The following is a 288,358-nucleotide window of genomic DNA, read 5'->3' as shown; positions in this document are numbered from 1 at the left end:
TCTTTAATCACTGGCTTTAAACCTTCAACAAAATCACAGGACAGTAAATGGGTGTGGACCTCAGACGTGTTCTTATATCCTAAGTCCTGTCATCTTTGCCAGAGCCGGACATAATATTTTTCTACTGACTCTGTATCATTCTGTTGGATATCATGAAGAGTGGCTGACAGGGAAGCTAACCTGGCCTGCCCCCACTGGGTGAGTTTTTTCACTTACTGCTTCCCCGAATCTAGTGAAGTATCATCTGCCGGTGGTGCCCCTATTGCCCCCGCCATAAGGAGCTAAAAAGTATCCCCTGCCTTTGCTGACGCCAGGTCCTCTAAATCCCGCCAACAACAGGAGAAAACATTTCTAATTTTCTCTACCTCTCTAACAAATGGCATGGGAATCATTTAAGGGTCTGGCATTCTACTCATCATAGCCAGCATTTCACTAGGATTCCAGGGACGCAACACACACTCCTGGGGCTCTACAGTATCGGGTCCCCAAGACTGGGGTGTGAGGTCTGGTGGTAGCAGTCTAGGTGAGCTCTGCGGGCGAGCAGCAGGGGTTGACGTAAGCTGCCCACCTTGACTGAGTAATTGTCCTAGTGAGTCTTGGATGGCAGCAAAAAACTGATGTATAATTGCTGCATCCATTTGGGTTGTATCAGGGGAAGAGCTGGAGGGCAGGGCAGTGCCTGAAAGGGCGTTAGCCCCATCCAGTGCAGGCATGATATTCATTGGGGGCATGGCTGAGACTTGTGGGGTTGAAGCACTTCGGCACTCTCCAGGGGGGTCACACTAGCTTGACCGGGCTCTGGAGGCTTGCAGTATGCAAATGGATTGCGAGGTGATAACAAAGGATACAATCTTGTCTTAGGAGTAGGGGGTTTATTCGTTTCTATGAGCTGACAGGGGGAACCACATACACGATAGGTCTCCATCCAATCAGGGTTTTGATTCCCACATACATAACATGTCCATCCTTCAGGGACAATGTACAGGGGGTGGAGTCAAACCGGGAGCGGCAGGGGAATCAACACCATTTTTGGCACATACGTTCACAATCAAAAACTCATCACCAAGTTTTTCTTTCTTCAACTTGCCTCTAGTTACTCATTTAGAAGTTTTCCACCATATCTCAGCCTGATCTAAGAAGCCATCATCATTTAAACATTCTCTTTTTTTGTTCAACACACTTTTCCAGAAGCCCTCATCAAGTCCGCCACCCGGTGCACAACCAGACACTGTCACGCAAGGTGTGGGAAAAACTAAGTGCAACACTAAGGGAAGAGGGGAAGGGAGCTCAGACGTTAGGGTAAGGGAGATTGGAGACCTCCTAGGCTGATCTGATATCACCCTGACTCCCCTATCATCCCTATATTGGTTCCTCACCAATCGCCGCACAGGAACCTAAACCCTGTATTTCCCTAGTGCTTAGCCCTGGATAGGGAAGGGGGGGATGAGCTCTAGTTAGTCCCCACTAGCAACTAAAGACAACCAGGGAGACACACACGAGGAAAAGTAACTTAGCTTGAGCCGACTTACACCAAAGAAGAAGTAAGCAGACTGCAGCACCTCCAAGCCTTCACAAGGAAACATGTGAATATCACCGGCCCCTCCCTGCAGCAAACTGAAAGTATTTAAACACCCAGGCCTGGGTGTCAATTAGCAGGAGGGAGGTAGTCGCTGGGTCCTACAGTGAGACAGATTCAAGAAGGTGTCTGTAATGCCAAACGAAGAGATCTTCTGCAACCAACTGCAGGGCGACTGTCTGTCACATCTAACACACCCGTGACAGTACCCCCCCCCCCTCTACGAGTGGCCTCCGGACACTCAGGACCAGGTTTCTCAGGATAAGAGGTGTGAAATGAACGAGGCAACCTAGGAGTGTTCACTTCTGATGCTGAAAACCACATCCTCTCCTCTGGACCATAACTCTTCCAGTGCACCAAGTATTGTAGGGAACAACGTTGGAGACGAAAATCTACAATAGTCGAAATCTGAAACTCCAGATTACCATCAACCATTATTGGGGGCAGCGAGAGAGGTTCCACATATTTTTTGAGTAAGGAACTGTGGAAAACATTGTGGACCCTAAGGGCCTGAGGAAGCTTAAGGCGAATCACTGCTGGATTAATGACAGCGGTTATTTTATAGGGACTAATAAACCTAGGTCCTAGCTTCCAAGAAGGGACTTTCAACTTGATATTTGTAGCATCGGCATTTCTGCCTCCAGCCGGGCAGAAACGCCGTACCCCTCACCGCCGCGGTCCAGGTCCGGTGTCTGGCGTCCTGCCGCTCCCCTGCTGCTGTGGCACGCTCTTCGCACAGCTTCCCGGACTCCGTGCTTAGGGCCCGTGCATGCGCGCTCCCTCCCTCTTGAAGGGGCCGCGCGCGCCGTCCTATAGAGTCCCCGGCCAATGGCCGGGGGACTTCCCCTATATTATGCACCTCCTCCAATATGGAGGTGCCTGTGCAAGGTTGTTGTTCCGTGTGCTAAACACTTGCTCCAGCCCTCAGGTCCCGCTGCCTGTAAGTCCTGCTTGCCAGCCTTCTGTCAGTCTAGCCCGCCAGCCTGTCTAACAGTTTTGTTCTACAGTCTTTTTTGTGCCCGCCAGCCTGCTTACCTGGAGCACCTGTCTGTAACCTGCCATGCCCGCCAGTCTGCCTACCTGGAGCACCCGCCTGTTACCTGTCGTGCCCGCCAGCCAGTCTACCCGAAGAGCCTGCCAGTTACCTACTGTGCCCGCCTTCTCGCATACCCGGAGCACCCGTCTGGCTATCTACCGAACCAGCCTGCTTATCTACCCGGTCCACCCGTCAGCCTTCCTGCCGTGCTCATCCACTGTACCGGTCAGTTCCTGCCATCTGACCCGTGGGAGTCACCTGCTCTCACACAAGGTCAGTCCCAGAGTGGCACCTGGTCCACCTGCCTGATTCCTCCCTGGTTCACTGAGTCGACTAAGCCGCCATGTGACCTTGGTCGGGCCGTGTAGGCACTTAGTCTCGCCCCTCTGGCACCTCCTTGCACCGAAGCACAGAGGTTCCACCACCCGGACCCATAACAATATTTTTGGTAGACAACCACACAAAGTCATTCACATTCAAGTCCGGACCTGGCAAGCGTTTTCTGTCGGCCATACGTTTCTACCTGTCTCCCATGATCTTTAAATTACTCAGAACCCCACGCCACACCGAGCAGATCGACGAAGCAGACTGTTACTACTCAGGAACACCCGAAGCTCCTCCCCCAGTAAAGGTACCAAACTGAGGATGGTAACCGTATGCACCAAAGAACAGTGACCTGCCAGTGGATTCTTGACGATTATTAGTGGCAAATTCTGCCAGCGGCAAGAAGGATGCCCAATCCTCCTGATTTTTGGAAAGGAAACACCTGAGGTAGGTCTCCAAATTCTTATTGACGCGCTCGGTCTGTCCATTCAACTGAGGGTGGAAGTCAGAGGAAAAGGACAGCTGCACCCCCAGTCAAGAACAGAATGCTTTCCAGAACTTGGAAACAAACTGGGTCCACTGATCTGACACTACATCGGAGGGAACCCCGTGAAGCTTCACAATCTCATTTATAAACACCTGAGCAAGTGTCTGGGCATTAGGGAGTGCAGGTAATGCAACAAAGTGAACCATTTTACTGAACCCATATACAACCACCAAAACCACCATTTTGCCTGCAGAAACCGGTAGGTCAGTAATAAAATCTATGGACAAATGTGTCCATGGCCTACTAGGGATAGGTAACGAAAGAAGAGTACCAGACGGAGGGGTATGCGATACTTTAGAACGTGTGCAAACACTACAAGCAGACATGTATTCAATCACATCCCAATGCAACCCCGGCCACCAAAAAGGAAGAGAGAGGAGGTCTGTGGTTGCCTTATCACCTGGATGACCAGCAAGCACAGAATTGTGATGTTCCTTAATTACTTTGCGGCGCAAATTAGATGGTACAAATCACCTTCCTGAAGGGCAGGAGGCAGGGGCGTCCTTCTGAGCCTCCAACACCTCACCCTCCAGTTCAGGAAACAAGGCCGAAATGACTACCCCCTTCTGCAATATCGGGGCAGACAAAAAAACATATGGGTTTCTTTAGCAATACAAAAGGCTGCTAGTGACAGTCACCAACGTGGACTCCACCAGGTACAATCAACTAATCGTTACAATCCAACACAACGGACAGATGACAAGTGAAATGCCAAATCCATACTCCCCATACAACATAGTAATTCAACACAGTACACAAGGTCTCATCAGAGTTCATTGTCTAACAATAATGGACCCCCTTACTATGAACAGATCGAGTGACCTGCGGACCCCCTTATCCAAAACACACCAGGCAAAGAGAGAAAGACAAATTCAGGTAGTGTAAGAATAAAACATCTTACCAATTGCTGCAGCTTTTCCTGAGTTGTCAGTCTGTCCAGGCACCAGCAAAACTTTGGATCAAGCGGTCCTTTGAAGCAGTTCCTGTTTGATGCGCCAGGTCTTGTCGTCGCCACGTATTGTGGGACATTCTGAGACGTGTCTGCTCCAAATTAAATTATAACATCTAAGTACGTGTACAAAGAGAGAGAACCCCACTGACACGCTTATTGTCAGAATAGAACTCCTTTATTTCATCATTTGTTCACTCTTTATATAGGTTATTAATAGTCATGCATTGTAACAATGTAATTGGCTCAGCCTAGCTCTATTGAATGTTCTGGCGTTAGCATACATACTTCTAGTTGGCTAAAATAAACACTTTATTTTGGTCTAGGTGTAGCTTCTACTCCTTAATTTGTTTCTTTGTTATTTCTATGTCTTTAGACAAAGACATTCCAAAACCGTCTTTATGTAGACTCCATTCCAGTAAGAAAGAGATGCATTGCCAGAGAAACTAAGATGGAGTCTGGATAGATAAATATAAATCATTCTCTTCCAATGCGCATATCCAGTTCAATCCATTTTCTTTTTACAGGATGCAAAAAATACAGTCTACTGGGCTTTTATTCCTTAAAAAAATGGCTAAATATTTATTTTAATTTTTGTTACAACATTGCATTCTATAGAAGACAGATGAAAACATATTGCCATTTGGTTCTATTCATTTTTTCATCAATTATTTTGATGTTTTTTCCTTCTTTCCAGAAAACATCTCAAGTGATCTCCTAACACTCCCCTCCATGCCATTTAAAAAAAAGATGCAATAGGATACAATGTATAAACAAATGGATATACTTGCTTTAAAATGCATCCATTAGCATCAATTTTATTACACATCAGTGTTTTTTTGTTTACAATATAAAATGCGAGGCTGTTAAAAATGAAAAAAATGTAGTGTGAAACAGGCAAACACAGCATTAAAGGAAAAGAAGAGAGAGAGCAGTTTAATAGGGGATAGCCATTGAGATCTGATCATGAAGCTAAACAAGCGGCATGTCAGAGCAAGCAGATAAAACATTGGAAATGAAGCTCCCAAGATGCACAGGCAGATGATAATTTACCATTAACCAATGATAGTTTTGGATAGAAAGAAATACCTGAAAAAAACTGGAACAAAAAAACCTACACACTAAAGTTTTTATCGATTGTTCCCGCTCAGAGTCCAAGGGCTCATTCAGACGTCAGTGATATTTCTAGCACACAAAAAACTGACTGATTTTCATCAGTGCTTTGTATCAAATTTTCATCAGTGTTTGATTCTTGTGCCAGTTTTTACCATTTGAGTTTCATCAGTTTCTTTTGTGAGAAGTTTCTCTATTCCTATGAAACAAACATGAAAAATGGATGATACATGGATATCATCCGATTGCTGTTCAATCTTTTCACAGACCAATAAACTTACATCGGCAAGTTTGATTCTGTTTTGGTGCGGATTGCTTGTCCGCAAAAATACACAGACATGTGATCAGCCCTGAGTTCGTGAAAAACACGGACAGAGCTTGTACGGCAAAATCTGACGTCTTACAGAGCCCTTATAGTTACAACTTTTGTGTGACTTTAAGGGAGCAGTCAGACGGCCGTATAAATCGGATGAAGATTGGAATGCTCGGACTGGTCGGTGGTTCTTATCTACTCGAGTGTGACAGTTTGATGTATTTCTATGCAGCTATCATGCTCGGGTCGGGAGAGCCGCTGGCCAGTTCTGATCTCGCCCCAATTTATACGGCTGTCTAAGGGTATGTGCACACGATGCAGAAATGAAGCAGAAAATTTCTGCATCATTTCTGCATCTCCCTGGCAGAAAAAACGCATGCAGATTGTGCATGCGTTTTTCCTGCAGAATACATGCGGATTCACATGCGTTTCCGCATGCAGATTGACAAGCGCTTTCCAGGCGATTTTAGCATCACCTGGAAAGTGCTTGACAACTAGGTCACACTATATAAATCCATGCAAACAGCATGGATTTATATAGTGTGACCCGAGAGAGTGTATATACTTACCTCCGATGGCCCGCGCTGTCCTGCTCACTCCGTTCTCCCGGCTGCCGGCAACTTTGAATTGAAAGACCTGCCGACGTCAGCGTCACATGACCCGTCACATGACTCTGACGTCAGCGCAGGTCCTTCAACTCACTGCAAGTACCGGGAACCAAGCAGGAGCGCTGCGCGGGCCGACAGATGGTAAGTATATATATATTTTTTATTTTATTCTTGTTTTACAGCTTTTTAAATGGTACCTGGGTGTGGATGAGACTCTCCTCTCCTCCACACCCGGGTACCATCCGCACATTAGAACGCACCAATAACGCAAGTACAAATGCAGTCTTGCGGAATTGGCGCGTTCTAATGCAAGTCAATGGCGGCGAAAACGCCACGTTTACGCAAAATTAATTGACATGCTGCGGACTTTTGAGCGCAGCGTTTACGCTGCGGAAAAATCTGCATCATGGGCACAGCACATGCGGATTTCAATTGGGGAACATTGCTGCCCTTCTACCATGCGTTTTTAATGCGTTTCCGCGGCGTTTACGCAACTGCAAAAACGCCGCAGAAACGCATTAAATACGCATCGTGTGAACTCAGCCTAACTCTGCCCTAAAACTTACTTATCTACACTCTCATCCTGCCTCGATCTGTGATGGATCTTTTATAATCACGACCAATGCAGCAGAGATTTTGTGAGTTGATTTTGAATACTTGCACTTGTCTGGTTTATTTCTTGAGGCGGTGACTTTTGAGACACACTGCACGTATTGTTTTAACTTTATGTTCTTATTCTATTGCGGCTGCAGATACAAAGTCTAGATTTTGCCAGGGTGCCGAGGCAGATACTTGTGAGAGAATCGTTTGACCTCCTTAGGATACAATTCATTTTAAGAGGGTTTATTTCGTAACAAAAATCTTTTTCAGGGAAGGAAAAAAAAGGATGAAGTACTTCAGGGCACTGTATATTATGGCTCTGACTTGGTCTCTTGTTTGTGCACATTGTAGAGAGCTATACTATATGCTAAGTGTTGGCTCTGCACACCAGAACAGAAATGCAGATAACTAGCCTGTAATTTTCAGCTGGTGCAAAAACAAGATTACAGGCTCTGTAATGTACGAGTTCACTCTCTACATGTCATAATGATTCATGCGGGAGTTAAAAGCCAAAAACAGGAACTTGAACATTTAAATTTGTGTCAAAATTGCAGTTCTTGACCTGAACAAAGATTTATTTTTAAATATTTACAATAGGTAACAATTTTCATGTTTTTGCTTATGTCCAGCTGGACTGAATGCATATCAGTTACCAACATTTATTCTAATATAATTTATGAAAACATTAATAAGTAGGCAGGTTTTGGGAGCTGAGAATCAATTAATGTTAAGTGCTCTGTCAAGCACAGGTAACCCCTAGCTGCGCTTCTACTACATCTAATGGTGGTTTACGTCCAACAGAGTCAACAAAGAACCTGTAACCAGTAGTGTTGAGCATTCCGATACTGAAATATCAGGTATCGACCGATATTCACGGTATCGGAGTTCCGATACTGAGTTCCGATACTTTTATATCGAATACCGGAATCGGAAGTTCCCATAATGCAATGAGCCAGTTTGATTTTATTCAGCCAATGAGGATCCTAAGAAGTGTGGGCACATCCTGTTAGGCATGTTAGGCATGTTAACTAATGGCATGGCCGTGATTGGCTGCTGAAATGATGTCATGATGCACTAAAAAAAGCCGTCGCCGCCATTTTGGGTTCACTCTGCTGTGAATTCAGTTAGGGACAGGACGCTGCTGTTCTGAGGGACAGTTTTAGCTACCTATTTGCTTTATTGTGCTTTACCCAGGCAACTTTATAAAGCTTTCTTTTGCCTTGCAGCACTAGTGCTCAGTTCTCTGCACTGTTCACGGCTGTCTGCGAGGTCTCTGTGTGTGAGTGCAGCTCATGCTTTAGTGTGTGCTGCAGCCACGTCCGGTTGTAGTCCACTCAGCGTGCGTCACTGCCTCATACATTGTGCTTTTTTGCATTAGTGCTGCTCATTTTTCCTCATTTCTCCTATTAGTGTGGTTCCATCCGTATCCAGCTAGATTGCTTCCAAACACACTATATAGGAGTAGATAGAGAAGCATTCTTTTGTCTTGCAGCACTAGTGCACAGTTCTCTGCACTGTTCACGGCTGTCTGCGAGGTCTCTGTGTGTGAGTGCAGCTCATGCTGTAGTGTGTGCTGCAGCCACGTCCGGTTGTAGTCCACTCAGCGTGCGTCACTGCCTCATACATTGTGCTTTTTTGCATTAGTGCTGCTCATTTTTCCTGATTTCTTCTATTAGTGTCGTTCCATCCGTATCCAGCTAGATTGCTTCCAAACACACTATATAGGAGTAGATAGAGAAACTTTCTTTTGCCTTGCAGCGCTAGTGCACAGTTCTCTGCACTGTTCACGGCTGTCTGCGAGGTCTCTGTGTGTGAGTGCAGCTCACGCTGTAGTGTGTTCTGCAGCCACGTCCGGTTGTAGTCCGCTCAGCGTGCGTCACTGCCTCATACATTGTCCTTTTTTGCATTAGTGCTGCTCATTTTTCCTGATTTCTCCTATTAATGTGGTTCCATCCATATCCAGCTAGATTGCTTCCAAACACACTATATAGGAGTAGATAGAGGAGCCTTTCTGTAGCGTTATGCCCTACAGCCCCAGCCAGATTAGTATTAGCCTATTTTTTGTAGTCTCATCTATTGCATTGTAGGTTACCTTCCTGCATTGTAATAGCTACAAAAAGTTTGTGATACTATCGGTTTTACATCTTTGGGCACATCCAATGTCTTTTTGTGAAAAAAAAAAACGTACATAAAGTTCACCAAACACTCCACTTTACAGTTGTGTAGGCCACATTAGCTCATATTAAAGTCTAGTCCACACTTTATAAAATTAGTGTTTCTTATACCTGTTAGCAGCTGTTCAGGAATAAGCACACTAAGCCCTTAGTACTTTTCTGCCTATCTTTATCAGTCTACCAAGATGAAGAAGGCAGGGAGTAAGGCATGTGGTCGTGGTCGTGGGCGTGGAGTTTCTGCAGGGAGAGGACGTGGGGATTCTGTGCCTGCAGGGAGAGGACGTGGGGATTCTGTGCCTGTTGCGGGCACCAGTGACTCAGCATCCCCCAGTCTTACCAGGGAACAGTCCTTTATGCACAGCTTTGTATGAGCCCGCCATACCCCACTGTTGCAGGAGGACCAAATTGAAGCCATTGTCGGATGGATGGCAGCTAATGCATCGACTTCAATTAGTTCTAGATCCTCTCAGGTCCTGAGCACTGAAGAGCACCCATCTGTCTCTTCATCACCTGCCAAATTGCCCAGGCAGTCAGAGAGCCCTGGACAGGAGCCATCTCTACTTCTGTTCTCTGAATCTCTTGGCTTGGAAAGAGGGGGCCAGCCAAGCAGAATTCTAGAATTTGAAGAAGAGGTAGTATGCAGTGATGTGCAACCGCTTTGTCTCTCTGAATCTGAAGAGGCGGGTGGGCCAGTGCCTATGGTCAGCACACCTCAGTACGCATCTGATGATGAGATTCAGGTGCCACTTTCGGGTGCGTACTGTGCTCTCGAGACTACCCAGGAGAAGCAGATGTTTGAAGAGGGTGGTGTAGATGATGAGGTCCTTGACCCATCATGGTGTGAGGTACAGGAAGGTGGTGGGAGCAGCTCTGAGGAAGAGATTCCCCGAACGGCCCAAAAAGGAGGGAGAGGGAGGGGACAGACTTGGTTGCCTGTAGCCTCCACTTCGGCACCCATTAGGAGCATGCCTCTTCCAAAACCCAAAATGGGCGCTCCCAAGACTTGCAGTGCCTGGTCCTTTTTTGACACAGCTGCAGATGACATTTGCTTTGTCAAATGCAAGCTGTGTTAATGTGGCACCCCAGGGGGTCTGGTTGCCACAGTGGTAGCAATACCATGTCTGAGAGCAAGCAGGAGTTTCTTGGTCAGGAGTGCTTTACATGCATCACCTCCTGCCCCAGGCCAGGAAGGGGAGGACCTGCCCTTTATAAACTGGATCTGGGCGGGGTTAGAGTAGTAGTTCCAGAGACAGGGACAGAGCAGCAAGCAAGGAGCCCTGTAGGCAAGACAGGAGCAGAGGGCCAGGGGCTGGAGCTGGTAAAGCTCGTCCTGGCTAGAGACACAGGAGACCGGACACCGGAGTCTGAGGCTGTGGGGATTATACACCCAGCAGCAGAAACCACACAGCAGGGGATTTCAGGTCCTCTGGCCATAGGAAGCACGGAGGCTCAGCCACACGAAGGGGACCGGTACCGCCACAGATGAGCGAGGAATACCAAGGGCCCAAGTCGCCAACCATACAGGTGAGCACCACACGGTACACTCAGGGACGTGGGCTACCACACGACTACAGCGGGATAGCCAGAAAGAGTGCAGTCAGAACGGCAGGCCTACAACTCCACCTGGCCAGCGGAACTCTTAGTTTGCTCTCAGACCGGCCAGGCCTTCATTGCTAGCCAGTACTCCCGGCGGGGCCTTAATAATTGCCATCAGTAAAGGCCCTGGGACTGCATCATCTTGTCTCCGTGTTTCCTACCGCGCCAGCACTAACTGCACTGGGTCGCCCTGCACCACCACCATCATCCCCACGCGCTGCCCTGAAGCTACACTCTTCCTGTGGGGAGTCATACTACACTTGCTGCACATACCACCAGCTTCAGCGGACCGCTCCGCAGTGGCGGTTACCGATAACCGCAATCCACAGGTGGCGTAGTCGGACATTAACAACATTTCTACACATAGACTACCCCTTTGGTTTGACTGCCCTGGGTCACGGACCGGGTCGCCGCCATGGTGACTACAGCCCCTAGCATCTACAGGGCCCGGCTCCGGGTATCCCCCACGGCCCAGGGGGCACGTCATAATCAGAAAGTGAAAATAGGGAAAAGTGTCAGCAACCTCAATACCACAAATATGTGGAAACATGTGCGGACCAAGCACGTGGTGGAGTTACAAAGACACACTGAAGACCTAGGCCAACCTACAGCACCACCTACCACCTCTTCAGCTCATGTTGTAGCCTTTTCCTCCAGCTCACACACAGCTGGTGCGGCTTCTGTTAGAACCTTGTTCTTAGGTTTTTTCCTTTGCTGGTCACATGACCTTGTTGGCCTATTTAATCCTGCTCCGCCCTTCTGGCTTTGCTGGACTTCATTGTTTAACTACTTTCTAGCTAGCCTGTGCTCTGTATCTAACTCTGTTAGTTTGCTTGGTCTACGGACCTCTATGTTCTATATATTTTGTTTGTTCGTCTGTCTGCTACTATTTCTGTTAGGAGGTGTCCCATTTTCCTCCCAGTCCTTAGTACTTGTAGGGATTCCTTCCCCACATCTATAGGTCTCCGTACAGACTAGCTTAGGACTTTAGCAGGTCTGATCGCAGGATCAGGTTCCCTGTTACATCGTAGGGATTAAGCTGAGTTCTATCGTAGGGACAGATCTCCTCTCTTTCCTTAGCTCTGGTAGCAGAACATAACAGTAAGTCCAGCCCAGCAAATGCTCTAAGGAAAGATTTTTTCTGTTCCATCATGGTGTCGGTTCTGGATTTGGCTAAACACCTGCAAGGACTCTCTTTGGAGGTGACTGAGCTCCGTCAACACGTGAGTAACTGTCCTGGAGCACATTTCTTGGAGCCTAAGGTACGTTTGCCGGATTTATTTTTTGGTGAACACCGAGAATTTTTTTCATTTAAAAATGCTTGCTTATTGTATTTTCGTTTGAGACCCAAGTCCTCTGGGGATGATTCCCAGCGCATAGGGTTTATAATGTCACTTTTGCGCAAAGAGCCTCAGGAGTGGGCCTTTTCTTTGCAACCTAGTGATACATGCTTCAGTTCAGTGGATAGTTTTTTTTCTGCTTTGGGACTATTATATGATGATCCTGACCGTGTCTCATCAGCTGAGACTGAGTTAAGACGTTTGAGACAGGGATCAGGTAATGTGGAAAAATATTGTACTCATTTCCGTCGATGGTCTACTCAAACAGGGTGGAACGATTCTGCTCTGAAGAGTCTGTTTCTTGCTGGGCTCAGTGAAAGGGTTAAAGACCTGCTAATTGCTTATCTTACACCTGAAGATTTGCAACAGGCTATGCAATTAGCTATACGGGTGGATAGGAGACTGCGTGCAAGGGTTAATGAGAGCAAATCCTCTGCTATGTCAGTTTCTGGTTATGAGAATGTGTGTACTAACAGTGGTGAATCGATGGAGATTGGAGCGATGGCACCTCGCTCTCAAGAAAAAGATCGCAGATTTTCTGAAGGCTTGTGTTTCTATTGCGGAAAATCTGGTCATTTAATTAAAGACTGTGAGCTTCGTATCAAGAAAGAAAAAAAAATGGTCAGTCATGCCCGTATTGCCTGTTTAAATTCCAAGGGTGTATTTTTAGCTGCTTCCACGATTGCTCAGGAAAAATTAATGGAATTTCGGGTGTTTGTTGATTGTGGGTCTACTCTGAATGTTATTGATGGAGGATTCTTGGAAAGACTCAATTTAAAACCCGAACCTTTATCATCCCCCATTGCTGTGGTTTCTGTGGATGGTTCCCCTTTGAAGAATATTACTCTCAAGGTCTGTGAATTTCCTCTCACTATTAATGGTGTTCACCATGAGAAATTGGATTTGGTAGTGTTGAATAACTTGCCTTCTCCAGTAATATTGGGATTGCCCTGGTTAAAATTTCACAATCCTGTACTGGATTGGTCTACCAGTGAAATTAAATCCTGGAGCCATAAATGTTATGACAAGTGTTGTAATGGGCGTATTGCAGCTTTGGATAGGGGAGAATTGCCTGTTCCTATTCAGGATTTTTGGAGAGTTTTTTCTGAGAAGGAATCACAGGTTTTGCCTCCCCATAGAGACTATGATTGTTCTATTGAATTTGTCCCTGGAGCGACTCTTCCTAAAAGTCGTTTATTTAACCTTACTATTCCTGAGAGAAAGGCTTTGGAGGAATACATACAGACAAGTTTGGCCGCCGGTCACATTAGGCCCTCTAAGTCTCCTGTGGCGGTTGGATTTTTTTTTGTAAAAAAAAAGGACGGCAGTTTACGTCCTTGTCTGGATTTTCGTGAGATTAACAAAATTACTGTACGCAATCCTTACCCACTGCCATTGATTCCTGATCTGTTTAACCAGTTAATGGGGGCCAAGTGGTTCTCTAAAATCGACCTTAAGGGGGCATACAATCTGTTGCGCATGAAGGAGGGTGACGAATGGAAGACTGCTTTTAACACTCCTGTGGGTCATTTTGAGAATCTGGTTATGCCTTTTGGTCTTACTAATGCTCCTGCATTTTTTCAGAATCTTATTAATGACATCCTTAGACCTTTGATCGGCAAAAATGTGGTTGTGTATTTGGATGACATTTTGATTTTTTCGCCGGATCTGGAGTCTCATTGGCGGAGCGTACGTGAGGTATTACAGTTATTAATGGACAATTCGCTTTTTGCTAAGCTGGAGAAATGTGAGTTCGCTGTACAGAGAATTAGTTTTTTGGGCTACATTATCTCCAGCGAAGGTTTTGAGATGGACCCGGTTAAAGTTCAAGCTGTACAGGAATGGCCTAGGCCTATTGGTTTGAAATCGATACAGAGGTTTTTGGGTTTCGCCAATTATTACAGAAAATTCATAAAAAATTTTTCTAGTATTGTCAAACCTCTGACCGATCTCACCAGGAAAGGTGCTGATGCGGTTCAGTGGTCTTCTGAGGCCATTGAAGCTTTTGTGTATCTCAAGGAGAGGTTCACCTCTGCTCCCATCCTTATGCAGCCTGATGTGACTAAGCCGTTTTTGGTTGAGGTTGATGCTTCCTCTGTGGGGGTTGGCGCAGTATTGTCTCAGGATAACGGGGATGGATTACATCCCTGTGCCTTTTTTTCAAAAAAATTTTCGGAGACTGAACTGAATTACGATATTGGTAATCAGGAATTATTGGCTATTAAACTCGCATTTGAACACTGGCGCCACTTCTTGGAAGGTGCGGAATTTCCCGTTCAGGTTCTTACGGATCATAAAAATCTGATATATCTTGATGCTGCCAAGCGCCTGAATGCCCGTCAGGCTAGGTGGGCACTGTTTTTCTCGCGGTTTAATTTCTCCGTTACTTACATCCCTGGTACTAAGAATGTTAAGGCGGATGCCTTGTCTCGCAGTTTTTCTCCCATAGTCGGTTCTGAGAAAGAGGAGAACATTTTACAAGAAGGTGTTGTGATAGCTGCTTTGGACTCCGTTTTGGAAGATGAGATTCTTAAAGCACAGGAGAATGCCCCATCTAACACTCCTCATGGGAGGTTGTTTGTGCCTGGGACCTTTAGGAGAGATTTGTTTGTTGAGTGTCACGAATCTCGGTTGGCAGGTTATCCCGGAATCTCTGAGACCAAGAGACTGGTGGGTCGCAGTTTTTGGTGGCCTGGATGGCAGAAGGAAGTCATTAAGTGGGTGCGCCAATGTACTATATGTGCTAGATCTAAGTCCTCACATACTCCTGCTGCGGGGTTGCTTTGTCCTTTGGAGGTTCCCAGTGCTCCTTGGACACATTTGGCTATGGACTTTATAACTGACCTTCCCCCCTCTGAGGGTTTTACTGTCATCTGGGTGGTCGTGGACCGTTTTAGCAAGATGTGTCACTTGGTTCCCTTCGTCAAACTGCCCTGCGCTAAAACTCTCGCTAAGGCCTTTGTCAAGGAAATTGTCAGACTTCATGGCGTTCCTACTGACATTGTTTCTGATAGAGGTCCTCAGTTCGTGGCTCGTTTTTGGCATGCCTTTTGTGACAGGTTGGGAGTTCATTTGTCGTTCTCGTCAGGATATCATCCTGAATCTAATGGCCAGACAGAAAGGAAAAACCAGGATGTTGAGCAGTTCTTGCGTTGTTTTGTGGCAGACAATCAAGAGGGGTGGTCTGAGTTTCTGCCACTTGCTGAATTTGCTCTGAACAATCATACATCTTCTTCTGCTGGTTGTTCGCCTTTTTTTTGTTGTTCTGGGAGACATCCGTCGTTTGGGTCGTTCTCCAAGTTGGGATCTGCCGTGCCTGAGGAGGAGAATTTTTCCGGTGATTTGGAGAGAGTTTGGACGGATGTGCGTGGTAATCTTCAGGAGGCCAACAGAAAATCTAAAGACTACTTTGATAGGAAACGACAGGAGGTTTTGTTCGCTGTTGGTGACATGGTTTGGTTGTCCTCTAGGAATCTGCGGTTGAGGATTCCTTCTAAGAAATTGGGTCCCAAGTTTGTAGGGCCCTTTAAGGTGCTTCAGGTTGTCAACCAATCTGCTGTTAGGTTGGAGGTTCCTACCTCCTGGAGAATTAATCCGGTATTTCATGTCTCTCTGTTGAAAAAAGCTGTTGTATCGGATTGTGACGCCTCTGCCTCTGTTCCTCCGGTGGTGGAGGACGGGGAATATGAAATTTCTCGCATCCTTAACTCTAGACAGTATAGAGGTAGTTTGCAGTATCTTGTGGCCTGGAAAGGTTTCGGACCCGAGGATAACTCTTGGGTGAGGTCGGATGATGTTTCCGCGTCCAGACTTATCAGAGCGTTTCACAGGAGATTTCCTGATAAGCCTGGTCCTAGGGGATCCGGAGGATCCTCTTAGAAGGGGGGGTACTGTTAGAACCTTGTTCTTAGGTTTTTTCCTTTGCTGGTCACATGATCCTGCTCCGCCCTTCTGGCTTTGCTGGACTTCATTGTTTAACTACTTTCTAGCTAGCCTGTGCTCTGTATCTAACTCTGTTAGTTTGCTTGGTCTACGGACCTCTATGTTCTATATATTTTGTTTGTTCGTCTGTCTGCTACTATTTCTGTTAGGAGGTGTCCCATTTTCCTCCCAGTCCTTAGTACTTGTAGGGATTCCTTCCCCACATCTATAGGTCTCCGTACAGACTAGCTTAGGACTTTAGCAGGTCTGATCGCAGGATCAGGTCCCCTGTTACATCATAGGGATTAAGCTGAGTTCTATCGTAGGGACAGATCTCCTCTCTTTCCTTAGCTCTGGTAGCAGAACATAACAGCTTCCTCACAGGATCGCCATGGAAGAACCTCTGGCACTGTTGTACAGAGACACAGTGTCATTCCACCCACAGCACCACATTCTCTGTCATCCTCACACTCCCAGGCCAGTCTACAACCATAGTTAGCACAGGCATGGGAGAAAAGGCACCCATACTGGGCAAACCACCCCCGAGCACAGGCTCTGAATGCTGGCATTGCAAAACTACTGGCCCTTGAAATGCTATCATTCAGGCTGGTGGAGACTGACTCCTTCCGTAACTTGATGGCATTGGCAGTCCCACAATACAACGTGCCCAGCCGCTTTTATTTCAGCAGGCAAGCCGTCCCTGCCCTACAACAGCATGTGGAGGGAAAAATTAAACATGCGCTACAAAACGCCGTCAGTAGCAAGGTCCACCTGACCACCGATGCGTGGACCAGTGAGCATGGACAGGGACGATACCTTTCCCTCACTGCCCATTGGGTAAATGTTGTGTAGCCGGGTACAGATCTTGAGAGTGGCGCTGTACGTGTTCTGCCAACTCCAAGGATTGCAGGAATCCAGTCTGTACACACTGACTCCTCTTCATACTCCAGTTCCTCTGAATCAGCGCTGCAGGAGCCGTCACGGTCTACCTCCACATCGACCCGTGAACGGTTACCTGTTACAACCGATATGAGCACAGTCGTGGCCAAACGTCAACAGGCTGTATTTAAATTAATTTATTTGGGGAATCGAAGCCACACAGCGCAGGAGCTCTGGAATACCATCAAGCAGCAGAGCGACATGTGGTTTGTGCCAGCGAATCTCCAGCCAGGCATGGTAGTGTGTGACAATGGCCAAAATCTGGTGGCAACTCTGGGCCTAGGCAACCTCACTCACATCCCATGTCTGGCACATGTGCTCAACTTGGTCGTGCAGAGTTTTTTGAGGGACTATCCGGATCTTGATGCACTGCTGCACAAGGTCCGCATAGAGTGCGCTCACTTGCGGCGTTCCAGCATCGCAAGATCGCGCATTGCAGCTCTGCAGCGCCGATTACGCCTTCCGGAACATCGCATCATATGTGACCTACCCACCAGGTGGAATTCAATGTTACATATGTTGGAGAAGTTGTGTGAGCAGCAGGCAGCAGTAATGGAGTACCAGCTGCAGCAGGCGCAAACAAGTCGCACTGCGCGCCGTTCACACTTCACCACCACTGAGTGGGCCTCTATTAAGGACATCTGCCACGTTTTGCGTGCCTTCGATTATTCCACGCGGATGGCGAGTGCAGATGATGCACTAGTCAGCATGACTATCCCCCTTATCTGCCTGCTTGAAAAAACACTGCAAGCACTAAGGGAGGAGGTTTTGGAAGAGGTGGAGGATGAGGAGTCACAAATGCCATCTGCTTCTGCACAGTCTGTGCAATGTGGTTCCTCACAAAGGCCTAGACAGGGGACACTTTGTGAGGAGGATGAGGAGGAGTCAATGGAGGAGGAAGACATCTGTCCCAGGGGCGGAACTACCGCCCGTGCAGCCCGTTCATTGAACGGGGGCCCCGAGGGAGAGGGGGCCCCTCCAGCCTCCAGCAGGGCCGCCATCAGGGCATGTCTGCCCTGACTCCAGTGTGGGGCCCAGCCGGTAGGGGCCCCCTTGGAGCCCCGTTGGGGGCCCCCTCTTGTGAGTCTCTCTCCTCATGGGGCCCCCGGCCCCATGCTAAGCGCCGGTCCGGGACATCTCAGCGCTGCGCCTTCATGATTCCTCTGACTTCCGGTCATGTGACGGTGCCGTCACATGGCCGGAAGTCAGGAGAACCTGGTGTCAGCGATTTGGACGAGCGCCAGGATTCTGCAGGGATCGCATGGGGGTAAGTATAACAAGTTTTGTTTTTTTCAAAATACAATTTACTAGGAGTGGGGGGAATGGGAGGTGTGTGTGTGTGTGTGTGAGATAAGAGATGCACATGGGGGGGGAGATGATAAAAGATGCACATGGGGTGGGGGGGAATGAGAGAGGTGCACATGTGGGGGGAGGGGGATGAGAGAGGTGCACATGTGGGGGGAGGGGGATGAGAGAGGTGCACGTGGGGGGAGGGGGATGAGAGAGGTGCACGTGGGGGGGGGAGATGATAAAAGATGCACATGGGGTGGGGGGGATGAGAGAGGTGCACATGTGGGGGGGGATAAGAGATGCACATGGGGGGGAGATAAGAGATGCACATGGGTGGAGATAAGAGATGCACATGGGGAGGGGGATAAGAGATGCACATGGGGAGGGGGATAAGAGATGCACATGGGGGAGGGGGATAAGAGATGCACATGGGGGAGGGGGATAAGAGATGCACATGGGGGAGGGGGATAAGAGATGCACATGGGGGAGGGGGATAAGAGATGCACATGGGGGGGAGATAAGAGATGCACATGGGGAGGGGGATGAGAGATGTGCACATGTGGGGGAGGGGGATGAGAGATGTGCACATGTGGGGGGGATGAGAGATGCACATGGGGGGGATGAGAGATGCACATGGGGGGGATGAGAGAGGGGCACATGTGGGGGAGGGGGATGAGAGAGGGGCACATGTGGGGGAGGGGGATGAGGATGAGAGAGGGGCACATGTGGGGGAGGGGGATGAGAGATGTGCACATGGGGGGGGTGGTGAGAGCTGCTCATGGGGGGGTGAGAGCTGCACATGGGGGAATTGGGAGAAAATGAGCTGCACATGGGGGAATTAGGAGTAGGGGGATAATGAGCTGCACATAATGAATGTGGGGTGGGGGAGAGTAAATGATAAATGACGATGGGGTGGGGAGAGCACGGACATGATATAATGAATTGGGGCAGGGGGTGCATGTAAATAATGAATGCGGGGAGCAGGAAGTATAGAGTAGAGGTTCTAATTAAATTATATATTAAGTGCCTATTTACAGTTAATGGGGGCACCGTGGTGGATTACAATTTATATTTGGAATGGTAGGTTGCATAATAACTAACCATATATTGATGGTGGATGCACGTCTGTATTCAGCTGCGTAATGTAGAAGTTGGGGAATGTGCTCTAGATAACTGTGTTATTTTATGCAGAGACGAGTCCTGGCTGGAAGACGTGATGGCGGTCTGTGCTGGATGAAGGAGAAAAGCGTAGCTGAAGGACTTCACCTAGAGACGTCACCAGTGAGTCAGTGCATTACATGTACACTTACACTATATACTATGTACCGGGCTCCTGTGTATAATGTCACTGGTGATCACTGTATTACCTGTACATTATATACAGAGCTCCTGTGTATAATGTCACTGCTGATCACTGTATTACCTGTACACTGACACTATATACAGAGCTCCTGTGTATAATGTCACTGGTGATCACTAGATTACCTGGACACTTACATTATACATACCATGTATAGAGCTCCCGTGTATAATGACACTTATGGTAATATTAGTAATGTGGTGGTAATATTAGTAATGTGGTGGTAATATGTGGTCTGGTCATGGTGTGGCAGTTTTTCTCCCTTCTGTGTGGTATTATTCGGTTACTATGTTGTGGTAATATGTGGTCTGGTGATGGTGTGGCGGTATTCCCTGTATGTGGTATTATTGGTCATTTTAAAAAAAAAATGTATATGACACATTCCCTTAAAGAAAACTAAATAAAAATATATCTAAAAAGAGTATTGGATATTTTAAGAAAATTTTAATAGGTTAGAGTAGGGCCCGGCCAGAAGAGTCTACCTTATCGTGGTGGCGGCTTTAAAAATCTTTTGGCCAAAACAAAAGCTGTTGGCTATGTATGTGGCACCGTCACATGGCCGAACGTCAGGAGAACCTGGTGGCAGCGACATGGACGAGTGCTAGGATTCTGCAGGGATCGCTTGGGGGTAAGTATAACAAGTTTTATTTTTCTTAAATACAATTAATTAACTAGGAGTGGGGGGGGTGAGAGATGCACATGGGGGGGTGAGAGATGCACATGGGGGGGATGAGAGATGCACATGGGGGGGATGAGAGATGCACATGGGGGGGGATGAGAGATGCACATGGGGGGATGAGAGATGCACATGGGGGGGATGAGAGATGCACATGGGGGGGATGAGAGATGCACATGGGGGGGATGAGAGATGCACATGGGGGGATGAGAGATGCACATGGGGGGGATGAGAGATGCACATGGGGGGGATGAGAGATGCACATGGAGGGGATGAGAGATGCACATGGGGGGGGATGAGAGATGCACATGGGGGGGATGAGAGATGCACATGGGGGGATGAGAGATGCACATGGGGGGGATGAGAGATGCACATGGGGGGGATGAGAGATGCACATGGGGGGGTGAGAGATGCACATGGGGGGGGATGAGAGATGCACATGGGGGGGGTGAGAGATGCACATGGGGGGGATGAAAGATGCACATGGGGGGGTGAGAGATGCACATGGGGGGGTGAGAGATGCACATGGGGGGGTGAGAGATGCACATGGGGGGGTGAGAGATGCACGGGGGGGGTGAGAGAAGCATCGGGGGGGTGAGCTGCACATGGGGGGGATGAGAGCTGCACATGGGGGGGTTATGTTTACATAACTTTGTTGCCTTATGAAGCGCAGGGGGGGGGGCCCAAAAAAATTTCTTGCACAGGGGCCCACTACAGTCTGTGTCCGCCCCTGATCTGTCCAGAGGAGGGAGGTACACAATGCTCTAGTAGTCAGTATCTAGAGCGAGGGTGGGGTGATGCAGAGCAGGCAGAGATCACGCCTCAAGCACGGGACAGCGTTTCTTGGCCAGTTGGCAGTCTGCAGCACATGGTTGATTTCATGCTGCAGTGCCTGAGAAACGACCGCCGCATCGCCCACATTCTCAACACGGCTGATTATTGGGTGTCCACCCTCCTAGATCCTCGCTACCGGGACAACTTACAAAGCCTCATGACACCGTTGAACCGGGAGCGTAAAATGCGGGAGTACTAAGACACACTGGTGCATTCCATCATGTTCTCCATTCCACCCGAGAGCAGTGCTGCTAGTGCTTTACAAAGCAGCTCAGTGCGTCGCGGCAGTGGAGGAAGCTCTGCACAAAGAGGGAGCAGAAGCAGCTACTCAGCACAAGGCAAGACCAGTATGGCCCAAATGTGGCAAGTTTTGTGTCCCTGCCACAAATGTCTACACCATCACAGACGGCTCCAGTCAGCAGGAGGCAACGTTTCCATCAGATGGTGACAGACTACATGTCTTGCCCTGTCAGTGTACTCCCAGACGGCTCTTCCCCCTTCAAGTTTTGGGTCTCTAAGCTGGATACATGGCCAGAGCTTAGCCAGTATGCATTAGTTTGTAAAGCCGAATAAAGACTTGCGTCCATCAAGTTCGACCTGTTAGTTCTGTAATTGCTAAAGTTGATCCAGAGGAGGGCAAAAACCCCAAATGATTTGGCCAATCTTCACCTGAGGAAAAATTCCCTCCCGACTCTGAAACCAGCAGTCAGAATAAATCCCTGTATCAACCTACTATTTTATTTTATTTTTAAGTATATGCTGAAATCTGCCTGGTATCTAGAAATGCATCCAGTCCGCGCTTGAACTGGTGTAGTGAATCCGACATTACCGTCTCCTCACTCAGTGAATTCCATATTCTCACTGCTCTTACCGTAAAGAACCCCTTCCTATGCTGGTGCTGAAACCTTTTCTCTTCCAGTCTTAGTGAATGCCCTCTTGTTACCGTAATATCCCTCCTTTTGAACAAATCTAGGGCAAGATCTCTATACTGTCCCCTAACATATTTGTACACATTTATTATGTCCCCCCTCAACCTTCTCTTTTCCAAGCTGAATAGTCCTAGTTTTGCCAACCTCTCTGGGTATTGCAGTCCCTCCATTCCCTTTATTAATTTTGTTGCCCTCCTTTGTACCTTTTCAAGCTCATTTATATCCTTTCTATATATTGGGGCCCATAACTGAGCACAGTATTCCAAGTGTGGTCTGACCAGTGCTTTGTACAGTGGAAGAACAATGTTCTCATCCTTTGCAGCTATACCTCTTCTGATACATCCCATTACCCTGTTTGCCCTTACAGCAGCGGCCTGACTTTGGGCACTCCAATTTAGTTTGCTATCAATCAAGATGCCCAAGTCCTTCTCCATCTCTGAATTCCCCAATGATTTCCCATTCAGTGAGTACTGGTGACTTCCATTTTTCCTTCCCATATGTATGACCTTACATTTCTCCTCGTTAAACCTCATTTGCCATTTAATGCTCCACCTACCCAGCTTATCCAAATCCCTCTGTAGGTCTGCACTGTCCTCTTTTGTATTAATTGTTTTACATAACTTTGTGTCATCTGCAAATATTGATATTTTACTATTTATCCAGTTGACTATGTCGTTAATAAAGATATTAAATAACATTGAGCCTAGTACAGACCCCTGTGGTACCCCACTAGTGACGCTTACCCAATCTGAGTATATTCCATTTATAACCACCCTCTGCCTTCTATCCTTTAGCCAGTTAGCTACCCACTTGCAGACATTTTCCCCCAGCCCCATCATTCTCATTTTGTATACCAACCTATTATGTGGCACGCTATCGAACGCTTTTGAGAAGTCGAGATACACGACATCCACTGGTTCCCCCTGATCTACTCGAGAGCTAACCTCCTCGTAGAAGTCAATCAGGTTTGTTTGGCAGGAGCGATTCCTCATGAATCCATGTTGGTTCGGGATTAAAAGATTATTAGCATCAAGATGCTCCGTAATTGCCTCTTTAATGAAGCTTTCAAAAATTTTGCCCACAACGGACGTCAGACTCACCGGCCGATAGTTTCCGGCGTCACTTTTCGCTCCCTTTTTGAATATTGGCACTACATTCGCCTGTCGCCAATCAAGTGGCACAGACCCAGTCTCAACAGAGTCCTTAAATATAAGATATAACGGTCTGTCTATCACATTACTTAGTTCCCTTAGTACCCGTGGGTGTATGCCATCAGGTCCTGGTGATTTGTTTATTTTAATGTTACTGAGGCGTTTCTGTACCCCAGCTTGGGTTAGATTTGTCATACTTAGTGGAGGATTAAGTTTGTCACTTCTCATTTCTCCTGTTAGTTCTATTTCCTTTGTGAAAGTTGTCGAAAAAAAATTATTTAATAGATTAGCTTTATCCTCATCTTTCTCTATGATTTTGCCTTCCTCACTTTTTATCAGTCCAATATTATCCGATTTAATCCTTTTACTATTTATATACGTAAAGAACAGTTTGGGATTTGATCTACTTTCCCTAGCAATACGTCTCTCTGTTTCCTCCTTCGCTATTTTTATTTGTTTTTTACAGGTTCTTGTTTTTTCCTTGTAACACATTAGTGCTTCCTTACTGTTTTCCTGTTTTAATCTCTTGAATGCCTCTTTTTTGCTATTTAACGCCCCTTTTACGTTCTTGTTCAACCATATTGGTTTCCTCTTATTTCTGGCCCTTTTATTCCCATACGGTATATATCTCTCGCACTGAGTATTCAGAATTCTTTTGAAGGTTTCCCATTTACTATTCGTATTCCTTTGATTAAGAATTTTGTCCCAGTCAATAAGTTGAAGGCTTTCTTTCAGCTGATCAAACTTCGCCCTCCTAAAGTTTAATGTTTTTGTTGTTCCCTTATTGATAACCCTACAGAAGGGCATTTTGAAGTCGATAATATTATGGTCGCTATTACCTAGGTGCCCCCCTATCTGTACCTCAGTTATTCTATCAGGCCTATTAGTCAATATTAAGTCCAACACGGCCTTCCCTCTCGTTGGTTCCTGCACTAGTTGGGAGAGATAATTATCCTTAATATTTGTCAAGAACCTTTTACCTTTCTGAGATCTACAGGTTTCTGTTTCCCAGTCAATATCCGGGTAGTTGAAATCCCCCATTACAATCACTTCATTATGTTTTGCTACTTTGTCTATTTGTCCTAATAGCAGATTCTCATTCTCTTCTGTTATATTTGGTGGCTTATAGCAGACCCCCAGTAATATTTTATTATTATTTTTAGTTCCCTCTATCTCTACCCACATGGACTCGACCCCCTCTTCTCCCTCTCCTATATCTTCCCTTAGTCTGGGTTTTAGACATGACTTTACATATAAGCAGACTCCTCCGCCTTTCCCCTGTTTCCGGTCCCTTCTAAATAAACTATAATCTAATAAATTTACCGCCCAGTCGTAGCTATCATCTAGCCAAGTCTCTGTTATACCTACGATGTCATACCTCTCCTCCGATATAAGCGCCTGCAGCTCATCCGCCTTATTGGTCAGGCTTCTTGCGTTGGTCAGCATGCAAGATAAAACTTTGGGGTTATTTAGCATCCTATTCTTCTCTAACGATCTAACTGTACTATCCCCACCCCCCTCTCCACCCTCATTATATTCACTTCTCCCCTTCCACCTTGCTTGCCTCACATCCCACCTATTTCCTTGGTTTCCCCCCCCCGTCTCTAGTTTAAAAACTCCTCCAACCTATTAGCCATCTTCTTCCCCAGCACCGCTGCACCCTCCCCATTGAGGTGCAGCCCGTCCCTACGGTAGAGCCTGTAGCCGACCGCGAAGTCGGCCCAGTTCTCCATGAACCCAAACCCTTCTGCCTTGCACCAACTCTTTAGCCACTTATTCACCTCCCTAACTTCCCGTTGGCGCTCCTGTGTGGCTCGCGGGATTGGTAGTATTTCTGAGAAAACTACCTTGGAGGTCCTTGCCCTAAGCTTCCTACCTAGGTCCCTGAAATCATTTTTAAGGACCCTCCATCTACCACTCACTTTGTCATTGGTGCCGATGTGGACCATGACCACTGGGTCTTCGCCAGCCCCACCCAGTAACCTGTTAACCCGATCCGCGATGTGCCGGACTCGAGCGCCAGGGAGGCAGCACACCGTTCGGCGATCCCGGTCTTTGTGACAGATTGCCCTGTCTGTCCCCCTAATAATAGAGTCACCCACTACCAGAACCCGTCTTGCCTGCCCTACACTTCCCCCCTCCCCCTCATTAATGGAGCATACACTCCCCCGGCGGTCAGAGGATCTGTCGTGCTCCAATAATGCCGGTTCTGAACCAGCCTTCCTATACTTCTTCCCTCTATCCCTCCTAACTGTTATCCAGCTCCCTGCCTGTTCAGCCTGCACTTCCCCTCTATGCTCCACCCCCAGTATTGACCCATTGAGTGTCTGCGCGGTGAGCAGCAAACTCCGTTCCATGTTGTCGATGCTCCTCAGTACCGCTATCTGAGCACTTAGATCCAGAATTTGGGCTTCTAAGTGCACGATATGCTCACATCTCTCGCAGCAGTATGGATCCTCGAGCGGTTGCTCACGGAATGCATACATTGCGCAAGATGTACACTGCACGGCTCCGGCCAACATGGACGTCATTCTAAATATGGGGATACAGTCAGTATATATATACAAGTACAAAACACAATTATTTATATATAGGTGTATGGACAGGGATCAATTAGGGATGTGCAAGTGTATCAATTAGATATCGGCGGGGGATCAGTTAAGTATCAAGTATGGACGGGGGAAGATACAGAAGAACAAAAGACAGAAGACCAAGAAGCAGAAGAACAAGAAGCTGCAGAACAAAAAGCAGAAGAACATTAAGCATAAGACTAAAAATCAGAGCAAAAGATATTATCTAAATTATAAGCAGAAGAAGGTGCTGGATTGCCCTGCTGTTAGTGTATTATCGGAACGCGTCTTTAGTGCCGCAGGTGGTGTACTAACAGACCGTCGCATCAGACTATCCTCCGATAACGTTGACCGACTTACTTTTCTGAAAATGAACAAGGCCTGGATCTCGCATGAATTTGCCAGTCCTCTTCCACATTAAGTAATTGGTTGGCAACAGTATCCAAGTCTCCTGTTGTGTTCATGTTTCTACCACCTGAACTGTAATCCCTGGGCTCCAACACCGCCAGTTGCTGCTCAGAAGTGCCGTCTGCACAATCAACACTTTCTCCAGTGTTATTGGGGTTCAGTAACGTCAGCTGTTCCCCTGCTGTGTGCCCGGCAATTTCTCCTGCTCTGTCCACATTCACACTACTACTGATTTTAAGCTTGCTCCAATTAGGCATCTGGCTCCACTCTGTTTTTAGTATTTACCCTGGGTTTCAGCACCGCCAGCTGTTTCCCAGCAGTGTCTTTAGCACGGGTACTCCCTCCTGCCCAGCCTGGTTCCAGCACGCCAGCTGTTTCCGGGTCGTGTCAACGTCACTTTGCCTCCAATACGTTGTCCTGTCGTGTTGGGGTCGGGTTAGCCGACTCTATGGTGCCTGCAGTTTAGGTGACTCCTATGTGGGCTGCGGGATCTGGCAATGAAGGCTGGTTCCACAGTGCCAATAGGACAAGCACCCCCTGTAGGACTGTGGGTTTCGGTAACTCCGGCCGGCTCGCGGCCTTGCAACTTTTTTTTCATGTGTACCTTCTGCTACCCATCCGGGTTCCAGTACCGTCAGCTGGTTCTCGGCAGTGCCTTTGGCTTAGGCGCCTCCTTCTCGGTATCCAAGTTCCACCAACGTCTGCTAGTCCTTTGTAGTGCTTTCTGGCACAGGTACCTCCTGCTTAGTAACCGGGTTCCAGTACCATCAGCTGGTCCTCGGTAGTTCCATTGGCTCTTGTACCTTCTGCTACCCATCCGGGTTCCAGTACCGTCAGCTGGTTCTCGGCAGTTCCTCAGCCTTCTTGTACCTTCTGCTACATTGCCAAGTGCAAGCTTTTTGAAATGGTTTTTGGTAATCACTCTGGATCTCCCTGACGATGACCCTGAAGACGACGACCCTGAAGACCACCCCGAAGAAGAGGACCCCGAAGACGACGACCCTGAAGACCACCCCGAAGAAGACGAGGACCCCAAAGACGACGACCCTGAAGACCACTCCGAAGAAGACGAAGACGACGACCCTGAAGACGACGACCCTAAAGACCCTGAAGATGACGACCCTGAAGACGACGACCCTGAAGACCACCCCGAAGAAGACGAGGACCCCGAAGACGACTACCCTGAAGACGATGACCCTGAAGACCACCCCGAAGAAGACGAGGACCCCGAAGACGATGACCCTGAAGACGACGACCCTGAAGACCACCCCGAAGAAGACAACGACCCCGAAGACGACGACCCTGAAGATGACGAACCGGAAGACCACCTCAAAGAAGACCAAGAAGATGACCCTGAAGAAGATGACCAAGAGGACAAAGAACAAGAAGACAACCACCAAGATACAGAAGAACAAAAGACAGAAGACCAAGAAGCAGAAGAACAAGAAGCTGCAGAACAAAAAGCAGAAGAACATTAAGCATAAGACTAAAAATCAGAGCAAAAGATATTATCTAAATTATAAGCAGAAGAAGACTAAGCAGTGTATGGGGGTGAGTCCGTTCCTCCTCGTGGTGCCCCTGGAAAATACCTGCTGCTGCAGGCCAAACTGAACACGGACAAATTCTGTTGTAAATCTTTTTGTGACGGGCAGAACGGAAGGTGTAATCTTCAAACTTTTATAGATAACAACTACCGGAATGCCTGTCACAAATAATAATATTATGAAGAAGAAGAATATGAAGAAGTAGAATATGAAGAAGAATAATAGTTGAATAAGAAGAATATGAAGAATGTAAAAAATAATAGGAAGAAGGTGAAGAAGAAGTTGATGAAAAAGATGCTGCTGCTGAGGATGATGAAGGAGAAAGTGTGGGAGAAGTAAAAAAGAAGGTGAAGAGCATGGAAGTAGTGAAACATAAATATCTGACCAAATATAAAAAAGCTTAACATAGTCAATATCTTTGTAACTCCAAATGTCTTAAAAAAATATTAATTCCTGCTATTCCATTTGATTGGGCTAAACCTCTATGCCTTTAATGTCTCCTCCACCTCCCCCAATACATTCTACATTATTCTTAGTTGTTTTCCTTCATGTAGAATTAACCTACAAGGAAAGAAAGGGTTTATTTTCATTCCGATATTTGTGTCCCATTGACTTGCATTGGTTTCCGGTATCGGAATCGGCGATATCCGATATTTTTTGGGTATCGGTCCGATCCAATCCGATCCGATATTTCCCGATATCGGAAGGTATCGCTCAACACTAGTAACCAGTAATACTGACTACACCCATCTCATCATAACCATGAAATGTCAATCAAAATATTATGTGAAGTTCTTCTAAAGGGTATGCCCAACTTTGCAGCTAATTTCTAACTTTCCAGAAGTGCTCACTTGCGGAGCTGGCTGTCTTCTGATAGTGGCCGCCGCAGGGTGCTACACATCAGCCTCCTATTGATTTGAATAGGAGGCAAATGTGTAGCAGCCGGCAGCGGCCACTATCAGAAGACAGCCAGCTCCGCAAGTGAGTACTTCCAGCCGGCAGCCACCGTCACCGGTAACAGAAGGGGTGCGAGGTGTCAGACCCTGAATGATGTTAAGCCCCCGTCTCACATAGCGAGATCGCTAGCGAGATCGCTGCTGTGCCACGGTTTTGGTGACGCAACAGCGACCTCACCAGCAATGTCGCTATGTGTGACACTTTGCAACGATCAGGCCCCTGCTGTGAGGTCGCTGATCGCTGCAAAGTGTCCTGGACCAATTTTTGGTCGTTGTCCTCCCACTGGTCAGCACACATCGCTGTGTGTGACCAGCGGGAGCAGCGATCAGGCTGGTAACCATGATAAACATCGGGTTACTAGGGGCACACGCGCACCTAGTAACCCATTGTTTATCATGGTTACCACTCTGCTACAGTGAGTGGGAGGTTACAGCTCACTTTAGCAGGGTCCTAACCATGATAAACATCAGGTTACTAGGGGCACACGCGCACCTAGTAACCCATTGTTTATCATGGTTACGAGCCTGCTAAAGTGAGCAGTAACCTCCCGCTCACTGTAGCAGAGTGGTAACCATGATAAACAACGGGTTACTAGGTGCGCGTGTGCCCCTAGTAACCCGATGTTTACCATGGTTACCAGCCTGCTCCTGCTTCAGCAGGCTGGCAACCAGGAGCAGGACATCGTGGAAACATTCTTTCCACGATGTCGCTGCTCCCCTGATTGTTGGTGAGCCTGCCTGTTTGACAGCTCACCAGCGACCACATAGCGACGCAGCAATGATCCCTGACAGGTCGTATCGTTGTCGGGATCGTTGCAGCGTCGCTAAGTGTGACGGGGCCTTTACATTGATGACTTATCCTACAGATAGGTCAACAATGCTAAAGTAGCGGACAACCTCTTTAAGGCTATGTGCACACGATGCTGAAATGCTCAGGATTTTTTCCTGAGCGTTTCTGCATCTCCCTGGCAGACAAAAACACATGCGGATTGTACATGTGGATTGTACATGCGGATTGTACATGCGTTTTTCCTGCCAGGGACATGCGGAAGTGAAGCGTTCTTCACTTGCATTTCCGCATGCGGGTTGACAAGAGCTTTCCAAGTGATTTTAGCATCACTTGGAAAGTGCTTGTCAACTTGGTCACACTACATAAATCCATGCAAATGGCATGGATTTATATACTGTGACCGAAAGAATGGTAAAAAATAAAAAAATAAAAATATACTTATCCTCTGATGGCCCCCGCAGTCTTGCTTCGCGCTCCGTCCTGGCTGCCGGCAGTGGTACACTGAAGGACCTGCCGAAGTCAGCGTCGCGTGACCCGTCACATGACTATGACGTCAGCGCAGGTCCTTCAGTTCATCGCGAGCTGCCGGCAAGCACAGACAAGGAGACGGGGGCCGCCAGAAGGTAAATATAATCTTTATTTTTTTTTTTATTCTTTTTTTCACAGTTTTCTATGGTGACTGGGTCCGGAGGAGAGTCTCCTCTCCTCTAGACCTGGGTACCATCCGCACATTAGAACGCGTGCATTCCGCATGTCCTTATCTAGTGAAGGGGAATGCACGCGTTCTAATGCAAATCAATGGCGGCGAAAACGCAGCACTTCCGCAAAATAATTGGTAGTGCTGCGTTTTTTTCTGCAATGATAATCCGCAGCGGAAAATTCCGCAGCATGTGCACAGCACATGCGGATTATCATTGAGGAACATGGCAGGCCTTCTACCACACACAGCCTAAGCGTCTTTGCAAAATCTTGATTACAAATATACCATTTTGAGTTTACAGCTACAAATTAGACTTGTATCTCCATGGGTATAGACTACAAACTCTGTGTAGTCTTACCCTACAGTGACACTCCCCTTCCCACTAGTATATATTCCCTAGGATCAGACTATACAAGGGAGCATTATCCAAAAAACAAGTTTTAACTGATTACATTACCCAAATACGTCTAACCCCCGCAACCTCCCCACAACAAATAAATGCTATATACTATTTTTGCACCACATACAACTATCTCTATTGTTGTTCCAGTCTAGAACCTTGCGCATGTTTTATTCATTCCTTGCGTCACCTTTTCACATCAACATTTCTTATAGGATTGAATTGCAAGGGAGAAAATGAGTTTACATCCTCGCAGTACATAAAAAAATGTCATTCATCATGACCCTGCAGACTCAGAAAAGGTTGGGCCTTAGTTATGATAAATGCAATATATACTTTGTATCTGAGTTGTCAGGCTTTGTATACTGAAATCTAACACTTGTCTGCACCTTGATTTGCTGGACAGCACAATAAGACATGTCAGTCTGTAATGCTATTCACACCCTCATGCAATGTACTTTTCTGAATTTGCTTCTCTAAAAAAAACAGGGAATAACATCTCTAGCACAATATACAATAGACACAATCATATATTATGTTTCAGGGACAAATCGTCTTTGCTGCAAAGTATATTGACACAAACACAAGACTTTTTGTATTTTTGAAGAGGAGAAAGGTTACAGAAAGTGCTGCTACACTATAAAAACTTTTTGAAACAATTTATTGTGAATTGTGAATGTCTGAGGTTGCAAGGATTTATATTGTGAACCATCTGTCTGTAACTCTAGTGAAGGACATACTGCTATAAGTGTGTTTTCTGGGTTTATGAAAGCAAGGCCTTATTCAGATGTATCTGTTTTATCCATTTGTTTTTTTCACAGATAGAACATGTACCCGTTATAATTTATGGATGGTGATATTTATATGTCCTTGTCTTTTTGCAAAACACACAGAGAGATGTCCATATTTTTCCCAGTAACACGGATGAAGAGTGCCTATACAAGTCTATGGGCCTGTGAAAAACATGTACAGTACACGAATGTACTTAATGTATTTAACATTGAAAAGGATAGGAGAAGCTTTGTTATTTATCCATCTGGGGAGAAAAAACAAAAAAAGTAAGAGTCTGACTCTGTGGTTTCAGACAACTTGAATCGGATGTACTGTTCCCTTAAAGCCTGAACTTAATACAACTGATGTCAAGTTGTTTGTGCACTGGTATGGCACCTATAGCTCAATCAGAAAATGCTGCATACTACGTTTTCTGATTTAACTCCAAAACTAATTCAATATGAATGAGAACAATACGATAGAATACTTTGGGATCAGTTCTCAGATCAGTGTCCGTCCAATGTTCTTGTACCAAACTGGTGGGGGAAAAAAAGCTGGAATGTCACATACCTGGACACAGCCAAACAAACCTGCATTCCAGAATAGGAACTCAGGAACTGAGTGTATCTCTATGTGTATGTAGGGGATAATAGCTGTGCAGAGACGCCGATCCCCTTACAGCCGCGGCCCGGGTCCGGTGTCCTCCGCTCCTCTGGCTGTGCGCAGATCCCCGGGCACTCCTTGCTTCTTAAAGGGGCTGCGCGTGCCATTGTAATACGTCCCTGGCCAATGGCCAAGTGCATGTGCAATGGTGTTGTTTGCTTTCATTAAACTGCCTCTCCAGTTCACAGGCCCCCGTGCTGCCCAGCAGCTTGTCTATCAGCCGTGCCCACCAGCCTGCCTCTCAGCAGTGTCCGCCAGCCTGTCTGTCAGCCGTGCCCACCAGCCTGCCTATCAGCCGTGCCCGCCAGCCTTTCCATCAGCCTAGCCCGTCAGCCTGTCTACCAGCCGTGCCCACCATTCTGACTACCAGCCGTGCCCGCCTGCCATACTACCAGCTGTTACCGCCAGTCTGTCTTCCTGCGCTGCTAGTCCACCGCCGTGCCGGTCAGCTCCGGCTGTCAGCTCCGTGGGAGTCGCCTGCTCTCGCACAAGGTTGGTCCCAGAGTGGCACCTGGTTCATCCTCCCGGTTCCTCCTTGGTTCACGGAGTTGACTAAGCCGCCGTGTAGCCAGGGTCGGTCCAGGTGGGCACTTAGTTACTGGTCCCCCCTTGTACCACGGCACAGTGGTTCCACCATCTGGACCCGTAACAATGAGATTCAACAAATATTGAAACAGAGACGGAGAAACACCAAAGGTCTATAGGAGGCTTTGTGCACCATATTATTGCAGGGAACACTTAAACAACAGAATATAACTCCAAGTAAATCAAACTTTTGGAAAATCAAACTGTCCACTTAGGAAGCAACACTGATTGACAATTAATTTCACATGCTGTTGTGCAAATGGAATAGACAATAGATGGAAATTATTGGCAATTATCAAGACACCCTCAATAAAGGAGTGGTTCTGCAGGTGGGGACCACAGACTACATCTCAGTACCAATGCTTTCTGGCTGATGTTTTGGTCACTTTTGAATGTTGGTTGTGCTTTCACACTCGTGGTAGCATGAGACAGAATCTTCAACCCACAGAAGTTGCTCAGGTAGTGCAGATCATCCAGGCCAGTACACCAAGAGACGTGGAGGGGGCCGTAGGAGGGCAACAACCCAGCAGCAGGACCACTACCTCTGCCTTTGTGCGAGGAGGAACAGGAGGAGCACTGCCAGAGCCCTGCAAAATGACCTCCAGCAGGCCACGAATGTGCATGTGTCTGCACAAACGGTTAGAAACCAACTCCATGAGAGTGTTATGAGGGCCCGACGTCCACAGATGCGGGTTGTGCTCACAGCCCAACACCGCCCAGGGCGCTTTGCATTTGCACAGAACACCAGGATTGGCAAAGTCGCCACTGGCGCCCTGTGCTCTTCACAGATGAAAGCAGGTTCACACTGAGCACATGTGACAGACGTGACAAAGTCTGGAGACGCCGTGGAGAGCGATCTGCTGCCTGCAACATCCTTCAGCATGACCAGTTTGGCAGTGGGTCAGTAATGGTGTGGGGTGGCATTTCTTTGGAGGGCCGCACAGCCCTCCATGTGCTCGCCAGAGGTAGCCTGACTGCCATTAGGTACCGAGATGAGATCCTTAGACCCCTTGTGAGACCATATGCTGGTGCGGTTGGCCCTGGGTTTCTCCTAATGCAGGACAATGCCAGACCTCATGTGGCTGGAGTGTGTCAGCAGTTCCTGCAAGATGAAGGCATTGAGGCTATGGACTGGCCGCCCATTCCCCAGACCTGAATCCGATTGAGCACATCTGGGACATCATGTCTCGCTCCAGCCACCAACGTCACGTTGCACCACAGACTGTCCAGGAGTTGGCGGATGATTTAGTCCAGGTCTGGGAGGAGATCCCACAGGAGACCATCCGCAACCCTCTCAGCATGCCCAGGCGTTGTAGGGAGGTCATACAGGCACATGGAGACCACACACAATACTGAGCCTCATTTTGACTTGTTTTAAGGACATTACATCAAAGTTGGATCAGCCTGTGGTGTGTTTTTCCACTTTAATTTTGGGGGTGACTCCAAATCCAGGCCTCCATTGGTTAATAAATTTGATTTCCATTGATGATTTTTGTGTGATTTTGTTGTCAGCACATTCAACTTTGTACAGAACAAAGTATTCAATGAGAATATTTCATTCATTCAGATCTAGGATGTGTTATTTGAGTGTTCCCTTTATTTTTTTGAGCAGTGTATAACATAGATTTGTAACTTTTCAACTACTGAAAATATTTTCATCATCAACTAAAAAGAATTGATTATTATTACAGATGTAGATTATATTACTAAGCTACATACTGTATGTTTGCAGTTTTTTACCGTTTTCCGAATGATTCCCATGGCTATGCTCATAGTCACATATATTTGCCTGTAGGGAAAATGTGTTTCTCATTTAATAGTGTTTGTGTATATTATTGTGTGTCATATAGGTTAGGTGAGAAGGTGTATATGTATAAACATGACTCTGAATGTAGTCATGAAAGCCTCCATTCTAGCTGTATTTGAATAACTGAAAACAAGATGAAAACAAAGGTTTAAATGACTGTTGTTTTATGGTTAATTAGCATTAGGCTTCATGCACACTATCTTATAATGACTTCATAAAACCTCTCAGTTGTTCAAAGTTGGAATGCTGCAACTATTGAAGGCTATGAAGATCTAATGTACTTCCATATGTTTTTTTGTGCAGCAATGTCAATATATTCTTCAATAAGGTGCAATACTGAGCACCATATGGTGGCGCACAAAGTGCTTATGGTTTTATGGTTTGTAGGTTGTTTCCACAATGGAATTTTCAACAAAAGAAAATCTGCACCCAAATCAACAATAGCAAAATATTCTGTGGGTTTTGATGTGGAAATGCTACAGATTTGTTGAACATTTCACCCATTTCTAAAATCTGCAGCATAAATTGACATTTTGTGAAATCTCATTTACAATGCAGCTACTGTAAGGCCTCATTCACACGTCCGTGTTTCCAGTACGTGTGGTTATTTCAGTGAGTGACTCTCATGAACCATTAGTAGCTCCGTGCTGGATGGGTGTGACCCTCCACAAGGTCCAAAACAATGGTGTGACGAGGAGTGATTTCTCACGGACTAGCCGTGAGTCGGGGAAGTCAAGGAGTCCAAGGTCAAGAGCCAGGAGGGTAAGTCATAAGCAGAGGGAAAACACAGAGGCATAGTCAGGTAACAGTTCGAGGTCAGAATACCAGGAAAATAGAGGATCAGCGCAAATGGGCTAGGCAAACGGATGGTCAGAACGAGGTCCAAGGTCTGGCAGCAATAGATCTACAAGCAAAGCCAAGGCACAGAGAAACAAACCTTCCTGAAGCTACGGCTGACAGCTATCTGGGACTGCCAGACAAGTTAAGTGGCTGAGTAATCAATAGGAACGGGGAACACCTGATGGAAGCTCAGCACCTCCCAGTCTCAGATTGTATGGCCGAGCTGTCAATAAAAACACAGACAGCTCAGCACTCCCCTGCACCAGACTGGATGACTGAGCTGTCAGTCACTGCAAAGATAGCTCAGCACGTGCCTGCACTAGACTGGATGACTGAGCTGTCAATCACTGCGTTCAAGACATACTGAGGGGTGGAATCATGACAAACAGAAGCTCAAAAGATTCCAAGGCACCAGAGATTAATTTAGGGATAAGATGTAGCCTTTATTCCATCCTTAAAATCGCATAGTGAAAATACAAAAATGAGGTAGACGGTGCATTGTTTTTGCCCTAACAAACCTTTATCAAGCCAGAAATACAATACAAATTCCAGCCATATGACTCGATTCAGGCTTTGTATACATCAGGGAAAGTGGGCTCCACCTCTTCCTCCTCCTCAGAGTCCACCCCAGTTTTCATGACAGCCAGAAAATTATTCCAGCATTTTTGTAATCTATTGGATGCTTTCTGGCTGACTACTGATAGGACAATGGAGATTGTGAGTGTACCGGTGCCATGAATTTTTTTATTTTTTATCAATGAATTTTTCTTTATATTTAACTCTATTTCATTTTCCACATCTGGACCTATGAAATATAAGCCCAGATGTGGAGAATGGCATGCCCCCCACAGTTAAATTCTGTGCATTGAAGCTTTAACCCCTTAAAAGCCCAAGGCGTACTAATACGTACCTGCGCCCTGGGACTTAAGAGCCTGGTAAGTATTAGTACGCCTTTGCGATTTCGCCCACACACAGGCTGTACGGGCAAGATCGCCGCCAGGTGTCAGCTGATCGTTACAGCTCACACCCAGTGCTATGTGCAGGGAGCGGTCCCACACCGCTCCCGGCACATTAACCTCCGCAATGCCGCGATTGAAGTCGATCGCAGCATTGCGGTGGGAAGGGAAGTTGATCGCGATACTCACCTCTCCTGCCGGCGTCCAACACTGTCTGCAGCGGGTTCCCAGATGTTGCCATGACGACCCGATGTCGTCATGACAACATCCGGGTCACCAGACAGCAGGAAGATACTTTGGGCATGCGAAGTGCATGACCAAAATATCCTCTGTCTCTGCAACGCTGACAGCCTGTATAGCACAGATCCTCCATCCCTATGCTATACAGGCGATCAGAATAAAAAAAGTAAAAGTCCCATAGTGGGACAAAGAGTAAAAGTAAAAAAAAGTGTTAAAAAATGAAAAAAAAATAAATTTGAAAACAATTTGTAAAAATATTTAAAAAAAATAAAAAAAATAATCCACCAAAAATAAAAATGGAATGTACCCATCAATAAATATTATTATGAAAAAAAAATTAATAAAAGTACATATATTTGGTATTGTCGCATCCGGAACAACCTGACCTATAAAATTGTCCCACTAGTTAACCCCTTTAGTGAACACGGTAAAAAAAAAAAAAACAAAAAAAAAAAAAAACAATGCTTTATCATCATACCGCCAAACAAAAAATGGAATAACGCGATCAAAAAGACAAATATAAATAAAAATGGTACAGATGTAAACATATTGACCCGAAGATTAAAGCTACCTTATCAATTTTACCACACGCGAAACGGCATAAAAAAAATTGAAAAAAAAAACAATTCCTGAATTGTTGTTTTTTGTTTATTCTGCCTTCCAAAAATCGGAATAGAAAGCGATCAAAAAATGTCACATGCCTGAAATGGCACCAATAAGAACGTAAACTCATCCCGCAAAAAACAAGTCATCACATAACTCTGTCAGCCAAAATATGGAAAAATTATAGCTCTCAAAATATGGCGATGCAAAAACTAGATTTGACAAAATAATGCGTCTTTTAGTGTGACAGCTGTCAATCATAAAAACCCGATATGAATCTGGTATCGCTGTAATCGCACCGACCTGAAGAATAAAGTCGTCTAATCACTTATACCGCACGAGGAACGGCGTAAAAAATAAACTGTAGGGTTAGGGTTAGGGTTGTGCTAAGGTTAGGGCTGGGGTTAGGGTTAGGGTTGGGCTAGGGTTAGGGTTGGGGTTAGGGCTAGGGTTAGGGTTGGGGTTAGGGCTAGGGTTAGGGTTGGGGTTAGGGCTAGGGTTAGGGTTGGGCTAGGGTTAGGGCTAGGGTTAGGGTTGGGGTTGGGGTTAGGCTTGGGCTAGGGTTAGGGTAGGGTTAGGGTTGGGTTAGGGTTGGGCTAGGGTTGGACAAGGGTTAGGGCTGGGGTTAGGGTTGGGCTAGGGTTGGGGTTAGGGTTGGGCTAGGATACGGTTGGGGTTAGTGTTGGGATTTTTTTCAAAAGTAAAAAAAAAAAAGATGACGCTACTTGAGTTTGTATCGGGGGGGCTCAAGTGACATGCTTGAGTCTCCGCCCCATATGCTTCGCAGCCAAAAAAACCTTGCGGGGATTGCCTGCCATGCACGAGCGATCGCCGCATGTTTTTTTTGGGTGTCTAATAACCGTGAAACATGCGGGCGGGGACTTAAGCATGTCACTCGAGCACGCGCGATACATGGTGCACAACTGAGTACCCGATGCAAACTCAAATAGCGAGCACTTGTGCTCAAGACTAATGACAACTTATTCAATATGATGATATGATGACCTAATGTTATCAAATTCTGTGTCTTACCTCTGGGTTCAAAATGTTCACTATACTCCTTAATAAAATCCTTGAGGGGTGTAGTTTCCAAAATGGGTTCACTTGTGGGGGGTTTCCACTATTTAGGCACATCAGGGGCTCTCCAAACGCGACATGGCGTTCGCTCTCAATTACAGACAATTTTGCGCTCAAAAAGTCACACAGTGCTCCTTCTCTTCTGAACTCTGCCGTGCGCCCAAACACTGTATTTTCCCCACATATGGGGTATTGGCATACTCAGGAGAAATTGCACAAAAGTTTTTGGGGTCCATTTTCTCCTCTTAGCCTTGTGAAAATAAAAAAATTGGGGCTAAAACATAATTTTTGTGGAAAAAGTTTGATTTTTTTTATTTTAATGGCTCCATGTTATAAACTTCTGTAAAGCACTTGGGGGTTCAGGGTGCTCACTGCACATCTAGATAAGTTCCCTGAGGGGTCTAATTTCCAAAATGGTGTCACTTGTGGGGTTTTTCCACTGTTTAGGCACATCAGGGGCACATCCGCTAATTATTCAAGCAAATTTTACATTCAAAAAGTCAAATGGTGCTCCTTCCCTTCCGAACCCTGCGTATGCCCAAGCAGTGGTTTTCCCCCACATATGGGGTATCGGCTTACTCAGGAGAGATTGCACAACAAGATGCATGGTGCAATTTCTCCTGTTACCCTTATGAAAATGCAAAACTGGGGGCTGAAAAACATTTTTGTGGGAAAAATTAGAAAATTTTATTTTCACGGCTCCATGTTATAAACTTCTGTGAAGCACCTGGGGGTTCAAAGTGCTTATCACACATCTAGATAAGTTCCATGAGGGGTCTAGTTTCCAAAATGGTGTCACTTCTGGGGAGTTTCTACTATTTAGGCATATCATTGGCTCTCCAAATGCAACATAGCGTCCGCTAATTATTCAAGCAAATTTTACATTCATAAAGTCAAGTGGCGCTCCTTCCCTTCCGAGCCCTGCCGTGCGCCCAAACAGTAGTTTTCTCCCACATATGGGGTATCGGCGAGCTCAGGAGGAAATGCACAACAAATTGCATGGTGCAATTTCTCCTGTTACCCTCATGAAAATGCAAAATTGGAGGCTGAAAAACATTTTTGTTGCAAAAATGTGAAAATTTTATTTTTACAGCTCAATGTTCTAAACTTCTGCGAAGCGCCTGGGGGTTTAAGGTGATCACCACACATCCAGATAAGTTCCCTGAGGGGTCTAGTTTCCAAAATGGTGTCACTTGTGGGGGAATTCCACTGTTTAGGCACATCAGGGGCTCCCCAAACGCAACATGGCGTCCGCTAATTATTCAAGCAAATTTTGCAATCAAAAAGTCAAATGGCGCTCCTTCCCTTCCGAACCCTGCCGTGCGCCCAAACAGTGTTTTTTCCCCACATATGGGGTATCTGCGTGCTCAGGGGAAGTTGCACAACAAATTTTGGAGTTCATTTTTTCCTTTTACCCCTGCGAAAATAAAAAAAATTGGGTCTAAATTAACATTTTTGAGAAAAAAGTTAAATGTTAATTTTTTTCTACCACATTCCAAAAATTCCTGTGAAGCACCTGAAGGGTTAATAAACTTCTTGAATGTGGTTTTGAGCACCTTGAGGGGTGCAGTTTTTAGAATGGTGTCACTTTTGGGTATTTTCTGTCACAAAGACCCCTCAAAGTGACTTCAAATGTGATGTGGTCCCTAAAAAAATGGTTTCGTAAATTTTGTTGGAAAAATGAGAAATCGCTGGTCAACTTTTAACCCTTATAGCTCCCCAATAAAAAAAAAAATTGGTTCCAAAATTGTGCTGATATAAAGTAGACATGTGGGAAATGTTATTTATTAACTATTTTGTGTGACATATCTCTCTGATTTAAGGGGAAAAAAAAATCTAATTTTGAAAATTGCTAAATTTTTGCCAAATTTCTTTTTTTTTGCACAAATAATCGCAAATTATATTGAAGAAATTTTACCAAAATCGTGAAGTACAATATGTTACGAAAAAACTCTCAGAATCAGGGGGATCCGTTGAAGCGTTCCAGAGTAATTACCTCATAAAGTGACAGTGGTCAGAATTGTAAAAATTGGCCTGGTCATTAACGTGCAAACCACCTTGGGTGGGAAAAGGGGTTAAAGATATTCCCCCGCCAGAAGGAAAAATGCCACATCTCCCCAAATACATTATATAGCTCAGAAAGAACATACGATTTTCCAGAAATAAACTAAAGATTTGCTACCAATAATAACGAACAAGAGTCTCATTTGCTGAAGCCCCATTATACACTGCTCAAAAAAATAAAGGGAACACTTAAACAACAGAATATAACTCCAAGTAAATCAAACTTCTGTGAAATCAAACTGTCCACTTAGGAAGCAACACTGATTGACAATCAATTTCACATGATGTTGTGCAAATGGAATAGACAATAGATGGAAATTATTGGCAATTATCAAGACACACTCAATAAAGGAGTGGTTCTGCAGGTGGGGACCACAGACCACATCTCAGTACCAATGCTTTCTGGCTGATGTTTTGGTCACTTTTGAATGTTGGTTGTGCTTTCACACTCGTGGTAGCATGAGACGGACTCTACAACCCACAGAAGTTGCTCAGGTAGTGCAGCTCATCCAGGATGGCACATCAATGCCAGCTGTGGCAAGAAGGTTTGCTGTGTCTATCAGCGTAGTGTCCAGAGGCTGGAGGCGCTACCAGAAGACAGGCCAGTACACCAGGAGACGTGGAGGGGGCCGTAGGAGGGCAACAAACCAGCAGCAGGACTGCTACCTCCGCCTTTGTGCAGGAGGAACAGGAGGAGCACTGCCGGAGCCCAGCAAAATGACCTCCAGCAGGCCACAAATGTGCATGTGTCTGCACAAACGGTTAGAAACCGACTTCATGAGGGTGGTATGAGGGCCCGACATCAACAGATGGGGGTTGTGCTCACAGCCCAACACCGTGTAGGATGCTTGGCATTTGCCACAGAACACCAGGATTGGCAAAGTCGCCACTGGCGCCCTGTGCTCTTCACAGATAAAGCAGGTTCACACTGAGCACATGTGACAGACGTGACAGAGTCTGGAGACGCCGTGGAGAGCGTTCTGCTGCCTGCAACATCCTTCAGCATGACCAGTTTGGCAGTGGGTCAGTAATGGTGTGGGGTGGCATTTCTTTGGAGGGCCGCACAGCCCCCATATGCTCGCCAGAGGTAGCGTGGCTGCCATTAGGTACCGAGATGAGATCCTCAGACCCGTTCTGAGACCATATGCTGGTGCGGTTGGCCCTGGGTTCCTCCTAATGCAGGACATTGCCAGACCTCATGTGGCTGGAGTGTGTCAGCAGTTCCTGCAAGATGAAGGCATTGAAGCTATGGACTGGCCCGCCCGTTCCCCAGACCTGAATCCGATTGAGCACATCGGGGACATCATGTCTCGCTCCATCCACCAACGTCACGTTGCACCACAGACTGTCCAGGAGTTGGCGGATGCTTTAGTCCAGGTCAGGGAGGAGATCCCACAGGAGACCATCCGCAACCTCATCAGGAGCATGCCCAGGCGTTGTAGGGAGGTCATACAGGCACGTGGAGGCCACACACAATATTGAGCCTCATTTTGACTTGTTTTAAGGACATTATATCAAAGTTGGATCAGCCTGTAGTGTGTTTTTCCACTTTAATTTTGGGGGTGACTCCAAATCCAGGCCTCCATTGGTTAATAAATTTGATTTCCATTGAAGATTTTTGTGTGATTTTGTTGTCAGCACTTTCAACTTTGCACAGAACAAAGTATTCAATGAAAATATTTCATTCATTCAGATCTAGGATGTGTTATTTGAGTGTCCCCTTTATTTTTTTGAGCAGTGTACAATTAAGGCAAGAAAAAGTCCCCTCATCTATCAATTACTATTTACTGGGGATTTGTTATTTACTAAGGTACGAGTCAATTTTTAACATCTGTAAAATTAGTTCAAAATAGATGTACAGTTCAGACCAAAAGTTTGGACACACCTTCTCATTTAAAGATTTTTCTGTATTTTCATGACTTTGAAAATTGTACATTCACACTGAAGGCATCAAAACTATGAACTAACACATGTGGAATTATATACTTAGCAAAAAAGTGTGAAACAACTGAAAATATGTCTTAAATTCTAGGTTCTTCAAAGTAGCCACCTTTTGCTTTGATGACTGCTTTGCACACTCTTGGCATTCTCTTGATGAGTTTCAAGAGGTAGTCACCGGAAATGGTTTTCACTTCACAGGTGTACCCTGTCAGGTTTAATAAGTGGGATTTCTTGCCTTCTAAATGGAGTTGGGACCATCAGTTGTGTTGTGCAGAAGTCTGGTGGATACACAGCTGATAGTCCTACTGAATAGACTGTTAGAATTTGTATTATGGCAAGAAAAAAGCAGCTAAGTAAAGAAAAACGAGTGGCCATCATTACTTTAAGAAATGAAGGTCAGTCAGTGCAAAAAATTGGGAAAACTTTGAAAGTGTCCCCAAGTGCAGTTGCAAAAACCATCAAGAGCTACAAAGAAACTGGCTCACATGAGGACCGCCCCAGGAAAAGAAGACCAAGAGTCACCTCTGCTTCTGAGGATAAGTTTATCCGAGTCACCAGCCTCAGAAATCGCAGGTTAACAGCAGCTCAGATTAGAGACCAGGTCAATGCCACACAGAGTTCTAGCAGCAGACACATCTCTTCAACAACTGTTAAGAGGAGACTTTGTGCAGCAGGCCTTCATGGTAAAATAGCTGCTAGGAAACCACTGCTAAGGACAGGCAACAAGCAGGAGAGACTTGTTTGGGCTAAAGAACACAAGGAATGGACATTAGACCAGTGGAAATCTGTGCTTTGGTCTGATGAGTCCAAATTTGAGATCTTTGGTTCCAACCACCGTGTCTTTGTGCGATGCAGAAAAGGTGAACGGATGGACTCTACATGCCTGGTTCCCACTGTGAAGCATGGTGGAGGAGGTGTGATGGTGTGGGGGTGCTTTGCTGGTGACACTGTTGGGGATTTATTCAAAATTGAAGGCATACTGAACCAGCATGGCTACCACAGCATCTTGCAGCGGCATGCTATTCCATCTGGTTTGTGTTTAGTTGGACCATCATTTATTTTTCAACAGGACAATGACCCCAAACACACCTCCAGGCTGTGTAAGGGCTATTTGACCAAGGAGGAGAGTGATGGGGTGCTACGCCAGATGACCTGGCCTCCACAGTCACCAGACCTGAACCCAATCGAGATGGTTTAGGGTGAGCTGGACCGCAGAGTGAAGGCAAAAGGGCCAACAAGTGCTAAGCATCTTTGGGAACTCCTTCAAGATTGTTGGAAGACCATTTCCGGTGACTACCTCTTGAAGCTCATCAAGAGAATTCCAAGAGTGTTCAAAGCAGTCATCAAAGCAAAAGGTGGCTACTTTGAAGAACCTAGAATATAAGACATATTTTCAGTTGTTTCACACTTTTTTGTTAAGTATATAATTCCACATGTGTTAATTCATAGTTTTGATGCCTTCAGTGTGAATGTACAATTTTCATAGTCATGAAAATACAGAAAAATCTTTAAATGAGATGGTGTGTCCAAAATTTTGGTCTGTACTGTATATAATATAACTTAAATAACCCATAATGTATTTACAATAAAATAAGTCCAGATGTGGAGAATGAAATATGGTTAAATATCAACAAAAATTCTGAGTGCCGTCCATGTTTAACATTGAAAAGTATAGGAGAAAAGTTGCAATTTGACTATTTCTTTATCCATCCTTAAAAACACTGATGACGCACTGATGGTAAAAACGGACACACGGATGACACACTGATGGTAAAAATGGACACACTAATAACACACTGATGCACAACACTGATGACACCAGTACCATTTTTCACGGACATGTGAATGAGGCCTAACACGCAACTGATTTTCCGCCTAGAAAATCCAAGCAGCGCATATATTGCTTGTACACCACATGGAAGGCTTCAAGGACTCTCAGTACAGTCTCTGTGCATTTAACTCTGCGTGAAGACTTATTTTTAAAAAAGATTTATGTTATTTCTGTGTTATAACTAAGCATGTATGTGGTGATCTCATAACGTTTGACAATAATACTTTATATAAAATTAGCCAGAAGGTGGCGCTGTTTCTATTTCTGTTTTTTTTGACAGATTACGCTGGTTACTACTTCCATGTTAGGAATAGTGGGCTTGTCTTGAAATATGAATTATTAATCCAAATAAAATGTATCAATGTAATCTACAAAAATCACTTCTGAATATTAGGCTAATGCGTATATTGTCCATGTCCATATATTTTAATGTCTGTTAGTGGGGCATGAGACCTTGCCATAAAGATGATCATTTCTACCTTTATAGAAGATTAACATAACAATGGATGAGTCCATGTTTCCATTAATGATTTCTGGAAAACAGTAAAGGATTAATAGGAGTCTTGTAAAAATTATATGGTTTTCATTAGCGTTTGGACGGCTGCCATTTGTAGATCTCTCCACGTGGGATTTAATTATCTGCAGTATGAAGTTGAGCTGTAAAGTTTTTTGAGGAGGGGGGTTGCACAGTTGAGTTGTGCGCTATGGGAATATTCTGGCTGAGAATTCTTTCTTGCTTATTTTATGGCATTTTCTAAAAATGGAAAATGTTGTCAAGATGTTTGTGTTTTGTAAAAAACAAAACAAAAAAGTGAAGGAAGATAACAATTCACGGATGGAGTGTTACTTCACAGTGTCAGGCTAGGGTCACACAAACGTATGTTCTCCATCCAAGAAAATCGGTCCAATTATCCTAATCACACTCTGATCAGAGTTTGATCAATGTGATCCGATTTTCTCAGATGTGGAGAATTAAAAAAAAAAAAAAAAAGTTTCTCCATCATCTTCATTCTGTCTGTCTGTGAAAATCGGACTGCACTCGGATGTCATCCGAGTGCGGTCCAATGTTTTCCACGGATCCATAGACATGAATGGGCTAGTGCCATCCAATTGGCGGCAAATTGTGCATGCTGCGATTTTTTTTCCTTGGTCCAAGGAAAATATTGGGCAAGTGCACGGCCCAATAGAATACCATGGGGACGAGTGCTATCCGTCAAAACCACAGACAGCACGTGTCCGAGTTATACGGTTGTCTGCACGAGTCCTTACAATGAGTTGTCTCCATCAAGTGCTCCATTACTTTATACCCACTGGGAAAACAACCACGTACTTAACTCTACATATAGAAGATTGCTATGAAGAGTTAAGAGGCGGTAAAGCTCCTCAGCAACTTTTAGTCATAAAACAGACAGCGTAAAAAACCCCCAAAACAATCAACCCCAACTGTTACTTACACAAACTTAATGTTTCCCTATAAGTAAGAAAAGTTCTAGGTGAAAGTTATTTTGACATTCTTGTGATTGCTACACACCTCTCCCACCACTGAGACAAAGCATTAAAGAAGCTGTACAGTACTTTATAATACCCCCCTAATGTATCCCCCCGGGGACCTTAAGACGTTTTGTAAATACCTCATGTTGCAGATACTGCCTGTGAGCAGCGCTATCGGTGGCCGCTCACAGGCATCACGTGACCCTGCACTGACGTCACGACAAGTGAGGCGTGACTCAGCGCTGGGGTCCCCACGGTGGCTGCTGGGCTGTGGGCAGGGTTACCCCCCAGGTCACACCCAGCATCGACTGCACACTTTCCCAATGAATAGCCAGAGGCAGAGCGCGCGGTGGATGCCGTGTGTGACGCGGGGGTAACCCCGCCCACAACCTGGCATCCACCTGAAACGCGGAAGACAAAGACCCCGGCTGCTGCCAGCACTTGTGACATCAGCGGATGTCAAAGCCGGCTGCAGCCGGGGTCACGTGATGCCTGTGAGCGGCCAGTAATAGCGCCGCTCACAGGCAGTATCTGCAATGGAAGGTAATTACAAAAATTGTTAGGGGCCCCGGGGGGATACATTAAGGGGGTAATATAAAGTACTGGACAACCCCTTTAAGACAGAAGACCTTTAAATGGAATTTTAAAGAGAAAATAACTTATTTTTTGCATATCAACTATGGATTTTAGCAGCATAGACTGACTCATACCTTTTTGTCTAGAAGCGTTATCCAATCAGGCTTTAATATGGACAAAGGTCATTGTGAAGGGAGGAGGTGGAGGTGAGGTCTGTCATCAACTATTGTGAATGGAGGATCTGCTGTTATCTATTGTATATTCTGCATGTTACCTTTCATTGTAATCCTGTCTGTGATGATCCTGAGAATGCTTAACCCCTGTCTGACATGAGACGTATCTATACGTCCCTGTGCCCTGAGCTTTAATGACCAGATACGCCTCACCGATCGCGTGCGTACAGCCTCTGCAACTGACACGCGGCACTCAGTGCACTTTAACCCCCTAAGGCTGCGTGCCCACTATGCGTTTTTCAAGCATGCAGAAATAACCCGCATGCAGAAATGCATGCAAAGAAGCTTAACAAACGCTTCTACCTGGCAGGAAAAACGCATGTAAAATCCGCATACGTTTTTCCTGCCAGGGAGAAGTGGAAAAAATATGCAGCATTTCTGCATCGTGGGCACTTAGCCTAAATGCTGCCATCATGCGCTTTTGCCACCGAATTTCCGCAGCGAAAACGCTTAAAAAACGCTTGGTAATATGTGCCCCATGGTCCCTAACGATAATCCGCATGTGCTGTGCACATGCTGCGGAAATTTCCGCTGCGGATTATCATTGCGGAAAAATATGCAGCATGTCCATTAATTTTGCGGACACGCAGCGTAATTGCCGCCATTGACTTGCATTGAAACGCATAATATCCGTGTCAGTACATTTGTACACACGGATATTATGCGTTTCTATTTGCGGATGGTACCCGGGTTTGGAGAAGAGGAGACTCTCATCCAGACCCAGGTACCATAGAACCTGTTAAAAAAGAATTTAAAATAAAAAATAAAGATTATACTCACCTTCCGATGTCCTCCCGGTGTTTTCTCCGCTCTGTCTGGTCTGCTCTATGGGTTGCGGTGTTGTGAACGACTTGCCATGACATCATTGAGTCATGTGACCTGATACATGACTGAATGACATCATTGTAGGTCCTTCACACTACCGCGAGCAGTGGAAGCGGAGAAAACACCGGGAGCCATCGGAAGTTAAGTATAAGCTTTATTTTTTATTTTTTACCATTCTTATTCTTTTTTTTTAACTAACTTGGTCACACTACTATAAATCCATGCCAGTTGCATGGATTTATATAGTGTGAACAAGTTGTCAAGCACTTTTCCAAGTGATGCTAAAATCGCTTGGAAAAGCGCTTGATAACCCGCATGCAGAAATGCATGCAAAGAAGCTTGACAAATGCTTCTACCTGGCAGGAAAAACGCATGTAAAATCCACATGCGTTTTTCCTGCCAGGGAGAAGCGGAAAAAATATGCAGCATTTCTGCATCGTGGGCACATAGCCTAAATGCTGCCATCACTGCGATCGCAGAATTTAACCAGCGAGCAGAGAGACAAAAGCCTCTCTGCTCTTGGATTGTAAACAAAGCGACGTCATCGCAGGGTCCCGATCTTTGCCATGGTGAACCGATGTCGTCATCACGACATCCGGGTCATCAGGCACTAGCAAGTTATACAAGTTATACGTTAGATCATGCGCAGTGCATGATCTAACTAATTTGTGTCTGCAGGGCTGACAGCCTAAAGGTATAGCAGTGATCCTGCACTGCTATGCCTTATAGCAGCGATCAGACTGCAGAAAGTGAAAGTCCCATAGTGGACAAAATAAAAAAGTTAAAAAAAAGTAAAGAAAAGTTGTGAAAATATTTTTAAAAAAATCACAAAATAATATATATATATATATATATATATATTTATACAGTACAGACCAAAAGTTTGGACACACCTTCTCATTTAAAGATTTTTCTGTATTTTCATGACTATGAAAATTGTACATTCACACTGAAGGCATCAAAACTATGAATTAACACATGTGGAATTATATACTTAACAAAAAAGTGTGAAACAACTGAAAATATGTCTTATATTCTAGGTTCTTCAAAGTAGCCACCTTTTGCTTTGATGACTGCTTTGCACACTCTTGGCATTCTCTTGATGAGCTTCAAGAGGTAGTCACAGGAAATGGTTTTCACTTCACAGGTGTGCCCTGTCAGGTTTAACAAGTGGGATTTCTTGTCTTATAAATCTGGTTGGGACCATCAGTTGTGTTGTGCAGAAGTCTGGTGGATACACAGCTGATAGTCCTACTGAATAGACTGTTAGAATTTGTATTATGGCCAGAAAAAAGCAGCTAAGTAAAGAAAAACGAGTGGCCATCATTACTTTAAGAAATGAAGGTCAGTCAGTCCGAAAAATTGGGAAAACTTTGAAAGTGTCCCCAAGTGCAGTTGCAAAAACCATCAAGCGCTACAAAGAAATTGGCTCACATGAGGACCGCCCCAGGAAAGGAAGACCAAGAGTCACCTCTTCTTCTGAGGATAAGTTTATCCGAGTCACCAGCCTCAGAAATCGCAGGTTAACAGCAGCTCAGATTAGAGACCAGGCCAATGCCACACAGAGTTCTTGCAGCAGACACATCTCTTCAACAACTGTTGAGGAGACTTTGTGCAGCAGGCCTTCATGGCAAAATAGCTGCTAGGAAACCACTGCTAAGGACAGGCAACAAGCAGAAGAGACTTGTTTGGGCTAAAGAACACAAGGAATGGACATTAGACCAGTGGAAATCTGTGCTTTGGTCTGATGAGTCCAAATTTGAGATCTTTGGTGCCAACCACTGTGTCTTTGTGCGACGCAGAAAAGGTGAACGGATGGACTCTACATGCCTGGTTCCCACCGTGAAGCATGGAGGAGGAGGTGTGATGGTGTGGGGGTGCTTTGCTGGTGACACTGTTGGGGATTTATTCAAAATTGAAGGCATACTGAACCAGCATGGCTACCACAGCATCTTGCAGCGACATGCTATTCCATCCGGTTTGCGTTTAGTTGGACCATCATTTATTTTTCACAAGGACAATGACCCCAAACACACCTCCAGGCTGTGTAAGGGCTATTTGACCAAGATGGTTAGTGATGGGGTGCTACGCCAGATGACCTGGCCTCCACAGTCACCAGACCTGAACCCAATCGAGATGGTTTGGGGTGAGCTGGACCGCAGAGTGAAGGCAAAAGGGCCAACAAGTGCTAAGCATCTCTGGGAACTCCTTCAAGATTGTTGGAAGACCATTTCCAGTGACTACCTCTTGAAGCTCATCAAGAGAATGCCAAGAGTGTGCAAAGCAGTCATCAAAGCAAAAGGTGGCTACTTTGAAGAACCTAGAATATAAGACATATTTTCAGTTGTTTCACACTTTTTTTGTTAAGTATATAATTCCACATGTGTTAATTCATAGTTTTGATGCCTTCAGTGTGAATGTACAATTTTCATAGTCAAGAAAATACAGAAAAATCTTTAAATGAGAAAGTGTGTCCAAACTTTTGGTCTGTACTGTATATATACACTGCTCAAAAAAAATAAAAAAAGGGAACACTTAAACAACAGAATATAACTCCAAGTAAATCAAACTTCTGTGAAATTGATTGACAATTTTACATGCTGTTGTGCAAATGAAATAGACAATAGATGGAAATTATTGGCAATTATCAAGACACACTCAATAAAGGAGTGGTTCTGCAGGTGGGGACCACAGACCACATCTCAGTACCAATGCTTTCTGGCTGATGTTTTGGTCACTTTTGAATGTTGGTCGTGCTTTCACACTCGTGGTAGCATGAGACGGACTCTACAACCCACAGAAGTTGCTCAGGTAGTGCAGCTCATCCAGGATGGCACATCAATGCGAGCTGTAGCAAGAAGGTTTGCTGTGTCTGTCAACATATAGTCCAGAGGCTGGAGGCTCTACCCGGAGACAGGCCAGTACACCAGGAGACGTGGAGGGGGCCGTAGGAGGGCAACAACCCAACAGCAGGACTGCTACCTCCGCCTTTGTGCAAGGAGGAACAGGAGGAGCACTGCCAGAGCCCTGCAAAATGACCTACAGCAGACCACAAATGTGCACGTGTCTGCACAAACGGTTACAAACCGACTTCATGAAGATGGTATGAGGGCCCGACATCCACAGATGGGGGTTGTGCTCTCAGCCCAACACCGTGCAGGATGCTTGGCATTTGCCACAGAACACCAGGATTGGCAAAGTCGCCACTGGCGCCCTGTGCTCTTCACAGATGAAAGCAGGTTCACACTGAGCACAGGTGACAGACGTGACAGAGTCTGGAGACGCCGTGGAGAGAGATCTGCTGCCTGCAACATCCTTCAGCATGACCGGTTTGGCAGTGGGTCAGTAATGGTGTGGGGTGGCATTTCTTTGGAGGGCCGCACAGCCCTCCATGTGCTCGCCAGAAGTATCCTGACTGCCATTAGGTACCGAGATAAGATCCTCAGACCCCTTGTGAGACCATATGCTGGCCCTGGGTTCCTCCTAATGCAGGACAATTCCAGACCTCATGTGGCTGGAGTGTGTCAGCAGTTCCTGCAAGATGAAGGCATTGAAGCTATGGACTGGCCCGCCCGTTCCCCAGACCTGAATCCAATTGAGCACATCTGGGACATCATGTCTCGCTCCATCCACCAATGTCACGTTGCACCACAGACTGTCCAGGAGTTGGCAGATGCTTTAGTAGATCTGTGTAGATCTAAGCAGATACGTCTGTGTAGATCTAAGCAGATACGTCCCTATATATTGAGACATAGTCAAGGGGCAGCATATATGCGGGGGCATTTATGCATATAGCATTTATGCATACTTTATCGAAGTGCCATAATATATCAAAGTGCCTCGGCAGTTAGAAAATGGCAGTTGGACAGGGCAGGAGACAGGTAAGACATGCAAGACAATTAAACAAACTTGCTTCCAGGTCATCTGTTTTACTAACAGTATTCACCATTTGTATCTGTGCCATTTATATTCTGGCTGCTACAATCATCCACATTCATCGTTCTCCCACAAATTCGGCACACTTCATCCATATTAACCCCTCACTCCTCTCTTCTCCTATGTACATTTGTCATGCTCTCTTCACAATGTTATACCAAGCAGATCCATTCATTCCCACCATACAACACAGGAAACGCTCTCACAAATCACTCAACCATCTGCTCACTCTCTGTATCTTCCTTCTATTAGTCGCAGGTGATATTTCTCCCAACCCAGGACCCTCCAGTAATAATAACACTAACTTTTACATTCAGAAACCCTGCTAATCTCATTAATATTCCCTGCATATCTTCTGTCTCATTCAACTGTGCCCTTTGGAATGCGCGCTCAGCTTGTAATAAACTCTCTTACATCCATGACTTTTTCCTCTCTAATTCCCTCAACCTTCTGGCTCTCACTGAAACCTGGATCCAGCAGTCGGACACCACCGCCGCTGAAGCTCTTTCCTATGGTGGCCTACATTTCTCTCATACCCCGCGACCTGACAACAGATCAGGGGGAGGTGTTGGTCTGCTTCTTTCAACAAAATGTACTTTTCAGGTTATCCCCCCTGTACCCTCCCTTATCTTCCCGTCTTTTGAGGCCCACACAGTCAGACTCTACCGGCCCTTCTCCCTGCGAGTGGCGATTGTCTATCGCCCTCCAGGTCCCCCCCGTCAATTCCTGGATCACTTTGCTGCCTGGCTTCCAAATTATCTATCCTGCGACATCCCCACGATAATCATGGGAGATTTTAACATCCCAATTGGCGATTCTCTTTCCCCATCTGCCACGAATATTTTATCACTAACCTCCTCCTTCGGCCTTTCACAGCTTGCTAATTCTCCTACACATGAAGACGGGAACACATTGGACCTGATCTTCTCCCGGCTTTGCTCAGTACATGACTTTACTAACTCTCCCCTTCCACTCTCTGACCATAATCTTCTTTCCTTCTCTGTCAAGAACTGTGACTCTACTCAAGACAACCCCACTTTCCACACTTATAGAAATATACGCGCCATTAACACCCAGAAATTTATGAAAAAGTTGCAATCATCATTGGCCCCAATCTCCTCCCTCTCATGTCCCGACTCTGCATTGAAGCATTATAACAAAATAATGCTATGCGCCCTGGATGAAGCCGCACCTCCTACACAAAGAACAATTCAGCATAGACGGCGACAGCCCTGGCACACACCTCAAACACGTCTTCTCCAGCGGTGCTCCAGGTGTGCTGAACGGCTGTGGAGAAAATCAAATCTGCCCGAAGATTTCCTCCATTATAAATTTATGCTGAAAACATATAACTCTGCCCTTCACCTCTCCAAACAAACCTACTTTAACAACCTCATCATCTCACTTTCCAATAAACCTAAACGACTCTTTTACACGTTTCATTCTCTCCTCAATCAAACAACACAGGCCCCGACCACCGACCTCAGAGCTGACGATCTGGCCAATTATTTCAAAGAAAAAATTGACCATATCCGACAGGAAATTTTCTCCCAATCCCCAAATGTTATGCATGCTCTCCCCCGCCACATTGTATGTTGCTCACTTTCTGACTTCGAACCAGTCATGGAAGATGAAGTGATCAGGCTCCTTGCATCTTCTCGCCCTACCACCTGCACCAGTGACCCTATTCCCTTACATCTCCTTAAGTCCCTTGCTCCAGCTGTCACCACTCACCTAACTAAAATTTTCAACCTTTCCCTCTCATCTGGTATCTTTCCCTCTTCTTTTAAACACGCCAGCATACAACCATTACTTAAAAAGCCATCCCTTGACCAGAACTGCACGGCCAACTACAGACCTGTTTACAATCTTCCCTTTATCTCGAAACTCCTGGAACGCCTGGTCCACTCCCATCTCATCCGCTATCTCTCAGACAACTCTCTTCTTGACCCTTTACAATCTGGTTTCCGCTCTTTACATTCTACTGAAACTGCCCTCACTAAAGTCTCGAATGATTTACTAACAGCTAAATCCAATGGTCACTACTCCCTGCTGATTCTCCTGGATCTCTCTGCAGCATTCGACACTGTGGATCACCAGCTCCTCCTCACTATGCTCCGCACTATTGGCCTCAAGGACACGGTTCTCTCCTGGTTCTCTGACCGCTCCTTCTCTGTGTCTTTCGCCGGCTCCTCCTCCTCCCTACTTCCCCTTACTATCGGGGTTCCTCAAGGATCAGTCCTAGGCCCCCTTCTTTTCTCCCTATACACCGCTCCTATTGGACAAACAATCAGTAGGTTCGGTTTTCAGTACCATCTCTATGCTGATGACACCCAATTATACACCTCTGCTCCGGACATCACCCCTGCATTACTACAAAAGACCAGTGATTGTCTTTCTGCTGTGTCTAACATTATGTCCTCCCTCTACCTAAAACTGAATCTGTCAAAAACTGAACTACTCGTCTTTCCTCCCTCCACTAACCTACCTGTGCCTGATATTGCCATTTCCGTTTGTGGCTCAACCATTACTCCCCAGCAACAAGCCCGCTGTCTTGGGGTCATTTTTGATTCAGATCGTTCTTTCACTCCTCACATCAAATCACTCGCTCGTTCATGTCATCTACACCTCAAAATCATCTCAAGAATCAGGACTTTTCTCACCTTTGACTCGGCAAAAACTCTTACTGTAGCGCTTATTCATTCTCGTCTTGACTATTGCAACGCTCTACTAATTGGTCTCCCTCTTACTAAACTCTCCCCTCTCCAATCCGTCCTTAACGCAGCAGCCAGGATCATATTCCTCGCCAACCGCTACACCAATGCCTCTTCCCTGTGCCAGTCATTGCTTTGGTTGCCCATCCAATATAGAGTTCAATTTAAACTTATCACGCTTACCCACAAAGCGCTCCATGCTTCAGTACCCCCCTACATCTCCTCTCTTGTCTCAGTCTACCACCCTACACGTGCCCTCTATTCTGCAAAATACTTAAAACTAAAATTCTCCATAATCCGAACTTCCCACTCCCGTCTCCAAGATTTCTCGCGTGCTGCGCCAATTCTTCGGAATGCACTACCCAGGACAGTTCGATTAATTCCCAATACCCACAGTTTCAAGCGAACCCTAAAAACACATTTCTTTAGACTAGCGTATCGCCTAAACACACTCTGTCCATCGCAGTTTTCCCCCATATTAAAATCTTCTTCAACTTCAGGTTCATACCAACCATGCACTTAATAGCCTCTGTCAGGACTGTACACATACTGGCTGGCGACCAGTCCATGTATTATTATTTATCCTATTTAGTATATCAAGGCTGCATTATACAATATATGTACTTTTTACCTTTCGTGTCTCCCCCATTTTCTCATAGACTGTAAGCTTGCGAGCAGGGCCCTCACTCCTTTCGATATGAGATATGCTTATTCTGTATTGTCTGTATATGTCACCCCTACAATTTGTAAAGTGCTGCGGAATATGTTGGCGCTATAAAAATAAAAACTATTATTATTATTATTATTATTAGTCCAGGTCTGGGAGGAGATCCGACAGGAGACCATACGCATCCTCATCAGGAGCATGCCCAGGCGTTGTAGGGAGGTCATACAGGCACGTGGAGGCCACACACAATACTGAGCCTCATTTTGACTTGTTTTAAGGACATTACATCAAAGTTGGATCAGCCTGTAGTGTGTTTTTCCACTTTAATTTTGGGGGTGACTCCAAATCCAGGCCTACATTGGTTAATAAATTTGATTTCCATTGATGATTTTTGTGTGATTTTGTTGTCAGCACATTCAACTTTGTACAGAACAAAGTATTCAATGAGAATATTTCATTCATTCAGATCTAGGATGTGTTATTTGAGTGTTCCAGTGTCTGCTGCTAGAACTCTGTGTGGCATTGACCTGGTCTCTAATCTGAGCTGCTGTTAACCTGCGATTTCTGAGGCTGGTGACTCGGATAAACTTATCCTCAGAAGCAGAGGTGACTCTTGGTCTTCCTTTCCTGGGGCGGTCCTCATGTGAGCCAGTTTCTTTGTAGCGCTTGATGGTTTTTGCAACTGCACTTGGGGACACTTTCAAAGTTTTCCCAATTTTTTCGCACTGACTGACTTTCATTTCTTAAAGTACGGTAATGATAGCCACTCGTTTTTCTTTACTTAGCTGCTTTTTTCTTGCCATAATACAAATTCTAACAGTCTATTCAGTAGGACTATCAGCTGTGTATCCACCAGACTTCTGCACAACACAACTGATGGTCCCAACCCCATTTAGAAGGCAAGAAATCCCACTTATTAAACCTGACAGGGCACACCTGTGAAGTGAAAACCATTTCCGGTGACTACCTCTTGAAACTCATCAAGAGAATGCCAAGAGTGTGCAAAACAGTCATCAAAGCAAAAGGTGGATACTTTGAAGAACCTAGAATATAAGACATATTTTCAGTTGTTTCACACTTTTTTGTTAAGTATATAATTCCACATGTGTTAATTCATAGTTTTGATGCCTTCAGTGTGAATGTACAATTTTCATAGTCATGAAAATACAGAAAAATCTTTAAATGAGAAGGTGTGTCCAAACTTTTGGTCTGTATTGTATATATATATCATAAATAAATATTATTATGAAAAAAAAAATAAAAACAACAAAAAAAATATTTGATATTGCTGCGTCCGGAATGACCTGACCTATAAGGCTATGTGCCCACGTTGCATTTATGAAGCAGAAAATTTCTGCTGCATAAATGCAAGTCCTCTCCCGGAAAAACGCATGCGGAATTCCGCACGCGTTTATCGCGCATTTTTCGCGCGTTTATCACGCGTTTTCCACATGCGGAATTGCCTTGCGTTTTTTATGCATTGGACAAAGGCAATTCCGCTTGCGGAAACGCAAAATTAAATGACATGCTGCGGATTTTTGAACGCGGCATAAACGCTGCGGAAAAATCCGCAACATGTGCATAGAACTTGCGGAATCCCATTGGGGACCATGGGGTGCGGATATACATGCGTTTTTCAAGCGTTTACGCTGCGGAAATTCCGCAGCATATATGCTTGAAAAATGCTACGTGGGCACACAGCCTAAAAAAAAAAAAAAAAAAAAAAAATGAAGCAAAAAACGATGCTTTATCATCATACTGGCAAACATAAAGTGGAATAAAACGCGATCAAAAAGACAAATGTAAATAAAAATGGCTTCTGAGCTTTGCACTGTGCCTCAAAAGTAGTTGTTTGACCACATATGGGGTATTGTAGTACTCAGGAGGAGTTGCAAAACAAATTTTGGGGTCCATTTTCTCCTGCAATCCTTGTGAAAATGAAAATATAGGGGGCAAAAACAACATTTTTGTGGGAAAAATATATTTTTTTCATATTTACACATCCACATTGTAAAATTCTGTGAAGCATCTGTGGGTTCAAGGAGCTCACCACACATCTAAATAAATTCCTTGATGGGTCTAGTTTCCAAAATGGTGTCACTTGTGGGGGGGTTTCCACTGTTTAGGGACATCAGGGGTTCTCCAAACGCGATATGGCGTTCGCTAGTTATTCAAGCAAATTTTACATTCAAAAAGTAAAATGGCGCTCCTTCCCTTTCGAGCCATGCTGTGCACCCAAACAGTGGTTTACCCCCACATATGGGGCAGCGGCGTGATGAGGAGAAATCGCACAACAAATTTTGGGGTCTATTTTTTTCCTGTTACGCTTGTGAAAATAAAATAATTTGGGTCTAAAGTAAAATTTTTGTGAAAAAAAAGTTAAATGTTCATTGTTTTCTTCAACATTCCAAAAATTCCTGTGACGCACCTGAAAGGTTAATAAACTTCTTGAATGTGGTTTTTGAGCACCTTGAGAGGTGCAGTTTGTAGAATGGTATCACTTTTGGGTATTTTTTGTCGTAAAGGCCTCTCAAAGTCACTTCAAATGTGATGTGGTCCCTAAAAAAATGGTTTTGTAAATTTTGTTGGAAAAAAGAGAAATCGCTGGTCAACTTTTAATACTTAACTTTAGTAACTATTTTGTGTGACATATCTCTCTGATTTAAGGGCATGAAAATTCAAAGTTTGAAAATATCAAAATTTTCAACAAATTTCCGATATCTTCACAAATAAAAGCCAGTCATAATAAATCAATATTACCACTATCAAAAAAATAAACTAAAAAACAGTCTCAGAATCAGTGGGATCCGTTGAAGCGTGTCAGAGTTATTACCTCATAAAGTGACAGTGGTCAGAATTGTAAAAATTAGCCTGGTCATTAACGTGCAAACAGCCTTCGGGGATAAAGGGGTTAAAAGGCTTCTGTCAAAAACAGGACGTATGAGTCTAGTATAAGTTCTATAGATAGTATTTGTATAAAATTAAAAAAAAACAACATCAAAAATATTTTAAAAATGGGTTTAAAATAAAAACCTGATTTAAACATTACTTTATTTTCTAATAAGACATTTCCTTTATATGTCCAGTCGCAGCCAGTGTGACCCTTTTATATGAATCATGCAGCCCTGGTTAATAGAATGCACAATAATAACAAAAAAAAATCACAATTTCTGTCTATTCTTTTTGGAAGAAAGGATGAAGATGAGGATTTGCGCCTTGGACAAGTTCCCATGCTTTTTCTATTATGTTCTTTGAAGAGGCCTCTAGATAAGATGTGTGTCAAGCTGCTCTGTGTCAGATGCTCATATAAAGCTTCATCTTCACTGTAAACTTTTCTGTGATGATAAACACCTCAGACAATAGGATCCAGTAATTCTAGGCAAAAAAAATACTAATGCGGTATTACAAAAAGGCCCCAAAAATGTGAAATCACAGAAGCAGCACTTAAAGATTACAGACCCTTACTGATGAAAACCACAGAAATTTTTTTTATCTAAATTCTGCTTTTTGCTGCCCATACAACCTACACTACTACTACTAACGTTCATCCTAAACTTCTTGATTTATGATTAGAAGGGCAGCACAACAGTGAAGACTGAAAATCAAGCTTGGATGTGCATGTGTAGTATTTTAGGAATTTTGCAGATACGCATGGGCAGCAAGTTGGCTCAGTGGTTAGCACTGCAGCCTTGCAGCGCTGGGGTCCAGTGTTTGAATCCCACCAAGGAAACATCTGCAAGTTCTCCCTGTCTTTGTGTGGGTTTCCTCCAGGTTCTCTGGTTTCCTTCCACATTCCAAAGACATACTGATAGGGAATTTAGATTGTGAGCCCCATGGGGACAGTGCTGATAATGTCTGAGAAGCTCTGTGGAATTAATGGCGCTATATAAATGAGTAAAATAAATAAATATGTATTTATCCAGATGCTAAATTAAACCTTTAATATCTAGGAGGATTTATATTGGAACAGAGTGAGAATTGTCTGGGCCCCAGAGCTACACTCATTGGCCTTTGCACATAGGAGGAGTTGTATACATCTGCATACAGTAGACGCCCCCTAGTGACTCACCTGCATGACAGAAAGCAGAGAAATTTGTGCTTCATATATGAAAATTAGAGCTCTGCCCCCTATAAAAATATACTGCATGATGCAATTTGGCCAGGTGTCCACTAATTCTCTTGATCTTCAGGGGCACCTGTTTGCCCCCTACATTCACTGCTGTGCATTTTTCCTGGCATCTCATTAGAATGTCAAATCTGCATCCAGATCAGAAGGATGGTTTTGAGCAGAGAAGATGTAACTCTGTAACATTTACAATGCCATTGTCATTGTGTTATGTGTCATCTGGTGAGTTGTATCCTTGAAGCCCTTGGTCCAAATGAAATGCAGCAAAGACTAATGACATTGATGCAGTGATAAGTACTGGTTGGAGCAATGGTAGCCATAGTAGATGGATGGCAGCTGGAGGAATGGAGGCTAGAGAAGATGGAGACTAAATTTAGGAAGACAAATTAAGCAGAGTTGAGTAGAGTAACAGACTGTCATTAGGGATGCAGCAAAATTGAGGATTATTGCAAAGCCCAGCAGTGCAGCAAAGCTGGGTATGTCATGAGAATGTAATGTAATGTAATGTAACAGAGCCCAGCAGCACAGCAGAGCTGGTTATGGCAGGAAACACAGTTATGGTGATATACCAGAGATTAATGATATGGCGGAAGTGAATATGTCAGCATACATTTTTGGATATGTAGCAAAGCCCAGCAGCATAGCATAGCTGGGTTTTTCAGAAGACTCACAAGAAGCAATGTAGCAGAACCCAGCGGCACATCAAAGTTGTGCATGTCAGATGGCCAAATGTAGAGCTGGAGCAGGGAAGCAGTCCACCGTAGGGGCGTGGATGCCCACTACCTCAATACTCATGCGACAATCCACTGCCTAAGCTTCCAATGTGCAGAGAGAGCCCTACAGCAGGAGGAGTAAACAGTGTCCAATGCTGGATCCATGAGAGATGAGAACTCACTGTTTTTAAGGTTTTATTAATTTTGTAAATTTTTATCTTACTGTACATTGTCTCAAACCTTTATTAGCTACCGCTACCTGGTTGGCATTTACACAAGTAAAGCAGAAGGATGGAGTAAGCAGAAGAGATGTAACTTTGTATAACAATGCCAAGCTATGTCAGTTAAGTCAATGGACACGGTAAATAGTTATCAACCAGCATTTGTTAGCTGTGCAGAACAGGCTAAAAAGAAGATGAAAAGACATTACACTAAAGGATGATTTTAGAGACTGATATTTCCAGGTCATTTACTTGCTCTCTTTGTGGTGACTCCATCTTTAAATACTTTGCGCTGCTACAATTCAAAGAAATTGGTTTGTTACAATTTTTATTAAGTAAAACTTACAAAATGTATTTGCAATAAGTAAGATTTTGCTGGTATAGGAGTATTTCCTTCTAACAGTAAATTGACATTTCGGTGATCGTTTTTCCATGTAATGAGGATGACCCTTGTTCTCAATAAAGAATGCATTAACCTTCCAAAAATGTCCTGAACTCCGGAGAGTTTTTACATTTCACTTAAAATAATTAGCATTTTTTTGCAATTCAGCCACAAGGCTCCAGTACCTCTGGTCATGTAAATGAAAATTCACTGTATGTTAGAAATGCCTTTGCTACCATTACTTTCTAATCGCATTATAGAAATGTAAGGTTCAAGCACAGGTAAGCAGAGTTCTATTGTAGGACCTGATATATTTTCTCAAAATTTGAAATGGTGTAAAGATTTTTAACACATCCAAAAAACATTCTAAACATAAAAAGTAGAGTCATTGTATACATACCTGACATTACTTATTCTGTATCAAGTTTGAGCTACATCCTCCTTTAAACCCCAGAGCTGAACTCAGGATAAGTAAAAGATAAGTAATAACATATGTAAACAGTGATTTCACTAGTAGGATAGTGAGTGCAGCTCTGGAATATAAAGCAGGATGTAACTCAGGATCAGTACAGGATAGTAACGTAATATAAGTACTCAGTAGTGGTGAGCGAGCATGCTCGCTACTGCTCGGTGCTCGCCCGAGCATCGCACTGCTCGAGAATCTGTTGAGCATTCCGATACTGAAATATCGGTTATCGACCGATATTCGCGGTATCGGAGTTCCCATACTGAGTTCCGATACTTTTAGAATATCGAATACCGGAATCGGAAGTTCCCATAATGCCTGCGCTCTGCAGTGTCTCTGAAGGATGACAAGCTGGATGGCAGTGCTCAGCTTACTGTACTTGTGTTAAAGGATTTATTAAAAAAAATAATAGTGTTTTCATGCACCGTCTCTTTAAAAAAGACGGCCGGCAAGTCAGCATCGGTACCCGACAATTTAGAATAGAAAGAATAGAGCATCACACATAGATTAGATAGATAGAAACATGTCAGTCACATATATAAGAAGTACAGTGACAGTGTTGATTACTGTACTTGTCAGTTAGTGTTAAAGGATTTATTAAAAAAAACAATAGTGTTTTCATGCACCGTCTCTTTAAAAAAGCCGGCCGCAAATTCAGCAGCGGTACCCAACAATTTAGAATAGAAAGAATACAGCATCACACATAGATTAGATACATAGAAACATGTCAGTCACATATATAAGAAGTACAGTGATAGTGTTGATTACTGTACTTGTCATTTAGTGTTAAAATAAAGGATTTATTAAAAAAAAAATTGGCGTGGGGTTCCCCGTAATTTTAGTCTCTAGCGGAGGTTAAGCAGACGGCTGGGGCAGATGTTTGAAGCCTGGGAAGGGAGTAATACCCACGGAGCTTCCTAGGCTACTAATATCAGCCCCCAGCTGAATACATAGCCTTTACTAGCTATTAAAATAGGGGACCCCCCAAAAAAATGATGTGGGGTCCCCCCTATTTTAATAGCTAGCAAAGGCTAGGCAGACAGCTGGGGGCTGCTATTAATAGCCCAGGAAGGGTGCCATGAATATTGGCCCCCTCCCAGGCTAGAAACACCAGCCGTTAGCCGCCCCAGAAATGGTGCATCCATAGGATACGCCAATTCTGGCACTTAGCCTCGCTGTCAGTTACGTGCATGAGGTGAGCTGAGTTCATTGGACATGAACTCGGTTCATCTGGATGCCGTCACAGCCAGACACTGAGGAGCGCAAGCATGCCTGCGCTTCTCAGTCTCTGCGGCATGGCAAGCTGGATGGCAGCTTTCGGCTACGATCCAGCCTGTCATGTGAATGTAGCAGAGCTGGAGCCGTCGTGGGAACCATGGAAAGGTAAGGATGAGGTTGCTTTATTATTTTACTTTTATTGCAGGAGATCGTTGGCTTCAGCTGGAATGGGCGTGATGGTAAGTATGGTTTAATTTAGAACATTAAAGAATTGTGTCTTTATTTCAATTAAAGGACTTTATTCTGGGTGTTTGTGTTTTTTTTTAAACTTTGACTATGGGGGTGTCTTATAGACGCCTTTCCATTACTAACCTGGGCTTGATGTCAGCTGGCATTATAAGCTGACATCAACCCCAACTCTATTACCCCACTGCCACCGCTACAGGGCAGTGGGAAGAGCGAGGCTAAGTGCCAGAATTGGCGCATCCTATGGATGCGCCATTTCTGGGGCGGCTGACGGCTGGTGTTTCTAGCCTGGGAGGGGGCCAATATTCATGGCACCCTTCCTGGGCTATTAATATCAGCCCCCAGCTGTCTGCCTAGCCTATGATAGCTATTAAAATAGGGGGGACCCCACATCATTTTTTTGGGGGTTCCCCATTTTAATAGCTAGTAAAGGCTAGGTATTCAGCTGGGGGCTGATATTTGCAGCCTGGGAAGCTACGTGGGTATTACCCCCTTCCCAGGCTTCAAACATCTGCCCCAGCCGTCTGCTTAACCTCCGCTAGAGACTAAAATTACGGGGAACCCCACGCCAATTTTTATTTTAATAAATCCTTTATTTGAACACTAAATGACAAGTACAGTAATCAACACTATCACTGTACTTCTTATATATGTGACTGACATGTTTCTATCTATCTAATCTATGTGTGATTCTCTATTCTTTCTATTCTAAATTGTCGGGTACCGATGCTGAATTTCTGGCCGGCTTTTTAAAGAGACGGTGCATGAAAACACTGCTATTTTTTTTAATAAATCCTTTACACTAAATGACAAGTACAGTAAGCAACACTGTCACTGTACTTCTTATAAACAGTGCAGACCAAAAGTTTGGACACACCTCATTTAAATATTTTTCTGTATTTTCATGACTATGAAAATTGTACATTCACACTGAAGGCATCAAAACTATGAATTAACACATGTGGAATTATATACTTAACAAAAAAGTGTGAAACAACTGAAAATAAGTCTTATATTCTAGGTTCTTCAAAGTAGCCACCTTTTGCTTTGATGACTGCTTTGCACACTCTTGGCATTCTCTTGATGAGCTTCAAGAAGTAGTCACCGGAAATGGTCTTCCAACAATCTTGAAGGAGTTCCCAGAGATGCTTAGCACTTGTTGGCCCTTTTGGCTTCACTCTGCGGTCCAGCTCACCCCAAACCATCTCGATTGGGTTCAGGCCTGGTGACTGGAGGCCAGGTCATCTGGCGTAGCACCCCATCACTCTCCTCCTTCGTCAAATAGCCCTTACACCGCCTGGAGGTGTGTTTGAGGTCATTGTCCTGTTGAAAAATAAATGATGGTCCAACTAAACGCAAACCGGATGGAATAGCATGCCGCTGCAAGATGCTGTGGTAGCCATGCTGGTTCAGTATGCCTTCAATTTTGAATAAATCCCCAACAGTGTCACCAGCAAAGCACCCCCACACCATCACACCTCCTCCTCCATGCTTCACGGTGGGAACCAGGCATGTAGAGTCCATCCGTTCACCTTTTCTGCGTCGCACAAAGACACGGTGGTTGGAACCAAAGATCTCAAATTTGGACTCATCAGACCAAAGCACAGATTTCCACTGGTCTAATGTCCATTCCTTGTGTTCTTTAGCCCAAACAAGTCTCTTCTGCTTGTTGCCTGTCCTTAGCAGTGGTTTCCTAGCAGCTATTTTACCATGAAGGCCTGCTGCACAAAGTCTCCTCTTAACAGTTGTTGTAGAGATTTGTCTCCTGCTAGAACTCTGTGTGGCATTGACCTGGTCTCTAATCTGAGCTGCTGTTAACCTGCGATTTCTGAGGCTGGTGACTCGGATAAACTTATCCTCAGAAGCAGAGGTGACTCTTGGTCTTCCTTTCCTGGGGCGGTCCTCATGTGAGCCAGCTTCTTTGTAGCGCTTGATGGTTTTTACAACTGCACTTGAGGACACTTTCAAAGTTTTCCCAATTTTTCGCACTGACTGACCTTCATTTCTTAAAGTAATGATGGCCACTCATTTTTCTTTGCTTAGCTGCTCTTTTCTTGCCAAAATACAAATTCTAACAGTCTATTCAGTAGGACTATCAGCTGTGTATCCACCAGACTTCTGCACAACACAACTGATGGTCCCAACCCCATTTATAACGCAAGAAATCCATCTTATTAAACCTGACAGGGCACACCTGTGAAGTGAAAACCATTTCCGGTGACTACCTCTTGAAGCTCATCAAGAGAATGCCAAGAGTGTGCAAAGCAGTCATCAAAGCAAATGGTGACTACTTTGAAGAACCTAAAATATAAGACATATTTTCAGTTGTTTCACACTTTTTTGTTAAGTATATAATTCCACATGTGTTAATTCATAGTTTTGATGCCTTCAGTGTGAATGTACAATTTTCAGTCATGAAAATACAGAAAAATCTTTAAATGAGAAGGTGTGTCCAAACTTTTGGTCTGTACTGTATGTGACTGACATGTTTCTGTCTATCTAATCTATGTGTGATGTTCTATTCTTTCTGTTATAAATTGTCGGGTACTGGTGTATGCCGCTGCTGAATTGACGGCTTTTCATGTAATTCATTCTACATTATTCTTAGTTGTTTTCCTTCATGTAGAATTAACCTACAAGGAAAGAAAGGGTTTATTTTTATTCCGATATTTGTGTCTCATTGACTTGCATTGGTTTCCGGTATCGGAATCAGCGATGTCCGATATTTTTTGGGTATCAGTCCGATCCAATCCGATATTTCCCGATATCGGAAAGGTATCGCTCAACACTACTCGAGATGCTCAGCACTCGCCGAGTATTTCCGGGTTGCTCGGGCGGGAACTCGGGTCCTCTCCCTGCATGTTTGGCGCTCTTTAGAGAGCCAAAGAACATGCAGGGATTGCCTGCCATGCACTGTAATGCTGTAGCCATGTTGGTTGTGGGCATTACAGTGTTTGACTGTCCGCACAGCGTCATCATCAGGTCTATATCAGACGTGGCGCCGCCATGCTCATCACAGTCACTCCGGATCAGACAGTGTAGGGAGAGCTGCTGCTGTGTCAGGGAGAGATTTGATCGTGTATTAGGTAGTGTAGGGAGAAAAACCATACGTTACACATATCCATCTTAACAAACAGTCCTTCTGAGGACTAATACATCTGCAGAGATATCAGGCAGGCAGGGTGTATAGGCAGGCGGTGTATATAGCAGATTGCAGTGCATATAGCACAAGAGGCTCCATTCCAATTCTGCCTTCTGCTGCTGTTAGATATTTCTATACAAAGGCCCAGGTCTCAGGGGCCAGGAATACTTTTCCTTGGATCTTAATCCTCATTATTTGCTTAAAAGGCAATCCAGAGACTACCATTTTTTCTGCGCCATTTGCTTGTTGGTACTGCAGAATACCGCCAGGTCCTTTCCATATTAGAGCGCTAGAAATCCAGCTATTTAAAACTGTGTTTTCTCCGTCAAAAGGATCACATATACGTAGTCAGAAAATACTGCCATTTCTGGCCTCCATTAAAAATTTCCTTTAGTGTGTCAGTGAAGCAATTCAACGGAGTTTGCTGTTCAAACTACTTACTTACAGGCCAGGTATTTAAAACTCTGTTTTCTCTATCACACGGATCACATATAAGTTCGCTCCAAACTCAGTCATTTGTAGTGAGCGTGAAAGATACTGTCCTCCATTTAAAATGGGCAAGGCACGTGGCAAGGGACGGGGAACTGGACGTGATGGTAATGGTGCATGCAGAGGCCGAGGACAAGGCCGTGGGCAAGCTGAAATTGTGCCACAACAAACACCCACATCTTCTCGCCTGACCTTCCTGTCCCAATTTCTAGGGGACCGCAGCACACCATTATTGAACCCAGAACAGTGTCAAAAGGTTGTTGGTTGGATAGCGGATAATGCTTCCAATCACTTTAGCCACCACCACCACCCTGTCTTCCACACGGTCAAGTCTCAGTAGCCGTGAGTCTGGACCGCATATTCCTCACCCTGATCCTCCTTCCTCCCACCATGCCGAGTACCCAGAGACAACTGATCCCACACTTGGACACTCTGAAGAGCTGTTCACTTCCATTTATAGATTCGGGCCTCTCGTCCGGTCCACTTGAAGCAGGGCAAGAGGAGATTGCATGTAGCGATGCCCAAATATTTGAGCAGCCACGGTCACACGAAGGCGAAGGTTGGAGAGTGTCACAAGAGGTGGACGATGATGAGACACAATTGCCAGAAAGTCAGGAGGGGGACCAAGGTGCAGAAGTGGAAGACGAGGTGGTGGATGATATAGTAACTGACCCAACCTGGCAGAAGGACATGCAGAGCGAGGACAGCAGCACACGGGGGGAGGGAGGCAGAGCACCCCAACAGGCAGGAAGAAGCAGTGTGGTGGCCGCATACAGAAGGCAGGTAACACGTTCCCCGTAACACCAACACAAAGGAAGTTGCCAGTACAACTGTTAGGTTTTCCCGAGTCTGGTTGTTTTTTAAAGACTCTGCCGATAACCCCAAAAAGGCCATTTGCACCACCTGGCAGGTCAGCATCATCAGGGGGTGTTAAAACTAGCAACCTGACCACCACCAGCATGATCAGACACATGGCAGCAAAGCACCCGACTTTGTGGGCCGAACCCCAGGGTCCAGGAACAGTGTCTGCGGGTGGCACCATTGCTTCTTCCGTTGTTGTGCATGCAAGCCAATCCCCTGTCCATGGTGCATGCGAATACGCCTCTTGCCCTGCACCTGTCGTTGCACACTCTCAAGTAGCAGCATCAGGAAGATCGTCCTTGTCCCAGCGCAGCGTTCAGTTGTCCATACCCCAGTCCTTGGAACGCAAGCACGAATATGCAGCCAACGCCCCACAGGCCACACTACTAAATTCTCACATTTCACGACTGCTTGCGCTCCAAATGTTGCCTTTTAGGCTCGTGGAGACGGAAGCATTCCGCAACCTGATGGTGGCGGCCGTCCCTCGGTATTCAGTCCCCAGCCGCCACTATTTCTCCCGGTGTGCCGTCCCCGCATTACACAGGCATGTGTCCCAAAACATTAGCCGTGCTCTCAGCAATGCAGTTACTGGTAAAGTCCACCTAACCACGGACACGTGAACAAGTGCTTGTGGGCAGGAACGATACATCTCGCTGACGGCACACTGGGTTAACATAGTGGAAGCCGGGACCCAGTCGGACGTTGGGACGGAACACGTCCTCCCGACGCCAAGGATTGCGGGCCCTAGGTCAATCAGGGTTGCCCCCACGGTCTACAGCTCCTGCACATCATCCTCCTTAGCCTCCTCCTCCTCTTCAGCCTCCATCTACGAAATGACCACATCAGTCACAAGCTGGAAGCACTGCAGCACTGCCTCGGCCAAGCGGCAACAGGCTGTGCTGAAGCTAATATGCTTAGGTGAAAAACCGCACAATGCTGAAGAGTTGTGGACAGCTCTGAAAGAACAGGCAGATCTGTGGCTCACACTGCTGAACCTACAGCCAGGCATGGTCGTGTGTGACAATGGCCGGAACCTGGTGGTGGCTCTGAGGCGAGGCGAGCTCACACACGTACCATGCCTGGACCATGTGCTTAACCTCGTGGTTCAGCGGTTTCTCAAATCCTACCCGGAGCTGCCAGATCTGCTTGTTAAAGTACGCCGCCTGTGTGCCCATTTTAGAAAGTCAGCAACAGCTTCCGCCGCCCTTGCAGACTGGTCTGTGATGTCCCCACGCGTTGGAACTCTACACTGCAGATGTTGGGAAGGATTTGTGAGCAGAAGAGGGCAGTTGTTGAGTACCAGCATCAACAAGGCCGTCGGTATTCAGTTCAGGCTCCACACATAAGACCTCAGGAGTGGACATGGATGTCAGACATATGTACCATCTTCCAAAACTTTGAGGACTCCACCAAGATGGTGAGCGGCGATGACGCCATAATTAGCGTCACCATCCCGCTTCTCTGTCTTCTGAAACGCTCTCTGCTCACAATCAAAGAGGATGCATTGCAGGCAGAGCATGATGAGATGGAGCAAGGAACCATACAGGGTGATTACACACAGCCAAGCCTCATCTCATCCCAACTTGGATTGGATGACAATGAGGAAGAGGAGGAGGAATGACAGGAGCTAGTTTCAAGCACTATAGACGGTACTACCTGCACAGCTGTCATACCGTCTGTTCAGCATGGATGGCCAGAGGACAAAGAGAGAGAGGGGGAGGGGGAGGAGGAGGAGAGCATGGTCAGTCGTCCTCTTGGTGAGGACACGGAAGTCTTGCCTGTTAGTAGTCTGGCACGCATGGCTGAGTTTATGTTACGCTGCCTTTCCCATGACCCTCGCGTTCTCAAAATTTTGGGTGACAGTCATTACTGGTTGGTGACACTTCTAGACCCACGCTACAAGGAGAACTTTATATCTCTTATTCCTGAGGTGGACAGGTCTACAAAAATGAGGCAGTACCAGAAGGCCCTTGTTGCGGAACTATTAAAAAAATTCTCATCTGAAAACGCTGGCTACAGAGGGCACACTTCATTGGACAACCAAGGAGTACAGGCGAGAGAGACACAACTTCAATCCAGCAGAGGCAGGGGAACACTGTCAAAGTTCTGGGAGAGTTTTCTCAGACCCTCCCATCGCACAGGCCCTGAGGCGCGGGGTACTCTCACAAGGAGTGCAAAGTTTGGGAAGATGCTGAGGGAGTACCTTGCTGACCGTACCAACGTCCTCCGTGATTCCTCTGTGGCTTATAATTATTGTGTATCCAAGCTGGATACGTGGAATGAACTGGCTCTCTATACTTTGGAGGTCTTGGCCTGTCCTGCAGCCTGCGTTTTATCAGAGCGGGTTTTTAGTGCCGCTGGTGGAATTGTAACTGATAAGCGCATCCGCCTGTCAACTGAAAATGCTGACAGGGGTAAATGTTTGTCAGCCCATACACTTAGTGCATGGGCATTACAAGTATAGGAGGCCTGCTCCTTTCTAATGGAAACATTTTTTTATGGGGCCCTCCTCCACGTCTCTTCCAAGGGGCATTGAAGTGCCTCAAAATTTTTGGCAGCCCTTGCATTCACTGCACAGGCCAACACTATGGGAGACTCTCTCCTTTCTAATGGAAATTTGTCATTACTGTGGCCCTGCTCTCTGTGTCTTTAAATTCTTAGTGTTTTTTTCCTAAAATTGGTCAGCCGTTGGACTCACTGCATACCCTATAACTGTATAGCAGACCCTCTCCTTTCTAATGGGAACATGTCGTACCTTGTTACTGTGGCCCTGCTCCGTGTGTCTTTAAATTCTTAGTGGTGTTTTTCCTAAAATTGGTCAGCCGTTGGACTCATTGCATACCCTATAACTGTATAGCAAACCCTCTCCTTTCTAATGGGAACATGTTGTACCTTGTTACTGTGGCCCTGCTCCGTGTGTCTTTAAATTCTTAGTGGGGTTTTTCCTAAAATTGGTCAGCCCTTGCAGTCACAGCATGGCCATTACCAGTATAGGAGACCTGCTCCTTTAAAATGGGAACATTTTTTTTACTGAGACCCTCCTCTATGTCTCTTGGTATTGGGTTGCGTCCAAATTTTTGGCAGCCCTTGCAGTCACTGGATATGCAATAATAGTATAGGAGACCCACTTGTTAATAATGGGAACAACAAAGCATAGCCGGCTGATGGCTCTCTAACAATAGCTAGGGCCGACTGCCGGCCTTTTAAGAATAGTAAGGGCCGTCTGATGTCCCTGTAAAAATAGGCTTTATGACTTTCAGAGTCCCTCCATCATAAATAAAAAAGGATGTGTCTGATGATGTGTCACACACCACATTGCCAGATAAGGTTGTAAAATGTTAAAATGACATTTCCCGGTGAATGCATTTGTCTTAAAAAATAACATAAAAAAAACCAAAACAATAGGATATTTCTTTAGTATAAAAAACACCAATTTAACCTCAATGTAATCACATTGTTCAGCTCATGCACCTCCTCCTCCATCTCCGAAATGACCACATCAGTCACAAGCTGACAGCACTGCAGCACTGCCTTGGCCAAGCGACAATAGGCTGTGCTGAAGATAACATGCTTAATGCTTAATTGACAAACTGCCCAGCGCTGCAGAGTTGTTGAAAGCTGTAACACAGCAGCCTGATCTGTGGCTCTCACCGCTGAACATACAGCCAGGCATGGTCGTGTGTGACAATGGGCGGAACCTGGTGACGGAGAAATGACAGCCGGGGTAGATACGGTTTCCCTCTATGCCAGTCTTTTCACCGAGCTAAAGAATATGGCTGTGGTGAAATACAACTCCCACTGAGAAGCTGTTTCAGATTGAAAAACATTGTGCCCACCAGAGGATTTGCTTCTGAGGGCTAACCTTTCTCACCCGCTCAAGAGCCCCATAGCAGCTGCAAAGTTAGCGCTATCATGAACTCTCCTGAGGTAGAAGCCAAGGCACACCAGAGGTTTCTCTAGTGGGACCGTCCACCCCTGCCGAGAAGCAGTCCTGGCTAAGAAAAGTGTGTGGGAAGATTCCTGGACACTCTATGGCTGCTTTTTTACTGAGGAGGAAACACACGCAAACACGGGGAGAACATACAAAGTCCTTGCAGAATTTGTCCTTGCTGGGATTTGAACCCAGGATCCCAGCGCTGCAAGGCTTCAGTGCTAACCACTGATCCAATGTGCTGCCGTTCACCCTCTAATATCTAACAGGCTGGAGAAACTTGCACCTACTGCCACTCTATCTTCAGCTCCTTTGTGAGAAAATGTATTTGGGCAGCCACTCAGTCTACCAAATAAAATTTCTGAGAAGGAAATTGGGGATGGCTTCGCTATTGGTACTGGGGGCAGTGCTAATACTATGGCGTCGTACCATAGTTTGCTGGAAATATTCCAGGCTGGTAGGAGACAAGCAAATTCCCACAGAAAAGTACCAGCAGTACTGTTCAGGCCACATTTCAAGTGCAAGCAGCTTTAGAGGACTTCCTGGGAATGTGTGTGTGTCAAAGCACCACCGACAAGTGTGAGTTGATGTTGGATGGGCTGCCATTGCTTCTGCAACAAGCTCAATTACAGAACTTCCTGGGAGAAATGACACGTAGAGTAGATACGGTTTCCCTCTATGCCAGTCCTTTCACCGAGCTAAATACAACTCTTAGCAAAAAAGTTGTGGACTGGCTCTGGCCACATTTACCTGTCCATGTGTTTGTGGTTAGGCGGTCCTTCCCAGTAAGTGCACTGGGGAGGGCACGGGTAATGTTGTGGGACCCGTGCTTGTGGAAGGTGGAGGCGATACCGGGAAATATAGTGGCGGCTGGGGACCGAGTGTGGACACCCGGCCGCCGCCGGCATGAGGTTGTGAAAAGCTTCCGCCTTCACAAGCTTAAAAGACCATATTTCAAGTGCAAAGAGCTGCCCAGAAATCTGGCAGTTTAGTGTTGCGGCCTGTGGGTGGGTGGCTGGCTGCATACTTGCACTTGCATTCCAAGTAACAGAAAACTAAGCAGATGGTGGCCTCTATCATCATCATGGCCTCACCTCGGCACTATGAACTCTCCTGAAGGAGAAGCCAGGGCCCGCCGGAGGAGTCTCCGGTTCTCTGGTGAGCCCGTCCAACCCTGCCGAAAAGCAGCCCTGGCTAAGAAAAGTGTGGGGGAAGGTTCCCGGACACTCTATGGCTGCTTTTTTAATGTGGATCGGCCATGCTTATGCATGTTATTTCTCAAAACGCATTACAGATCAGGCCATTGTCCAACTCTGTATTCAAGAAATTAAATGCACAAAGAAAGATGTGTGTCAAAGCACCACCGACAAGTGCGAGTTGATGTTGGACGGGCTGCCATTGCTTCTGCAACAAGCTCAATTACAGGACTTCCTGGGAGCAATGACACGCAGGGTAGATACGGTTTCCCTCTATGCCAGTCCTTTCACAGAGCTAAATACAACTCTTAGCAAAAAAAGTTGTGGACTGGCTCCGTACCGTCCCTGGCCACATTCACCTGTCCACGTGTTTATGGTTAGGCGGTCCTTCCAAGAAGTGCACTGGGGAGGGCACGGGAAATGTTGTGGGACCCGTGCTTGTGGAAGGCGGAGGCGATACCGGGAAATATAGTGGAGGCTGGGGACCGAGTATGGACACCCGGCCGCCGCCGGCATGAGGTTGTGAAAAGCTTCCGCCTCCACGAGCCTAAAAGGCCACATTTCAAGTGCAAGCAGCTGTCAAAAATTTGGCAGTATAGTATTGCAGCCTGTGGGTGGGTGGGTGGGTGGCTGGCTGCATACTTGCGCTTGCATTCCAAGGAATGGGGTAGGGACAACTGAACGCTGCAGTGGGACATTGACGTGGACGGTGATTGTTGCAAGTCTGCAACGACAGGTGCATGGCGGGAGGCATCTTCGCATGCGCCAAGGATCACTTTTGATGGGCACACTTTTAGGCAGTGACCTGGGAGTCAGAGATGCTTCCAGAGGTCTTCCCCATGCTGTTCCCATGTTTTTTCAGCACTGTATGCATGTGTTTGATGATGTGTCACACACCACATGGCCAGATAAGGTTGTAAAATGTTAAAATGACATTTCCTGGTGAATGCTTTTGTCTTGGTTGAAAGCAATGCAAAAGTGCAAACATGCATCAAAAACGCTACGTGTGAACATAGCCCAAGTTGTGGAGGAGTATTTTTGTTTTTGGTTATTTATTTTGCCTTATATACAAGTCATTACCCTGAAAAGGATGTTCCTTAACATATTTCCCAGGAAAATCCATTTTGGTTTTGTTTTTGCATGTTTTATTGTGAGTCCGTAAAAGTGGCCTAATACTCTGACCACGTTGCTGACAGCAGAGATCTGGGAGTCAGAAATGCTTCCAGGGGTCTTCCCCATGCTGTTCCCATGTCATTTGAGCATTGTTCCCATCCATTTGGGCAATTTTTAGGCCCTCTGCAGACCGCCGGGGGGGAGCCGCCTGAAAAATGCTCGAGTTTCCCATAGACTTACATTGGGCTCGTTGCTCGGGTCGAGCAACGAGTACCCGAGCATTTTAGTGCTCGCTCATCACTAGTACTCAGTGACTCCACAAGCAGAATGGTGAGAGCAGGCCTGGAATATAATGCAGAATGTACAAGATAAATAAGATATGTACATAGTGACTCCACCAGCAGGATAGTGAGTGTATCTCCAAAATATAATACAGGGTGTAACTCTGGATCAGAACAAGATAAGTAATGTAATGTATGTACACAAAAACTGCACAAGCAGAATAGTGAGTGCAGCTCTGGAGTGTAAAACAGGGTGTAACTCTGGATCAGAACAAGATAAGTAATGTAATGTATGTACACAATGACTGCACCAGCAGAATAGTGAGTGCAGCTCTGGAGTATAATACAGGATGTAACTCAGGATCAGTACAGGATCAGTAATGTAATGTATGTACACAGTGACTCCACCAGCAGAATAGTGAGTGCAGCTCTGGAGTATAATACAGGATGTAACTCAGGATCAGTACAGGATCAGTAATGTAATATATGTACACAGTGACTGCACCAGCACAATAGTGAGTGCGGCTCTGGAGTATAATACAGAATGTAACTCAGTATAGGGGCAGGATAAATAATGTAGTATATGTACAGCAGAATAGTGAGTGCAGCACTGAAGTAGAATATAGGATGTAACTCAGGATCAGTACAGGAAGTAATGTTATGCATGTACACAGTGACTCCACCAGCAGCTCTGGAGTAAAACACTGGACGTAACTCAGGATCAATACAAGATAAGTAAAAGAATATATGTAGACATTGATCTTACTAGCTGAATAGTGAGTGCAGCTCCGGAGTATAATATAGGATGTTACTGTAACTCACTAGATGTGGGAACCCCATTGAGTTTAGCACATTTGGATGCACTTCACTTTCACTCAATTTGAGCACATTCACTTCTCTTCCTGGCTTCAGAATATTAGGATTTTTTAGAATTTCATTTGGAAGTCTGAATCATATTCATAGTACAACTCATTATTTATTTTTGTCATAGTATGTTCATTTTTAACCTTTTCTTCTCACATGGGCTTTCAGTACGCTGTGCCCATATTGTATGCCCTTCCTGAGGTATAGGGGATGTGTATTGCCATAAAGTACCTTACTTCACTGCAATCCTTTGTCCACATCCTTCGGAAGGTGGGCAGACATCAAATATGGCTGTATGTTGACACTTGGGTAATAACCAGGAGCAAGACTTGAGGACCTTTCACCAAATTTTTCATGTTGAGCTGGACACATAATGTAATAATGGCTACAGAGCATAATAAAAAAATATATTTTTATTTCGCCTCTCCGTTGCACAGATCTTAGCACTCAAAGTATTTGGCATCTAATGAGTTAACTTTTTGTAATTTCAAGTGGGTGTTATCAGATAGCAACTCATATATAGAGTAGAATTGCCCAAATTGAAAAGCATCTAATAACACCCACATGGACTTAACTAAAGTTAACTCATTAGGTGCCAAATACTTTGAAGTTTATATTTTGGGGCTTTTAATTAAAAAAGGATAATTAATGTAATGTATGTACATAGTAAGAGAAATGTTTTTGTAAATTATATTTATATTAAAAAAAAGTGAAAAATAATGCTCAGAGGGCATATTCTTTTTGCATATGGCAACACACACAGACCTTCTGAATTATAATTTCAAAATAAACTCTTTCTCCAAAAGAAAGATACTTAGAAATACACAGAAACACATACACATTTAATTTCACATGATATTTTCATGTAACTTGTATATAACAAATACTGTAAGTAACATACAAGTAGCTGGCCAGTAGTGCATAAATCTGACAAAAATCAGAATAAATCTGTGTAGTCCCAGCTTTATGGGTGTGAGACATTTTCTGATGTAATGGTAGTGAGAACCTGTCACTGATAATTATACTGAATTTACAACAAGATCCTAAAATATCACTAAATTTGGATGTGGAGTAGTTTCAATCAGCTTAGTTTAATCCTGTTGATGGAAGGTATTATAAAGCCAGGGGTGTTTGATTTCAAGGAAATGTTAACTAGTGAAATAACTGGACAAGGTGACCATGACACAAAAGTGGTACAGTTGATATATATTACTGCAGGTCCGGTAAGGGGAGATGGCTTGTCATGATGGTTCAATAACATATTCCAATGTAAAATACTATTCTCAGCTTTCCATAATCTATTCAAAAACAAAGACCACCATTACAATGCCCATCAAGGCTCATGACAAGCTGTGAGCAACCACTAGTTTTAGTTTTTCATCACTACAGTAGGATTTTCCTACATCGGATGACAGTACAGTGCCTGGTGTGAAGACATGGATTCCCAGACATGCAATGAGCTCTGTGCAGACTCTGAACAAGCAGAGAATGATAGGCAATTGGAGGCCTATAGACTGCAGAATAGTTAATGAAGGTGGGACTATAATACAGAGTCCAGCTAGCTTCCCATTATTTGGGGGAACCCTGAACTGTTGGCCATTATGCAGTTGGGACCAGTTTCCTCTCATGTTGTTAAGATTATAGACTTTGTGGATGGGAAGAGCTAAATGCCCACACAGTAGAGAGTGGAGACCGCCCAAAGTAGGTGCCCTTTTGTTGAATTGGCCCAATTGGTGTATGTATCTATAGGCTTAGATGCTTAGCTTCTGTTACCTCATCCCAGAGACAATTCCCTAGAAGTTGTGAGCAGCAGCAAAGCAATGAATTCTAAGAGACGAAAGCTGTTGATAAAGACCTTTTATTATATATGCTTATAGAATCTATCCGTCGTCTGGATGATGCTTGACTAAGCTGAGAAGATCGTGCTAGAACTGAGGTCAAGAGGGAGGCTATACTGCAGTGACTTACAATCAAATGTGTGACTTACAATTAAATAAAGCAAAAAAATATCATTTATTTTGTATATTCATTCAGGCTGTGTACCCACGATGCATTTTTTAAGCGTTTCCGCAGCGGAAAAAACGCTGCAGAAACGCTTAAAAAACGCATGGTAGAAGGCCTGCCATGTTCCCCAATGATAATTCGCATGTGCTGTGCACATGCTGCTGAAATTTCCGCTGCTTGTTATCATTGCAGAAAAAACGCTGCAGAAACGCTTAAAAAACGCTTGGTAGAAGGCCTGCCATGTTCCCCAATGATAATCCGCATGTGGTGTGCACATGCTGCAGAAATTTCCGCTGCGGATTATCATTGCGGAAAAAAAAAAGCAGCACTACCAATTATTTTGCGGAAGTGCTGCGTTTTCGCCGCCATTGACTTGCATTAGAACGCATGCATTCCGCTTCACTAGATAAGGACATGCGGAATACATGCGTTCAATGTGCGGATGGTACCCAGGTCTAGAGGACAGGAGACTCTCCTCCGGATTCAGGTACCATAGAAACTGTGAAAAAAATAATAAAATAAAAAATAAAGATTATATTTACCTTCTGACGGCCTCCGCTGCACTCGTCCTTTCATGCCGGCAGCTAGCGATGGACTGAAGGACTTGCGCTGACGTCATAGTCATGTGACGGGTCACCCGACGCTGATGTCGGCAGATCCTTCAGTGTACCACTGCCGGCAGCCAGGACGGAGGGAAGCAAGACAGCGCGGGCCATCGGAAGGTATGTATATATTTATTTTTTTATTTTTTACCATTCTTTCGGTCACAGTATATAAATCCATGCCGTTTGCATGGATTTATATAGTGTGACCAAGTTGACAAGCACTTTCCAAGTGATGCTAAAATCGCTTGGAAAGCGCTTGTCAACCCGCATGCGGAAATGCAAGTGAAGAACTCTTCACATCCGCATGTCCCTGGCAGGAAAACGCATGTACAATCCGCATGCGTTTTTTTCTGCCAGGGAGATGCAGAAACGCTCAGGAAAAAATCCTGAGCATTTCTGCATCGTGGGCACATAGCCTCACTCTGTTCATTACCGGATCATCTGTAAAGTCATGTGTTATGTTCTGCTACCAAAGCTAAGGAAAGAGAGGAGATCTGTCCCTACTATAAGACTCAGCTGAATCCCTACGATGTAACAGGGAACCTGATCCTGCGATCAGACCTGCTAAAGTCCTAATCTAGTCTGTACGGAGACCTATAGATTTGGGGAGGGAATCCCTACAAGTACTAAGGACTGGGAGGAATATGGGACACCTCCTAACAGAAATAGTAGCAGACAGACGAACAAACAAAATAGATAGAACCTAGAGGTCCGTAGACCAAGCAAACTAACAGAGTCAGATACAGAGCACAGGCTAGCTAGAAAGTAGATATACAATGAAGTCCAGCAAAGCCAGAAGGGCGGAGCAGGATTAAATAGGCCAACAAGGTCATGTGACCAGCAAAGGAAAAAAAACCTAACAGCAAGGTTCTAACAGTACCCCCCCTTCTAAGAGGATCCTCCGGATCCCCTAGGACCAGGCTTATCAGGAAATCTCCTGTGAAACGCTCTGATAAGTCTGGACGCGGAAACATCATCTGACCTCACCCAAGAGTTATCCTCGGGTCCGAAACCTTTCCAGGCCACAAGATACTGCAAACTACCTCTATACCGTCTAGAGTCAAGGATGCGAGAAATTTCATATTCCCCGTCCTCCACCACTGGAGGAACAGAGGCAGAGGCGTCACCATCCGACACAACAGCTTTTTTTAACAGAGAGACATGAAAGACCGGATTAATTCTCCAGGAGGTAGGAACCTCCAACCTAACAGCAGATTGGTTGACAACCTGAAGCACCTTAAAGGGCCCTACAAACTTGGGACCCAATTTCTTAGAAGGAATCCTCAACCGCAGATTCCTAGAGGACAACCAAACCATGTCACCAACAGAGAACAAAACCTCCTGTCGTTTCCTATCAAAGTAGTCTTTAGATTTTCTGTTGGCCTCCTGAAGATTACCACGCACATCCGTCCAAACTCTTTCCAAATCACCGGAAAAATTCTCCTCCTCAGGCACGGCAGATCCCAACTTGGAGAACGACCCAAACGACGGATGTCTCCCAGAACAACAAAAAAAAGGCGAACAACCAGCAGAAGAAGATGTATGATTGTTCAGAGCAAATTCGGCAAGTGACAGAAACTCAGACCACCCCTCTTGATTGTCTGCCACAAAACAACGCAAGAACTGCTCAACATCCTGGTTTTTCCTTTCTGTCTGGCCATTAGATTCAGGATGATATCCGGACGAAAACGACAAATGAATTCCCAACCTGTCACAAAAGGCACGCCAAAAACGAGCCACGAACTGAGGACCCCTATCAGAAACAATGTCAGTAGGAACGCCATGAAGTCTGACAATTTCCTTGACAAAGGCCTTAGCGAGAGTTTTAGCGCAGGGCAGTTTGACGAAGGGAACCAAGTGACACATCTTGCTAAAACGGTCCACGACCACCCAGATGACAGTAAAACCCTCAGAGGGGGGAAGGTCAGTTATAAAGTCCATAGCCAAATGTGTCCAAGGAGCACTGGGGACCTCCAAAGGACAAAGCAACCCCGCAGCAGGAGTATGTGAGGACTTAGATCTAGCACATATAGTACATTGGCGCACCCACTTAATGACTTCCTTCTGCCATCCAGGCCACCAAAAACTGCGACCCACCAGTCTCTTGGTCTCAGAGATTCCGGGATGACCTGCCAACCGAGATTCGTGACACTCAACAAACAAATCTCTCCTAAAGGTCCCAGGCACAAACAACCTCCCATGAGGAGTGTTAGATGGGGCATTCTCCTGAGCTTTAAGAATCTCATCTTCCAAAACGGAGTCTAAAGCAGCTATCACAACACCTTCTTGTAAAATGTTTTCCTCTTTCTCAGCACCGACTATGGGAGAAAAACTGCGAGACAAGGCATCCGCCTTAACATTCTTAGTACCAGGGATGTAAGTAACGGAGAAATTAAACCGCGAGAAAAACAGTGCCCACCTAGCCTGACGGGCATTCAGGCGCTTGGCAGCGTCAAGATATATCAGATTTTTATGATCCGTAAGAACCTGAACGGGAAATTCCGCACCTTCCAAGAAGTGGCGCCAGTGTTCAAATGCGAGTTTAATAGCCAATAATTCCCGATTACCAATATCGTAATTCAATTCAGTCTCCGAAAATTTTTTTGAAAAAAATGCACAGGGATGTAATCCATCCCCGTTATCCTGAGACAATACTGCGCCAACCCCCACAGAGGAAGCATCAACCTCAACCAAAAACGGCCTAGTAACATCAGGCTGCATAAGGATGGGAGCAGAGGTGAACCTCTCCTTGAGATACACAAAAGCTTCAATGGCCTCAGAAGACCACTGAACCGCATCAGCACCTTTCCTGGTGAGATCAGTCAGAGGTTTGACAATACTAGAAAAATTTTTTATGAATTTTCTATAGTAATTGGCGAAACCCAAAAACCTCTGTATCGATTTCAAACCAATAGGCCTAGGCCATTCCTGCACAGCCTGAACCTTAACCGGATCCATCTCAAAACCTTTGCTGGAGATAATGTAGCCCAAAAAACTAATTCTCTGTACAGCGAACTCACATTTCTCCAGCTTAGCAAAAAGCGAATTGTCCATTAATAACTGTAATACCTCACGCACGCTCCGCCAATGAGACTCCAGATCTGGCGAATAAATCAAAATGTCATCCAAATACACAACCACATTTTTACCGATCAAAGGTCTAAGGATGTCATTAATCAGATTCTGAAAAAATGCAGGAGCATTAGTAAGACCAAAAGGCATAACCAGATTCTCAAAATGACCCACAGGAGTGTTAAAAGCAGTCTTCCATTCATCACCCTCCTTCATGCGCAACAGATTGTATGCCCCCTTAAGGTCAATTTTAGAGAACCACTTGGCCCCCAATAACTGGTTAAACAGATCAGGAATCAATGGCAGTGGGTAAGGATTGCGTACCGTAATTTTGTTAATCTCACGAAAATCCAGACAAGGACGTAAACCGCCGTCCTTTTTTTTTACAAAAAAAAATCCAACCGCCACAGGAGACTTAGAGGGCCTAATGTGACCGGCGGCCAAACTTGTCTGTATGTATTCCTCCAAAGCCTTCCTCTCAGGAATAGTAAGGTTAAATAAACGACTTTTAGGAAGAGTCGCTCCAGGGACAAATTCAATAGAACAATCATAGTCTCTATGGGGAGGCAAAACCTGCGATTCTTTCTCAGAAAAAACTCTCCAAAAATCCTGAATAGGAACAGGCAATTCTCCCCTATCCAAAGCTGCAATACGCCCGTTACAACACTTGTCATAACATTTATGGCTCCAGGATTTAATTTCACTGGTAGACCAATCCAGTACAGGATTGTGAAATTTTAACCAGGGCAAACCCAATATTACTGGAGAAGGCAAGTTATTCAACACTACCAAATCCAATTTCTCATGGTGAACACCATTAATAGTGAGAGGAAATTCACTGACCTTGAGAGTAATATTCTTCAAAGGGGAGCCATCCACAGAAACCACAGCAATGGGGGATGATAAAGGTTCAGGTTTTAAATTGAGTTTTTCCACGAATCCCCCATCAATAACATTCAGTGTAGACCCGCAATCAACAAACACCCGAAATTCCATTAATTTTTCCTGAGCAATCGTGGAAGCAGCTAAAAATATACCCTTGGAATTTAAACAGGCAATACGGGCGTGACTGACCATTTTTTTTTCTTTCTTCATACGAAGCTCACAGCCTTTAATCAAATGACCAGATTTCCCGCAATAGAAACACAAGCCTTCTGAAAAACGACGGTGTTTTTCTTGAGAGCGAGGTGCCACCGATCCAATCTCCATCGGTTCACCACTGTTAGTACACACATTATCATAACCAGAAACTGACATAGCAGAGGATTTGCTCTCATTAACCCTAGCACGCAGTCTTCTGTCCACCCGTATAGCTAATTGCATAGCCTGTTGCAAATCCTCAGGTGTAGGATACGCAATTAGCAGGTCTTTAACCTTTTCACTGAGCCCAGCAAGAAATAGACTTTTCAGAGCAGAATCGTTCCACCCTGTTTGAGTGGACCAACGACGAAAATGTGTACAATATTTTTCCATATTACCTGATCCTTGTTTTAAACATCTCAACTCAGTCTCAGCTGATGCCACACGGTCAGGATCATCATATAATAGTCCTAAAGCAGAAAAAAAACTATCCACTGATCTGAAGCATGTATCACTAGGTTGCAAAGAAAAGACCCACTCCTGAGGCTCTTTGCGCAAAAGTGACATTATGAACCCTACGCGCTGGGATTCATCCCCAGAGGACTTGGGTCTCAAATGAAAATACAATAAGCAAGCATTTTTAAATGAAAAAAATTCTCGATGTTCACCAAAAAATAAATCCGGCAAACATACCTTAGGCTCCAAGAAATATGCTCCAGGACAGTTACTCATGTGCTGACGGAGCTCGGCCACTTCCAGAGAGAGTCCCTGCAGGTGTTTAGCCAAATCCTGAACCGACACCATGATGGAACAAAAAAAAATCTTTCCTTAGAGAATTTACAGGCTGGACTTACTGTTATGTTCTGCTACCAAAGCTAAGGAAAGAGAGGAGATCTGTCCCTACTATAAGACTCAGCTGAATCCCTACGATGTAACAGGGAACCTGATCCTGCGATCAGACCTGCTAAAGTCCTAATCTAGTCTGTACGGAGACCTATAGATTTGGGGAGGGAATCCCTACAAGTACTAAGGACTGGGAGGAATATGGGACACCTCCTAACAGAAATAGTAGCAGACAGACGAACAAACAAAATAGATAGAACCTAGAGGTCCGTAGACCAAGCAAACTAACAGAGTCAGATACAGAGCACAGGCTAGCTAGAAAGTAGATATACAATGAAGTCCAGCAAAGCCAGAAGGGCGGAGCAGGATTAAATAGGCCAACAAGGTCATGTGACCAGCAAAGGAAAAAAAACCTAACAGCAAGGTTCTAACATCATGTATACAGGTGCGGACATATCATTGTGGCAACCTGTGCAGCCGCATAGGGCCCGAAGAGGTAAGGGGACCATTTCCACCATAAGAGCAGCAAACAGCTTCTGTTATAGCTAGAATTATTGGACCGTAAAAGGCCCATATATTGTTCTTGCACAGGGGTCCTATTCTGTCTTTGTCCGCCACTGCACGTATACATGTACAGTAATGGCCCAAAAGTGTTGGCAACCTTGAAATTGTTCCAGAAAATGAAGTATTTCTCCCACAAAATTATTGCAATTACACGTTTTGTTATACAATAATAATAATAATAATTTTTATTTATATAGCGCCAACATATTCCGCAGCACTTTACAATTAAGCGGGGACATGTACAGACAATAATTCAATACAAGGTAAGACAGTTTAAACAGTTACCATATTTTCCGGAGTATAAGACGACTGGGTGTATAAGACGACCCCCAACTTTTCCAGTTAAAATATAGAGTTTGGGATATACTCGCCGTATAAGATTACCCTTCTTCTAACGCACATACGGTAAAAATTTAAAAAAATCAGATTTGATTTCAATATGGTAATTTTAAAGTGATGAACCTTACCGGCGATTGGCTGGTTGTTGTATACAAATCCTGCTTGGATTGGTCAGCTCTCCCTGCCTGCCCAGCCCTCCCTGTCTCCAAGACTATCAGAGAGGAAGCACATCCCTCTGGCCCTTGTATCATTACCGGTACCTCCTTCTCTGCCTCTCTGATCTCGCTCCTGAGGACTGCAGTGACAAGGTGAGGGGGCGCCTCACCGGGAAAGTGTAAGTGAAGCACGCGGCAGGCGTCCGGGACGCCCGGGATATGGAAAAAAGAGAAAGAGCGGTGCTGTGCCAAGAAAAACACGCCTCTTTCACTCGTCTGGCCCGCCCTTGTATTACTTCCTTCTCTGCCTCTCAGATCTCACACATGCACGCCTGCGCCGCTTCACTGCAGTCCTCAGAAGCGAGATCTGAGAGGCAGAGAAGGAGGTAATACAAGGGTGGGCCAGACGAGTGAAAGAGGCGTGTTTTTCTGGGCACAGAACCGCTCTTTCTCTTTTTTCCATACCCCGGGCGTCCCGGACGCCTGCAGCGTGCTTCACTTACACTTTCTCGGTGAGGCACCCCCTCACCTCGTCACTGCAGTCCTCAGGAGCGAGATCAGAGAGGCAGAGAAGGAGATACCGGTAATAGGATACAAGGGCGGGCCAGAGGGATGCGCTACCGCTCTGATAGTCTTGGATACAGGGAGGTCTTATGAATTACCATAAATACCGTATTTTTAGGACTATAAGACCCACCGGACCATAAGACGCACCTAGGTTTTAGAGGAGGAAAATAGAAAAAAAATGTAAGCAAAAAATGTGTTCACGATGCACTTTTAAGGGGGAGGGGGTCTTCTGCTGACACTGGTATAGGGGTAATGTCCCCCAATTCTGACAATATCCCCCATCCTTGTATATATGCCGCCCCTTCCTTTTATACGTGGCCCCCATCCCCATTCTGGTATGCCTGGCATCCCTCCATCCGGGTATGCATGGAACCGCTCCATCCTGGTAAGCTTTTATTCTGGAAGGTTTGGATTTTATTTTGCAAAATAATTTTTTTAAGTTCCAAAATAATGTTTATCATCAAAAATGTGGCACAGCTATGGGGACAAGGGTAGCCCCAAGCTATGCAAACTTATTTATGGGCATTTTTGAAGAAAAAATTATTTATAATTCCAGATACAATGCCAACATTGTCCTGTATAAGAGGTTTATAGATGATCTTTTTATTATTTGGAAAGGGGATCCACAAACAGTTTCATGCTTTTTATCTTATCTTAATTCTAATGATTGGGGGATTACTTTTACTCCTACAATAGGGAAAGATTTTATTAACTTTTTAGATATCACCATCTCTCATCAGGGACAACATATAATTACTAAAACTTTTTTTAAAGATGTGGATGCCAATAGTTATATCCATTTTTCCAGCGGTCACTAGAAAAAGTGGCTTGAAAATGTCCCTTTTAATCAGTTTCAACGGATAAAACGTAACTGCAGTAATGAGGTTGATTTTGAATCACAAGCCAATATCCTGCGTGAGCGTTTTCATAGGCAAAGTTACCCCAAAGGGCTTATCAAGCGCGCTTATCAGAAAACTAGGAACTTATCACAAAAACAGTGCATCCAGCCCAAAACTGTCCCACAGGCTAGTGCAGGTGATGATTTTAATTGTAATTTTATCACAACTTTTAATTCAGCACATGAGTCCATTCGAAACTCACTGCACAAACATTGGCACATTCTTCTAAAAGATCCAATTCTGTGTTCTCTCATTCCTAAACAGCCTAAGGTTACCTTCAGGCGAGCCCCCACGCTGAGAAACATCCTAGCCCCCAGCCGCCTGAAACACACGACCCCCAGTGGTACACGCACCAATAAATGATCACAAAGAAATGGGAGTTTCAAATGCTTTTCGAGACAATGCCTTTGTTGCAACAGCATTAAACATAATACCCAAACTTTTAAATCTAACTATACAGGTGAAGTTTTTACTATTAAGTCAAATATGAGCTGTCAATCTCGTTTCATTATATACCTCATAGAATGCCAATGTGGCCTGCAGTACGTGGGCAGGACCACCCAGACACTACACCGAAGGCTGAACTCTCATCGGTCCAATATTGTAAAAGGTTTCATGAAGCATGGTTTATCCCGGCATTGCGCATTGGTACACGGCAAGAATGCCACAGGCATCTCTATCACACCAATTGAATCCATTTCCCTTGATCTCCCAAACCCTATGGAAACTCTGAAGAGAAAAGAAATATATTGGATATACAGGATCAGCACCCTTAAACCCTATGGACTCAATGAAATTACTGAGATTTTTATTTAATTATTTATTTCATTCTATTTTAAGCTCTGCACAGTTGTTGCATAGGGTCTCAGATCCCTTTTTATGTATTTTCTGAGGTACTTTTTCTGATTGTTATTTTAATATAATTTCTATTAATATCCCCATTTTTAATTCCATATCACAATGTGTTTTATCCTAAACAATCAATATACACATGATCTTGGATCCAATTTATCCATTCTTGGAAATTCATTTTTTTTTAATTTATTTATTTTTTTTATTTTATTTTATTTATTTATTTATTATATTTTTTTTAGTTATTCCCTCCTTGTATTTATGAATATTATTATCCCCATTTCATTTTTCATCCCCCTTTTTTAACTCTCCTGCACTCCAAACCGTAGTCTTTACAAAATTTTTGTCCTTTTTATTCATTTCTAAGTATAGTTCCCTTTCTGTACCACCTTCACCTCATCCACCTTGATGGCTCCTCTGTTAAATGTTGCCCTTCTGATGTCCCTACACTGCCAAATCCCAGGTTCTAATCACATTTCTCCTACACTCCAATCGCTTCTTCTCAACAATTTGTCTTTTATTTATGTGGTGCCATTTATATGTGCATTTCCCCTCTTTCCTTTGTCCCCTTTCCCACATTCGCCTGGGTGGCTCACCTGTTAAATATTCACTCACTGGCTTTTATTCACTGCCCCATTCTGGGTTCTTATCCCACATTGTAATCATTTAACTGTTTACATTTTATCACTATTAAGGATGGTCCCTTTTTTTTTTTTTTTTTCTCCAACTTTAATTGCAAGTTGAACGTCCCTCCCCTTCCTAATTTTCCTATTGGTTTAAGTGTTTCTGTGGGTGTTCCCAATGTAACTGGAATCCATTTTGGGCCTTTAAAAACCCATCCATCCTCATGCTGTACACATTTGGTTTTTTTTTTACTTGAAAAAGACGCCAGTACGGCGTTGAAACTCGTTGTTAATAAAAAGCCTTTTCATCATCATCATCATCATCATCATCATCATCATCATCTCTGAAGAATTGATTCACTTCAGCAGCGCAGCCCAGCTACGTGTTTATCCAACTGGATCCAATATCTCCTGGAGGATTCATCTTCCAGCCACGGGGCAGCAGCAGCTGGTTTTCTTCATGCCTACATAGGAGTTGTGCCTGTCACAACTCCATCAGGTGAGTGGAACCAACACTCTCTTACTCTCCCTCCATAGGGTATCACCCTATTGTGCGCTCTGTTTCCCACATTTAGATCTACATCCTGGTATGCATGGCACCCCTCATCCTTATCCTGGTATGCATGGCACCCCTCATCCTTATCCTGGTATGCATGGCACCCCTCATCCCTGTCCTGGTATGCATGGCACCCCTCATCCCTGTCCCGGTATGCATGGCACCCCTCATCCCTGTCCCGGTATGCATGGCACCCCTCATCCCTGTCCCGGTATGCATGGCACCCCTCATCCCTGTCCCGGTATGCATGGCACCCCTCATCCCTGTCCCGGTATGCATGGCACCCCTCATCCCTGTCCCGGTATGCATGGCACCCCTCATCCCTGTCCCGGTATGCATGGCACCCCTCATCCCTGTCCCGGTATGCATGGCACCCCTCATCCCTGTCCCGGTATGCATGGCACCCCTCATCCCTGTCCCGGTATGCATGGCACCCCTCATCCCTGTCCCGGTATGCATGGCACCCCTCATCCTTATCCTGGTATGCATGGAACCCCTCCATCCTGGTATGCATGGCACCCCTCATCCCTGTCCTGGTATGCATGGCACCCCTCATCCCTGTCCTGGTATGCATGGCACCCCTCATCCCTATCCTGGTATGCATGGCACAGCAATCCCCATCCTAGTATGCATGGCACCCCTCATCCCTGTCCTGGTATGTATGGCCCCTCATCCTTGTCCTGGTATGTATGGCCCCCTCATCTTTATATTGTTATGTATGCCCTCCTCAGCCTTATCCTGGTATGTATGGCCCCCTCATCCTTATTTTGGTATGCATGGTTCCCCTAATCCCCATCATGCTGCACATAAAAAAAATAAACACTCCTACTAACCTTTCTTCTCTCCTCCAGCGCTGCTTCCTGTCTGCCCGCCGTGATCTCGCCATGTGAGCCACGCATGGCGTCACTACCATGCGCGGCTCACAAGGGGAGATCAGCTGCCGGAAGTCACTGCTCCCCATGCTGGGACTGTGTGCGCGGAGAGCAGTCACTTCATGCTCCTTAATAGCCGTCACACAGTGTAGCCGCAGCGTGGCTCCTGCTGCTGCCGGGCGATTGCGTGTGCCCGCTATTAAAGGGCATGAATATTCACCCCTCCCCACGCCCATGGGCGTGAAGAGAGGTTGAATATTCATGCCCTTTAACAGCGGGCACAGGCGATTCCGGCAGCAGCAGGAGCCGCTCTGCGGCTACACTGTGTGCCGCTATTAAGGAGCATGAATATTCAGTGCTGGGAGCAGTGAATATTCATTTTCTTTAGCAGCGGGGACAGTGTAGGCCGCAGCAGGCGGCTGCTGCCTCCTGTGCCCCTGCTCCTCTGTGGCTACCGCTCCCCCCACACCCCACACATCATATATACAGTGCCTACAAGTAGTATTCAACCCCCTGCAGATTTAGCTGGTTGACACATGCGGAATTAACTTGGCATTGTGACATTTGTACTGTAGATCAGCCTGGAAGTGGGAAATGCACTGCAGCAAATTTTGTTTTGTTTTTTTTTTTGTTTGTTTTTTTTTAAACGTAAAAAGTTAATTCAGAGTGTCATTTATTATTCAACCCCTCAAACCACAAGAATTCTGTTTGGTCCCCCTAAAGTATTAAGAAGTAGTTCAGGCACCAAGAATAATGAGCTTCACATGTGTGGATTAAAGATCTCTTTTACCAGCCTTTTCTGACTATTTAAGACCCTCCCCAAACTTGTGAACAGCACTCAGACATGGTCAACATGGGAAAGACAAAGGAGCATTCCAAGGCCATCAGAGACAAGATCGTGGAGGGTCACAAGGCTGGCAAGGGGTACAAAACCCTTTCCAAGGAGTTGGGCCTACCTGTCTCCACTGTTGGGAGCATCATCCGTAAGTGGAAGGCTTATGGAACTACTGTTAGCCTTCCACGGCCAGGACAGCCTTTGAAAGTGTCCTCCCGTGCCGAGGCCAGGCTTGTCCGAAGAGTCAAGGCTAACCCAAGGACAACAAGGAAGGAGCTCCGGGAAGATCTCATGGCAGTGGGGACATTGGTTTCAGTCAATACCATAAGTAACGTACTCCACCGCAATGGTCTCCGTTCCAGACGAGCCCGTAAGGTACCTTTACTTTCAAAGCGTCATGTCAAGGCTCGTCTACAGTTTGCTCATGATCACTTGGAGGACTCTGAGACAGACTGGTTCAAGGTTCTATGGTCTGATGAGACCAAGATCGAGATCTTTGGTGCCAACCACACTCATGACGTTTGGAGACTGGATGGCACTGCATACGACCCCAAGAATACCATCCCTACAGTCAAGCATGGTGGTGGCAGCATCATGCTGTGGGGCTGTTTCTCTGCCAAGGGGCCTGGCCATCTGGTCCGCATCCATGGGAAGATGGATAGCACGGCCTACCTGGAGATTTTGGCCAAGAACCTCCGCTCCTCCATCAAGGATCTTAAGATGGGTCGTAATTTCATCTTCCAACAAGACAACGACCCAAAGCACACAGCCAAGAAAACCAAGGCCTGGTTCAATAGGGAAAAAGTCAAGGTGTTGGAGTGGCCTAGTCAGTCTCCTGACCTTAACCCAATTGAAAACTTGTGGAAGGAGCTCAAGAATAAAGTCCACATGAGACACCCAAAGAACCTAGATAACTTGGAGAAGATCTGCATGGAGGAGTGGGCCAAGAGAACTCCACAGACCTGTGCCGGCCTGATCAGGTCTTATAAAAGACGATTATTAGCTGTAATTGCAAACAAGGGTTATTCCACAAAATATTAAACATAGGGGTTGTATAATAATTGACCCACACTTTTATGTTTAAAATTTAATAAAATTCAACTGAGCAACATAACTTTTTGGTTTGTAAGATTTATGCTTCTGTTCATAAAACCTACTCTCGTTTGCAGTTTGAAGGCTCTAACTTATTTGCATCTTATCAAACCAGCTAAATCTGCAGGGGGTTGAATACTACTTGTAGGCACTGTATATACCCCCTCCTCCCCCAACATTTGGACTATAAGTGTATACGCCCTATAAGATGACACCCAGCGTATAAGACGAATCCTGACTTTTGAGAAGATTTTCAGGGGTTAAAAAGTCGTCTTACACGCCAGAAAATACGGTACATTAGGAGTGAGGTCCCTGCTCGCAAGCTTACAATCTACAAGGAAATATGGGTACACAATAGGTGAAAAGTACTCGTTATTTCAGATCTAGAAATTATAATAAATAGGGATTTTCATATAAGGTTGCATGATCCGGTGATCAGCCAGTATGCTTAAGTGCAATAATCAAGTATCGAGTGCAGTTATCGAGTGCATGGAGGGTGTGGAGACAGATGAATAATAGGGAACAGATTCTGAATAATATTTAGAAGGAAGGAACAGGGGAAAGTTAGTTTACTGAGTTGAAGTGATAGTCTTGTTTAAAGAGATGGGTTTTTAAAGCGTGCTTGAAGACGTGGGGGCTAGGCATTAGTCGGATCGTCTGGGGTAGTGCATTCCAGAGAACTGGCGCGGCACGAGAGAAGTCTTGGAGCCGGAGGTGCGAGGTTCGGATTATGGGGGATGTTAGTCTTAGGTCATTTGTAGAACGGAGGGCACGTGTAGGGCAATAGACAGAGATGAGAGAGGAGATATAAGGCGGTGCAGAACTGTGGAGAGCTTTGTGGGTGAGAGCGATGAGTTTATATTGGACCCTGTAGCGCAGGGGTCTCAAACTCAGCTGGGTATATGGGCCGCACATGGAAAAACATTTAATTTGGGGGGCCGCATTATTTGCAGGACAAAGTGACATTTTTAGGGATACCATTTTTTTTCTATACACCTTTTGAACAGGTCCCCATATTGCAGAAACGTCCCCCATCCAGGTCCCCATATTGCAGACACGTCCCCCATCCAGGTCCCCATATTGCAGACACGTCCTCCATCCAGGTCGCCATATTGCAGACACGTCCCCATCCAGGTCCACCCCCCCCATATACTGCGCACAGGTCACCCCCCCCCCATATACTGCGCACAGGTCACCCCCCCCCCATATACTGCGCACAGGTCACCCCCCCCATATACTGCGCACAGGTCACCCCCCCCATATACTGCGCACAGGTCACCCCCCCCCCATATACTGTGCACAGGTCACCCTCCCATATACTGTGCACAGGTCACCCCCCCCCCAATATACTGTGCACAGGTCACCCCCCCCCATATACTGTGCACAGGTCACCCCCCTCATATACTGTGCACAGATTCCCTCCCCCCCAACATATACTGTGCACAGGTCACCCCCCCAACATATACTGTGCACAGGTTCCCTTCCCCCCCCCCATATACTGTGCACAGGTTCCCTTCCCCCCCCCCCCATATACTGTGCACAGGTCATCCCCCCCCATATACTGTGCACAGGTTCCCTCCCCCCCCCCCATATACTGTGCACAGGTTCTCTCCCCCCCCCCATATACTGTGCACAGGTTCTCTCCCCAGGTATTTCACATAGACATGACAGAAAAAAAAGATTATTCTCACCTGTCCTCCGTTCCCTCGGCGTCCTTTCTGCACCTGTGGCCCACAGGCACAGACCCCGTAACGATCGTGGCTCTCTCCAGCAGCCGCCGACATCAGCGCTGTAATGCAGTGTATTGCCGCGCAGAGACCGGCTCTCTGCACAGCAATACCAGTGTCAGCCGCCGGCCTATCAGAGACCAGCAGCTGACATCTGCGCGTGGCAGTGACGTCACACGCCGCTGCGCTGGGACGCAGATGTCAGCTGCTGGCCTCTGATAGGCCGGCGGCTGACACTGGTATTGCTGTGCAGAGAGCCGGTCTCTGCGCAGCAATACACTGCACTACGGCACTGATGGTGGCGGTTGCTGGAGAGAGCCGCGGTCGTTATGGGGTCTATGTGCCTGCGGGCCGCATGAAGCAGCCGGAGGGGCCGCATGCGGCCCGCGGGCCGCGTGTTTGAGACCCCTGCTGTAGCGAATGGGTAACCAATGTAATGACTGGCACAAGATGGAGGCATCGGTGAAGCGGCTGGACAGAAATACGATCCTGGATGCCGCATTCAGCACAGATTGGAGGAGAAAGTTTGGTAAGAGGGAGATCGATCAGAAGAGAGTTGCAGTAGTCCAGATGAGAGTGAATAAAAGCGACAGAAAGAGTTTTAGCAGTTTCAAAGGTGAGAAAAGATCAGATTCTGGAGATGTTTTTAAGATGCAGGTGACAAGAGCGAGTGAGTGATCGGATATAGGGAGTAAAGGAAAGTTTACACTGTGTTCCAAATTATTATGCAAATAATATTTTCTCAGATTTTCCCAAATTACCTATATGAATTGCAGTCATTGTACTTTTCCAGTCAAATAACTATTAGAGTACAATTGAAAGGTTTTTGCACAAACTGCCTATGATAACAGTATATTTTTAAAAAAATAAAAAACTCAAACTGCACTGAAAATGCATGTTCCAAATTATTATGCACAGCAGAGTTTTCAACCTTTTCATTTTAATAAAGAGCCAAAAAATTGTCATTTTTGAAATTATAAGCATTAGCAGGTTTTTACAAACTGAAATCAAACAGTTTTCAACTCAAAACTTTATTCTAGGTGATGTTACATTTGCACATAGGACCGCTTGTTCGAAAGGAGCTTCTGAACTCTCTCGTCCATTGAATTTGTCAGGTTTTGGATGGTTTCTTCTTCAATTGTTTTGCATGAGGACAGAATACCCTCCCAGAGCTGTTGCTTAGATGTGAACTGCCTCCCGCCATCATAGACACTCCTTTTGATGATGCTCCAGAGGTTCTCAATGGGGTTGAGGTCAGGGGAGCAAGGGTGCCACACCATAAGTTTGTCCCCTTTTATGCCCATAGCAGCCAGAGATGCAGATGTGTTATGTGCAGCATGAGACGGGGCATTATCATGCATGAAATGATCTCGATGGTCCAGATGGATGGAGTGGAGGATGGCTGGTTGATGGACACCCCATGCAAACACGGCTACGGCGCTAACAAGGAGGAGGTGGAGTAATGTTTTGGGCTGGAATCATGGGGAGAGAGATTGTCGGCCCTTTTAGGATCCCTGAAGGGGTAAAGATGAACTCCATAATGTATGTTGAGTTTCTCAAACAGCACTTCCTTCCATGGTTCAAGAAGAAGAACCGTGCATTCCGCAGCAAGATCATTTTCATGCATGATAATGCCCCGTCTCATGCTGCACATAACACATCTGCATCTCTGGCTGCTATGGGCATAAAAGGGAAAAACTTATGGTGTGGCCCCCATGCTCCCCTGACCTCAACCCCATTGAGAATCTCTGGAGCATCATCAAAAGGAGTGTCTATGATGGCGGGAGGCAGTTCATATCTAAGCAACAGCTCTGGGAGGGTATTATGTCCTCATGCAAAACAATTAAAGCAGAAACCATCCAAAACCTGACAAATTCAATGGACGAGAGAGTTCAGAAGCTCCTTTCGAACAAGGGGTCCTATGTGCAAATGTTACATCACCTAGAATAAAGTTTTGAGTTGAAAACTGTTTGATTTCAGTTTGTAATAACCTGCTAATGCTTATAATTTCAAAAATGACCATTTTTTTTGTTCTTTATTAAAATGAAAAGGTTGAAAACTCTGCTGTGCATAATAATTTGGACCATGCATTTTGAGTGCAGTTTGAGTTTTTTATTTTTTTAAAAATATACTGTTATCATAGGCAGTTTGTACAAAAACCTTTCAATTGTACTCTAATAGTTATTTGACTGGAAAATTACAATGACTGCAATTCATATAGGTAATTTGGGAAAATCTGAGAAAATATTATTTGCATAATAATTTGGAACACAGTGTAGTGTCGAATATGACCCCAAGGCAGCGAGCGTGCTGCTTGAGAGTTATGGTTGAACCCTCCAAGGAAATTTCAATGTTAGGTAGAGTTAGGTTAGTAGAGGGGAGAAAAACAAGAAGTTCAGTTTTGGAGAGAATCAGTTTAAGATAGAGGGAGGACATGATGTTAGAGACAGCAGACAGACAATCCTTGGTATTTTGTATTAGGGAAGGGGTTATGTCAGGAGAAAAAGTTTATTTCCTTTGTGTGTATTGGAATAACACAAAAAAAATGTGAAATAAAAGGCAAATTGGACATCACTAAACACAAAACCCCAAAAATGTTCCGGACAAAATTCTTGGCACCCTCAACTTAATATTTGGTTGCACACCTTATGGAATAAATAATTGCAATCAATGGCTTCCTATAACCATCAACAAGTTTCTTACGCCTCTCAATTGAAATTTTGTACCACTCTTCTTTTGCAAACTGCCACAGGTCTCTCATATGTGAAGGCGCCTTTTCCCAATAGTTATTTTAAGATCTCTCCACAAGTGTTCAATGGGATTTAGATCCGGACTCATTACTGGCCACTTCAGAACTCTCCAGCGCTTTGTTTCCATCCATTTCTGGGTGCTTCTTGAAGTATTTTTGGGGTCATTGTCCTGCTGGAAGTCCCATGACCTAGCACGCAGACCCAGCTTTCAGACACTGGCTACTACATTGTGACTCCAAATCCTTTTGTAATCTCCAGATTTCAAGATGCTTTGCACATAGTCAAGTCACTCAGTGCCAGACGCAGCAAAACAACCCCAAAGCCTCTTTTAACCGCCACCATATTTGGTAAACATTAGATTGATGTGCTTTACCAAAAAGCTCTATCTTAGTCTCATCTATCCATAAGATGCTTTCCCAGAATAATTTTGGCTTACTCACCAACATTTAGAAAACTGCAGTCTAGCTTTTTTATGTCTGTGTGTCAGCAGTGCAGTCCTCCTGGGTCTCCTGTCAAAGTGTTTTATTTCATTCAAATGTCGACGGATTGTTCGCGTTGACACTGATGCACCCTGAATCTATAGGACAGCCTGAATATCTTTGGAACCTGATTGGGGCTGCTTATCCACCATCCGTACTATCGTGCGTTGCAACCTTCCATCAATTATTCCCTGCCGTCCACTTCCAGAGAGATTAGCTTCAGTGCCAAAAGTTGTAAACTTCTTGATTATGCTGCACACCATGGACAAAGAAGCATCAAGATCTCTGGAGATTGTTGATATTGTTCAACAATTTTGGTTCTCAAGTCCTCAGACGGTTCTCTTCTCCTTTTTCTGTTTTCTGTGCTTAGCGTGGCACACAAGGTCACACAATAATGAAAGATTGAGTCAACTTCTCCCCTTTTTATCTGGTTTCAGGTGTGAGTTTCATATTGCCCACACCTGTTACTTGCCACAGGTGAGTCTGAACGAGCATCACATGCTTGAAACAAAGTTGTTTACCCACAATTTTGGAAAGGTGCCAACAATTTTGTCCAGGATATCTTTGGAGTTTTAAGCGAAATTATGTCCAATTTGCCTTTCTATTTCCTCTGTTTTTGTGTTGTTCCAATACACACAAAGGAAATAAACATGTGTGTGACAAAACATGTGTTATTGCAATAATTTTCTGGGAGAAATACTTAATTTTCTGGAACAATTTTAAGGGTGCCAACACTTTCGGCCATGACTGTTTGAGACATTATATGTATCTCATTAACCTCTATTTATACATTTTCTACATGAGCTCCACAATAAAAAATGCCTGATGATGTACTTGAATTTTGTGATAAATCTATATAACAATAGAATAATGGGTATGTGTTGCAGAACGGTACACATATGTTTGTGAATTTAACACAAGCAATGACTTTTAAAAACCTATGTTATAATACACCACTGATCTGTCCTGGTATAACTGGAGGTAATAATATTAATGGGAATGGTCACACAGATGTAGGTTCTAGGAGACATCTGTCCCCAGCGGTTCACATCCTAGAGTCCAATAAGTTAAGCATCCAAGGAAATTACTTTTCTGTAACCACTTGACCTCCCTCACTATCTTTTGAATGACAGAGGAAGTTATTTAATCTATTTTCACAAGTCACAGACTCATTATATGAATGATCTCCTCAAAAGATCCTGACTTCCAGATTGATGTGTGTTAAAAAAAATAATGAAACTTGTGTAACTAAATCCATAATGTACAGTAGATATCACTGGTGCAGGAGGTATACACAAGCATGCATAGGGCAAAGTCTGCATAGCATCATCTAGAAACCGCAGTAAACCTTGAGAAAATTGTGTTTATGTTCAATTCAACTCATTTTAATGGAAAATTGAAAGTATGTTCATGGCAATACAACCATAATGGTAATAAAAGGATACATTTACACTATGAAATCAGGTCAATGCAACTGCTACATAGGGGTGTAAAAAGGTGGGATACCATGGTTGCACCATGTCAGTGATCAGTGGCATATGCTACCTGACCACCATCGCCTCATTGTAACATAAAGGCATGCCGCTTGAACAAAGTTGTATATATTAAAAAGTAGTCCTGACCTAAAATCTCACTTTTAAGATTCATTCACGTCTCCGTACAAATCGGTCTGAGATCGGACCACAATGAACGGACTGGCGGTGGGCCCACAAACCCGAGCGTGACAGCTTCATATATTTCTTTGAAAAATAAGTAAAAAATTGACTCAGACTCTACTGAATTGTGTTGAAGTATGTAAAGATCATTGAGGGTGAGTAATTGAGCTGTGACATCTCCTATTGTGAATGGTGGATCCTGTGTTATCTACTGTATATAGAGATGTTGTCAGTCACTATACAGGAGGAGGAGGTGAGCTGTGACATCACCTATTGTGAATGGTGAGTCCTGTGTTATCTACTGTATATAGAGGTGTTGTCAGTCATTGTACAGGAGGAGGTGAGCTGTGACATCACCTATTGGAAATGGTGGATCCTGTGTTATCTACTGTATAGAGAGGTGTTATCAGTCATTGTACAGTAGGGGAGGTGAGCTGTGACATTTCCTACTGTGAAAGTTGGATACTGTTATTTACTATATAGAGAGTTGTTATCAGTCATTTTAATCCGGTCTATGATGATAATGAGACTGCAGAGAAGTGCCAGAGCAAGAAGTAGGAATCTAGTATTAGGCCAATGTGTTAATTGCAAGATGTTTTTCTTTTCTTTTTAACATAAATACTGATATGAAGAATTGAAAAAAATATGTATCATCATATACAAATAAAAAAATAAATGTAACTTGAAAACCTAATTTAAACAATAGTTAATTTTCTAATAACACATTTTTATAATATAAACATAATTTATATAAGAGAAGACGTATCATATATTGACGATAAAAGTTTCAACCTTTCTAGTCGCTGTCCAAAATTTGTAAATTACAAACAAATGGAGGTGGTTTCTGAAGGCGACACATTGTTTAGGTCACATTTATTAACTAGCATAGAAATAGTGCAAATCTTAGTGCACATGTATGCCTCACGATAGCTGTGTGGCTGCTCCAGTGATCTCCACCAGTCCTGCAGCTAATAATGATGTCAGGATGATGGGTCACATTACACCTGTGGCTGTTCACATGTACAGCACAGGTCCGCAGGCGAGAGTTTGGCTTCAGCCATATGATGAATATACTTGGCAACTCTTCGGGAGCCTCCCACAAAAAAAGATTATTGATTGATTAGGTCCGATGTATTTTACTTACATGGATAAAACAGCGCTTTAAAAATCATTAAAATAAAAATCTATAAAACAGCACACCTCATATACAGTGGGGAAAATAAGTATTTGATACACTGCCGATTTTTCAAGTTTTCCCACCTACAAAGAATGGAGAAGTCTGTAATTTATATCGTAGGTACACTTCAACTGTGAGAAACAGAATCTAAAAATAAAAAACAGAAGATCACATTGTATGATTTTTAAATAATTAATTTGCATTTTATTGCATTAACTAGGTATTTGATCACCTTCCAACCAGCAAGAATTCTGGCTTTCATAGACCTGTTAGTTTTTCTTTAAGAAGCCCTCCTGTTCTGCACTCTGTATTAATTGCACCTGTTTGAACTCGTTACATGTATTAAAGACGCCTGTCAACAGACTTAGTCAATCACACTCCAACAACTCCATCATGGCCAAGACCAAAGAGCTGTCTAAGGACACCAGGGACAAAATTGTAGACCTGCACAAGGCCCGGTATGGGCTACAGGACAATAGGCAAGAAGCTTGGTGAGAAGGCACAATTATTAGAAAATGGAAAAAACACCAGATGACTGTCAATCTTCCTCGGTCTGGGGCTCAATGCGAGATCTTGCCTCGTGGGGTAAGGATGATTCTGAGAAAGGTCAGGAATCGGCCAAGAATTACATGGGAGAACCTGGTCAATGACTTAAAGAGATCTGGGACCACAGTCTCAAACATTACCGTTAATAACGCACTACGCCGTCATGGATTAAAATCCTGCAGGGCACACAAGGTCCCCCTGCTCACTCCAGCACATGTCGAGGCCCATTTGAAGTTTGCCAATTTCCATCTGGATGATCCAGAGGAGGCATGGCAGAAGGTCATGTAGTCAGATGAGACCAAAATAGAACTTTTTGGTATGAACTCCACACGCTGTGTTTGGAGGAAGAAGGAGGATGAATACAAAAACAAGAACACCATCCCAACCATGAAGCATGGTGGGGGAAACATCATGCTTTGGGGGTGCTTTTCTGCAAAGGGGACAGGATGACTGCACCGTATTGAAGGGAGGATGGATGGGGTCATGTATTGCTAGATTTTGGCCAACAACCTCCTTCCATCAGTAAGAGCATTGAAGATGGGTTGTGATTGGGTCTTCCAGCATGACAATGACCCGAAACACACATCCAGGGCAACTAAGGAGTCGCTCTGTAAGAAGCATTTCAAGGTCCTGGAGTGGCTTAGCCAGTCTCCAGACCTGTACCCAATAGAAAATCTTTGGAGGAAGATAAAACTCAATGTTGTCCAGCGACTGCTCCGAAACCTGAAAAGATCTGGAGAAGATCTGTATGGAGAAGGGGGCCAAAATCCCTGCTGCAGTGTGTGCAAACTTGGTCAAGAACTACAGGAAACGTCTGAGCTCTGTAATTGCAAACAAAGGTTTCTGTACCAAATATTAAGTTCTGATTTTCTATTGTATCAAATGCTTATTTCATGCAATAAAATGCAAATTAATTATGTAAAAGTCATACAATGTGATTTTCTGTTTTTTTTTTTATTTTTAGATTCTCTCACAGGTGAAGTGTAACTACAATAAAAATTACAGACCTCTCTATTCTTTGTAGGTGGGAAAATTTGCAAAATCGGCAGTGTATCAAATACTTACTTTCCCCACTGTAACTTGCCCAACCCAGGGTTTCACCCTTCCAGCTTTGTCCAGAGCAAATCATTCCCCGGACAAAGCCAGAAGGGTGAAACCTTGGTCGAGCAAGTCATTTGAGGAGTGCTGTTTTATGGACTTTTAATGATTTTTAAAGCGCTGTTTTATCTATGTCAGTAAAATACATCAGACCTAATCAATCAATTCTTACTGTTTTACACTATGGTTAGATGTCTGTTTGTCCTGTAGGAGTAGCGGCGGGGAATTATTCAACTGGATGGTGTATATCCAGATATTCTACACAAAGCCAGGAGGGTGAAAGCCTGGGTCGGGCAAGTCATATGAGGCTGTTACTGTTTAACACTATGGTTGGATGTCTTTGTCCTATAGAAGAAGCAGCAGAGGAGTATTCAACTGGATGGTGTGTATCTGGATGTCCTGGATAAAGCCAAAAGGGCAAAACTCTGGGTCGGGCAATTCATATGAGGCTGTTATTGTTTAACACTATGGTTGGATGTCTCTTTGTCCTATAGAAGAAGAAGCAGAGAAGTATTCATCTGGATAGGGTGTATCCAGGTACCCTAGTCAAAGCCAGAAGGGTGAAACCCTGGGTCGGGCAAGTCATATGAGGCTGTTACTGTTTAACACTATGGTTGGATGTCTCTTGGTCCTGTAGAAGAAGTAGCGGAGGAGTATTCAACTGAATGGTGTGTATCCAGATGACCTAGACAAAGCCAGAAGGGCGAAACTCTGGGTCGGGCAAGTCATATGAGGCTGTTACTGTTTAACACTATGGTTGGATGTCTCTTTGTCCTATAGAAGTAGCTCCAAAAGATATTTCCGTGGAAGCTGTGTTTTATGGAGGAGTGGACACCGATCCATGGAGACATCTAACTTATGAGACCCTTGAACAAACCATAAGAACACCTGAATGTTAATACCGAAATCTGAATGATCTTATGTTTTGAGTGGTCCGAGGACACACTTGCAGCAGGATCGACGGTGTAAATTACACCTGTGGTGTAAATCCCTCCATCCTCTATACAGGAGCACTACGCTCGGCCGAGTGTTCATGTTTTCAATGGGGAGAGAGGAGAAAGATGCTGCAAGACGATTCTGGCAGCGGCTTACTTCCCCTATAAACAAAATAAAGTCTTTGTCTTCCTATTCGCTTCAGGACGATTGGACCTACCGAAAATGGGGGCTGTTAACGAGAAAGTAAACATGTTTTTGTTCAGATGGATTTTACTGAATCCCATATATCTGGATATGTCTATCCGTTTCCCCTTTTTTGTTGTTTTCATTTACTATTGTTGTTCAATATTTTTTTTATTTTGCAATATCTCATCTGTAATTATTATGGACCTCAAAATAGTATTGATAAAAACTACAGCTCACCCCCCCCCCACAAAAAAAAAATACCAACGACTCTTTGACCGAAAAATAAGAGTTATGGGTCTCTCAAAAAATGTTTTTCTTTGACAAAGTTCAGATTTTTTTACCACAAGAATCATACTGTAACATACCTGGCGGCGTCCTTGCATGGTGGTCCATCTCCCACTGTGCAAGAGGGCGCACTTGATCTCCTGTCCAGAATGTCTCTCTGGCTTCCCTCCATGCTGTCTGTTTGTGTCTGTTTCTGCTGCTTAAGGGCGGCGCCCGATCACTTCCTGCCTTTTGTACCTGCTGTGGGTCACACCCCTTGTGCGTCCTCAGCCTATTGCTGTCTGTCACTTGGTATATAGCTCAGCAGCTCCCTTCTATCCCTGCCTGAGCATAGTGTTTCCTTCAGTGTGTGCTTGCACTCTGAAGGTGCCAGGTCCCGTTCTTTGTTTCCTTGTCTGCCTTTCCTGGAGGCTGTATTTCCAGGCCTGTCTGAACTGAGTCCTGTATGTCTTCTGCTTTGCGGTTTCAGCTCCCGTGTCTGAACTGAGTCCTGTATGTTTCCTGCTTTGCGGTATCAGCTCCCGTGTCTGAACTGAGTCCTGTATGTCTCCTGCTTTTCGGTATTAGTTCCCGTGTCTGAACTGAGTCCTTTCTGTGTTCTCTTGTCTGTCCTGTCTGAACACTCTCCTAGCCTGTTCCTCCCGCCTTCTAGGGGCCGATTACCTAGACCCGCTCCTGTATCTTGTCTGTCCTGTCTGAACACGCTCCTTGCCTGTTCGTCCCGCCTCTCTGGGGGCAGTATTCCCAGACCCGCTCCTGTATCCCGCTGCAGTGTCGGTCTCCTCCGTACACTCAGTTCCAGTCTGAACTCTCTCCTATCCTTTACCTGTTTTTGCCTCTATGTCCGTTCCCTTCCTTTTTCTGCAGAGTCTGAACTCGTACCTAACTCCTGCCAGTTGTCTCTGTACTCCCGTTTGTGAGTTTGTGGTCCACTCGCTACTTCACTGCAAGTACCCTGTGGGTGTCTGGCTCTGCCTTTCCCTTCCTGTCTGTTCCGTGTGAACAGAGCCCTGTCCTCCCTGCTCAGCCTTGTCTGCACTCTAGCCGTGCTTGCCTGTACCCCTTTGCCTGTATTGTTCCTGTGTCCCGGTGTGTACTGGGTCCTATCCCGCCTGTGTTCCTACCTGCTAGTGCCTCCCTGTCTGCACTCTAGCTGTGCTTGCCTTTACCCCCCTGCCTGCATACCCGCCTGCCTGCATACCAGTCGTGCCTGCCTATACCCACCAGTCTGTGTGCCAGCCTACCAGCCTGTTCCTGTATTCCCCTGTGTGGGTCAACAGCCGTGTCCGGGGTCTGTCCTGGAGTAGCACCTGGTCCCTCTGCTCGGTTCCTCCTTGGTGCACTGGCGTCGTATGCCGTCGTGCGACCCTGGTTGGATCGGGTGAATACCTAGTCACGCCCCTCCAGGCATTCACTCTCCGGCACGGTCCAGTGGAATCACTACAATCACACGCACACGCCGCTCAGCCCGGGCGTGTGCATAACAGCATGCTCAGGCCATGGTTCCCGTTGAGCCCCACGGCCTTCGCTCTTTGAGAAGTTTTTCCAGCGTTATACATGCATTAAAATAAATAAATACATTTTTTTTCCCCCTTTAGCTGAGTTCCAGGCGAATTACGCACCCGTCCAGATGGATCTATCAGCTCTCGTTCCTGCGGATCCGCCACGTTACTATGGGGATCCAAGACAGTGTCGTGCATTTGTGGAGCAATGCATGCTACACTTTAAGGCCTACCCTCTCTATTTTCCTTCCGATTGGGCTAAAGTGGCCTTTATGATTGACTACCTAGCGGGTGATGCCTTGAAATGGGTCACCCCCCTATGGGAAGCATGGGATCCTGTCATCCTTGACCTGCAGGCCTTCCTGGTGGCCTTTCGTATGGTCTTCGAGGACCCTAACTCTGAAGCCCCTGCTGAAGCTTCACTTCCCAATATCCCGGAGCAGCCCCGACGGGTAATGTGTGTGGGTAGCGCAATAGTCCTCCAGCCCAATGAGACTACTGCCCACCCAGAATCCTCACAGGGTGACTACGCTTTCCGGAATACTTCTCTCAACCTCAAGAGGCAGTCCAGACGTGCTAGACTTAGAGGCAAGCCGTCACGCCAGGGTCTGTCCTCCCTGAGACCTCCTGACCCCAACCTTGAAGTCCCTACTGAAGCTTCATCTCCCTGTATCCCGGAGAAACCCCAATGGGTAATGTGCGTGGGTAGTGCACCAGTTCTCCTGGCCGAAGAGACTTCTGCCCATCCAGACTCCACACAGGAGAACTTCCTGCACCCGGCATCAGATGCTTCTTTCTCTTTAACCGGTGTGCATGTCCAAGGATGCTCCAAAGCTGTGGTTACCTCAGAGTCTGTGCACCTCTACTACCTGGCGGAGGATCCCCTGTTGCCTCCTGAACCCTCCGGGATACCACTCGATGACAAATGGAGAGAGACTTCTCTACACCCGGTACTCAATACTTTGTCCGCTTCGTCCTGTGAGCCTGACAATGGGTACCCCAAAGTGGTAGTTACCTCCGAGTCTCTACACCCCTCCGACCAGGCGGAGGATCTCCAGTTGTCTCCTGAACCCTTCGGGGTGCTACCTGGTAGCGAAAGGACAGAGACTTTCCTATACTCTGTACCTGATACCTCGCTCGCTTCGTCCAGTGAGTCCAACTTAGTGTACTCCGAAGCAGAGGTTACTCCTGAGTCTCTACACCCCTCCGACCAGGCGGAGGACCTCCAGTTGTGTTCAGAATCCTTCGGGGTGCCACCTGGTGGTGAATGGACAGAGACTTTCCTATATCCTGGATCTGATACCTCGCTTGCTTCGTCCAGTGAGTCCGACCTAGTGTACTCTGAAGCAGAGGTTACCCGTGAGTCTCTACACCCCTCTGACCAGGCGGAGGACCGCCAGCTGTCTCCAGAACCCTTCGGGGTGCCACCTGGTGGTGAATGGACAGAGACTTTCCTATACTCGGTACCCGATACCTCGCCTGCTTCCTCCAGTGAGTCCACCTCGCCTGCTTCCTCCAGTGAGTCCGACCTAGTGTACTCTGAAGCAGAGGTTACCCGTGAGTCTCTACACCCCTCTGACCAGGCGGAGGACCGCCAGCTGTCTCCAGAACCCTTCGGGGTGCCACCTGGTGGTGAATGGACAGAGACTTTCCTATACTCGGTACCCGATACCTCGCCTGCTTCCTCCAGTGAGTCCGACCTAGTGTACTCTGAAGCAGTTGTTTTCTCTGAGCCTCTGCACTCTTCTGACCCGGCGGAGGACCTCCAGTTGTTTCCTGAATCCTCCGGGATACCACCAGATAACAAAGAGACAGTGACTTTTCCTCATTATGTACCTGATAACCCGTCTATTTCTTCCTGTGAGCTTGACAAGATGTACCTCGAAGCAGAGATTACCCTTAAGTCTCTGTCCCCCTCCAACCCAGTGAACGACTGGCCCTCGAATTCCCTGCGGAAGATTCTGGCAGGCCTGAAGAAGAGGGGGCGTAAGGGGGGAGGTACTGTAACATACCTGGCGGCGTCCTTGCATGGTGGTCCATCTCCCACTGTGCAAGAGGGCGCACTTGATCTCCTGTCCAGAATGTCTCTCTGGCTTCCCTCCATGCTGTCTGTTTGTGTCTGTTTCTGCTGCTTAAGGGCGGCGCCCGATCACTTCCTGCCTTTTGTACCTGCTGTGGGTCACACCCCTTGTGCGTCCTCAGCCTATTGCTGTCTGTCACTTGGTATATAGCTCAGCAGCTCCCTTCTATCCCTGCCTGAGCATAGTGTTTCCTTCAGTGTGTGCTTGCACTCTGAAGGTGCCAGGTCCCGTTCTTTGTTTCCTTGTCTGCCTTTCCTGGAGGCTGTATTTCCAGGCCTGTCTGAACTGAGTCCTGTATGTCTTCTGCTTTGCGGTTTCAGCTCCCGTGTCTGAACTGAGTCCTGTATGTTTCCTGCTTTGCGGTATCAGCTCCCGTGTCTGAACTGAGTCCTGTATGTCTCCTGCTTTTCGGTATTAGTTCCCGTGTCTGAACTGAGTCCTTTCTGTGTTCTCTTGTCTGTCCTGTCTGAACACTCTCCTAGCCTGTTCCTCCCGCCTTCTAGGGGCCGATTACCTAGACCCGCTCCTGTATCTTGTCTGTCCTGTCTGAACACGCTCCTTGCCTGTTCGTCCCGCCTCTCTGGGGGCAGTATTCCCAGACCCGCTCCTGTATCCCGCTGCAGTGTCGGTCTCCTCCGTCCACTCAGTTCCAGTCTGAACTCTCTCCTATCCTTTACCTGTTTTTGCCTCTATGTCCGTTCCCTTCCTTTTTCTGCAGAGTCTGAACTCGTACCTAACTCCTGCCAGTTGTCTCTGTACTCCCGTTTGTGAGTTTGTGGTCCACTCGCTACTTCACTGCAAGTACCCTGTGGGTGTCTGGCTCTGCCTTTCCCTTCCTGTCTGTTCCGTGTGAACAGAGCCCTGTCCTCCCTGCTCAGCCTTGTCTGCACTCTAGCCGTGCTTGCCTGTACCCCTTTGCCTGTATTGTTCCTGTGTCCCGGTGTGTACTGGGTCCTATCCCGCCTGTGTTCCTACCTGCTAGTGCCTCCCTGTCTGCACTCTAGCTGTGCTTGCCTTTACCCCCCTGCCTGCATACCCGCCTGCCTGCATACCAGTCGTGCCTGCCTATACCCACCAGTCTGTGTGCCAGCCTACCAGCCTGTTCCTGTATTCCCCTGTGTGGGTCAACAGCCGTGTCCGGGGTCTGTCCTGGAGTAGCACCTGGTCCCTCTGCTCGGTTCCTCCTTGGTGCACTGGCGTCGTATGCCGTCGTGCGACCCTGGTCGGATCGGGTGAATACCTAGTCACGCCCCTCCAGGCATTCACTCTCCGGCACGGTCCAGTGGAATCACTACAATCACACGCACACGCCGCTCAGCCCGGGCGTGTGCATAACACATACCTATATAGTTTTGCATGACCACAATGGGTTTGACCTGGTTAATGGTGACATTTTTATTGCTTTTAAAGTTGAAATTTTACTTTTCCCCCACTTTTATTTTTTTTTAAGTACTTTATATGGTAAAATGAATGGTGAATACGGTAAAAGGTGTCACCCAAAAATGGCTGTGTAAAAATAAAATGATCTTTTAAGATGTTTCCTATAATGTGTTAAAAAAGCCTCTGGAGACTTAAGAAACGTCATATTGAACAAAAGTTTCTGTGAGTACACGACACACCGGAGGACAGACGCCGTCGTGGACGTGTCCCTCACAAATGAGAAGCTCAGTCTCCCCTCTGGCATCTTCCCGCTCAAACCCGTACCACGTGACCGCGCTGAGGACGGGAAGCGCGCGGCTACAGCTGTGGGCAGAGCTGACAGACTTTTTTTTTTCCCCGCCCACTCCGGACTTCCCCCGTGACGTCAGGGCACAGCCCCCCGGGGCTGGTTGTGAGGGAGGAGCCTGACGTCACCCGGGTGACACGCCTCCTCCGCTGGTTCGGTCCTGACGTTCATTTCATTCCTGTCCTCATTCCGAGCATTCCTCGCATCGCTAGCGCCGAGTCCCTGCTCCCCTCACCGTGCTCGGCCCTCCCCGGGGTGCTCACCCCCCACCCCCAGCCAGCAGCTCCGCGGACAATAGGCAGAGTGGGAGAAGTTGCTGCTGCTCAGCTTTGTGGGGTGTCCTCAGCCGCCCGCCTGCCCGCCGGGGTAAGTTCTGTGTGTGTGAGAGGAAAGAGGGGGGAGTCTGTCAGGAGAGAGCCGGGGAAGAAGGGGGGAGTCACAGGGAGGTGGGCTCTGTGAGGCGAGGGGTGCAGGAGGCCCACACCGCACTTACAGGAGGCTCACTACGTGTTGGGGGGCTCAAGTTAGAGATTTGTGAAACTACAGTTTTTTTGGGGTGGGGGGCATTACATGTACTTTGGTTCAGTGCAGTGTTTGGGGATGCGGGGGTTGCATTGTATGTGCAGTTTTAAGGGGCTGCACTGCAAGTGTTGTGGTTGTTTTTTTTTTTTTTTTTTTGGGGGGGGGGGGGGGGTATTGTATGTGGTGTAATTGTCAAGTGCAGTTTTGGGGGGGGTGTATTTCATGTGCCATAATTATTTTCAGAGGTATTGCATGTGTCGTGGTTGTTTTACTGCAGTTTTCTCAGGGGCCATTGTCTAGTGTAGTTTTTGGGGTGCATTGCACGTGCTGTGGTTGTTTTGGGGGGGTATTTCATGTATCGTGGTTTAGTGCAGTTTTTGGGGTGCATTGCACGTACTGTGGCTGTTTTGGGGTGCATTACACGTGCTGTAGTTTTGGGGGGGTTATTTTTTTGTGTCGTAGTTTAGTGCAAGTTTTAGGGTGCATTGAACTTGTTATGTTTGCTTTGGAGGGTAATGCGCGTGTCATGGTTTAGTGGTGTTATTGCATGTGTTGCTTTCTGTACAGTTTTTGGGGGTGCATTGCATGTGCAGCGATTGTTTTTGGGGTGCAGGTCAGAGTTTTTAATGCTAAACTTTGAGTTCCTTGTGATAAGCTACCGGAGGATAGTGTTTGAGGATATTTTAAGGCTACAGTAATGTTTGTCAGCTTCCATTCTCTTTAGATTTTTGGGGGTGCATTTTAAGTTATGGGAGGCCAAGAATGACAAGAACAACAGTACAGTAACCTGTCCACCACAGTTGGAGGCTTTTTGTAATGTTAAGGTTTCTCTGACCGTTCTGGGATTGGGTGAGGTTAGAACAGAATATTGGGGTACAATACAAATTTTGGGAGTGGAGTCAGGTGATTTTGATCATGGGGTACACGACAAAGAACCCTGACCCGTTACAAGTACTTGTGGAGTGCTCTGACTCACTTGGCAGACCTGACTTAAAAAAAAAAAAAAAAAAAAAAAAAATTGGTAAAGCGAAGAGGGGGGAAAAAAGAATTTTTCACATTTTTCCATAAGAAGGAAGAGCTTTGCCTGGGAAAGGGAAACCAGCCCACAGCAGCAGACAACCCCCCCCCCCCCTCTCCACTCCTGTAATGTCCGCTCCCAGCAGCTTGTATAGAGAGACATGAAAGTCAAATCTATTTTTTTTCCCCCACTCCCTCCCTTTCTTCCAGGGCTGCTCCTCTCCCTCCAAGTTCAAGTGACAAAGTGTCTGGAGTCAGCGAAATCCGGCGAAAGCTCAGAGCAAATCCAACAGGATTCCTCCTAGCAAACTTCCCTTCTGGTAGGAAAATGCACCCTCCATCCTCCTATAATCTGTTGCTCCCTGGCGCTGCTGTTGTTGCAGCCGCCTGTGTTGTAGAGGTGCAGATCTGAGCACAGGCTGCTGCTGCCTTGGTGATGTGTGTGATCATCTGTCCTTTTATTTGTGAAGTGCAAACATATTCTGCAGTCATGTACCCACTTAAGCACACTCCTACAAGGGGATGGGTGGGTGAAAAAAAAAAAGCTGGAGAAATGAAAAACCCAGAAAAAAAATAAATGAGAAAAAAACATAATAAAAAATGTAAACAAGAATATATACGTTTTTATTCTTGGCAACTGGATTTTGATCCCTCATCCAGTGACAGTATTTCAAATAGTCCCATGTGCATAAAGCACCCCGGTGTGGGAAAAAAATACATATGCATATGTCTAATATAGATATATATTATATATATATATATATATTTTTAAAAAATATATGGTGTATACAATTGACATCTTGTATAATGATATATGTAATTGTGTATGTAGAAAAGAAATACCAAAATTTTTTTTTTTACACACAATTACATATACCATTATACAAGATGTCAATTGTACACCAAATACTGTATATATTTTTTAATATTAAAAACTAAAATATATGGTGTATACAATTGACATTTCGTTTAATGGTATCTGATTGTGTGTGCACATCACTAACTTGTTTTAAGAAACTCATCAGTTAATAATATATATAAAAATGTGTATTTTATATATTACATACTTTATTGCTATGTGTCATTGCAACAAGGCTGGACAAGTGCTACATTATCAGACTTTTTTGTGAAATGTAATTTTTAGTTTAGAAATCATCCAATAAAAATAAGTCTGTATGCTGAATTGAAATAACTTTTATACAAATTAATCTTTGTCTTTTTTTTTTAATTTTTTTTATTATTTAGTCAGAGTTTTGGAAGTTGGCATTATAATCCCTGCATTTCTATAGTCTGTCTATAATGTTCAGTTTTAGGGTTTCTTCACATGCTGCAGATTCGTTGCAAATATTTCTGACATTCAAAATCTCTTATTTTCATCTAAATATTTATTTATTTATTTTTTAAAGATGACAAGCATGTAGATTATTGCAAACTCCACACAGATGACTAGGCAAGTAAATGCCATAAAGCTCTGTCAGACGATCAGATAATGGATTACAAGAATCTTATTTTTTATATTAAAACCGTTTTTGTGTGGTGTACATGTAATGTTATATAGATTGTCAAGTGTTTAGAAAGATCTTTTTGCTGTGTCATAAGGAAAGGGTTAAATACCTTTCTGCTTCTGATGTGACAAGAGGGTAATTGGCTTTGTAGATCTGGGGCATGTAAAGAGCTTCTGGCTCTTGCAGGTGGGCGCTGCTGACATTCTCAGGGGGCGCAGCTGACTGCTTTCCACATGTTCCTACTTGTTTCATGTGGGGCCCATGTAATTTTAAAATTGAAAAGAAAGGGGCGGTGACTCCAAAACTCAGCTCACGCCTACCCTGAATACTCTGAGGTTTCTGGAAATGTGACGTTAGAGCTCTAGTGCTGCCTGCAGTTCTTGTATAACATTTTTTACAAGCTTTTTATTTATTTTTTTACACTATGCAATGATACATTGAGGGTTCAGTCTTGTAGAATTGGTTGTGAATGTCTTTTAATCTCCTAGATACCATTAATTATGGCTGTGTGGAATGTATTTAGGGATGGAGAACTTCTATTCAGATGTGTCTGGTGCATACGATTCCCGCGAGAGACTGGAAGCTATTTTAATGATGAAATAATGTACTGTAAATCCCATAAGCACAGAGCCTGAGGGGTTGGTTAAACCTTTCTACAGAAACCTGGTTTTACTAAGGAGCAGTCTGAAATGTTATTGACTTTCCACCATGATTTTTTCTTTTATTATTTTCATGTGGTTATTCTCTGTACAGACCTGTTGTGATCTTTGATTTTATTTGTGTGTTTATCCAATTTAAGTTGGGCTAAATGATTTGTCCTGTATAGTTTCTTCTATTATTTTATATTGGTAATTTGGTTTATAAATTTACAAAAAGTCTTCATGCTGTTTGCGTTTTCCTTTTATTGCTATTTCTGATACTTGGATATTGTATTTTAAACAATAAATATCCTTAATGGTAATTTAATATATAACGACAGCAACCTATATAATTTATTCATTAATAACTAGTAATTCTTTATTTTTATATTTACTATATGCACTTTCAGAGTTTCAAGCAAGAATACTATGGTCACATTTTTGCGCTAGTAGTACTGTTTCTAGTTACGATCCGACCTTGGGTCTAACATCCGCATCATAAATCCCTAAAAAATGCACCTATTATGCTCTTGTGACACTGGCCATATTCAGGAATTTTTTTAATGCCTCTTATATTCAATATATATTAAGTTCTTCACACTAGCATATGAGCATGGTACCATTCATGGAATCAAGATAGCAGTGGCTAGATCTAGCGATGGTTGAAAAAAAAAGTCAGATGTTTAACATATATAATTTTTACATTTCCTTTCTCTTCAGTTGGCTGATCAATTCTTGTTTCTTGTATTTTTTTCTTACTCTTCTATAGCCCTTATCTTTTATTGGTAGTCTGAATGCAATTTCTGAAAACCCTGGACAGACTTAGGTTTATTCTTTAATATATGTACTTTTGAAATGATTTTAATCAAATCAGACAATTAACCCACTGAGACGGGCCCTTGTCAGATGTGCAGCCCCCCCCCCTTGTATGTATCTATTTAGGAGGATTTTTAATCTTTGCCTTGGTCAATGTCGAATCTGTTATATACACGCACATCTGTTTTTTTTTTTTTTTTTCTTTACACGTATGATTTTGAGTAATACAAAGCTTATTAATACCAAATGTTATGTCTCCCATTGTTTTTGTCAGTTTATGGATATAAATGTGGTAAGGTTTAGAAAATAAAAAAAATCTAGCATGTTTTTTTTCCTCCAGACTGCCAAAAGTCCAGTTGATGGCCTGTGTTCGTGCTTTGGCTGTCTTTCAGGCCTTCTTTTCAACTAAATTGGGAAAGCTCTTGTTTATTAATGATTCAGACTCTAATTGCTGAAATAATGCTGTCATTTCCGTGTTGTCAGTTCCAAGACTGTGTGGCACAAGGCATTGTAATTAATGTGGAGATGTCTAATGTGTAACATTTTTCTCTTCTTTTTTTTTTTTTTTCTCTTACATTTTGTATGTTTTTTATGTTGTAGTGACACAGAGCCTGTACAAACAGGCAGTCTTCTCATATAATTTTTTTTTTAAAGGGTAGATAGCAGAAAATGACTTGATTTGTGCTGGCACTTGGAGGCTGCAGGAATAAGAAAAAAAAAGCCAGGTGTTTTGAAGCATGCACACCCCCCAGGCAGGCACACGCATTGTGTACAGCCAAACTCTGGCAGGACTGCTTAAATCTATGAACCCTTTCATGACTGGGCACTTTGCTCCTACCCACAATGCCGTGCACACCATTAGCAGTCTGCTTGTTCATGATAGTAAGAGGGTATTTGCCTTTTACAGTATATATTTTTATTTTATTTGTGCTTTTAGAGCATTATTATATTCTGTAATGCAATTGTCCTAACTCGCTTCATATCCTCTCCCTGCCAAAGGTATGCCCTAGATATATGCCAATGTATGTTTATACAGTTGCATATAAGTATACCATGCAGGATACATTTTTTTTTCCTTAGAATTGCAATGGGAGAAAAATAATTCTATACAAACAAATGTTTTTTTGGTCCCCGCGTTAGATTATGCAGCATCTCGGCTCACTATTCCATACATAAACTACAAGAGTAAAGTTGCAATGTAGAATATATGCAGGGATTGCTTTAACAATTCCTTAATTTATTGTTAATGTAATATATGTGAGCAATCTAAAACTACACTAATTGAATCTTCTTACCAGCCAATAAACTGACCTATATCATGCTGTCTTTTCTGCCTATAAACCCATGAACGTAAACCTTTCTCCCCACTATTATTGGGCTACTTTTCCACAATGAGCTTTTCATTGGTTACTTGCATTTTTTCGAAAATACGCAGCGTAAAAAAACCTAATCATGGGAACGTAGCCTACACTTCACATGCAGATAACCGTAGCAATTCCAAATATAGCTTCATAAGATGGAATTGCACTTTCCTGCTTTGAAAAGCTTCTCCAAACCAGAGCTAAGCTATGAAGAGTTTTCTGTTGGATTTCTGTGTAAGATGTTAGATGGTTTCTCTGAAAACAGTAACAGGTTGATGAATCTCCATGTAGCAGATATCAGAGGGGTTTCTGCCAGCCTCTTGTTAACATTGTGACTCAAACAATCTGTCTTGCAAGCAAGACAATTCCTGTAATTGTGCACTTTTATTTTGGATGTACTAATATCGCCTGGCAAACTTTTCTCAAATGGCTTTGTAACCCGTTCATGACCTCTGATAGTCAGAACCAGCTCATGGTCAACACTTAAGGAAGAGCATGTCTTCTGAGGAGTACATTGGGGTCTGGGGGGGGTTCCTGCAATTACCTCTGCTCCACAATGAGTTAAGTCTGCTATAGTGGATGACTCAATTCTGAAGCTGACATCTGGTTGCTCTTTCTTCACCTGTAAAAGAAAAGAAAATGCAAATACAAGAGGCTTTCCATCGCCCCAGTGCTCTGAAAAAATGCTGCTGACAGTTTGTCTAACAGGGGCTCTTAGACGACTGCTCTACTTCTCTATTGTTAGGCTAGCAACAGGCTTCTGAGGCCGTGTCACCATATGCTCACTATACGCTGCTGATAAGTTATCGGATAATTATGAGCTTACCGATAGGGTGGATGGTTGTGTCACCAGCCACAGAGTTCAGTGTATGTTGCCTCTTGTTCAAGTATGCTTAGAAAATCCACGGCTAGTGTAGATTTTACATTGGAATTTCAGCTATTCCTTTACTATTTCATTGTCACAATCAGATATGTAGAATGCAGCCTCAGGAATTTTTAGGATTTTATCCTTTTCTTTTCTCATTTAGGAAATAATGTATTCTAGAATTATGGCTGTTTTTTTTCTTTAGCATAGAATACATAAGTAACCTATACTGGGTGACTGTAAAAGCAGGCACTGCTTTCCATGAACTGTGAATGGCATCTAAATGCTCTCATTTTAGTTCTGTTGCCCCTTATGGAAGTACTGGCATTCAGTCTCTGAACCAGGAGGCTCAGGATGAACAACTTGTCCCAGACAAGGTGGTGTTCTATAAACTTACTGTTTTGTGTTTTTTTTTTTTTTTTTTTTTTAGCTTTAGTAAACTACAATCAACAGTGACTGACTGAGATTTGCACATCATAAGTTTATTATGTTATCAGTAAATAGTTGGCATATATTCCACCTGGTAAATTCCGGTTATTCCCTCCTAAATTACAATGTTCCCAATAACCATGCAATCTGACAGCATCTAATATATTTCTCTTAATACTGAATGCATTTCTTGAATGCTTTGGAGGTACAATTTGTCTTTGCACTTGATCTGATGGGAGTGACAGGGCTGCCGCTAGAAATTTCAGGGCCCCATACTGGCAAAATTTTTGGGTCCCCTTGAGAGTCTTCCCAGGCTCTACCCCAGCTCTGCTCCAACTCCTCAAACCTTCTACAGTCCCACTGCCCACTCTTGGAAAACTCCACTTCTGCACCATGTCCTCACCAATCACACATTAACAGTTCACATTGAACACCATATCGCATACATAGCCAGCGGCTTTTGTTTTAGCTAAAAGATTTTTTAAGCCGCCATCACAACAAGGAGACTCTTCTGTCTGGGCCCTGCTCTACTCTAACCTAGTAAACATTTCTTAAAATATCCAGTACTCTTTTTAGGTATATTTTTATTTATTTTTCTTTAAGGGAATGTCACATACATTTTTTTTTTAAAAATGACCAATAATATCACATACAAGGGACAAATACCGTCACACCATGACCAGACCGCATATTACCACCACATAGTGACCGAATACTACAATACAGATCATTAATAAAAAAACAAAACACAATACTAATATTACCATAAGTGCCATTATTCACAGGAGCTCTATACATAGTATACAGTGCATAGTGTCGGTGCACGGGTAATACAGGGATCACCAGTAACGACATTCACAGGGGCTCTGTATATAGTGTCAGTGTACAGATAATACAGGGGTCACCAGTGACATTATACACAGGAGCTCTAAATATAGTGTCAGTGTTCAGGTAATACAGTGATCACCAGTGACATATACAGGAGCTCTGTAGATAGTATATAGTGTCCGTGTACAGATAACATACTGACTCGCCAGTGACGTCTCTAGTTGAAGTTCTTCATCCAGATCAGACCGCCATCCAGATCAGACCGCCATCACTTCTTCCAGCCAGGACTCGTCTCTGCATAAAATAGTTATCTAGAGCACATTCCCCAACTTCTACACTACGCAGATGAATAGAGACGTGCACCCACCATTAATATATAATTAGTTATTATGTAACACACCATTCCAAATATAAATTGTAATCACCACTGTGCCCCCACTAACTGTAAAAAGCCACTTTCCCCACCTATTACATTAATTAGAACCTGTACTCTTTCCCCCAATTCATTACCAGTCACACTCCTGTATCCTCAATGCCCCCCATTCTCCCGATTCATTATATTTACATGCTCCCTCCATCCCAATTCATTTTGTCATGTCCTCTCTTCCACCTCCAATTCATCATCATTTCTTGTCCCCCCTACACCGTCAATTCATCATTTGCTCTTCCCACCCCCACCTTCAATTTATCATTTGCTGTTCCCCATACCCCACCTTCAAGTCATCATTATGTCCACTCCCAGTTCATCATTAGCTCTCCCTACCCCCACTCCCAGTTCATCATGTGCTCTCCCCCAAGACCATTTTAATTCTATATAAAAAAAAAAAAAAAAAAAAAGTTTTCATACTTACCTCTTATACGATCCCTGTAGCTCCACTTCTGACCTGGCAGCATCCTTGCGCTGGATGCCGGCAAGTATGCCATGACGTCATCGCATATGGCCATCTCCAGTGCGTCACTGAGGGGAGGAGGGACTCCCCTGGAGCTGCATGACCGTTCAGTTTTGACAGCCGTGCAGCTCCAAGGCTCCTGGCGCAGAGGAGACAGCGACAGCACGCAGGCACATGATACCCCGGGGCCCGGTGAGCAGAAGCGCAAAGAGCATGGGGGCCCCGCACCGGGCCCCTGCTCTTTACTGCTGTTCACTGGGCCCTATACAACAGTAAGTGCAGTACTAGCAGACCTGGGGAGTGATGGAATGAAGAGGGGAAGACTGAAGCGTTTACATTATTTATTTTTTTTACACTTATGTTTTGTACTATACCACAACCTGTGGCTGATGTGTTTTTGTATGCTTGCTCATTGATTGCACTAGATGGCTACTTTTCGCAGGTTAATTCCACATTGCTTAAATTATGTAAAGATTAATCTTCTGCAAATCCACTTTTATTTTTTGGAATCTAAAAGTATATTTGTTAGATTTTTAGTATGCTGAAATGAGAGGTACTGTGTGGGATTGCGCTACTGCTGTTGAGCAGCCCATTAGTTCTGCTTGACTCTGGAAATTAAGTCCTCATTGAAATTTCTGACTTGTTAAAATTTGTGATGTCCAACAGGCTTGTCATGTTTGTTTTTGGGTGATTCAGGGCTGTTAGCCAAAATCTGTTGCTTGTCTGGGATTTAAAATATTCTAGTCTACTTCCCTGTAGTTGAACAAGTGCAATCTACCTACGTGACTGCTGCAGCCAATCACTGGTCCCAGCAGTATATGGCACGAAGCTCTTGAGGACACTTATTGTCTGCAGTGGTCACTTGAGTTGATTGTACATCTTGAGCTGCAGGGAAGTAAAATAAGGCAGAAGATTACATGCATACGTTTTTGTTTGTAGTTCCTGCTTTTGAGGGGACAAAAGAGTGGGCCCAATTCGTTAAGACTGGCGTGCACATCTTTCAACTACTGTGTGCCACTTTCAGAAATGTGTCCCAGTCACTGGCTGCCATCTTGGTTGCAATTTACAACACTTTTGTGACAAAGTTGTGTAAATTATGATTATTTTTTTCTCGTGCACTTGCCAATGCTTGACCTTGTGCCCACTTCTCAAAGTTGATGGGACTGGCGTAAAAAAAAAAAAAGTTAAATGTTAAAAGGTAATTTTAAGCAATTTTTATGGTGAAAATGGCTTAATGAATTGCGAAACACCTCTGCTAGCTCTGATATCAGTGTGTTCATACAATTTGCTTGTGTTTTGGCAGATTTACTGTGCGTTTTTATTAATTTTCCATCACAGTACTGTGCCGATACTTTGCAGATGCTGAGAAATTGGTATTACATGGTGCCCACGTATAGTGTTTGCTTGTATTCTGACCCAATCCCTTTTGGAAGGTTTTGACCCCTGCTACCAAGTTCTATTAATACAATTATGCCCAAGAATGGCACAGTATCTCCAGTAGCTTTTGGAAGCCACATATCAAGTGCCACAAATTCTGATATAATAGATCGGGGGTAGGGAGTTTTCTGGCCTCATGTGAAGCATCAAGAGGAATAAAATATTGTTTCATAACTGTAGCCTTTATTTCCATTCTCTGCTCAACTATCCCCTTTCCTCTTACCAGTTAGAAACCTACTTTTCTTGTGCATGTATTAAACAGTTTACCATTTCTGGGCATAGGCTTCTGCTAGTTTCCATAACTGTGACATCTGTTTTACAAGAATTCCATGTCTCATTCAGGTCTCTCCTCTCCTTCTCCTGGGGGCATTTTTCCTGTACCGGCTGCTGGAGTTCTTTTACCGCCTTCTGACCTTGTACTTACTTTCATTCAGCTTCTCACAGCACAGAGAATGCAGAAAATTTATAGGAGCACCCATCAATCTGCAGCGGTCCTTGGCTCAAATCCAATCTGGGGCCACACTGGCATGGAATTTGTGTGTTCACACCATGGTTGTGTGGTTTTCTTCATGTTGCTCTTTTATTTCCTGCCACACTTTCCTCATCTCGCGCAGGTTTTTGGATTAGATTGTGAGCACTTGAGGACAGTGATGGCTATGGTTTGTACAGCACAATAAAATAATTTTCTGTTGATGTTCTTATTACTTGGAAGAAAAATTAAGCGGACTCTAGGATTCCCTTTAAGGTCTCTCTCAGTAAGAAATTGCCTATTTATATCAGGTTTTTGTGTTAAATGTACTTTTAATTTTTTTTTACATATCTAAATTTGTATTAAAAATGAAGTTAAAAACTTGCAATTTTCACATTGGCCACTGGGGATTTTTTTAACTTACTGTTTAATGAAACAACACATGTATGTAGCCACAGTGGTTAGACCCTTACCCTATATTAGGTTATTTTGAGTGTTTAATGAGCATGTGGTCATTGTGAAGGGAGGAGAGCAGGGTCAGTCATAGCACCTATTGTGAGGGGTGGGCAATCCTGTGTTATCAGCTGTACATAGAAGTGTTACCTGTAGTTGCAATTCTCTTCTTAATAAAGATTATATGGAAAACATTTTTTTTTTTTTTTTTAATGCATGTAACACACAAACCTGATTTAAACAATACTTCATTATTTCTTGCTCATTTTCATTAAGTCCATCAATGTAGAGTGGCATGCTAACAGGGAAAAGAAGACCATGACTAGTCACCGTTGCAGTACCTCCCAGATGACATGCAATGGTTTTATAACTTCATTTTCTCCATTCTAACAAAGCAATATCTTAGACAGGGAAAGCCTACAAAAGTATTTCTGATCCCTAAAATATCCTGGTGCTGATGATATAACCACAACTTTTGGCAGTTTCCATGTAATTTGTCACCTAAATATCTATCTCTAGTAGTATTATAATTATTATTATTATTGCGGCATTTATTCCATGGCGCTTTACATGTGAAAAGGGGGGTATACATAGCAAAAAAACACTTACAATAATCTTAACAGAATGGGTCAGCGACTGGTACAGGAGGAGAGGACCCTGCCCGCGAGGGCTCACAGTCTACACGGGATCTTCATACGTGCATCTGTCTCTTACTGTGTATGGGATTTATTCAGCATAAGAAATGTATTTGCGTTCCACATGTGCAGCTGTTCAGTATAACTGCATATCAGTGTCTATATATGTCCTGTGAGTGGCATGGACATTACAGAAAACAAGGCATCCAGAACTGCCCAGTACATAGCAATCACACTTACATTTAAGTGTGATGTTGCTGACTTGCAAAAAAATGTTTAGGGGGTATTCAGGTCAGGCATGGTCTTAAAAGCCACATCTGGAAAACAGTTTTTTTATTTTTTTTTTTAAAGCCACTGAAACATTTAGTTTTATATACAGTATATCACAAAAGAGCGTATACCCTTTACATTTTTGTAAATATTTTCTTATATCTTTTCACTGAAGATATGAATGACACTTTGATACAATGTGAAGTAGTCAGTGTACAGCTTGTAGAACAGTGTAAATTTGGTGAGCCCTCTAAATAACTCAACATACAGCCATTAATGTCTAAACCGCTGGCAACAAAAGTGAGTACACCCCTACGTGAAAATGGCCAAATTGTGCCCAATTTCCACATTTTTCCTCTCTGTTGTCATGTGACGCATTAGTGTTACAAGGTCTCAGGTGTGTTAAATTTGATATCGCTCGCACATGCTCTCATAATGGTCACTAGAAGTTCATCATGGCAAAGAACCCTCTGAGGGTCTGAAAAAAAAATTGTACATAACGATGGCTTAGGCTATGAGAAGATTGCCAAACCCTGAAACTGAGCTGCAGGACTGTGGGAAAGACTACAGTGATTTAACAAGACCCGTTCCGCTCTGAACTGGCCTCGCCATGGTCGGCCAAAGGAGTTGAGCGCACGTGCTCCGCGTCATCCAGAGGTTATCTTTTCAAAATAGATGAATGAGTGCTGCCAGCATTACTGCAGAGGTTAAAGGTGTGGGGTAAGCCTGTAAGTACTCAGACCATAAGCCGCACACTGCATCAAATTTGGGCTTCATGGCTGTCTTCCCAAAAAGAAGCCTTTTCTAAGGATGATGCACAAGAAAGCCCACAAGCAGACTAAGGACATGGATTACTGGAGCCATGTCCTGTGGTCTGATTAGACCAAGATAAACTTAGTTCAGATGGTGTCAAGTGTGTGTGGCGGCAACCAGGTGAGGAGTACAAAGACGTGTCTTGCCTACAGTCAGGCGTGGTGGGGGGATTGTCATGGTTTGTGGGGAGCTACAATTCATTGCGGGAACCATAAATGCCCACATGTACAATGACATCCAGACGCAGAACATGATCCCCCTCATGGAAACTGGGCCGCAGTGCAATATTCCAATATAACGACCCCAAACACCACCAAGACATTGCACTGTCTTGCTAAAGAAACTGAGGGTAAAGGTGCTGGACTGGCCAAGCATGCCTCCAGACCTAAACCCTATTGGGCATCTGTGGGGCATCCTCAAATGAAAGGTGGAGGAGCGCAAGGACTCCCAACATCCACCAGCTCTGTGATGTCATAGAGGAGTGGAAGAGGATTACAGTGGCAACCTGTGAAGCTCTAGTGAACGCCATGGCCAAGAGAGTTAAGACCATGCTTGAAAATAATGGTGGTCACGCAAAATAGTGACACTCTGGGCTCAATTTGGCCATTTTCACTTAGGGATGTTCTCACTTTTGTTGCTAGCGGTTTAGACATTAATTGCTGTGTGAGTTATGGTATTTAGAGAACACATCAAATTTACACTTATACAAGCTGTATACGGACTCATCTACAGATTATCAAAATGTCATATCCTCAGTGTTGTCCCATGAAAAGATACAATAAAATATTTACAAAAAAATGTGAGGGGTGTACACACTTTTATGATATATTGTATCTCACCTGTGGGGGTAAAAAACATCCAAAACACTGCCAATCAAGGGCATCTTTTCTGTGCAATTTTTTTTTGGGTGTGGAAAAAAATGCATAAAAACAGCAACAAAAATCATCTATGATTTACGCATGGAAATCTTGTTTCAAGCAGATTTGAAACATTTGAGGTGCATTTGGGTGGAAACTCTGTTCTAAAAAATTTTTAAACTGTATTAGCATATCCTAATTACATTACAAAACCACTACAAATTTTTTTTCATATGCGTTTTTAGTCACCATAGAATACACCATTGGGCCAGTACCATGGCTTGAAACGTGGACTGTGCTCAGATCGCAGTTGCCGCCCCCACCACCTCATCTGACCTAAGGTGGGGTTTGCATTTATGCCTATGAGGCAGATAGTTCAAGTCAGGCAACTCTGTAGTTGAGCCTGGAATTGTGGTCTTAACATGGTTTGTTGTTTCACTAACTCTTTTTATAAGTGTAGATCTTTAAAGGAGTTTTCAGAATACCCCGTTTTCAGCATGTTGCCTTCTCCATAAAAAAAACATACTGTATGAAACATATTTTCGTGCCATCTGGTTAGTCCAAACTCTCACAATGTTTACAGAATGACCAGGGCTACAGATTGCATTTGTGACTAATGATTGTTGGTGTAGGCACACGCTGTATGTGTGCTATAAATGAGCAAGACTTTGTTTATTATGCTTCACCTGCCAGCACTTTATTTTACTAATCTAAGATAAACTGTGCAGTTATCTTTCCCAGGGAACAAAGCTGATGTGTTTCAGACTATACCGCCTTGCATCATGAATGAAGCAGAGTCATACAACACATAACATTACGCCATATGATACATAATATCCAAGCCGAAATTACAATACAGGCTATATATCTTTACTGTACTACATGGTGTGACAATGGCTGAGACCTGACTATACATAATTGTGCTATGGTATAAGACAGCACTTCTTCCCTACAATAATTGTCAATAAAAATAGTTGACCCGACATATAAAATACTGTGTTTTAGATCATTCTAAATGTAACCATTTTTCAACTGGAACTGGCGATCTTGTAAAAATGTCCCATGAATTGCAACCTGTGGGTGGAGAGCACACTGGGCCATTATAGAGGTTGTTCAGTAGCCATCAGCTGTTTTAATAGCCACACAGTGAGAAACAGGGAGGCAGAAGTGTCTGTGCCTGCATCATTTATTTGAACAGATTGGCAGTTCTGACTGCCAATGTCATTTTGTATGGTTAGATAAGGTAGGTAGTACTATATGGGCCTACATAATGTGTAAAGAGAAACAAAACCGTGCTCTGTGTCTTCATAATTTTAATTTTCTTGCCTTCCACACTTCCCAATAGCACGGTACATGAAGCTACGGCATGGTTGTCACTTTGCTGCAACATGAGATTTTGCTATGCAGCTACGCAGTTATTGTGTATTATAAATATGCACTAAAACCTTTTTGGGCATATTGAGATTGTGTTAAGTGTTCCCATAGAAGGGATCACTCTCTTGACTTGCTTTGTCCTAATGCTGCTCTAAGTTATAGACCATCTCTCACCAATTGACTTTTTTTTTAGTGAACAGTCTCCTTTTAAACCAGCCTTTAGTGAATGATGATCAAGTTCTTGACAGCTTTGATTTTTCCAGATGAACTGTACACGATGGAGGCTCTGATGTACACTGCCGGCCAGTCTTCTACTGGGTTGTCTGACTTGTAAAGGGACTTTTGATTACAGTCTGCGGTATAGTGGAAGTATTAGTGGTAAATGGAAGTAGAGGAAAGGCTGGATTGAAGCCACTGACGTCACAATCAAATGCTGCCATAGGAGAGGAGCCATGGAAAGGGCTTTCTGCCAATTGCACTTTGACCTATTCCTCTTCTGTACTAACTTCTTATTCTTGTATTACTTGCTCACAAAGCATTGAATAAATTTTACTGTAGCAGTTTTGAAGCAACACTGATTGCTAATCAATCTCTCCTGCTGTTGTGCAAATGGAACTGAAAACCGGTAGAAATGATAGGCAATTAGCAAGACAACCCTATAAAGGAGAAGTTCTGCAGGTGAAGACCACAGACCATTTCTCTACTCTCATCCTTTTTGGCTGTTGTTTTGATCAATTTTGCATTTGCATTTTGTCTTTGCAACTAGAATATTTAATTCAGTGATATCTAGGATGGGGCATTTTAGTGTTCCCTTTATTTTTTTGAGCAGTGTATATAAACCGCCACAAAATACTTTTCATTGACATATCTGTATTACTATTCACATGGCCATGGATTTGAAGTTGTAGATTTGAAAGCAGCGTGTATAAGTGACATGTCACTTATTAAAGCGGATTCCAGCCTTGGCGGGTAGAGATTAAATGGGGCTAATCTACTTGTAGACCTGCAGACGTGGTTAAAACTGCAAATCCTATGGCAGAAACTTAAGGGTAGGTGTTTAAATTTGCAGCAGAATACACAGCAGAAATACATTTTTATGACTTGGATAAAGCATACCTTTTTAGAAGTAACTTGTTGGGGGCTTTAGGGTTAGCAAAGTCATTATATTGCTAGGTAGGATAGTGAAAGCCTTCCTGGACAAAAGTGGATATTCTTTCACTGAAAAAAAACAAACATTTTAATCTTTTTGTAAATGAGGCTACAAGTTCACAAAAGACAGTTCAATTTGTGGTTAGTCCACCGATCATCTGCATTATTCCCTAACTAGCGCCATCCACATGGACTTGATGTCAACTAAGTCCATGGTCTGCTCTAAACAGGGAATAATGCAGAGGAATGGATGCCTCATTTACATAGATTCAGAGTTGATTTTCTCAGTGATTGAATATCTTTTTGTTGCCTGGAAGGCATGTTTAAAATTTTGTCCTTCACTACTCTATCCATCAGTATATTAAGTTTGGAGATCCTTAAGCTTCTGACTGGTTTCTTTTAGGCCCGACTTCACACAGCAAAGTTTCGCAGCTGTATAGACCATGATTTCCAGACCGCCTGTTGGTGTCCTGACCCAAACTCGACAACTTCATTTGATACCTTTTTTGATTCACTTGTAGCTATTGGCTCAAAAAGCTTCTTGAAACCTACGTTTGATTCAAGCCTCAGGCTGTGTGCCCACTATGCGTTTTTCAAGCGTTTTTGCAGTGGAATTTCCGCAGCGAAAACTCTTAAACGCTTGGTAATACGTACCCCATGGTCCCCAATGATCGCATGTGCTGTGCACATGCTGTGGAAATTTCCTCTGCGGATTGTCATTGCTTAAAAATCCGCAGCTTGTCCATTAATTTTGCGGAAATGCTTCGTAATCGCCGCCATTGACTTGCATTGAATCGCTTAATATCCGCATGAGTACATGTACACATGCGGATATTAAGCGATTCAATGTGCGGATGGTACCCGGGTCTGGAGAAGAGGAGACTCTCCTCCAGACCAGGATACCATAGTACCTGTAGTTAAAAAATTAAAATAAAAAAACATTATACTCCCTTTCCGATGGTCCCCGGTCTCCTCAGCGATTCATCCTGGCTCCCCGGCGGTTCGCGATAGTGTAAACCTTCCATGACGTCATTTAGTCATGTGACAGGTCATGCGACCGCCGATGTCAGCTGTTGCGTGACCTGTCACACGACTAAATGACGTCATGGAAGGTCCTTTTACACCATCGCGAACCGCCGGGGAGCCAGGACGCATCGCTGAGGAGACCGGGGGCTATCAGAAGGTAATTTTTTTTTTTTTTTTTAACTTTTAACTTGGTCACTATATAAATCCATGCCGGTTGCATGGATTTATATAGTGTGACCAAGTTGTCAAGCACTTTCCAAGTGATGGTAAAATCGCTTGGAAAAGCGCTTGATAACCAGCAAGTGAAAATGCATGCAAAAACGCTTGACAAACGCTTCTACCTGGCAGGAAAAAAAGCATGTAAAATCCGCATGCGGTTTTCCTGCCAGGGAGATGCAGAAAAAAATCCGGAGCATTTCTGCTTCTTGGGCACTTAGCCTTAACCAGTCATATAATAAAGCTTTAATCCCTTACAGCCCAAGAGTTAAGCCCACCAGACGTCATCTGTCGGGGGAGAGTCAGATGGCCCCCATACAGAATTTAGATTGGTGACCAATCCAGCCAATATCTGTTACCTTCAGACAATAGTATGAAAGGCAAGAACTTTTATGTTTTTGTTGTACATGTTACATATAGTCATGGCTGAAAGTGTTGGCACCCTTGAAATTGTTCCAGAAAATGAAGTATTTCTCACACAAATTATTGCAATTACACATGATTTGTTATACACATGTTTATTTCCTTTTGTATGTATTGGAACAACACACAAAACGAAGGAAAATCATATTGGACATAATTTTGCAGAAAACCCCAAAAATGGGCCAGACAAAATTGACACTTTTCCAAAATTGTAGGTAAATAACTTTGTTTCAAGCATGTGATGCTCATTCAAACTCAGCTGTGGCAAGTAACAGGTGTGGGAAATATGAAAATCACACCTGAAACAAGATCAAAAGGGGAGACGTTTACTCAATCTTTGCATTTTGTGTCTGTGTGTGCCACACTAAGCATGGAGAACAGAAAGAGGAGAAGCGAACTGTCTGGGGACTTGAGAAACAAAATGTTGTAAAAATATCAACAATCTCAAGGGTACAAGTCCATCTCCAGAGATCTTAATGTTCCTTTGTCCACAGTGTGCAACGTAATCAAGAAATTTACAACCCATGGCACTGTAGCTAATCTTCCTGGATTTGGATGGCAGAGGAAAATTGATAAAAGGTTGCAAAGTAGGATAGTGTGTATGGTGGATAAGCAGCCCCAATCAAGGTCCAAAAAAAATTCAAGCTGTCCTGCAGGCTCAGGGTGCATCAGTGTCAACATGAACTATGTATCGACATTTGAATGAAATGAAACACGATGGCTGGAGACCCAGGAGAACCCCACTGCAGACAGTGACCTAAAAAAAGCTAGGGTGTAGTTTGATGAAATCCTTCTGGGAAAACGTTTTGTGGACAGATGAGACCAAGATGGAGCTTTTTGGCAAAAGCACATCATTTTACTGTTTACCCAAAACTGAATGAGGCCTGCAAAGAAAAGAACACATTACCTACAATCCAAATATGGTGGAGGTTCAAAGATGTTTTGGGGGCTGTTTTGCTGCCTCTGGCACCGGGTGCCTTGACTGAGTGCAAGGCATCATGAAAGCTGAAGATTACCAAAGGATTTTGGGTTGAAATGTAGTGCCCAGTGTCAGAAAGCTGGGTTTGCGTCCTAGGTCATGGGTCTTTCAGCACAACAATGACCCAAAACATGCTTCAAGAAGCACCCAGAAACGGATGGAAACAAAGGACCGAAGAGTTCTGAAGTGGCAGCAATGAGTCCAGTAAATCCCATTGAACACCTGTGGAGAGATCTTAAAATTGTTGTTGGGAGAAGACTCCTTCACATATGAGAGACCTGGAGCAGTATGGTCAAAATTCCAGTTGAGAAGTGTAAGAAACTTGTTTATAGGAAGCGATTGACTGCAGTAATTTATTCCAAGGGGTGTGCAACCAAATATTAAGTTTTGTCCGGCCCATTTTTGGGGTTTTGTGTGAAATTACGTCCAAGTTGCCTTTTCTTTTTTTTTTTTTTTTTTGTTCCAATACTCACAATGGAAATACATATGTGTATAACGCATGTGTGATTGCAATCATTTTCTGGGAGAAATACTTCATTTTCTGGAACAATTTCAAGGGTGCCAACACTTTCAGCCATGACTAAATAAGAAGTAACGAATGGAGGCAGCACACCATGCAATATGGCAAAAACCCAGTGTTTTATTAGCCCATAGTGGCAGTGGCAAAGTTCTGGTTCTGATCTATGAACCTTTCTCAAGCGTGTTACTTCGTGTTTTTTTACTTTTATTTTTTTTTTAATTTCATGCTCCACAGTGAGTTACATAGAGTAATTGTAGAATCCTAAAACTGCTTAAGTAAGTCTATAGCGCAAATTATTCCGTGACCATGACTGCATGTAACATCGCCCCAATATTCCACCATAAGTTATATTTTAGGTGTCACGATATTCTGATGTAGAACAGTGACTTGTATGGCAAAAGAAAAATGGTGAATAGACTAGGACAGTCTTACAGGCTTTCTTAATGAAATGGCAAGATTTGCCATGTGTGGAAACATTAGTCTTGTCAGTGAGAGATACCATATTTTAATTACACATGGCTCGTTGACTGCTTAAATGCTGCCATGTGCATATTAATGGAAGGAGAAGCCTATTCATTGGGTATTCTCCTATTAATATCATTGTTTATGCTAATCTACATAATTTTTAGAAATTGCATGCAGAACTATGCAGAAGCTGAACGTGTTGCTATCACTTGTCACAGACATGCAGTCTGTCAGTGCTTACGCTGTGTAGATCTCCTGTAATGTACACATTCCCTTATTTGTCACAGCTGGCTCCAAATTATACATTAATTTCTAAATAATGGAGATCAGCAGCCCCAACTTTACACTCTGTGGTTGATTAAAACGCTGCCGGAGTTTGTCCGTGGAAGGCTTTCATTACAGTGTGGAAACGCAATCCCACCTGCCATGCCATTATAGCAGTTACCACTTTCCCAGGTTTACAAGAGATGAATTTAATGCATCCCTGTCTCGTGATCTTCTTCGTTCTTGCATTACTCATTGTGAAATCTCTTTGAAATGAAATGACCTATGAAATCTTTAATTTGATCTGTGACCTGCACTTTAAACACCCAGTGCCATCTGATACAATGAGCCCCTAAAGCACCTTTTATTGGCTAAATTGGCTTCTAGTATAAGGCGGTGTTCCCACAATGAGTATTTGGTGCGTTTTTGATGTTGCATAATTTCTGTGCCTATTTAAATTAGCTTGCGTTTTTTTACTATTAGTTTTTATTTGACGCTGCATTTTTTGTCTCTGGTGTGTCATACTTTAAATAAAGCTGTTTTCATTTTTCATACTTCCTGTTTTTATTTTTTTTGCTCGGACAACTTTATTGACATAATTAGGCATGGATTACATGCGACTTTGATGCGTTTTCGCTGCGGAAACCCACTAAAAACACGTGCTTTTTTTTTTTTTTGCTGCAGATTTTCTTATTTAATGTAAGTCTATGTGGAAATGTGCACAGAAAACTCATCGCACCCGCAAGAGTAATTGACATACTGTAGGTTTGAAAAACGTACCACAGATGCATTTATGCAGTGTTAAAAAGAAGCCGTGTACATGAGACTTCTATAAATCCCATCCACTCTGCTGGAACTGTAAGACGCTGCGTTTTTGCCTCAGCAAAAAACGTTTCGAAAAGACATCAAAAGCTCATCGTAGGAATGTAGCCCAAAAGTAAATTGTGAAAAGCTTGGTAAATTTACCATGTCTACACTGTGTGCCGAATTATTAGGCAAGTTGTATTTTAGTGGATTATTTTTATTATTGATCAACAACTATGTTCTCAAGCAACCCAAAAGACTCATAAATATCCAAGCTTAATATTTTTGGAAGTTGGAGTGTTTTTTTTTTAGATTTGGCTATCTTAGGAGGATATCGGTTTGTGCAGGTAACTATTACTGTGCTAAATTATTAGGCAACTTAATAAAAACCAAATATAATCCCATCTCACTTGTTTATTTTCACCAGGTAAACCAATATCGGTGCACAAAATTCAGATATAAACATTTGTGACATACAAAAAACAAAAAAATTTGTGATTAATATAGCCACCTTTCTTTATGATGACACTCAGCAGCCTTCCATCCATAGATTCTGTCAGTTGCTTGATCTGTTTTCAATCAACATTGCGTGCAGCAGCCACCACAGCCTCCCAGACACTGTTCCCAGAGGTGTACTGTTTTCCCTCCCTGTAGATCTCACATTTTATGATGGACCATAGGTTCTCTATGGGGTTCAGATCAGGTGAACAAGGGGGCCATGTCATTATTTTTTCTTCTTTTAGACCTTTACTGGCCAGCCACGCTGTGGAGTAGTTGGTTGCATGTGATGGAGCATTGTCCTGCATGAAAATCATGTTTTTCTTGAACGATACAGACTTCTTCCTGTACCATTGCTTGAAGAAGTTGTCTTCCAGAAACTGGCAGTAGGTCTGGGAGTTGAGCTTCACTCCATCCTCAACCCAAAAAGGTCCCACAAGTTCATCTTTGATACCAGCCCATACCAGTACCCCACCTCCACCTTGCTGGCGTCTTAGTCGTAGTGGAGCTCTCTGCCCTTTACTGATCCAGCCTCTGGCCCATCCATCTGGCCCATCAAGAGTCACTCTCATTTCATCAGTCCATAAAACCTTTGAAAAATCAGTCTTAAGATATTTCTTGGCCCATTCTTGACGTTTTATCTTATGTTTCTTGTTCAAAGGTGGTGGTTTTTCAGCCGTCCTTACCTTGGCCATGTCCCTGAGTATCACACACCTTGTGCTTTTTGATACTCCAGTAACGTTGCAGCTCTGAAATATGGCAAAACTGGTGGCGAATGGCATCTTGGGAGCTTCACGCTTGATTTTCCTCAATTCATGGGCAGTTATTTTACGCCTTTTTTGGCCAACACGCTTCTTGCGACCCTGTTGGCTATTTGCCATGAAGCGCTTGAGTGTTCGGTGATCACGCTTCAAAAGTTTGGAAATTTCAAGACTGCTGCATCCCTCTGCAAGACATCTCACAATTTTAGACTTTTCAGAGCCGGTCAAATCTCTCTCCTGACCCATTTTGCCAAAGGAAAGGAAGTTGCCTAATAATTATGCACACCTTATATAGGGTGTTGATGTCATTAGTCAACACCCCTCCTCATTACAGAGATGCACATCACCAGATTTACTTAATTGGTAGTTGGCTCTCAAGCCTATGCAGCTTGGAGTAGGACAACATGTATAAAAAATATCAAAGTGATCAAAATACGCATTTGCCTAATAATTCAGCACACAGTGTAGTCCAGGAACTTGACAGTTCATGGGAATTGTGTAGCCAATGTTCCAAGAAATTACTGCTGCGTCTTTATTTGTGAGTCAGTTTTCGTCTAAATCAGCAGATGGGGATAAAAAAAAGCCCTTTCCTCAGTCTAGTTCTAAAAATGATTCTGTGGGTAACTTGTCTCCTTTCTTTGGAAGTTGTCTGCCCCCTTTTTTTTATACATTGGAAAGGAATATATTCCCATTTTTATAAAATAAGTTTCCAACTCGGACAAAACTGCTTGTGAATTATGGCACAGGAACAACTGTCTGTTCCAGCTGTCATTGATTTGTCTCTTAATGATGTATTTACTTTTATTTCAAAGTAAATGGTTTGTTCAAGTAATTGCGAGTAATTATCTGGCTTCCAGGAACAGGACCAAATTATATCAGCCTATATGAATCTGGGGAACGGTGGAGAAGTGGCACTTGTTTCTTTAAGGAGACATTTAGGTCACGCTGGACGGGAATGTTTAATGTACTTTTCAGAAATGTTTTATTTGTTAGCGGCCTGAGCGGTTTCTCTGTTCATATAAACTTTCTCTGATCAGGAATAGATGGCAGCAGCCTGTAGGTTACCCATGAATCAGTGTGAGTCAGTTCCTGAAACCACTGCATGTCTTGAAGTTCTTGGCTGAGCCCTCAAGCAGGAAATCCAGGATTCAATGACTTCCTCTCAGAGAAATGCTTATGGAAGTGTTAGCGGTTAGTGTATAGGCTGCTGTTCAAAGCAATGCGGACCTGACTGCTTAAGAAACAAAGGTGTACAAATCCGCACAGACTGCAGCACTTCATCATCGATGGCTTCTTATGTCCAGAAGAAGGGTTACATTGGATATATACATTGCATAGACCAAGTTTATGAAAGAGGAGGATCTCGCAAAAAAAAAAAAAAAAAGAGTAACGTAACAAAAGATATAGCCCATTATCTTTTACACAAAGTTTTAAACTTTTGTATTATATAACTTCAGTAACGTTATCTTACAAATCTGATAAAGTTTGGGAAACTACAGCATGGTTTACGGCTCAAAATGGTAATTGTTTACTTTGTGCACACGTCAGTGATTCTATCATTTTACCATTATTGTTTTTTTTATGCTCCCTGTGACATTTTGGGGCTAGCAATAAATCTAATTTCCATAATGTAACTGTACATGCATTTAATACAATAGTATTGGTAGGAATAATCTGAATCGGACTGAGGTGCCTAATGCCCACAGGGGGAATTCCTTTCAGTGCCGACCCTACTGCTACTGTACATGGAAAGATTACATGTTCATATTCAAGCTTCATGTACATGAGAATTTTAGTACACAATACAGTGTGCAAAACAAAACTGTACCTGGCTCTTTACACTCCCTGTTGCACTACTTGTGGCACCTCCTGGCTGTATTCCTATCCCACCCTCTCCCTTTGGTCTTTCCTTTGTCATACTTGTCAAACTCGGGCCCGTGAGCCAAATCTGGCTCGCAGGGTGATTTACAGTATATTTGGCCCATGACACCAGAACCACTACCCCTATGTGGGGCCATTATTCTGTATGGAGGACTTGGGGCCCATTATACTGTATGGAAAGCTATGTGGGGCCATTATACTGTATACTGGTTGATCTGCGACTTTGTCCAAATTTTTCATCTTGGCCCTCTGTGTGTTTGAGTTTGAAATCCCTGCTTTATATGCCCTTTTTTTTTGTTCTCACCTGATCTCTGCATTTGTTTTTCTTTTTGCTCATTCATTCTTACTGCTGTCTTGCTAAATGGACTCTACCGACTCTGATTGGCCGCTCTCGTCCTGGCGTCAACTCATGGCATTGATGCCCTCCTCTGACCAGCAGGGGAGAAAGGAGTCTGGATTGGGTGTTGCTAAAGCCCTCAGCCTATTGGTAAACAGCAGGATCCAGTGAATGGCTGGCTAAGTTCTGCTAACAGTGCTGTATGAAGTGCACAGTCTTATACGGGAGGTGCTACTTACTGAGTGCATAGAGCATGTGGGAAAAGATGGTAGGGCCAGATTATGAGGAAAATATTGGAAGGAAGAACTGAGAAGTTAGTTTAATGAATTGATGTGATAGACCTGCCTAAAAAGATGTTTTTTTATGGCACACTTAAAGCTAGAACACTGGCAATTGACCTATATGGTTTAGTGCATTGCAGATAATTAGTGCAGCATGAAAAAAGTCTTGGGGAAGTGAGTGGGATGTTCAGATAATGGAGAATGTTGGCTTTAAAATGGTGTTTTCCAAACTCCATTCCTCATGGCCCCCAACAGATCATGATTTCAGGATTTCCTTAGGTTCTACAGGTGATGCAACTATTATCAAGGAAGCAGAAATTGCCACAGGTTCGCTCACCTGTGCAATATTAAGGAAATCCTGAAAACATTGATCTATTGGGGGTAGCGAGGACTGTTGTTTGGGAAGCGCTGCTTTAAATCATTAGCAGAATTGAGAGCATAGGTAGGGAGGGGATAGACAGAAATTATGTAGAGTGTCGCACTTTGTGGGTAATTGTGATACATTTATGTTATATTCTGTAGCAAATGTGCAACCAGTGCAGTGACTGGCACAGGATTGAGGCATCTGTGAAACAGTTGTACACGGAATACAAATTTCTCAGCAGTCAGTTAAGTCTGAACTTGGCCTTTTAACTTTTTTTTTTCATTTATTTTTTTTTAGCGTTTGAATTCTTACGTTATTGTGAAGATGTTTTTTTTTTTTTTTTAATCCCTCTGTTTTTGTATTGCAGCCTATTGTGCAATACCATGTTTTCAGCCATCCTGCTAGTTGTTAGTCTCTGGACATATTGCTTGTCATATCCTTACTTAAGAGGCTTGTCAATTGTTTAAAATAAATGGGGAAAAAAAAGTTTCTAACTTATGACTTTGCCTTTCCCCCCACCCCCACACCCTGGCATTTGTGTATCTACCAAGCATGGCTAATTACTCCATATGTAGCATTTGTGTTGTTACTTTATTCATTTTAATGAATGTAATTATGGTAAGGTATGCTTTGACTTCATGTTACGGCTGGGGGATGGTGTTGCCCACTACTGAAGATGAATGCCTTTGTTGAACACTTTAGCGCACCCATCAAACACAATTAAGTAGAATTTGTAAGCTAGACCATGTTAATATGAAATATGCATTCTTTTGTATCTTGGGTCCAAATAATGAGTAGTCTCAAATCCAGAGGCAATTTGAATATACTTGGAAGTCGTCTTGTTTTGAAATCATTTGTTTACGACGTGATTAGATGTATAAAAAGAATGCCAGTGAATGCCTTTCATCCTCTAAACCCCCAATCAGCTTTAATTGAATGTGGACAATTTTTTATTTTTTTGTTGATAAACAACTGTATTTAACTTTTGAGAAATAGTATTAGTGATGACTGACGGTGCAATCAGAGGCGAGGCATAGCTGCGAATAAAGTGCTTATACAAATTGGTTAATGAGCAAGAAATACATTCAAGGTTTTAGTAAAACATTTCCCACAGTTACTGTGTAAATTTATATGGTAATCCGGATTCATTGATAGCAAGGAGATGGGCAGGTAACTTTCGCTACCTACCCAATTGCTAGCTTCTCAGCCAAACGCTCCCATTTCTGTCAACCCCTAAGGGTGGGTCATAAGCAGCTGTATTAAATGTTGTTGGCACCTTTTTGTACCTGCATCAAAATCCACATGTAGGCAATCCAAGTTGTCCTGTGTATTTGACCCTAGTGTAAAACCCACTTGAATTCACCCATAGGGATGGGCGCATGACTTCTTTTAGATGCATTTGAAGTGAACCCAGGGAGGTTTTCAGGAGTAGGATGTCTTCATGAGATGCCGGCGTCTATTATCCTGAAGTGTCTTATTTTTTTGTTGTGATTCCTATGGTCACCGGGTTTTTATTTGTATTTTTTTTTAACTAATATTCAATGAGCTAGTGAGTGGTTTCCAAACTTTAACTTTTTAAGCAGTTTTGGAGGTGGGTTAGGATGCTGTCACGCTGCGTTCACCACGTTCAGTGGTCCGTCGGGACTTGCGTTCAAACCCCTTGCAAAAAGGGTTTCGTGTGAATGAGCCAACGGGGCCATTGACTATAATGGGTCAGACTGAGTCACCATGTTCTCTGTCATGCATCTTTTTTGGTCGTACATGCCTACTACTAGAGGCGGACACCTAGATGTAGTAGACTGCGTCTTGGCTTCCGCCTCCATTAGACATGCCTGAAAATGATGCACAACAGAACATGCAGTGACTCCGTCTGCACCGTTGTAGTCAGTGGGCGCATACGCCTGAAACTTGTTTTGTGGGAGGTTGGAAAATAAACCCCTGCAGGACAACTGAACTTACTGAAGAATGCAGTGTGAAAGGGGCTTTAGGCTAAGTGCCCACGATGCAGAAATGCTCCGGATTTTTTCTGCATCTCCCTGGCAGAAAAAAGCATGCAGATTTTACATGCGTTTTTCTTGCCAGGGACAAGCGTAAGTGAAGCGTTTTGATCATGCAATTTCGCATGCGGGTTGTCAAGCGCTTTCCAAGCGATTTTAGCATCACTTGGAAAGTGATTGACAACTTGGTCACACTATATAAATCCATGCAACCGGTATGGATTTTATATAGTGTGACCAAGTTGGTTAAAAAAGAATAAGAATGGTAAAAAATCACATACTCACTATCCGATGCATCCGGTGTCTCGCGGTTGTGTAAAAGGACCTTCCATGACTTCATTTAGTCATGTGACAGGTTTTGCTACCGCAGACTTCAGTGGTCCTGTGACCCGTCACATGACTAAATGACGTCATGGCAGGTCCTTTTAGACCATCGCGAGTTTTAATTAATTTTTTTTACAGGTACTATGATACCCGGGTCTGGAGGGGAGTCTCCTCTTCTCCAGACCCGGGTACCGTCCGCATGTGCACATGTAGTCATGCGGATATTAAGCGATTCAAGTCAATGGTGGCAAAAACGCGGAGATTACGCAAAATGATTGGTAGTGCTGCGGATTTTTCCGCAATGATAATCCGCAGCGGAAATTTCCGCAGCATGTGCACAGCACATGCGGATTATCATTGGGGAACATGGCAGACCTTCTACCAAGCGTTTTTTAAGCGTTTCTGCAGCGGAATTGCCGCTGCGCAAACGCTTAAGCGCATAGTGGGCATGCAGGCTTGCATGAAAGACGTTCTGTGCACATACCCTAGGGGTATGTTCATGCAAACTTTTAAAGATTTTTTTTTTTTTTTTAGAGCAAAAATTGAGTGGAAACTCCTAAGCTGGTCCCATAATTATCTTCAACTTTGGCTCTGTGCATTTTGACATTTGTGACCTTTTTTAAAAGGTTCACATTTTCATGTCCATACTGTTTGTGTATATTTGGCACATTCTGTAACAAAAATTGAAGAAAGCCAAGACCTATTTATATTCATGACTAAATTTATAACCTATTCTTGAAATCTACAAACTAATATTTATATCACATTGGATTTCATCTTTTAACAGAGCAGACGGCTGTTATTTGTAGTATTAAAAAGAGAAATTACACAATAAAAGTTAACTGTAAAATGAATTCCATCTATAAAGTAATATAAACCTTGGTTCAAAATACATTAGTAAGCTGCCACCAGGCGGCTGTAAATTACTGCAATGATTTCACTGTTAGAACCGAGAAGCCGAAGTCATTTAAATAGATACAAATGTTAACAATCCAGTCTAAAGAAAGAGTTTTGTGGTTTGAATGAATAGATTCCTTCAAAATATGTTCCTTTCAGCTACAGTCTATGCATATGAACAAGATTCATGAGGCTCCACTGCATCTTGTCCAGGCAAACATAGGTGCATAAATGACATTAGGAATGGAGTTTCCAGATGTTTTAGTGGTGGGGGTCTATAAATTGTTTGACCACAGCTGATCTAAAGTATGGAGGTGACTACACACTTTGCTTTTTTTTTTTTTTTTTCCTCGCAACCTTGGGGGTATCAGGTGCGGGGCATTGCTGTTTTTTCCAATGACTAAGAATTCATGCAGTAGAAAAAAAAATGACTATTGGTTTCAGCTTCTGCATATTTTTTTAAAATGGCTGTTGTTTTTGGGTTGTCTTATCATGTTAACGATTTTTGTCAAATTTTTTGCTTCTGTTCTTCTTGTTGTTTCTCGCCCCCCACCCCACCCCATTTAACAGCATATCATTGTTACAAAAGTATCAAAAAAAACAAAAGCTTCCAAGTTATTAATGTGATTTACAGGTCTTCTATCTGCAATTGCGTTACACCTCCTGACAACTCTTTATGCCTTTGTGCAATATTCTAGTGGCAAGGTTAGAGCTCAGACAGTAAGTGTTGTCATGCCAGAGGATAAACTAGCAAGGATATAAATGACCTCAAAACTGTTTTCACATTACATTATCAGTGGAATATGAAAAAACTGACAAGGTTTGCTAATCTTCAAGATTAGCTTGATGATTATTTTGTGGCTTTAGAGATTTGCCATTGAAGGATATGAATATTCATTCCCGCAGTATTGATCTTGTTAAAACTATTGCTGGCCATACACACAACTATGTTCTCATGAAGCATCTCTGCTGTGGATTTGCTGATCTAGTTATGAAAAAGGTGAGGTCGAGCTGTACTTTTCGCCCTGTGCACTGCAAAGGGTGAAATACGCACTGATGTACTCAGCCTAAATTGATATACCTTGGATTTCAAGTTTCTCACATTGGTCAATATACACCTAGGATAGTTTTTGAATCGTGTGGTTCTGATTTCTAAATCTTATATACAACGCTGTTACATTAAAATACAGCAAATTTCCTGCAAGCAAATGCATAATGGAAGTTTTTGCTATGTGGAAAGTACTCCTAGCTTGTCCATCATTTTAGCTTTTAAGAAGTTGGCCACTACTTTTTATGATTGCGCCAATTGATGGGCTATTGCTGGCCGCTCACAGGCATCACGTGACCCCCTGCTGCAGCCGGCTCTGACATCTGCTGATGTCAAGTTCCGGCTGCAGCTGGGGGTGACATACTTCTGCATTCCACGGTGGATGCTGGGATGTGGGCGGGGTTACCCCGCGCGTCACACCCAGCATCCACCGCGTGCTCTCCCTCTCCCCATTCATTGAGAGAGTGCGCGGTGGATGCTGGGTGTGACGCATGGGGTAATCCTGCCCACAGCCCATCAGCCTCCTCGGGGACCGCGTCACGGATGTCACGCCTCACTTGACGTGATATCAGCAGTGGCTCACGTGATGCCTGTGAGCAGCCAGCGGTAGCGCTGCTCACAGGCAAGAAGGACAGCAGGAGGTAATTAGAAAAACACTTAAAGGCACAGGGTCCATCGATTGGGGCAATTATATAAAGTAGTGGCCTACTCCTTTAAGGTACAATCAGAGAGCTGTATAAATTAAACCGAGATCGGACTGCAATGCATGCACTGGCCGACAGCGCTCCCAACCCGAACGTGACAGCTGCATAGAAATATGCAGAGCCAGGAGAGCCACCTGCCAGTCTGTGCATTGAGGTCCAATTTATATGGTCTTCTACCTGCGCCGTTATACAAATGCACACTCAGGATTTAATGAGTGAGCATTTGTTGTTAACAGGGATAAGAGAGTAGCAGCTAGTTATTTCAATATCTTCTAGCCACCTCTAGGACTTTTCTCATCTTGGAAAAGTCAAGATAGCCCTAAAGATGGCCAATTGTTAATTCTTAAAGTGCCCTGTTTTTCAGAAATTGACTAAGACACATTAGGGACAGTTTCGCACGTGGTCATATAGGCGCATTTCTGGCATTTTCTCGGTATTAAAACCGCAAGTCTTGGTGCATTTCTCTGCACATACTGCAACCGCAAGTCTTGGCCCCCAACCAATAGTTTAGTAAGCTGAACTGTATATGGCTGACATATAAATAATTCAGGAAAAACAATATGCTTCTGCATTAACAAACTATGTTTTTAGTAAGAGCTTGCTCTGCTTGTAGGGATGGATTAGAACAATGTGCCCTGAACACCTCTAATGTTACTAACAACCTATTGTCATCTTTCTTGTAACTTACATAATGTTCTCATTTAGCAGTGCACATCAATAGCTCCCACGTTCTATTGTTCCTCTAGCTGTCCTTCCCCTCTGAGGTCAGCTAGGATTGCCATTATTTTGATTGTGGCTCTGAGTGTTTATATATCCGCATCTGTGTGATAATTCCTGCAAAGCTGCAGATCTGGAAGAGTAGTGCATAGGGGTAAAAAAAGGAAATCCAGCAGCGACAAATTTCACTGGATCCTATTTCTACATAGTGTATATTTAAAGTTCAAGAGAAGCAAGAGGGAATAGAGTAGAAGATGTCTGTGGAGTTTGGCATGGCACCAGGATGACCTCATCGGTGTGTTTTTGGAGACGCGCACTCTACCGGCGGCAATCTCCATGCTGTCCAGGGGCTGCTGTGATTTGAAAGAAGGCTTTCTGAAACCATAATTGTATGGTTAGCTATGAGCTCTCTGGATCCGTCTCAGTTTTTTAAGGTCATTTCTGCTGAATTTTTCGCTTGTAGAATAAATGAGAAATCTGGTTCTACTGATGTGTATCAAAGGACTTCATTCAGAAAAATGGACATTTCCCAGTAACGGAACACTTTTTACATTCAATTTTTCTAGTATCTTTGTTTTTTTTTCCTCATGTGACATATATTTTTGGAAGTTTATTTCTGCCTTTTCCTATTATGGTTGTCATGTTTAATGATTGGAATGATTATAATGCGGTTGCTGCACCTTTGCAGCAATCAAATTAACAACTGATCTTGACCATTGAGGGTAAGTGTGGCGCCCCTGCGGGTCCAGTTACCACAGTGGTACTGCATCTCAGCGGTAACTCTCAGGTAAGGAGGGAACACTACCCGGGACCCACACACCTGCATCCAACACTACACCATTCCAGACTAGCAGGCAGGACAAGATGCACTTGGTCACTGCTGAGCCCTGTCCCTGGCTGGAAGGGTGTGAACCAAAAGAGAGGGAACCATGTAGTGGGTGTGGGTGGAGGAAGAAGTTCAGGGGAGAACTGAAAGAGCAGTATATAAAGAGGGCTGGAAAGATCTAGAAGGAGTCTAGTGGAGTCCTGCTCAGGGGAGCAGGGTCCATCTTCCTGGCTCCAGTCCTTGGAGCAGGAGCTGAGTTGAGAGAGTGAGGTGAGAAGACAGGAGCCGTGTGGAGGGCTCCAGAGAGACCGAAGGGGTCCCAGGGGCACGGCGAGTGCAGAGGCCACCCATGTTCCCGAATTCACGCTGACATGGAGGGATCAGGCCACTGTAGGGGACTGGCCCCAGCCTAGTGGAGTACTTTAGGGCTCAGCTAGCAAACTGGAGGTTGCAGTCTTTCATGTGCTGTAACGACACTCCACACTTAATCGCCGAAAAGGTGGCTATATAGGGCCAAGGGGACAGTCTGGACGTCGCCCGACAAGGCCCGCGGCCACTGGCTTGGGACATTGGGTATGAGGCGCAGGGCAGGAGGGTGAGAGCCAGCGCAGAGAGACGACCTGGAGAGAAACACAGAAAGGGGTCCCGTTCAAGTGCTTCCAACATACCTGAGAGTTGGCTGGATCACTTCCCCGGAGGACACAGGAGGACGTGGGCAGTTATACACCGGTAACTGTAACTCTGAGAACTTAAAAACTGTGAGTAAAACCTGAAAACTGCACCCTACTGTGTCCTTGGCTAATTACTGCTTCACCAGCCCTGCACTACACCACACCGACAACATCTACTTCTACAAATCTTCTACTCTGCCCTGGATCTTCGCTCTGCCCGTGGAGAGCTGAACCAACTCTGCTGCACCACCATCAGTCCCAGTGGATTTGCACCGCAGCTGCGGCCCCATATAGCCGCATACCACGGGTGGCATCACGAACTTTCTTCCCCAAAAACTTTATTCCCCTTTTCTTTAATTTATTTGACCGCTAAGGACCACGGACCGGGTCACTGCCACCGTGACTACCCCGACACAGGACCGGTCCGGCTACCGAGTACCCCACGGCCCCAGGGGGTGCGTCATAAGGCCTTCACGTCTCAAACCGTCCAAGTGTTGCTATAGTTCTCATTTGCCCATGAAATAATGTATTTGAATTTGCTTGAGAAAAGCTGTTTCAATCACAAAACCGTACAGCTGATTGTTTAATGTGTAATTTGACAACCACTGAGTCACTGGACCACTGCTGTTTTCACCCAGAATGCGAAGTCATATCTAGCCTTTACTTTTTAGGTAAATGTGATTCTATATCGCCCATACAGAGGTTTTATCCATGTGCCCAATAATCTGATATATTTTTAACTTGTTACATAAATATTTATTTGCACTTATAATCAAGTGTGAAGTATCTATTTTTGTCCTCACAATGCCAGATGACCTTTCCATCTGTTTGGTTTAGTTGTTGTTCTTGCCCAATTACTATAGTCCATGGTTTCTCGTGAGGGAGCCTGTTATTTATTACCAGCGAATTTTGACATCTGTCTCAAAAACCAAACGTACTGACTAATAAAAATGAAGGTATGAGACATGTGACAAAGCCAGATAATGGTTCCCCTTTGTGAGTACATGGACATGGGCTTCTCTTCTGATATTCATAGAAGAAGGCCTTGTGCAGCTGGAAGCTCATGTATAATGCATTTTTGGTGTACTTTGAAGTTTGTGTTACCTTTTATTCTGGACCAACTTCAAAGATCCCCCATTTATACATGCACGACACTGGATAGAAAAATAGCTTCCAAAAGGTAAAATGGGAGTTTGAGGATTTAAACAGAGGGGGATTAATTATTCAGTGTGCAGTTAGGGAAGGTTAAACTGGAGGCAGGGTTTTTACTGTGTATCGTGGATGAGTAATTTGGCAATAGAAGATGTAAATGGCGTTGTGTTACTGTAGACCTTTTCAAGGGGTGCAGAGGTTTGTCATCCGGGTGCCTGATGCCGACTGATCCATAGGAGGATATTACTGGTATAAGATGTGGGGCCAAAGTTCAGAATCTGTTTCAAGGCCCTAGAGCTTCAGTTTTTTTGCCTCTGGGATTTAGTTTGAAGCGTCTGTATAAAGTTCTGATTGTGTAAGAAGTGACTCACGGGGAGGTCTGAGGTGCGGGGATTGGACACTTAATAATATGAACTCTAGTTGATTTGTCTTAGAAGAAGATAAACCGGACTGGGAACAATAACACACAGGCTGTCTGTCATGCAATGATTGTGCTCTAGATTGTGCCTCTGTAATGGGGGCTGAGCAGCTTTTGTCTTTGACTAGAATTACCTATTATCTTTTATAAGTCTGGAATTTTTCAGATTTGCCTTTATTTTAAGGAATAGGGTATTCTGTAGCCAACTGGTCCTTTAAACTTTCTTACCTTGAAAGCCACATTCACATCTGAGAAAGTGTTGAGAGCAGGGCTGTGGAGTCGGTAAGCCAAACCTGCGACTCCGACTCCTCAATTTCCCTTACACCGACTCAGACTCCACGACTCCGACTCACACATATATTGCTTATATTTAAGTGAAAAATTTATTGTACAATGTGAACATCAGACATTTAATCATTTTTATGATACATTAATCAAGATTTAGATAGGATAGCTGGAGGGAGGGATGGAGTATGATAGACAGATGACAGCTACAAACAGCAAATAGTACATTGCACATATAGTTCACACACATTGTACAGAGCAACTACCTACCTGGTTTTCTCCTTCCCCCATGACTGCACCACGGAGAGAGGGGATCTGTCCTTCAAGGACAGGAAACCTACAGATAAAAAGGGCGGCACCTCTCTCCTGCATCAGTTGGTTTACTCTCATTGACTTGGGACCTACAGTGCAGTACCTGCAAAGAAAGGCATACCTGAGGGGTGCCAGAAGAAAGATTGTCGTGGGATGCCAAGCCCGGCCAGACCGGCTCAGGCAGCGGGGGTTCCCTGCCTCGGCTGGCGCGGTAGCCTGAAGCTCCACCGCTGAGGTCTGCGGGCCTCCAGGGTGGCGGGGAGACTCAGCAGAAAAAGCCGACCAGTCAAGTTCGCCGTTTCAGAATTTTTAAACACTTTACACGGTCACCACGTAAGAGTGTTCTCGGACAATCGGACAGTAGTAGCGTACTTGAATCACCAGGGGGGAACTCGGTCCCATTCTCTAATGCAAGTAACAAAATCCATCTTCCTGGTAGCCGAGAGTGACCTGGGGTCTCTATCTGCTCTCCATATAAGAGACTCAGAAAATCTCAGAGCAGACTTCCTGAGTCCCAATTGAAGCACGGCGAGTGGGAGCTGAATCAGTCAGTGTTCAATCAGATCACAGAAATGTAGGGGAATCCTACCATAGACCTGTTCGCAAACAGTCAGAACAAGAAGGTAGAAGCTTTCTGTTCGATAGACCCCAAAGGGTACCCGATGGCACTAGACTCCCTCATGATTCCATGGAACTACCCTCTAGCATATGCTTTTCCTCCGATTGCCCTACTCCCGGCAGTACTGAGGAAAATAAGAGAAGACAGGGCAAAAGTAATCTTGATAGCCCCCTTCTGGCTGAAGAGTACATGGTTTTCCTGGCTGAGGATGATGTCCATTTCCGATCCCTCTATGCGCCCGGATCTTCCGGATCTTTTTCCCCAGGTAGCAAACCTACATATGACAGCCTGGATTTTGAAAGGTCTCTCTTAAAGGATAAAGGGTTTTCCTTAAACTTGATCTCCACGCTACTACAGGAAAACAGCCCGTGACTACCAGGCTTTACGGAAAAACCTGGAAAAAATTCCTTTCATCGTCCGATTCTAGGTTAAAAGGAGAGGTTCCACTAGCAGCCATTTTAGAGTTTCTTCAAAGGGGGTTGGAACAGGGCTTAGCAACAAGCACACTGAAGGTCCAAGTTGCAGCATTAGGGGCCCCTATACAATTGTGATCTAGCCTGAAATAGGTGGCTATCTAGATTGATCAAAGCATCAGCTAAATCTAGGCCCATCCCCTCTCGGAATACTCCTCCTTGGAACTTAAACTTAGTCCTTACAGCTCTTACTAAACCTCCTTTTGAACCTTTAGCGGATACGTCTCTAAAAATCCTATCTCTTAAAACTTCTCTCCTGGTAGCCCTTACGTCAGCTTGAAGGGTTAGCGATATACAGGCTTTGTCGGCAGGGCCCCCCTTCATGCAAATCCTGGAGGATAGGGTTACTCTTAAGGCTGACCCGGCCTACCTACCCAAGGTAGGGTCACATTTTCATAGATCTCAGGAGGTCACCCTCCCTTCTTTTTGTCCTAATCCTAAGAATAGGGGAGAAAAAAATCCTACACACTCTAGATGTCAGAAGGTGCCTAGTCCAGTACTTAGAGGCCACACAGGAGTGTAGAAAGGATAGGGCTCTTTTTGTGTGCTTCCGGGGACCTCGGAAGGGACAAAAAGCGTCCAAGGGCACACTGGCAAGATGGGTGAGAGTGGAGAAACCTCCCCGGAGAATCTGAAAGCTCATTCGACAAGAGCAGTAGAAGCCTCCTAGGCGGAAAGAGCCGGCGCCTCAATAGAACAGATATGTAGAGCCGCTACTTGGTCTTCTCCCTCTACATTCTTTAAACACTATCAGCTGGACCTAGCCTCCTCATCAGACCTTACTGTTGGTAGATGGGTTCTGGAAGCGGTGATCCCTCCCTACCAATACATTCCTCTGCAATTCTCTCTGTGGTGTAATCATGGGGGAAGGAGAAAGACGTTACTTACCGGTAACAGGATTTCTCAGAGCCCATAACTGCACCCATACATTCCCTCCCTTCACGTGTGGGTGTGCACACCTACTTTGCTATTTATACGTAGTCACATGGTGTTTCTGATGAGCTCCATAATAATGTTGTATATTGTGTTATTAATCCAGAGGTCCTTCCGTGCTCTGTAAACAACTGATTCTAGAGAGAGGTACTGCCCTTGTAGGTTTCTTGTCCTTGAAGGGCGGATCCCCTCTCTCCGTGGTGCAGTCATGGGCTCTGAGAAATCCTGTTTCCGGTAAGTAACGAAGTCTTTTCTTGGGCACATTTTTATTTTATTTTTTTTGCAAAGTCCTATATATCCTTTTTAACTGTCAGTATCTCCTTAATTTATCTCTCCAAGCCTTGAGCTAGTATATGTGTATCTAAATCTGCTCTTCTGTGTGAAGCTACTCACAAAAGTCTGAATTTGTAGATCAGCTTGTTAGACCTGGTGCTAATGCAGAAATCTGACAGACAGCTGCGAGCCACACTTCATTGGCCTCCAAGCCACAGGTTGGGGACCCCTGCTGTAGCCCATCTGGGGCTATGTTCCTCAGCAGTCTCTCCACTGCAGATCTCCCTCATCGATATCCACTTTAGCATTTACCACCGTGGATATCATTGCACTTTGTGGTATGCTGCGTCATCCACAGCATAAACTGACATGCTCCAGATCTCAAGCTTTTGTCAATTTGAGCTGTAAATAAATTTTGCAGAATGAAATTTCTTAAATTCTCTTGTGCTATGCTTGCACTGTAAAACAGTGGATTTTACTTGAGACTTTCTGCTGTGCATAAGCTTGAGTGTTTCTGTATTTTGTGAAATTTGCCTTCACTTAAGGCTTAAAGTTTTGATTCTTGACATTCTTAAACTCTAATGCAATATCTGTATATGTAACGGGTCCTCTCCAAAAAATGCCATCATCTGTGCATAAAATCTAAAGATGTTATAAAAGTGATCTATTCAGTTGGATAGCGGATAGCCCAGTTGCAAATGCACCCACTGCACTCCCCATAGCGACTCCTCTGATGCTGCTTGTTTTGCCATAAAGGAATATTGTGCAACATGATGTTCCTGAAAGTGCATCCGCCATGTTTCCCTGTGGAGCATTATACACCTCCCTGCTGGGGCTTATAATAACCTGATGTGAAGTTAATACATTTCAGAGCAGGAGGCAGTTGTGTGGGTCCAGGGTTCCAGTATTATTGCTGCAATTCAGAGACTAGCTTTAGTTATTGGATAATGCAAGAAAACCTGGAAATGAGTTTGAAGTAATTACTAACTTTGGACTAGATGTATACACCAAAGTTCTAATAAACTGTAGATAAAGAGAAATCATTTTACATCCAGCTGTCAAGTCAATCCTTCAATTTTTCAGACTTTTTAAACACGCCTCATTCTGAAAAACTGTAACACATACAGAATTTTAGTAAACAGAGTAAGGTTTTACACCTATGATTAGATGTCCTGGAAAGTACTGACCCCTATAGATACCTCTGTTACGATCTGTCAATTAAAAGATTGTCCATGGTCAGTTCTTCCACAACAATGTTACAGTTTCGGATGTTGTCTCTTGTGAACTATATTAGTAGCCATTAATTATGTATGTTACAGAAAACAGCGTACAAATGTATTAAAGTTGGAAATGCATTTTATTAACACATGCATGAGCATGTTAGTTTGACCCAACAAACCTCTGTAGACACCACTTTGATTCTCAACCTGCATAAGCAAGTCAAAGTGCCAGCGTTGGCTTCTATTGATATACCTTTTGCTTTTGATAGAAAATGCATGCTTTTTTTTATATTACTCTAACCTTCCTGGTAAGAGCAGTATGTCCAGCAGTATATTTGGCAGTAAAGGATGCACATTATTGGTTCAAGAGTAGGGTTCACAGGACCACCTTCTCATTATTAAGCCTGAGCAAACACAGGATGGCGGTGAAGTGTGATGAGGGTGTGCTTGTTGCTTCTGGCTAACTACCTGGAGGATTAAACTTGATTTTCAAGTTGGTCTTGAAAAACTCTCATAGCAGAGATGACAAGCATTCCAGAAAGCGCACTACTTCTGGGCAGCCAAGTTTTCCTAATCTAAGTCAGAGAATTGGTGTATTTCCTTTCCCGCCTATTCATGTAACCCTGACACACATGTGAACTTGAGATTGCAAAAAATAAGGGAACCCTAGTCATTGTTTAATGGAAGCAGCAGATAATGAACCCTAGTACATAATTTTTTATTTTTTTTTATTTTTAGCTCTGGTGCGCACAAGAAATCTGAGCTTTGATGAGACAGGGTTCAGCAGCCCCTTGTACTCGTATTTCTTCCTTATTGTCTAACATTCCCTTCTTCCTCTCATCCTTCATTCTACAATCCGAGCAAAAAAATCCCCAAATGCATCCTGAATTTACCTACTGATGTGCCAGTCCTCATTTTCTACAAATGAGCACCGCAATTTATTTTTATTTTTTTACATGCAGACTTTCTTCATAGAGGTTAATCTATAGGGAAAGTCCACATGTGGATCCGCAAGAGAAATCGACATGCTGCGGGTCTGACGGACGCGCTGCGGGTCTGACGGAAGCGCTGCGGGTGCACAGAGACGCAGCTTCAAGCCCGCAGTGGTTCCCGATTGTGGGCACATACCCTTAGTTGTAATGCTGGGCACGGTCGCTCACTAATCTCCCACCATATTATCTCTTGTATACCCTCCATAAACTGTATAGACTCAGGTCTTATGGGAAAGGCTCTGTCTTGTTATAACTACTATATGTTGTATTTCCAGTGTCATACTATATTTTTTATTTTTTTGTGGATGGGAGTGTTATGTTCACACTCAGCTGATGTTTAGCAGACTTTACTGGTGCAATATGTGCATGGATTTCTGCAGTAAGGGTAGGTGCATACGTTAAGTGGTGCTTGTATTCTATTGGCCCTTTAAATTATTGTGGTATCTGTACCAATTACATGGTGTGTAGTGTTAGTATTTTTTTTTCTTTTTTGTCCACCCCCTTCCCAGATTTACCCCGCAATTGAGATGATGTTGCGTGATAAAGTGCTGCTCCTTAGGTTCTTTGTGTATGGAGCTATATGCAATCTGTGCGGTCTATGTAGGTGGATTTCTGTTAATGCACCAGGAGCTTGTTCTTCTATTATGTCGTGCACAATGGGCAGGACCTTGGCAGTGTGTCAGGATTTTACTGGTGAATCATCCTCTTGAGAATGGGATGACTCCAAAGAAAAATGTTTAAGATTTTTTTCATACAAATTAAGTTTTGAAAATTTGTAACGCAGATCAATCTATTGTAAAAAGTAAAAAAATAAAAAATTCTGCATCATAATTGTTAAAAATGTTATCCATATATCTTCACCTGTATTTGTGCAGATTTTACACGTTTAAGTCCATAGGAAAAATGCGCAGCTTTTCCTTCCCCAATAGACCTGGACACTACTTCCTGTACAGGTTTACATTTGTGATGCATAAGATGTTGGGGTTTAAACTACATAGTAACTTTTTTTTCTTGCGCAAACATTTGAAATGCGTTGACAACTCATCAGTGGCCTGCATTGTTTATGTAATAAGTAATTACAGGCACGGCTGTTGAGTTGGTAAGCCAAACCTCCAACTCCGACTCCTCAATTTCCATCACACCGACTCCGATTCCCTCATACGTGGCTCATGTTTAAGTGATAAATTTACTGTAGCACAGATTCATCTCAGCTAAAAGTCTAGACCCTTAGATCAGGAACAGGACAGACATTTATAGGACTTTTCATAACTTTCCCAAATTCTTATGAAAAAAATTTCACCACAAACTGCATTGAACTACTGTACCCAATTTATTATATATTTTAGGAGTTGGAGTTGCTCTATTTTAGGAGTTGGAGTTGCTCTATTTTATGCTGACTACACCAAAATGGACACTGACTCTGACTCTAAGACTCTGAATCCACAGTCCTGATTACAGGAGGTGCATGCAGTGTGGGGTTTTGAACATGGGTTACATGCAAATATATAATGTATATCGTAATGCTTTTTAGACCGAAAAGCTTCTACATAATGGAATTACATCTCCTAAACTGTTTGATTCATGCACCATTTTTCTTCTTTCTGTCCAATGATGGGTGATGACTTTAAAGGCTATGTCCTTTTTTTTTTTTAAAATGATTAATTTGCTTCCTAAATACATGGCATAGCTAAGGAACTTTTCCAAATGGTCTTCATTTAAAGATTTGGTTAACTTGCTGAGTGAATATTATAAATCTGTCAGAACTAATGATTTCTAACGGTTCTTTGCTATTCCCTTCACTGCTCTGTTAGGGTAGGGTCACACAACCGTTTTCTCCACATCTGAGAAAAACAGTCCAATGGCTCTGACCAGGCTCTGACCAGGCTCTGACCAGGCTCTGACCAGGCTCTGACCAGGCTCTGACCAGGCTCTGACCAGGCTCTGACCAGGCTCTGACCAGGCTCTGACCAGGCTCTGACCAGGCTCTGACCGATGTGTAGAGGAAAAGAAAAGGTTTCCAACTTCTCCATTGTGTCAGTCCATCAAAATCAGACTGGACTTGAATGTTTGTCTTTTTTTTGTTGTTTTTTTATATATATTTTACGGACCCATAGACTTGCATTGCAGATTTTTGATCCAAGCGTCGGAAAATTAAGGATTGAAGATTGCAATAGTAAGCACCAATATTTGTAGAAGTAATTTTGTTCAATGCCAATGGCTTTAAATCAAGGTAATAACCCTTTATCTGGACATCTATCAGGTAGGTGTGTGGCAGTTCACTTACACTATTCTTTTTTTGACCTGTGAGATTGTCGTTCATTTATATGCAGTGAATAGTAAAGAATTAATTTGTGCATCTTGTGGTGTCTTGTTAACCTGTGGCATTTAACTCCTGGTGTGCCATGCAAGCCGAAGATACTGTTAAGATATAATGCACAGTGGTCTTAATATGATTGCCTGAATAGTGCAGCAACCTCTGACAGGGGATGTCTGCTGTGACAAAGGCCTCATTTAATGATGTCCATTCCTCCTGTTTGCAGTAAGTGGATCTCATTCAGGAACAAATCTCTTCAATTATGTTATTATATTGCTGCATTTCATCTGTGACCTGCCCCAGACATCTGCTCTGCTACTAGAAGGAAAAAAGTGTTCTGTTTAGGTTTAAAGCTTTTAATTAGACCTGTTATTGTTGTCCCCATGTCGGCCCTATGTGACCTTTTCATAAGATGCTCTTATTTTGTGTGTGGACGTAATGACCCAGGCAGGCTGTGTCTCCTATTTACACTTTACATTTTTTTTTTTGCTTTACTGTAGGATTTATCTTGATTTTTGTGTGTAAGCTTTTTATATTTGTCACCCCTTGTTGCACAATCACTACCACTTGGGCTGACCCCACCCTTCAGCAGCCACATGCGTTGGAAATCACGCTTGGGGTATGTGCACACTAAGTGTTTGCTGCAGATATGTCTGCAAGAAAAACATAGCATTTAAAAAAACTTTGAGTTTTTTATGTGTGCCCTCCCATACATTAAAATGGGGGAAAAACGCTGAAAGAATTGATATGCTGCAGATTTGAAATGGCTTCAAATCTGTAAGGAAAAAATAAGCCGCATGAGATTTCAGAAATCTCATTCACTTTATTGGGACAGTAAAATACTGCGTTTTTCACAGCCAAAACACGACATGTGATCATACCATTAAATTCAGTGGCCAACAGGCTCACAATTTTGCAGGTAAATCCAAAGTATCATTATCAAAATTTTGCTTCCATTAACCATGAGTGAATATAGCCATGGGTTTTGGCCACATTTGGCTGCTGGCTTTATAACATCAGTGTATTTGCCTTTTTGGCTAATTAGCCTTTTGTCTGCTTTAAAGGGACGGTAATACTTTCCTTGTGCGAAAAGAGGTAGGGCAGTATAAAACACTATTACAGATGCCTATTACACTGCCATACACTGCACCAAAAATTTGCTATTGACATGTGAAGTAATGGAAGCCAAGATAATGGGTGCACTTGCCGTCTATGGCTCTTCTTCCCTTCTCCGCACCATTGATTGACAGTGGAGAGCAGAGGTGATATTTTTGCAGCAGAGCCTTTCTTAAGGCTGTGTGCCCACTATGCGTTTTTTAAGCATTTCCGCAACGGCAGTTCCGCTGCAGAAATGTTTAAAGGCTTGGTAGAAGGCCTGCCATGTTCCCCAATGATAATCCGCAGCGGAAATTTCCGCAGCATGTGCACAGCACTTGTGGATTATCATTGCGGAAAAATCCGCAGCACTACCAATTATTTTGCGGAATCGCGGCGTTTTCGCCGCCATTGACTACATGTGCACATGCGGATATTAAGCGATTCAATGTGTGGATGGTATCCAGGTTTGGAGAAGAGGAGACTCTCTCCTCCAGACCCAGGTACCATAGTACCTGTAAAAAAAATAATAAAAAACCCAAAACATTTTACTTACCTTCTGATGGCCTCCGGTCTCCTCAGCGATCTGTCCTGGCTTCCCAGCAGCTCGCGCTGGTCTGAAAAAAACCTGCCATGACGTCATTTAGTCATGTGACCCATCACATGACTAAATGACGTCATGGCAGGTCCTTTTACTCAACCGCGAGACACCGGGGAGACCGGACGCATCGGATAAGGACATCAGGGGCTGTCAGAAGGTAAGTATAATACACTGCTCAAAAAAATAAAGGGAACACTTAAACAGAATATAACTCCAAGTAAATCAAACTTCTGTGAAATCAAACTGTCCACTTAGGAAGCAACACTGATTGACAATCAATTTCACATGCTGTTGTGCAAATGGAATAGACAATAGATGGAAATTATTGGCAATTATCAAGACACCCTCAATAAAGGAGTGGTTCTGCAGGTGGGGACCACAGACCACATCTCAGTACCAATGCTTTCTGGCTGATGTTTTGGTCACTTTGGAATGTTGGTTGTGCTTTCACACTCGTGGTAGCAAGAGACGGACTCTACAACCCACAGAAGTTGCTCAGGTAGTGCAGCTCATCCAGGATGACACATCAATGCAAGCTGTGGCAAGAAGGTTTGCTGTGTCAGTCAGCGTAGTGTCCAGAGGCTTGAGGCGCTACCAGGAGACAGGCCAGTACACCAGGAGACGTGGAGGGGGCCATAGGAGGGCAACAACCCAGCAGCAGGACCGCTACCTCCGCCTTTGTGCAGGAGGAACAGGAGGAGCAGTGCCAGAGCCCTGCAAAATGACCTCCAGCAGGCCACAAATGTGCATGTGTCTGCACAAACAGTTAGAAATTGACTCCATGAGGGGGTGGTATGAGGTCCCTACGTCCACAGATGGGGGTTGTGCTCACAGGACGCTTGGCATTTGCCACAGAACACCAGGATTGGCAAAGTCGCCACTGGCTCCCTGTGCTATTCACAGATGAATGCAGGTTCACACTGAGCACATGTGATAGACGTGACAGAGTCTGGAGACGCCGTGGAGAGCGATCTGCTGCCTGCAACATCCTTCAGCATGACCGGTTTGGCAGTGGGTCAGTAATGGTGTGGGGTGGCATTTTTTTGGAGGGCTGCACATCCCTCCATGTGCTCGCCACAGGTAGCCTTACTGCCATTAGGTACTGAGATGTGATCCTCAGACCCCTTGTGAGACCATATGCTGGTGCGGTTGGCCCTGGGTTCCTCCTAATGCAGGACAATGCCACACCTCGTGTGGCTGGAGTATGTCAGCTGTTCCTTTCAAGATGAAGGCCTTGAAGCTATGGACTGGCCGCCCGTTCCCCAGACCTGAATCCAATTGAGCACATCTGGAACATCATGTCTCGCTCCATCCACCAATGTCACGTTGCACCACAGACTGTCCAGGAGTTGGCAGATGCTTTAGTAGATCTGTGTAGATCTAAGCAGATACGTCTGGGAGGAGATCCCACAGGAGACCATCCGCAACCTCATCAGGAGCATGCCCAGGCGTTGTAGGGAGGTCATACAGGCACGTGGAGGCCACACACAATACCGAGCCTCATTTTGACTTGTTTTAAGGACATTACATGAAAGTTGGATCAGCCTGTAGTGTGTTTTTCTACTTTAATTTTGGGGGTGACTCCAAATCCAGGCCCCCATTGGTTAATAAATTTGATTTCCATTGATGCTTTTTGTGTGATTTTGTTGTCAGCACATTCAACTTTGTACAGAGCAAAGTATTCAATGAGAATATTTCATTCATTCAGATCTAGGATGTGTTATTTGAGTGTTCCCTTTATTTTTTTGAGCAGTGTATTTATTTTTTATTTTTTACCATTCTTTTACGGTCACACTATATAAATCCATGCCTGTTGCATGGATTTATATAGTGTGACCAAGTTGTCAAGCACTTTCCAAGTGATGCTAAAATCGTTTGGAAAGCGCTTGACAACCCAACCCACATGCGAAATCGCATGTGCAAAACGCTTCAATTTTGCTTGTCCCTGGCAGGAAAAATGCATGTAAAATCCGCATTTTTTTCTGCCAGGGAGATGCAGAAACACTCAAAAAAAATCCGGTGCATTTCTGCATTGTGGGCACTTGGCCTCACTCTCAATCAAGAAGTGGAGGGTGATGCCAGAGAGGAGTATTTTTCTATAATACAATACTTTTTCTATAGTATTTATAGTTGTAGTTTCTATCCTTCCAAATTCATCGATCTATATGCTGTACTGACTCAAATAAATAAAAAATAGGTGCAGCGCCAGCTAGGAATATACAGGTGCATCTCACTAAATTAGAATATAATCAAAAAGTTAATTTATTTCAGTTCTTCAATGCAAAAAGTGAAACTCATATATTATATAGAGTCATTACAAACAGAGTGATCTATTTCAAGTGTTTATTTCCTTTAATGTTGATGATTATGGCTTACAGCCAATGAAAACACAAAAGTCATTATCTCAGTAAATTAGATTAATTAACAAAAAACACCTGCAAAGGCTTCCTAAGCGTTTAAAAAGGTCCCTGTTTCAGTGGGCTCCACAATCATGGGGAAGACTGGTGACTTGACAGATGTCAAGAAGGCAGTCATAGACACACTCCACAAGGAGGGTAAGCCACAAAAGGTCATTGCTAAAGAAGCTGGCTGTTCAGAGTGCTGTACCCAAGCATGTTAATGGGAAGTTGAGTGGAAGGGAAATGTGTGGTTTTAAAAAAAAAAAAAAAAAAAAAAAAAGGTGCACAAGCAACTGGGATAACCGCAGCCTTGAAAGGATTGTTAAGAAAAGGCCATTCAAAACTTTAGGGGCGATTCACAGGGAGTGGACTGATGCTGGAGTCATTGCTTCAAGATCCACCATATACAGACTTATCCAGGACATGGGCTACAAGTGTCGCATTCCTTGTGTCAAGCCACTCATGACCAATAGACAACTAGAAGCGTCTTACCTGGGCCCAGGAGAAAAAAAGCTGGACTGTAGCTCAGTGGTCCAAGGTGTTATTCTCAGATGAAAGTAAATTTTGAATTTCATTTGAAAATCAAGGTCCCGGAGTCTGGAGGAAGAGTGGAGAGGCCACAATCCAAGCTGCTTGAGGTCTAGTGTGAAGTTTCCACAATCAGTGATGGTGTGAGGAGCCATGTCATCTGCTGGTGTAGGTCCACTGTGTTTTATCAAGACAAAAGTCAGCGCAGCCGTTTACCAGGACATTTTAGATCACTTCATGCTTCCCTCTGCCGACAAGCTTTTTGGAGATGGAAATGTCATTCTCCAGCAGGACTTGGTCCCTGTCCACACTGCCAAAAGTACCAATACCTGGTTTACACACAACAGTATCACTGTGCATGATTGGCAGCAAACTCGCCTGGCCTTAACCCCATAGAGGATCTATTATAGAGAATCTATGGGGTATTGTCAAGAGGAAGATGAGAGACACCAGACCCAACAATGCAGACGAGCTGAAGGCTGCTATCAAAGCAACCTGGGCTTCCATAACACCTCAGCAGTGCCACAGGCTGATCGCCTCCATGCCACGCCACATTGATGCAGTAATTGATGCAAAAGGAGCCCGACCAAGTATTGAGGGCATTTACTGAACATACATTTCAGTAGGCCAACATTTTTCAAGGTGTTATAAAGTATTCTAATTTACTGAGATAATGACTTTTGTGTTTTCATTGGCTGTAAGCCATAATCATCAACATTAACAGAAATAAACACTTGAAATAGATCACGCTGTTTTGTAATGTCTCTATATAATGAGTTTCACTTTTTTTTTTTTGAAAAACTGAAAGAAGTTAACTTTTTGATGATATTCTTAATTTTGTGAGAAGCACCTGTATATTGACACGGTCAGTCTGAGAAAGCAGAGTTGCAGTGTAAAGCATTGGTATTAATGTGACAACAGCATTGCAGAAGATAAACTGCATCATTTTTTTTCATTATGTACTACTTAATTTGCTTAACAAACTGTTCGGCTACATTCCCATGAACTTTGGTGCATTTTTTGATGTGTCAAAAACGCAGCGTCTTACAGTTCTAGCAAAGTAGATGGAATTTTTAGAAATCTCATGCCCACCCTGTGTTTTTTTTTTTTTTTTTTTTTTTTTTAGCACTGCGTAAACTGACCTGCGGTGCGTTTTTAAATCCGCAGCATGTTTTCTCTTGTGGGTACGCTGAGTTTTCTGTGCCTAATTTCCCTATAGACTTGAATTGGGTGAAAACGCTTGTAATCCGCACCTAAGTATGTCAATAAAGTTTTGTTAAAGCAAAAAAAAAAAAAAACAGGAAGTATCAAAAACAAAGCAGCTTTATTTTAAGCATGACACACCAAACAAAGAGAAAAAAAAACGCAGCTTCAAAAACACTGAAATTCTGCAACGTCACAAATTCACCAAAAGCTCACCGTGGGAACATAGCTCATGCACTAATTTTTTCCTTAGTGTAAGGCTATCTATATGTTTATATTAAAAACGCTTGTCACATAATTTTAATACCACACCATAAAATCCATATTTGTTGTTCAAGCTGCAAAGAAAAGATAAAAAAGTCTGATTCCAAACATCTTCCCAGTTGTTTATCACAATTTTTTTTTCCCTTGAAATAATGATAGGTGTTTCCTCAATACTTTTTACCAATGCATTTTGCAAATTAATTGGACACCATTGATTGTTCTTTGACTTGTCTCCAATTTATCCCCAAGCACCAGCTTATTATCTTGGCTTAGATTGAATGTGACGACTTCTGAACTTTTTTTTTTTCGCTCCCTTTTTAATATTGTGTCTGAAAGCACCTACTGGTAATAATTGAAGTCTAAGTAATCATTGTTTCATTGTTATAGTTGCCTAGAATGGTAGTTATTTTGCTTTCCTGCCGGGTTAATACATTTGGTGGATAAATTCCAGAACCGTGCTTAATCCATAGCCTGCCATTAAAGCCAGAGAAGCAAGGAAATTAAAATAGGGCTTGCATAATGACAACCGGCGAATGGTGCACTCAGAAGTCAAATACTCACTGAATCTTTTATTACATAAAATGTAACCCTTTTTTCTTTAAGTCTTCAATATCACTTGTCAGACAATCTTTATAGACTTTGGGGTGCGTTTACATAAGTAATTGTTCAGACTATCCTACCTTATCCAAATTCCTAATCCAAAAATCCTACCTTGTAAGATCCATGGACTCATTTTTATGGCCATATAAGTTTTATATATATTTTTTTGCCCTCTCAGAAAATAGAGAACTGACTCCTGAATAGGAAATTGACAGTTTTTGAGCTATATCCAGTCATGCCATATTGTACCTATGAGCCCAATATGATAAGTGTCATGCAGTTGGATTGGAAAGGCATTTGATCATTGTAGGTCGCAGTCAATAGGAGCATCTTCGGAGTCAATGCTGTGTTTAATGCATTCAGATTTCTTGTCAGATTAATTGAGGTTGGTTATAAAATTGCCATGTCAAACGAGGGTTTTATTCTCCATGCAAGATTTGTACCTACATAGTGTGTTCTGTCACCATATATACATTGTGACTATAGGTCTATCATTGTTATATAAAAATTCCTGAAGCCTGGTTATATAATTTGCACTTCTGTTCCTCACTATTTAGAAGATTCCTACTTGCTGTTCATGAATTGAAACATTTGTTTGCAGTCAGAATGATACTGTAATGTATGTCTTGTTGCACTGTATCTGTGCCCTTTTGTCAATTGACATGATCTTTAGATCCACTTAATGTAAACAGTTTGATACTTAAAGGGAACCTGTCACCAGAAATAATGCTGTTAGTCTGCAGGTTAATAAGCGTTATTGCGCTGCCCGGCGCTTGCACGTAGCCGAATGCAGCGGGGAGAAGATGTTTTATTTTCCCTGCCATGATGATAACGCTATTAATCTGCATATTAATTGCATATCTGCAGGTTACTGCTGGTGACAGGTTCGCTTTAAAGGGGTATTTTCAATTTTGGAAGTTATCCCCTTGTCCAGAGGATAGGGGATAACTTCCCGATCGCTGACTGTCCGATTGCTGGGACCCAAACAATCCCGAGAACTAGAACTGTAGATTAGGGGTAATGTCCAAACTTGAGAACCCCTTTTAAAGTGAAAATACTTAATGTGAGGAATTGATCTCAAAGTATAGTGCAAAATGGCAGAACATCTCATTTTAAGTGGAGTAAGCTTTAAGTAAAAATGGAAAGCCCCTTAAAAACCCAGGTATACCTACCTTGCACAGGTGGAAGTGCTTCAGAGGACACTACATGCACAGATAGAAGTAATTCAGAGGGAACTACACCGCTCCCAATGGTCAGGGGGAGTCTTTATCATTCCAGACTGATGTGTTATATGCTAATCTTGAACCCGTAGCCTTCTGAACTAAGGTCCACCAAATCAAAAAATTTACGCTATGCATTAATTGTGAACAGTGAAAACCTTCAGTATAACTAGACATGTTTCTAAATTAAAAGACACACCGCAAATCAATTTCTACCTTTCTTATGGTATAGTAATATGCTGTGGATTTTCCATGTAAACACCATGTGGACACATCCTTGTGTTTTACATGCTGTAGATTGTTTGTTTATTTTGCATGACATTAAATTCCCCATTCATCTGAAAGGAATTTGATGAAATTTGTACAATAGACCTGTGATGTATGAATAAACCTTTGCCATTGTGTATGGATATAGATTTTTTTTTTTTTTCCCCAACATCATTTTTATTTGATTTTTCAAGACAAATACATAACATACATCTAATCTGGTACATAGAGAGGTAAGAGTGCCCGTACGCAGACTGGGTCTATAACAACTTTATTCACATATTTAGCCCCTTAACGACCTTGGGTTTTTCTGTTTTTGCGTTTTAATTTTTTGCTCCCCTTCTTCCCAGAGACTGAACTTTTTTAATTTTCGTTCAGTATGGCCATGTGAGGGCTTATTTTTTGCGGGACGAGTTGTAATTTTGAACGACATCACTGATTTTACCATATCATGTGCTGGAAAACGGAAAAAAAATTCCAAGTGCGGTGAAATTGCAAAAAAAAAAAAATGCAATTCCACAGTTATTTGGGTCCTTTTTTTTTTTTTTTTTTACCACGTTCACTGATTGCTAAAACTGACCTGCCATTATTATTCTCCAGGTGATTCAGAGTTCATAGACACCAAACATGTATAGGTTCTTTTTTATTTAAGTGGTGAAAAAAAAATCCAAAGTTTTCTTAAAAAGGCGCCATTTTCCGAGACCCGTAACGTCTCCATTTTTCAGGATCTGGGGCTAGGTGAGGGCTTATTTTTTGCGCACCGGGCTGTTGTTTTTATTGATACCATTTTGGGGTAGATTCGATGTTTTGATCGCCCGTTATTGCATTTTATTGCAATGTTGCAGCGACCCAAAAAATTTAATTCTTGCGTTTTTAGAATTTTTTTCCCATTACGCCGTTTACCGATCGGATTAATTATTTTTTTATGTTGATAGATCTGGTGAGTCTGAACGCGGCGATACCATATATGTGTGTGTTTTTTTTTTATTTTTTTTTAAATTATTTTGAATGGGGCGAAAGGGGGATGATTTAAACTTATATATATTTTTTTATTTTTTTCATATTTTTAAAAACATTTTTTTACTTGCCATATGCTTCAATAGTCTCCATAGGAGACTAGAAGCTGCAGTTGTCTGATGAGCAGATCGCTTGTATGCAGCAGAAATGCTCACTTGCTACTGGGTGGTGCTCATAGCAATTGAGACAGGACAACCTCAGGGGTCTGCTGTTGTCATGCCCACCCATTGGTGACCCATGATCACGTGACGGGGTCACCGATGGGCGGGGCCTAGGACGAGCTTCCCGGAATCGGAGATTGACAGCGGCATTTAACTGGTTAACAGCCGCGGGTGGATCGCGATTCCACCCGCGGCTGTTGCGGGCACATGTCAGCTGTAAGAATCAGCTGACATGTGCCCTGTTCAGTACTATTACTGACCAGGTCGGAAAGGGGTTAATTGGTGTAACAGATATAACAAACAACAAAATGAATTAGTTGACTGTATGTCTTGTATCTCATTGAAGCCATCATGGATAATTAATGCATTTATGTCTGTGCCAGAAGTCCTGGCCCATTGATTGTTCTCCTCAGCTTTCTTTTCTTCATTTTAAGTTAAACGAAGTGGACCTAAGTTATTTGTGAGATCTTCTAGTATATACCATGCTGTAGATGTAAAGGGTTCTACTATTTTCCTTTTGTCCTCTATTGAACAACAATTTATAATAAACGGTTTCCATTTTAGAAGGAAATTGCCTGCTTGCTTCTCTTTATTACATAGGGCATCTTGTTATTCTACCTCCATATAATGCTTCATTTGTGCTATTAGTTCCGTAATGGGGGGGATATTGGGATCTAGCCAATGCTTTAGGAGCTGTTTTTTCACCAATATAAGCCAGGTATGTAGTAGCTTGGGGGGACTTCCTATTTGTTAGGGTTGTTTATGGTAGTCCAAACATGCAGCAGGGCTAAACATGGAGAAAAGACATATTCTGGTCCCCATGTGGTGTTAATCATGTCAGCTACCTGGTCCTAATAGGAAACCGATGCAGGACAGGACCAAAGGCCATGTAGGAGGTCAGTGTGTGGATATTGGCACTTGGGACATGCAATTAGTCTATTAGAAAGTTTTTTTGTTTTTTTTTGTAGATTAAAGGCGTATATCGCACCATGCATGATTTTGAACAAAGTTTCTCTCCACGACTCATTTATACAGTGCTGGCCAAAAGTATTGGCACCCCTGCAATTCTGTCAGATAATACTCAGTTTCTTCCTGAAAATGATTGCAATCACAAATTCTTTGGTATTGTTATCTTCATTTAATTTGCTTGCAAGGAAAAAACACAAAAGAGAATGAAGCAAAAATCAAATCATTGATCATTTCACACAAAACTCCAAAAATGGGCCAGACAAAAGTATTGGCACCCTCAGCCTAATACTTGGTTGCACAACCTTTAGCCAAAATACAGTGCTGGCCAAAAGTATTGGCACCCCTGCAATTCTGTCAGATAATACTCAGTTTCTTCCTGAAAATGATTGCAATCACAAATGCTTTGGTATTATTCTCTTCATTTAATTTGTCTTCAATGGAAAAAACACAAAAAGAATGGTCCTAAAGCCAAATTGGATATAATTCCACACCAAACTTAAAAAAGGGGGTGGACAAAAGTATTGGCACCCTTTGAAAAATCATGTGATGCTTCTCTAATTCATGTAATTAACAGCACCTGTAACTTACCTGTGGCACCGAACAGGTATTGGCAATAACTAAATCACACTTGCAGCCAGTTAACATGGATTAAAGTTTACTCAACCTCTGTCCTGTGTCCTTGTGTGTACCACATTGAGTATGGAGAAAAGAAAGAAGACCAAAGAACTGTCTGAGGACTTGAGAAACCAAATTGTGAGGAAGCATGAGCAATCTCAAGGCTACAAGTCCATCTCCAAAGACCTGAATGTTCCTGTGTCTTCCGTGCGCAGTGTCATCAAGAAGTTTAAAGCCCATGGCACTGTGGCTAACCTCCCTAGATGTGGACGGAAAAGTAAAATTGACGAGAGATTTCAACGCAAGATTGTGCGGATGGTGGATAAAGAACCTCGACTAACATCCAAACAAGTTCAAGCTGCCCTGCAGTCCGAGGGTACAACAGTGTCAACCTGTACTATCCATCGACGTCTGAATGAAAAGGGACGGTATGGTAGGATACCCAGGAAGACCCCACTTCTTACCCTGAGACATAAAAAAGCCAGTCTGGAGTTTGCCAAAACTAACCTGAGAAAGCCTAAAACGTTTTGGAAGAATGTTCTCTGGTCAGCTGAGACAAAAGTACAGCTTTTTGGGAAAAAGCATCAACATAGAGTGTACAGGAAAAAAAAAAAGAGGCATTCAAAGAAAAGAACACGGTCCCTACAGTCAAACATGGCGGAGGTTCCCTGATGTTTTGGGGTTGCTTTGCTGCCTCTGGCACTGGACTGCTTGACAGTGTGCATGGCATTATGAAGTCTGAAGACTACCAACAAATTTTGCAGCATAATGTAGGGCCCAGTGTGAGAAAGCTGGGTCTCCCTCAGAGGTCATTGGTCTTCCAGCAGGACAATGACCCAAAACACACTTCCAAAAGCACTATAAAATGGTTTGAGAGAAAGCACTGGAGACTTCTAAGGTGGCCAGCAATGAGTCCAGATCTGAATCCCATAGAAAACCTGTGGAGAGATCTCAAAATGGCAGTTTGGAGAAGGCACCCTTCAAATATCAGGGACCTGGAGCAGTTTGCCAAAGAAGAATGGTCTACAATTCCAGCAGAGCATTGTAAGAAACTCATTGATGGTTACCGGAAGCGGTTGTTCGCAGTTATCTTGGCTAAAGGTTGTGCAACCAAGTATTAGGCTGAGGGTGCCAATACTTTTGTCCGGCCCATTTTTGGAGTTTTGTGTGAAATGATCAATGATTTGATTTTTGCTTCATTCTCTTTTGTGTTTTTTCCTTGCAAGCAAATTAAATGAAGAGAATAATACCAAAGAATTTGTGATTGCAATCATTTTCTGGAAGAAACTGAGTATTATCTGACAGAATTGCAGGGGTGCCAATACTTTTGGCCAGCACTGTAACTGCGAACAACCGCTTCCGGTAACCATCAATGAGTTTCTTACAATGCTCTGCTGGAATTGTAGACCATTCTTCTTTGGCAAACTGCTCCAGGTCCCTGATCTTTGAAGGGTGCCTTCTCCAAACTGCCATTTTGAGATCTCTCCACAGGTGTTCTATAGGATTCAGATCTGGACTCATTGCTGGCCACCTTAGAAGTCTCCAGTGCTTTCTCTAAAACCATTTTATAGTGCTTTTGGAAGTGTGTTTTAGGTCATTGTCCTGCTGGAAGACCCATGACGTCTGAGGGGGAGACCCAGCTTTCTCACACTGGGCCCTACATTATGCTGCAAAATTTGTTGGTAGTCTTCAGACTTCATAATGCCATGCACACGGTCAAGCAGTCCAGTGCCAGAGGCAGCAAAGCAACCCCAAAACATCAGGGAACCTCCGCCATATTTGACTATAGGGACCGTGTTCTTTTGTTCGAATGCCTCTTTTTTTTTCCTGTACACTCTATGTTGATGCTTTTTCCCAAAAAGCTCTACTTTAGTCTCATCTGACCAGAGAACATTCTTCCAAAACGTTTTAGGCTTTCTCAGGTAAGTTTTGGCAAACTCCAGTCTGGCTTTTTTTATGTCTCAGAGTAAGAAGTGGGGTCTTCCTGGGTATTCTACCATACAGTCCCTTTTCATTCAGACGCCGACGGATAGTACAGGTTGACACTGTTGTAGCCTCGGACTGCAGGGCAGCTTGAACTTGTTTAGATGTTAGTCGAGGTTCTTTATCCACCATCCGCACAATCTTGCGTTGAAATCTCTCGTCAATTTTTCTTTTCCGTCCACATCTAGGGAGGTTAGCCACAGTGCCATGGGCTTTAAACTTCTTGATGACACTGCGCACGGAAGACACAGGAACATTCAGGTCTTTGGAGATGGACTTGTAGCCTTGAGATTGCTCATGCTTCCTCACAATTTGGTTTCTCAAGTCCTCAGACAGTTCTTTGGTCTTCTTTCTTTTCTCCATGCTCAATGTGGTACACACAAGGACACAGGACAGAGGTTGAGTCAACTTTAATCCATGTTAACTGGCTGCAAGTGTGATTTAGTTATTGCCAACACCTGTTAGGTGCCACAGGTAAGTTACAGGTGCTGTTAATTACATGAATTAGAGAAGCATCACATGATTTTTCAAAGGGTGCCAATACTTTTGTCCACCCCCTTTTTTAGGTTTGGTGTGGAATTATATCCAATTTGGCTTTAGGACAATTATTTTTGTGTTTTTTCATTGAAGACAAATTAAATGAAGAGAATAATACCAAAGAATTTGTGATTGCAATCATTTTCAGGAAGAAACTGAGTATTATCTGACAGAATTGCAGAAGTGCCAATACTTTTGGCCAGCACTGTATATGTTTCCTGAATATCCTCCAACCCGTTCTAATCTTCTCGAGGATATCTACATCATCAAATTGTTGTTTCCAGTACTTAAAAAAGGTATCTGGGTGTGTTTCCACAAGGTTAGGTGCATGAATTTGTAAGGAGAAAAGGCACTACATGATAGACGAGCACACCTCCAATATAGAATAATATAGAAAAAAGTTTATTGAACCAAACATGATAAAAAACATTTTAAAAGCCATCAATTGGCCTGCAAACTGCCCACGGCATGACAGATATCAATAATTAAACAATGTGTACCCCCACATGCATACGGATGTGATGGAGAATAGGGAATTATATTCACATAGTATAAAGAATCCTCAATATACATAAGAAATGCATAAGTGGATGGATATCATGTAAAGTATCACATATGCAAAACAGTAAGCTAATGTCAATATAAATATATAAAGATGCATTTCATAGTAGAAGGTAATATCAGTACAGATAAGTGAAGCCACATCACATCTACTATATAATTGTCTTGTCTGTCTGTCTGTCTTGGAAATCCCGCGTCGCTCATTGGTCTGGCAGCGGCCGATCAGCGCAGCGAGATTTCTGAAAAAAGATGGTGGCCGTTTGCGGCTTATCTGGCGGACGGAGGTCAGCGGAGATGAGCGGCGCTAGCAGCACAACTACCCCGACCGGCGCCGCTGACCTCCATGCGGCTAACTCTGGAAGATCAGCGGCTGGGCCCGCTGATCTCCCGACAGCAAGTGTGAACGGGGGAGCGGCGCCGCCGGTCGGGATGCTTCTGCTGCGAGCAGCCACTCATCTCCCAGCTTCTCGCAGCAGAAGGAGCCGCACAGGCAGCGACGCTCCCCGGTCCTCGCTAATACGGAGCCGCACAAGCAGCGCCGCTCCCGGGCCCACACTAATATGACGCTGATTGCTCGCGGCCGGCCACCGCGACCAATCAGCGAGATTGGTGCCAAACTTAAACAACGCTCTGCTGATTGGTTGCATTGGCCGGCCGACCGCGATCAATCAGCTATTTTGGCGCCAAATTTAAACAACGCTCTGCTCATTGGTCTCGGTGGCCGGCCGACCGCGACCAATCAGCGAGATTGCCGCCAAATTTAAGCAACGCTCTGCTGGTTGGTCGATTTTATCGCCAAATGTAACAAGCTCTCCGGTCCTCACTAACACAGTTCGCTGATTGGTCACGGGTGGAGCCGCGACCAATCACAGAGATTGCCGCCAAATTTAAACACCGTTTTGCTGATTGGTCGTGGCCGGCAACCGTGACTAATCAGCGATTTTGGCGCCAAATTTAAACAACGTTCTGCTGATTGCGCCTGGTCGGCCGCATACATATTCTAGAATACCCGATGCGTTAGAATCGGGCCACCATCTAGTTATAAATATCAGCCTCAATAGAAAAAGCTTCATAATAAAAGGCACTATAGGACCGTAAGTCAAATGCAATCCAGAATGGGAAATAACCCAAACCACTGAAAGAATAGAAAGACCCAATAATAGGATCTGAGGGATCAAGAAGAAATAGTAGTTTGTCCCGCAAAAAAAAATAAAATATAATATATATATATATATATATATATATATATATATATATATATATATATATATATATATATATATATATATATATATATATATATATATGAGATATATATATATATATGAGATATATATATATATATGAGATATATATATATATGAGAGATATATATATATATATATATATGAGATATATATATATATATATATATGAGAGATATATATATATATATATATGAGAGATATATATATATATATATGAGAGATATATATATATATATATATATGAGAGATATATATATATATATATGAGAGATATATATATATATATATATATATATATATATATATATATATATATATATATATATATATATATATATATATATATATATATATATATATATATATGAGACATGTATATGAGACATATGTCCTGTGAGGACACTAGGTGGTTACCTAAACACCAGCTAGTCTGAGGGTAGATGGGGCCTGAATGGCGTCAGACAGAGGACAGGAGGAAGCCCCACGCGTATCGCCGCGTCCCATACAACTTCGTCAGGGGAATCACAAGGTTAGGTTTCATTGATGAATATAGTGTAGATATTGAGGGGGTACCCTTTTGAGCTGACCCGATATTATCCAGTTCATTTCGGGAAGTTTCAAAGGTAACATCTCTTAAGGCTGTGTGGCCATTATGCGTTTTTTAAGCGTTTTCGCAGCGGCAATTCCGCTGCAGAAACGCTTAAACACTTGGTAGAAGGCCTGCCATGTTCCCCAATGATAATCCGCATGTGCTGTGCACATGCTGTGGAAATTTCCGCTGCGGATTATCATTCCGGAAAAATACGCAGCATTACCAATTATTTTGCGGAAGCGCTGTGTTTTCGTCGCCATAAACTTGCATTGGACCGCATAATATCCGCATCACTGCATCTGTACATTTGAATCCATGCGTTTCAATGTGCGGATGGTACCCGGGTTTGGAGAAGAGGAGACTCTCCTCTGGACCCGGGTACCATAGAACCTGTAAAAAAAAAAAAGAATAAAATAAATATTATACTTACCTTCTGATGGCCCGCGGTGCGCTTGTCTTGGCTTGCCGGCAGCTTGCGGTAGACTAAAGGACCTGCGCTGACATCATTTAGTCATGTGACGGGTCACGCAACCGCTGACGTTGGCAGGTCCTTAAATCTACCGTGAGCTGCCGGCAAGCAGAGACAAGGACACCGGGAGCCATCAGAAGTTAAGTATATATTTTTTAACATTCTTTCGGTCACACTATATAAATCCATGCCGGTTGCATGGATTTATATAGTGTGACCAAGTTGACAAGCACTTTCCAAGAGATGCTAAAATCCCTTGGAAAGAGCTTGTCAACCCGCATGCAGAAATGCATGTGAAGAACGCTTCACATCCACAAGTCCCTGGCAGGAAAACGCATGTACAATCCGCATGCGTTTTTTCTGCCAGGGAGATACAGAAACGCTCAGCTAAAAATCCAGAGCATTTCTGCATCGCGGGCACATAGCTTAAGTTAGCCATGTCGGAGAGTTTGATCTGTTCATATTGAAAATAGTGGTTTGGGGGTAGTTCATATTTTCCTAAAGTTTCTGCACATGTTAGCCATCTCTGTTCAATTGGGTGAAGAAGGTGAGATATGTTCACAACATCTGCTTGTTGCCATTTTATAAAGAATTTATTTTCTCTACCTTGGGCGAATTCTGGGTTGTGCCACAACGGAAGGTGTTTTGAGATTCTGAATGAAAGGCCAATTTTTTTCCTGACTGCTTTCCATGTAGCGATAGTATCTCTAAAGATCACTGTTTTCTTGATTTCTAAGGGTAGCGAGGTAAAACATGAATGGAGGAGAGCTGTTAAGTTGTAGGGGGATGCATAGTCAGAATCTAGCGAGTAGTCTGAATATGTATGTCTTTTGTGAAGCCAATCTATTATATATCGAAAAAGGCAAGCTAGGTTGTAATTTCTAGTGCATGGAAAGTTGATACCTCCCTCTTCCTTGGAGGCTATGAGTTGATTCATACTAATTCTAGAACGTTTTCCCTTCCAGATGAACTGACTAAAAAATAATTTTTTTTTTTAGCCTTTTAAAATGTCATTCCCATTGTATAGATCAGTAGTCCTCAGCCTTTCTTATCTGACTAGCCACTTTCAGCTCTGAAAGAGGGTCCTGTGCAACATCCAGACCTCTCCCTTCTTTTCTCCACCTTATCCCTGGAGTAGTGACATCCTGCTTCCACACCCCCTCAAAGTAGCGATACCCAAAGTCCTCATTTCCTGTATCTCCAAGCCCACCAAGACCAGTATATGTGAGACTAACTCCTAAAACTCACCATCTGGGGTCCCACTCTTCATAGCTGTTTGATAGACATGGTGCTAATACACCAAGCTGGCAGACTTCCGCAAGCCACAAATTATAGGCCATCGAGTCACAGTTTGGGGATCTTTTTGGTATAGATTGTATTGCTTAAGACTAGTGGCTACTTAGTGAATTGCACGAAGACTGGAATTTTGTTTAATTTCTATTTGGTCACAGTGGGAATAAAGTAACTTTTTATCATGGTACAATTTTTCACAATTTGTGATACATCTGTAGTTTTTAAAGTTTGGTCATTAAGCTTTTCCTCTCACGGAGGTCTCCGGTCATCTTATGTACAAATGCATTTGTCTTAGCAACACAGGAACAGAACTTCTCTGCATTTAAACTCTAATCCCTTGTGATATTTATAGATCTTGGGTCTGTATTTCTGTGGTCATTAAAGTAATCTTCAGTACTCAAGGTGTTAATGAGGCCTCTTCAGTTGTGTTGTTAAGCCAGGAAATCAGATGTGTTAATTAAAATACCTATGTCCTATTTACCTGCCGATCATTCTTCGCAGGCTACAGTGTTTCTGCTAATTTGCTAAAATCGTTTTCTACGGTTCGAGCGTTGGCTAGGAAACGTTATCTCCTGGAGGCTTTTATATCCCCTCTCCTCCAATCAAAGTTGTAGTGTAGTGATGCTGCTTTGTATGGCAAGTGGCCTCTCATTGATTTCATGTCGGACAGAACAAATGAATTAACCGTGCTGCTGAAATATTCTGAAAGGGACAACGGGAGCAATTTAACAAAGATTTAGTTGGTTTTCTTTTATTGGGACAAAGGCAGTTTGTTTGGGATGTTGTCACTTAGTTTCATTTTTAACATATAACTTGTTGCAAAGAATCTTATTTAAACTGGGGCTACATGGCGGCGTTCGCCGCAGCATAGTTTACACTGCCAAAAATTGGTCTATGCCACTGCTAAATGATATTGTCGAGAAAAGAGAAATTGGGTTGCATTGCAACCTTGTAAGTTACTGTGACCTCAAGATGTTGCAAGAAAACTGGGTCAGATTATTTATTTTTTTAGACTTGTCGCACGGTTATCCCATTCACCTGTATTAGACTGCAATGGAGCAACCTTTGTATGACCTGTTTGGTATCCAAAGTCATCGTGTAGCCTCAGCTTAATTGTCTTCTTCCTTGATGCATTGCAGTTAGTTGGACAGCGCTACAAAATACATTTGAAATCCAGTTCACATAGCGGCAGTCTGGGGAAACGCACAGCCACAAAAAAAAAGTGAGAATTTGAAGTTATTGGCATAAGCATTTTTTTTTCTAGGAATTACTTTTATTGTAGGGCACATGACCATCAATTGATGGCAAAAACTTTTCACAAGCTGCAGTGCTTAGCTAGCCAGTGAAATTTTAACTGATGGTGAACAACTGCAATAAAAAAAGATTTTTTTTTTCCTTTCCCCAAGGACCTTTTGCTGTTTTGTTAACACATCCTTTATACAATACCCTGGGTTAGGTATACAAAGTGCTCCATGATAGATTTGATTCCTCAAACTCTGGTGGAAAAGAGTAGCATGCTGGATCAGTTTAATATGTGAGGAGATTGACTCAGAAGCTGCATATGATCAGTGGGTTGGTCTCTGGACTCCTCCTGTAAGGCTGCGGCCCCACTATCAGTATTCGGTCAGTATTTTTTCTCAGGAGTGGGAGCCAAAACCAGGAGTGGGTGATAAATGCAGAATTGGTGACTTGTTTCTATTATACCTTTTCTCTGATTGTTCCTCACCTGGATTTAGCTCCCACTCCTGAGAAAAAATACTGACCAAATACTGATAGTGGGGCCGTGGCCTAAAGCTGAATTTGCATTGACAGCTGGAAAGATCTTGGTGTTCTGCTCTTCTTCATGGGCCAGCATTGTGCACAGGATTTCTGCATTGCCAAATATTTACTTCATAGTGGAAAAATGTTGCTGGACACATTAGCATAGATTTCTACTGTTATGTCCAGCAAAGTACAGACACTGTCAGAATGGCTGTCAAGCACAGTCCAAGGCTTCATATTGTAGAATCGGTTTCCCTCATTGATGTGAATGACTAAATCAGGAGCATTTCTAAAGACCAGTTTTTCAGCTATTTTGACAGAATGGTCAATGGAAAACATAATGTAATGTGAATCCACCCGTAGCACATTTCCATTTGACTGTTCTATTTGACACTGGTGCACATGCTTAGAACGATGTTCATCTAAGGGTATGTGCACACGATGCAGAAATGAAGCAGAAAACTTCTGCATCATTTCTGCATCTCCCTGGCAGAAAAAACGCATGCAGATTGTGCATGCGTTTTTCCTGCGGAATACATGCGTTTCCACATGCGTTTCTGCATGTGGATTGACAAGCGCTTTCCAGGTGATTTTAGCATCACCTGGAAAGTGCTTGACAACTAGGTCACACTATATAAATCCATGCAACCGGCATGGATTTATATAGTGTGACCCGAGAGAGTGGTAAAAATAAAAAATAAATGTATACTTTACTCTCTGGTGGCCCGCGCTGTCCTGCTCAATCCGTTCTCCCTCGCCGGCAACTTTGAATTGAAAGACCTGCCGACGTCGGCGTCACGTGACCCGTCACATGACTGACGTCAGCGCAGGTCCTTCAACTCACTGCAAAGTGCCGGGAACCAAGCAGGAGCAGTGCGCGGGCCGACAGAAGGTAAATATACATTTATTTTTTATTTTATTCTTGTTTTACAGCTTTTTAATGGTACCTGGGTGTGGAGGAGAGTCTCATCTTCTCCACACTCGGGTACCATCCGCACATTAGAACGCGCCAATAATGCAAGTACAGATGCAGTCTTGCGGAATTGGCGCGTTCTAATGCAAGTCAATGGCGGCGAAAACGCCGCGTTTACGCAAAATTAATTGACATGCTGCGGATTTTTGAGCGCAGCGTTTACGCTGCGGAAAAATCCTTATCATGGGCACAGCACATGCGGATTTCAATTGGGGAACATTGCTGCCCTTCTAGCATGCGTTTTTAATGCGTTTCCGCAACTGCAAAGCGCCGCGGAAACGCATTAAAAATGCATCTTGTGAACTCAGCCTAAAGCTGGCCATACACGAGACGGCTGTCGGCCAAATGAACATACAGCTGATGGTTATCTCTCCTGACTACCCTATACACATGAACATTCGGCACAGTTGATGGATCATGTCTTTTTTACTGGGACTTCTTTGGAAACCGCTCATCTTCCTTGAAAACAAAAGGATTGGAAATATAAATTTTAACTGCACGATTCTTCTCTCCTCAGCCTCATCGAGAGGCTCCCATACATATTTGCTGGCCGATTTGTCCCAGTAACATCAATGTTTTCATCCAAATTTCTTCTAATGTGTATGGAGGACCTTTGGGCTAAGTTTGTGATAAAACATCCTGTGCTGGCAAATTATATTTTCTGCAGATGACCACACACATTACATGAAAATTGGCCAAACCCCACAATTTTGGAGGACTTGCCAAAAATATGACAAGTATGGAGGCCTACTGACTCTCCTGCAGATGATATTTGTGAAGAGAAGGAGCGGGCAGTTGGATTTTCAATGTCCGATCCTTTTGTTTCCAGAGGAATTAAGCTGTTTTTGCATAGATGACAGATTCATTGGTTTTCCACGAAAAGAGAAGTTCTACTGGGATGAGTGCTCATCTGAATAGGAGTCGGGAGAGATGGCTGTTGGCTGAACATTTGCTTTAGCAGATACCCATCTCGTGTGTATGGCCGGCTTGACCCACACTAGGGACCTGTGCACATGTCGCAGATTTGTCTTTTTTTTCTGTGCAGATTTGTCACAAAACCTGAAAGCTTTCCTGATGCCAGCAAAGTGAATGAAAATCCTGAAGTCTCATGCACACTTTGCTTATTTGTGACTTGCAGATTTGGTGCAGATTTAAATTGGCAGCATGTTAATTCTTTCAGCATTTTTGTTGCAGATTTCACTCATACTAATGAGTGGGGAAAAATTTGCACCAAAAACGTGTTGGGGTATGTGCCCACGAGCCGTTCACCTGCGCTGCGTCCAAATCGCTGTATTGTACAATAGAAGCAAAGTGGATGGGATTTATATAAATCCCATGCTCACTGTGCTTCTATTAGCCGCCGTGTAAACTCATCGGCGGCGCGGCTTTAGGCGTAGTCTCCGCAACAGAAATTTCACCCATAGAATAGGGTGTGGTAACTCCCCATGTGTTCAATGAACACATGCGGGTTTAGCTTCGGGATCGGACGCAGCGAAAATACGCTGCGTCCAAAGCGCTGCAATAGCCTGATCGTGGGCACATACCCTAACTGTGTGTGCACACGGTCAGGAGCCGCTGCGGGTTTATGCAGCGTCAAACCCACAGCGTCCAGATGTTATAGCGTAGTGGAAGGGATTTCTAGACATCCTATGTCCACTATGCGTCCCTTTGCTCCTCCGGATCACCTGTGGAAACTGACACTGGGTGCGTCTTTCAGACCTGCAGCATGTCCATTACTCTTACGGGTCTGCATGTGGACTTTCCCCATAGACTAACCTCTGAGGAAAGTCTGCATGTGGAAAAAAAATAAAAAATCAAGGCTGCTCATTTGCATAAGTGAGGGCGGAAGCCGCGCGGCTGCTCTGCAGCGTCGGGGCTGCAGGTGGATACGGATCGTGGGAACGTACCCTTATATGCTGCGTTTTTCTTGCCAAGAGATGCAGAAATGGTGCAGAAATTTCTACACTAAATACTTAACATGTGCACTTATCCTAAGGCTTTGTTTTCATGTATGTATAAACCTGTAGCTGTGATTAACATGATATCTAATCTTATTTTCTGATGTTCATTTTCTGTTACAATTTGTCTACTTTATGGCAATATATAGTATCACTTATGTTCCATTGCGTTTGGAATAGAATTCTTTTACGTAGCGATCAATGGCCTAATGAATAGCATAGTACAAATGTAAAGTATTAGTAAATGTCTTGCGTTGGCAGTTTTTTTTCTTCTCCTGTTTCAGTAATAACATCTGTGAATTAAAGCTGCAAAGTGATAAAAGGGTTAAAGCAGGTTAAATGTGAATGCCATACTCTCTGCTTCATAGCCCATGAAGGATCTGTGTTTTCTCTCAGTTGGAGGACTTTTGTATTAGAGGCTTATATTTGACCAGAGCTCAGGAGTTTGGAGACCCTTTACTCTGGGGGCAGCCCCTTCTCCTCATTTCACAGCAGAATGCTTCTGTTCATGCTGCTGCTTCATATCTGAACATATGTTACTAACGCGGCTGGATTGTTGGCTCCTCCGTGATTGTCACTCTCAACTGTTGATGATATTGCTGTGATCAATTTAGCAATCTCTAAAGCCGTGTCGCTTTCAGTGGATTTTTTTCAACAGAAAAAAAATGGGAGTTATGGATTTCACCAAGATTAAATCTACAATAAAATCCACATCTGACACCTGCAGATTTGGCATGAAATTTGACTAAGCAAAATCCTTTGTGGAATCAAATTGCCGCCCAGCCTAAGAGGTCCATGTTGTCTGTCATTTATTTTCGGGTTTCTTATTTTTATATACTATATATTCTAATCTGTTTCATGATCCTGTGTTTGGCATGGTCAGTCTGCGAAAAAAAATAAAGACGTGTGAACATTACTACATTCTATAATGGATATGTGTGCTATCTGTGAAAAATTGATGTCTGAATGAGGCCTAATCCACCATCTCTAGTATTCCAGAAATTCTGATCCTTAGAGAATTGTATAACTAAGAAACCCTGTGATCAAGAAACCAAGTGATAGGTGCATTTTTTTATGTTGCTTGTTGATTCTCTGCTGCTTTGTGAAGCTTCTCGCCCCAAGGAATATCTTGATTTTCTGTCAAAATTTAGTAGTAATTTTTTCCCTCAATGATTTGTGAAACATTTGCACAAAGCACAAAAACAGCGACTTTAAAATTTTAACTTTACCTAATTTTTTTTTTTATATATATATAAAAAACCACTCAAATCCTGCAATTTGGCAGGAAAGATAGATGCAGGCTACTGAATGGAAATGGGGAAGTAGAAAAGCTCTTATTCCTTTGTAAGATTACTGGCTTGCTCTGCTTGCAGATTAACATGAGGGTGATATGCCCACAATGTATTTTAATATCCTGTCCTCTGTGTTCCAGGTTTCTCTTTGTCCAGCGTCCAGGCTTCGGCTTGGAGTACACCAACCGCCACCATTGAGCCCGGTAGTTGGAGCGGCAGCGAAAGTCCTGCCGAAGATATTGAAAGAATGAGCGATTCTGCTGATAAACCCATGGACAATGATGCAGAAGGTGTCTGGAGTCCGGATATTGAGCAGAGCTTTCAGGAAGCGCTCGCTATCTACCCACCATGTGGGAGAAGGAAAATTATACTGTCAGATGAAGGCAAAATGTATGGTAAGTGGCCAGCTGCTGTTTATATCATTGCCAGATTTTGTTTGTGTGTGTGCATTCCTGATGGAAAAATGCACTTCAACAAATCATTTTATGCTGAGTAATTAAACAGAATACAGTGAATCATTAAGGATCTTCTCAGGATACTGGGGTACGTTAGAGGTATCTTTCTAATTACTGACCCAAGTAGTTTAGCAATTTATAAGATGTAAAAACACTTGGAGCCCAGTGGTCTGGCTCTGACCCAACAAAACTAAACAGTACACACACAAAAATAAAAAAACAAAACTTGCTAAAAAGAGAGATCCACTGCTATGGCGGATGTGTATATCCACTTGGAGTGCAACATAATCTCTGCTTTTATAATTGTACATACGGATCATATTTTGACTTTTTTTTTTTTTTTTTAGGTTTAATTGTGACTGGTAGTAGGTCACTGGCCCTCAAGTTCTGGTGGGATAAAATATCACTCTAGAACTTGGTAATGATAGACTTACTGGGGAACAGTAGGAACCTTTTGTAAACTTGGTCTCTCCTAATCTATCTTCTAAAACAGTTCTGCCTTAAAGAACTCTAAATGGAAAAGGACCTACTCAACCTACACTATTCAAGGACTGACAGTGCGTTGTCCCTTCTATAGACATCGAATGGAGCAACAGAATACTTTGTTCTAGTGGTTGGTCCCAGCAGTGGCCAGCCGTTTATCACCTATTCCGCTTTGCATAGGTGATTGTCTATCGTGGGACAGTCCCTATGTGATGGCTTACTACCCCATAGATGGGCACAGCTAAACAGATACTTTTTCAATGACCAGAGGACATGATCATCTGTTGGGCACATCTGATGAAGCTCTTCTTCTGGGGATCCTTAATGGGTGGAGTAAAAGCCAACGTGTTCAGCCTTTTGTTTCTCCTGATAGGTAGATTACTGATGCTTCCCATTACTAATGCTTCCCATCATAATTTGGCAGAACCTGCATGCAGATATGTAAATAGTAGTGTTGATCGAGTATGTATCTTTAACCTTTTCCAGCAAGCGCGCTCGAGTGCTCGCCGAGTATTTTGGCATGCTCGGTGTTTGTCAGTCGCCGCGTCTACAAGTGTCACGGCTGTTAGGCAGCTGTGACACATGTAGAGATTTCCTGTCTGAGGTGTAGAAGGCAAATGTGGTGCTGCAAATGTGCATAATTTGGAAAAATGGGTACAGAAATTCTGTACACAACTTTACAGACTGCACACAGCTTGTCCACAAGGCCTACTTACTAGTGTTGAACGAGTATGTATCTAACCCTTTCTGGCGAGCACGCTCGAGTGCTCGCCGAGTATTTTGGCGTGCTCCGAGTTTGTCACTGTCGCTGCGTCTGCAAGTGTCACGGCTGTTAGGCTGCATGTATCACAGCTGTCTAAGAGCCGTGACACTTGCAGACGTGGCAACCGTGAAAGAAACCCCGAGCACGCCAAAATACTCAGCGAGCACGCTGCGCCGTAAACGGTTAGATACATACTCGATCAATACTAGTAAGTAGGCCTTGTGCATAAGCTGTGTGCAGTCTGTAAAGTTGTGCACAGAATTTCTGTACCCATTTTTCCAAATTGTGCATATTTGCAGTACCACATTTGCCTTCTGTTGCTCTGTCCGTGCAATTTGTCACAATAGTTCTGCCCATAAAAACTGGAAGGATAAGTTTGAATAGCGCAATGTGTCCCTTTCTAGATTATAGTAGAGCATTGTATAATGGCAGGTCTGATAAAATACTTAAGTCAAACAAAAACATGACTTTCATCCAAAGGAACAAACAGTAGCGCATACAAAAATAATCATGATGCTGCAATACTTACTAGAAAGCTGTCATAAATATAACACACAATTGGCCCATGTTTTGTTAGCCTGAGATGCGTTAACTAACATAGTTGTGACATCGGCTGTCACGTGCAGACAATTTAATGCAGGAGGTCATCTTAATTAAGGGACAACACGTCAGCACTTGTCTGTAATAAGTAAAAGCTGCAGGAGTGCAGAAACCACCTCTGCCATGGTGATTTTCATTATATTGTCACATTTGCATACGAAAATTTTTACATTGTACAAGAATAATTATTAGGAAGGCAACTTGATGTCTCACATTTTTATGCCACGGGCATTTTATGCAACCTATTTGGTTACGATTGTTCTCGATGTTTCTCTGTAACATCAAATCTGTGGGCACTTACTCATTTTTCCTTGTAATGTTGATGCATGATAGAATTATATCCAAGATGATAGTTGTGCTAAATACAGGCAGCAGTTAAAAGATTTACATGAAATCAGGCTCTAAATGTAAAGCCTAACTTTACTGACACATTGACGTGTAGTTAAAGGGGTTTTCACCGCTGCACAACCCTTAATAATTAGTCCAGGGTGGTGGGGAATAAAAGACTCTCTTCCTAGATCGGCACCTCTCCACTGTCTCCCACCTGTTTGCTGGGATCAACAGCTGGCTCGGTCGACATGTGAGTGCTCAGTGGGCCCGGTTGTCCAGTAGTGGACAACCTCTTTAACCCAGATTCTATTTTTCCTTACAACACAGCACTATAATGTAGGGTAACCCACCAACAACACCCATATCTTCCTTGAGACCTGGGTATGAGATGTGGGAGAAAGATATTTTTGTGTTATCTGCAATTAAGATTTTTGAATGGTTAGAAGAATCTGTAACATGTTCATCAATGTATTGCTCCATTCCTCTCCTCTCTGCTGTATCTAAGAAGGGCCACAGTGATATCACAATACAGCTACATGTGTATTAGGCCTCATTCAGACATTGATTTCTGAGGACTAAATCCGTGATTTTCACGTATAGCATTTGTACCTGTGATAGTCTATAGGGCCATTCACATGTCCGTGATTTTTTTGCAGACCGTGCAACCTATGGAAAATTGCAGACACATGTCCAATTTTGATTTGAGGGTTGGCTCAAAAAACGGCAATGCAAGTCTATGGGTCAGTGAAAAATCGTACCACACTCCGGATAACATCAGAGTGTGGTCTGATTTTCACAGACTGTCAGAATGGAGAAGGTGGAGAAACTTTAATTTTTCCTCATGTGAGAAAAACAGTTGACCCTCTGCGAAAACGCTGATCAGAATAATCAGTCCTTTTTTCTCATACGTGGAAAAATCGGACATGTGACTGAGCCCTTCATTTCATCTGTGTGGCATATAATTAAGTGGCAGCTTGCAGTCCCTTTACAAAACATGGGGACCTGGTTTCAAATCCAAGCAGTTCTTCATCCATTCAGGTTGTCGTTTCATGTAGATTAATTGTATTTTCCAGAAATACATATATGTACTAATGCAATTGTGTTGTGGAATATGGTAGTGTAAGACGTTATTGATACAGGAGTCCTACAGTAGTAATTTTGCTTTTACAAATGTTCTTTTTATTATAAAAATGTGTAGTTAAAAGGAGTGATACATTATAAGAACTGGTATCTGGGATTGCATTATTGGCACGCCGAGCTCTTCAGGTAGTTACAGTATATTTTGGAGGTCAAAGCTGGCATAGATGAGAGGTCGGAGCACAATTTAACAATGGGCTGCTCCCATCTAGCATATTACTCTCATCATAAACCCTCTCTTGTACTAATTAATTCTGGCGCTCCTGCACAGAACTCGTTTCATCCTCCATGCAGTTTTTGCTCCTCAATAAGTAACAGTAGGAGATTGAAGCGAAAACTAGCACAGAGTGCAAGGGGGAAAGCAGATGGTACTGCGGCTGCCACCAGCTGTGCTCCCTCCCTCCCACTCCCCCCTCCAGTGCTGGCTGGATGATGTAATGGAAAGACGGACCCCCCTCCCCTGCTCCTGCTCTGGTGTGCAGGCTCTTCCAGGCTGTCAGTGTAGACTGGAAGCAGCAGCAATCCTCCAGGCTTTTAGTTTGCAGCTGTCATGTGACCTCAGCAGCCAAATGGAACATAATGTCTGGAAAAAAAAAATAGCCTTGTGCTGATGCTTCTCAGCTGCTCTTGGCAGAAAGTTTGTAGGCCCTGGTTTCCTGCCGGATTGCAAGATCTGGAGATTAACAGATCTCTGCTCTTCCACATTTTGCGATTAAAATCAAGCAGAACTGTACCAGTGCCCGTACCGATATCCAAAAAAAACATGACCATCAAGGGTTATGGAGAAGTGTAAAAAAAAAAAAAAACCGCATTGAAGTACATTCGCTGCTGTTAGATGGGTCTATCACCAGGGTTGTATAATGGCTAAGAGATGTGTGCCATAATGCTTATTATAGGCTTTATTCAGAGTTTTTGAAAGTTGTTTGCAGCAGATATGATTCAAATTCCTCCTCAAAATCTGTTTGGGAAAACTCTTCCTATTCGTTTCTATGGTAAGGCTATGTGCCCACGATGCAGAAATGAAGCGGAAAATTTCCGCTTCATTTCTGCATGTCCTTGCCAGTAAAAACGCGTGCGGATTTTAACAAGTGTTTTTGACGCGCGGATTTGCCATGCGTTTTTCTAATGCATTGAGTAGGCAATTCCGCATGCGCAAACGCACAAATAATTGACATGCTGCGGAATTTTCTGCACATAAAATCCGCTGCGGAAAATTCCGCAGCATGGGCACAGAACTTGTGGATTGTCATTGGGGACCTTGGGGCACGTACTACCAAGCGTTTTTTAAGCGTTTCCGCTGGAGAAATTCCACAGCAAAAACGCTTGAAAAACCCATTGTGGGCACGCAGCCTTAAGCCACTTTGCTGTCCATATGAGGAAATTTTTTGAGCTTTTTTTTTTTTTTTTTTTTTTTTTCTATTTTCTTTCCTCTGAGGCTACTTTCCCACTATGAATATTTGGTGAGTTTTTGATGTTGCAGATTTTGTTGTAACATTTCTGCACCCATTAGGTTACTTGCTCCCCCCTCCCCCCAATCATTGTTTACTTTTTTTAACATGTGTTTTTAAGGCTATGTGCCCACGTTGCATTTATGAAGCAGAAAATTTCTGCTTCATTTCTGCAAGTCCTCTCCCGGATAAACGCATGCGGAATTCCGCACGCGTTTATCGCGCATTTTTCGCGCGTTTATCACGCGTTTTCCACATGCGGAATTGCCTTGCGTTTTTTATGCATTGAACAAAGGCAATTCTGCATGCGGAAACGCAAAATTAAATGACATGCTGCGGATTTTTGAACGCAGCATAAACGCTGCGGAAAAATCCGCAGCATGGGCATTGCAATTGCGGAATCACATTGGGGACCATGGGGTGCGGATATACATGCGTTTTTCAAGCGTTTACGCTGCGGAAATTCCGCAGCATATACGCTTGAAAAATGCTACGTGGGCACACAGTCTAACACATTTTTGATGCTTTTTTAAGTTTGTGATGTTGTTAAATTAAGCTGCTTTTGTTTTTGATACTTTGACAGTCAAGTGTGATTTACATGTATTTTCACTTTCCGCTGTGGAAACCAACTAAAGCATCTAAACTTTTTTTTTTCGTGCTGATTTTCTGCATATAATGAAATTCTATTGGGAAAATCCACACACAAAACTCGTATGCAAAAGAGAAATTGACATGTTGCAGAGTTCAAGTAGGCTCCTCTGGTCAGTGTACCCAGTGGTGTGTTTTTTAAAAAAAACAACAAACACAGTGTGCATAAGATTTCTATAAATCCCTTCCACATTTCTGCAACTGTATGACAGTTCTTTTCACTGTGAAAATACGCAGCGTCAGAAACTCATCAGGGGAACCTAGTGCAAGTAACTTTTTTTTTTTTTTTAAGTGGATCTTGATGGAATCTGCTTAAAAAACAAAACTTCAGGAAACACTTTTTGGGGATTTTTTTTTTCTTTTCCCAAAGTTGTTTCCTGAAATGTTTTTTTCTTTTCCCTCTTGAAAAAATGTTTTTGGTTTTTGAGTGCCTCCAAACGGAAAAAAAAGCCCTGTGAACATTGAACATTGCCTTATAACTAGTATTTTATAATTTCACGCGTATTTCTGGGGACTGGTGTTCCTTGGACATTCCTGTAAACCACACAGTTCATCTTTACATGAGATCCACAGGATTTATGCGGAAACCAGTGAACCGCCCCGTATAAAACATGGAACTACCTTCTAAAGATGATCTCTACCCCATCACTCCACCCAAATTCATTCATTTTTGCTTGTGTAAATATTCTGTTGTCACAAGCTTAGGACAATACCACCTGTCTACAGGAGATAATGAGTTGTCTACAAAGGTTGCTGAAGAACAGGAACTCTAGATCCTATAGAAAGCCAGTGTCACCTATGATTGCATTGTATGTTCTATATAGAGGATGACCGCCCTGTTATTCTGATGTTAGTTTTTACTTGTCTATTTGCTGTCATCCTGTAGACCAAGTCCGATAAGACTGGACACAACACCAGACTTCTCTAGCATTGCACATTCCTAAAGTAAGCTTAGTAACCATTTCTACCTGCGGGTTTTCTGCATGTGATGCAATTCTATGGGGAAAATCTGCACATAAATATCACGAGAAATTGACATGTTGCTGAATTAAAAAATGCACCGCACGTCAGTTTACACAGCACTGTTTAAACACAGTAGGTGTGTGATTTCTATAACTCCACTTTCCTGGAACTGTAAGATGCTGCGTTTTTTTGTTTTTGCACAGCAAAAATATGCTACTTCAAAATGTCACAAAAAATTCATTATGGGAATTTAATTTAGGGCTGCGGCAAATGCAGCCTCATATGTCACTGTGGTCTTTTGACTGCTCGCCTGCATAATCTCTTAATTTTGCAGGAAAACTACAGTTTCACCTGTGAGACCATAATGGCCCGTCATTCTTGCCGTGAAATGGCTGTATGCTTGAAAAATTAAGTGATTGTGCAGGGGAGTAGTTTTTTTTTTTTTTTTTTTTAAATTTTTTTAAATTTTTTTTTTTTTTATATAATTTGTTCAAAAACAACAAATGTTTCGCACAAAGACTGCTTCAGAAAACTCAGTTTTTAGAGGAGTTTTTTCCTGAAGCGGTTTGGAAAGGGGTTTCATTTTATTCCTTATTTTTGCAGCCTTTTTCAGGGCTGTGGAGTCGGTAAGCCAAACCTTCGACTCCGACTCCTCAATTTCCATGACACCGATTCCACGACTCCCTCATACACGGCTCATGTTTAAGTGATAAATTCACTGTAGCACAGAGTAATCTCAGCTAAAAGTCTAGACCCTTAGATCAGGAATAGGACAGACATTTATAGGACATTTCATAACTTTCCCAAATTCTTATGGAAACCTTTCCAGCACATCCTGCATTGAACTACTGTACCCAATTTATTATATATTTTAGGAGTCTGTCCATTTTATACCAACTCCAGCTCCGACTCCTCCAAAATGGACACCGACTCCGACTCCACAGCCCTGCTTTTGATGTCGGTGCCTTGATAGAAGCGGATTCCATCAAGATCCACTTGGAAGAGTTTTATAGCGGTTTTAGACCCTTTTTTTTGTGCATCTTAACACCCCCTCCACCCTCTCCATCTGCACATAGTCTTAAAAAGATAATAGTTGTTCAGCAGTGTTGTCCATGAAAAAGACATACAATTTATTTAAAAACAAAAAAAAGCAGATAAAAAGGCAGCCATATTTACTAACACACCAGGACACCATAATAATGCACTGCAGGATACAGCAGCCCCCATAATGAAGGCAAAGGCAACACCGGTACAAAATACTGATGAAACCACCACTCGCACATCTACCATTCATGGATAGTGGTTGCCTAGTATTGCAATTCCACACGGATAAGGCTTGTATGGTGGGCACCAGTCACACAGAAACGTGTAGTGCATGTTGTCTGGCTTATACACCCATTCTATTAGATTGAATGGGCTACCAAGCACTATATAAATGCACCCCACAAGGACAGACACCCCAATGTCCCCCCAAGCCAACACTAAATAACTTGGCTGCACCCTGCAAAAGATGAGAAAATGTGCAATGGAAAATGTTAATTCCTTTACCATGGAGGCCTGCTGCATCCTATTATGCATTAATATCGTGACCTGGTGTTTAAGTACAGCTGCCTATTTTGTGGTGATGTTCGGCAGTGTTATCCCTAACAACTAAGCTGTCAGACAGGACTCGGCAGAGATTGGGAAAAGAGCTTCTTAGCAGCATTACCATCGTAGCATTCCTTATGTCAGATGGCTCTATTAAATTCATATTCAGGTGAACAGCCTCCCTAAATTTAGCCTTTGTGTTTTAGGTGGACCATAATTGCATAGGCTGCTGCCATGTTTATATCGGTTGCCATAGTTACTGATGACTCCAGCCTGCCTCGTCCACTTTATACTCTTTTTGTCTATTTTTTCCATTCCATAAGAAATGTCATTTGGCTGAATGATGTGAGGTTATCACAACCTAAAATATTAGTGCTTTGTATGTGAAGTTTGCTTTTTGGATGATCCCCCTACATGCAGTTATCCTACAGCAATCTATCTTGGCCACCATGTCATACAGATGCTGTTGCAATTTTTTTTATTTTTTTTTATGCTTCTGTAAGTTTTCAATTAAAGCTGAATTATCCACATTTTTTGCTGCACTGCATGAAAGGCATTTGACTCTAAAATATTCCAGGATATTGATCATTAAAAATGTCGTTTTCTGTAAGCAAATACCAGATGTGAGGTATCGCATTGCGCACTGCTTCATCTGTTATTGTAATCGCTGTACGCAGATTTTCTTTGGTCTTCTGGGTCTCTCAGCAACCTCTACTAGTTGTATCATGGACACCTGATCCGTACAGGGCGAAACTGTATAGGATGCAGTAATTGTGAACTAGGACGAAAAAAAAATCATAGACTTGTTTATCAGAGCCATAAAAAGACGGGAGGGAAACGCAAAGAACTTGATACTTAAATATAAAGGTGAAAAGGATTAGATGTAACCGGAGAGGAGCACAGTCTGCCCACTGGAAACATCAGAATCCAGCCATTAGCTAGAATCGTGTCTTTTGAAGTTACGTTGGAAGGAGACTTTCCCTTAAAGAAGACTTTTGAGCATGTTAAATTTGCCACATAATGGAACATCGGCTGCCAAGCTGAATTACAGTTTTTGTTTGCAATCATCTGCTCACTCTCTGTATCTTCCTTCTATTAGTCGCAGGTGATATTTCTCCCAACCCAGGACCCTCCAGTAATAATAACACTAACTCTTTCCCTGTTACATTCAGAAACCCTGCTAATCTCATTAATATTCCCTGCATATCTTCTGTCTCATTCAACTGTGCCCTTTGGAATGCACGCTCAGCTTGTAATAAACTCTCTTACATCCATGACTTTTTCCTCTCTAATTCCCTCAACCTTCTGGCTCTCACTGAAACCTGGATCCAGCAGTCGGACACCACCGCCGCTGCAGCTCTCTCCTATGGTGGCCTACATTTCTCTCATACCCCGCGACCTGACAACAGATCAGGTGGAGGTGTTGGTCTGCTTCTTTCAACAAAATGTACTTTTCAGGTTATCCCCCCTGTACCCTCCCTTATCTTCCCGTCCTTTGAGGCCCACACAGTCAGACTCTACCGGCCCTTCTCCCTGCGAGTGGCGGTTGTCTATCGCCCCCCAGGTCCCCCCCGTCAATTCCTGGATCACTTTGCTGCCTGGCTTACAAATTTTCTATCCTGCGACATCTCCACGATAATCATGGGAGACTTTAACATCCCAATTGGCGATCCTCTTTCCCCATCTGCCACGCATCTTTTATCATTAACCTCCTCCTTCGGCCTTTCACAGCTTGCTAATTCTCCTACACATGAGGACGGGAACACATTGGACCTGATCTTCTCCCGGCTTTGCTCAGTACATGACTTTACTAACTCTCCCCTTCCACTCTCTGACCATAATCTTCTTTCATTCTCTGTCAAGAACTGTGACTCTACTCAAGACACTCCCACCGTCCACACTTATAGAAATTTACGCGCCATTAACACCCAGAAATTTATAAAAAGGTTGCAATCATCATTGGCCCCAATCTCCTCCCTCTCATGTCCCGAATCTGCATTGAAGCATTATAACAAAATAATGCTATGCGCCCTGGATGAAGCTGCACCTCCTACACAAAGAACAATTCGGCATAGACGGCGACAACCCTGGCACACGCCTCAAACACGTCTTCTCCAGAGGTACTCCAGGTGCGCTGAACGGCTGTGGAGAAAATCAAATCTGCCCGAACATTTCCTCCACTATAAATTTATGCTGAAAACATATAACTCTGCCCTTCACCTCTCCAAACAAACCTACTTTAACAACCTCATCATCTCACTTTCCAATAATCCTAAACGACTCTTTGACACGTTTCATTCTCTCCTCAATCAAACAGCACAGGCCCCGACCACCGACCTCAGCGCTGACGATCTGGCTAACTATTTCAAAGAAAAAATTGACCATATCCGACAGGAAATTTTCTCCCAATCCCCAAATGTTATGCATGCTCCCCCCCACCACATTGTATCTTGCTCATTTTCTGACTTCGAACCAGTCACGGAAGATGAAGTGATCAGGCTCCTTGCATCTTCTCGCCCTACCACCTGCACCAGCGACCCTATTCCCTCACATCTCCTTCAGTCCCTTGCTCCAGCTGTCACCTCTCACCTAACTAAAATTTTCAACCTTTCCCTCTCATCTGGTATCTTTCCCTCTTCTTTTAAACACGCCAGCATACAACCATTACTTAAAAAACCATCCCTCGACCAGAACTGCACGGCCAACTACAGACCTGTTTCCAATCTTCCCTTTATCTCTAAACTCCTGGAACGCCTGGTCCACTCCCGTCTAATCCGCTATCTCTCAGACAACTCTCTTCTTGACCCTTTACAATCTGGTTTCCGCTTTTTACATTCTACGGAAACTGCCCTCACTAAAGTCTCTAATGATCTACTAACAGCTAAATCTAATGGTCACTACTCCCTGCTGATTCTCCTGGATCTCTCTGCAGCATTTGACACTGTGGATCACCAGCTCCTCCTCACTATGCTCCGCACTATTGGCCTCAAGGACACGGTTCTCTCCTGGTTCTCCTCTTATCTCTCTGACCGCTCCTTCTCTGTGTCTTTTGCCGGCTCCTCCTCCTCCCTACTTCCTCTTACTGTCGGGGTTCCTCAAGGATCAGTCCTAGGCCCCCTTCTTTTCTCCTTATACACCGCTCCTATTGGACAAACAATCAGTAGATTCGGTTTTCAGTACCATCTCTATGCTGATGACACCCAATTATACACCTCTGCTCCGGACATCACCCCTGCATTACTACAAAAGACCAGTGATTGTCTTTCTGCTGTGTCTAACATTATGTCCTCCCTCTACCTAAAACTGAATCTGTCAAAAACTGAACTACTCATCTTTCCTTCCTCCATTAATCTACCTGTGCCCGATATTGCTATCTCCGTTTGTGGCTCAACCATTACTCCCCAGCTACAAGCCCGCTGTCTTGGGGTCATTTTTGATTCAGATCTTTCTTTCACTCCTCACATCAAATCACTCGCTCGTTCATGTCATCTACACCTCAAAAACATCTCAAGAATCAGGACTTTTCTCACCTTTGACTCGGCAAAAACTCTTACTGTCGCTCTTATTCATTCTCGTCTTGACTATTGCAACGCTCTACTAATCGGTCTCCCTCTTACTAAACTCTCCCCTCTCCAATCCGTCCTGAACGCAGCAGCCAGGATCATATTCCTCGCCAACCGCTACTCAGATGCCTCTTCCCTGTGCCAGTCATTGCATTGGTTGCCCATCCAATATAGAGTTCGTTTTAAACTTATCACGCTTACCCACAAAGCGCTCCATGCTTCAGTACCCCCCTACATCTCCTCCCTTGTCTCAGTCTACCACCCTACACGTGCCCTCCGTTCTGCAAATGACTTGAAACTAAAATCCTCCATAATCCGAACTTCCCACTCCCGTCTCCAAGATTTCTCGCGTGCTGCGCCAATTCTCTGGAATGCACTACCCAGGACAGTTCGATTAATTCCCAATACCCACAGTTTCAAGCGAACCCTAAAAACACATTTCTTTAGACTGGCGTATCAGCTAAACACACTCTGTCCATCCCAGCTTTCCCCCATATTAAAATCTTCTTCAACTTCGGGTTCAAACCAACCATGCACATAAAAGCCTCTGTCAGGACTGTACACATACTGGCTGGCGACCAGTCCATGTATTATTATTTATCCTATTCAGTATATCAAGGCTGCATTATACAATATATGTACTTTTTACCTTTTGTGTCTCCCCCACTTCCTCATAGACTGTAAGCTCGCGAGCAGGGCCCTCACTCCGTTCGATATGAGATATGCTTATTCTGTATTGTCTGTATAAGTCCCCCCTAAAATTTGTAAAGTGCTGCGGAATATGTTGGCGCTATAAAAATAAACTATTATTATTATTATTATTATTATTATTGTTTAATTTCTTTTCTCCATTGTGGAGAGATTAACTTGTAAAGTTTAGGTTATATTTTGTCAAGTCCAAGGGAACTTTACCAGACATTTTTCACTGGGGGGTGTGTACTTCTTCTCCTGTATGAGGTTGACCAATCAAAATCTGGTAGCCATATACAAGGCAAAAAGAGCACACCCTTTAGAACAGGTTTCTCAGTGTAAGATATATAATGACAGTCTTATCTCACAGCAGAGCTGTGAGGGTTTTTTTTTTTTTTTTTTTTTTTTTTTACCCTTTAATTTGCTTCCTGCTGATTGGTCAACCTCATGCAGGGGAAGAAATACACCCTCCAGGGACAAATCTCTGGTAATGCCACCCCTTACATAGAACCTAAACTAAACCTGCGTAGAGAAGAATTAAACAAAAAGCAGCAGAGGCGGCCATCTCTCAGGCGGTGGTGGTCGTGATGAGCAGCAGCATCTTTCGGCCTTGGAACAGATGGACTTGTCACCCCCCAACCCCCACGGGGGACACGAAAGAAGCCGAGCACAGGCAGTGGCTGAGGCGAATGAAGGAGAGGGAGAAGGGATTATGAATGAGATGTCACTAAGGGTGGGGGGGAGAATGCCGGGCGACCGGGGAGAGTCAGCCTGGGACTGAGCTCGTAACACCCCCCTCTCGCTGTTGCTTTTACGTCCGACAGCTGGTATATAAAAACATAGTAGGTATATAAAAACATAGTAGGTATATAAAAAGATGCGTGTATTCGAATGCAACGTTGTGTCAAAATTTCAAAGCAATCGATGAAGAACTTTCGAAGATTTAAGATTTTGAACAAATGAACATTTACATTTTTATTTATAAAGATAGATTTATTGGGGGGAGTGGGTTATAATTGTTGTAAATCCACTTGTGCATTCAGTGGTATGCTAATTAAGGTTTAATGTATAGATTATTAGACTTCTTGTGAATCATGATGTATCTCACAATATTCTTAAACAGATTTGGAAATCTTCAAATGTGGGAAATAAAAATGACTCCCTTTTACTGTAACCCTGGGGTGCATGTAATGCCCCAATAAAATGTCTATCTGGTCTATTTCTTTGGTGTTTTGAAACTTTGAACAGCTCATTTGTGGTATATGTTGTACCTAGAAAAGCTGTTGTCCTGCTGCCCTATATTGCAGGCTGTAAGCTCATTTTATGGATTGGGAGCTGAATATTAATTCCACTCTATTCATTCAGCTCTATTGACCATAATGGGGTGCCACTAGCAAGGCCATTTATTATATGGTTCCCATTCATCTGTATGTATCTTGTATGTAATATAAGGTAGGTTCACTCTGGTCCTTTTTCCGTTGGATAATCCCAAGTCTATGTAAATAGATGCACCTAGTAATTAGAAGTGATGGATATAGACCATATGCACAGTGTTCATGTGTCTGTGCTTGGTAATATACTTCATATCCTCATATTTTGCTTCCCTGCTTTCAGACTAGTGCTCCCCCTTGTATGTAGTGTGGGATGGATGAGGCTTTTTATTAGGGAGGTCACGTTGACTGCAGAATTGTATGGAGATATATTGTGTTTATGAGACTGATGTTCCAGTTGGTAACTTCATTTTAGAGCTGTAGAGTTGACTAGATATGAAGTGGAAGCTGCAGGGAATGTAATAGGATTTTGGTTTGTATTTCTCACTTGTGACATAGCCTCAGTAGCCTTGTGAAATCCTTTTTTTCTAATTGGCAAACTACAAGTCAGACCACCACTGCTCCATAGTGTAGCCTTTTACTCGTCACTTTACTCTCTGCTCTGTCTGCCCCCAGAGTCATGTATTACACAGAGTAATCGTCCTCTGCAACAGCACGGCACGCTGTGAATCTCGTCCAGTCTAATATCAGGTTAGTTCTGGATGTTGTCACCTCTACGAGACTCTTCAGCCCTCCGAGGATCTGCACTCAAACACATCATGTTGTACGTGAATTGTTAACTTATGCCAGTGATAAGACTTCTGTATATGAAATCGCGCCAGGCGCCAACTGGCTACAACTTTTAGCTCTTTATTTGTAAAAGTATTATAGTTAAACCTCCTTATCCCAACTGCCAAGCGCTCCCTACTGAATATTGCTAAAATGCAAGTCTATTATTCTCTCTACACGGAACATGCTACAACCGATATCTGTGATTTGACCACCGGGCAGGGTCCTCTCTCATTTACTGAGCCGTGTTTAGTTACTACTGCTTGTACCTTATCTATTGATAACTGATTGTTAGGTATGGTAAACCTTGTTTTTGCATCTGCAGTGCCCTAAAAGTAAGGGCGCTGTACAATAAACAATAAATAAGGTGTACAATGTATACCTTAGTTATTTTTTATACTACTTTGCAAAGTAAAGAAGGTCTGAAACTGCATTGTTAAAACTGTTTTTTTCTAGTGATGAGCGAGTATGCTCGGGCCGAGCTCCGAGTATTTACAGCTGCTCGGTGATATGTTTGAATCGCTCCCGTGTGCATGATTTGCAACTGTTTGACAGTTTTAATACGTCTATTTCTTACACATTCCTCACATGTAATAAAGCTGTCAAACAGTTGCAAATCATGCACACGGGAGTAATTCAAACGTATCACCGAGCAGCTGTAAATACTCGGGAGTTCGGCCCGAGCATACTCTGAACAGAACATACTCGCTCAACACTATTTTTTTCCCCTCAACATTTTAAATCGTAAAATTGCAAAGTGCTTGTGAATACAAACAAATTTTCTCATGAACAGAAGGATTTTAATGTCATAGATTACTGCTCGCTGCCTAGGTTACAGTCCATCGCTGCAGTCTATCAGAGTAGGCCGGCCTTCTAGGCAAGGAGCACAGAGTTTACAAGCTCTTACCCATAGAGCTTGTAATCACTGCTCTGAAGCTGGCCGGATAACTGGATCAGGCCAGCTGCCGTTTTCCTGCGCTCCTCCGATCTGACATAAGTAAAGCTGCCACTGATTTGCATTGTTACTTTTGAATGCTGCAAAGGTCCGAACTCTCATTTATTCAGGATGCAGGGGAGCGGTAGTCTCCTGAAGATCCGTGTTAAGAACATTCCTTCAAAGGGACTTTATTTACTAGCCCACAGCTCCGATTCCTTGCGGCTTCCTAGGAAGGGGGAATTCGCTGACCACTCCTGTAGACTTGGTCAGTTTGGACCAGTTGCATGGTTGTGCAACTGGTGTGAACTATGCACTTCTACATGCTGCACGCAGAGGCAGTTTTTGCTCTTAGCAGTATTGGAGGAGCGCAGGGGCACTGAAACTGGTCGGACCCAGCAAGCTTAAGAGCTGTGCTTGCAAACAGCTTGTAAGTGTGTGCTCTTTACCTATGAAACTGTCCACCTCTGATAGGCTACAGAGGCGGCCGTAATATAGCAGTTTTACCCATTTTAAAAGTTAAAAACAGGTTAAAAATATCAGATATTGAATGCTGTAGAATATTTCCATAAGCCTACAAACAGTCTGTGCATTACGAATTACATGGCAATATAACTCTCAAAAACCACTGGACGTGACTGTAATACAACTCTAAGGTTGTGCGCCCACGATGCAGATTTAATGCGTTTCTGCTGAGGCATTTCTGCCGCGGGAACGCATTAGAATCGCTTGTTAAGATGTCTGCCATGTTTACCAATGATAATCCGTATGTGCTGTGCACATGCTGCGGATTATTATTGCGGAAAAATCCGCAGCACAACCAATTTGGATGTTATGCAGTTCAATGCAAGTCAATGGGCGCAATTTCGCGTGACCATCAGCTGACTAAATTACGTCACTGCAGGTCCTGCCAGTACACCGCGGGCCGCCGAGCAGAGAGGATCGCTGCCGGGAGGAGACAGGGGGTCGCCGGAGAGGTGAGAATAAGTTTTATTTTTTTTTTTGTTTGTTTTTTTTTTACTTTTTAATTCTTTGTATTTATCACGATTTGAAGCAGAAATTTCCTCATAAGTTGGTCACACAATATAAATCCATGCCAGTTGCATGGATTTATATTGTGTGACCAACTTGTCAAGCCCGTTTTCAAGTGATGCTTGAAATAAACACATGCATAAACGCATGTGAAAACACTTGAAAAAATGCATGTAAAATCCACATGCATTTTTTCTGCCAAGGAGATGCAGAAATGCTCAGGACATTTTTGCTTCAAATCTGCATCGTGGGCACATACCCTAATAATCTCTACAGAATAAAAAGTCACCTTCCAATTTGTCTAATTAAAATGTCATTGTACTTTTTTATGTATCATTTTTTTGGGGTCATTCAGCCCCCTCCATCACCATCAGTCCTATCTTATGACCATTTCAGAAGTTGCTAAAAAGCCGTATACAACTTTTGTTTGTTCTGTAGGAACGGTAAGAGGGATATCTTGATACCTGTAGTTATGAACCTCCTATAATTGACAGTGTAAGGTATTTTGCAACCATTGTGACAGATGGGGACAAGTGTTGTTTCTTTTTGTGACAAGGTGTGGACTTTCCTAATCTGTCATGATCTGAGAAATCCGTTTTTAACCGCCTTGCCAGAGGGACAGGAGCACCTTGTGTAGCCCTCCGGCACTGCTGAGATTAAAGAGGCTTTTAGTATTTGGCAACTTTGGATCAGGTTACTGAAGGTGTGTGCTTGTCTTTATTATTTATATACCTGGCACCAGAAGTGTACTCCAAAACAGAGAGCGAATACACGCATACATAAGGTGAACCTCATCTGAAACCCCAGCAGGGGTGTATGTCTTCTCCAGAACTAATCAAACTTTACAGGGAAGTTTTCAGCAAGAGTCTTATGACGTGTGACTGTACCTCAGTTTACACGTAGCAATTTATAATACCCGGAGGAGAACTTCTGTCAATCCTGACCAGTTTTGCGTGAAACATTTCACTCAAGGTTATGTGCTGGCAATTTTCTAAATTCATTTTGAGAGCCTAAAATTATTCTGTAATCAGGAAAGGAAGATTGTAAGTCTTTCTCATATTTGTGAGGAGCATTGCCCCCAAACCAATGTTACTTAACTACAAAACATAGCCTCCAGGCTGTTCAATTGATTTTTTCAGGTCCTTCTCCTGGCAGAAAAGTTAATTTTGCTCAGGAAAACTGGGCAACTATGATTTACCTCCTAAAAAAAAATATAAAAAAAAATCCATGTTAGTTAGGTCTTGTTCTGATGCACGTATTTCTAGCCAGTGTATCCAGCAGGTAGCACGGTGTTAATGTGCAAATAAATACGCTTGATTTTCAGAAAAAAATCAAGACATGCTTTGGTCTGGTCCATTTTATGAACCAGAATCGTGCAAGTTAGCTCCTGCACCCATCCACGATGTGGAAAAGCACATGCAGCGAGCAATCTGCAGACGTGACTGGCCGCAAATCTCTATGCCCATCTGAGCCACATAAAAACAGAGCCACACATACGGATCAGTTCTCTGTTTTGGCTCATAGAATATGGATGCTAAAATGTTGACCCTGTCGTCTACGATGCCTATATGTCCTTATGGTCATGAGACAAGATTTTGCTTATTTTCTCATATTTTAGCTTCTTAACAATACAGGTTTCTTTTAGACTAGTTATGAAAGTTTATGGTTTAGTATGTTTATAGCTGAGCTTTTGCTTGCAAACTTCTATGATGTCAGTGCAGATAAAATATCAGTCTAAATTCCAGGATTGCCTAGACTGGATACAATTGTTGCAAACTCCTCAACTGTGAGAAGTATTAGTAAATGTTGTCAATCTTGCTTAAACATCACAAACCTAACACCAAGCAGAGGTCTTAAAAGGTTGTGAAATTAAACACAAATTTATATTAGGAAGTTGGAGAAATTGTTAATATGGTAGAGGAATTTCCAGTTATGTAAGTAAAATTATTGGCTCAGAGCTAGTCAGTTGTTCACCATAGTCTGTTTTAACACCCCAGTTTTCACCACTCCTCCTCAAATACAGTTCTTTTAACTTTAAAGGTTTCTTATTGGCCTAAGAACTTACAGTATAAGAAAAGCAGCTGCTCTGTCGACGTGTCGTCACTGGAAGCCGCAGGAGTGGTCTCTGAGCCGATAGAGATCAGCACCGGGACTTGGTGCTGATCTCTATCAGCTCAGAGACCGCTCCTACCGGCGAATCTGCGGCTTCCAGTGACGACTCGTTGACAGAGCAGCTGCTTTTCTAGCACTCTTCTCTATTGACTGGGCATGACTGCTGATGTCCTGTTGATTGACAGCTGTCTCCCCACTGCCTAACTGCAGGGAGACTGCTGTCAATCAGCATGACTTCTGCACTCACGCCCTGTCGACAGAGCAGCTCCGTTGATCTGAGGTCAAATGAAGCAGCACAATCGTCTGCAGGAGGGGGTCTATGACTGCTCTGAGACTACGCTGGGCAGAAAAGGCAGGTAGTTGGCAACTACCTGCCTGTCTGTTCTTAAACCATGAGAAAAAAAGTTGTCTCAGATAACCCCTTTAACTAGGTATCTTCGTACCTCCACACTGTTTTAGACTGCATAGAAGGCTTTTTCCCTCATCGAATGGATACACTCTTGTCTCCAGTCCATTTCTATGAAGTGAAAGTGATCTCCCTGGCGCCTGCGCAATAGAACCCTGCAGCGCAGAGCAAAGGTAGACGGGGCCGGCATGAAGCAAATCGCGCTCTATGTGAGCGGTGCTTTGCGCATGCCCGGGAAGTTGGGGAGCACAGTGCACTTCACAGGGCCTCTCCGGGGGATGCCAAGCCTGTACAAAATAGAATTGATTAAAGCTCTTTTCTCTACAATTAAACCTCTACTATGGGCCATACAGGTATGTTTAGATTTACTTTTCTATACCCTGTATACCCATAGTAGATGTCTGATAACACGAAAGTGGTGACAAATTCCCTTTAATTACGGCCAATACGACTTAAAACTGACCCACTATATAAGAGACTAGCATCCTCTGACGGGTGACAATCCAGCAGCTATCAGCTGTACACTATAGCTGACAACTTGCTGCATCAGCCACGATAAGTGTTGGCACCGACCATGGCCGTTTAACCCCTTAAATACATTTGGCAATAGTGGCTACAGCATCTAAATGGTCAGCAGTGTGGGGGGTCCCTCTTTAACCCCATCGGCACCCTGAGATCTTGAGTGTGTGGTCCTGATGTTTGCCATGGCGAATAATGGCCTTCAAGTCTTCCAGCTATAGTGGCCTGTTCAGAAGTTAGAAACATTTAGGTGGTAAAAATAAATGTTTTCATTCCTGTCATGTCACTTTGCATTAATTCCTGAACAGCACTAAAAGGGTTAATAAACTACCTGAAAGACCTTTTGAGGGTGCAGTTTTTAAAGTGTTTTTACTTTGGGGGATTTCCAGTATATAGGACTGTCAGTCATTTCAAAACTGATTAGGTCTCTAAAAAAAAATGTTTTGTAAATTTCCTTGAAAAAAAATGAAATATAACAGCTACATTTTTAAACCTTCTAAAATGTTAACATGTCCCTCATGTCTGCTTTACATCAGCACCATTTGTAAAATGTGGTTTTATTTTGTTATGTATTAATGTTTTTGTGTGATTATCCCTTTAATCTTACCAAATTTTGAAAATTGTAATTTTTTTGAAATTTGTCACATTTCTGATATTTTTATAAATAAACACAAAACATAACCTATATTTACCATTATCATAAAGTATAATGTGTCATGAAAAAAACAATTTCAAAATCATTGGGATTCACATTAGGAGTGTACCTGAAATGTAACAAATTTTGGACTTAATTACAGTTTCTGTCTTTTATGCTTGTTTTTTTGTGACTTGGAAAGAAAAACTGATTTGGCTTATGAACAAGAGAAATATTGTAAATATATCAGACTTCTAAGGGATCAAAACTCCCATTTGGATCAGACTCCTTGTAATCTTATTTGCACCTGACTTATTCCACTGGAAGCCTCATGTACACATGATTTCATTCTATTTCCTGGGCACAGACAATGAGCTGTCGTCTCGCTGATGCTATTAAAGAATGTTGCTGGATCAAAATTAATAAAATACATTGTTGTCTTTCCTGAGGGGTTCTGCAAGCTAAGCGAATACTCAGGTATTCCAGATATGAGAAATGTTTGGAGATTGCATGAAATGTTCTGTTTTTCTTGATCTGAGATATACAGTGTTGTCTGCCCCGCGGCATCTTCTTCTCAGAGCCCAATACAGTTAATTAGCTTCTGTCTCTATAGCAACTGCCTCATCGTCTAAACCACTGTCTATTTCATGTGTGCGTTTCGCTTTATTACCGTGTGTTACCTGAAGGGCTCTTACTAGTCTGGCCCTCGTTTTTGAGAACTTGGGCTCACATAGTAATTTGCTAGCCTTACCTTTTAGGTGTAAGGTTGGAGACTCGACCTTTGTGTAAATATGGACTGATCCTTTACAAGGATCATCCAGGGTAACGAATAAACTTAAATTATTTTTCTAAATCCCACTGATGCCCCAGGGGTTTCGCCAGTCTGTTAACTTCCCTGCCTTTCAGACAAACAGACCATGCCCAGTCATTCTCCTCAGCGATGATGTCTGAATGCACAGCACTAGACCGCTGCAGGCAGTAATTGACTGCAGCAGTCATGTGAGCATGGTCGGTGTGCATACATGGATCGTGAGCAAACACCAGCAGGTGGCAGGGAATTTAGTGGATGAGTAAAAAATATCTCATTCCCTGCTTTAAATCCATTCCTAGACATTTATTTTTGTAGTAATTTCTGGCACTGGTCACATTCATTAAATGTTTTTGCCACCTTTCACGCATCATACGATAAGCGGATGTGGCTTTGTTGGTAAGGGACATGACTTAAAAAGTACCAAATAGTGCCAAAACGTTTATGCAAAATATTTTGGTCTCAAACGAAATAGGACTTTGTGTTTAAAGAGATACATTTGCTGCACCTTTAGACTATCCTCCAATGGCCGTTTAGGTATAGCTGCTTCATTGCCCCCCCTCCCTCACCTTGTATAAAGTCTTCTAATATAACTGTAGATGGCCATCAGTCCTGACTACCACAAACTTGCTTTTGGATCAGATTAATGGGCATGGGAGAGTGATAAGTGACAGCTAGACAGATCTAGGGCACTTATCATAGTGATGTAGGGACAACTGTATTCATTGTGTAATAAAAAAAACAAACAAACAAAAAAAACCTCTGCAACTTTCTCATATATATTTTTTTATGATTATATCAATCTCTGTTGACTGTTAGTGAATGGAAACATGCATGTGAACTACATCCAGAGATGAGAATCTTGTCCTGCTCCTCTGGCTGAAGGACTTATTACGAGTTTACACCTGTGTCAGCTGGATGTGAGGGTTTTCAGCCTCTGGGTGTAAAGAAGAATGTCTCCTTTTCACTGACCGCAATCAAAATGGTGAGGAGATTGAAGTCTAGGTGTAATAGAAAGCTGTATATTCCTTCATTATAAAAGGATTCAGCTGTATATCTATATTGTTGAAGACCCCCCACACCTGAATTTATTTTCTTGTCGCGTTGCATTAATGGGTTTCTTTTGCTCTCCTGTTGTATGCTGTGTGACTAGAAGATGGCAGTGCGGTTAGTTTTAAACCACAGTCTCTGTCAGATGCTAACCACATTATCAGATTAGGAGAAAAATTATCCTGAGTGAAATTAAATTAAACTATTAAATTTGAAGGCATTACATGAAGATAATGTTTGGTAAATATGATGTGAGCTGCTTTGAAGTTCACAAGTTTCTGCTTTTATTTTTTGAATTTGGTTTAGATTATTAAATGAAATGCCATTAAAACGAAGTACAATGCAGTGATTGTGAGAGACGTTTGCATCATAATTATCTGTGTCCAGGCTGAAAATCACCATTTGGAAAATGTTGCTTCAGGATATGTTTTTTTTTTTTTGCATGTGATTTTGTTTCAGGCGTTGTCTGGTTGCCCACTATTATGAACTTCTAATTTAAAACGCATAGTGTGTGTTAATGCTATGGAAACACATGCAGAGTTAAGTCAGAAGCCTTAAAAATCCAACAACTCTGGATGATGACCAAGAATATGCTATAGTCCTGCTGGGTAATTGGGAAACAATTAACTTTATTAAGGCTCTAGGAGTTGTCAAGACAGGTGGAGGAGGGAAATTTACAACTGATCTTAGAAAAAGGAATTGTCACTTTTCTTTTCAACTCATTTACTATCTTAGCTGTAGTTTTTTTTTTTTTATATTATACTATCTTGTGTACCAAAATAACTTCCATAACACTGTACCTACATATGAGAATATAACTACTGTAATACTGCTCTCTATGTACAAGAATATAACTACTATAATACTGACCCCCTACATACAGGAATATAATTACTATAATACTGCCTCCTATGTGCAAGAATATAACTACTAGAATACTGCCCCCTATGTACAAGAATATAACTACTATAATACTGCTCCTATGTACAAGAATATAACTACTATAATACTGCTCCTATGTACAAGAATATAAATACTATAATACTGCCCCTATGTACAAGAATATAATTACTATAATACTGCTCCTATGTACAAGAATATAACTACTATAATACTGCTCCTATGTACAAGAATATAACTACTATAATACTGCCCCTATGTACAAGAATATAACTACTATAATACTGTCCCCTATGTACAAGAATATAACTACTATAATACTGCCCCTATGTACAAGAATATAACTACTATAATACTGCTCCTATGTACAAGAATATAAATACTATAATACTGCCCCTATGTACAAGAATATAATTACTATAATACTGCTCCTATGTACAAGAATATAACTACTATAATACTGCTCCTATGTACAAGAATATAACTACTATAATACTGCCCCTATGTACAAGAATATAACTACTATAATACTGTCCCCTATGTACAAGAATATAACTACTATAATACTGCCCCTATGTACAAGAATATAACTACTATAATACTGTCCCCTATGTACAAGAATATAACTACTATAATACTGCCCCTATGTACAAGAATATAACTACTATAATACTGCTCCTATGTACAAGAATATAACTATTTTAATACTGCCCCCTATAGATAAGGAGATGGGTTTGCACTTTCAGGCATAGTGTGAGATCGATTTCTTTGTTAGACTAGACCCTGAAATATTTCCCATTGTGTTTTCTCTACGTTGCCTCCTGGTGGTTATTTTATATTTAGGAAGCAGAATTAACAATTTAGTATGTTAAAAGAAATAAATCTAGATTGTGAGCCCCAATGGGGACAGTGCGATAATGCCTGTAAAGCGCTGTGGAATGAATAGCGCTATATAAGTGAGTAAAATTAAATAGAGATTTTTATTTTATTAAAAATGTATTTATGCCAAATGTAAGTACGGCTTTGCCTTAATCTGATGTATTTTCAATAAGAGGGGAAATTCACAAAAAATCTTTTGAAAATGTCACCATGTAGAAAATCTCAGTGGTCCATTGTGTTGGCTGCTAAGTGAGTGCATTGCATGACAAAACTGGGTCTCGTTCCTGATTGTAATACTTTTAATGGTCACAATAAGCCCTTGTTTAGCGTGGTTTGCTCCGCACTTGTTTTTTACCCACGCATTGTAATTATTAGCCGCAAACAAAGCTTTCATTTGTTCATAGTTACATGATTTATATTCTTAAATGTCAATAAACTACACCCTGTATGTGACAAAAGGACTCTCAAGATGTTCTTTCACTGTGAAAGAGGCAATAAATTTGAGGCACATTTCTTTCTCCTCTTCTAAATAGTGAAATGTCTCCGCTGCGCTGAGCGCTTATGTACAGTGTATTTATTGCAGCTGCTTTCTTCCCGGCCACTGTGATGTTCGCCATTGTTATTTGGGATTGACTTTTGCAGGAGCGAAAGCTTTAGTTCTCATTCTGGATCCTGAGATCGCAGATTAACCTTTTATTTAAAATAACACAATATGCACAAAAGCATAATACTTCCCAACATTGTACTTCAACAAAACTCATACAAATCTTAAAATACTTTAAAGGTTTGAGGCACAACTGACTGGACAGGACTTGGGCACTAATGAAATGATGTGCTGAATACTATTTGAGCTCAATCTTCTGAGGAGGTCATTGACATATGGGGATACTCTGCTACAGTGGAATTAGGAAATGCTGCTTCCTATAGTTGTTTTTTTGGAAGCCAACTGCCTTTATGTATTACAGTGGTTACTGGAATATTATCCTGCAGGTGATACAATGATGTGGGTGAATTTCAGTGTTGGTCATACGCATTACTCACAGTTTTATGTATATTCATCTGGTTGCTAAACTGCAGCTCCTATAGTGGTTCGGTTCTGGAACAGCTGTAGAGCCACGAGTTAGAAACCACTATCTAAAATTATATCCGATATCCACAGGATATGTGATTTAAAAGTATGACCGCTGGGGGTTTACTCTGCACTCTTGAATAGATCAGTCCCTTGTCTGAGTAGAGCGCTAAAGCACATGTGGGGCTACTGCTCTGGACTACCTGTGGGACTGACTACCTGAGCTCACTCTGTAATTTATGGGCAGTCCCATCAGTCGGACGTTTAGCAATCATACATTTATTCCCTATCCTGTCCCACCTGAGAATTGCCTAAAGTACAGTAAGAATCATTGTTCTAACTGTGTAATTTACTGGGCTTTTTCCTTTACTTTTGGTGAGGATTATATCTGCTGGTCTTCTGTGATGAGCGCCTGCTATATAATCCTCATTATCCCTTAGTTTGTTTATCCCCACACTCACCATTGACAGCTTTCTGGCTATGCAGTGTAAGCAAAAAGATAGTGGTTTGGTCGGGATTAGACAGAGCTGATAACTTTGAAGCCTAACAGAGCTACAGCAGATAAAACTGATTTCATCTAAACTACAGCAAGAAGCCCAGTAAGTGACACACTGCCAGAATCTTTACTCTTATTTTATACTGCTCTTAGATTGGGGAATTTAATCCTGGTGACAGATTCCCTTTAAGTGGAGCCATGGGATTTTTCTTATATAAGCATCACGTGACCACTTCACAACTCCTCAGAAACAGGAGTCATGAATTGTATCATGTGGTCTTTTTTGTTGGTTCTGGTAGGGATCATTTAATACATCATGTGAGTCCACACAGGTTCTTTTTTTTCATCCCCATTTGATACTTTTAAACATTAAGCGGATACACTAAGGCTATGTTCCCACGATGCAGAAATGAAGCTGAAAATTTCTGCAGCGTTTCTGCATGTTCTTGGCAGTCAAAAATGCTTGCTTATTTTACACGCATTTTTGACGCGTTTTTACATGCGGACTTGACTTGCGTTTTTCAAATGCATTGGGACCTCAAATCTGCATGGAGAAACGCACAAATAATCGACATGCTGCGGATTTTTCTGCAAGGAAAATCCGCAGCATGGGCACAGAACATGCAGATTTTCATTGGGATCATGGGACATGGATTACCAAGCATTTTGCAAGCTTTTACGCTCCGGAAATTCCGCATCAAAAACGCTTGAGAAACGCATAGTGGGCACTCAGCCTAACAGAATTTAGCAATTTGTTAGTTTTGCACCCCAGAAAAATCTGTGCTGTCTAAAATGAATAATAATGAGACTTTTTCACATGAGGAATTCTCCTAAAGTCAAGGTGTTTATATTGTTTTTAGTCTACAAGAAACAGTATATCTTGGCTTTTTAGGATCACACCATGGTATCTTCCTCCCTTTGAATGATCACCCTTTTTTCATTCACAAACTGGGAGTAGAACATGCTGTCAAACTTATAAACTTTGACCATTGGGTGCAACCATTTTTTTTTTTAAATTAGCTTTTTTTCATATTTTTTCTTTACGTTTTTAATTTTTACAAAAAGTTCAAGTGGATTGTCTTAATTGGTTCATTATTGTTAGTGTTCATTTTTTTATTATGTATAATGATTACAGAGTACATTCGGGCTTCTAGGTAACCATTTCAGATAATTTAAATTCATTTTGTAAAGACGCCACCAACCCTTCCGAGTATCTGTCAAAGTTCATTGTGTGCGCTCAGGAATGTGAATGTCCCCAGGGGGCCTCAGTCCCACCCCTTATTGACAGACACCGTAAATATTACAGCTGTCAAAGATGATTTTGTTAATATGAAAGGTGTAGAGAATGTGAGAGGCCCCTGCCTAGTGAGTGTGTTCATAAAGGGAAACTAGTAAAAAAAAAAAAATAATAATAATAAAGTCTTCATCTATATCTCCATATATAGGCTTTCTAGTATCTGATAATCCAGAATGTCTTTTAAAATCTTGCACTGATTTCAGCACAGAACTGTGATAATGTACAGTAACTCTTTCCAAGGCAAGAAATAAAGGACTAGACAGGGAGAAACCAATGTTTGGGGGGAAATGACAGAATTTAGTGTGTTTTTTTTTTTTTTTTTTTTTTTTTTTACTGTATTTACTATTTGTTTACATGTTTTAATTTAAGCCATATATTTCTGAAATTGCTGCAAAATTGCTGTTTTTTGCTGCAAATTTAGAAAATAATTGGAAATGCAAAAAAAGACACTGTCACAAGTAAATGCTTAGGCCCGGATTCATCAAACAATTTGTATTTCAATCATTTTTATTTCATTTTTAAGATAAATATGGGGAGTAGGAAAAAATTAAGTTATAAGGGGGAAAAGTAGTAAGTGGGAATAAGGAAAAAAAGGGAGAACTTGGTTCATACAGTTGAGATAATTACAGTTAACATAATATAACATATCAGAACAACAATAAAAAAATATTTTTAAATAAGCACAAACCGTATATCCTAAACTTCACAAAGAAGAGTATAGATTGTAAGGTAGGACACAGTATTCTGAAATGAAACTAAGTAGTTAGAGGAAAAGCACGATTCCAGCAATCCTCCTCAAACCGTTAGCGCCAAACGTGTTGCGTAAAAATGTTTGAAATTTCAGAATTTTCGCATCTCTTGTATTTGCTTAAAATTTTGTGACACTTGGTGTTTTTACACCATTTCTACCAAATTTGTAAAAAGTTGATTAACGTATGATAGAAGTGTGCACCAAACCCTTAGGCTATGTGCTCACTTTGCAGAAATGAAGCAGAAAATTTCTGCTTCATTTCTGTAAATCCTCTCCGGGAAAAACGCATGTGGAATTCTGCACGCGTTTATCGCGCGTTTTCCACATGCGGAATTTCCTTGCGTTTTTTATTGCATTGCAATAAGGCAATTCCGCTTGCGGAAACGCAAAATTAATGAACATGCTGCGGATTTTTGTGCGCATCAAAAACGCTGCGGAAAAATCCGCAGCATGGGCATAGAACTTGTGGAATCCCCTTAGGGACCATGGGGGGCGGATTACCTAGCGTTTCACAAGCGTTTACGCTGCGGAAATTCCGCAGCATATACGCTTGAAAAACGCTACTTGGGCACGCAGCCTTATAGTGGTACATTTCTTAGGCAGATGCATGGCAGCTCAAAGATGTCACAGAAAAGAAAACAGCCTTACCAACACCTGGTCAGATTACCAATGTACTAGCAGGATGCAGCAGACCTCCATGATAAAGGCCGGAGCAGAGCAGGTGCAAAATACTGATGCAACAGCCGCTCCCCAACCTGCCAATTCATGGAGAGGGTGGCTGTGTAGTAGTAAAAAAATGCACACAGATGAGACTTGCATAGGACGCCAGTCACACAGATACGTGCGATGCTCAGTGTCTGGTTTACAGCCTATTGATGATGCTCATAATTTTAGATCAAGCATTCTGTCCAGCAATATATACATGCACCCCACAAGACAGACTCCCCAATTCAACCAAAAGGGCTTGGCTATATCCTGCAAAAAAATGAAAAAATGTGCAATAAAAAGATGAAAAATAATGTATAAGATAAAACATTACATGAGGTATTGGTCGATATTTTGGCGATGTAAATTCCTTGTGTTGCAGATAATGCCTGTGAGCGGCGCTATGACTGGCCACTCACAGGCATCACATGACCCCCGGCTGCAGCCGGCTCTGACGTCATGACAAGTCCAGGCTGCAGCCGAGGGTCCTTCTTCCGCGTTCCACCGGTGGCTGCTGGGTTGTGGGCGGGGTTATTCCACCGCGCGCTCTCTCTATTCATTGGGAAAGCGCGCCGTGGATGCTGGGTGTGACGAGGGTAACCCCGCCCACAACCCAGCAGCCACCGCGGGGACCCCAGCGCTGAGTCACGCCACGCCTTACTTGTCGTGACGTCAGCACAGGGTCAGGTGATTCCTGTGAGCGGCCACTCAGTCATTATCAGCAACAGAAGGTATTTACAAATATACTTCTGCCCACATGCTGAATACATTGGGCAATTTAAAAAAAAAAAAGTACCGGACAACTTCTTTAACGAGTCGTGCAATATGACTTAGGATAAAAGCCAAATCAGAATCTCAATTTTCAGACAGTGTTTCGGGCTGTTGGCCCTCGTCAGTGCAAAATATGAGATCTGATTTGGCTAGGTGAGAGGCTCTAGACTGAGGTCTAAGGGGCAACGTTTCTCCTTGTGGAGAGTGACATACCGGCTCTGGCATGTCAAGGTAAGGAGAAAAGGACATTAAATTCAAAAAAACATTACAGAAAAGAAAATGGCCTTACCAACACCAGGTCAGATTACTAATGCACTAGCAGGATGCAGCAGCCAGGTCCTTTCGAATTGGTTGGGTGAATTGGGGTGTCTGTCCTTGTGGGGTGCATGTATATAGTGCTGGACAGTCCTCCTGATCTAAAAGTATGGGCATCATCAATAGGCTGTAAGCCAGACACAGGCATTGCACGTATCTGTGTGACTGGTGTCCTATGCAAACCCCATCTGTGCTCATTTTTAATACTGCACAGCCACCCTCTCCATGAATTGACAGGTTTTTGAATGGCTGTTGCATTAGTATTTTGCACCAGTGCTGCCCCCACCTTTATCATGGGGGTCTACTGCATCCTGCTAGTGCGTTGGTAATCTGACCTGGTGTTGGTAAGGCTGATGGTTTTTGTATTTATGTCCTTTTCTGTGAACCAGCTGAAAGATGTGCCACCATCCTGAATTTTGTGCACCCCTCTTAATGAATTTGGAGCATTTCAGGAGGGTCTTCATCAAGACTTGTGAACAAACCACCATTCTTGATGAATGAGGAACTTAAAGTTTAGGGACTAGAGGCAGAGCACTTTTTACCAAACACAATAGCAGTTCACCTAAGTATGACGCCCTGTGTAATTGTGAATTCATATTTCAATATTACTTTCCAAGTAATCCATGAATGCAACTATATTACATTTAAAACATTGGAAAAGACCAAGGCTGTGCGCTAATCCAGCTTCACACTGTCTCTGTTCTGTCTCTAGATGTCCTAATGCTATCATTTGTTTTAATTCAATACAGACTTTTCCTATTCTAAGCACATGTTCTTCTAGATAATTGTTCCTCGGAAATTTCTGAGCTAACACGGGTTTTCTTCCCACCCTCAAAATCCATGAGTATTGTCTGCTCCACAACTTGAACTTGAACCAAGGTCACTTGTAATGTTTTTTTTCTTGTAGTCCGCCAATTGTGCAGACTGATGTTTGACGTCTGTCAGGGGCTGTGAAACATCCACAGGCAACTGCAGGGTTAATGAACTGGAATACCCAGTTGGGTTGAAAAAAGACAGTTGTGGAAAATCAGTGCATTCATGGCAACCTGCAGAACCTGTTGCTTAAAGGCCTTTATCTGCTTAGTGTTTTTATAGGTTACTGGTGGGAGTGTTCTCTGCACAATGTTAGAACTCATGGAAATGTTGCAGAAGAAAATAATCCATGCATTTCTTATACCCTAGTAGTTGAATCACAATCAAAGCTGCACCAGGGCTGAAAAATGTGTCTGTATATATAATTTATATAGTGCTCAGCATAAATGAGTATCTTAGTTTCCTTTAAGAATCAACATTTTCTATGGGATACCATGCTACAAAATACTCACAAATGTGGGCCATTGATTGAAAACAAACAAGATTTGTAATTTTGCAAATTTTTCTAGCAAATTTATTCAAGACCATGTTGCAAAATTGAGTATACCTCAATAAAAGTCTAGCGAATAATGCTAAAGTTTAGACTACAAAGTTCTAATTAAAGGAAATCTGTCACCCCCACATCCCCCGGGAGTTATCAGACCTCTACTATGGGCATACAGGGTATAGAAAAGTAAATCTATACTTCGCTGTATGGCCCATGGTAGAGGTCTAATTGCAGAGAAAAGTAGTTTTATCTTTTTGGTTTTCAACAGGCTTAGCGCCCGGGAGACGCCAAGCAATGCCCGCCTATCTGATTATTATTCCCCTAAATCGCCGCCTATCAGCCTAGTTACCATTTTCCCTCACCCGCACGTCACGGGTGCGAGATTACAGCTCCGCAACTGCACGTTCCAGGACACACTGACGTGCAGGGTACTATGATAATAGAGGAGGCGAGGATTCCTTACGGGCCCGGGGCCTGGAGCAATCATTACCATAAAGGTATAATATAAGATTTGAAAACCATTAATATAAGGCATACAGGTATGAATAGATTTACATTTCTATCACCTGTATGCCCATATTAATAGGTTATATACTCCCAGGGGGGTGACAGATTCCCTTTAAGGTTCCCTTATAAATTTTGCAGGGACATTGAAATTCCTATGGCAAACCTATGTTAGATGACTTTTATGAAATAATGATGGCAATACTGGTAATTGTTTCCTTCTTAGCCATTTCCTTTTATAGTCTGCAGTGCAGTTTCAGACGGTGAACCCTCTTTACATGGAGTGATCTCCCTGCTGTTGTATACAAGTGTTGATCTGGAATTTTGATGCCACCTAGCTGTTATTTGCTGAGCCAGCAGCAACAAAAATCATGTTTTATATATTCAAACTTTCACTCACTTGTATGTATTTATTGCCAATTATTGACAATGCATTCACTTCACTGGATTTTTTTGACATTGTATTCTGTTTCATTAACACCCCCAAAAAACTTTTTTTTTTTTATATATTATTCAATAGCGCAGCACTGCACTTTGTGCTTTCATATAAAGCTGATTTAAAGGCATGTAGCAGAGCACACTGCATTAACAGTCTGAGCCCCGGATTCACGCTGTGAAAGCGAATTGAATTTCTCAGAACAAATATGTTGCATTAAGAGATTTTAGCTATAACTAAAATAGCAGTATATTAGTGGGTACTTAAAGGCTCAAACATTAATGCCTTGTTTTGCACCCCCAAGGACATGCCAATGTTGTGTTAAACAAATAGTTTTCAGTACGCCTAGGTAATAGTTTATTTTATGTTTTCAGATAATAATCCTTACTTATGGTGCTAAAGGCATGATATTAACCTGGTTCTAAAGCATTAAATTATTTCAATGACTTAAGAATGGTCCAAGCATGCCATACTGCTGCCGGAAAACAAAGACCACAGTTAAAACTTCTTACCAATTCCGTTAATGAACTGTAGATCTTAGAGGCATTGGTCAGTCTGCTGTTTAGTAAAAGAAGGTGGGTGACAATGCTTCTATCTCCATCCTCCTAACCAGCGCTGGCATTGTTTGACTTGCACTGAGTAGAATTGATGGTGGCGGGTATTCATATCTGCCACTGACCGGCTGCCAGGCACTGCAGTATGGTAGCTGGGAACCAGAGCTGGACTGAGGAGGTAGGTATAACATTTATTACTGGTGCATATTGCAGTAGGTAACATGCTCAAACAAGTGTTTAAGTAGAATGGATGTTCAGCTTTTGAACATGTTTTCCACAGCGCTTTATAGACATTATCAGCACTGTCCCCATTGGGGCTCACAATCTAGATTCCATATCAGTATGTCTTTGTAGTGTGGGAGGAAACCGGAGAACCCTGAGGAAACCCACTCAAACATGGGGAGAACATATAAACTCTTTGCATGTGTTGTCCTTGGTTTGTTGGATTTGAACCCAGGACCCCAGATATAAATGTAATTTTCAGTTTAGTGCCGTTGTGAATATATTACATTAATTTTCTTGTACTGATCCTGATTCACTTTCTGTATTATACTCTAGAGCTGCATTCATTATTCTGCTGGTGCAGTCAACTGTGTACGTACATTACATTACTGACCTTGTACTGATCCTGGGTTACATCCTATATTATACTCCAGAGCTGCACTCACTATTCTGCTGGAATCATTGTACACATATATTACATTATATTTTAGGGAGTCCATTAACATTAGATGGCACCCTTCCAAAATCCCACCCGAGTTCAGGATTCTACTTTGTAGAGCACTTAAATCTTGTGAAATGGAGGGGGGGGACCCTGGTTAGCAGAAAGTTGAATATAAGGGTTATGTCACATTGTATTCCGGCACCCTATGTGTCGACGGGGCTATAGATTATCATGGTGGCAGCAGCGCTAACGTGTGCTCTGCTGTGCATCATTTTCCGGCGTGTATGCCTACTGGAGGCGAATACCCAGACACAGTCTACTACATCTGAGTGTCCGCCTCCAGTAGGTGTACATGTGTACATGCTCGAAAATGATGCACGGTAGAGCACACGTTAGCTCTGCTGCCACCATTATAGTCTATGACCCCATTGGCACATAAGCTACATGTTCGGTGGTCCAGTCAGGGCTGGTGTCCGAACCCTGCTGCAAAACAGGCTTCTGACGTATGTGCCAATGGGGTCATAGACTATAATGGTGGCACATTATAGTCTATGACCCCATTGGCACATACGTCAGAAGCCTGTTTTGCAGCAGGGTTCGGTCACCAGCCCTGACTGGACCACCGAACATGTAGCTCAACGCAATGTGAAAGTAACCTTAGCAACAAAAAAAACACTATCATTATGTCCAGCATATTGCTTATAGTCACCCACCTATGTCTCTATCTCTGTGGAGAGCCTACATGTTTGTCCCTCTGCTCATGTGGATGGGAGCATTGACTGTATAGGTGATCTTTCATCTTCAATCCAATATTTCTGAATATTAGTTCTTTTGTGTAAAATAAACATTTCTATACAAATACAACCTTGTTGGTGCTCGTACTATGACTGGAGAGGGTCATACATTATCCAATGTGAATACGGTCCTTTTAGCTGTGATAGGCCATTACCTTAACTGTGATTAAACCTAGTAATTCTCCCTGCAATTACAATGTCATTAAAGTGCATTGCCTGGATGCATCTCCATCCAGATTAATGAAATAAATTATATTAGTGACTCGTTTCCAGGTGCTACAATTATATAGTTCCCCTGTTATATGAATATATATTTATATATTGATTAAAGCGCTTTTGTCAATGACATTCACCCCCTACCCTTCACTCCTTGTCAATGAGAAACTAATTCGTTCAATGATAGTGTCCAGTCAATTATTGTCCTGGCACCGGGGAACAATTAACACCATTCATTATACCACAAATCGGCCTGTCTATTACCTCCCGTCTTGCTGTGTCATCGTCTATTAGCCACGTATCTTGATGGAGAGCAGTTTGCAATGATTCAAAATTGACTCTGACAACTGGCAGCATAATTTCAGTAGATAAGAAGACAAAGTGAGGTAGTTATTATTGAGGCCCTGAGGAATTACAGCCAACCAATTGTAATGTGCTAAGACTTCACTAGCAGGGCTCCGACACGCAGATCAAGCAGAGGGTTAAATCAATATTTTCAATTTCTTACAATCAATCTGGTGTTTGAGCAAGATGGAAACTTGTTAGCAATTGGCAGAATGTGTAAATGAAAAGTCAAACTTATTATTATTTGTTAAAAAGGAATCGGCACGTAGCACGATGCTCCAGGCTTCAAGTAATTCTTCCATGATCAGCAGCTGCTGGAAGCGCAGGGAGAATCTGGCAACATGCAGCAGGCTCTTCCCAGTGAGCGAAGCCGCAGATCTTTATAAACGACTGGTGCATCAATAGCCCAGTCCTGAGATGTGACTACCGTGCCGCTTTCTGTCATTAGAACAGTAGGTGGATGAAAAGAATTAAAATAGCTTGTCAAGGAGATGTTATGAGCCGCCTGGCAGAAATGGCTACCAAAATGTGTTTAAAAAACATAAACGGCACAATGAAGTAAGGCGAGAACATATACAAGCACCACAATCCTGTACTTGTATACCTTTTATATCTTGTCTTTACAAGTGAAAAGTTGCCCATTATGTTGTCATTTTGTAATGCACTTCCAATGCAAAAAAACAAAACAGTGTATCCTATGACTTATCGAATAAATCTGTAGAATTCTACATATGTTTGACAGAGATGTGACATTAAAAGCTTGTGTTGCGCTCTCTCCCCCTCGCGCTCTCTCCCCCTCGCGCTCTCTCCCCCTCGCGCTCTCTCCCCCTCGCGCGCTCTCCCCCTCGCGCGCTCTCCCCCTCTTTCCTCTGATTTTGTCCTTTCATTCGTGCATTAATGTTTGGCGTTCTAGTAAATCTATTATGTATATGAACGGTTGAAACTGATTAGTTGTAATCAGGGCTGTGGAGTCGGAGTTTGAGTCGGTATAAAATGGACCGACTCCGAATCCTAAAATATATAATAAATTGGGTACAGTAGTTCAATGCAATTTGTGGGGAATATTTTTTTCATAAGAATTTGGGAAAGTTATGAAATGTCCTATAAATGTCTGTCCTATTCCTGATCTAAGGGTCTAGACTTTTAGCTGAGAAAAATGTGTCCTACAGTAAATCTATCACTTAAACATGATCCATGTATGAGGGAGTCGGAGTTGGAGTCAGTCAGTGTCATGGAAATTGAGGAGTCGGAGTCAAAAAGGTTTGGCTTACCAATGCCACAGCCCTGGTTGTAATATCAGACACAGCCCTTTGACCAGAGTTGTGGTGTTGCTAGAGAAAATCACAATCTGCCTTTATAGCTTTGTACAACATTTGGCCATGCACATTATAAAAGTGTACTTACAGTATTTTTTTTTTTTTTTTTACCTTCCAAAAATTTGAACTCCTGTATACGTGGAAGATTAGACTTGCTGCAAATTTTAGAAATAAAAAAAGTGATTCTTTACACACATTTGATCAAAGTGGGTGAGCCCATCAGCAAGCAAAAAGGCAATTTTTTTTCCCCTAAGATGGGTCTTTGTGTAAAATATTCACTTCCCACTGCCTCTGCCTCATGGACTGGAGATGCATGAGGTCCGGCTAATTAACCCTTTTCTGACATATGATGTACTATTATGTCATATATTGGGCCCTGGTCTTCATTTGCACTATACAATAGATACCGTAACCCCCACGCCCCAAATAAATAAGTAAAAAAAAAAAGAAGCAAAATTTCTTTTTTTTTTCCTGTTTATGATGGTAAAGTGAATGGTGCTATTCAAAGCTGCAACTCTTCCCACAAAAAAACAAGCTGTCATACAGCTATGTCGACAAAAAATTTAAAACGTTATGGCTCTTGGGAGGAAAAAGCAAAAATGTAAAAATAACCATGTATGGAAGGGGTTAAAATGTTTTTGAGAAGATGGCTGGATGGGGTACACGGCTTTGGATTGGCCACTCTCCCCGGTGCTCACTGTACTGCTGCCATAGGTAGTCCAGGCCATAGTCTATATATCCTTACATTAGGCTAGCCGCCCTTGTGCTCTACAACTATCGCCATACACTGCATCTTGCTTGGTCGTGTATGAGGCACCCCTGGCTGTAAAAGCTCAATTACCAGAGAATGAGAAACCTAAATATAATCACTTCCTGGGTTGGGCAATAGTTGGTGCAGCTCCTTATTGTCTTCATATTCCTGAAATACAGCCCCGAGCTGGGAGTAAGCATCATTAAAATGGAACATACTGGAATTCTAATTACGTTTTTAAATTGCTCTTGGTGATTTGGCAGGACACATGAATTACCGGAACAGTGTAGGAGAAATCGTAGAGTAGAATACATAGACAGCATACACAAGCCCTATTTACTTCACCAAATAGATCAGCGCTATTTGGGACTCTTATATTACTTTATATGTCAATATATATATATATATATATATATATATATATATATATATATATATATATATATATATATATATATATATATATATATATATATATATATATATATATATATATATATATATATAATTTTTTTTTTTTTTTTTTTTTTTTTTTTTTCCCATTTCATAATGACCACACCTAGCTCTGCAATCTTCTGTTCAATGTACAGTGGTGGCCAAAAGTATTGGCACCCCTGCAATTCTGTCAGATAATACTCAGTTTCTTCCAGAAAATGATTGCAATCACAAATTCTTTGGTATTATTATCTTCATTTAATTTGCTTGCAAGGAAAAAACACAAAAGAGAATGAAGCAAAAATCAAATCATTAATCATTTCACACAAAACTCCAAAAGTGGGCCAGACAAAAGTACTGGCACCCTCAGCCTAATACTTGGTTGCACAACCTTTAGCCAAAATAACTGCGAACAACTGCTTCCGGTAACCATCAATGAGTTTCTTACAATGCTCTGCTGGAATTGTAGACCATTCTTCTTTGGCAAACTGCTCCAGGTCCCTGATATTTGAAGGGTGCCTTCTCCAAACTGCCATTTTGAGATCTCTCCACAGGTGTTCTATGGGATTCAGGACTGGACTCATTGCTGGCCACCTTAGAAGTCTCCAGTGCTTTCTCTCAAACCAATTTATAGTGCTTTTGGAAGTGTGTTTTGGGTCATTGTCCTGCTGGAAGACCCATGACCTCTGAGGGAGACCCAGCTTTCTCACACTGGGCCCTACATTATGCTGCAAAATTTGTTGGTAGTCTTCAGACTTCATAATACCATGCAAACGGTCAAGCAGTCCAGTGCCAGAGGCAGCAAAGCAACCCCAAAACATCAGGGAACCTCCGCCATGTTTGACTGTAGGGACCGTGTTCTTTTCTTTGAATGCCTCTTTTTTTTCCTGTGCACTCTGTTGATGCTTTTTCCCAGAAAGCTCTGCTTTTGTCTCATCTGACCAGAGAACATTCTTCCAAAACGTTTTAGGCTTTCTCAGGTAAGTTTTGGCAAACTCCAGCCTGGCTTTATGTCTCAGGGTAAGAAGTGGGGTCTTCCTGGGTATCCTACCATACCGTCCCTTTTCATTCAGATGCCGACGGATAGTACGGGTTGACACTGTTGTACCCTTGGACTGCAGGGCTGCTTGAACTTGTTTGGATATTAGTCGAGGTTCTTTATCCACCATCTGCACAATCTTGCGTTGAAATCTCTCGTCAATTTTTCTTTTCCGTCCACATCTAGGGAGGTTAGCCACAGTGCCATGGGCTTTAAACTTCTTGATGACACTGTGCACGGAAGACACAGGAACATTCAGGTCTTTGGAGATGGACTTGTAGCCTTGAGATTGCTCATGCTTCCTCACAATTTGGTTTCTCAAGTCCTCAGACAGTTCTTTGGTCTTCTTTCTTTTCTCCATGCTCAATGTGGTACACACAAGGACCCAGGACAGAGGTTGAGTCAACTTTAATCCATGTTAACTGGCTGCAAGTGTGATTTAGTTATTGCCAACACCTGTTAGGTGCCACAGGTAAGTTACAGGTGCTGTTAATTACACGAATTAGAGAAGCATCACATGATTTTTCAAACAGTGCCAATACTTTTGTCCACCCCCTTTTTTAGGTTTGGTGTGGAATTATATCCAATTTGGCTTTAGGACAATTCTTTTTGTGTTTTGTCATTGAAGACAAATTAAATGAAGATAATAATACCAAAGAATTTGTGATTGCAAACATTTTCAGGAAGAAACTGAGTATTATCTGACAGAATTGCAGGGGTGCCAATACTTTTGGCCACCACTGTACATCTGGGACCACCACCAGTCAGATGTGTGCATATGCCACTAATGTGCCTTTTAATATTGCTTTACTATACAGAGAGTGTTCTGCACTTGTTTTCACTAATTCCATTGCGGGAATTTTCTCAACTTCTTAAATAACTTGCAAATTGCTTGCAAAAACTATTTTACTTTATATTTAAAAGTCTTCTGTGTTCTCCAGAGCTTAAACATTTTGAATTTTATAGTGTACTGCTCGTTGCCTAGGTTACGGCCACCTGTCCAGTACATTTGAGGTGGCTGGTCTAAGCAATGTGAGCGATTGAAAGCTTTTTGCTTTTGGGCTTGGAGGCGCAGCTCTAAAACCGGACCCTATGCTACTCCGATAGTTCAGTATCTTCTATCAGCATGGAAGAATGCACAATTCACACCCGCGGTGCAACCATGCCATTGTTCTGACCTGTCAATCTTCAGGATCATACCACCCCCTGGCCAGCAGGAAGCCACAAGGTTGAGGAGCAATTTGATCTCAAAGTTAGGACCATAATGTAACCTACTTAAAGAACACTATGAACAGTATCTCTCCAGCCTGAAATAATTGGAAGCAGTAGATTGTACGCACCTGTCTGCAGCCTGAAACAATAGCCTGCATTTGGCTGGACAGGACTTGTAGCTGAGCATTTGTGTATTTTAGGCTTTTTTTGTTCCCTACAGATGAGGCTGGTGCATGACCTGTTATGACAGTGGCTCGTTTATGAATGAGTTCTGTGTGCAGCATGATTTATCAGGCAGCTCGGTAATTTGCTCTCTCCGCTGTCTGGATTATAAAATGTTGTTGTAGCATTTAAAACGTGTTATATCATTGGCTGGGCATTAGAAAGGCTGAGACCTGGAAATGTGATCAAAGGCTGCAAATACAACCTGTTACTACCCATAGCTGGTAGCAGCACAGTCTGCATGTGTTACTCTGATATGTTGTGACAAGGGGTTGGCTGTAAAATAAACTGCTTTATTCTGCAATATGGGAGAGGGGTTGTGCTGGTGTCTGACTAGCATTGTGTATGAAGGCATTAGAGATCCAAAGTACATGGCCTTCTTTTTACGTAAACTTTACATTTTGTCCTGTGACTTCCAATAATTATATTCACTCATAGTCCTGGAAAAAACCTTTAGCAAAAATTCCTTCTGTTTTTCCATCAGTCCCATAGGTGACCATTGCTTATGGCAGCCCTTCGCTTTCCTAATGTTTTACTATTATTTTGAATTACTATGTTAAATGCAGATTTATAAATTACTTCACATTGGGGCCCTTTAGAAACAAGGGCGACAACCCTCATGCAATGTGTTGTATGAGCTACAATATTGTATTGAAAGTTTTCATAAAGGACTTTTCTTTACAACGTGCTTTCATATTTTAAAGGGAACTGCTTTTTAAGTTAAAGCTGCCTTTTCAGGGCAAGAGGATACGTTGTCTTTTTGTAGTGTAAATAGTTTCTAGTTTTATGGACTCTTCATGGTTCTCATTTTTCAAGTCTCATCTATTTGGCTGCCTTCTGTGTTTCTTTTTTTAAGTATCCGCGGAACTCAAATGGTTAATAAGAGGCAGAACTGGAGAAGATCTGAGAGAAAGTTTTATTCTATTTTTAATGTGCATAAATGAGAAATGTTACTAAATAACCAAGTGTGTATTCTCTTATGTGCTGGGGAAAAACACTTGTGTCCTTGGTTCTTATTGTTCAGGTATTTTTTTTTTTAAAGAAATGTTCATACAGCGCTTTTTTTTTATAGTTTGTACAGAAAGACAGATCTAAACCAGAGACTCAGACAAAATGTGAAATACGGCGCTAAAAGATGTCACTTATTATCCAGTGCATGTGTCCTTGCTTTCAAATGAAAGAGATGAAGGAAAAACACAACGACAATGTTGCTTACCACAGTGAATTGGGGGACAGACCTGTAAATTCCCTCAAACAAACATATTGTTCTCAAGGTTACAAAAATGTTGTGCGTAACCACAGTGTGCATTAAAGATGTTTTTTTTCTGAACAAAAGTTGCTTAATTTTAGGCGTAGCTGGAAAAATCCCTGCAACCTTGTTTTCAGTTGCACCACCAAAGCTATTATTGCTGATCATAGATGACTTTTGCAGAAAATCTGTGGAATTTAAATTCTACTGGAGAATATTTTTAAGTATTTTTGGTTTTTCTCTTATAATCAGGAAGCTGATTCAATTTATTTATTTTTGCAAACAATTACTTTCAGTATTGATCTGGAGTTACCTCCTGTATTATGCTCCAGAGCTGCACTCACTATTCTGCTGGTGCAGTCACTGTGTACCTACACTACATTATTGATTCTGTACTGATCCGGAGTTACATCCTGTATTATGCTCCAGAGCTGCACTCACTATTCTGCTGGTGCAGTCACTGTGTACCTACATTACATTACTGATCCTGAGTTACATCCTGTATTATACTCCAGAGCTTCACTCACTATTCTGCTGGTGCAGTCACTGTGTACCTACATTACATTACTGATCCTGAGTTACATCCTGTATTATACTCCAGAGCTTCACTCACTATTCTGCTGGTGCAGTCACTGTGTACATACATTACTGATCCTGTACTGATCCGGAGTTACATCCTGTATTATACTCCAGAGCTGCACTCACTATTCTGCTGGTGCAGTCACTGTGTACATACATCTCATTACGTGTTGTGATCACTTCTAAATCTTAACAAAAGTAGGCTACACTCACACTGCCATCACAGTTTTGGTTTGGAGGTTTCATTCATTCAGAGTTAACAGGAAGAATACTGCATCATTCAGCACAATTCTTCCTGCCAAAACACACCATTTTGAAAATCTTATTACCATTATAGGTTAATGGGACCCCCACGGCACTATTAGAGTGTATTATGGCAGATCCAGTACTGTCAGGGCTATTGTTGGGGAGAGGTGAGTAAACTGTGGCACACACTCTTTTTTTTTTTTCTTCTTTTTGCCCCCTATTACTCACACTATTTATGCAAAACATGTCCCCAGCTGTCAGTATTTTATATGACCCCATTTAACGAACTCCAAAATGAATATAGACCCCACAACAAACCTGTTATATATATATATATATATATATATATATATATATATATATATATATATATATATATATATATATATATATATATATATATATATATATATATATATATATATGTGTGTATGTATATATATATATATATATATATATATATATATAATATTTTTTTTTTTTTTTTTTTTTTTTTTTTTTTTTAAAGATGTATGCCCCAGACCAGATCTTCCTTTAAGCAAATTCCACCCACTACCACCACTCCCAGCAAACAGACCCTCCCTCACCAGTTGATTTGTAACCCTAGACCAGGAATCAGCAACTTTATGCATGACAGTGCTTGTGAAACTACATCTCCCAGCATTCTCTGACATCTGTGTACACTTTTTGGGCTTTGGTAGCTGTCCGAGCAGCTGGAGTGTCGGACGTTGTTGAGCCCTGCCATTGACTCGTGAAGCCATTCGGGGTTTCTTTTTCCATGTATAATTAAAATTTAGCCAAGTCTTATTGATGATTTTGTGTGATTTGTAATGACAATTTGTAACCTTACCAGAGGTTCTCTCTCAGCTGTCTGAGTCCTGAGTGACAAATCTGCATATTTGTGCTGCGAATTATCTCTACTGCAAACCTCACAATTCATTGGTCACAAGAGGCAAATAATATATTACAAAAAAGTAGGGTTAAAAGTGAGTAAGAAAGCACTCCTGCTCATCACTCCAAGTCTGGGAACGTCTAAAATGAATAGCATTATGGGTATTCTGGCGCATTTCGAGGATTTCTATCTATACCTAAAAATGGAAAGGAAGCAGAAAAGAGCATTGCTGAAATGTTCTCTTCTTACCTATAGGCTATGCGAGCCTGTGTGGACTTGCAGCTGTGTTTTGACATTGTTGTAATTGTGCCTCCGTGGTCATACAACCAGAAAACACCGGAAGAAATCCAGCAGAAAATGTTTGTCAGGAATGGGAAATAAAAACTAAACACAATTTACAACTAGATTCTTCCTCCATTCTGTCTATTGCAGGCATAGCTGTCAGGCATTCTCTTGCTAAAGGAGGGAAACAATTTACCCCTCTGTCTGATTCTTTATCGGCAAACACATATTGTCCATTGCCATCCTGATGCAAATGCATTTTCTCTACATAGAAGTACAATGTAGGGCGCCCATTTGTGGTCAGTGGCAGATCATATTGTGGCCAGGATGAATGGCAATCTGAGCTCCAAAGTGCCAATCATTCATTTGCCACTTTTCCCTTTTCAGCTGCAAATAGAAGAGAGTCTGGTCTGTGGTTGAAATATTTTTTTTTTTTTTTTTTTTTTTTGGGTCTCGTCTTTGGTGTCACACCGACAAATAGTGTTGATTATAGACCTGGTGTGGCTTGGTGACGGTGGAAAATACGGGGCCCAAGTTTGAGGAACTGTCGAGGGCCAATGATCTACTACTTATTAAACTACTGTTTGAAAGGGGTCTTAGAAAGCGGCTATAAATATGTTGCACTTGGTGTGATTAGAACGCCCTGCCCATTTTATTGACCCAAGTGTCAAATGAAAGAGCTTCACAAATATTGCGCTAGGAATGGAGCCATGTAATTTCATTAGTAGATCTCCCCAGTATAGATCAGGGCATTTGACTATAGGACCCTTTTTAAAGGAATACTTTTAACACCGCACAATTTGTTATAGAAATTTCTTTGCCACGTTAGTCTGAGCCCTGTTGAAATCTGTGCACACAGATAAGGACTGATTTTTACTTCCAAGAATTTTTGACTGTAAATTTACCCTTAATATTGTGGGGTCTTCTGGTGAGTGATGCAGGTACCTCCTATTGCAAGATGCACACATTGTGCTTGTCTCATATAGGACTACTTTTTTCTTCTAGCTGAATGTCTGTGCAACAGGGACACAGTCAATGCTGATAGACATTGTGTGGATATTCATATGAGCAGATTCACACTTGGTCTCTGCAGGTATCGAATTCCCATTGACCCCAATTTCCAGCAGAGAGTCGCTATACATGGCCATCTTTATATGAATCCTCCCCCTCAAGAGTCTTGTAGCTGCTAAATTGGATTTGTCAGTGAATAAAATGTCAGCTGCTTCAGGACGGGTGCACAATGGCCGCCCCGCTCCCCCCTTTGTAGGCAGAGTTTCAATAACAATTGATGGATTTTAGAAGTTGCAGAGATCATTGTGATTTGGAGGGAAGCATTGAGGAGAGTACAGAGTGCGCTGTGCACAGCTGGTTAGCAGCAGGCGTTCACTACAAGGGGAGGTCACACCTAGTTCATCCTGCTGTTTTACTGCTGATTGACGGCCGTGAAACCCTAATATAATTAAACAAAGCACGTGAAACGTACAAAAGCTCATTTCAATTTCCATCTTTTAAATGAAAGAAGAAAAAAAAGACCACGAAGAGCAGCGGATCATTATTCTTCAATGCATCGCTTTATTCTGGAGTGTAACAGGTGGAAACCCAACAGCTCCTACAATAAGGATGTTCACGGTTCCCTTATAGCAGAGGTGTGTGTATACATATGTACAGTACAGACCAAAAGTTTGGACACCTTCTCATTTAAAGATTTTTTTTTTGTATTTTCATGACTATGAAAATTGTACATTCACACTGAAGGCATCAAAACTATGAATTAACACATGTGGAATTATATACTTAACAAAAAAGTGTGAAGCAACTGAAAATGTCTTATATTCTAGGTTCTTCAAAGTAGCCACCTTTTGCTTTGATGACTGCTTTGCACACTCTTGGCATTCTCTTGATGAGCTTCAAGAGGTAGTCACCGGAAATGGTTTTCACTTCACAGGTGTGCCCTGTCAGGTTTAATAAGTGGGATTTCTTGCCTTATAAATGGGGTTGGGACCCTCAGTTGTGTTGTGCAGACGTCAGGTGGATACACAGCTGATAGTCCTACTGAATAGACTGTTAGCTGCTTTTTTTCTTGCCATAATACAAATTCTAAGTAAAGAAAAACGAGTGGCCATCATTACTTTAAGAAATGAAGGTCAGTCAGTCTGAAAAATTGGGCAAACTTTGAATGTGTCCCCAAGTGCAGTTGCAAAAACCATCAAGCGCTACAAAAAAACTGGCTCACATGAGGACCGCCCCAGGAAAGGAAGACCAAGAGTCCCCTCTGCTTCTGAGGATAAGTTTATCCAAGTCACCAGCCTCAGAAATCGTAGGTTAACAGCAGCTCAGATTAGAGACCAGGTCAATGCCACACAGAGTTCTAGCAGCAGACACATCTCTACAACAACTGTTAAGAGGAGACTTTGTGCAGCAGGCCTTCATGGTAAAATAGCTGCTAAGAAACCACTGCTAAGGACAGGCAACAAGCAGAAGAGACTTGTTTGGGCTAAAGAACACAAGGAATGGACATTAGACCAGTGGAAATCTGTGCTTTGGTCTGATGAGTCCAAATTTGAGATCTTTGGTTCCAACCACCGTGTGTTTGTGCGACGCAGAAAAGGTGAACGGATGGACTCTACATGCCTGGTTCCCACCATGAAGCATGGAGGAGGAGGTGTGATGGTGTGGGGGTGCTTTGCTGGTGACACTGTTGGGGATTTATTCAAATTTGAAGGCATACTGAACCAGCATGGCTACCACAGCATCTTGCAGCGGCATGCTATTCCATCCGGTTTGCGTTTAGTTGGACCATCATTTATTTTTCAACAGGACAGTGACCCCAAGCACACCTCCAGGCTGTGTAAGGGCTATTTGACCAAGAAGGAGAATGATGGGGTGCTACGCCAGATGACCTGGCCTCCACAGTCACGAGAACTGAACCCAATCGAGATGGTTTGGGGTGAGCTGGACTGCAGAGTGAAGGCAAAAGGGCCAACAAGTGCTAAGCATCTCTGGGAACTCCTTCAAGATTGTTGGAAGACCATTTCCGGTGACTACCTCTTGAAGCTCATCAAGAGAATGCCAAGAGTGTGCAAAGCAGTCATCAAAGCAAAAGGTGGCTACTTTGAAGAACCAAGAATATAAGACCTATTTTCAGTTGTTTCACACTTTTTTGTTAAGTATATAATTCCACATGTGTTAATTCATAGTTTTGATGCCTTCAGTGTGAATGTACAATTTTCATAGTCATGAAAATACAGAAAAATCTTTAAATGAGAAGGTGTGTCCAAACTTTTGGTCTGTACTGTATGTTTACCTGTACAAGTCAGCACTAAGGTTGAGCGAGTATGTTCTGTCCTAGTATGCTCGGGCCGAGCTCCGAGTATTTACAGCTGCTCGGTGATGTGTTTCAATCGCTCCCGTGTGCATGATTTGAAACTGTTTGACAGCTTTATTACATGTGAGGAATGTGTAAGAAATAGACATACCTCTCATGTAATAAAACTGTCAAACAGTTGCAAATAATGCACATGGGAGCGATTCAAACACATCACCGAGGAGCTATAAATAATCGGAGCTCGGTCCGAGCATACTCGGCGAAAGGGTTAATAGAACATACTCGCTCAACACTAGTCAGCACCCATTCTCTTTTATGTCCTGCTGGGAAATGTGGCTATCAGTAACCTTTTATCCTCTATGAGCCTAAAATAATAAAGTTGGTGCTGCCCCTCTGAATACTCAACACAAATGGGTGCCATATATTACCACTCTTATTCTGCACTGGCCACTTGCTACTACCCCCCAAAACGTCCTCATTTAGAGTAGGGAATGTCCAAAGTGGCTTTCATTTCTCCATTATTTACTTTTGCCTACCAAGCTGCCACTTTAATGTGATAGAATTGTCTTAGTCTTAAAAATAAGTTTAAGCTGAGTCCCCCTAACTTGCTTATGGGGTCTATTCACAAAATGCTTAAATCCCAGTTTGACGGCATAGTGTGAATAAACTCTTACTTGTTTGAGAACGTCCTTTCTCATATAGAAGTTGTGCAACCACAAATTATATATGCAGAGAGAAATAAACAAAACAGGTATGTGTGTATATGCATGTGACTGTGTAGGTGTGGCAAGTATGTGAGTATTCATGTGGACATGATTTGCAAGATGCTCCATTGCTGTATGTGAAAACATTAAGAAATAGGTGCTGTAGGTTTGTGTGTGCATCTTATATATATATATATATATATATATATATATATATATATATATATATATATATATATATATATATATATATATATATATATATATATATATTGTACATATGCTATTGGTACCAACCTTAGGAAAAAAAATCATGGAGACCGCTCATGATGTAAAACCATTAAGATCAAGGCTGGTTTCACACATCCAACTGTCACTATCGGAGTACGGACCGCAATGCTGGACTGGCCACAGGTCTCTTGGCCCAAACTGGATAGTCTCGTAAGCATACATGAAGCCGTTGAGTTGGGGTTAGGAAGCCTGTAGCCAGCCCAGATATCGTGGACTATGAAAGTTAGATGTGTGAAACTGGTATAATTGATGTAGGATAAGACTCCCTTCTCAGGGATAAACCACTGTAACCTCCTCTACAGTAAGGCTATATTCACATGTTGCTTTATTTTTACTTTTTTTTTTTTAATATGCAAATTTTAAGCTGCGTTTAACAGTACCAGTAAAAGCTTGTGATTTTAGAAATCTCATGCATACACATTGGTTTTTCTTCTTGACAGAATTGGAAAACTGCAGCGTGTTACTACTTTCAGTGTCTTTTCAGAGTTTTTTCACCCATAGAAAGCAAATAATAAGTGCAGGAACACAGCAAAAAACGCAGGAATCTGTTTTGGCTGCGTTTTTCGTGCAGAAAACTCAGGAATTTGCATCATGTTTTTTTGGGGGGAGGGGGGCACTAAACTTTATCAGCAGCATGCACAAGAAACAAATGTACCTGGGAAAAAAAAAAAACACCGCAAAAAAACACACCAAAACCTGCTTTTTGTAAGCAGCTTCTTTACTGCAGAGAGAGCAGGTTTTGCGAGCAAAAAAAAACGTAGCAAAAACACAACGTGTGAACAGAGCCTTATAGATATTGTTAATGGTGATGTTGGTTGGCGACAGAGGTTTTGTCTATCTCCTCCCTCTTCAGGCAAGCACATGAGGTGTTACTGTCTGTGATGAAGAGTGCATTCCCATTTTTGCTTATTGAGTTATTGAGTGCTATCTCTCTCATCACTCCCTTCTCTGGTTTATCTTTTGTTTAATCTCCTCTTGATCAAAAATGTATATGATGAAAAGTTTTTACAAGCCATTGTTTCCACTGATAAAACCTGACTGTCACTATGGACTCATTTTCCTCAGTTCTGGTTGGTGCTGTCTGTGCAGGTCCAGTGCACACTGTAGGAACGCCGTCTGCTGACATCTTTTTCTATAGCCTCTGGTTTTGTGGGTGGGATTTTATTTGTTGCTGTTGCTCTATTTTGGTGGGATTTTTTCCCCACCACCTTAGAGAGCTGCTTCCCTTTCAGATTTGGTGTCCAAAATACAACACAGGAAAGGGCCTTGAGCGGCCAAGTCCTGCTGAGCATTGTTTTTTCCAAGCCCGTGAAAAGAATGAATAATTCAGCAGTAAGCATGTCTACAGCCGCCCATTTGGGAGCTTTGATCTGCGAATCAGGCGGCCGCATGAATGCCCTTATTGTCATGTTATGTGTACACAGTGTGTGAATTATTGAAAATAGTGAGGCCTGAGCCTCATCTGGTAGAGATTACAGTGCAGGCATGCTGGGTGAGGGCTGTAATTGAAAGTCCCCAGATGCTGTTTATTGGCCCTTGTCACATGACCTCCTGCAGTAAAGCCCCCTCTGCACAGAGTGCCCGGACCCATCAGACCTCTCCTCCCATACACCGCAGTGCGAGCTCTCTACCTAAGCACCTGCTTGTAATATTTTCACAATTCTGTTCTTATTGTGCACCCGACTTACTGCCTGGAACTACTTAACTCGTCGGTGACTTGCCAAACTCACTCTGCCCCCTCTTTTTTTTTGTTTTGTTTGGAGCTTCAAAGACTTTTATGACTAAGAGGATTTTGTTGTAATGTGAAGGGGAAGCTTAGATTTCAGAAGCGTGCCCATTGGTCTTTATAATGGGTGAGGCGGGAGATTCAAGATGGAGCTGGGATGTCTGTTTTAGCTGTTGCTGTGAAAATGGAGCACAATGCAGAAACGTGTATTTCCAAATCTGTGAAAACTTCCTGGTGGTTATTTGGGAGGCTCCTTGGTGCTTTTGATTTGTGCTCACAAACTGTTATGTGATGATCCCTAGAATTCTGCCAAATTTGTGATCTCTGGTGACCAACTGCCTCCGTAGTAAGAAGCGTGGAGAAGAGAACTGGGTGCCGCATCTCAGTACAAGGGAGAAGAGAAACATTCCCAGACTTCACTTTCAAAGCTTCCTTACACCCAGACATGCGGAGTAATCTGGCAAAGAAACTTTATTTTTTTCCACTTTGAAAGTCCATGGGTGATGCAAAAACTGTATGACAGTCACACATGTAGCTCATTTAGCGCTCATCTTTTCAGTTTTCATGGCACATATGCAAATGTAAGTGTAACATACCTGGCGGCGTCCTTGCATAGTGGTCCATCTCCCACTGTGCAAGAGCGCGCACTTGATCTCCAATTCAGAATGTCTCTCTGGCTTTCCTCCATGCTGTCTGTTTGCTTCTGTTTCTGCTGCTTAAGGGCGGCGCCCGATCACTTCCTGCTTTTTGTACCTGCTGCAGGCACACCCCTTGTGCGTCCTCAGCCTATTGCTGTCTGTCACCTGGTATTTAAACCAGCTGCTCCAATTAACCCATGCCTGAGCATCTTGCCCTGTCAGTTGGCTTATTGTCTCTGACATGCCAGGTCCTGTGTATGTTACCTGTCTTGCAGTATCTGTTCCCGTGTCTGTACTGTGTCCTACCTGTGTACTCTAACCTGCAGTCTGTACACGCTCTCTAGCCTGTTATCCTGGAGGCTGTATTTCCAGGCCCGTGTGAACACGCTCCTAGCCTGTTCTTTACGCCTTCTAGGGGCCGCATACCTAGACCTGTTCCTGTATCTTGCCTGTTCTTGTCTGCATACTCTCCTAGCCTGTTACCTGTTTTTCTCCATGTCCGTACCTTCCCTTTTCTTGCAGAATATGATCCCGTACCTATCTCCTACTCGTTGTCTCTGTACTCCCGTTTGTGAGTTTAGAGTCCACTCGCTACTTCATTGCAAGTATCCTGTGTGTACCTGGTTCTGCCTTTCCCTTCCAGTCTGTTCCGTGTGAACAGAGCCCTGTCCCCTCCGCTCTACCTTGCTTGCCGCTTCGGCGGTTCTTGCCTGCTCAGCCCTGTCCACCGCGTCTGCGGTTTCGCTTTGCTCAGCCCTGTCCACCGCGTCTGCGGTTTCGCTTTGCTCATCCCTGTCCACCGCGTCTGCGGTTTCGCTTTGCTCAGCCCTGTCCACCGCGTCTGCGGTTTCGCTTTGCTCAGCCCTGTCCACCGCGTCTGCGGTTTCGCTTTGCTCAGCCCTGTCCACCGCGTCTGCGGTTTCGCTTTGCTCAGCCCTGTCCACCGCGTCTGCGGTTTCGCTTTGCTCAGCCCTGTCCACCGCGTCTGCGGTTTCGCTTTGCTCAGCCCTGTCCACCGCGTCTGCGGTTTCGCTTTGCTCAGCCCTGTCCACCGCGTCTGCGGTTTCGCTTTGCTCAGCCCTGTCCACCGCGTCTGCGGCTCCGAATTTGTCTCCCAGTCTGTACTGGACCCTACCCAGCCTGCGCTCTAGTCTGCCTGTTCCTGTATTCCCCGGTGTGGGTCAACAGCCGTGTCCGGAGTCTGACCTGTAGTAGACCCTGGTCCCTGTGCTCGGTTCCTCCCTGGTGCACTGGCGTCGTATGCAGTCGTGCGACCTTGATCGGGCAGATACTTAGTTACGCCCCTCCAGGCACTCTCCGGTTCATGGCACAGTGGAACCACTAAACACGCACACGCCAGTCAGTCCGGGCGTGTGCATTACAGTAAGCTATGCGTATGTAGTGAACAAGACCCTGAGATGTATGAGAGAAGTATGTGTGTGTGTGTGTGTGTGTATATATATATATATATATATATATATATATATATATATATATATATATATATATATATATATATATATATATATATATATATATATATATATATATATATATATATATATATATATATATATATATATATATATATATATATAATATATGTATGTATGTGTGTATATATATGTATATACAGTACAGACCAAAAGTTTGGACACACCTTCTCACTTAAAGATTTTTCTGTATTTTCATGACTATGAAAATTGTATATTCACACTGAAGGCATCAAAACTATGAATTAACACATGTGAGATTATATACTTAACAAAAAAGTGTGAAACAACTGAAAATATGTCTTATATTCTAGGTTCTTCAAAGTAGCCACCTTTTGCTTTGATGACTGCTTTGCACACTCTTGGCATTCTCTTGATGAGCTTCAAGAGGTAGTCACCGGAAATGGTCTTCCAACAATCTTGAAGGAGTTCCCAGAGATGCTTAGCACTTGTTGGCCCTTTTGCCTTCACTCTGCGGTCCAGCTCACCCCAAACCATCTTGATTGGGTTCAGGTCTGGTGACTGTAGAGGCCAGGTCATCTGGTGTAGCACCCCATCACTCTCCTTGTTGGTCAAATAGCCCTTACACAGCCTGGAGGTGTGTTTGGGGTCATTGTCCTGTTGAAAAATAAATGATGGTCCAACTAAACGCAAACCGGATGGAATAGCATGCCGCTGCAAGATGCTGTGGTAGCCATGCTGGTTCAGTATGCCTTCAATTTTGAATAAATCCCCATCAGTGTCGCCAGCAAAGCACCATCACACCTCCTCCTCCATGCTTCACGGTGGGAACCAGGCATGTAGAGTCCATCCGTTCACCTTTTCTGCGTCGCACAAAGACACGGTGGTTGGAACCAAAGATCTCAAATTTGGACTCATCAGACCAAAGCACAGATTTCCACTGGTCTAATGTCCATTTGTTGTGTTCTTTAGCCCAAACAAGTCTCTTCTGCTTGTTGCCTGTCCTTAGGAGTGGTTTCCTAGCAGCTATTTTACCATGAAGGCCTGCTGCACAAAGTCTCCTCTTAACAGTTGTTGTACAGATGTGTCTGCTGCTAGAACTCTGTGTGGCATTGACCTGGTCTCTAATGTGAGCTGCTGTTAACCTGCGATTTCTGAGGCTGGTGACTCTTATAAACTTATCCTCAGAAGCAGAGGTGACTCTTGGTCTTCCTTTCCTGGGACGGTCCTCATGTGAGCCAGTTTCTTTGTAGCGCTTGATAGTTTTTGCAACTGCACTTGGGGAAACTTTCAAAGTTTGCCCAATTTTTCGGACTGACTGACGTTTAGTTCTTAAAGTAATGATGGCCACTTGTTTTTCTTTACTTGGCTGCTTTTTTCTTGCCATAATACAAATTCTAACAGTCTATTTAGTAGGACTATAAGCTGTGTATCCACCAGACTTCTGCACAACACAACTGATCGTCCCAACCCCATTTATAAGGCAAGAAATCCCACTTATTAAACCTGACAGGGCACATCTGTGAAGTGAAAACCATTTACGGTGACTACATCTTGAAGCTCATCAAGAGAATGCCAAGAGTGTGCAAAGCAGTCATCAAAGCAAAAGGTGGCTACTTTGAAGAACCTAGAATATAAGACATATATTCAGTTGTTTCACACTTTTTTGTTAAGTATATAATTCCACATGTGTTAATTCATAGTTTTGATGCCTTCAGTGTGAATGTACAATTTTCATAGTCATGAAAATACAGAAAAATCTTTAAATGAGAAGGTATGTCCAAACTTTGGGTCTGTACTGTATATATTTATATTTATATATTTTTTTAACGTTCTGTCTACAAATTTTCCTACTATATTTTCTTATTTTAGGCCAGGACTTTGCGCTCAGATAGTATAAGTGACTAGGCAGCGGTGCTCCCTCTTCTAGCAGGCACTGTCTGCACTTATTGCAGTGTTTGCGCTGGTGGTGTGTTATGTAATAGTGTATCGCTCAGAAGTATCAGATCAATGTTGTTTGCACTATGTACCCTGGGAGTTTTAGGTCATTGTACAATCCCCTGATATGTTTCTGGATAGTAACGCTTGTTATGTCTGTGAACTTCTCTTATATTTACTCTCTAAGGTGACTAGAAATTCTCAGCGTTCCAGGTAGACTCGCTGATGTTTACACACAATGTCACAGGCGACCAGGACTGAGCAGGACAACAAACCTTGACCTCCTGCATACCATGTAATAGCTGAAATCCATCAATTGTACATCCCCTTCTAAATAACCTGAAAGTAGCAGGCAATGTGCAGTATTGTACGGTTATAAGACCTGGATCTCACGTGCTGTACACTGGACACCTTTTATATGAGGTTATTTTTATCTATTGACTTAAATATTCATTCTTAATTGAGTTTACCCTTGGAGGACTTGTCACCAGGTGAAAAGTGCCCAGGTTTAATTTATTTATTTATTCCCTTCAGTATGCCTTTTTTTTATCTTAATTAATCTACCATATGACTCCAGAGATAAAGGCCTTTAAGTGTAGGGCTAATTTTATGGTGGTTACCACGGTGGTTGTCTCACAGGCTGCTTTGCATAATTTCACATAAAAAAATCCAATATCTGTGGAACCGCATGGCAGCTGTAAAAAAAAGAAAGAAAAAAAACAAAACTGAATACTCAGGAAACAGTGGGAATAAAATATATGAGTCAAAACTCAACACTTTTGACTTGGTGACAGGTCCTCCATAAAGGTCTCCATACCAATTATTGAATGCATAGATATCGGTAGGCTCGGCCGACAGTCTGTATATGGGGGCCTCCCATCCCCTTCCCCGACAAATGAGCATTCGGCATGTCCGATTTCCACTGACTATCTTTTTGTTATCAGCGAGCTAAGCCGCCACTATGGAAGTCTGGCAACAACGCTCTCGTAATAATCAGAGGAGATCGGCAGAGCAAGCGCTACTGTGTACGGAGGAGGTGGGAGAGATGGCTGCCGGCCGAAATGTCTTTTGGCCAACAGCCATCTATTGTCTATAGGTCCATTGCAGTGGAAGTGCCATAGTAGTATTGTCATGAATGTAGCATTTTCTTTCTTGATGTAGATGGTGGAAAATTGCTATATAAAACGATTTACACCTTGAGCGTCTGAGTATTTAGGAGTGCTTCCTAAGTCTAAATCCTCATGAAGTCCATTTACTTTCCACATCCAATGCAAGCGAGTCTTCTGCTTTTTTTTTTTTTCAATTCTTAAACTGGGTTTCTGAAAACAAAAGAAACAATGCAAGAATAATATACATAATTCTTGCAGATTCATAACAGAGAAGCCGTTGTTTAGCTGAAGGACCCATTTAATCGCGCCAACCGCGGCCGTTGAGTGACCGCCGACATTTAATCTCTTGATTAGATAAGCCGACAAGGCTTCTGTGTACACAGGATGACTATTTTTTTGTGCACATAGAATCTCTGCTTTATTAGCAGCACATCCCATTTGCACAGGACAATATGCTGTCGATAACTATTCTTTTAATGCTGGAATTAATCCAATAATGTGATGAACGAGCTTTCTGCTCATTCGTTGAGTATTGCTGGCATGTTTAGGCAAGCCGATAATCGGTGAATGAGCACTGTAAGGCTATGTTCACACTAGCCGTTTTTTTAGCATTTTTTTTTTTCTGCAGCAAAACTGGCTCTCTTGGCAGAAAAGAAGCAGTGTCAAAGGTTTTGGTGTGTTTTAATGTTTTGTTTTTTTTTTGGTGCGTTTTTCATCATACCAAAGTTCAGCTTTTCTTCCACCACAGAAGTATGAACACAGGTCACCAATGCAAGACATATGTTCATGAAAAATACATATTACAAATGTAAGTGGGGGAGGTGATTTGGTCTGGAATAGTTTACCTAAGACATTGGCAGAACATTGAGTTTGTAGGACAGGATTAACTTTCACACTTTGGTCTGCCATTAAGATACTCAGGTATTGTTCAATTTCACACCTTGGTTGGTCAGGGGTATTGTTCAATCTAAAGCCCCCGTCTCACATAGTGATATCGCTGCTGAGTCACGGTTTTGGTGACTCACCAGCGATGTCGCTGTGTGTGACACTTTGCAACGATCAGGCCCCTGCTGTGAGGTTGCTGATCGCTGCAAAGTGTCCTGGACCATTTTTTGGTCGTTGGCCTCCCGCTGGCTAGCACACATCGCTGTGTGTGACCAGCGGGACCAACGATCTGGCTGGTAACTATGGTAAATATCGGGTTACTAGGGGCACGCGCGCACTTAGTAACCCGCTGTTTACCATGGATACCACTCTGCTACGGTAAGCGGAGGCTCCCGCGCACCGTAGCAGAGTGGTATCCATGGTAAACAGCGGGTTACTAGAGGCACACGCGCACTTAGTAACGCGATGTTTACCATAGTTACCAGCCTGCTCCTGCTTGCAGCAGGCTGGTAACGGGAGCAGGACATCGTGGAACGATCCTTTCCACGATATCACTGCTCCCCTGATCGCTGGTGAGCCTGCCTGTTTGACAGCTCACCAGCGATGTATTAGCGATGCAGCAACGATCCCTGACAGGTCGTATCGTTGTCGGGATCGCTGCTGCATCGCTTAGTGTGACGGGGCCCTAACACATTCGTCAGCTAGTATTTACCTCCTTCACATCACTATTTTAATTAAACTGTACTAATCCTAACTGCCATCTCCGGTGACGAAGACATTTTAAACTTTGGAAAATGACAAGAATAAATGAGTCTCACATACTGCCGTTTGCTTTTTTTTCAATAAAGATGCAGCACAACGTTCACACTAGTCGTTTTCTCAGTGTTTTTGCACTACCCATTGCTTTCAATGAGTGAAAAAAGCTGAAAACGACGCTAAAAGTGACATGCTCTATTGTGTAAAAAAAAAAAAAAAATGCAGAGCACAAAATACCGATGACAAAAAAACCAAGCTGTGTGCGTGAGATTTCTGAAATCTCATACACTTTGCTGGTACTGTAAAACGCAGCCGAAAATTTGCATTAAAAAACGCCTAGTGTGAACATAGTCTAACAAACACTCGTTTCTGATTATCTGCTCTTCTAAATTAGCCTTGGTTCATCCGTAGCAGATCTCTAACTTGGATTTTTGCCTCTTGTCCACTTTTAAATAAACGTCAGATTCTCGATAGACAAATCCTCAGCGTATGTACCGTAAAGAAACCGCAGCTAGGTACAAGTACTGTGAATGAGCTGTGCACAACCGCACTGTGAATATATCATTAATAGATCAGCAAATGGCATCTAAATAAATTGTGTACTGTCTGGAATGAGTTCAATGGGACAATTTAGTAGAAAATTGCGGGTACTAGAGAGAACATAAAATACATTTGGCCTCATGGAAAAAGAAGCAGAATACGGCTCTCTGGTACTGGTCTGTAACACGTGCCTCTTGCTGTTGCAAAAGTAAAATAGTTAGCATGCCTGGTATCTGCAGGCATCTTGCTGGCTGGGAGTTGTTCTGTCGCAGCTGGAGAGTTACCGGCTGGAGACCACTGCTTCTATAGGATGTGCTCCTTGACAAAGCCCCATCAGTTGGAGGAGAGAACTGCGTGATATCATAATGCGTATACATACAGGACTTGTAGGATATCTGTAATATGCAGAGCACAATGGGTATTGTTCTTGCTATTTCATGCCATGTAAGGTGCTTACTGTACATGTAACAAAGTCTTTTCTATTCATTATTTTAGGTAGGAATGAATTGATAGCAAGATACATCAAGTTACGGACAGGGAAAACGCGGACCAGGAAGCAGGTAATCTATTTGTTCCTTTTTGGTATCCTAATGGATGCTTGGAAATTGTGTAATTTGTCTTAGAAATGACAATGTTTAAGGACAAATGTGCACAAAAGTCTCCTTAAATCAATTATTACACATTTTGCCAAATTCTAAAATAATTCTGCTTTTGAAGGACCACGTTCAGGGGTCTCTAAGGGTATGAGCACACAGTACATGCTTTTTTGCAACATTTTTTACTTGTGTTTTTCACACATTCATATGAATGGATGAAAATCTCTGCAACAATGCAAAAAAATTAACTTGCTATGTATATATGTTAAAAACATTTTACGCACCAAATATGTAAAATAAGTAGCCAAAATGACATGTGAATATGCCCTTACAGTGCAATTGCATTAGGTGTGGTTGATATCTGACAGGAGCGTTATACACATGTACCCTTATAAAAGTTACCGCATTTTTTGGACTATAGGATTCAATTTTTAGCAAGAAAAAAAAATCTTCCTTACCAAAAGTTTAGCCGTCTTGTCCGGACCCAGCTTATGATCGAGGAGAATTTCAACACCGCATCCTTCCTGATCACCGAGAACTGCTCTCTCCTTGCTGACAATGATCTGTCCAATCGGTGCTGGGCAGGAGAGGCTACCAGAGCCTACACCTCTGCAAGTCCTGGCTGCTAGCTGAAGGACCTGTCAGGTCATGTGATTAGTCACATGCTTGGAACTAACATGGAAATGTTTTGTGCATGTATAGCTGCGCTGTATGTGTGCACATGGCAGAGGTGTGCTGCATAGTGGACTTAATTTGCTCTGTAAAGCTTTGTGTATAATACACATGCAGCAGAGAAACCTGAACAATAGTTCTATTGCCTTTCTATTCTGCTGAAGTGTATTACATTTAGTGATATTGATCCCTCCACTTCTTTACACCTGCAGGGAAGCTTTAATTAGTAGGAAACATGTTTTTCCTATTTTCTGCTGTCTAAACCTGAGGTGCGTCCTATAGTCTGAAAAATACAGTAAATGTTATTTTTGATCAAATTGACAAAAGTGAATGCTTTTTGGTTGCATGCTATTAGATTATTTTGAGGAACCAGATTCTAAGGGAATCTGTCACCAGGTTTTTACGACCTCATATGAGACCCCGATTCCAACAATGTATCACTTAATTTACTGCGTGCAGAAGTTGTGACACAGAGTTTAGATGTAGCGTAGCTCAGAAAGCTGCCCCCCGCACACATCACGCTCTGTATGTACATTGTGTATAGACAGTGAGCTGCTTATCAGTGCTGGGGGCATGGTAGGACAACTGCCCATATGAGCATGAGTCCTGGCAGTGATAATGTCCTGGTGATAAAACCTTCAGTGTAAGTAAACAGCACACAACTAAAAAAGTGGCACATCATTGAAATTTGTGTTTCAGTCTCTGTCTCCTGTTGTCTTCAGATTACATAGCAAAAACCTGTTTCCAGATTCCCTTTAAGTGGTGCTTAGCATTGTTAAGCCTGCAGTGTACTATGTATTGCTTGAGAAATGCTGGTGTAAGGATGATTGACTCAATATTGTCACCAGAAGTAAAATTAAAAAAAATCTTTAAAGTTAGATACATTTTATTATAGTGGATCAGAGCAGTCTATACTACTGAATAGGATTCACATTGACATAGCAAAAGTTGAGTCACTTAGTACATAAATTACTTATCTTGAGTTACATCCTGTATTATACTCCAGAGCTGTACTCACTATTCTGCTGGTGCAGTCACTGTGTACATTACATTACATTACTGATCCTGAGTTACATCCTGTATTATACTCCAGAGCTGCACTCACTATTCTGCTGGTGCAGTCACTGTGTACATACATTATATTACTGATTCTGTACTGATCCTGAGTTACCTCCTGTATTATACCCCAGAGCTGCACTCACTATTCTGCTTGTGCAGTCACTGTGTACATACATTACTGATCCTGTACTGATCCTTAGTTACATCCTGTACTCTACTCCAGAGCTGCACTCACTATTCTGCTGGTGGAGTCCTTGTTTACATACATTACTTATCTTCTACTGATCCTTAGTCTTATTCCAGAGCTGCACTAAAGCCTGTGGCGGTTTTTTTTTTCTTACAGATAAGTCTACAGTGCTGTGTAAACACTGAACATATAGGTATTGCAGAAAGATTTTTAATACTAAAGCCTGGTGAATTTTGCAGAGTGCAGCTCTGAAGTACAATACTGTATGAATCTACAGATTTGTCCTTTAATGAACCAGAAAATCCCTTAAGAGTTTTTATATAATCTAAGATGGTGGAAGCATTAGATATCAAAATTATAGTATTCTGTGACCCCCTCTCCTGGAAAATTATGCCATATCAAATATGATAAATTGTGATTTTACTACTTTTTCTTATTGGCATTTTATCAATGTTGGGGCTACATACCGTTTAGCACTTAAAGCATACTGCCTTATAATTGGTTGATCAGTGGGTGTATTTGAAGGCATTGTTTTACGATTAAAAAAAAAAGGTTCCACTTGTAATAAAATAAAAACATTACTTGTTAAATCCCACTCCTCTTCAGTGAACTCCGCTTGTCCGAGAGCAATGTTGTCCCATCCTTTGGCATATGACTACTGCAGCCAATCACTGGCCTCTTCGGTGACACTTTCATATACTGTCAGTGATTGGTTACAGCGGTCGCTTGATCGATAGAGGTTACTCCATTGATGCAAAGCTGGCAGGGATCACTGGAGTGGTGGTGCTAGAGCAGAGGGTGATTGGGCAGGTAAATGGTAGTCCTTTTTCTACTGCTTATTAACTAATCCAGTTGTGTAACTTTTTGAAAATTCCAGAAAGTGCCCTTAAATTTTACTGAGAATATATGTATATGTCTCTAGTAAGCGGTGCTATTTAATAATTGACAGGCATCATGTAAGGAATAGGCTGTCTCACTGAATAGGACCATCTACTGGGCTTTTAAACATTGAAAAATCAGGGATGAAAATTGATATAATAGTCATTTTTAATTCCCAAAGTAATTTGCTGAGCTCCTTCTGCTCGATTGCATGTTTGCTACAGCAAAGACATGTAACATGTAGGTTTCCTACATGGGTAGGTTATCCTAATGTATTTTAGGGAAGCTGCAATAACAAGTGACTTATCACAACCGCCCTGTTTTGTGTGATCGATTTGGTTTGAAAACAGTATCTGTCAGTATTTATCTTGATTGTCGGATTATCTGCCATGTCAACTGTACAATAAGATCATTAATGGGCACTGGTAAAGAGCTATGATTTTAATTCTCGTCCTATTTTTAATTTAAAAAAATGTTCTGACCCAATGTTGGCAGCACATGGAGTCCTTGCAATCAAGGGGGGCGGGGGATAATAATAAAAATCTCTGACTCAAGCTCTTGAGATCCCCATTAGCTATGTTAATTAACATTTAGCTTTACCTGTCAGCAGCTTAGGCCCCCTGAGTAGTCTGCTGTTTACTGGGGCATGTCGTCCAGGAACAATAGCCCCCTTACATCGGCATGCATAGAATGTGACAGGAGCCACAAGAAAAGCCTCTGAGTCAGCACAGACCACAGCTTCTTAACTCCGGCCCGCTTTTCGAATCAATTAGTATCGGCGCGAAAGCACTGATTGTGCTTCATTAGAATGCATTCATTTCGCTGATGAATAAAAAGTGGTGCAAGTTCAGATCCTGCTGAGAAAGTGTCAGCACACGTCTCAGCGGAGAGTAACGCTTATCATAAGGCTGTGTGCCCACGTAGCATTTTTCAAGCGTATATGCTGCGGAATTTCCGCAGCGTAAACGCTTGAAAAACGCATGTATATCCGCACCCCATGTTCCCCAATGGGATTCCGCAAGTTCTATGCACATGCTGCGGATTTTTCCGCAGCGTTTATGCCGCGTTCAAAAATCCGCAGAATGTCATTTAATTTTGCGTTTCCGCAAGCGGAATTGCCTTTGTCCAATGCATAAAAAACGCAAGGCAATTCCGCATGTGGAAAACGCGTGATAAACGCGCGAAAAATGCGCGATAAACGCGTGCGGAATTCCGCATGCGTTTTTCCGGGAGAGGACTTGCATTTATGCAGCAGAAATTTTCTGCTTCATAAATGCAACGTGGGCACATAGCCTAATAGTTCATGAAAAAAATGTTGTGGAATTACTGTAAACGCAGTGACCGGTGTTTTTCTAAAGTTCATCTTTTTTAGGTTTACTGCATAATTCATTTGTATTGTGTTTTTAGTTTTTTAGCTTGTAGGATATTTAGAACAATATTATAGCTGCTGAAAAGTTTCAGCAGTAGCGACTCAATAACTCCACAAGCTCCTATTCCTGATTATTATTAATGTTGATACTTTATAGCTAGAACTGTGTGTATGTGCATATGTATATATTATTTTTTTTAACAATATTAATTTTGATGACAACTTTTACATTTTAAGACACTTGTGTGTGTACTTGGGTATATCGACAATTTCATCTGTAAATTGTGCAAATCCGGTCCAGAGGAAAAGAAAATATGAAACCAAAGTTGTTGTTTTTTTCTCTGCTTTTCTTCCACCCTAGTTACATTTGCATATCTAAAAATAATAAGATTATATTAAAATAGAATTTTAGTATTTTTCTTTTTCACTTAGTGAAATAGGCTGTTTTTTTTTTTTTTTGTAAGTTGAGCCATAACTTTTACACATTTTTTTTTCTTTACGATTTTTGAGGATTTTTTTTTTTTTTTTTTTTTACTTTTATAGTGGCACAAGCTTAATGTCACATGAGCTTGCACTGTTCCTAAAAAAAAAAACACGCCAAACTCCAAAAGAAGAAGAAGAAAAAAAATTAAACTTATTTTTTTTTATTTTATTTTTTTTTAAATCTGACCCCCGTAGGTGTCTAGTCACATACAGGTCTTAGCAAGAAAGAAAGTTCGAGAAATCCAAGCCGCCATTAAGGTACGTCTGGCTTGCCCAGTTGTAGGGGCTTTTCATCTCCATGGTTACAGGCTTTTTCCTTTGTTTTCCTCCCTCCCCCTACCCTGCAGGTGTCTAGTCACATTCAGGTTCTTGCCAGAAGGAAATCTCGTGATTTTCATTCCAAGCTGAAGGTATGCGCTTCTCTGCTTTTGGGCTTGTGGTTGCTACGCATCTCACTTCCTGTTTCTCATGGTGACCGGTGAATGCTTTGTGCTGCGATCCCTGTAACCTAGTTTTCTTGCTGCATGTGAGAGCTGTTTACATTTCTTAATACCCGCTCTGCTATTTCTCTGCAAGCAGTCACTGTGAATATCTTCTGCAGGTATATTTAGTTGCACGTCTGCCCAGAGAAATCAGTTAGTGATGAATTAACCTACAGAGCTGCACTCCTTCATGTGTCTGGTGCTGCAGCAGGAAAGGTTCGGACAGTCAGTTGTACCTTCCTTGGCACATAAAGTACTTTAACAACTGACGGACATCCACAATCACGTTTGTAGCATACAACTCTAAAAAGGTTTTCCAATTTTATGTAAATTTCAGTCATTGTATGATAAAAAGTTCTGCAACTTTTCTAATAAACTTTTTGCTACTGCATCATTTAGATTAGATCCGTTTCCTCTCCGTGAGAAGGAACCAGTTTTGTGGAATTCTAAAAGCTGAATTGTGAAACCCATGGCCTTTATATTTCTTAAGCTATGTTCACACATTCCGTTTTTGCTGCGTTTTTTTTCCTGCAGGCATAACCTGCTCTCTTGGCAGTAAAGAAGCAGCTTCAAAAAAGCATGTTTTGCTGAGGTTTTGCTGCATTTTTATTGTGTCTTGTGCTTGCTGATAAAGTTTAGTGGCCCCAAAAAAAGATGATGCAAGTTCCTTAAGGTTGTGGCACCAAAAATGTATCAAAACCTGATACCTGCTTTTTTTTGCTGCGTTTTTCCACTTGCCCAATGCTTTCTATGGGTGAAAAAACGCTGAAAGCAGTCACATGCTGCAATTTTCAAAAACGCAGCAGTTTTCCAAATCGGTCAGAAAAAAAAATGCTTGTGCATGAGATTTCTGAAATCTCCTAGCTTTTGCTGTTACTGTAAAATGCAGCTTAAAAATTAGCATAAAAAAAAACGGAAGAATAAAACGCAACGTGTGAACTTAGCCTTACTGCCATGAGGTTTCTTGTATGGAGAGTTTGCTACCATGTATTAAGTTGTGCTGCAGAATTTAGTTACTCTTAAATTAAATGCAATTGTAGCAAAGCCTTAGCTTCTCGGTAAGGAAGTGAAACATGTATAGTAGAAAGTTGCAGAACTTTTCATCACCGTTTTATTAACTTAAAATAAAGAAAACCTGTTCAATAGACTTCACCCTTCAGATTCCTCTAGGACGTCAGTATTAATTACTTACAGTATTAATTATTACTTGAGCTGATTGCTTAATACTAAATATAAAGGATATTAGACCCTGCTAGTAATCATTTCTAGTAAAGTTTACCATTTAGTAAGCCAATCTGATGAATGACATACAGAACACTGTATTGTGCCTACTCTCTATACTAACCCCACTGTGCCAGCTGTCCGCAGCAGTGAAAGGTTTGCAGGATTGTACCCGCATGTGCTGCACAGCCTGCTGGGCACTGCTGCTTGGTGGCTGGCTTGGAGTTATAGCTACACTGGCTGAGCACTTGGATTTTAGCAGGCAAGCGTCTTTTTGATAACACAGAATGCTGCCTTTCTTTTTGTTAAGAAGTCTTGCAGTTTTGTTGGCAGGCGTGAATCTCCTTTGCTTTACTTACAACTGCAGGACAAAGAAATGTGTTGGGTTGCAGCTATTTTACACATCTAATGTATCAGCTGCATGGACGCTTGAGCATGTTGCAAAGCTAAACCGATAAAAGGCTGCTGGGACCACATGCCCTTCTCACCAGCAAACTATAACAGGAATGAATGGCTTGTTCTGTGCCCCCCTTTCTTCTCTTTTTGCTTGTTCAGTAGACAAGATGATTCCCCTGAAAATGTTCTAGATTCATAATCTGTAGCCAAGCAAAAGAAATGTGTACGACTAGTCGCAGATGGCTAAATATAGTCCAGCTCTTCAGTTTCCTGTTCAATGAGCAATGCTTGAAAGCTTTGGGAAAAAAAAATTCCTTTTGATGTGAATGAAGTCTTCAGCATTTTTGAAACACGCACAAAAAAGAGATGGATTAATTACTCCTCATTAGGCAGCAAGTCAGGACACCTCTGAATGTACATTCTTCCCAACACCAGAGCCATTGCCCGGATGTAATAGTCACCTTTTGTTATATAATTCGGCTCTTGTTAATACAGCGGTGAGCAAGGCAACGGCAGTCCAAGAGCTGGCGCTTTGTGGAAAGCCGAGCCATATTACATCTCCCTCCGGATGAATGCTACAATTTTTTTGTTACAGAAATGGGCAGATATATGACTGCAGTTGGTATCAGACTGGAGATTACTAGTTATGTGTTGGGATAAATGCATTTAAAGGTGAATCTGATCTAAAGCTTCCCCTTCAATGGCATTAATCATCTGCAGATGTTAATTTTGGAATCTGAAGGGTTAAATCCCATTACATTTCCCTTTTATAGAATAGTCTGCACATTGAGACTGGGATTTAAGGGTTTACACCAACGGTATTAAGAAAATGTTGCGGCTCTTATCTGTACGTTTGTGTTCTGTTTTTCTGTTTTGTATTTTTGTTGATGCCCGCTCCCTCCCAACATTGAACTGTCTTGTCTGATCAGTGTAATAATTTATTAATGTGTATTATTGTGCCTACCACAGTCAATTATTAACTCTTTACAAGGAGTATACAAAGCGGTTACACTAAAAGCATATAAAATTACAAACCCGATTTTTAAAAATAAAAAAAAGTTGGGTTACCGTGTAAAATGTAAAGAAAAGAATGCAATGATTTGGAAATCCTGTCTTGCCGTATTTAATCACAACAGCACCCAGATCAGAAGGTGAAGACTACACATTTTTCCATTTTATTAACCAATTTAGAAATTGATGGCAACATAATGTCTCAAAAAAAATTGGGACAGGGCCATATTTACCATTGCGTTGTATTGCATCCGGTCTTCTTTTTACAACAGTCTGTAAACATTATAAACTTCTGGGGAGGCGGGAGACAATTGCTGGAGTTTTGGGAGAGGAATGTTGTCCCATTCCTGCCTGATGGAGGATTCTCGCTGCTCAACAGTCCGAGGTCTTTGCCGGATTTTTAGTTTCATAATGTGCCAAATGTTTAAAATTGGCAAAAAGTCGGAACTGCAGGTGGCCAGGTCATCACCCGAAATCCTCTTCTGCGAAGCAGTGCTGCTGTGATGGATGTTGTATGTGGTTTAGCTTTGTTGTGCTGAAATATGCAAGGTCTTCGCTGAGGTAGACATTGTCTAGATGGAGCATATGTTGTTCTAAAACCTCTATATAATGCTCAGCATCGATAGTGCCTTTTATAAGCGAGCCATACCATAGGCACTAATGCAGCCCAATACCATCAGAGATGCAGGAACTGTGCGCTGATAACAAGTTGGGTGGTCCTTCTTCTCCTAAGTCCACTGGTTTTTATCAAGTATTTAACATTTTTATTCATCTGATCACACAACAGTTTTCCATTTTTCTTCATTCCATTGTAAAATGGCTTTGGCCAAGAGAAGACTGCAGCGTATCTCGATTGTGTTGATATAGCCTTTTTTTTTTTTTCTCGTTTGATAGAGCTATCACTTGCATTTGTTTATTGCACAACGAGTTGTGTTCATAGATAATGATTTCTAGAAATGTTCCTGACCCATGCAGTGATTTGCATGACCAAATTGTGCCTGCTTTTTATGCAGTACTGCTTTAGGACCTGTAGATCACGAGCATCAAATTTTACCATCAGCCTTGGCCCTTGTGCACATCTATTTCTCCAGAATCTGAATGATATAATGTCCTGTAGATGGTGGAATATTCAAAGTCTTTGCAATTTTACATTGAGGAACATTTTTCTAGAATTGTTCTACTGTTTAGGCTCAGTTGATCAGATTGAAACTGACCATTTTTGCTTCTCAGAGACTCTGCCTCTCTAACATGATATTTTTATACAGTCATGTGACTTAATTGAAAATTGACCCTCCAGCTGTTTTTCATTAGTTCCACTCGCATTTCCAGCCTATTGTTAGCCTGTCCCAACTTTTTTGAAATGTGTTGCTACCATCAACTTTGAAATGAGTAAAAAAAAAAAATAAAAAAAAAATTACAATGAAACTGAAAAATGTGCAACGTTCAACTTCTGAACTGTGTTCAGTGTTTGGCTGTGAATAAAATATGGTTATAAGAGATTTCCAGATCATTGGCTTTTTATACATTTTACTCAGCGTCCCAACTTTTTTTGGGGAATTGGGGTTGTACATAATCTGATGTATTAGTGTATTTTTCCCACATTGCTTTCCATGTGTAATGAAGGAGATTGATTAGAAATGCACAGGTTGTCCAGAAAACAATGTGCTCTGTGGAGAAAAACCCTATAACATGCGCCCCCCTAGAGGTCAAGATCAGTCCCGTGAAGCAGAATTTTAATATAGGGGTGTACTATAAAGTTGCTATCCAGGGAGCATAGAGCACCGCGTGCAAAATAAATACAGTGCTAGGCCAGTTTCAGATACCCAACGATCACAGTTCAAGTACAGACCATGATGTCCAGACTTTCCGAGGGTCTCCTGATCTGAACTCAACAAGCTCATAAAGCCATATGTGAAGCTGTTGAGTTCAGGTGAAGACCCTAGGCCATCTGAACAGCATGGTCTGTAATCGACTGATGAATGTCAGATGTATGAAACAGACCTTGATCTTGGCGGAGGGTGTCAGGGGATGGTGTGCCATGCTCCATAGCAATAGGCGCTGCATTAGGCATAAATCCGTTTTATGTTTGATCCATAGTGAACCAACAATCGTATTGCTTTCCATATCTTGTAGACCAACACTATACCTTTAATAAAAAATAAAAAAATACTGTGCATTTTTATCAGTCTCCAACAAGGGTGTTATCACATGCAGACATATCGGTAAAGGGTTTACTCACAGGACTGTATAGCAGCCCAACTTTAAGATCTTGCTGGTTGGTGCTGGAATTCCCAGCCAGAATCGGGGCCACCTAGGCTTATACAGTTAGGTCCATATATATTTGGACAGAGACAACATTTTTCTAATTTTGGTTCTAGACATTACCACAGTGAATTTTAAACAAAACTATTCTGATGCAGTTGAAGTTCAGACTTTCAGCTTTCATTTGAGGGTATCCACATTAAAATTGGATGAAGGGTTTAGGAGTTTCAGCTCCTTAACATGTGCCACCCTGTTTTTCAAATTCAAGTTTTTTTATTTTTTGTGTTGAAAAAGTACAAGAAAATACAATATACATAGTAAAAGGGGTAACGTAACTATAAATCTATGCATAACTACAGTACATTGGGGGGGTACAGGGAGGGTTTTCCATCAATATCCAGATCAAGCATGTATTTTTCCATATGAAAGATAGAGAGAGAGGGAGCGGACCACGGCAGACCACTAATCAATAGAGTGTGATTATGATCTTTGTTGTGACGACATCCCGGATAACTTTAGTTGGGGGCTAGATGGTAGGCGTCAGAGTTTTGGAAATCCATCCAATCCCTCCAAGTCCCACAGTGTCTATCAACATCAGCCGGTGAGATGGCAATCAGATGCTCCATCCCATTAAGGAGGGAGATCTCCGCAAACCATTCCTCCACAGTGGGTGGGTCTCTGCTTTTCCAGTGTCAGTGCCACCCTGTTTTTAAAGGGACCAAAAGTAATCGGACAATTGACTCCAAGGCTATTTCATGGACAGGTGTGGGCAATCCCTTCGTTATGTCATTCTCAATTAAGCAGATAAAAGGCCTGGAGTTGATTTGAGGTGCGGTGCTTGCATTTGGAAGGTTATGCTGTGAAGTAAACATGCGGTCAAAGGAGCTCTCCATGCAGGTGAAACAAGCCATCCTTAAGCTGCAAAAAAAAAAAAAAAAAAAAACACCTGAGAAATTGCTACAATATTAGGAGTAGCAAAATCTACAGTTTGGTACATCCTGAGAAAGAAAGAAAGCACTGGTGAGCTCTTCAATGCAAAAAGACCTGGGCGCCCATGGAAGACAACAGTGGTGGATGATCGCAGAATAATCTCCATGGTGAAGAGAAACCCCTTCACAACAGCCAACCAAGTGAACAATACTCTCCAGGAGGTAGGCGTATCAATATCCAAATCTACCATAAAGAGAAGACTGCATGAAAGTAACTACAGAGGGTTCACTGTAGGGTGCAAGCCACTCATAAGCATCAAGAATGAAAAGGCTAGACTGGACTTTGCTAAAAAAAAACATCTAAAAAAGCCAGCACAGTTCTGGAAGAACATTCTTTGTGGACAGATGAAACCAAGATCAACCTCTACCAGAATGATGGAAAGAGAAAAGTATGGCGAAGGCGTGGTACAGCTCATGATCCAAAGCATACCACATCATCTGTAAAACACGGCGGAGGCAGTGTGATGGCTTGGGCATGCATGGCTGCCAGTGGCACTGGGTCACTAGTGTTTATTGATGATGTGACACAGGACAGAAGCAGCCGAATGAATTCTGATGTATTCAGAGTCATACTGTGTGCTCAGATCCAGCCAAATGCAGCCAAACTGATTGGTCGTCGTTTCATACTACAGATGGACAATGACCCAAAACATAAAGCCAAAGCAACCCAGAAGTTTATTAAAGGAAAGAAGTGGAATATTCTTGAATGGCCAAGTCAGTCACCTGATCTCAACCCAATTGAGCATGCATTTCACTTGTTAAAGACTAAGCTTCAGATAGAAAGGCCCACAAACAAACAGCAACTGAAAACCACCGCAGTGAAGGCCTGGCAGAGCATCAAAAAGGAGGAAACACAGCGTCTGGTGATGTCCATGAGTTCAAGACTTCAGGCAGTCATTGCCAACAAAGGGTTTTCAACCAAGTACTAGAAATGAACATTTTATTTACAATTATTTAATCTGTCCAATTACTTTTGGTCCCTTTAAAAACAGGGTGGCACATGTTAAGGAGCTGAAACTCCTAAACCCTTCATCCAATTTTAATGTGGATACCCTCAAATGAAAGCTGAAAGTCTGAACTTCAACTGCATCTGAATTGTTTTGCTTAAAATTCATTGTGGTAATGTCTAGAACCAAAATTAGAAAAATGTTGTCTGTCCAAATATATATGGACCTAACTGTATATAACATGGTTTGTTTGGGCCAGGAATTGTGGCCATAACATGAACAGTAAAATACGGACACTATACGGTCTTGTGAAAAAGCCCTAACTGTTACGATCTCTAAATGGGCTTGCATAAATCATTGCATCAGCTCCAGAAACATCCTTATTCAGATGGATGGAACTGGATTTCAGTTGCAAAAAGTCAACAACTGAGATGGCTGCGTGTGAATGTACACTAAAAGAATGAATCGCCTTGTTTGTCCAGCTGCTTTGTATGTCCTTTGTAAATTGTTTCGTGTGGTATTTAGTTATTTTTGCTTTACGCCAACCTTTTAACACACTATTTGTATTGTATCCAGGTGACAAATATGGTAAGTTATTGACCTGGCTCATGACTTGTGACTCCAGTTTGGCTTTTGCACAGTGTTTGGCTGATCGCTTTGACTTGTCTCCCCAGCTTGTGCTGTTTTGCCCACACACAATTAGCAGCATCTATGGTTTAGATGTCAGTGCCCCTAAGGATGACAAGTCTATTCCCTGTCCATTTTTTTTTTTTTTAGAACCGTGACGTGGGCTAATAGCATGAAGGCCTTGCCTGCATGTGTACAGCCTGCCTGAGACTGACTGCCAATGACCGCTTTGATGTACCTGCAATCATGCACTAATGTCTGCCAGTGTCCGAGCCATAGACACTAGCATCAGGCTGAATGATTAAGAGTGCAGAGGATTATAGGTAGAGTAGTACCATATGACACCAGAACACATGCTTGTGTATTATAGGGGTGACTGCTGCTCAAATGGTATTTTAATCCAACATTCTTCATAATAGTAGCAGATCTGTGGATTTCATGAAAATGAGACTTCATTAGGACCTCTGACTACTTACAACTTCTTTCCATGGTGTTTGCCACCAAGGGGAGTAAATAAAATTAATTTGCTCAACATCATACTTCCAGTGTATGAAATATAAACTATTTATAGTATAAATTTATGTAATCAAATTTTACTCACTTATATAGCACCATTAATTCCTCAGCGCTTTACAGACATCATCAACACTGTCCCCAATGGGGCTCACAAAATAAATTCGCTACCAGTATGTCTTTGGAGTGAGGGAGAAAACCCATATAAACATGGGGAGAACATACAAACTCCTTGCAAATGTTATATAACATAAATTATGGCCAGTTCCTTCAACTAATTTCTATTATACTGTATTTGATAACTAGGAGATGTTTGATGCTAATTACGCTTTAGCTGGAGGTAACCTTTTCAATGACTTGTCGTGTTTCGCTCCCTGGAAGGAATGGCCAAAAAAAATTACCTAATTATTATTAAGCCTGGGAATTTATTAGCAACTACTGCTATCATCGACCTATGGACACACTGTTTTAGTTATTTTACTTTGTTGAGTAGACAGATTTGAGCAGTGCTCTTATTTAGGGTGACTTCACATTCAGCAAAGCAGATTTACTATTGCTTTAAAAAAAAAATGTCATAAGCCTAGAGGAGTCAGTCAGATGATTCGCTAAATAATCGATCGCCTCTTCTGATGTTTATAAGTAGATATGTCTCATATCTGGTCACAGGTGGTCTATCAGCTGAGTGCCTTACTGATCCTGAGAATGGAGGGCCTGACTAGTGTCTGTTCCCAGAATTCACTCTATTTGTGTATTTGCTATCCACTAATGAAATGTGACCTTGCATGAATGGAAACTGCTTGGATACTGGTACCTGTGTTTTCAAGATCGGTAGGGGTCTTCGCAGTCAAACAACCACTGATCTGACGAGTCAATATGCCAGAATTATCTATTGCAAGATCATATTTATAGGACAGTTTTACTTTTGATCAGTGAGCCAGTCATGTGAAGCTTCTTCTAGTTATGAATAGCCGGTTCCTTTTGAAATGCTAGGGATGTGACGGACGACATTGCAGACCCCCCTACCAGGCTGACTACACAAGCTTTCAGCAATTAAAGTTTTTTTTTTATGATCTATTACACAAGGTTTAACTGGTGTCCAAAACCAGCAATCTTTCTAATGCAACCTTCCACTTTCTCCATTCTCAAACCTCTCATTTAGCTGGTGAATAGCTATAACAGGAGTGACATCACTATTAACATAACTTGACCCTTTCTAAATCAAGGCTCTGTCAGAGTGGTGTTGTAGAAATAGTAACTGTTAGAAAGCTTTTTTTCATTTATGTAATTGGACATTTTAAACCCTGTTTAATGCATCGTAAAGCACCTTTAATTGCTGGATTTTCCTACATATTGGTTTATTCAATCTGTAGATACTGGTGGTCAGGTCAGAGTAGTAGCACTGCCATTAGGTTTTGCATAACTGCATGCTGGCATTACAATATCCCCTTCCTATGTTTAATACTCACGCTTCTAGCTGCACAACCATCGACTGTCCGCACAGAGTTCAATAACTGCATGCCAACTGTTATATTAAAGGATCAAACCGCCAAGGACAAAGCATTGCAACACATGGCAGCCATGTCCTCTGCTCAGATTGTGTCCGCCACCGCCATTCACAACAAGCTGGGACTACCAGGGATTCCTCGTCCAGCCTTTCCTGCTGCACCCGGGGTGAGTGTGTGTTCAAGGAGTACGGGCCGGTGGTCTGCGTCATGTGGCCCTCTTGCATTTGTGCAAACCAGAGCCCTCATTATCCCCTGGTTGCCACAGGCTGGGAGCTATGGTTTTACAACTGTTTGTTTAGATTCTCCCAGATTTCTACTGTGAAGCTTGATTTTAGAGATATATAGAAAATATTAGAGAACTTTTTCAATAGATATTTACAGATATTATGTTATTGTAAAATGCTTCTGCTGGGTCAATCTGAAAGGTTCCCATCATTCATTATAATCTTTTTAATCATTATAATCTGCTTTTTTCTTCTTCATCTCAGTGCTTTGAAATGCATCCAAAAAATAAATGTGAGGTGGCATTTTTATGTATAGTGAATAAAAGGAAAGTGACATGTCCACCCTGCTCAAGCAGGAGCATTAAAAGCATTACAGCCTATTAGTACACCGACAGGCAAACAATTAGGCCATATATCTGGCTTTGTTAGGCCCTTGGATGCCCAGGATTGCATTGTGGAAAGCCAATGGACTGACAAATGGAGCCCACTTATTTTGTCAAATATAATAGATGCCATGTTTGGCATAACCTGTGGTACCTAAGGGGATTTTGATCGGAGTCGAGCTTTATTGATATCCAGTTATTGCTCAGGAATCCAGAGCGATGAAACAGTCTTATGAATGTACCCTATTAACGGCTGCGACATACAGAATACAGGGCAGTCTTAAAGGGGTTAACAAAAGCTTACACCAAAAATATTTTTGATAAATGCATTTTCTTAATTCACTGCAACCCACCACCCTTCCCATCACTGAATTAACAAATCAGCACGAATGATCAGATGAAAATATTCTATTTCTACTACAAAAAATACTAATAATTCTTCAATTTTAATTATTCAAATTTTTCTATTTGGTGTCTTTGAGCCATTTTCTTCTATTTTGTTGTGTATCATGGGCAGAATCAAAGTTTATCACCTGCACAAGTTTTTTATATGCGACCTCTTTTTATCTTAATGAATTTTCCTGCAACCACCCTCATGCTGGTGACCAGTAAACTTAAAATCCACATATTTTTAAGTCTACATACCCTTAAGTTTATTATGTATTGGATGTCATTTAATGTTAAATATTATGAAAAAAATGCATCAAAGTGCAGATAATAATAATCTTCACTTTTATATAGCGCCAACATATTCTGTAGCGCTTTACATACAATATTATCACTGTCCCCATTGAGGCTCACAATCTAAATTCCCTATCAGTATGTCTTTGGAATGTGAGCGCAAACCGGAGAACCCAGAGGAAACCCACGCAAACACGGGGAGAACATACAAACTCCTTGCAGATGTTGTCTTTGGTGGGATTTGAACCCAGGACCCCAGTGCTGCAAGGCTGCAGTGCTAATCACTGAGCCACCGTGCTGCCCCAATTTAATAATTGATTAACAATTGTTAATAATATTAACAATTTAATAATTGTAAGGAAACATAATTATAAAATCCACTTGCCCTACCTTTTGACTTTTTCTTTTCTTTCCACTTACAGTACTGGCCAGGAATGCTTCAGACAGGGCAGCCAGGCTCTTCACAAGAGTAAGTCTGACATTACTGCTTACAGAAAATGATCTTCACTGATTTATCCCCTTTGTGAATGTAACCACTGATGGAGAAAGGTGTCACACACCACTGTTATGCTGTTTCTTGAATTTATCTTGTTATTAACAGCTGCCCTTCTGCAAAAAAATTCTGCATGAAAATCAACCTGCAGTACAGATTTTAAAATACACAGTGTCAATTTCTGTTGGGAATGTTTACCTAGGATTTCCTTCCTTTTTGGTGTAGAGCGGTGAAATCTGCAGCAAAATCTTTACGTTTCACATGTGAACTTTTGCTGCAGATTTGCAGTAAATATTCCTGACTTGTGTGGAAGTACTTTTACTTTCTACAACATCTGCGAATCTTAATGATCTTGGTTAAATTATCTTTTCTTTCATGCAGCTTGAAGGCTTGATAAAAATCTTGTTTCTCTGATTCACTTTTAAAGTTGTTCCAAAATGACTAGCTAAAAGACATAATTATTATTAGTTTTAAAGTGTGTGTATATATTTATATTTTTATATACAGTTATATGAAAAAGTTTGGGCACCCCTATTAATCTTAAGCTTAATGTTTTATAGAAATTGGTGTTTTTGCAACAGCTATTTCAGTTTGATATATGTAATAACTGTTGGACACAGTAATGTTTCTGCCTTGAAATGAGGTTTATTGTACTAACAGAAAATGTGCAGTCTGCATTCAAACAAAATTTGACAGGTGCATAAGTATGGGCACCTCACCAGAAAAGTGACATTAATATATAGTAGATCCTCCTTTTGCAAAAATAACAGCGTCTAGTCACTTCCTGTAGCTTTTAATGATTTCCTGGATCCTGGATGAAGGTATTTTTGACCATTCCTCTTTACAAAACAATTCCAGTTCAGTTAAGTTTGATGGTCGCCGAACATGGACAGCCCTCTTCAAATGATCCCACAGATGTTCAATGATATTCAGGTCTGGGGACTGGGATGGCCATTCCAGAACATTGTAATTGTTCCTCTGCATGAATGCCTGAGTAGATTTGGAACGGTGTTTTGGATCATTGTCTTGCTGAAAGATCCATCCCCTGCGTAACTTCAGCTTTATCACTGATTCTTGAACATTGTCAACAATCTGCTGATACTGAGTGGAATCCATGCGTCCCTCAACTTTAACAACATTCCCGGTGCCGGCATTGGCCACACAGCCCCAAAGCATGATGGAACCTCCACCAAATTTTGCTGTGGGTAGCAAGTGTTTTTCTTGGAATGCTGTGTTTTTTTGCCGCCATGCATAACTCCTTTTTGTATGACCAAACAACTCAATCTTGGTTTCATCAGTCCACAGGACCTTCTTCCAAAAAGAAATTGGCTTCTCCAAATGTGCTTTTGCATACCTCAGCCGACTGTTTGTGGTGTGCTTGCAGAAACGGCTTCTTTCGCATCACTCTCCCATACTTCTTCTCCTTGTGCAAAGTGCGTTGTATAGTTGACCGATGCACAGTGACACCATCTTCAGCAAGTTGATGCTGCAGCTCTCTGGAGGTGGTCTGAGGATTGTCCTTGACTGATCTCACCATTCTTCTTCTCTGCCTTTCTGATGTTTTTCTTGGCCTGCCACTTCTGGCCTTAACAAGAACTGTCCCTGTGTTCTTCCATTTCCTTACTATGTTCCTCACAGTGGAAACTGAGAGGTTAAATCTCTGAGACAGCTTTTTGTATCCTTCCCCTGAACAACTATGTTGAATAATCTTTGTTTTCAGATCATTTGACAGTTGTTTTGAGGAGCCCATGATGCCACTCTTCAGAGGAGATTCAAACAGGAGAACAACTTGCAAGTGGCCACTTTAAGTAGCTTTTCTCATGATTGCATACACCTGGCTATGAAGTTCAAAGCTCAATGAGGTTACAAAACCAAAAAAAAGTGCTTTAGTAAGTCAGTAAAAAGTAGGCAGGATCATTTAAAACAAGAAAATGATAAGGGTGCCCATACTTATGCACCTGTCAAATTTTGTTTGAATGCAGATTGCACATTTTCTGTTAGTACAATAAACCTCATTTCAAGGCAGAAACATTACTGTGTCCAACAGTTATTACATATATCAAACTGAAATAGCTGTTGCAAAAACACCAATTTTTATAAAACATTAAGCTTAAGATTAATAGGGGTACCCAAACTTTTTCATATAACTGTATATATAATTTTTATTTAAAGTGGGGAAAATAAGTATTTGATACACTGCTGATTTTGCAAGTTTTCCCACCTACAAAGAATGGAGAGGTCTGTAATTTTTATTGTAGGTACACTTTAACTGTGAGAGACAGAATCTAACAATGTGATTTTCTGGATTTTTTTTTTTTTTTTTTACATAAAAAATTTTCATTTTATTGCATGAAATAAGCATTGGATACAATAGAAAAACAGAACTTAATAATTGGTACAGAAATCTTTGTTTGCAATAACAGAGGTCAGACGTTTCCTGTAGTTCTTCACCAGGTTTGCACACACACTGCAGCAGGGATTTTGGCCCCCTCCTCCATACAGATCTTTCTGGTTTCGGGGCTGTCGCTGGCCAACATTGAGTTTCAGCTCCCTCCAAAGATTTTCTATTGGGTTCAGGTCTGGAGACTGGCTAGGCCACTCAAGGACCTTGAAATGCTTCTTACACAGCCACTCCTTAGTTGCCCTGGCTTTGTGTTTGGGGTCATTGTCATACTGGAAGACCCAGCCACGATCCATCTTCAGTGCTCTTACTGAGGGAAGGAGGTTGTTGGCCAAAATCTTGCGATACATGACCCATCCATCCTCCCTTCAATACAGTGTTTAATCCATGACGATGTAGTGTGTTACTAACAGTAATGTTTGAGACTGGTCCCAGCTCTCTTCAGGTCATTGACCAGGTCCTCCCGTGTAGTTCTGGGTTGATTCTTGACCTTTCTCAGAATCATCCTTACCCCACGAGGCGAGATCTTGCATGGATCCCCAGACCGAGGAAGATTGACAGTCATCTTGTGTTTCTTTCATTTTCTAATAATTGTGCCAACAGTTGTTGCCTTCTCACCAAGCTGCTTGCCTTTTGTCCTGTAGCCCATCCCAGCCTTGTGCCGGTCTCCAATTTTGTCCCAGCTCTTTGGCCTTGACCATGGTGGACAAGTTGGAGTGTGAGTGAGTGTTTGGACAGGTGTCTTTCATACAAGTAACGAGTTCAAACAGGTGCAATTAATACAGGTAATGAGTGCAGAGTAGGAGGGCTTCTTAAAGAAAAATTAACAGGTCTGTGAGAGCCAGAATTCTTGCTGGTTGGTAGGTGATCAAATACTTATTTCATGCAATAAAATGCAATTTAATTATTTAAAAATCATACAATGTGACTTTCTGGTTTTTATTTTTAGATTCTGTCTCACACAGTTGAAGTGTACCTACGATAAAAATTACAGACCTCTCCATTCTTTGTAAGTGGGAAAACTTTCAAAATCGGCAGTGTATCAAATACCTATTTTCCCCACTGTGTGTATCTATAAAGGACGTGTGTGTGTGTGTGTGTGTGTGTGTGTGTGTGTGTGTGTGTGTGTGTGTGTGTGTGTGTGTGTGTGTGTGTGTGTGTGTGTGTGTGTGTGACAACAAAATCATCAATGGAAATCAAATTTATTAACCCATGGAGGCCTGGATTTGGAGTCACCCCCAAAATTAAAATGGAAAAGCACACTACAGGCTGATCCAACTTTCATGTAATGTCCTTTAAAACAAGTCAAAATGAAGATCAGTAATGTCTGTGGCCTCCACGTGCCTGTATGACCTCCCTACAATGCCTGGGCATGCTCCTGATGAGGTTGCGGATGGTCTCCTGTAGGATCTCCTCCCAGACCTGGAATAAAGCATCAACCCCCATCTGTGGACTTCGGGCCCTCATACCACCCTCATGGAGTCGGTTTCTAACCTTTTGTGCAGACACATGCACATTTGTGGCCTGCTGGAGGTAATTTTGCAGGACTCTGACAGTGCTTCTCCTGTTCCTCCTTGCACAAAGGCAGAGGTAGCGGTCCTGCTGCTGGGTTGTTGCCCTCCTACGGCCCCCTCCACATCTCCTGGTGTACTGGCCTGTCTCCTGGTAGCGCCTCCAGCCTCTGGACACTACGCTGACAGACACAGCAAACCTTCTTGCCACAGAAAAAATAAAGGGAGCACTTAAACAACAGAATATAACTCCAAGTAAATCAAACTTCTGTGAAATCAAACTGTCCACTTAGGAAGCAACACTGATTGACAATCAATTTCACATGCTGTTGTGTAAATGGAATAGACAATAAATGGAAATTATTGGCAATGATCAAGACACACCCTCAATAAAGGAGTGGTTCTGCTGGTGGGGACCACAGACCACATCTCAGTACCAATGCTTTCTGGCTGATGTTTTGGTCACTTTTGAATGTTGGTTGTGCTTTCACACTAGTGGTAGCAAGAGACGGACTCTACAACCCACAGAAGTTGCTCAGGTAGTGCAGCTCATCCAGGATGGCACATTAATGCGAGCTGTGGCAAGGAGGTTTGCTGTGTCTGTCAGCGTAGTGTCCAGAGGCTGGAGGCGCAGGAGGAGCAGGCAACAAATGTGCATGTGTCTGCACAAACGTTTAGAAACCGACTCCATGAGGGTGGTATGAGGGCCCAAAGTCCACAGATGGGGCTTGTGCTCACAGCCCAACACCGTGCAGGACGCTTGGCATTTGCCACAGAACACCAGGATTGGCAAAGTCACCACTGGCGCCCTGTGCTCTTCACAGATGAAAGCAGGTTCACACTGAGCACATGTGACAGACGTGACAGAGTCTGGAGACGCTGTGGAGAGCGATCTGCTGCCTGCAACATCCTTCAGCATGACCGGTTTGGCAGTGGGTCAGTAATGATGTGGGGTGGCATTTCTTTGGAGGGCCGCACAGTCCTCCCATGTGCTCGCCAGAGGTAGCCTGACTGCCATTAAGTACCGAGATGAAATCCTCAGACCTCTTGTGAGACCATATGCTGGTGCGGTTGGCCCTGGGTTCCTCCTAATGCAGGACAATGCCAGACCTCATGTGGCTGGAGTGTGTCAGCAGTTCATGAAAGATGAAGGCATTGAAGCTATGGACTGGCCCGCCCGTTCCCCAGACCTGAATCCGATTGAGCACATCTGGGACATCATGTCTCGCTCCATCCACCAACGTCTCGTTGCACCACAGACGGTCCAGGAGTTGGCGAATGCTTTAGTCCAGGTTTGGGAGGAGATCCCACAGGAGACCATCCACAACCTCATCAGGAGCATGCCCAGGCGTTGTAGGGAGGTCATACAGGCGCGTGGAGGCCACACACAACACTGAGCCTCATTTTGACTTGTTTTAAGGACATTACATCAAAGTTGGATCAGCCTGTAGTGTGTTTTTCCACTTTAATTTTGGTGGTGACTCCAAATCCAGGCCTCCATTGGTTAATAAATGTGATTTCCATTGATGATTTTTGTGATTTTGTTGTCAGCACATTCAACTTTGCACAGAACAAAGTATTCAATGAGAATATTTCATTCATTCAGATCATTTTGAGCAGTGTATTTCCTTGTACATGGCTGCATTCATATTGCTATCAATTCTATGCAGAGGACCAATGGCAGATGCAGAAAAGCAGCCCGAAACCTTAACATTGCCTCCACTGTTTCCCTGTAGTTGTTTGGTACCTTACATCATTACGTTTTCCAATTGGGATGTATATATACTGCTCGCCATCACTAAAAAACAGATTGAACTTAATTATTGAACTTAGATTCATCTGACCACAACACCTTAGACCAATCTGTCTTTCCATTGGCTGTGCTCTGTGTGGTTTGGCAAACTCAAGTCAGACCATCAGGTTCTTTGCAGAGATGAAAGGCTTCTTGACTGGACCTCGTGCATACAGCCCTACTACTCTTAGCTGTCGCACCACAGTTTGGCGACTTACTTTGGCCCCATATTGTTTGTTCATTTCATGCAAAATTCGTACAGCTCTTTTATGTACATCAAATACTGACTTTTGCTTAATAATGTGGTCTACTCTGGAGGAAGTTTTCCGTGGTCATCTACTTCTAGGTTTGTCAGCTGTTCCATAACCTTCTTTTTCTTTCTTTAATCTACGTGACACTTAACTCTGAGAACAGGTGAATTTCATAGCTACCTCTTTTTGGCTTTTGCCTGACTTCACTCTCAGAATAATAAGCTTCCTGACATCTGGTGATATATTTGTCTTTGCCGTGTTTTAACCTAAAAACACGCATAAAGGGATAAAACAATGTCAAACACAATTTTCTACCTTATAGCGGACATCCATTTGCTTCCGGTTTACTAAAATCACCAGGAAAATGACATCACAACAACCAAACAGAATTGGTCTTTTTTTTTTTGGGGGGTGTCATGAAAAGTTATACAATATTTCAACGGAGGACTTTCTGTAATCATTCTACTCTACTTAAGACCTTTGCAGTCTTTTAAAGGGAACCTTCACAGTTTACAATCATTGGATAAAAATATGTATGTCTTGATGTTGTGATACGCGCGCACACACACTAGAAATCAATACAATTATATAGGAAAGTTGTGAGTCTTTACAATTATAAATACAGTATGTTCCTGTTATATATCTTTACATTATACATATAGTATATATAAAAATTGTATAGAACAATTATATGTATACAATTATAAAATATAACAATTACCTTCTGAAACAAGAATATTACTATCAATTTAGTCATTTCTTATGATGTCATTAAGGTAACAGCTGTTTTTTGTTTTTTTTTTTTCCCATCAGCGTCAAGCCATTTGTCCAGCAAACGTATCCCATCCAACCAGCAGTTACAGCGCCTCTTACAGGTAACCTCTACTCAGTGCATCATTGTCAACAGCTTCAGAGTCGCTCAGTGATGCCAGGACACCAGTGTAATTTGTCAAAATCTGAGGAGCAGGGGATGATTCATATAGAGCAGATTATTTTTAATCCTGCGGACTGTAAACATGTCTTGTACCAAAGAGATTTCTTGACTACATATTTTCCTTTGAGTGTAGTCATTTCAAGAAAAGCTTAAATTCCTCCTGCTTTTCTCCAGGGATGATGAGCACAGGTGTGTCTCCAAGAAAATGTAATTAGGCCGCTAGGGTAAAAAGGAGAGCGATGCCTGGTGCTCTCTGCTCCACTCAATGACTGGACAGTTTGACATCCAGGATAACGTAACTGTATTAGTGCAGTCCTGGCTGTAAGCCGAAGAGGAAAGTCTGCTCAGTAATGGCCTATCCTTTGGCCTGTACATCTTAAAACATATCTGATTGTGTTACCTGAATTATTCTTTGTGGCACCTAATATTACCTCCAATGTTTCTGGGGCTGATGTCCCTTTAAAACTACAGAAAATGGCACATGCTATGATTTATACTTATCAAGGCAACTGAGAGAAAAAATCTCCGCGTGCATTATGTAAAATTATACTAATCTAAATGTGCGTATTGTAACTATAGGCATCTATAAGATTTGTATTATTGATCTATGCAATACGGATCTGTAACACAGCAGTGTACATGAAGCCTTAAATTGCCCACACATTCAGTCTCGGGACTTTTTTTTTCATCCCATAGGCTATGTTCACGCGCTGTGTTTTTGTAGCATTTATTTTCTACAGAAAAGAAGCCAGGAAAAACTATAAGATTTCAGAAATCTCACACAGCTTTTTTTTTTTCCTGACTGAATTTGAGCAGTGCAGCATTTTTGAAAATCTTCGGTATGTCAGTTTTGCAGCGGTTTTTTTTTTCACCCAAGAAAGCAATGAGATAGCCTTATGCTGCCTTTTTTTTTTTTTTTAACTATGTTCACATGTTGCGTTTATTATGCTAATTAAAACTTCTTTTGACAGTACCAGCAAAAGCTGAGCTTTCAGAAATCTCATGCACATACTTTTTTTTTTCCTTGCTGAATTGGAAAACTGACACACTTTTTGCACCATTTTTGTAGCATTTTTTTCATTCATAGAAAGCAATGAGGGTGCAAAAATGCTGCAGAAAAAACGCAATCGTGTTTGTTTTTTTGTTGGACTAAAACCAACTCCTTTAAAGGGGTTGTCCGCTATTAGGATATCCCCTTCTCGATCTGAATGTTTGCCACCGTGAAAATAAAAACACCTACACTCTCCTTCCGTGCCGGCAGCACTTGCGTTCCTGGGGCTCACGTGCGTTATGACACATGATCCCTGCTCCCAATCAGCAATGACGTCACTGTCCTCACTGTCCTCACCTTTGCATGTATACATAATCAAGACTAAGTGAGAGCTGCGGTTGGCCACTCACTTCTTGGTTACTAATATGTCGGATCAGTGATGCCAGCGCTGAATGGGCGCAGAGCTTACATGTCATAACAACCACACGTGAGCCCCAAGAGCGCGAATGCTAACGCTGCTGGAATGGCGCTGTCACGGGAGATGAGTATAGGTGTTTTTCTTATTTTCACAGGGGCAACATTCAGATCGAGAAGGGGTTGTCCTAGTAGTGGACAACCCCTTTTAGCCTGTACTGTAGACAAATGACAGTTAATCTGCATCAGAAAAATGCAGCAAAGCCTACTTTTTGTAAGCAACGTCTTTACTGTCGAGAGCAGGTTTTGCTGCAGAAAAAAAACTCCAAAAACCCAATGTGTGAATATAGCTTAACAGTTGCGCTCCATTTTTGAGGACTAAAGGTAACTTTATTAACATGTTGTAGACAAATCACACATGTAATCTGTCTTAAAAACACTGCTATTAAGTCTTTTACATGCAGAGTTTATACTGTCAAGAGTAGAGGTTTTGGCTGCTCAAAAAAAAAAAAAAAAAAAAATGCCGCAAAAACACAACTTGTGAACATACCTTAATTTTCCATGTATCTGCAGACTAAATTTGGTTGTATGTGCATTATGGTGAAAGGCAGGTGCAGCAGAAAAACAATTCTGCTTATCTTTTCAGATAACAGGATACCAGATGTCCCCCCCCCCCCCCCACATGAACTGCAGGGAAGAAGTTGAGCCCCCTATAAATATATGATGAACAGGTTCGCCTGACTTTGCCCTAATGTATATAGGCATCTTAATGGGTTTAGAAAAGCCAAAAAATGGATTGGTCAAGCCTTTCCTGGAAAAAAATATATACTTTTTTCCTTCTCCAAAATGACCTTTTGATAAGAGACGGATGAAAATGTTTCCACATGTTGAGTTGTTCGTTGATGTCCGTTTTTTGGATGTTTACCACTTATTCCTCTGATAACCTCTGCATGTATCCTCTCTTGCAGCATTTGAGCCCACTGCTCCCCCTGCCTCATCAGTCCCTGCGTGGCAAGGGCGCTCCATCGGCACAACCAAGCTTAGATTGGTGGAATTTTCAGCATTTCTAGAGCAGCAGCGGGACCCGGATGCAGTAAGTATGCCCCATGTGCCACCAGCCCGAGCAGCCTGATGTAGCACACATTTGTTTTCCTGTTGTTGTGTTTGCTGTCAGGTTTAGATTACAAATGGGATCAATTGTAAGTAATTTATATACTTTTCTATGATGGACTAATTATCCAGAATATCTTATAATCCATAAATAAATTTTTTCAGTATAATATTAGTCAGTTTGCACCTACTATCAGCTTCATGTCCCTGTCCTTTCACATTGGGGTCATACCGCCTATTTGACTCATTCTTCTTTTCTGAGAAGCTGGATTCCTGTGTGGGGAAAGCTGTGTGCAGGCACCTGTCTTTTTGGCAAGCTTGGCCGGCAGCTGCAGCGTGATCTAAGAGCTGTCTTTAGGTATGCTAGTGTAGATGGCATATAGAATATCTCATTCCAGCAGCATTCCTGAGAGTCCTGTCCATCATCTGCTGACACGTCTCTTCTTGTCATCGCAATGTTTTTTGTGATATTTTTTTTTAATAGTCTGTTTCAAAAACTCGTTCCAGTCGGCATGCTGAAATAGAAATGTGGAGCAGTATAGAAAATGTGCGACTGTCCAGTCTGTTCTTTAAAAGTTAAAAAATAAAATAAAAATAAATCGTACAAAATTTGTTTGGCTACTTTGCATTCATCAGGAATGCTGCTAGATATAGATGTAAAGCATGACGGTGAACTTGCCTGGGAGGGTCTCTTCTATCACAGCTTTATCTCACTTTCTACCTTTTTTAAATGGATTTTCAAGCCTTTTGCACGATTGCCTATTCATCGTATAATGAAATGTTCTGCAAATATCTGGATGACTTTGATTTTATAAACTGCATAGCGTGGTAGCACATCTTCAGATGTCTGGGGTTTAGAAAAATGTCAGCCTCTGGCTAGAAAACAAGGGTGTTCCCATTCCTTGACAACAAGCGGTTGTCTTGAAAGTGGTGAGGAATTAAAATGGGAGTATATCAGGAAGTTGCAACATTTTTCTTTAAGTGTTAAAGGAATTGTTCAGGACTTGTATATATTGATGACCTGTCCTTAGGGAAGGATCATACGGCCATATAACTCGGATATGAACACAATGCAATGCTTGGATTGACCGTCCGCTCACCCGACCCCAGTGTGACAGCATGTATTTCTATGCAGCTGTTGCGCTCGGGAGAGCCGATGGCCAGTCCAAGCATTGCGTTGTGATCCTTGTGAGAGTTATACAGCCATCTGACTCTTCCCTTAGGTCTGAGACCAGACACTTGCAGATCAGCAGTTTGAAGCTCTTGCTGCATCTGAATGTACACAGTGTATAGAGCCAGAACAGCATGGCTCCATACACCGTTATAACTGTTTGTGGGTATTGCCCCTCAGTCCATATTGAAGTAAATATGAACTAAACTGCAGTACCCAAAACAGCCACTACGCAATGTACAGAGCCGAAGGAGCACAGATCCATACTCTGTGTAGTGGCCATTTTGGGTACTGCAGCTGTGTTCTTTATTCATTTACAGTGTGAGCTGCAAACAGTTTATCAGTGCGGGTGTCAGACATGATTTATTTTGATATCCAATCCAAGGATAGGTCATCAAAAAGTCCTGTACATCCATTTTAAAGGGTACCATCTCTTATGCAGCCAACCGTGTCTCTAGAAAAACTATACAGCGCTAAAAATATATCTTTCAAAAAGGCAGTTTTTCACCACCATTTTTAATGAGACCCAGTCACCTGCAAATTAGAGGTGTACTTTTTAAGATTTGCCTAAAATCTGGAAACAACTTACTCCTATTTGTAAATTGGTGTTATTTCTTTTAATAATCGTCCTATTTTTTAGATGCATTTTACAAATCCTCTTTAAATTCTTACATACTGTTTTTAGTGGGTTTTTTTTTTTCTTTGCCATGAACGTTTACCTCTGCACTAGATCTGGAAAGGTAGTGCGTACAGGTCCTATAGCGTATGACTATAGTTGGGCATACAATTAAAATAGCTGTCGGCCAAACCTGTCTGCATGCTTTTCAGTAGGGAAAGGGGAGCCAGCTGCATCCAGACCCCCTTTTGGCAGCAGTTTATCTCCTGCAGAGACAAAAGATCAAGAATGTTAAATTAAACATGCTTAACTTGCTATCAGAGAAGAGTTGAGACCCCAACTTTTCTAGTGGACGATAGTCTGGCAAAACAATTGGGTTCAGACAACTTTTTTTCTAATATATATCGCCAGCTATAGTATCTCAGAGACTTCTGACATTGCTGAGATGCCTGTTGTCCCATAGCTCAGTGTCCTTGAAGATTCGAGCAGGTGTCGTGCCTTTGTAGGTTCTTAACAAAGTTTATATGACACTGGGCTGAGGTCACGCTTAAAGTAGTACTCTTATATTGGACATTTATGTGAAATATACAGGATATGTGTGATAGATGTGGATCCTAATGATGAGACCCACATCTATCCGTTGTTTATGGCTTGTCTGATATGGAACAGCCCCTTTAAAATAACAGTATTTCTTATTTTATTTCAAAAGCAGTCATTTTATTTTCTTCATTGATTGGTCAACATGCCAATTTAACCCGATGGCTGCCTCTTTTTCTGTTGCTTTTCTTTGCACAGTAATCCTGGTCCTCAGCCATCATGTAAAGTGAGCTGTCAGTACTCCTTCAGACAGTGGCTGCGGACCCCCAGAGGGCCATAGTAGGACAAGTCTGCCTTTTTATAACAACTATTTTAAATGACCTGGACTCATGCTCAGCTATTTTGAGAGAGTTGGGATTAGTCACATGCAAGGCTGGGATATCGGACACTCCTATACTTGCCTTGTCTGTCAGGGTCACAGATCCGTTGTGTCTCATCCTGGAATCATAGATTTATTGAACTCCTTCATGGCTCAGTGGGCAGAGCTCTTGTCCGATTTTTTTCATGTGTGTAGTCTAGTTGCATCTGGGGACCTCAGGCTTTGAAGGAAACATTATGGTGCTGGATTTTACTTTAGGAAGGTAATAATTTTGTATACCCCTAAAGGCCATAGCCCACATAGACCAGAAATTTTCTGCTATGGATTTTGTCACATTCCAAGCAAAATCTGCAGTTAAATTTTGAAGGTTTTCCATTAAAGGCGTTCTAGGGCATTTCCACAACAAGATGACAATGTTGCAGATTTGAACATCGTTTTTCCGTGCAGAAATTATTTGCAGAACGTTGATGGGTATAGTAAAGTCGTATCCACATGCCTGATACTGTAATGTGCTGTGGATTTTAGATGCGCTAATCCACGGGTGAAATCGGAAGTGAATTCATCCCTGGTAAATGCAACCTTTAGCATCCGTTCACACTTATTGGATTTAACAGACTTTAACACAGATTCAATGTCGAAATCCCAATCAAATCCAATGACTGTGCATCTCATGCATGTGAATGGGGTTTCTGCTAAAATTTCATACATGGAAATTAAAAAGATAATGTGATAAACAATAGAGCACAATATCAGATGTATGTTTTGGTTCTTAGGGGGTGAAAGTTTTTCACCCACAGGGACACATATTGTCTTACTTGACTCTGCAGCTGCTGACTGACATTGAGCATTACTTAAGCCTGCTGTCAACAAAGACTTTCACACATTTCACTGTCACCCAGCAGTACCCGCTGGCATAGACTGTCTACATGAATCTACAACACTTAGTTTACTCTGCTAAATAAGAATTTACATGTATATCTAAATTGTGTAGCATTAGCAGTACTCATAAGATGGGCATCATGGATTAGTTTCTGGACACATTTAATGATATTCACATTGGTTAGTGGAAAAACAAATACCCTCACAGCAATGAAACCATCTAAGTTACATCCTAGTGCTGCCAAATTTTCACTGACTTGTTACTATGAAAAGTTTGAGAAACATCCATTAGTTTTTTGTTTTTTTTTTGCATCTGAGAAAAAAAATGATGGAACACTGATCATAAAAATGGACACACTGACCGAAACCAGATAAAAATCGAATCCTACACACTGATGAAAACTGATCTGTTTTTTTGCGTACTGGGGGAAAAAAAAACTCAGATTTATTTAACCTGAAACTCAATTGTGAGAAACTTTCAGGAAGACGAGAGACCCCAAATAACATGTAATATTCCTGTAAAAACGTTTTATTTGTTTTTATTAGAGAAATTTAGACATTTCCTGTGTATTTCTGTTCAGTACATGCATATACATAATTTTGCAGTGTGATTATCGCACATTTGAATTATTGGGGACTGGATCAAAACAGTTTTTTGTGCATTTTGCTTTACAAGTAATGGGGGTAATGGGATTTTATGGGCTTACGGAATATAAATTTGCTATTGGGGTCTATGTCTCCGTGAAGTCAGCTCCCTATAGTGGTGACAGCAGATAAAGGCAGGTGATTTGGAGACCTGTATCAGAAAAACTTAGCCTAGACTACTATAAAATTAATGACAACGTAATTGGAAATGTTTTTAACGATCAGATGCTATATCCTGTTCTGCACTGATATTTGTCTTGCTGGTCTTGCATGTGACAAAAAATGTCTACTTCTTAAAAGTAGAGGACAACCCCAACTTTTTAATAGACTAAGACCTCATTCAGATGTCCATGAGTCATGTACGTTTTCTGTGTTTCTCAGAAAGAATGCATACCCATTATAATCCATGGAGCTGTTCACATGGCCATGTTTTGTGGACCATGTGTTCTGCAGAAAATCACGAAGACATATCTATGGCTCTGTGAAAATTACGGACAGCACATCGATGGCATCAGTGAGCAATTTGTGTTCTGTCCATGCGTAGCATTGCAAAGGAATAGGAGATGATTTGCATTTTTTTTTCTGTAACTGACACACTGATTGTATGACTAAACACTGAATAACTTGATCCAAAACGCTGATGAAAACTGTTCATGTTTTTATGCACGTGAAAAAAATCACGGACGTCTCAATGAGGACATGGGATAGTCAAGAATGGTTTAAAAAAAATAAAAAATAATGTACCAAAACAGCGACATTGCTGGTGACCGCTGCTGCCAGTCGGCATACATCTTACCCCCTGCCGAAAAAAAAGTCAGCAGACTAACAGGGGACACTGGCAGCTGTGCAAGGGAGCTGCTCCATTCCAGTCATTTTATCCTCTTTTTCTTTACTTTTGACCACTCTGGGCCCATTAACAAAATGTCTGACAAAGTAATGGACAATCCCTTTAAGACTCCGGATAAACTGGTCTTTAAGGGATTAAACCTCTCCTAGTTTGAAATTAATCAAGCTTTTTTTTTTTTTTGCTAAAATACCTAAGTTTTCTCATACAGCGCCCTATGCTGCTGTGGGTTTCAGGTTTGGTATCCAGAGGAACCGTGGATTTCCTAGTGAAAGATCATATTAAGCACGTCCAATTGATTTTTACTATATAACAGGAGCAGCAGATGGAGGAGGAGCTGTGAAAATAGCTCATTTAGGGTTTCAGTCATGCATCTAAAACTGCTCCATGCTGTAGCTAATCCATAGACGACAAGGATTTGTACTGGATTCCTGGGAATTGTCCACAGGGCTCCGCTTCAGGATGGATCTCCGTGTAGTGGAGATAATGTTATATTAGCGTATTGTTAACGTCACACAGGGTCTAAGAGTGGCCATTCAGTAATATGGACAATATTAACTGTTATCCGCCCCTTAAGTGATGATGATCTCGTGAGATGCTCTAGTCTACAGTTCGGTTATGGCCGAGAAATCTTCCCTAAAATAACAATACAGTAATGCCTGTTGAAGGATTTGTCTGGCGCTACGGTATAGGGAGGTGAACAGTGTTGATATCACACACCTGCATGCAAGAGGGTACGATTGGCAGATAGAATGGGACAGGTCCATGATACCTGCCGATCATGCACCTATTCTGGTTGCAGCTATCTGTTGACTCAACCTCCTGATGTAGATGTGAACCGTGCCAAACAAAAACCTGTTAAATTCAGGGAAACAAGGGTGACTGCAATATAGCCGGAATCCTGAATGGCAAATCTGTGTAGTTAAGCAGAGAGCTCGTCATTCAGGACTGAGAGTGTAAAGTGTTATTACATTACTTCTAGCAGTCTGAGAAGTTTATTTTTTGCTGGTTTTCTTCTATCTGTGAGATCGGGTGTAGCGGGATGCTGCGGGAATGTTGTCTTCTGTAATAAATGCTACTGAAGTGTTCTGTCTTCTGACAAATCCTCTCATCTCTTGCAGTACAACAAACACCTCTTTGTGCACATTGGACAAGCCAATCACTCGTACAGTGACCCTCTGCTTGAACCCGTAGACATCCGCCAAATTTATGACAAATTTCCCGAAAAGAAAGGGGGCTTAAAGGAACTCTTTGGGAAAGGGCCACAAAATTCATTTTTCTTAGTAAAATTCTGGGTAAGTTGACTGACCTGTGTGTCTTTTTATGAAACATATGTATTTGTTTTATCTTTTGTCTTTTTGTTTTTAAATGCTACTGTGTCCATCTGAATCCATACTGTTAAAAATGTTTCCCATTGAAGGGCTGGCATGAGCTTTAACATTACTGATATGCAATCAATGTGTGGTTGGTTGAGGTCCAACTGCACGGATACCTACCAATCATGAGTGCAAAGGGCTGCTATGTTCAGTGAAGGAAAAACATGCTATGTACATTAAAATTCAACCTTTTTTTTTAATCAAATAATTTTTATTGAAAAACTCCAAATACAAAATTTCCATCTTTCAAATAACATAAATGACACAGTAATTCCATAGTATAAAACATGAACAAAGTATCTCAACTTCAGTTCCCTAACCCATCCTAAACCCAAATCCCTGCACTCCAGAGAGAACCATTTTCAGAGCAGTTCTAGAATAACTGAGTATGGCTGTGTGCCCACGTAGCATTTTTCAAGCGTATATGCTGCGGAATTTCCGCAGCGTAAACGCTTGAAAAACGCATGTATATCCGCACCCCATGGTCCCCAATGGGATTCCGCAAGTTCTATGCACATGCTGCGGATTTTTCCGCAGCGTTTATGCCGCGTTCAAAAATCCGCAGCATGTCATTTAATTTTGCGTTTCCGCAAGCGGAATTGCCTTTGTCCAATGCATAAAAAACGCAAGGCAATTCCGCATGTGGAAAACGCGTGATAAACGCGCGAAAAATGCGCGATAAACGCGTGCGGAATTCCGCATGCGTTTTTCCAGGAGAGGACTTGCATTTATGCAGCAGAAATTTTCTGCTTCATAAATGCAACGTGGGCACATAGCCTATAACATTCGTAGAAGGGGGAAGAAGATAAAAAAGTGACTAACAAAGGGATAGCAGCGTTAATATTCTATCTCTAATTAGAAGATTTGTTTGCAATCCTGGAGTATCCAACCAAGGACTCCATATCTTTTCGAATTTGTGTCTAGAGTTAAGTTTATGATAGACTCCTCTTTCCAACCAGATTATATTTATGCTTCGTTGTAGCTCTCCCATAGAAAATTAAACCTTTTTAGATGCTTGCAGAAATGCGAAAAAAGAAAAAAATTACATGTACAGTAATGTGCCTTACACATTAGATGGCTGTCGTCCAATCGTTCAGCTGACAGCCGTCTCAGCCGGCGCTACCATATGCAGGGACGCTAGTTTGGCCGAGAGCTGTCGCTAAGCATGTCTGCCACCCGGTTAACGCCAGGAGACAATATGATAGTCAGTCCGAAATCTAAAGTGCATGATTGGTATTCCCCCCCCCAAAATTGTACAGGGCTTTCACACACATTAGACTGTCAGCCGAAACTATCGATATCAGCAGATTCAGATTACATTGGTCTGTTGTGTATAGGGGGAGGGTGGGGGGTTGGTAAAGATTTTCGGTGTGAAGCCATATCAATGGACACTAGCTGTTGGAACCACCCTAGCATTTGGTAGAATGGCTTTAATAGACACTTGATTGTCTTGTTGCCTAGCATGGCCAAGCATGAAGCTGACCAAAACTTTTTTTTTTTTTTCTCATGATGAGTCCAGGGGGGGTCCAGGTGGTTGGACTGATCACATGCTAATAACAAATTTTTGGTAGATGCAACCAATGTTTAACTCCTTAACAAACCATGACTTACAGTACAGACCAAAAGTTTGGACACACCTTCTCATTTAAAGATTTTTCTGTATTTTCATGACTGAAAATTGTACATTCACACTGAAGGCATCAAAACTATGAATTAACACATGTGGAATTATATACTTAACAAAAAAGTGTGAAACAACTGAAAATGTCTTATATTCTAGGTTCTTCAAAGTAGCCACCTTTTGCTTTGATGACTGTTTTGCACACTCTTGGCATTCTCTTGATGAGCTTCAAGAGGCAGTCACCGGAAATGGTTTTCACTTCACAGGTGTGCCCTGTCAGGTTTAATAAGTGTGATTTCTTGCCTTATAAATTGGGTTGGGACCATCAGTTGTGTTGTGCAGAAGTCATGTGGATACACAGCTGATAGTCCTACTGAATAGACTGTTAAAATTTGTATTATGGCAAGAAAAAAGCAGCTAAGTAAAGAAAAACGAGTGGCCATCATTACTTTGAGAAATGAAGGTCAGTCAGTGCGAAAAATTGGGAAAACTTTGAAAGTGTCCCCAAGTGCAGTTGCAAAAACCATCAAGCGCTACAAAGAAACTGGCTCACATGAGGACCGCCCCAGGAAAGGAAGACCAAGAGTCACCTCTGCTTCTGAGGATAAGTTTATCCGAGTCACCAGCCTCAGAAATCGCAGGTTAACAGCAGCTCAGATTAGAGACCAGGTCAATGCCACACAGAGTTCTAGCAGCAGACACATCTCTACAACAACTGTTAAGAGGAGACTTTGTGCAGCAGGCCTTCATGGTAAAATACAGTCATATGAAAAAGTTTGGGCACCCCTATTAATCTTAAGCTTAATGTTCTATAAAAATTGGTGTTTTTGCAACAGCTATTTCAGTTTGATATATGTAATAACTGTTGGATACAGTAATGTTTCTGCCTTGAAATGAGGTTCATTGTACTAACAGAAAATGTGCAATCTGCATTCAAACAAAATTTGACAGGTGCATAAGTATGGGCACCTCACCAGAAAAGTGACATTAATAGTTAGTAGATCCTCCTTTTGCAAAAATAACAGCCTCTAGTCGCTTCCTGTAGCTTTTAATGAGTTCCTGGATCCTGGATGAAGGTATTTTTGACCATTCCTCTTTACAAAACAATTCCAGTTCAGTTAAGTTTGATGGTCGTCGAGCATGGACCGCCCTCTTCAAATGATCCCACAGATGTTCAATGATATTCAGGTCTGGGGACTGGGATGGCCATTCCAGAACATTGTAGTTGTTCCTCTGCATGAATGCCTGAGTAGATTTGGAGCGGTGTTTTGGATCATTGTCTTGCTGAAAGATCCATCCACTTTGTAACTTCATATTTATCACTGATTCTTGAACACTATTGTCAAGAATCTGCTGATACTGAGTGGAATCCATGCGTCCCTCAACTTTAACAAGATTCCCAGTGCCAGCATTGACCACACAGCCCCAAAGCATGATGGAACCTCCACCAAATTTTACTGTGGGTAGCAAGTGTTTTTCTTGGAATGCTGTGTTTTTTTTGCCACCATGCATAACGCCTTTTTATATGACCAAATAACTCATTCTTGATTTCATCAGTCCACAGGACCTTCTTCCAAAAAGAAATTGGCTTCTCCAAATGTGCTTTTGCATACCTCAGCCGACTGTTTGTGGCGTGCTTGCAGAAACGGCTTCTTTCGCATCACTCTCCCATACAGCTTCTCCTTGTGCAAAGTGCCTTGTATAGTTGACCGATGCACAGTGACACCATCTGCAGCAAGTTGATGCTGCAGCTCTCTGGAGGTGGTCTGAGGATTGTCCTTGACTGATCTCACCATTCTTCTTCTCTGCCTTTCTGATGTTTTTCTTGGCCTGCCACTTCTGGCCTTAACAAGAACTGTCCCTGTGTTCTTCCATTTCCTTACTATGTTCCTCACAGTGGAAACTGACAGGTTAAATCTCGGAGACAGCTTTTTGTATGCTTCCCCTGAACAACTATGTTGAATAATCTTTGTTTTCAGATCATTTGACAGTTGTTTTGAGGAGCACATGATGCCACTCTTCAGAGGAGATTCAAACAGGAGAACAACTTGCAAGTGGCCACTTTAAGTAGCTTTTCTCATGATTGCATACACCTGGCTATAAAGTTCAAAGCTCCATGAGGTTACAAAACCAATAAAAGTGCTTTAGTAAGTCAGTAAAAAGTAGGTAGGAGTATTTAAAACAAGAAAATGATAAGGGTGCCCATACTTATGCACCTTTCAAATTTTGTTTGAATGCAGATTGCACATTTTCTGTTAGTACAATAAACCTCATTTCAAGGCAGAAACATTACTGTGTCCAACAGTTATTACATATATCAAACTGAAATAGCTGTTGCAAAAACACCAATTTTTATAAAACATTAAGCTTAAGATTAATAGGGGTGCCCAAACTTTTTCATATGACTGTAGCTGCTAGGAAACCACTAAGGACAGGCAACAAGCAGAAGAGACTTGTTTGGGCTAAAGAACACAAGGAATGGACATTAGACCAGTGGAAATCTGTGCTTTGGTCTGATGAGTCCAAATTTGAGATCTTTGGTTCCAACCACCGTGTCTTTGTGCGCCGCAGAAAAGGTGAACGGATGGACTCTACATGCCTGGTTCACACCGTGAAGCATGGAGGAGGAGGTGTGATGGTGTGGGGGTGCTTTGCTGGCGACACTGTTGGGGATTTATTCAAAATTGAAGGCATACTGAACCAGCATGGCTACCACAGCATCTTGCAGCGGCATGCTATTCCATCCGGTTTGTATTTAGTTGGACCATCATTTATTTTTCAACAGGACAATGACCCCAAACACACCTCCAGGCTGTGTAAGGGCTATTTGACCAAGAAGGAGAGTGATGGGGTGCTACGCCAGATGACCTGGCCTCCACAGTCACCAGACCTGAACCCAATCGAGATGGTTTGGGGTGAGCTGGACCGCAGAGTGAAGGCAAAAGGGCCAACAAGTGCTAAGCATCTCTGGGAACTCCTTCAAGATTTTTGGAAGACCATTTCCGGTGACTATCTCTTGAAGCTCATCAAGAGAATGGCAAGAGTATGCAAAGCAGTCATCAAAGCAAAAGGTGGCTACTTTGAAGAACCTAGAATATGACATATTTTCAGTTGTTTCACACTTTTTTGTTAAGTATATAATTCCACATGTGTTAATTCATAGTTTTGATGCCTTCAGTGTGAATGTACAATTTTCATAGTCACGAAAATACAGAAAAATCTTTAAATGAGAAGGTGTGTCCAAACTTTTGGTCTGTACTGCACATTGTCGTTCTAGGTCGATAAGGTAAGTATGAAGCACTCTCGGGAGCTGCGATTGCTTCAAACCAGGCAGACGCCGGCTGTGTTATATAGCTGGCATCTGCCTGTATCTACAGCATCCTGCGCTTTCTCTGATCACTGTAGTTTAACCACTTAAATGCCACAGAAATCTCCGACCGCAAGCTATTAAATGTCAGGCTGCGTCCCATAAGAGAACCGCGATTTCCCTCAACACTGCAATACCGCGGAATTGCTGTATTTTGTATAAGCAATCGAATGATAATAGGATACTAAAAAATAAAAAGTAAATTAAAAAAAAAATAATAAAAAGAAACAAGTAAATTTGAATTATCCCACTCTTCCTTACTTCCATTTAGAAATAAATTTATAAAAATCTATCTGGTATCTTCATGTCCCAAAAAGCCCTTTCTGAAATACTAAATTATTCAAGCCGTACGTTAAACGCCAAACAGAAAAACAGATTGTGGCTTTTTGGTCTACACATGTCTCTGCCTCCATCTGGCCCCCCCCCCCCCCAAAATAAAATACAATAAAAAGTGATCAAAATGTCTGTCCTCTAAAATTGTATCAATAAAAAGACCTCGGCTACCAAAAACAAGGCCTCATACAGCAATATGGACAGAAAAATAAAAAAAGTTGCGGATTTTATTTTTTTAAATGCAGATTTATGAATGTGTTTTTTTCACCACTAAAATGTATATTTCAAGTACGTCTACTGCTCTATTGTCACTATTTCAGTGCCAGTTTTGGAGTCCAGAAATCTCTGTTGCGCATTAGTTTTAATGATGAAGGGGGCTGGCTGGCTCCGCAGCTGAGACTGGACTTTAGAGATGAGGGCTGGCTTAGATAATGGACTGAAAAGAGATGGCGGCAGTATCCGCTTATGAACTGGGCCAGAAAGTCATAAATGACACACACACTTCCTGGACCTTTGGATGGACACTGAAATTGTGACCATGGACCATTATTTATACTGAAACTATATTTGTAATTTTTTTTACATTTTAGTTTTACAAAAAGTCAAATACTTTAGGTTTCTGGACAACACTTCAAAAAATGTTTTTGTCATGGTGTGTGTTTAGGTTTTAAACAATAAGTTATGTTTTGAAGAGCAACTTTTCCTTGGCATGTGAGCCTATCCTGAAAGTGATGCTTGATACATCTCAATTTCTCACTCGTTTTTGCTTATGATTATGTCTTGACTTTCTGCATTCCTTTTGCACCAAATCTATAAATACTTATGTAATGTTTTTAAAAATGTTTTGCAAATACTGCACCATTGATTGATTTACAACCCTACCCAGTGCCTTTGGCATTTACTGGTATATATAGTACTGAAGCTCAATGTCCTCATTGTCGTCGTTTATGCTTGGAACAAATTGATGATTGCACGTCATGCTGTACAGTATTACTGCTCATTGATCAATATGCAGGAAAACCCCTGCGACATCTACCCAGCGAACACTATTCATCTAGTTCAGTTGCATAAAATGGATATTGTAGAGAGCTGTAAAACAAAATAGTAATTTGTAATTTCTTGAGGGTTGTATGCACTATGTAGGTAAAATACTGACTTGCAGCAGGGACTATTCCTTGTTGTTCGCTGTCCTCTTGTGGAGTCTTTGCTTCATAGCCACATACAGCTCTGTAATCACATGGATGTATTGTCTTGGCTGTAATGTAATGCAGAATATTGTCCTTATTGATGTACATGGAACCAAGGACAAAAGGTGCAGCCTAATAAACACTTTAACATAAAAGGAGCAAAACACATCAAATACTTGCAACATTTCTCCAGGTCATCAACAGCTGACACCCTGTAGTAATAGATTCTGGGGTAAACACCTGATCGGGGGACAATGGCGCAGGTTTCTGTATCAGAGCAGCACATCTTTGTTTTGCAAGAATTTGCATTGCAAACAGGCAGCATGTGAGCGCGCAGCCTCTTGTAATCAGGATGAGCCTTCCAGATTCTTTTGATGTAGTAGCGCTTATTTATGAAACCGAATTTAGACAAGCAGCCGCTTCCATTGATGATTTTATTTAACGACTGCTGCGCATGGAGAGAAAGGGGATACAGGCCAAAGTTGAGAGCTTTATGTGAGGGATGTACATACAAATCAGAGAATATGAAGAAAAAGAAAAATGACCTTAAAGCTAGAGACCAGGTGCATTATTATTCTGAAAATAAATGAATAATTAGATCAACCTTCACTAGATGCGAGCGAGCGTAATAAGTGGTTATCGCTCCGAGACCTCATAAGCTGAAGTGGTTTTATCACAAATGAAATTAATTACCTATTCAGAAGGTAGGTGATAAATGTCTGATCACAGAAGGCCCCACCAATCACTATAACTTGGTTCCTAAGCCCGCTTCTCATTGCTGTTGTCAGGGATTGCAAGATGGCGTGGTCGCTCATGTGTACTACCGCTCCATTCAATGTTTGTGGTACTGAGGAAGATGGCAGATTACAAAACTCAGATGTTTCAATCATAGACTTTGAATGGAGCGACAGCACCCACCACCACTCTATCCAAGCTCTTTCTCGCTGTACCATCACCCTGGGCCTAATAATAGTGTTTAAAAGTAGTGGAGTTCCCCTTTAAAACATCTTCAATGGAAAGAACACTTTCATTATCGTTTTCGCTACATAATGGGACCATTACGTAGCGTGATGTATATTATACTCATAGGTGCATCTCACTAAATTAGAATATCAAAAAGTTAATTTATTTCAGTTCTCCGATACGAAAAGTGAAACTTGTATATAGAGTCATTATAGAGTGATCTATTTTAAGTGTTTATTTCTGTTAAAGTTGATGATTATGGCTTACAGCCAATGAAAACACAAGAGTCATTATCTCAGTAAATTAGATTAACAAAAAACACCTGCAAAGGCTTCCTAAGCGTTTTAAAAGGTACCTTAGTCTGTTTCAGTAGGCGCCACAATCATGGGGAAGACTGCTGACTTGACAGATGTCAATCAGTGATGGTTTGGGGAGCCATGTCATCTGCTGGTGTAGGTCCACTGTGTTTTATCAAGACCAAAGTCAGCACAGCCGTCTACTTTAGAGCACTTCATGCTTCCCTCTGCCGACAAGCTTTTTGGAGATGGAAATGTCATTTTCCAGCAGGACTTGGCCCCTGTCCACACTGCCAAAAGTACCAATACCTGGTTTACACACAACAGTATCACTGTGCTTGATTGGCAGCAAACTCGCCTGACCTTAACCCCATAGAGAATCTATTATAGAGAATCTATGGGGTATTGTCAAGAGGAAGATGAGAGACACCAGACCCAACAATGCAGACGAGCTGAAGGCTGCTATCAAAGCAACCTGGGCTTCCATAACCCCTCAGCAGTGCCACAGGCTGATCGCCTCCATGCCATGCCACGTAGCATTGATGCAAAAGGAGCCCCGACCAAGTATTGAGGCCATTTACTGAACATACATTTCAGTAGGACAACATTTCGGATTATGAAAACATTTTTCAAGCTGTTGTTATAAAGTATTCTAATTTACTGAGATAATGACTTTTGTGTTTTCATTGGCTGTAAGCCATAATCATCAACATTAACAGAAATAATCACATGAAATAGATCACTCTGTTTGTAATGACTCTATATAATATGAGTTTCACTTTTTGTATTGAAGAACTGAAAAAAATTAACTTTTTGAAGACATTCTAATTTTGTGAGAAGTGTGTGTGTATATATAGATAGGTCTGTCTGTCTCTGTCTCAAAATAGCCATGAATTTGCTGGTCTCCTCCACTTTTATGCTGTATTTAACATCAGTATTTGAAAGCCAAAACCAGGAGTGGGTGAAAAATGCAGAAGTGGTGACGTGTTTTTATTATACTTTATTTTGGCTTACAAATACTGAATGTGTGAACGTGGCCTAAACAGTATATTCGTTTTTAATAGAATATGCCTCAATGTGGTCTTATAAAATCATTCTCACCCTTTTTTGTCACACATTCTTCTAACATCCATTTTTTTTCTCGCATATGTGAAAAAGCGCTGACATGTGAATAAGGCATCTTTTCTAATTTGCTCATTGTTTGGAAGTGTGGCACGTTATGCGCAGTTGTATTCTGTTTTTATTTAAGTCTTGTCCTGTATGAACAAATCAGGTCGTCTAATTAAAGACAAAGTGTGTTGTTTTTTTAGCAAATCTTTTTTTTTATACTCCTTTAAAAGGACTCTGCCAGCGCCCTTGGTGTGGCCATTCTTTTTCTTTGATTGACAACTCTGGTTTCATAGAGCTAGAGAAGGATGGAGATAGATTAAAAATAAGCAGGTGGGAAGGTGCACTTAAAGGTTTGGCCACACCAAGGGTGCACCGAGCGCCAGTACTTGGTTTGACCACGGATTCTGTGCTGACAAGAGTCTCTTTAAATATCTGAGACGAGCAGAGAAGTTGAATTGCAGGAAGAATAACTTGTGTGGGTTGTGCAGGGCCTGTTATGTCCTGTTTCTCTGTTAGAACAGTCATTATCACCCGATTCTTTCCTGCCCGGCGACACTCTACAGGTTACCAGATGTGTGTTTTCTTAGCACCATAGGCAGCCCCATCAATCAATATGTCTTAAGCATGGAAGAATCTGACACATTTTAAATGGTGTTCCATTTCTCTCTGTATAAATTGGCCATCACCAATCCCTGCGTAAAGTGTCTTAGTATCAAAAGAAATGGGAGATGTGCCTTCCTGCAATTACCCAGTAATCACACAGAACAGTAATTGGGCCATAGGTGAGACGTGCAGCCTGCAGCCCTGAGCTCTACCAGCCCCGGCGCTTTGTGCATCACATTCATACACTCCCTGATTCTCCACACAGCATGCCAAATCCCACAAACTACTTAGAAGCAAGCCAGTGTGTTTTAGCCCAGTTGAGCTTTTGTGTCTGCTGAGAGCAGAAAGATTTCTCTTGAAGGGAAGAATAATATATGTCATATTTTCTTTGCTGTTAACGTTCAGTTGTGTTATCCTATATTCCACTTACCTTACTATTTATTTTAAAGCTATTATTGGATGAAGAAAATGCTAAAGACCTTGTTTTTTAGCTTTACAGACTATATTATAGTATTATAGGTGCTTTAAAAAAACTGTAAATGTAAAAATCTATCAGTTTTGGAACATTTAGATGTTTTTTCTCTCCTAATGTTAATAAAGTTATTACTGGAAACAATCAGCAAAAATTCTAGCTGGCAGAAACCATCAACAGTAACCATTGCCATTTAACAGATTATCACAGTTTATAGTTAAAGGGGTATTCCCATCTCCAAAATCCTATCCCAAAATGTAGTAGGTGTAATAATATTAGCAAATATCTCCAATTAGAAATGTAATATAGTTCTTCTGATTTGCTATGTTGCTAACCCCGTGTGCAGGGCATTGCAGTAGCTTACGTATCCATGGTTACAACCACTAACAACTAACTCACTATATCCGTAGTCGTAAGTATGGATACCTAGGCTACTGCAATGCCCTGCACATTGGTTAAGCAACATAGTGAATCAGAAGAACTATACTACATTTCTAATTGGAGATATTTGCTAATATTATTATTATTACAGCTACTACATATTGAGATATGATGTTTGAGATGGGAATACCCCTTTAATGTACTTCAGATTTACTTTCCTAATACCTCTTTGGGTTTAAAGGAATTGTCTGTTTTAAAAAAAAAAATGTGGATAATGTAAGAAAATGCTTAAGGCTGTGTGCCCACTATTCGTTTTTCAAGTGTTTTTGATGTGGAATTTCCACAGCGAAATCGCTTTAAAAACGCTTGGTAATCCGTGCCCCATGATCCCCAATGAAAATCCGCAGCATGTCCATTATTTGTGCGTTTCCGCATGCGGATTTGAGGTCACAATGCATTTGAAAAACGCAAGTCAAATCTGCTGCAAAAACGCTTAAAAAAAAATGCGTGTAAAATCCGCGAGCGTTTACTGCCAAGAACATGCAGAAACACTGCGGAAATTTTCTGCTTCAATTCTGCATCGTGGGCACATACCCTAAAAATAACAATTCAAATTTGTTACCGGCTGCTGCCCCAATATCGCACCTCTGCTGCTCCTAACAGCCATTGTTTACAGGGCTGCATTGGTGCGGTCACGTCTACAATACCGTCCTCAGATGTCAGTAGTGTAAACACAAGGTCGCTGAGGCCGGCGCTAGGCTATAGTGGTAGTGTGTAGTAAATGTGATGTCCACACTGCAGCCCTGTCAGCAGAGAACTCTGATGCACCTGCAGCTCCAGCGCTGCCTCCCTGCAGCTCCAGCGCTGCCTCCCTGCAGCTCCAGCGCTGCCTCCCTGCAGCTCCAGCGCTGCCTCCCTGCAGCTCCAGCGCTGCCTCCCTGCAGCTCCAGCGCTGCCTCCCTGCAGCTCCAGCGCTGCCTCCCTGCAGCTCCAGCGCTGCCTCCCTGCAGCTCCAGCGCTGCCTCCCTGCAGCTCCTTGAAGTGTAAGTAATGTTTTATTTGTAAGCATTTCCTATTATTGCCTCATTACTAAGAAAAAAAAACAACAAAAACTGATACACCCTTTAATTATTTGAGCCTCCCTTGCATCAGGGCTCAGTAGCAGATGAATATAGGGCTGCGGTGGGCCTGCCTGGGTTCTATTCTACCTATTGCCTATTTAGAACAGCTAACTGCTTGGTGACTTTTTTCAATATTTTTTTAACATACACGCCATGAAAATAAACAATGAATGAATATCTATGGCACTAGTCTATTTACATCCAACAATAACTTTAATGCCTTTTCATATCTGAGAGTTTACTGCAGTGGTGTCCAATCGATAGTTAAATCCATTAACACACATCTCTAGTTTCCTGATCGTTTGCTACAATGTATCTATTGGGGATATTCACATACAGTAATCACAATGGACAGCAGATCCATTCATATGTACAAGATGAATAGGTACAGTGGATGCTGAATAAAAACTACATCCTATACCTGACAGGCTTCTTACATTCGTAAAGATAAGATGCATCTTGTATCATGCAGATCTAGAGATTATTCTCCATATAAGTGTCTGTATAGTCACTGTGCACATGATTTCTAAAACATGGTCCGTAGTGCACCCTGCTGGACAGAGCTAAGAACTATTTTTTTTTTCTTTAATAATGTAGGGAGCACTGGTGAAAATAACAACATATATTTACCAGTGTTTTATGGTGTTTTTTGCCATGTGACAGATTCATGATGGCATACAAATAAATACACCCGCACGGCACGGAGGTATATGTGAACATTGATGGTATGATTTTTGAACTGTTACTGCTATATAGAGATGCCTCTCCTGGGCAAAGGCTTACAAATGTAAAGGGCAGGTAGGATACAGCTGTAATTTAAAAAAAAAAAAACAGTATTGGACAGATGGGAGTAGTGCTCAGCCAATATGGAGGCTGTCACTTACCCTCAAAGGTACACTGCAAAAAAAAAAAAAAATCACCCCTTCTGGAAAATAGTGCAGGTTCCCATCTACAGGGGTCGCAGATGGGCCACCATAATTTGATTAAACTGTGCAGCGGGTACTTCAAGTTTTATCATTTCAGTCTATATAGCAGTAATGAAGTTATCAGACTTGGAGTGCAGTTATATTTGCTTCTTTGCAATGCTGTCTCCGCAACCTTCACCTATACATTTATTTCACTTTGCTCGGAGGGGGCTTATCAATTTTGTTTTTAGTTTATTTTTGCAGATACGTAATAGTTTGTGTAGAGGACTGTTATGCTACTCTTTATTATTACGAAAAAACATAAGAAAAGCTACACATATAAAAAAAAAATTGCAACACAATTCCATCTAGTTATGGCTTTTATGCTGGAAGAAGGAAACTTCCACGGTCATGTTGTAAAAGTTATTTTAGTGCAAAGTTCAAAAGGAAATCTTCCATTTAAGAAATGACACAAGTTGACTGACAGCTCATGTGTGAGTACAGCTTATTCTCTGCAGAATTTTATGTGGTGTATTTTGAAAATAATTGTAAATTACCGTAGTTGCAATGTTGGTATTGCCCAAACACTAAACTGATAAAAATGTAACCCAACTATTTAATTCTGTGTTTCTGATAAGTTATCCCGTAGACGTGTCCTAAATTAACCTGTCAGTACTGAAATCCATCATCTATTACTGCACTCCTCAGTTTTGTAATGTGGCTCTTAGTGGACTAATTAGGGTTTTTGTTGTGTTAAAACCTCTGGTTTCTAATTATATATGTAATTATTTGTGGTTTTTGGTACATGACACACTTTGGTGGAGCTTTGTCAGATGCCTGGCTCTATATTCTCTGCTATGTAAATAATGACAGTCGTATTCTGTGGATGAGGCGTTTGATGGTGATCCTGTGCGTCAGTCTGAAATCTTGATGTCTTCACAGGCCGACCTCAACTGCAATATCCAGGATGATGCCGGGGCATTTTATGGTGTAACTAGTCAGTATGAAAGCTCCGAAAACATGACCATCACCTGTTCTACTAAGGTCTGTTCATTCGGTAAACAAGTGGTGGAAAAAGTGGAGGTAAGGAGACATTCAAAGTTAGTTTCCTGTATTATTAGATGTGCACACTATGCATCTCACAACTTTCTCCTAGTGGTTACCCAAATATTAATGTTGATTAGTACATACTGACTGGTAATGCTACTGATTGTCTTTTTCTAAAACCTTAAGACATGAGACCTAGCCGTGAACTGAAATGTGCTTGGTTCATGTTGCTGCTATATATCAAAAAGCTTCTTCGCTTGCTCCATTTAGTCAGGGCTCAGCTTCCCTTGCTGTGGTAACCAATGGTCTCATTCAAGTTCTGTGTCCTAGTCACAGGTCAAACATGCCAATGCTAGTGTAGGGGATGGTAACAAACTAAGACAGCGCTCTGATGCCATCCTAGTGCTTTCTGATTTTCATGTTTCTTTTGATAAGAAGAGATGCTGGAAAAACCTCATATGCAAAAAATTAAAAAATAAATAAATAAAAATGAAAGACTGATGATGGATTTTTTTTTTTTTAAAGCTCAAAATACGGACTAATTTTCACCAGTATTTGGTTTGATGTCTGAATGAGGCCTTAAAGTGAAGTATTGCCTCCAAAATCAAGCGGCCAACATGTAGAAGCCTGATTGGAAAGCAGAGACAGCCAGTGACCCTGAGGAGACGGAAGCAGTTTATCACGGTTTCCGTCTTCTCTTTTACCATATACATAGCACTTTAAACCTACCAAACACAAATGTATAAGAACAACCAAGAGACTAAAGAAAAAAAAAAATCTTGCACTTTAAAACAAAATGTCACACAGCCACGTCACTGGGTGGAAAAAAATAGTTATGGCTGCTATAGAGAATATATAAACCAAAACCATAATCCAGAAAGAGCAGGAGTGAGTCCCAAATAGCACAAACATAAAGCAGAAGCCAATAATAAAGTGCAGGACAGGAAAATATTAATCAAAGTAATAACTTATTGCAAGAAACAATTAAAGGACATAATAATAAATCAGGTGTGTTTGGAGAGTGAGCCCATTTTATCTTGGCTGCCAGGATGTATACTATTGTATTCTCACATTAATTGACTTTTTACTTCAATACAATTTCCTCCTGGCATGCCACTCTTATTGCCATTGTGCATATGTCATTATGAAGCAATTTTTATTCTTTCAACTTGTTTTTTTTTTATTTCCAGGTTTTTTTTTCCTTTTGTTTCACCCACCAACCTGTATCCATTGTGTCCCCTGTGTTTGAACAACTACCATTATTATTTTTGTGTCTTGTTTTTTTTTTTTAAGGGTTTTTTTTTTGCAATCAAAGTCATTACTTTGATTAATAGGTTCCTGTCTTGCACTTTGAATTATAGAGAGGAAACCAATAATGATAGAGAAGCAAAAGAAAAAAGGTCTTTATAAAGGATCATGTAAAGCTATGAACATGTTTTCTCAAGCAATGCTTAATGTGTACAGAACCAGAAAGCTCGTATATTAACTAAAGATCAGGTTTTTCTTTTATAAAGCATATTATAATCTAATGTTTTTCGCCTGCAGACAGAATATGCCAGGTTTGAAAATGGCCGATTTGTGTACAGGATAAACCGCTCTCCTATGTGTGAATATATGATTAACTTTATCCACAAACTGAAACACTTACCGGAGAAGTACATGATGAATAGTGTATTGGAAAACTTCACTATTTTGTTGGTATGTATGATCTTATTGGGCACATTGTCTAGTATAAATCTGTACGTTATAAGCATTCGCCAGTGTTGGCCACTAGGAGGCAGAATAATCTGTGAAGTAGTGAGTGCAGTGTGTATCATAGAGGAGGAGGATGCAGTAGCACTGGGGCATTCTGGTTTATTGGAGAGCAGTGCAGATGTGTCTCGAGGATTGATTGCTCAATTTTGTAATATTTCAGTGCACTGCACTGTAAATGTATAGACCTCAAAGTGAAATGTTTTTGCCCACAAAATAAAAAAACATCATTTTTTTTGTTTGAAAAAATAGTTTGCATTTTATCCATTTTTACACCAAATTCACTATGGCTTTGGCACAATTTTTACACTAGTTATTTTCAGTCCTTGGTAATCTTTGGCTTAGCTCAATAAAGTGGACATAGTTTTCATTATCCCGATGTTTTCGGTTACTCACTGTTTGCTACTTTGCCAAATATTGCGAAGTTTGCTCCAGCACCTTCCAAAATCTGTGTACGTTTGTTTTGTGCAGTAAAGACTGAGACATTTTAAAACTTATTCAAATGACCATGCGATTTTTCATTTTACTCAAAATGTATCACTTTGTGCGCAAATTTGACAAATCCACCCATGAAAACAAAAACATGAGCTCAAAAAACAACAAAAAAACAACGCAATTGATGAATTGTGGCTTTTGTCTGTTTTCTCACTATGGTGGCGGTACATTGCAGCAGTGAGATGTTGCACTATAGCACGCAGGGCTGTGGAGTCTGTATAAAATGGACCGACTCCGACTCCTAAAATATATAATAAATTGGGTACAGTAGTTCAATGCAGTTTGTGGGGAATATTTTGTCATAAGAATTTGGGAAAGTTATGAAATGTCCTATAAATGTCTGTCCTATTCCTGATCTAAGGGTCTAGACTTTTAGCTGAGATGAATGTGCTACAGTAAATTTATCACTTAAGCATGAGCCACGTATGAGGGAGTTGGAGTCGATGGCATGGAAATTGAGGAGTCGGCGGTTTGGCTTACCGACTCCACACCTTGATAGCACAAGTAAAACTACTTTACAAGGAAGAGTTTTGGTTTTTATATTGCAGCATCTCTGAGTCATGGGTTTGTCGCATGAAAACAAAACCTTGCTAGTTGTCCTTTTAATAAAACTAAATCAAACGCTCGTCAGCAGGGATAGCTTTCAGTGTTGGGGGTTGACCCTCACATGGACTTGTAGTTACAGGGAACCTTTCCAGGTTATTCATGCTGACTACGGTTTGGGCAGAATGAATTGTCTGACAAGTTACCACGTCAATTATTCTCTAAAACACTGTGACGTTTCTGAAAAAAAAAAATACATTGAATATCCGTCCGAAGACCAGGCTAGTTCGGCGCAGTCTCCAGCCGGCTCTTCCCAGCGCCACTGCAGGTTATTGACCTGTTAATTGCCTGCAGAGGTACTGTTAAGAGCCGGACGGGGACCGTAGCCAGAGAGCAGAGTTTATTTTTCTCTGAAACGCCGGAGCATTTCATAGAATGATATACCTAGCTACAATCGTGCAGCGAGGCTACAGTTCATGCTGCATGAAACAAAAGCAACATCACCAGTGTAAACTGACCCCTGGAAGTGTCCTGTAGGGTAATGGATTCTTATATCATTTTGCAATAATTATTATTTTTTTTTTTTCAAGGTGGTAACAAACAGGGATACGCAGGAGACTCTACTATGTATGGCATGTGTATTTGAAGTGTCAAACAGCGAACATGGAGCACAGCATCATATCTACAGGCTGGTAAAAGAATGAATGTAGACTCTGCCATTCACTCTTTCCACGATGTCTAGACACACACTAAAAAAAAAACAAACTTCACAACGGACACTGACTAAACCTCAACACTAGTGGCAGCGCCTACAGCCACCCAGCGTTTCTCCGCTCTGTTTATTTCCTTGATGTCATTTCTAATATGTTTATAAATTAATTGTATCTGTGAAACATTACAGTTTGTAAAGATTTCTTAAAGAAAAAAAAAAAAAGAAAAAAATAACTGGGAAAAAATAAAGTCAAAGTCCGGTGTGGGGAAAACTTGCTGTTGGCTTGCAGAGCAAACGCACAGTATGGTTATCCAGCAGTGACATGGTTTAATGGTGCCACAACTACTTAAAGTAGACTTTTGAGTATGTGGTGATCTCTAAATATAAAGGAATTGTAAGAAGAAAAGAATCATTGGAAAAAAATAGAGCCTTTAAAGGATTTACATTAAAATGTATGAATGTAAACAGACGTTATAAAATGTTAACCTTTCTTACTACCTGAGGGAAATGCGGAAGGACGAATGTAAGAACCTAAATTATTTAAAGAAGAAAATGTTTTTTTTGTTTTTTTTTTCTGTTCAAAACCAAATGATCTATTATTCAGATGTGCCTGAAATGAGGCGGGAGGTTTTTTAGATTTTTTTTTTTTTTATTTCCTGGTTTTAGCTAATCTTTTTAGTCCAGAACACTATTTTAAACACGAGAAAAAAAAAATCGGTACTACAGTCTATAAACCAGCCCTTGTAATTAAAATATCTAATGTATTTAAAAGAAAAAAAATATGTACTGTACTAATACAAAGATTTAGTTTAGTAAAACAGATGGCTTATTTTGCAATAAACTTTTTTTTTTTTTTTTATGTTGACTTACAAAAAAAATCTTTTTTTTCGTCTTAGATATATTTTTTTATACGAACCTCATTATTGCAGAGTGGAGTGAAATTATATCTGCTGAAGCTTTTGTTTGTTGTTGTAGATTTTATACTTCAAATGGATGAAATCCAGTGGAAAAATCTGCATATATTACCATATCTGAATATACACTAAAGCCCAACTATACACTTCAGAGTGCTGTGGGCCGAACATCCGGTTGGCAGCCATTTCTTATGTCTCTCCCATACACAGGAGTGCTCTTGTGTTCTCTGAGTGAGCCTTCACTACACATCTGGCTTAGCTCTGGGAGACAATACGATCGGCAGTCTAGTAAACGCTGGATCGATATCCCCCGATAGTATATGTGCATGGGAGCCGTAGACAATTTATTATTGGCCGAACCAGTCGATATCGGCTTGTTCAGCCAACATTAATGTAATGTGTATGGGGAGGCTTAAGACAAACTAAGATGTGTCCTTTGCTAAGATTTATAAAACAAAATAATTAAAAAGCCAATGCGTTTTTGCCATGATTTCAGAAAACCGCAAATGAAAACATGACCTGTGATAAAAACCCTTAATCCTTCCTGTACCAAATAGCCTTATGTACCATTTTCCCAATCTAGAAAATGGAGTTCTAATGGCTCGTGCTCTCCTTCTGCATTACAGATTTGTTACAAGCTCTTAGTTGCATGTAAAAAAAAAAATAATTCTGTAAAATTATTTAACATGCATTTTTGCCATATCTATGAGCTGCCTTGAGCTGGAAATGCCAATATGCAGAGCAGCAGTTCATCCATACTAGCTGCACCTCCACAAACTAGTAACAAGTTTTCCAATTGGATAGGTGATCACTTGCTGCCCGCAGGGACCTAAAATGATCCAGAGAATGGGGATCTGAAGAGACCTGTCTGAATGGAGCATAAGCTTAGTATGTGCACCTCCGCTCCAGTCATTGTCTATGTAATGGCTTGAGATAGGTGAGCACAGGCACACGGCTATCTCCAGCAGTCCTATAAAGAAAATGAAGCTTAGAGGTGTGCATGCTCGACCGCTGCTCACTTGAGGCTGGTGTAGGCAGACCCCTTTTACTCTGGGTCTAGTGGGATCCCCGGTGTCAGATCCCAAGCAATCAGCACCTATCTTATGGATAGTTTGTAATCTTAACACTTGATACAAGTGTATGTTATTTGTAATCAGACCAGCCCTGCAGGCTTCCAGTGCTGCACTTGTAAAATAACTATATAATGATCTCTGCTTTTGCTGTTTTTAATAATTATCACTCCCATCAAAGTAGAATAATTTCACTTCATATCTGAATCCATTGGTTTATAAAGTTGAACACTAACTGCCTGATTCTGAGATAACTGTGTAATCCTTTGTATTGAAAAAAATGTTTTGGGGGGGGGTTTGTTCCTAATTGTTTCAAGCACTTGTGTATTTTGAAGCAAACACTACTTTTTTGAAAAGCTGACTGTTTTCTATGTTATATATTGATGACCTTTTGCAATGATTATTCAGACATACTGGTTGAAGCATCAAAAAAAAAAAAAAAAAAATATATATATATATATATATATCCAGAAAAAGCAACAAACTCGGGTGTATAGTGTGTCCTGCATTTTTGTTTTTCTTACTTTGTACGCAGTTCTATAAGGGAAAAGGGCAACTGTTTTGTGATAAAAGTATTTTTAAAATGGCATATTACAGCCTGTAGCCAGTTCTGGGACAGCCTTATATTCTCAGAAAATTCCTAAAAGTGTCCTGTAACTGTGAGCGCTTTTATAAGCTGGAAGAAGTTCATCTATCAACTGTAACCTTATATTATAGATTGTTATTCAAAGCTGCCAAAGCATTTACAAATGCAGTGCCTTAGAGTGTAGGAAAAAAAATCTATAAATCACCCGGCAAAAGTTTTATAGAACTTATGTTTGTCATTTGTTATTATCTGCTAAACGCTCATAAATATTTATGGCGCCATCTCTGTTAATTATCAACCTCCACATATAGGAACACATGGGTAAACAGGAGGAGAAACGTGACAACTTATAAATATAAAAGTGATGGCCTGATTAGTTATTCTGCTATACAAACTTTACCATAAAATCCCTTGTGTGTATATATAGTACTACATACAAGCTGTGCCTCAGTCCAAATTAATGCACTTTTCTATCATACTTCAGAGCTGCCTTTACAATTCTTGTCAAGAATAGGTAAGACAACTACTCTCACTCCTTCCTAACAGCTGTACTGCGCTCCTACAATGCAGGGGATGTAATGAGGTTTGTCCATCAGATTTCTCTACAGGGCCTGGTGTATGGATGGTCAATTCCCAGAATGTAAATCACCAGAGCAAGCTCTGAACAAATTAGGGGTTACATGGTCTCTGAAGCTTACAGAATAGTGAGTGCAGCTCTGAAGTATATACTGTATTTTTCGGACACACCCCAAATTTTAGGGTGGAAAATAGGAAACAAATTATTTTCTATAAGATGGGGGTCCGTCTTATAGTCTGAATCGGTATCTTACCTGGGGGGGGTGGTGGAGCTGGGGTCACAGGAGGCCGGGTCCTTCAGGAAGCCGGCGGAAGTGGAGGCATGCTGGTACCTGGGGGCCGGGGTGCTGGTACCTGGGGTGCTGGGGGCCGGTGGCCTGGTCCTGGTGGCCTCGTACCTGGGGGGCATGATGCCGGTGTATTGCTGTGGTGGTGGAGCGGGATCGCAGGGCGGTGGCGGAAGAAGAGGTGAGGCGGGCCGGTATCTGGCTGTGGGCCGGGCCTGGCCGGGTACCAGGACCGGTGTATTGCTGTGAGCGGAGTTTGCAGAGCAGAGTGAGCGGCTTCTGGTGGCTGCGGCCATGTTCCTGAAGCTGTGCTCTACAGGAAAATGGCCGCCGACTTGGCAGAGAGCATGCGCCGGCTCCGGCGGCCATTTTCCTGTAGAGCATAGCTTCAGGAACATGGCCGCGGCCACCGTAAGCTGCTCACTCTGCTCTGCAAACTCCGCTCACAGCAATACACCGGCCCCGGTGCCAGGCCCGGCCCCAAGCCAGATACCGGCCCGCCTCACCTCTTCCGCCGCCGTTGCCCTGCAATCCTTCTCCACCACAACCGGTAAGTTGCGTTCGGACCATAAGACGCCCCCCCCCCCCATTTTCCTCCCAAACTTGGGGGAAAAAAAGTGCGTCTTATGGTCCGAAAAATACGGTAACAGATTTTAATGTATTTACAAATTAACATCTTTGTCACATATGAATTATAAATGGTTTACACAAGTAGATACTATTTGCATTAGCTGCTGCTCTTTTATCCTCTGTATATAATATATAGCCATTAATCAGGCCTATAACAACTTTTCTACTGAATCCCTGTTCCTGTAGGGACACGTTGGGAGTTGTATTACACCCTTGGAACAGTTGCACTGGCAGTTACTTTTATCACACCGCCTTATTTTTATACTTGAAAGGTGTAGCTTTTTGGAGTTTTTATATGTTTTTAGAACTTTTAAGTTCTACTAATACTGCCATATGGATCGAGCAATGATTACAATTCAAAACTAAACCATCTCTCAAACCTTAAAATTACAAAAAAGAGGGTTTCTAGATATATAGATCTGTAGCTGCTTTTTGACCAAAAGCTTTTGCAAACTAGACTGACTGTGCCTTTTGATTTTGGATGTTCCAGCTTATAAAAGTGCTGTAAAAAAACAAAAAAATTAAAGTTTTAAATTTTGTAAAAGACCAAAAATGACTCACAGATCACCGTAATGCCTTTCGGTTGAATGGATTAACACAAAGTCGTAAGGTATGTTTAACTAACTGGTCATTTACCTGTCGGGACAGATGCCATGAGCAGGAGAGGAGGGCTTTAGCCGTGACATCAGTAAAGAAAAATACCTTTTTTTTTTATGTTGGTTGCATTTACCAGCTCTAAACACTTGGCCATGCTTTACAGAATGCCTTACATTATCAGTGACTTGTATGGCACCCAAGGGTGTTAGGATATTTACAGCATACTTATATCCATTATCATTTATATCTTTAAGCTGATGCCTTTCAATCAATGTAAAACTAGTTGCCTTTCCATGAGTTTCTTCCTAAAGTTACTCTGACAGTTACAACAAAATTGACAAAGGGAGAATTTTATTTATTTTTTCTAAAAATCTTATCCCAGTTATTGTCTGGTAGCGATACTTAATGAGCATAGTCCCTGAAATTAAAAAAATACAATAAATGTGTCCTTGAGTCTTCCTCTCTCAAGTTGTTAAAAAGTCTGCCTGGCTGCTATAACCTGGCGGATTTTCAATTTAAATCTGTTTTTGCTAAACATCACCCCTCGAAAAAAAAAAACAAGAAACCCTACAGCACCAAGTTAGTCCCCATTCACACGTCAGTATTTTTGATCAGCATTTCATCAGTATTTGTATGCCAAAGCCAGGAGTGTCTAAAAACACAGAATATGTGTCAATCTTTCAATTCTAGTTTCTCTGTATACCAAAACCAGTAGAACTTACAAACACTGATGCAAAATACTGACCAAATACGTGTGATGTGTGAATGAGGCCTTAGGTTGTGCAATTAACTGTCCAGGACTCGATCTTCTCCCTGAAATACATTCAAATTATAGAAAAGAGTTGGTGCAGTGGCATTTTCTATATTTTGATTCATGATACGTTTTGATACTATAGCACCGTGTAACTAGGCAGTGTCACTATTTCAGATTCTTGGTTAGCAGGTTGACTACTGCACTGTTGGTGTGATGCAAGATAGATCCAGTAATAGAGTTGGGTGAAACCGTGTCTGATTAACACACGTGCTGTCCACAGAGTACATCGAGCTGCCAAAAAATAAGTGTTTTCCAGAAATAGATGAGCTATAATGATGAGCTTCAGGTAAATGGCATTTAAATAATGTTACACTGGTTTACTAGAACAGGAGAAAATGAAGTTCTATTCTCACTGTAGTCGCTCGCTTCCAGTCATTGGGGGGCAGGGAGCTGTTACATTCACTGCTCCGCACACAGCGAGTGGACTATAATCACTCCCCGGCACACTGACTGACAGCCAGCTCTGCAGCATGTGTGTAGGGGGAATCATACAGTGCACTCGCTGTATAGCGAGCGATGACTATAATCGCCCCTTGCACCGCCCCGATGACTGGAAGGGAGCGGCTACAGGGAGAATATAACTTTTTCTCATTATAGCTGCTGGTCTACTAAACCTGTTAAACATAATTTAGATGCTATTTACTTAGGGATTACCACTAGAGCTACTGGTAAATGGCGATTTTGTAGGTGACAGGATTCCTTTTAATTAGCCAATCAATCACTATATTCTATTAAACTGGCCTCCGTCTTGTTATATTGACAGAAACCTGTCCTTCAATTTTAACCTCTTTAGTGACCGGACCAGTTTTTTTTAAATCTGACCAGTGTCACTTTATGTAGTAATAACTCTGGAACACTTCAACATATGCCATTGATTTTGAGATTGTTTTTTTTTTTTTTTTGTGACACATGATACTTTATAATAATGGTAAATTTAGGTTGATATGTTTTGCATTTATTTATAAAAATATCAGAAATTTGACAAATGTTTTACAAAGTGCAATTTTCAAGCTTTGAATGACTATCCCTTTTATCCCAATAGTCATTCCACACAAAAACATTAATAAATCACGTTTCCCTCATCTCTGCTTTACATCAGCACCATTTGTAAAGCGTTTTTATTTTTTTAGCATTTTAGAAGGTTTAAAAAAATGTAGCAGTAATTTTTCATTTTTTCAAGGAAATTTACAAAACTTATTTTTAGAGGGACCTGTTCAGTTTTGAAGTGACTTTGGGGGTCCTATATGTTGGAAACCACCCAAAAGGCATACCACTTTAGAAACCGCACCTCTCAACGTATTTAAAATTGCTTTCAGGTAGTTCATTAACCCTTCTGGTTCTTTTCAGGAAGAAATGGAAAGTGGCATGACGAGAATGAAAAAGTTTATTTTTACCACCTAAATTTTGATACCTTCTGTACAGGCCGCTATAGCCGGAAGACTCTAAGGCTGTTATTTCGCCATGAACTGTCATTGCAAACATCAGGGCCACACAATCAAGGTCTCAGGGTGCCGATGAGGTTAAAGAGGAAGCCCCCACACTCTGTTAACTATTTAGATTCTGTAGTCACTATTGACAGCAGAATCTAAGGGGTTAAATGTGCATGGTCGGTGCCAACACTGATCATGGCTGATGCAGCAAGTTGTCAGCTATAGTGTACAGGTGACAGCTACAGGATTATCACCTAGCGGGAACGCTAGTCTCTTATATCACAGGTCAGTAAACAGACATCTGTTGGTCACTAAGGGGTTAAGACAACAGGTGCCTGTGAGCATGAGCTGTAGGAAACTGCTGCTGTGAGCTGGAAATTATCTATATCACGACCTGTCAAGCTATCATTCGATCCCAATAGCTGGTCAGCATTCAGAAAGACTGGACAGCAGTGTGAGCAGCCTCTTCTTCCTCAGCACTCCTAGTGTCTCCAGTATGAAGTCACAATTTGGGCATGGAACTTCCCATTGCACATTCTCACAGGCATCAGTCCTATTACTAATTTAGGTCAGGTTCGTGTCAGTGTGTCAGGACTGAAACTATTTTAATTTACTATTGTGATTACTTCCCTAGGCAAAACAAGTTCTAAAACAAACTTCTAATCAGATAATTATAGTTATTTAGGCTAAAGGGAACTTGTCACCATGAAAATGCAGGCAGCATGTTAGAGCAAGAGGAGTAGAGCAGATTCATATAGTTTGGTGAGAAAATATTCAGTATAACCTGTGTTTCAATCATTTAAACTTCTGCTCGTTCTATGATTTTTGGTCCAATGGCAGTCCTATCAGTGACTGACAGTGGTCACTGATACATAGAACGCTGTCAGTCATTGATAGGACCACCCACTAATCTAAAATCCCAGAACAAGCAGAAGTTTAAACGATTAAAACCCAGGTTATAACGAATCCCTTTTTTTTTTTTTTTTTTTTTTTTTTTTTTTTTTTTATATCATAAAGCTATATATCAATCTAATCTGCTCCCCCTGCTCTATAACATGGTATTAAATTGAGAAGAACCCTCTTCAGTCATCTGAGTCCCATGTGTTCCAGAGCAGGGAGAGAAGTCTTTGCCTGGACGCAATAGAAGCAGCTTAAAGGAGTAAAATTCTTCTTTATTAGTGAATCATGTCAGCAACATAGTGAGTTTAAAAGCATGTGAAGATCATGACGTGCAGAGTCCATGACTGGGGCGTTCAGAGTCTCCTTCTGCCCTCATGGACTGTGCACATGTTATCTTCACATACTTTTAACCTCACTATCTTGCTGACATGATTCACTAATAAAGAAGAATTTTACTCCTTAAAGCTGGATCTTCTATAACACGGTAACTGATTATTGGACAGCATTTTCCTGGTGACAGGTTCTAAGACTGCTAAGCCCATGTAATTAGGTGCAGTGGTCACAGATTGCAGGTGATGTCACCGCTGAAATGGTCGAGGTGGCAAGCATAACCCATTTTCTTATTTTCTGCAACAATTTAGAATAGAGTTGACCAAAAAGATTTGTGGCCGCCAGACCTGAGCCCTGCGAACCGCTGCCTGCCAGCACCACAGTGTGGTTAGTACAGTATGGCAACATGCATGTGTTGTGCAGCCACTTGCCCTTGCACAGGGCCTAATAAACAGAATAGGAGCTGAGGATACTGGCAGGTAGGGATACGGTCCAGCAGCCACTGACTGCCAATGTGGTATGGAATAAAACAAAAATCCCTGAAAAATCCTTTATACTGATCCAGAATTATAGCCTGTATTTAAAGTAAGTAGTAGAATGTTTTTTTTTAGAAAGTTTAAAAAAAAAAAAGTTGAATAAGTTATTTTTTCCACAGTTAAATACTGCTCAGCTGCCTATTTTATAGAAACAGATGATGGACAATGATTGCCATTATGTTTGATATTTTAATGATCGTTCTTACCAACTTTTTTAAATTGGTTATTAATAAAGCCAAAACTCCTGTATTGTATGGCTAAGGAGCTATTGATTTAATCTATGACAGGATGTAGTAAGTGCAGGCTAGCATTTCTAACAACTTATAGGACGACTCAAGAACTTGTATTGCCTGAAAACTCTCTAACATATCCACAATGTATTGAGGGACTGTTGGGCAAAATATTTTTTTCCTTTTACTTATTTTTTCAGACTGCTGAAACATTTCATAAACAATTTTGCACCCACACTATCCAATAATGAAGGTTTACATGGTCCGTACAAGCAGATGACTAGAGAAAATATATATACTGTGATGTTAAAATGAAAAAAAAAAAAAATGAGTAGTTGAGATTCTTCCTATGGAAGTAATTTCTGTTGTATTAACATGTTGCGTAGATACAGATTTTGGGTTATTAATAAGTGGTTACTATTGGATTATACACCCTGCACTAATGGAATATTTGTATACATTTATCTTCATGCTCCCCCCCCCCCTTCAAATCCCAGGGTAAAATATTCCTCCCCTCTCAGGGGAAAGATACAACTGACCACAGACACTTGGTATTTTCTAATCAGGTCTATATTATGTTTGTTTTCCCCTCCTATTGCTACTTATCTGCGACGTAAACCATAAAATTTCCCATTTGAACAGTTGAATAGTCATCAGGTAGGAGGGGCAGAAGGGGTTTCTTGTAAGATTGTTTTACAGCTGCATTTACCCCTTCCCTAGAGTATTCTGACTCTGCTAAACAAAGGGGTGAATAATCCTAAAAAGTCAAAAATGTGCCTGAAAAGACTAAAAATTTTATAAAACTTTCATACCTGATAGCCTTTACTGCTTCAATATTATGATGTTGTGTGTAAAAGAAAAATGTTTTGCCATAAAAATATGTTCACCTTGTAGATGCGTTCTATGAAAATAAAAATAAAAAAATCACCTTCTGTTTGTGTATTGTATAAAAAAAAAAAAAAAAAAAAAAATCAATAAAAAAGACTGGTTGTGTGATTTCTGCATATTCATATATGGTCAGTGGTTAATGTTGTACTGCTGCCGGTTTTGTTGAAGAAGCTGCCTTGTTGACCTACTTTATCCTAATAATTCACAACACCGAGCTGTTTTTCTATGTTTTTGTACCATTTCCAGATTTCCGCCAATATCCGTCAAAGCATTTTTGCAGTTCAATATTTTATTTTATTTTTTTTCTTGTCTGTTGTCTTTCTGTAGGTACTGGTACCTTTTTGTTAAAGAAAAAAAAAATGTGTTGGCTTTAAAGTGAATTTATCTTTTAGAGAGAGATAGTTAATATGAAATTATAGGGTTTGTGTGCGGAGATTTTTTTTTTTTTTTTTTTAAACGGTGCTTTGTTTAAGGAATTAAAAAATAAAAACTGTATTCTAGCTTTTCTGGCGGTACATGTGTGATTTAATATCTATGACAGTTAAGTGCAATTATTTCATCACTCTAAAATGCTATTTTTGTGTCGGTTACTGCAGGTGTTTTAATGTCTTTGCAAAGTGACAGATTTTGATGCCTTCTTGACAGTGGTAGACTTTTTGTAGCTTTTTAGAAACTTTGTATTCATACAGTATCAATTGAAAATAAAAGACCATTAAATTGTTCTCGTCTTTGTCAAGTTATTTAAAGGGAAACTAGTGTTTGTGAGTGGGGAAGAGAATATAACTCAAACATAGCCCATCTACTCCAAACAGGTCGGCATACATATACAGATACAGCATTAACCTAGGGTCACAAAACCATATTTTCTCTCATCTGAGAGATTTGGGTTGATTATGCCAATCACACTCCAATCAGCGTTTGAACAGAGTATCAGCACAGTACAATCCGATTTTTTTCAGATGAGAAGAAAATGGGCAAAAAAAATGTCTCCATTCTGTCAGTCTGTGAAAATAAGACTGCACTCTGATATTATCAGAGTGCAGTCCGATTTTTTTCACGGACTTTACTTGTCTAGCCGAGTGCGATCTGATGCAAATTGTGCATGCTACATTTTTGCTTTTGTTTTTTCTTCAGACAGCCTGTCAGAGGGAAAAATGTGACAGTGCGATCTGATTTTTTGATGAATCGCACTCAGAGCAAAAATACGGTCATCTACACGAGCCCGTAGGCAGCAAAATTTGAATTTCAGTGCCGCTTCAAACTGAAGTAGTTAGTGCTCCGTATAAAATCCACAAGAATCTGAACATCCAAGTAAAGAGAAGAAATTGGCACTGCATTCACTAATCTTTAATGCTTATTTTATTATTCCAATAGGGAATTGCACAACATGGGGATGGAGTGGGCCCCCTTTTCCTCCTGCAGCCCTTTCTTAGAGTGATTCCCATTTGGAATAATGAAAGATTGGTGCATGCCATGCTTATTTTTTCTCTTCTCTTTACTTTATTTATGTAATACAATGTTTAAACACACCAATCCTTTCTCTTGACCTGAATCAATATTTTTTTGAATGGTAGATGCATAGTTCTAGAATTTTGCCGCTTTCTTTTCCAAATGTGCATTGTAATTTTCCACAATGCATGTATGGGGTGGAATTTCTAGGTAGAAATTCCACTTCGTATTGCAATAGCAGCACTGTGGTTGCAGGTGTTTTCTACAGCATGTGAATAATTTTGTGAAATCTGTGTGTAAATTGACTAGTGCTGGAAGTCAATTAACTTGGTCAACCTCTTCAGAAAACAGTCATCGCAGGCAACCTTTATGATGAATTTGCATGGACTGTACCACTAATGTTCTCTATAGGGGAAAGACCGAAGCTTCTATTACAGATAATGATAACTGCAGATTTCCAGTCAGTTAGATCACAGAAGATCTCAGTTCAGTCTTTTGACTTGTATATTATCTTATTTAGGAGATTATGGAACGATAATCATGCTTTCATCACAAGAGTTGGAATGCCTCTTGCTGCCCATATGATACTATACCAATGCATCATGGGATTGACCACAGATCATAGTGGAATAAAATACAGTATGAAGGTTCGGAATCAAGATTGAGGCTGAACTGCATGGATGCAAGTGCATTGTATAAAATTGAAGCATAGTGTGGGACAGACAATAAGGTAGGAAGTGAGATATGCAGTACTCACCTACTGTATCCCCACCCATCCCTTGTAGATTGTTAGCCCTCGCAGGCAGGGTCCTCTCTCCTCCTGTACCAGTTGCGGACTTGTATTGTTCAAGATTATTGTAAGTGTTTTTGCTATGTATACCCCTTTCACATGTAAAGTGCCATAGAATAAATGGCGCTATAATAATACTGTACAAAAGTTTTAGGCAGGTATTGGAAAACAAATGCTACAAAGTAAAGAGTGTAAAAAAAGGTGTTTGTGATTTAGACTTCTCTTTTATTCACTTTAATAGTTTATCAATTAACGAAATGCAAACAGCCTTCAAAACGGCATCAGTTCTTCTAGATACACTTGTACATTAGTTTTTGAAGTAACGCTGCAAAGAGGTTGTTGCAAACATCTTGGGAGACTTAACCACAGATCTTCTGTGGATATAGACTTGTGCAAATCCTTCTGTCTCTTTATGTAATCACAGACAGACTGGATGATATTAGGATCAGGGCTCTGTGAAAACGATATGGCCTTCACAGACTCGCTTGTTCTTGATTGAAAAGTATGTACCTGCCTAATCCTCCAAAGACCAGTGGTTAGTTCTCCCCAATGTGTAGAACACCCTTCCTTTAAAAAACTGTGTGCAAATGTACATAGAAGAATTGATGTTTTGAAGGCAAAAAGTGGTCATACCAAATATTAAGATTTCTTGTCTTCACTCATTTTTCATATTGTGAATAAAAAATAAACTTAACATTTCTATTTTTGAAAGCATGAATCCCCCCCAGGTTTGTTTTTTGCTTTTTTTAAGTACATAAACATACACATGTGAAAATCACAAACATTGCCTTTATGCTATTGCACAATAATGTTGGTTTTGTTTATTTACCAATCCATATCAGAAAGATAATCAGATTGATGGCAAACTCTACCTTCTGTAGGCAGTTTAACCCCTCCCCATCGATGATATAATTTTTTTAAACTTGTAAAAAAGCCCCTTT

The 288,358-nt window shown here is 42.3% G+C and overlaps 1 protein-coding gene across 12 annotated transcripts; it reads left to right on the top strand.

The window, feature by feature from the left end:
• The first annotated feature begins 104,945 nt into the window (after positions 1-104,945).
• TEAD1 (TEA domain transcription factor 1) lies at positions 104,946-277,841 on the top strand. Of its 12 annotated transcripts, XM_073658259.1 has the most exons (16): positions 104,946-105,185; positions 106,569-106,678; positions 169,887-170,141; positions 226,148-226,212; positions 231,093-231,155; positions 231,245-231,307; positions 238,782-238,793; positions 240,882-241,016; positions 242,561-242,607; positions 245,982-246,041; positions 249,400-249,461; positions 251,894-252,018; positions 258,228-258,401; positions 271,784-271,924; positions 273,434-273,586; positions 275,269-277,841. In XM_073658259.1, exons 3-16 carry the CDS (start codon positions 169,994-169,996, stop codon positions 275,380-275,382), a joined length of 1,362 nt encoding a protein of 453 aa, XP_073514360.1. In that variant the 5' UTR covers positions 104,946-105,185; positions 106,569-106,678; positions 169,887-169,993; the 3' UTR covers positions 275,383-277,841. The 12 variants fall into 12 exon arrangements, with proteins under 12 accessions (XP_073514360.1, XP_073514364.1, XP_073514363.1 ...); XM_073658263.1 differs by lacking the exon at positions 231,093-231,155; XM_073658262.1 differs by lacking the exon at positions 231,245-231,307.
• The last annotated feature ends 10,517 nt before the right edge of the window (positions 277,842-288,358 follow it).

Source organism: Phyllobates terribilis, unplaced genomic scaffold, assembly GCF_046119375.1.
Source record: "Phyllobates terribilis strain yellow unplaced genomic scaffold, ASM4611937v1 Scaffold_13__5_contigs__length_258822181, whole genome shotgun sequence".
NCBI classification, from domain to species: Eukaryota; Metazoa; Chordata; class Amphibia; order Anura; family Dendrobatidae; genus Phyllobates; species Phyllobates terribilis.
This window is presented reverse-complemented; position numbering and strand designations above follow the sequence as displayed.

What these genes read in the sequence shown, in the direction of transcription:
- TEAD1 (XM_073658259.1), top strand. Translation starts at nt 169,994, where the DNA reads ATGAGCGATTCTGCTGATAAACCCATGGACAATGATGCAGAAGGTGTC. An exon ending in AAATCCAAGCCGCCATTAAG is followed by an intron (nt 231,156 to 231,244) that starts GTACGTCTGGCT and finishes CCTACCCTGCAG; the next exon opens with GTGTCTAGTCACATTCAGGT. An exon ending in AAAACTTCACTATTTTGTTG is followed by an intron (nt 273,587 to 275,268) that starts GTATGTATGATC and finishes TTTTTTTTCAAG; the next exon opens with GTGGTAACAAACAGGGATAC.